Here is a 219,288-nt window from a genome sequence, read left to right as displayed (position 1 = left end):
AGCTCTAAAACATGAAGACTGTTGAAGTCTGCAGGAGCCCTTACTTTAGATGTAAGTTGTTTGGGGGCAGGAACAGTCTCTTTGTTCTGCATTTATACAGTGCAGCACAATGGGGTCCTGGGTCCATGACTGGGGTGCTAGGTGCTATCACAATACAAAGAATAAATAAGAATTCTGTGTGGGCTTTTGATCAGGCCCTTGAAGAATGAAAGCAACAGTTCAGAAAACCTGAATATTTTGCCAAAGCCCTATTAAACAGTCATTTTCATTTACTGTGTCTTCTTGTCACTAACAATTAACAAAATACTTGTATGTGAAGCGAGCTGCCTCCTCTCCTCCTCCAGTCCATTAATTTAGTGGTATCAGTCCAGAGTCTGTGACATCATAATTGCTTCCATAATGATGGGTGGTGATTTCACAAACACTGGACTGAAGTATATTCAATGAATCAGGCAGGAGGAGGCAGTTGCAAGAATGAGAGCATGTTTACAAACACATGCCTAGGTAACCAGCAAACTCAGAGGAGCTAAGGAGCTAAGTTCATTAGTTTAATGGGGGTCTCAATCAAACTAAAATATTGTTTGGCCAAACAACTGTCAGTCCTCTAAATGTACAACTGTAGCAGGCAGAGGAGTGACTGAACCAGTCCTTGGCCTAACAGGAATGTTCACAATGCCAGTCTCGTGCTCCAAAAACTGAACCTTAAAACCCAGGCTTCCCCCAGTAGAAACTGGCTTTTATTGTTGCGTTCTCCCTGACCCAGTATACATTCCACAGCAAGTGCATTGTTTCTGTTGGAATTGCTCTATAAGTTTGTGTATGTAAAAATGGGAACAACAGGCTAATATCAAAGAGAAGTCAGGGTATTTCTGTGACTTACAATAATGGCTACAATGAGCTTAAATGAGACTTCCATTGCTGAATGAAAAATCTTATTCAAAAATGTAAGTGACCTTGCTGACTAAATAGTGACTTTTAACTATTAAGGCTGCAAGACACATTGTCTAAAGATAGGAAAGTTGGATTTGTAACTTGTCCTTGGCCCAACCCTTTGTACCAGTGTAGGGACTTACGTGGTATGTGAAGCGTCATCATTAATGTGGTGGTTCACTCTTGAAATAGCCAAGCTCAGTGAAGTGTATTAGGAACCTATTTTCAATTTCAATTGTTAGCTTCTCTTGTAATCTGAGGCCAGGTTTAGGACTTTTGCCAACAGAGCAATGTCAGTTACTTCAATTGCAGCAGAGGTCTTGTGTACACATGCTTTTATGCTGGTGTAAGAGTGCTTATTTCACTCACCGAACTGGCGGAGTTTATAATAAGTACTTTCTGCCAGTATAAAATGCATCTATGCTAGGGGGGTTGACTTTATATTATTACCAACAAACTTTTTCTAGTGTGGACTAGACCTATATCTAGCTATGTTTATCTATTTCAACGCCCTGTCTATCCTGTGGCAAACTAGTCTTAAATTCCACTGCAAGGGCCCTGAATTGGTGTGCTCTGTTCTTGTGTGGCAGACTAGAAATTATGGTGCTGCTTCAATAGACTCAGATTATCTGTCTCTGTCTTGATATGAAATTCCAATTACTTTAAACAGCCCTGACACCGTCACTTTTCAATGAGCCACAGACTGCTGTATTTAACTCGCAATGGCATTGCAGAAACTGAAGAGGGCGCAGGAAGCTTGGACATATGGATAGAGGACAGCTATGGGGGGGGCTTTTGGCATCTGAGAAGTGGAAGGCAATGTGGAGTAATTATATTAGCTGGCATTCTGGTTGAATGATCAACTAAACAATATCTATGCTAAATCTTCACCTTTGTTTCAGAGCACCATTGAGTTAATGGGGACAATTTAAACTTGGACTACTCTTTCAAGCTATCTGCAGATTAAAGAAGGCAACACTGCCTCAGTTATACTGATGCCTGGAGGCTAGAAACATGACTTTAAAAAAACACTTTATATTCTGGACCACATTCTGCAACAAATGGTGGGCAGATGGTAGGTTCTGTGACCACAGAATCCTGGAATACATTAGGTCTTGGCCTAGATATTATCGAGATATACATCTCTTTTGGTGAAGAGCTGGTCAAGAAATTCAGTGGGTTTCTTCCTCCCTCCCACTAAGCAAAACCAAATTTGCAGTTAGACTGGCTGGGCTCAGGGATTGTTTGAGACACAGACCTGGTTTGGACACTTTTGAATTTCTTGACCAGCTCTACTAATAAGCTTTTGGGAATTACAACTGATCTGGTCTGTTTCACCTCAGTGTTGTTGAGCACCTGTGTTGCTTACAGTTCAACTTTACAACCTGTTCAAAATCTAGCATCACAGCCACCCACTCCAGGTGCTGCGTTCCATGATTTGGCACTTTGGGTTCTATGGACAAATAACTATCTCAGATTCTGAAAAAGCGGTCCAAGGAATACACCTTAATCAGGGATTAATACTTCTCCTTGGGAGTGTTCTCAGTGGTACATCAGAGCATGCTCTTCCTGGAGCTCAGCCACCTGTTTAAGCAATGTTCTGTGGCTGGAACATCCTGAAAAAAGTCCCTCTTAACCTAGCAGTACAACTGCCTAGAGCCTCCTTAACTGAGGAAAAAATGGGAGGGGAGATTCTTGCAAGCTGGCTTGCATAACCCCGCCCCTGGTTATTTCATCTTCCTTACAAGGTTAAAGCAAGAGGCTTTCCTTTCTCTGGCTGCCCCCAGCTCTCAAAAGCAGCAGAACAAGTGGTAGGATCCTAGTAGAGTGCAGACGGGATGTGGAGGCTGGCAGAGATGGAGAGAGAATAAAGAACAGAGCAAACAGCTGCACTCTAGCTCAAGCAGAGTATGGGAGCGGAGAATCCTTATAATCTTTATAAATTCTAAAACAGATTGTTCGAACCAGTTCTCTCAAAGAAATGTGAGAAGCAACTGAAACCGACAAAAGATCACTGAAAGGAAGGAAATGCAACATGAGAGGTAAATATGTCCTTTGCTGGGAAGTTTTTAAGAATTTGGCATGGTTTTCTTTATGGTAAAGACTTTCAAATATGGGTTCCTAAAATGAGGGTCTCAAACCCATCTATAGGCACCTGACTAAAACTTTCGTCTTTTTCTTTTTTTTTTTTTTTTTTAGGGGTGTTGCTCACCTGCAGCTCCATTGATGTCAGACCCAAAGATTTCATTCAGGTTCTTCTAAATGAATTTTAGGTCTCTTACTGTAGGTAAAAAGAAAAGGAGGACTTGTGGCACCTTAGACTAACAAATTTATTTGAGCATAAGCTTTCGTGAGCTACAGCTCACTTCATCTGATGAAGCTGTAGCTCACGGAAGCTTATACTTAAATACATTTGTTAGTCTCTAAAGTGCCACAAGTCCTCCTTTTCTTTTTGCGGATACAGAGTAACACGGTGCTACTCTGAAACCTGTCATTACTGTAGCTACTGGCTTCTGCTTTTCCACTTTGCTGAGACAATTGCAGTTGAAAGGCTTGGGAGAAAAAGCTGGTAGAGTGTATCGTTTAAAGAAGTCACAAACACAAATTAATCTAGGATTGCACTAAACAAGAAGCTTTTGTCTCTGAGGATAAGGAAGATCCTTATGGTGGGAGATTTGAAAATTGAAACACTATTATAGCACAGTATTTACAGTGTATAGGTGATCTCCTTCCTTCAACATCCACATTCTGATGTGCTAGAATTCTTGTGTCTCTGTGTCTGCTTGAGGTACTGTAGCTTGAATGTAGGACTCTGGTTTGATTTCCTAGATTATTTAATTGAAGCAAGCTGGTCTTGTCTACATATTCTGAAAATTGTTTCCAGATTCTAACTATTTAGTCTCTTTGAAATTTAATTTCAGAACTGCTGAATCTTAAAGGGGGAAAAGAGAAAATATCTTATTAGCGCAAATCTTGCCATCCATACTCATGCAAAACTCCCACACTGCCCTCAGTGGGCACCTAAGGACTGCAAGATTTGGCCTATTCACTGTAAGATTCAATGGACCTGATCTTCAGCTGGTGTAGATCAGTGTAGCAGCAATGACTTCCATGGCACTATGATTTAGATTGCTGGGGGATCTGGCCCTGTGTTCCTTTTTCTTTCCGGGTGAGCTGATGGATTTCCATATGCTCTTATCCACCAGGTAAAGCTAATGAAGGTTAATTCAAGAACCTTGCTGGGAACTGTGACGAATCACGAGCCCAGTGTATTTCCCTTAAACGATAGCTACAGATTACTGTCAAAGGCTTCGGGGCAAACTTCAGATAGGTACACCTTGAGTCGGTGAACTCAGCTGTCAGGGATGGAGGTGCTACGCCGTTCCTCAGTCTTTGCTGCGGAGGTGATGGAGGTTTTTGATCGGTCTCCCACTGACAAGGAGCTGGTATCCCAGGCCAAGGTGCTCTGCAGAGACTACATACATTCCCGGCTGCTTCGGGCTGGCATTGGCTGGAGCAAACCAGAGCACAGTGCACCCACGCCTGGCGGCAGACTGGCTGAGGTGTCCAGTGTGCTTCTGCGACTAGGTAAGCATCCATGCTGTGGCTGCGATCAGGGACCTGTGGGGGTCCCTTCAGGGCACTTCTGACTAGACCAGGAACGGGTGAAAGGCAGGGACTGCTGGGTGCCAAGAGGGCGTCCCACACAGCCAAGACCTTATTTGCCTAAAGAATGAGGGGTTATTCTCTGCATCTGGAGCATCCAGACTGGTCCCCATTGCACCTCTTCATGCTGCCCCTACCTCCCACCTGGAGCAAGGAGCAACTCCTTGCTCATCCCAGTGATTCTAGAGAGACTGTTTTCTGTTGGTTCCTGGGGAAATATTAGCTTGATCCTGCACCAATTAAAGCTTGATAAGAGTTTTGCCTTTGACTTCAGTGGGGGCAGGATCAAGCCCCTTGTCTCTGTGTTCATTCAATCCCTGGTTTCCCCAGACTAGCACCCCAATGGAACTTGAAATGTCTTCTGCATTCAGCAGGGTGAGTTGACCTCCATTACAGCCCAATGCCAGACTACAGTTACAATCTTATCTGTATAATTCTGCTAGTGGTAAACTTGGGCTGCTTCAATTGCTCACTAGGTAGGGGGTGACAGAGTTGTAGGGATGCTTCATTGGGGGTCTTCCACTTGCACTGTGTGCATTAGAGAACTTTGTAATGGCTGCATTTCAATAACAAAGTGTGAGAGTTAATCCACTGCCATCTGCCTTAGACTGTCTTTCTCTGATCCACTCAGTTGGACAGGAGTCTTCTCTATTGCTTCTGGAATTGGAGCCATCCATGCTTGGAGGGGTACAGCCAAATCACTAGTCCAGGGAGCTTTGCACAACCTGGCTTTGCCTGTGCAGTGGTGCAGGAAGAAAAAAGATTCAAGGAGCAAATATGTGGTGGTGATGGCTAGATGGCATCCAGCCAGCAAAGCACTAAAGGCTGTATCAGCCTAACACCATTACTATGTATAATTATCAAGATCTGAATGTTGGGTTGTAAGAACAGGTAGTGGTGATGGGGTGACCACAGGGGCTAATGAGTGCAGTGCTGGCATGAAGTGCATATGCTAGGAGGCACCGCTAAGGCCTTGTCTACTTTAGGTAGGTAAGTCGACCTAAGTTACACTACTCCGGCTATGTGAATAACGTAACTGGAGTTGACATAGCTTAGGTCGACCTTACCTTAGGTCTACACCTAGGGTTGCCAACTTTCTAATTGCACAAAACTGAACATCCTTGCCCCGTTCCACCCCTTCCCCAACGCCCCTCCCCTTCTCTGCCCCCCACTGACTCCAGCCCCCCTCCCTCTGTCACTCACTCTTCCCCACCCTCACTCACTTTCACTGGGGTGTGGCAGGGGTTTGGGGTATGGGAAGTGGTGAGGGCTCCAGTTGGGGGTGCGGACTCTGGGGTGGGGCTGGGGATGAAGGGTTTGGGGTGCAAGAGGGGGCTCCGGGCTGGAATCAAGGAGTTTGGAATGCAAGAGTGGGCTCAGGGCTGGGGCAGGGTGTTGAGGTGTGGGAGAGGCTGTGGGCTCTGGAGTGGGGCCAGTGATGAGCAGTTTGGTGTGCAGGAGCGGGCTCCGGCCTGATGCTGAGGGGTTTGGAGTGTGGGAGAGGGCTCAGGACTGAGGCAGGGGTTTGGAGTGTCGGAGTGGGTGTGGGAGGGAGCTCAGGGCTGGGGTAGGATGTTGGGGTGCAGAAGGGAGTATGGGGTGCGGGCTCTGGAAGGCAGGTTGGGTGTGGGTTCCGACCTGGGGCAGGGGGTTTGGGGTGAGGGCTCTGGCCAGGCGGCGCTTACCTCAGGCAGCTCCCAGTTGGGACTCCCTGCCTGCCCTGACTCTGTGCTGCTCCTGGAAGTGGCTGCCATGTTCTGCCCCTTGACTGGAGGTGTGGCCAGGTGGCTCTGCGTGCAACCCCCGCAGCTTCCATTGGCCATGGTTCCCAGCCAGTGGGAGCTGTGGAGCTGGCACAGGGGGTGGGGACAGCGCATGGAACTTCCCTGTGCCTAGAGTCCACAGGGACATGCTGGCTGCTTCCGGGGAGTTGTGCAGAGCCAGGGCAGGCAGGGAGCCTGCCTTAGCCCTGCTGCGCCACCATCTGGACTTTTAATGGCCCAGTCAGTGGTACTAGTCAAAAACTGGATCCCTGGCAACCAGTATTCCCTCTACTTTTCCCACATATGTGCAGAATGAATTTTGTTATGTACATCAATATGGAGGTGACACATCACCTCCATATTGGTGCACATAACATAATTAATGTGGTGGCGGTGGGGCTGAGGGGTTCAGAGTGTGGGAGGAGGATCAGGGCTGGGTCAGAGGGTTGGAGTGAGGGCTCCAGTTGTGGGTAGAGGCTCTCAGGTGGGGCCAGGGATGACGTGTTTGGGGTGCAGGCTTCTCCATGGTTCAGTGGGGAGAGAGGACTCTCCCCAGCTCTCTCTCCCCGTGGAGGTTGGGGGCCGGGCTAAGTTGGGGCCAGGGGAGGGGCACCCCTCCCCCAGCTGCAGCAGGTCCTGGCAGGGTGGGTTCCCTGAGTGCCTGCACAGCACTTAATAGGCTGCTGTGCGGCCATGTGACAGCACAGCTTACAGGGAATGTAGCTGGCAACCCTATCTACACTGCACTGCATCGACGGGAGACACTATCCTGTCAGCTTCCCTTTAGGGTTGCCAGGTGTCCAGTTTTCAAGTGGAATGACCAGTCAAAAAGGGACCATGGCAGCTCCGGTCAGCACTACTGACCGGGCTGTTAAAAGTCTGGTTGGCAGCCAGGGGGTTTTGCACACTGTCCCCACCCCAAGTGCCAGCTCCACAGCTCCCATTGGCCAGGAACTGCAGCCAATGGGAGCTACAGGGGTGGCGCCTGTGGATAGGGCAACATGCAGAGCCACCTGGCTGCGCCTCCGCCTAGGAACCAGAGGGGACATGCCACTGCTTCCGGGAGCTTTCTGAGCCTGCACCCCTGACCCCCTTCCATGCCCCAACTCCCTGTGCCAGCCCTGATCCCCCTCCCACTCTCCTAACCCCTCAATCCCAGTCCAGAGCACCCTCCTGAATCCCAAACCCCTCATACCCAGCCCCACCTCATAGTCCTTGGCCCATACCCCCAGCTGGAGACAGAGCCCCCTCCCACACCCCGAACCCTTCATCCCCAGGCCCACCCCAGAGTCTGCATCACCAGCCGCAGCCCTCACACCCTCTTCCACACCCCAACCCTGTCCCAGCCCTGATCCCCCTCCTGCCCTCTGAACCCCTCGATCCCAGCCCAGAACACTGTTCTGCACCCCAAACCTCTTATCCCCAGCCCCACCCCAGAACCTGCACCCCCAGCTGGAGCCCTCACACCCTCCTGCATCCCAACCCCCTGCTCCAGCCCATGAAAATGAGGGTGGGGAGAGTGAGCAACAAAGGGAGGGGGAATCAAGTGAGTGGGGGTGGGGCCTCAGAGGAGGGGCAGGACAGGGTTTTCAGTTTTGTGTGAGTAGAAATTTGGCAACCCTACTTCCTTTACTCTTTTCATTCCGATGGAATAATGAAGTCGACAGAGAGCGCTCTGCCATCAAGTTAGTGGGTCTTCACCAGACCCACTAAATCGACCCCCCACTGCATCGATCACAGCAGCATGGGTCTCTGGTAAATGTAGACATGGCCTAATTGCCAGAATGTTCTCCTGCAGAGAGAAGTGATAAGAAGGGAAGCAAGGTTCATTGGACCAACCAGTGGCATCCTGCCCTATATCAGCTTGTACTAGATGCACAGGCATAGTGGGGCTACCGACAGCTGGCCACGCTGCATGTCTTTTTGCCCATCTTATTAATATTTAGCCTTTGTTGTCTTAAAGTCAGCCAGTTCTCTCCCAGTCTCCTCCTGTCACCGTGGTTTTGGAGAGTACTTTAGTGTCTAGTAGCCCTCCCTGTCCAAATGATCTTCAGATCACTTCTGGCCAGAACACTACCATCAAACTAGGGATTCAAAATGCTGCCTGAAGCAAACTTCCTATAAAATAAATCCTGTGGACCTGACCCTATGCTGGTCTACTCCCGTTGACTTCACTATCTGCCTGCTTGCAGTGTGCTTTGCTGATTTACATGTGCTGAGGATCTAGTCCAGTATCTCTCTCAGCTTCTCTCCCTCTTGTCCCTTCTGACTTCTCCTTCCCCTTTCTGTAGCCTGGTGACTCTTTTCTTTGGTCTTTGTTTTACAGGCTGTGGTTTTCCCCTCAGATGAATTTTTCATCCTTTTCTATTGTTTCATTTATTTTTTCCCCTCTAAGTTCCTCTCTTCCTCAGACATATTCTTCTCTCCTGTTTTGGTTTCTCCTCTTTTGCCATCTGTCTTTTCTTTTCTTTTTTCCTTCCATTCCCTTTCACCTTTTTGGTCTTTTCTCTTTCTCCCCCATCTGCTCAGGTGGGGTCAAATGTGGGTGGCAGAAGTGTTTTGGAGGGCAAGCAGATGGTAGAGTGAATTTGAAGGCGTCTCCTTGATGACTGTTCTGACTCTGTTACTGTGCTTATGTTCAGATGGAAGGATTTGGCTGATAGTCCTAAGAATTTGGCTTCTCTAAGCAAACCTGCTTGGAATGGAACCACATAGGGGATACAAGGGAAAAATCATCCTTCATATTAAGCTATATGGTCATTTCCTGATCACTTGTTCAGAAACATTGCTGCCCACATGGCCTTTTGCTCTTCCTTCCCTTTTCCTGTTGTAAATAGTCAACTGCAGCAAAAGGTGCTAAACCACTGCTGTTTCCCAGGCATGTGCCCAGAACCTGAGCCAAACTGCTGCATCAACTGGTACAGCCAGCTAAACCAGTTCTTGCCCAGTGACTGTGAGCACTCTGTATGTGAAGGAACAAAGCATTTCTAGTGCTTTTGCTTATGCATATGGATGGTAGGGTAAGCTGGCAAGTGAGCATGGACATACAGTGGGTAAAGGGAATTCTGTACTGATGCTCTTACAGAGCTCACAGCTGAGGAATAGTGGCACAGAGCAGTGAGACACTGTGGCTGCTAATAGGACTAACTGGTAACAAACAGTAAAAATAAGTGTGCAGCTTTATTATAAAAAAAAACTCCTACAAACCAACCATCCATCTATGTCTGGAACAACTACAATCACTGTATCAGCCTCGCCGCCACCAGCTGCATGTCCGCCTGGCTCCTGGTGTGAACAGACTCGCAGACACTAGTTGATGAAGGAAAGACCAGCAGTGCTCACGCTGGAGTACTGTCAGTGAATCCTCGGCCACCCTTGGGGGCAAGGTCCCCAGTTGCTGTAAACTACCATGGTGCCATTGATGTCAATGGCGTTGCATCAGTTGCACACTGTCCCCACCCCAAGTGCCAGCTCCACAGCTCCCATTGGCCGGGAACTGCGGTCAATGGGAGTTACAGGGGTGGCACCTGTGGACAGGGCAGCATGCAGAGCCACCTGGCCATGCCTCAGTTGACACCAGCTGAGAAACTGGCCTTCCTCAGCTTAACTGGAATCAGCGCCATGCTCTGAGTTCCCCATGCACTGTAAATCCCCTGTGTTCTGCTGGCTAACCATTAGTTAGTGTGCCTGTTCTTCCTTGGTAAAAAGAAGATTTTTGGGGCCATAAAACATGGGCCATAAAATGAAGAATTTATCCCTTAGAGTTCTCTCTGTCCTACTGGTTCTCCTGCTGCCCTCTGTTGTGGCTTCCATCAGCATTCAGTGCTGTGTAGATGTGTCCATTTGCTTTCTCACAGTTTTTTTTTTCTCAAGGCTGCTGGTTGATGTTTACTTCAGACCCAGGGGCAATTGACCAGAACAGCTGCTCAAGTGGACAGTCTATTCCAGAATACAGAATTCTGGAATGAGTGTACTTCCCAATTGTTCCAGAATAAAGTAATTTTTATTCCAGAATAAGAGTGTCCACTATTCTGGTCAGAAGCTATTCTGGTCAGTTTTCCAACATAGACAAGCCCTTACTTGTTGGGAATTGCTTCCAGCCTGGAATGAGAGCGGGATGTAGATCTTCAGCAAGAGAAGAGGAACCTCAATTCCTAGTGCCAGTTTTGTAACTCAGAGCCCAATCAGACTCCTAGATCCACAGACAGAGGGTCCTTCCATATGTGGATCTGACCTTACCTTGTGGCAGATTGGGGTCAGCCGCTCCACAGCACACAGTCCTTCTCTGGGCCCTACCGAGGGTGCTTTGTGGGTCCTGGAATCTGTACAGTGGGTGAGGGCAGGCGGAGGCAGATATGTCCATCTCCCTGCCCCTCCACTGTGAGCACTGTTAAGTACAGGGTGGGCAGATAACACATCCATAGTCTCGCCTCTGCTCCACAATGGGGTTGTGTCCTTGAGGCAGCTGTTGGCTGCACTGCCAGGGAAAGGGTTGCTGAAGTTGGCTTGACACCTCCCATGGGCTCCATGCACCTGGGAAATGTTTGGACACCCCTGCATCCTCCTGGCATGTGACATTAGTGGTGTATGCTCACTCTCTAAGGCCAATTCTACACTACAGAACCTATGTTGGCATAGCTAAGTCAGTACAGGCCTATGCCAATAGAAGGAGCTCTGCCAACATGGTAACACCACCTCCCCCAAAAACATCAGCTAAGCTGAAAGAAGCACTCTTCTCTCGGCACAGCTGCCTCTACACGGGGGGGGGGGGTTGTTGGCATAGATACGTCAGCTAGGGTTTTTTTTTTTTCCACACCCCAGCCGATGTAGCTATGCTGACAAATCTAGCTGTGTAAACCTGACCTAATGTTAGCATGGACTTTGCAGTTCGGGTGAAATACGCTCTTGTATTCAGGAAACTTTTTTATCTTAAAAGGATAAAGGCTAGATTCTAATCTCTGTTAGGCCCATGTGTGTTGGGAATAAGTCCAGTGAAGCTAATAATTATTCCTGATTTGATGTTCATGCGGCTGAGACAAATCTAAGTCAGGTTTCCTCAGGGTATCCTATGACATGAAAGTACTCTCATCCTGGAGGTGGGTAGGGGAGAGGGTGTTCAAGACAATCCCAACTAAATAGAAATCTCAGGCACCAAGATATGCAGCTTTCAGTATCTCACGCTATGACTGGAGACAATGTGTTTTCACTGAGTTCTTGTTATACTTAACTAGCTAAGGAGCAGTTGCCACCTTTGCCTAGGAGTAGAGGAGACATGTCAAGCAGGGTGAAATGTTAGGCCTTAGCAGTGTTTCTTTGAAAATAGCCATTTTAAGGAAATCTTACTGCATGGGGAACAACTTCTCCTGCTTACTAACGTTGGCAAATCTGTGCTGAAGGGGATAGGATAGCCCAGCAGTTGGTAATGGGGGATATGAAATCTTTCATCTCTTGGTTACCAATTCAAATCCATCCCCACTCAGAAGTTAGAGCGGAGAAAAGTGAGATGGGACTTCTGTGTCCTTTACCCAGCTTTGCCAATGGCTTCTTCTGTGACTGTCAGTCACTTATCCTCCCTGCCTCAGTTTACCCAGCTGTGAAAAGGCTATAATACCTACCCTGTAGGACTGTAGTAAGGCTTCTCTAGGCCATGCCATAAAGCACTTTGAGAATCTCCAGAGAACAGGCGCAAAGCAGGAGAAGTTGGAAGCCACAATCCATCTGGTAGCAGTTCAGTGATTTAGGGGAACTTAGTGGCATTCTTGGTCTAGTTCCATTATACTGAGTGCTGGTCCTAGGCAATCTAGTACAGGGGCAGGATCTATATTTATTTATTAAGAATGGCAGCGGAGACTAAATATAGACAAAGCTTAGGCATGCCAAGGTCGTTCAAAGTTGCACCTGTTTAACTAAACTGGCATAAGTGGTGATTTGGGTAAAACAGTGTGGAAACTTATCTGATTTAAACCTGGTTTATATCAGTTTTGCTTACTTCAGTAAGTGATATAAACCACATTTAAATCAGATGATGAGTATCCACGCTGTCTGGTGCTAGTTTAAAATAGCTTTCGTTGAACTGGTCCCACACTTAATAGAGCCAGGGCTGCAGAAGGGGCCCGTCCAGCTCTATGTGACGAAGCTGCCATTTCTGCTCTTCGTGCTCTTTCACAGCCGTGGGGAGAGGGGGGAGAAATGATGACAAGCTGACTGCTGAGATCACAACATTCATTACACATGATCCCAGCTGAGCATGGAGAGAGAAGGCTGCCGCCAGTGTAATGTGCTCTCAGAAGCAGCATGACCTTGTGGGTAGGAGCTGGCTTGGGAGTAAGAAGACCAGGATAATGTCCCCAGCTCTGCCCCTGACTTGCTGTGTGACCTTGGGGGAATTGCTTCCCCGCTCTATACCTTTTGTTTTCCTTGTCTATTTATTTAGCTCCTCAGGACTGGGATTCTTGCTATGTGCATGTACAGCACCTAGCGCTGTGGGCGGTGCCTTTAGGCCCTCCTGTAATAAAACCAATAATGAAGAATAATAATGCTCTGCAAGTGCTTATCCTATTCCCCTCCTCCACCATACAGATATTTCAGCTAGCTCAGGGTGAGGCTATCCCTCTGTTCCTCATGTTTGGAGGGTAAGGCTGTGTAACCCTGAGATGAGGAACAGTTCTCCCATATTGTATGTAACATTCCCTCTTATCAGCCTCAGCCATGCATTGCAGGGTTTCCTTTGTTAATCAGATTGCATGGAACAATTGAACCCTCAGAAGAGTTGAAACATTTTATGGAATACTGTGAAGCTGTGGGGGTTGCCTGCTTAAATATTTAAAAACTGATGTCGGAGGTTGTATAAATGGGGTAAGGTTTAGTAGCTAATAATGACGCTTCCAGAGTCCTTAATTTGGTCAGGGAAAATCCTGCCTTTTCGATCCCATCCTTGCTACAGAACCAAATGTGCAGGAGGATCTGGTCACAGACAGTTGAGACGTGGTTCTGCCTTGTGGTGTAAATGGGAACATGTTTTAAGTGTTTGTCCCATGCCATGTGCACACAACCCACCCCAAAAGTTTTTTGCACAATGCTGGAAGTTGAGTAACTCCCATCTAGACTACCAAGGTATGTTCACGCTGCGAGTGAAGATGTGACTGTAGCATGGGTGGGCACACCTGAGTTAGCCCTAGCACAGGTACTAGTAGCAATGAAGACATGGCAGCATGGGCTGGCTAGCAACCAGAGTACATATGGTCCCCAGTGGACTTGTACACTGGTTGTTAAGCCCATGCCGAAGCCTGTGCCACCACATCTGCACTGCTATTGTTACCCAGGCTAGCTAGATTAAAGGTAGCACAGATATAACTCCCTGTGCTATAGTGAGACTTTCACTTGCAGTGAAGACATGACAGAAACCAGCTTGGGGACCATTTATGTTCTGCGAGGGTCCTACAACATAGTTCACTGACATTTGTGGTGGAGAGTGGACTTGATTTTCTCTTAGTGGTCTTCATGCCGATACACGCTTCAGGCTCCCATCCTGGAGAACTACCTGGAGGCCTGAGTGTTCTGAAGTTTAAGAATCAGCCAGGCAGATGGCAAACCATGTAGCCCTCTGAAGAACACCCAGGTCTCCAGATCTTCCTCTGTGCCCATGTTAGTGTAAAATAGCTGAACTTACGCTCTTTGCTCTGCCTATTGAATGTTTCACAGCCCCAGGTGTGTTCTCAGTTTTCATCAGCTTCCAGGGCTAGTAAGGCCCTTTCCTCCCAAGGCTTTTCTTCTTGTGTAGAAAAGGGTGTGCCCCAGGAGAGCTAAAATAAAGGGAGGTACCTGCACCTCAAGTATAAAAAATCAAGATATTTTTGCTTCTGTTGATCCTTCTCCTGCTATGAGATGAAACCACAGTCACTGTGGTCAGATCTGCCAGGGCAAGAGAAAAGGAGGGTGGGGTCCAATGGCTTAGTAGAGGATTAGGATAGAGTTCCTGAGTTCAAATCCCACCCCAACACTGACTCCCTCTGCGGTCTTGAGAACACCACTTGGGCTGCAATTCTGCAAAGGAGCTGGGAAGCAGATGTAAGCCTCACCCCCATGAATGCCAGCAGCATAGGGCAGGGGGGAGCTCTCTGCCACATGCAGCACTGGCACATCTGGTTGTGCTCCCCTACAGGAGCCTTTGCTGTGCAGGAGGCAGCAGAGGCTTGTGGAGGTCAGGAGGAAGTGGGGCTGGCTGGGGCAATATGCTCACAGGTACTACCAGTGCTAATGGCCAAGTGGCCCCAGAAATGTGTGTGCATGCAACCAGCTGCCCCTTGGTCCCTGGCCTGGCCTCAGCACCAGTGTGGGGATGGATTTCCTCTTTCACCCCTGTGCCCTGACTCAGTGTTCCCATCTGCAAAATGGGGGCTGAAGGGGAGGAATATCCTCTACGGAGGCATGGTGGCCGTGTTGACGTCATCTCCCTCAAGGGGACGAGCGGAATGCAGTGTGGCTGCGCTGGCATGTGCTGACTCAAAGTCCTTGTTTCCAGGGGATGAGCTGGAATACATCCGACCAAACGTTTACCGGAATATCGCCCGCCAGCTGAACATCTCACTGCACTCCGAGACCGTGGTGTCTGATGCCTTCTTGGCAGTAGCTGCCCAGATCTTCACGGCAGGTACAGATGTCTGTCTGGGCTGGCAGAGGGAGGAGCATGGGTGGGGCTGGCTTTGAGTGCAGGGCTAGACCAGAGAGTGGGGGCTGTGTTGCAAATCTGCTTGGAGCTGGGCTCTTTTGTAGCATACACTGTACTACTCGTTTAGAAAAGAACTCCTCTGGACTGTCTCTACCTAGCATACCATTGGCTGGGAAATGCCCCATTATCTGGGAGGGCTCTCTTATTCCAGGAATATAACAGCAGGGATCTATTATCAACCACCTGACCAGGACAGTGATAGTGACAATGAAATGCTAAGGGAGATTAGAGAGGCTATCAAAATAAAGAACTCAATAATAGTGGGGGATTTCAATTATCCCCATATTGACTGGGTACATGTCACCTCAGGACAAAATGCAGAGACAAAATTTCTCGATATTTTAAATGACTGCTTCTTGGAGCAGCTGGTATAGGAACCCACAAGGGGAGAGGCAACTCTCGATTTAGTCTTGAGTGGAGCGCAGGATCTGGTCCAAGAGGTAACTATAACAGGACCACTTGGAAATAGTGACCATAATATAATAACATTTAACATTCCTGTGGTGGGAAGAACACCTCAACAGCCCAACACTGTGGCATTTAATTTCAGAAAGGGGAACTATACAAAAATGAGGAGGTTAGTTAAACAGAAATTAAAAGGTACAGTGACTAGAGTGAAATCCCTGCAAGCTGCATGGACACTTTTCAAAGACACCATAATAGAGGCTCAACTTAAATGTATACCCCAAATTAAAAAACACAGTAAAAGAACTAAAAAAGAGCCACCGTGGATTAACAACCATGTAAAAGAAGCAGTGAGAGATAAAAAGGCATCTTTTAAAAAGTGGAAGTCAAATCCTAGTGAGGTAAATAGAAAGGAGCATAAACACTGCCAAATTAAATGTAAAAATGTAATAAGAAAAGCCAAAAAGGATTTTGAACAGCTAGCCAAAAACTCAAAAGGTAATAAAATGTTTATAAGTACATCAGAAGCAGGAAGCCTGCTAAACAACCAGTGGGGTCCCTGGATGATCGAGATACAAAAGGAGCACTTAAAGATAATAAAATCATCTCAGAGAAACTAAATGAATTCTTTGCTTCAGTCTTCACGGCTGAGGATGTTAGAAAGATTCCCAAACGTGAGCCGTCTTTTGTAGGTGACAAATCTGAGGAATTGTCACAGACTGAAGTGTCACTAGAGGAGGTTTTGGAATTAATTGAGAAACTTAACAGTAACAAGTCACCGGGACCAGATGGCATTCACCCAAGAGTTCTGAAAGAACTCAAATGTGAAATTGCGGAACTATTAACTATGGTTTGTATCCTGTCCTTTAAATCAGCTACTGTACCCAATGACTGGAAGATAGCTAATTTAAGAAGGGCTCTAAAGGTGATCCTGGCAATTACAGACCGGTAAGTCTAACATCAGTACCAGGCAAATTAGTTGAAACAATAGTAAAGAATAAAATTATCAGACACACAGACATAAATTGTTGCGCAAAAGTCAACATGGCTTCTGTAAAGGGAGATCATGTTTTACTAATCTATTAGAGTTCTTTGAAGGGGTCAACAAACATAAGGACAAGGGGGATCCAGTGGACATAGTGTACTTAGATTTCCAGAAAGCCTTTGACAAGGTCCCTCACCAAAGGCTCTTACGTAAATTAAGTTGTCATGGGATATAAGAGGGAAGATCCTTTCATGGATTGAGAACTGGTTAAAAGACAGGGAACAAAGGGTAGGAATAAATGGAAAATTTTCAGAATGGAGAGGGGTAACTAGTGGGGTTCCCCAAGGGTCAGTCCTAGGACCAATCCTATTCAACTTATTCATAAATGATTTGGAGAAAGGGGTAAACAATGAGGTGGCAAAATTTGCAGATGATACTAAACCGCTCAAGATAGTGAAGACCAAAGCAGACTGTGAAGAACTTCAAAAAGATCTCACAAAACTAAGTGATTGGGCAACAAAATGGCAAATGAAATTTAATGTGGATAAATGTAAAGTAATGAACACTGGAAAAAATAATCCCAACTATACATACAATATAATGGGGGCTAATTTAGCTACAACTAATTGGGAGAAACATTTTGGAGTCATCGTGGATAGTTCTCTGAAGACGTCCACGCAGTGTGCACTAGCAGTCAAAAAAGTAAACGGGATGTTAGGAATCATTAAAAAAAGGATAGTCTCCGTCTTATTCTCTATCTTATTGCCCTTATATAAATCCATGGTACGCCCACATCTAGAATACTGCGTAGAGATGTGGTCCCCGCATCTCAAAAAAGATATACTGGCATTAGAAAAGGTTCAGAAAAGGGCAACTAAAATGATTAGGGGTTTGGAATGGGTCCCCTATGAGGAGAAATTAAAGAGGAAAGGATTTTTCAGCTTGGAAAAGAGGAGATTAAGGGGTATATAAAATCATGAGTGGTGTGGAGAAAGTGAATAAGGAAAAGTTATTTAGTTGTTCCTATAATATAAGAACTAGGGGCCACCAAATGGAATTAATGGGTAGCAGGTTTAAAACAAATAAAAGCAAGTTCTTCTTCACTCAGTGCACAGTCAACCTATGGAACTCCTAGCCTTCAGCCTTCACAACCTCCTCAGGCAAGGACTATCACAGGGTTTAAAAGAGAACTGGATAAATTAATGAAGGTTAAGTCCATTAATGGCTATAAGCCAGGATGGGTAAGGAAAGGTGTCCCTAGCCTCTGTTTGTAAGAGGGTGGAGATGGATGGCAGGAGAGAGATCACTTGATCATTACCTGTTAAGTTCACTTCCTCTGGGGCACCTGGCATTGGCCACTGTCGGTAGACAGGATACTGGGCTGGATGGACCTTTGGTCTGACCAAGTATGGCCATTCTTATGTTCTTAGGACCTCTCACTCTCCTTCCGGGAGGAGCCCATATTGCCTCAGCACCCCAGGGAGTCACTCTGATTCCAGGTTCCCCTCCCCACTGCTGGCATCTGGAGAAGCCTCATTACAAGGGAGTCTCCCTCATTCCAGCCCTTGCTCCTCATGCTAGGTCCCAGAACTGACCCACTGCAGGTGTCTCCCCTTCTCCTGACTTCCCTTCTCCCAGCTATAGCCAGCACTTCCTCCTTGCAAGGGAGTCTGCTTCCGTCTAGCTTCCTCTGCTTTTGGGAGCAGCCAGAACCGTTCCACCACATGGGAGCCTAAGACACTCCATGGTGCTCCGTCATTTCATTAGACTTGTTCCTGAATGAATCAGTGGCTGGAGACTTTTGATTAGTCAGATACGAGTTAGTTAATGACCCGGCCCATGTGGTGTTGACGGAAATGTATGCACAATCTGTGCTGTGCTCCTTCAAGGCAGCCTTTGTCCCCACTGAAAAAACCCCTCCTCCAACCCAGTTCTGCTTTGGTGATACCTGGCTGGTGTGGAGATGGACTTGACAAAGCCTTCTGTCTCTCTTTCCAGACGGTCCTGGCATAACCACGGGAGGTCTGCAATGCCCTGCACATTTTTGAGCAGCCTAGCAATAACTAAGAGGCTGGTGGAAATACTAGCTGTATATGAAAACAGGGGAGACTGAAACAAAGCAGGGCTGGCATGCAATTAACCATCAGCAGAGCTGTGTGAAACACTTGCACGGGGGGCACCTTGGTGTGAGCTGGAGTGGATGGTTCTGCTCCCCAGGCTCCTTTCTTCATGCTTGAGTAGTGGCTTTGAGCTGGTGCTGCTGTGGGGAACCTTGGAAGGGGGAAAAATAAAGATCCCAGGTTTCTATTATGCCCTCAAATCAGCTTCCTCCACTACTCCAGAAATCTTCACCCCCAAACATGCACAGCTGAGTGGAGATCCCAGTGGGGCCACAGTCACCATGTGAGAACCTGCACTCTGTATCTGAAGCACACCTTGATGCAGTGCACAGGCTGATTTCTTCCATGAAACAATACCAGCAATAAATAAGAAAGGGGAATCTCTTTCCCAGAGATTCCATCAGGGTGAATCCAGAATAACCTGCAGAGCTCTTGTACTGTTCACCAAGAGGTTTACTCCATTGCTCAGGGAATTAAAAAATGGATGAGGTGGATTGCAGTGCTAGCCTCAGAAACCTAAAACTACATGGTGTGCTTGGAATGAAGAGACTTCCTGTGCACAGTGAAGTGGAGCATGGCTGGCTTGGAAACTAGTGGAGCTGGGTAACTATGGAGCTGGGCAACTATGACAAAATGTCTGAGTATTGGTGTGGATTGCAGAATAAATTCACCCAGGCTGTACTCATGCCTCTTTGTGCTCATTTGGCAGCTGAGGTTTGCTTGCACTGAGGCTCACAGAAAACTAGTGTTGAGCATGCATGTTCAAGTGTTTGCAGGGGAAGTGGTTATTTTATTAGGTTGGCACTGGTTACTACAGCAGGAGAATGGGGGGTCCCTGCTCCAGAGCTCTGACCCACAGGAAATTAAACAAGCCAGAAGAGAACTTGACTGCGCCTTTGGTAGCTAGGACTTCATGCACACAACTATATGTGTGACTATGACAGAGGAGAGAGCCCCAGTCGTTGCTGTGGGTCCCAGTGTTGCCAACACTTGTGACTTATTGTGAATCTCGTGGGTGATCTTAAAGTCCCAGCTCCTGGAGTCCAGTGACTAGGTGAGAACCTTGGATAGTTTTTTAAATGAGTTTCTAGAAGCTTGAAAATGTGCCCCAGCTGTGCCCCAAAGGCTCAAAACCCAGAAGACAAATAAAAAGGCCCCGAAATTGGTGGTTTTTATCATGACTTTTTAAAGACAATTCCATGATTTTTGGGGGTGGGGGGGGAATTAATCATGATTTTTGAACAGGGGCTGGCAATACAGGAATCTCCAACTATGAAACCTAAGCCCAGTCACCTGGGGAGCAGCCACAAGGCGCATCACCAGGAATTCCCCAAGCTGTGCACTTGTGCAGCCACACCGTGCTACCAGGCACCTCCCACGATTATGCGCCAGCTGCACAGGGAAGCTGCCCACCGTTGGGCTCGCCTTTACCCTGGCTGCTTCCAGTGCCACTGGCAGAACTCAGGAAGGTGCTCCAGGGGTCTACCCCACCCTTGCCTCAAGTGCCTCAAAGATGACAGCCTATGAGCAGAAAAAGAAGCCATATTTGTTGAGTGAGTTATGTGCTCCTCTCTGCTACTCACACAGATTTCTGGCTGGGGGGAAGGAGCAGATTCTGCTAGTTCTAACATTCCTGGATCCAAGCTACAGTTGCAAGACTTGCTGAATCCAGCAAAATTAAGCATTAAGTCTGTGACCGCCAGACATTCCATTTTTTGGAATGCAGAGGAAAGAGACCTTGATTCTCAAAAGAAGACAGATTTCAAATACTGTCTGAGTTGTCAGAGCCAATCACTGATGGCTCAGTGCTGGAAACAGACTGAGATACAAACTCTGCTACTTAGGGTTCAGTTTATTAAGAAAACAGTCCAGGTCTGGCTCAGCTGCCCACTCTCTGTACCTTCCTGCTGGGCAGATTTTCTCTTCCTTTACCCCTTCTCCTCCCTTCTCCATTCTTACAATTTCTTCCTCAACCCCTAGTGCAGCACCGAACACGCCCCCCCCATACCCAGCCCATAAAACAAAGCTTGTATAATATAAATAGAATGCCTATCGTCAGTATTAGAGAGACAAGACAGGTGAGGTAATACCCTTTTTTCTTGGATCAACTTCTATTGGTGAGAGAGACAAACTTTCAGACTTATACAGAGAACTTGCTGAGCTTGTTTCTGTATTTGTGATGTGCTGAGGTTTTGGAAAGAACTGCTGAGTTTGGACAATGTCTACAGGAGATCAGTAGATACCACAAGATGACCACTGGCAGCCGGGGTAAAATGTGAGAAACTTCCTTAAGGTAACCTCCTGTTACTATGGTGATAAGGTAATATACATGTTAATTTAGTATAAGAGAAACTAACCATGAAGAATTGGACATCCCAAAAGCAGCAAGGTGTGGAAGTTCAAATAAGGAAAAAGGGTTAAAACCTTCATAAATATGTCTGAACCCTTGTGAGTGTCAGCGTAACACATTATTTAAGCTGTGTCCCGGCCTGCATGCCTTGGGGGGGGAAACCAGCATGCTGATCTTAGTGGTGCGGCACATGGTGAGGATGATTACTGACACTATGGGTTTCTCCGGAAGGACAGGTGTGAGTAATGCAAATGCTAGATGTTGTATATTGTTTCTCTTCTTTACCAGATTGCAGGATGTGTATTAACATTGGTTGGTTAATAAAAGTAATTAGTACAGAAAGAGCACTGTGTAATCTCTGTTGTGCACCAGGGGCCCCCCCTTCTATTGATAACCTCTTGACTGTAGTTGATTTTGGGGGTTGAATTCTCACAGATTAAAGTAGGTGGGAGCCCTCACCTTGGGTAGGTAATTAGCTAAAGTAACCCATATCCACAAATGCAGATACAGCAGTATAAACTATGGCCCAGGGCTAATGCTCCCCCACAAACACACTCTGGTGCTACAGTGGCCCTAATCCAGCTCTGCAATATCTTCAGCTCTTAATCTGGTGCTTGAACCAAAGCCCTTTTGGAGTCAGTAGGAGACTTTCCTTTGATTTCAGGGAGCTTTGCATCAGGGCCTGGGTTAACTTTAGTTTACCTTCAACATTTTCCAGCAAAATACATCCCAAAAGGAAGGTTTTTTCCATGGGAAACTGAAAGGAAAAATGAAAAAAAAGTGTTCCCCCCCCCGCCCCCAACTGAAACACTTGATGTCGCTACTGGTGTGATAGGTAGGGCTGCTGGCCCCTAGAACACAGAACTTTTACTCTCTAAAGGGGAGTCATTCTTGTTCTGTGACACTTTGTTTCCAGTGGGGTTTTGGTTAGGAATCTTTGGATCTGTGTGTGCCATTCCCTTGTCCTGTAGAATCTGTATGACTTCAGGTTGCCCCCCAAACTGCCAGTGGGGTAAATGCTCACCCCTTCTAGTGGGAACGCAGTAAGAAGTGGTTCTCTCTCTGCTGTCTCTTGTTTTAGGCCATATGAAACTGAGCCTCCAATCAGACTACCTTGTGCATTTATTTACTGATCTCCCTCTATCTGCAGTAGACATCACCAGAGAGGACTATGGTGTGTCCGTACATATTCCCCCAACTGTTGAAATGTAGCTTATGATAACATTGCTTTTAGATCTGAATTGGGAGTCCTGCTTTGATACTAAAGTGAGGAGGTTTATTTAAATAGGCAAAGGAAACACTGCAGAGTGAGCTCCGACACTGACCAGATCCCCGTTGTCACATGACCTCCCGAGTTCTCTCCAGCAGCAGGGAAGATGGTATGCAGCGGGAGAACTCTCAAAAGCAACCCTTTTTCATTAGATCATTTTCCCTTTGGCTAGCCAGTATTTACATACCTAGAGCTCCACAACTGGCTGCAAGTATGCTACTTAAAAAAACAAAACAAACTAATTCCAGGCAGCTTTTCACGTCTTCTGTGTCCTTTTGAAGTGGATTTCTAGTTCCATTCCCAAGGGCAGATGTGTGCAAGTCTCATCTTGGTTCTAGTGCTCTCCTTTCTGGACAGGTTTTTCCATTCACTTCTGACTTCAGCTCCAAGGCATGTTGAAGATACAATTGAACTTGCCTGTGTTTCCCGCAGTTGGAGGTTACTGACGATGTGTTTGATTGCACTTGTAGATGAGCAGCAATGTCCCCCCCCCCCAGCATGGATGGGTGCCGCAAACATTCTGTAGGACATGGGGCCAAAGTGTGTCTGGCTCAGTGTGGGTGTGCAGGTGGCAGAGACAGAACAAGAACCTTCTCTGCTCCTGACCAGTGCTCAGATGCAAACCCAGCTCTTGTACTCAGGAACATGTGACAGGTCCTGATGAGGTCACAGTGGTCTAGCACAGTGAGAAGGGAGGAGCTGGTAGTCTATTGCCCTCAATGCCTCCATACTGCCAGCAAAGGTGGTTCCATGGCAGGGGAACTGGATAGTGGATCCTGTGAAAGTCAGGAATAGGTACTTCTGTGATCTCTGCCACTCTAGAAATCCTGGAGTAATTGTGCCCGTCTGTGGCATGGGGCTGCCTGGGAGCTCATGCTGGGGCAGTGAACTTCTCCATATCCCACCTTGCAGCTATGGGCACAATCTAGTCCTTAATCCTTGGAATGACCTAGGGTTTGCCAGTTGGGTAAGGAGCCAAACCCTGTCAGCCCCACCCCACTTTCGGCAGGAATTCTTAACTGGAATCAGTAAGGTGGACACAGCGCAAGTATTGTAGCTATTTGTACCACCAGCATTGCTATTGCATATAGTGATGGCTGAACAGGAGCCATGTGGCCTGGCTGTGCCTTCACCATTACAGGGACAAACTGAGTGAGGGGCTGAGCCTACACTTGCAGGCTGTCTGTTGGAGACATGGGGGAGGCACTCAGCACAAATACACTTTCACCTGCCTTTGTAACAACTCTTTCCCCCCTGCCTGCAAAAATTCTCAGCCTCTTCCTGCTTTGATGGTTCTGTCCCAGAACACATCCCTCTGACATCTCAGATATGAAAGGTTGGTATTCAAAACAAATAATCTGAATGTAGTATTTGATGTGAGAACATGCTGCAGTCTGGGATATCTTCAGCAAACTAAGAAGCAGAGAATTCCGCAGGGCAGGGAAAACCTATTTATAAAGATAGGTTTCTGTGATGAATGTCCCTCAGCTGGGAAGGCACTGGGTCCCCAGGACCCATGTATAATGTCAGATGGTTTAGTTCTTTCTCACCTGAGACTAGGCCCCCCAGCCTTCCTGTTTATCTGGCAGTCCAACACTGCATCCTGCCAAATAGAGGAGCCAGGTAGAAGGCTGGGGTGCAAGGCAGGGAGATGGCACAATGACAAGTCTGTAGTGTCAGCCTCAGTCTGCAGATGGACAAGGGAACAAGGACACAGGCCACGGTGGGAGTGGATGTTCTGTGGCACCTGCTGCTACAGATATCCATTGTTCTGGGAGGGCTGAGTGCAGGGCCCAAGGCCCCCATGGCCTAGCTGGTGGAACATACCTCTGTGTGTGTGTTGATGGTGGGGGCTGGGCTGTAACATGTCAGTAGCCTGGGTACACTTTGCTGTGTAGACATGCCATACGATGAATTCAGCATGGCTTTGAAGTGCATCTTTAAGTAATAGCTCTGCTTTTCCGGAACAGGGGAATTCTCCTCCCAGCAAATCCGTCATTGATGGATAGCTTTTCAATAACAGGAAAAAGCAGGCTTAAAGATACAGACAACATGTACAGCTATTCCCAGTAAGGGGCTGCAGAGACTTTCAAATTAGTCACTGGTCTAACCTCTAGACCAGTCAACAGGTCGTTATCCTTCTGCAGCCCATGGAAATGGGTTTGGGCTCTGTCCGTGTCCTCGTGGATAAGAGTCCACATCACCACCATTGCAGCTGGTACTGACTGGCCACCTTGCTTGCAATTGTAGCAGAGCACCCAAGTAGTGAACAGATTTGGAGACTAAACTGTCTTTCCACAGATACCAGCCCCTCCCCGCACCTCCACAGCAGGTTCATAGGGAGGGAAGCTGGTACAGCCACTGCTTTGTTCCGTATTTAGTCTGTGGACAAATAAGAAATTTGGCTCTAGATCTGTCAAGTCATACCCTTTTTATGGGCATTGATCTGAAGCTTATTAAAATCAAGGGAAAGACTTGACAAGATATACAGTTTAAAATAAAACTAACCATAACCACAGGCATCTTCCTCTAGGGTGGTGGCTTAAATTCTCATCTCAGTTACTCCCAGATAAACCCCTTGCAGCCACTGGATTTACTCCAGATGTACGTGGGTGTAAATGAAAACAGAATCTGAGTCGGTATCAGTAAAGGCTTGGAACTGCACCAGTAAATTTGTTCCCATAATTGCGGGTGACTACCCGTAGAACCAAAAAGGGCCAGATCCCGGTGCGGGAATCAGTATAGTGGAGTTATGCCAACACTATGCATACTCTAGCTGAGGTTCTGACCCAAGTCATGAATGGGGGGGATACTGAAGAATTCTGAAGGGCTCATTAGATGGCTAGAGAGTGTATTGAAAAGAGTAGCACTTCCTTCAATGGTATAAACGCCTACGTGCACCCACTGTCTATGGCTCTTCCTTTCCTGTGGTCTTTGTAGCCTCTTCCTGGCTCACCCTTGTGGCTGTCATGGTGACAAATAACACAGATGAGAACAATAGCCAAATGTTGACTGAGAATACCACAGGGATGCTGAAATACACAAGTGAGGGCCATGCAGCAGAGGCTCTCCTGGCCTAATCTGATGAGAACAAAAATGCAATCAAATTGGCTATTAATTTGGAATGCCGATATTTCCTTCTGCTCCCAAAGATGCAGGATTGGTGAGGGAAGGAGGAATGCAAAGGGACTCTGAATTGCAGCTAGGTTATTATCACAAGGACTTCTATTCAAGAGCACTTTGTGGTTTTTGACCTACAAGACATGACTGGAACAAGTAGCCTCTTGTTATCAGATGAAGGATGCATAGATGATTTTTGTTTCACTCATTTTAACCAATTCCATGCCGTCTATCCACATTTGAAGTTTAAAGAGCCGTTTGTTTTAATCAGATTTCACTAAAAAAAGGCAACTCCGCAGAATCCACTTGTAGGTCCCTGTTGGTCACTGGTTAGAATTATCCCCTGTTGACATTCACATGTGCTGTGCAATGGAGTGGAGTAAATAGAGAGGAGAGAAGAGGAACTCCAATGTAAAAAACAAGAGAGACTCCTGAATCTGTCTCTTGCTCTCCAGTGTCTCAGGTGCTGATGGCTTTGGAAGTACTCTTAAGGCAAGAGATGGAGCTCTCTGCAGCAGAAATGCTGCACCAGCCAACGTGTATTTCACGATTTGCTTTCTTATGAAATGACATTTCCCTGAGCACATCCAATTTCTTGTCCCTGGCTCGTCTCCTTTTCACTCCTGAAATATGTTGAAGAATAAGATAATTCCTCTCCTCTCTTGCATGGCTGTGTTTTCCTTCAGACCATCTTCAGGCAACAGCTTCTCTGCATTGCTTTGATCTACCGGTGCTTCACATGGGTTCTGCTTGCAGCTGGGAGAGGCCTTGATCAGGCTACGCAGAACTCTAGAACAGTAAAATGTCTCACCGCCTATTTGTTAACAATTGCTATCTAAAATACTAGAGTAATTGGAAAATGTTCCTCTCATTCTGCTCTGAGGTTTATAGAGACAACGCTATTGTGCTGTGCTGCTTCTTTTGCATGGCTGGGAGAGGGTCAAGTTTCTGGGTCATAATTCACCTTAATAGCACTGGTTTCAGAGTAGCAGCCGTGTTAGTCTGTATTCGCAAAAAGAAAAGGAGTACTGGTGGCACCTTAGAGACTAACAAATTTATTAGAGCATAAGCTTTCGTGAGCTACAGCTCACTTCATCGGATGCATTTGGTGGAAAAAACAGAGGAGAGATTTATATACACACACACAGAGAACATGAAACAATGGGTTTATCATACACACTGTAAGGAGAGTGATCACTTAAGATAAGCCATCACCAGCAGCAGGGGGGGGAAAGGAGGAAAACCTTTCATGGTGACAAGCAAGGTAGGCTAATTCCAGCAGTTAACAAGAATATCAGAGGAACAGTAGGGGGTGGGGTGGGAGGGAGAAATACCATGGGGAAATAGTTTTACTTTGTGTAATGACTCATCCATTCCCAGTCTCTATTCAAGCCTAAGTTAATTGTATCCAGTTTGCAAATTAATTCCAATTCAGCAGTCTCTCGTTGGAGTCTGTTTTTGAAGCTTTTTTGTTGAAGTATAGCCACTCTAAGATCTGTGATCGAGTGACCAGAGAGATTGAAGTGTTCTCCAACTGGTTTTTGAATGTTATAATTCTTGACGTCTGATTTGTGTCCATTCATTCTTTTACGTAGAGACTGTCCAGTTTGGCCAATGTACATGGCAGAGGGGCATTGCTGGCACATGATGGCATATATCACATTGGTAGATGCGCAGGTGAACGAGCCTCTGATAGTGTGGCTGATGTGATTAGGCCCTATGATGGTATCCCCTGAATAGATATGTGGACAGAGTTGGCAACGGGCTTTGTTGCAAGGATAGGTTCCTGGGTTAGTGGTTCTGTTAATAGCACTGCAAGGGATCTCTGGTCATAGCTCTTCAGCATTGAGGAGCTATCCATTGTCGCCCAGTGGCAAAGCACATGGGAGGCCCACTGGGTTGGACTGTGCCCAGTGCTGAGCTCATGGTTGTGGAGTGCTTATCAGTAGCACTAACAGAACAGGAAGATGAATGTTGCTGGGATGACTTCCAGGGGGCACTTGCTTCTGGCAGGTCAGCTTGCAGGAAGCTCTGCTGTCAGGGAGATTAGATAACTGACCAACATTCCACTCCCCCAACACACACAGGCTGGTTCCTTGGCCGTACAGTGCCATTCGAACTAGATCTAGGCATGGCACCAAAACCTTTGGGGGGGGGGGGGGAGTTTCATTTAATTTTCAGCATGTGGTATTGTGCTTAGGATATCTACGCCTTCCTGGCACATGCTCTAGGCCCTGCATCCTTGCCTCCCTTTCAGATGAATATTGGGCCATAAGTCACTGTGAAGAAGTCCTCCCTCCGCAGTGTGCCAAGTTGTCATTGTGCTGCAACTGCCTGATTGTGCGGCTTGGTCTAGCGATGTAACAGTAAAGCTGAGTCCGCACTGGAGAGGCGTCGAGTACTAGCCATGGTCTTGGCCTCTTAGGGTGCTGTAACACACTTCAGAGAATCATAGAATATTAGGATTGGAAGAGACCTCAGGAGGTCATCTAGTCCAACCCCCTGCTCAAAGCAGGACCAATCCCCAACTAAATCATCCCAGCCAGGGCTTTGTCAAGCTGGGCCTTAAAAACCTCTAAGGATGGAGATTCTACCACCTCCTTAGGTAACCCATTCCAATGCTTCACCACCCTTCTAGTGACACAGAAACATCACACACATGCTCTCAGCAGGGCACAGAGGATCACACTGCTGTTTGGCTAGGACGTGCATTGAGCATGACTAACCACCATGTGGTCCTCTCATGTCGGGCTCCACTGGTGCAGTGTGGGTATGGGTGAGAATCAATGACATAATAGCCCCACTGGTATAGCTGCTATTCCTACTTCTGTCCCACAGTGCACCAGTCACTGCTTTGGTGGTCTGTCTGGACAGCTTTCTGCACTCTGCTGCACAGGGGTCAAGTGTGCTGGAAGCCATTTAACTGTAGAACTGGGGCTGATGTGAGATCAAAGCACATGGGGATGGATATGTGTTAAAGTCCCCCTGCTTCAAGAGTGAAGGTGGGGCACCACTCCCCCAATCACTGCACCCAATTCACCTTAGTGTAGTCTACACTCCCCAGCGCAGGAAGATGCAGAGGTGCTACTGCACCTGAACTAGGAAAGCTGCACAAACATACAGAGAGAAACTCATCTCAGCTTCTAAACAGCGTGCCTTTTGCCAGCCCCAACTCCGCAGCACATGTGTGTGAAAATGAATGTTAACCCATCTTCCTGCAGGTGTAACATGGGGCAAGGTCGTGTCTCTCTATGCTGTGGCTGCTGGGCTGGCTGTGGACTGCGTCAGACAGGCCCAGCCAGCAATGGTGCATGCCATTGTGGACTGCCTAGGAGAGTTTGTCCGCAAGACCTTGGTGACGTGGCTGAAGAGGAGAGGAGGCTGGGTAAGAGGTGTTGAATTTCTCATGCTTGCTTTAAATTGTGAATGATTATGGGGACGTTCCTAGTGTTAGTGAAACCAAGAGTGATCCCTTAAGCTATAGCTAGGTTTTTGCAAGCTTCCCTGCCACTGCTCTGCCAACCTACTTCAGTTCTGACCTCCAGTAGTCCTGTTTACACCAGTACTGGCCTCAGCACAGCTTTGTTCCTACATCTCAGTCCTGTCTTGAAACAACTCCGCTATTAAAATCCTCTACTTCCTGTGCCACTCTGATAGCCTAACTACATCCTGCCTGCAAGTATCTTCCAGTCCTGAGCCTCTCTGGTGCCACCTGCTAGTGGTCGTGAGAGCATGCAAACTGCAGGAGTCTTGTAACATGAACAACTGCTACTGGCCCCTTCGTTCAGTCTCTAGGAAAATCATTTAATCTGTAACCTGCCTGCACGGTTCCAAAGGAGAAGGTTTAGAAAGTAAACATAACTTGTTTATGTGGCTATTAAAAACCTCTCACTTCATGTCTGAGCCCAGACCCAGCTTTGTGGTGCTACATGTATAACTAAATGTGTAACTCTCCCTGGTGTACCTGTGGACTGCTTCATTAGGCTAATGCCACTGTGTATACACTTTGTGGTGCTTATTAGTGATAAACATTGATAGGGCCTTGGAATGGCAGTCTGGAGACCTGGGTTCTGTTCCTGGCTCTGCTACTGAGCTGCTCTGTGGCCTTGAGCAATTCAGTTTGCTGCTGTGCCTCAGTTTCCCCACCTGTCTGATGAGGACAATGGGGACTCTCCTGCCTTTCCATCCTACAGATGGAAAACATTGTCGGAGAGATCATTTGTTCCCCATTCTGAGGGAAATTTTGACTTGTTTCATTCTGAATCAGAACAAAATCAAATTGTAAAAAGAAAAGGAGTACTTATGGCACCTTAGAGACTAACAAATTTATTAGAGCATAAGCTTTCGTGAGCTACAGCTCACTTCATCGGATGCATTTGGTGGAAAACCAATCCGATGAAGTGAGCTGTAGCTCACGAAAGCTTATGCTCTAATAAATTTGTTAGTCTCTAAGGTGCCACAAGTACTCCTTTTCTTTTTGCGAATACAGACTAACACGGCTGCTACTCTGAAAATCAAATTGTGAAATGTTGGAATTCCCATGGTATAGGAACTCTGTTGTCGGACCAGTGCTAGCTATCTGCAGTCGATGTGAACAGTCCCCTGCCTTTTTTCAATTCCCAGAGCCTAGCAGCCCTACATGAGGGGTCAGAGCCCCGAATGGTGCAATTAGTGGAGTTCCATTGAATTTGATGAAACTAGGCTGATTTATACCAGCTGCTGGTTCCTTATTTTAAAAACTAGGAGCTACAAGTCTGACAAACCAATATATTGTAACTGCTGCCTGCACTCCGGGTTGCAGGCTGTCTCTGACATGCGCTTGTCAGCGAGTAGCTGACCCTGGGCTGGAGGAAGGTGACATTTCCCTTTCGAAGTGCAAACATGGTTTCTTCTGAGCAGTGGACTACTGCCAGTCCTCTCTTTGAGGCTGCACTTGTTTCCCTGAGTGTTCTTCACCTTGACCTGGGCATTTCTGTGGGAGACGTCCCAGCCCTGCTCACAAACTGGCCAAAACGAAATGGCTGTTCCAGGATGGCCATTAATCTGCTGCCTGCCCTACCCTGCCCTGCCATTCATTTGTCTTGGCACTGAATCCAAGTTTCCCCTGTGCACCCGCCTCCTGTTTCACACGCACACACCAGGGATGGGGCTGCCAAGAGGGGCCACTGTACTCTGTGCAGGTACAGGAAAGCCTGTATGGAGACCTTGGATAGGCAGCTGCAAGACTGAGGCTGAAAGACTGCAGCACGAAGCCAGCTCCCACGCTCCCCCTTCATTGGGGGAAAATAGTAATTAACCCTTTAGGGTGTCATCCCATGTGGGAAGAGTTCACAGCCTCAGGAATCACCTCCAGCAGGACTCTCTTCACAAGGAAAATCTCCATGGAATATAACAAATTCCAGTTGCTACAAACTAGTAACAGTAGAATCATAGAATCATAGAATATCAGGGTTGGAAGGACCTCAGGAGGTCATCTAGTCCAACCCCCTGCTCAAAGCAGGACCAATCCCTAACTAAATCATCCCAGCTAGGGCTTTGTCAAATCTCATCTTAAAAAACCTCAAAGGAAGGAGATTCCACCACCTCCCTAGGTAACACATTCCAGTGCTTCACCACCCTCCTAGTGAAAATTTTTTTCCTAATATCCAACCTAAACTTCCCCCACTGCAACTTGAGACCATTACTCCTTGTTCTGTCATCTGCTACCACTGACAACAGCCTCGATCCATCCTCTTTGGAACCCCCTTTCAGGTAGTTGAAAGCAGCTATCAAATCCCCCCTCATTCTTCTCTTCTGCAGACTAAACAATCCCAGTTCCCTCAGCCTCTCCTCATAAGTCATTTGTTCCAGTCCCCTAATCATTTACCTCTCCTCCCAATTTAGTGTCATCTGCAAACTTGCTGAGGGTGCAATCCACGCCATCCTCCAGATCGTTAATGAAGATATTGAACAAAACCGGCCCGAGGACCGACCCTTGGAGCACTCCGCTTGATACCGGCTGCCAACTAGACATAGAGCCATTGATCACTACTCGTTGAGCCCAATGATCTAGCCAGCTTTCTCTCCACCTTAGAGTCCATTCATCGAGCCCATACTTCTTTAACTTGTTGGCAAGAATACTGTGGGAAACTGTATCAAAAGCTTTGCTAAAGTCAAGGAATAACACGTCCACTGCTTTCCCCTCATCCACAGAGCCAGTTATCTCATCATAGAAGGCAATTAGATTAGTCAGGCATGACTTGCCCTTGGTGAATCCATGCTGACTGTTCCTGATCACTTTCCTCTCCTCTAAGTGCTTCAGAATTGATTCCTTGAAGACCTGCTCCATGATTTTTTCAGGGACTGAGGTGAGGCTCACTGGCCTGTAGTTCCCCGAATCCTCCTTCTTCGCTTTTTAAAAGATGGGTACTACATTAGCTTTTTTCCATTCATCCAGGACCTTCCCCGATCGCCATGAGTTTTCAAAGATAACGGCCAATGGCTATGCAATCACATCCACCAACTCCTATAGCACTCTCGGATGCAGCGCATCCGTCTCCATGGACTTGTGCTCGTCCAGCTTTTCTAAATAGTCCCGAACCACTTCTTTCTTCACAGAGGGCTGGTCACTTCCTCCCCATGCTGTGCTGCCCAGCGCAGTACTCTGGGAGCTGATCTTGTTCGTGAAGACAGGCAAAAAAAGCATTGAGTACATTAGCTTTTTCCACATCCTCTGTCACTAGGTTGCTGCCCTCATTCAGTAAGGGGCCCACACTTTCCTTGACTTTCTTCTTGTTGCTAACATACCTGAAGAAACCCGTCTTGTTACTCTTAACATCTCTTGCTAGCTGCAACTCCATGCCTGAGCAATATTTTTATACTCTTCCCTGGTCATTTGTCCAATCTTCCACTTCTTGTAAGCTTCTTTTTTGTATTTAAGATCAGCAAGGATTTCACTGTTAAGCCAAACTGGTCGCCTGCCATATTTACTATTCTTTCTACACATCGGGATGGTTTGTCCCTGTAACTCAATAAGGATTCTTTAAAATACAGCCAGCTCTCCTGGACTCCTTTCCCCTTCATGTTATTCTCCCAGGGGATCCTGCCCATCAATTCCCTGAGGGAGTCAAAGTCTGCTTTTCTGAAGTCCAGGGTTTGTATTCTGCTTCTCTCCTTTCTTCCTTGTGTCAGGATCCTGAACTTGACCATCTCATGGTCACTGCCTCCCAGGTTCCCATCCATTTTTGCTTCCCCTACTAATTCTTCCCAGTTTATGAGCAGCAGGTCAAGAAGAGCTCTGCCCCTAGTTGGTTCCTCCAGCACTTGCACCAGGAAATTGACCCCTACACTTTCCAAAAACTTCCTGGATTGTCTGTGCACCACTGTATTGCTCTCCCAGCAGATATCAGGGTGATTGAAGTCTCTCATGAGAACCAGGGCTTGCGATCTAGTAACTTCCATTAATTGCTGGAAGGAAGGCTCGTCCACCTCATACCCGGGGTCTGGTGGTCTATAGCAGACTCCCACCACGACATCACCCTTGTTGCTCACACTTCTAATCTTAATCCAGAGACTCTCAGGTTTTTCTGCAGTTTCATACCGGAGCTCTGAGCAGTAAAGAAGAGCAAGTTGCTAAACAATGTTTGCTGAACAGCAGTAAGCCAGCGAAATGCTGTCACAATGGCTTATCGGAGCCCAGCGCCACTGAAATAATGATTTCATTAACAGCTTTGAAACTCTCATTTCAGATGCTTTATCAGGTAAACGTTGGTTAATTTAACACTTGGCTGAAGTGCTGTTAACCAAATAATATTTGGAAAAAAGCAGACACCTTCCAACTTTGAAACATTTGGCTTTCCAGTGCTTTGGACTGGGAAAGCAAGTTCTTTCAGGCCAAGCAGGCCTCAGACATGTAGGGGCCCCTGCTGGGAAGAGTTATTAACAAGGGGGTCTGTGAGTGAGGCAATGGTTCCATCCATTGACTGGAGATACAGACCAATGATGTTTCCACCAATGCATTGATTTGTAGAATAGATGGTATTCTCAGTTAGTTGTGCTGATTGGTACCTTACTCCAAGAGTAACCCTGGCAGAAACAGGCCCTCAGTTGATATGTACTTAGAGTATGCAGTGTAGTGTTGGCCCCAGGATGTAAGAGAGACGTAGGTCTGATAAAAGACATTGCCTCACCCACCTTATCTCTCCAATTGCCTTAGAGTGGCAGATTCAGGCCTTTAGTAATCTAAATAATTCAGATTAATTGCAGCAATCTTTCTGCTCCTGACTGATGTGTAAATGTCACCTTGTTGAAGAGCTGTAGATACACACAGGTAGCATTGTTGCATCCAGAAGGATTATATAACAATGGGGGGGGCACACACTTCATTGCTCATTTCACACACCAAGGACACCCTACTTCCCTCCCAGTCCCCATTGCAGGGGCTCTGTATGTGTCCCCCGTGCCAGGGGTTCTGTATGCCCCCCATACCCTCTTATTCCCTCCTTCCTCCCATTCCAAGGCCTCTTGGTGTTCCTCACCCCCCGCCCCGTTTTTATTTATTTTCTTTCTGTCAGAGAGAAGTCATTCATGGTGTCACCATTTTAAATTCAATTGGGATGGACAGAGCTGAGATGGGGGTAGGTATTGCTATACTGGAAGGTGTTAATGGCTCCCATCAACTGGTTCTTAGATCTCTAAGCAGTTACATAGGTGGCTGACTTTGTGCTCTGCTAATCAGATGTCAGGAGTGCTAAGTGTGCCCCTTTCCCCTTCCTGGTTCTTTAATTTCACCAAAATCAATAGACTTCTGCCCATTGATGCCAAGACCATTCCATGCAATTTTGAAGTTGATGAGATGGAGCATTCAAAAGCTCTCTCTTTACAGCCAGACAAACAAAGAAATGCCATCATGTTGAGTGTAAGACCTCACTTTGCATGGCCTATAAGACCCATCTTGGAATGTAGATTTCTCGCAATGCTGCACCAAGGTTGCTGTTGGCACACTAGCTCTGATTTTCCTAACTCTTATGACATCAGGTACAGATGACATTAATGTTGGGGTTTGCATATACCTTTACATTGTTTGGGATAGTTCATATCACAATTCCCCATGAAGGGCTCAACTCTGCTCCCATTGATGTCAGTGCCTCAACAAGCAGTGCCTTCAATCGGTGCAAGCCCTACATCAACCCCTGCTCACCAGAGCTCCCTGTTAGAGAATTGGGATGCTCTAGGAATGGACTGAAGGGTGTATGAAAAACTGAGGTAATCCTAAACCTGGGAGGCCAGGCTACTGGGCAAGGTAGGAGTGTGGTTATAACATAATACTTTACTTTTCTATACTGCCTTCCATCTAAGAGGCTCAGACAGCTCTTCAAACACTAATGAATTAAAACTCACAATACTTCCATGAGCTCTGTCAGCATTAGCTTCATTTTACAAATTGGGAACTAGAGGCACAGAATAAGGCCCAAACTTCCCACTAGCTTTAGGTGACCAAGTTGAGATTCACATAGGGGCTCATTTTCAAAGGTGCTGAGCATCTGAAGCCCCCAAAGACTAAGACTGTAGCATTGTGAGAAAATACTGGACTTGTGTCATAAATTGGGCATCCCAAAATCTGTGGCCACGTCTGCAACCACTTGGGACATGTTAATTTGCTAAAGGTCACCAGGAAATCTATGGCAGAAGCAGAAAGAGAATCCAGATCTCCTGACTCAGTTCACAAAGCCAGCTATTTGGTTTTTCTCCAAAGATGCAGTTTTCTGTGCAACTCAGTCCTGTTCATTCCTGCCCTCCAAAGGTTTTCCACCCTCACCTTTTCAGTGCCGGAAGATATCCCTTCTAATATGAATTTCCTGTTAGGTTGGTTCCTCCTCCTGCCCTCTCCCTTTCAGGCTAGCTTACATGCCCCTAACTACTTAAGGATCACTCTGAGCAGCTGGTTTTGAGATCAGCCCACACGTCTAGGAGGCATCTGTGCTAATGCACACGTCAACAAATAAAGCTTAAGGGGGGGTTGATTTGGCCGACTGAGATCCAAATAAAACGTTAAGGCAAGAGAAAAAGTAAAAGCAATCTGAGCTGAAATTAAACAGCCCAATCTTTGGGCAGAATCTGGTTGATACTAAGGAGGCAGGAAGGTAGGTGAAGAGGATATTACTGAGGATGTCCTTTTTGAAAGGGGAGAGAGTTTATTTTGCTGTCACATGAGCTGAATGTTCAGCAACCCAGTTGGAAGACGTGTGCTTTCAGGTGTCATTTAACAGCTTACAGGGGGTAGCAATGCCAGAGATGGTGCTCATAACACTCATGTTGCTGCAAGGAGGCACCAGAGGGGAAATGGTGTAGTATTGCTGGCTGGGGGCAGTGATGGGCCAGTCCCAGCTTCACCCAGCAGGAGGCATGGTGTGAGACAGTCTCCGAGGCCAGGATGTGCCACTGGAGGTGGTAGGGGAGAGTGTGGTTCTGTGTGTTCTGATTATCTCTGTTTCCTTCTCCTTAGGCAGACATCACAAAATGTGTGGTGAATACTGATCCCAGCCTTCGCTCCCATTGGCTTGTGGCTGCCATTTGTAGCTTTGGTCACTTCCTGAAGGCCATCTTCTTTGTGCTGTTACCAGAGAGATGATTCCAGTCACCAAATGTGACCCCAAGTCCCAGCTCCTCCCACACCCAGAACCAACAGTAACTGTAGACCTGTCTGATGCTGAAGAGGAGGAAGAGAAGAGAGGCTGGGACCAACAGAAACATTTCTCTCCTCTCCTTTCAGCAGAGAGCAGCTATCCAACTGTAAACATCCTTTCCTCTGTGACAGGAGGCTTCTCTCACATTCAGAGTAATCTTTTGAAGCCCTTGTTTTTCTTGGTGACTTCTACATGGCCAGGTCAAAGTCCATCCCAGGGCAGACTGATGGGCTAATCTTTTACTTGTGTGTGGTGTGGATATTCATATGTGTATTTATTTTCTGGTCATGTCACACAGTTGTACTTCTGTATCAGGGAAACCAGGGGGGACATGGAGATGGTATCAGAGGGAAAAATGTGTTCCTCACTTGAAAAATGGATTGTCCCTTTAAGTCCCCTTTGTTAGGCTCTTCTCAGTATATCAGGGGCTAATGCAGTCTTCACCTTTGTATCCAAGCCTGACCATTGTGCCCTTGTGCATGGCACATTGTGGTTGAGGGGATACCTTTGTAGGCTGTGAAGTGGTGGATTATTGACTGAGCTGCCCTCTTCAGCAGATGCCCCTGCTAAAGTAATTTACAAACCAGTTGTGACTTTGGGAGTGTAAGGGCTACCAGAACAACTCAATCTGGGGGATACGGCATGCTTTAACTGACCAACTTACTGTATTGTAACAATGAATTGCAAAGGGGACAGCAGGGACAGAGACTGTTTAGAAATCAATCAGTGTGATTTACACAGATGAACAAAATGATGGGCACAAAGCATCACTTCTCACATGACAGCTTTGTTTGAGCATTATAATGAGGATGAATTTTTTCTCTAGAAGGAGATTCAGATGGAGCCAAAGAACAAGAGCATGTAAGTACAATGTGGGGTGGGGGGGAATGTGGAGAAAAGTCACAAGCGAGCAGCATGCTGTGAGCGGGAAAAACTGTATTGAGTGTGACAAATGTTTCTCCTTTAGCAAATTATAAATTCTGACTTGCAATTTTCTCTTGTAGTAGACAATAAAAATAGATGGAGTTTGGCTTCTGTGAACTAAAATGGTGTTTTTTAAACAAATACAAGAACAGCCTAAAGTGATGTAGAGAGAAAGACATACACTCAAGTCAGGTCACTGCTGGTGAAAAGGGGTATTTTACATGTTAAAACTACAATTTGCCTTGTCTGCACTGGGATATTAATACATTAGCTGGGTGAAGTAAATGCTGAGCTCCCCTCTGTGGTTTACCACAGCCAGCCAACCTGTTAAAACTACAGCTTGCCTGGTTCAACTCACATTAGTTAACACATCTTAAAAAATATCTCTGTCTCCAAAGGCATAATGACTGAGTAGTCTCAGCTGAGCTGCACTGGCAAAAGATTAGTCCTGGGTCAAGATCCTGCCAGCTGCCTTGCTCCTAAGGTTAGACCTACTCAGAAAACCAGTTTCTCTGGAGTAGGAATGTGCATGAATATTGGGGAGGTGGATATCTTTACCCTATATTTATATCGGAAAAACAGCATTTTCCCTTCTGAAGGTGTGAAAGCTTATGGAGCTCTGGGCTTGAAGAAACCAAACAGCCTTCTTCTGGCTGCCTCCACATTAATAATAAAAATGCAGTAACCCACATCACACCCCTTCTACTGAATCTGCATGCAGCCATAAGCCTTGTTTACACTGGAAAGGGTTTGCAGGTAGAGCTATACCAGAATCCCTCCCAGCGTAGACATCGCACTCCAGCAAGACTTCTTTTGCCACTACACGTTATACCAATTCCCCCCAACAAGACATGGACAAAAGGACTTTTTTTGCTGAAATCACGACATCTACACTAGGGTTATTGCCAGCACAACTGTGTCAGTTAGGGATGTGATTATTTTTTCACATTCCTAACAGGCAGCTACGCCAGCAAAATTTTTAAATGTAGACCTGGCCTAGGATTGTCATAGATCGAGCTAGCTAACACTTCAGGACTGGTCTAAATGTCGTTTTTGTATTGCTAGAACTGTCTGTTCAGAAGTAGATCTAGTTAAGGCAGTATAATGCCTTAGTGTGAAGGCAGTTCTACTGGTATAAAGTGCTTATCAGTACAGCTTATTCCCTTAAATGTACAGTAAACTTTGGTTTCTAAACCAAAGAGTTAGAATGGTAAAAAATCTGTAGACCAGTTCCACATCACTAGTAATACCTATGCTACCCACCAGGCTTTAACTCAACTAATTTAGCATATCGTAAAATACAACCTGCCTTTTTTTGTCTTGACTAGCATTTTAGTCTATGTGTGGGTTAATCAAACTGGCTAACCCAATCCAGCGCTGCACCATTAAATCTTTGTCTAGATTAGGATTTAGAGGCTGCTTTGAATTAGAATGCTGCAGGCTACAAATGTGTTGTAAGTAAAGCACTAACACTAAGGGAAAATGCACGAAATTAAGGCACTTGATGAGTTAAATTCACCAATTAAGGCAGTATAACAAAAAGATAAGAATTAAACAAACTAACATTGCTCAAGAGGAATGTGTGTGGGTGGGAGGGCGGGTTATATATACAGGCAGCCAGTGATTAAAACAGGAAACATTGCTGATAGTGAAATGATACAGAAGGGTATTCTACTAATCTTGTTTTGAGAAGAGCTCCAGAGAGGATTTGGAGGTTTTTTTGATCACCTGTATCTAAAATCTGCCTTTGTGCTTACAATACATCTTCTATTAAAGTCCATAGAGGGCCCCCGCCAAGGGCCTATAGGCAGCACTTGCCCCTGCAAGGGGAGTTTTTTGGCAGAGGCAGACATAAGAGGAGCATCTTCCTGGAAAAAGCTGTGAAAATTCACTCTGGGGAGGAAAATATGGTTTTGCAGTTAATAGGGAATTTGTAAAGGTGGTTTCCCTGAACTCTAATCCTTGAAGTAGTGGACTGTGACTTTACGATCACACTCTTCTCTTATTCCATGGTCCCTAAACCAAGTGCAATGGACCCTCCTGAAAGTGCCACTGTTCATCATTCACCTAACATTTTAAGTTAGCATCCTATTACTTATAGTCTATTTTGTACAGCTGCTGCTTAGTTGGGAATCTCTTATCTGGAAAAACTATGCACAATAGGACATGGCAGAGTTGTTTTAACCAACAGCTCTTGGGGAATGGCAGAACATGTTCCACAGCAGACTCTCTTCTCTCTTTGGGACTGGAGGTTTTGGAGCACTAATAATGCTTATGCAGCTGCTCCTGAGGCCAATGCTGTGCAGCTCTTCATACCCCATGTAGTAATGTATAGACAATAATAATTGTTAGTGAAACAGATGTTATACCTGCAGTAGTGCACATGGCAGTTATACTGCAATGCCCTGATGCAACAAGGTGCTTAAATCCTACACTGTTCAAAGAATAATATTTAGGTATGGTGGGGTATTCTTCCTTATTTCTCCTTCCCTATTTGGGGTGGGAAGGTTACTCCTGGTTTCTTGGTTTAAATTTTTTGTGTGTGTTTTTTTGTTTTGTTTTTTTAAGTGATTGGTAAGGGTACCTAGAGTGTTGGATAATTTCTCCACTTTATTTAGCTTAATAAGAAAAGTGGTATGTATTATTACTATTAATAACTTGCTTTCCATTAAAAACCTGATACTGATGAGTCATCATCCAACTTATTTGTAAATAATAATAATTAAAAAATTTCACCTTACATTTCTTATCTGTGGTCCTTAGCCAGAAGAGCTTTCTGTGATTCGTGAGCTGGTTGGGAAATGCTTATTCTTCCCCACCCTACGTGAAAAACTGACAAAAATTTAAGTTTTGTTTTGTCAATTTTCTGTACTCTTGATGAAAATCCAAACCCCAATAATTTTCATTTTTGAAGTCTCTCGATGAAATTCCCAATATTTGGCCAACGGAAATTGTTTTGTAAAAGATGAACAGCCATTTTCAGTCCAGCATCTTTCAACAGCAATATTTTGACCAGCTCTCATCTTGAGGTGGATTGAACACCTCAGCAGCTGCACGCCACCCTCTAACTAGTAGTGGTTGTAGACTCTGCACTCCCAGCTCCATCAAAGCAGCTAAGAGAGCTAAGATGACCTTACCTTTTCTATACAGGAGAGAGCTGAGAGTTGCATTATTTTCCCCATTATTGATAACTCAGAAAAACTGTATTACTTTTCAGTTTATCAGACCTGCATTTTCATTATTTGGATGCAGCATGGTACAGTTGGACAAGGGAGAAAAAGTTCAGAGCTCATGTAAAATCTTAACTCCAAACTTCCTCACTTTCCCTTTTTCCCCTCTCCCCTTTTTTTTTTAAAGAAACACTGAAAATCTCAATCTAAGTCTAATTTTAAAAAAATCCTCATGAGAATATACAAAGCCAATAAGGGATTTGGATGGCCAATTAAAATGAATGAAAATTGTGTCCAAATCCCCTAGATAACTTTGAGAATCTCAGTCTAATAGCATGTTCACACACCTGTCCCAGAGTTTTCTTGACTTATAATTTCTTTAACTTTTTGTTTTTAAACCAAATGTTTATGATCATTGGTATGTAAACATTTGCTGTAGATGGGTTAGTTTCTTAGAGATGCGGTATGAAGACTATATGTTCTATTCAATTAAACACAATAAAATGTAGTATTCAAATCTAATACGCTTCTGACAGCATCTATAACCATCTTGAACCCAAGTGGTTTGGAGATAGAGCTTAAAACCTCACAAAAGAGTATAACCTCTTTGAATCCAAACATTGTGGCCCTACTTGGTGAACTTTATACAATCCTCCATAACCTGACAGTGTGGTAAATGTTCAAATAAAATCTGTAGGGAATAAATAGGTACTACAACAAACAGCCAGCCTTACCAAAATTAGGCCCATGACGTATAGCTCATCAAGAAATTTTGAATAAAATTCATTTGAAATGTTTAGGCAAAGTTATAGCTTCCCCCTCATATAAAGTGAGTTACAATTTTTTCAGTCCCATGTCTCAGGAAACTTTGTCTGATCTCTCTTCCCCACACCGAAAAGGTAGTTGTTTCACTATCTTTCAAACTGCCTCATGTGTATTAAGGCTTTAATTTTAGATCCAAATTTAATTCCATTGCATGAAGACCTACTGATATTTCTAATATTATATATCAGCTACCATCAAAGGCTGAACCATGAAACCAAGGTCACTGAAAATGCTGCAGAAACTAGTCCCTCATTATCTAAAGCTTCTGGAGCTTTTCTTTATCATGTGCCTGTCAATCTGAGTTTTATTGTGTTCTGCATTTAAACTAAAGAAGGTGTGGCTCTTATCTCTAGAGCTCCTTCCATCCTGTACTGGGAGGGGACTTGTTCTGGGCCTGACCGAAACCCACTGAGGTCAATGGAATGACTCCTAGTGATTAGATCAGATTCTCTATCGGCTTCATCCTGCTATCTACTCAGCTCCCTCCACTCCCACTGAAGTAAAGGGGGTGAGGGTATTTGCCACCTCTGGGTGGTTGCTGAGCACCTTGCAGGTTTAGGCCCCAGGGCAGTTCTCTCTGTCCTGCAGTAGGAGGTGTTCTCTCCTAACCTTTAGCCTGTATTGCGTTAGATGGAATGGAGAGTTCTGTCTGTCACACCCTGTACCGCTACTGCTTTTATCTTCCTGTTTTGTTTTTGTGGCGATCCGTTTAGATCATATAAGAGATTAGAACACTGAATCTGCCAGTCCTCCTAACTCACTAGGGAACAGGCCTGAGAAACCCCTTGTTTAATCACTGCCAGAGCAGAGGAATTTACAGCCCGCACAGCAATAAGGTCCAAAGCCACAGCCATAAAAATAAAGGCTTTTTATTTGGTTTTTATATATACGGTTACAGAAATATCTGCGTAACATTTCCAACAGCATGTGTAGCTCACCTGCCTCCCCCTCCTGTAATCAGGTGTGAATGTGGGTCACCAAGATAGGAGAGTGCTTCTGTCCTTAGGTTCCAGGCTCCGCCTTTTCTGCGGGGAAACCCTACCCTCCTATTTTTAAGGTGTCACCTTTTTGTAGGTAATGTGAAGGTGCTGAGTCATTGGCTGCGCAGTGGTTGCCATGGAGATGGTCTGTTCTAGTTTCCCATCGGAATTGAGCCTAAATTTTCTGGTAATCTGAGAGGGAAATAAACACACACAGCCCTTTATTTTGTTCTGGTTAGCATTTTTTTTTAAATGATGTAAACCAACATCTGGGGCTAGAATAAGCTTGGCTCTTATTTCCTTAGTTGAAAACTACTGGCCCAGCCCTTCTCATGTCTGACAGACTTCCACAGGCAAAATCTTAAGGACTGTTGGTTTGTTTGTTACAGGAGCACCTGGAGAAACTGGGAATAATCACACTGTACCCTCCAATAAAGCAGAGAGCAACTTTCTCCCCTAAGAGAAAGAACCACTGCCAGAGTGATGGCTACCACTGTACTGCACAGCTTGGTCCTACACTGAGAACAGTGTACAGTAAGAGGGATGCCTGAAGTATAGCTGACAAAATTTGCCACCTCTGGGTGGTTGCTGAGCACCTTTCAGACTTTAGGCCCCAGGGCAGTTCTCTCTGTCCTGCAGTAGGACAGATGGAAATTAAAAAAATATGCCAGTCATTGAATGGAAACAAACACACTAATAAACAGGCTGTGTGTCAGAGGTTACACATTCTTTAAAAGCATCTCCTGCGGCAGAATAGCAGCAGCCATTAGGGCTTTGGCCATTCTTACCTCATTTCCAGTTTGCTAAATTTCAAATACAAATCACTACCTCTGATGGAAAATGACTGCTCACATAAAGCAAAGCCAAATTCCATCTCTGATGATTATTAGCAGCAAACTCCAATGTACTCTGTAACAAGCTGGACCTAAATTCTGCAACATGTTTCCTGAATTCTGCAGCAGCCAGCTGGGGCAGACTGGAAATTATGAAGTAGCTTCATTTAAATGAAAACATTAGGCCTGTAATTAAGAGAGTTAATAATACAATCAGTACAGCAACTCCCTAGGTTAGTTATTTTGACATCAGATTCACACACTGGCAGCTTTCAATACGTCCAAAAGTTTTGTGTTGACCATGATTAATTGCACTGAAGAAATTATCAGGGGGAAGCTGGACGTTTGGGCAGCTGAGGGGGAAGCAGTCTGGCCCAGCTCCTCAGAGATATTTAGAATCTTAAAATAGAAACCTAAATCCCTTTGAGGAGCTGGGCCTTTGGGATTAAACACATTATCTTCTGCTAAAATGATCAGCAGTGAAATAGTTAATATTGACACTTCACTCATCTCATTTGTAGTGGTGTCACTGGTGTAATATAGGGTAAGCCACATCAGTGCAGAGCATATACGTGGGGACCTGGCACTGCTGTAGCTACACTGCCACAAATATCCCTAGTATAGACAGGCTTAGATCACAGATTTAACCCATTGAATTGAGCAGGGCAGTTTACATTTCTCAGAGCTATTGTTTCAGAACGTAAGCAGACTCAGGAAGATGCACTGTATTGGTTTACATCTTCAAGGTACCATAAAGGCTTCCTTCAAGTCAGTGAGCTACACCAGCATAAAAGAGGTGCAAGAGAGTGGAGAATCAGGCCCATCATTTTGAAAGCTTTGATCCTGGAGCACAATTCTGCAGCAAGAGATGGAATATATGGAGCTGCAGATTTGGATTATATGGAGCCTTGCATAGAAGTGATCATATGACCCCACATATAAGTGCACAGGACTGCCCTGAGTAATCAGCGGTGCCTGAAAGTATCTTGGCATAGACTCCACATGCTCAGCAGTTTGGCCCTTTGACTTATTTCAGTGCAGATTTTCTGCACGTCATCCACAAGATTTGTTTATGTTACTTGGCCCCCTTTGCTCCTTCTCATGGTGAACACAGTCCCAGAGATTAGCGGAAATGAAGTCTCAGGGACTGAGGGAGCTCAGTCTGATAGCTCTGCCAAGTGGTTACATTTAATGTGATCAACTAGTCAAATTTAAAAATTCATTACATCTGGTGCGTTCAACTGAAAGGAAGAACTGAAAATGCAAAGGACAGTGTTACAGTCAAAAAGTTTCCCAATGGATCCACAATTTTGGACCATACTGTACAAAATACTTTCCAAAAGATATATATCTTAATGAGATGCTGTTGTCAGCTGTATATATTTATATCTACAGACTCCAAGATTTAGACCAAACTCTTTCTTGCTTTTAAAAACAAACAGCTTAAAAAACATTTGTCCTTCTTCTAATGGCTTTATTTACATTATCATCTCAGAGTGGTTCAGCATCGGAGACACCAAACATAACAGGAACATTTGTTATGATGGAGGCATTGGTTGTGACTCCAGAGTTAGGACTGTGTTGAGATCTGTAGTTAAAGCAGGATTTAATCCTGATATTTCTCTCCTTAAGGATTTAACAATCGGCCCCAATTTAATACAATCTCTTTACTGAGGACAGTGGAATTTTCCATAATTTTTTAGAGTCAAATATTCAGGCTCTTTTGCAGAGGAAAGGTTTTTTAAATGATGCCTTTTGTAAATTTGACATTTGGCTCTGCCAGTCTCACCATTTTTTATCCCCATCTAGCTAAAGAAGCACAGTTCCCTGAAGCTCCAAACTCCACCCATATGCACACTTTTTCAAAATACCTTGGGCATATGCCACTTTTCAAAAGCGACTCTTTAACACAAACAGTTATTGCCCTAATTTAGAAAAACCTTACTTATCTCTACCAAGAAAAGTTCAGCTCCATCAGAGAATGGAAGCAGCCAGTAGTAGAGGAGGCAGCTGCCTCTGCAGCAGGACTGTATGTTCCATGTTTCTGACAATGTGGGCTATAATTCCCTCCTGTTCTGTCCTAGTCCCTAGGATTAACAGGGGGCATTGAGAAGGTGGATTTGGAGGGAGGGTAAGAATGACAATGTAAAAATATATACGTTCTCACAGACACAGAGTTTTCCATTGTACTCCAAAGGCAGCTGCTCCCTTCAAGAGGATCCTGGTCTGATAGACCTGAGGAAGTCTGTTGGCCTGGGAGTGAGTGGCTGAGGTTTAACAAGTGATAGGGATAATGTGTGTGGGGTAACATACAACATCCATGTTATCATGGGGGTGTGGTGAGCTGTGTTAGGCTGTAGGACTTCTTGCTGCCCATGAAATAGTTATGGACAGGGAGAAAGAATAAAGAATGAGGCTTTCACAAAAACACTGTCATACTGTTAAGACTGCTCAAATGTATTTCCCATCAACACAATCACTAAAAAACAAGACATTCACACAACTTGCATCCCTTAGCACACACTCACCCATGCACACAAGCGCGCGCACACACACACACACACACAAAGTAACACACCAACACAGTGCAGCAATACAACAAACCCACTTTCAATTAAAACATCACAGAACCAATCACAATGTGCACCTCCAGTTCCTGACAGCCACTCACAAGCTGAACTCCAACCTCCGCCCTTTTCCTCTACAGCTAATACACTAGACTTTTCACCAGTACATGTATGTCTATAGGCAATTTATTGTAATCTGTCTGAGGCTGGGGTTTAGCTTGTGCATTCCAGTATGATTGTGAGGAAGTGGTTCTATGTTAGACTGAAAATGTATCTGTTATGGGGCTGTTTGGGCATTTTGATATCTGGGTGGGATGGCATACAGATTGAGGCTCGATGTGAATACTGGTTTAAGTGGTGATTGCCTTGATTTTTATTGCCTGAGCAACCTTAGCAACACAACTGCATTTCCTAACTAATGGAAACTAATGACAATTTGGTGGGGGAGATGATATAACACAGGTTGTACAGGCTGGGCACCACACCACTTTATCATTCATAATGATCTGTACTTTTCATTGAAAAAACCACAACACTTCCTGCCCTTATTAAAGTGCACTATCTCCAAATTATGGAAGCTGAAGTACAGAAAGGCTTTATGACTTGCCAAGTTCATAAGTCAGATCAGTGGCGGAGCAAGGACTAGACCACCCCTTTTTGATATTGCTGGGATACAGGTGTGTCCTGGGATGAATCAATTATGGGAAACATGAAGCTGCAACTGAAAATTCCTATTCATAGAATCATAGAATATCAGGATTGGAAGGGACCTCAGGAGGTCATCTAGTCCAACCCCCTGCTCAAAGCAGGACCAATCCCCAACTAAATCAACTATTCTGTTCTAATCTCAAAACTAACTCAATCTGGACTGGTTAGACCATGTGCAATGTGCCTCTCTGCAATAGAAATGGCTGATCTTAATGATTAGTCAGATATCTAGAAAAAGAAAAGTAATTTACCTCAGCAAATACAAATGAACTGCACCATTTCCTGATAGCCTTACAAGGGCTTATGCCACATTTTGTCTTTCTACACACACTGTATATTGTGTAATTAATTGCACAATGAAAGATTGCAATGTAAGCAACAAAATAAGGTGCGAGAACCTTACTTTAAAATTTCCTGACTTTTGTGTTTAAACTCTTAAACTTCCTTTAACATTAACAATATTTTTGAAGGGGGTTCTTTTGTTTCAGTGTTTATGACATATTTTAAGATGTCAAGTAATCACCTCTATATTATGCATAAGAACGGCCATACTGGGTCAGACCAAAGGTCCATCTAGCCCAGTATCTTGTCTTCAAACAGTGTCCAATGCCAGGTGCTTCAGAGGGAATGCAAAATTGCTAATTCTCATGCATGTATTGCAGGTCTCATGATATTTGGGTTTTTTTAAAAGCTCCAACTGTTGAAATGATTTTATTACCCAAGAATCTCAGCTTTTTCTTATTTTTTAGTAAGTTTCTAGTGCTCAGAGTGTAGCAAAAAGCTTGAAAATGTGAACCCTAAATACTTCAGCATTAGAAGACATATAAAAAGAATACAAATGGTACAATTTTAAAATCTCATGATTTCTATGACAAACTCACTATTTCAGGCCCTGACTCATGATTTTTGAATACTTGGAGTTGGCAACATTGATACACTTCAAATCTAATCATCTCAATTCTGATCCCATTATCCAAATCCTAAAAAATAAGAAGTAATCGTCTACAGAGAGGGGAATGAATTGAATGACATAGTCCTTTAGGTCTTTTCCAGCTCTGATTTCTATGGTTCCACAACTGGACGTTTCAAACAAGGCAGAGTAGTGAGTCTCTGCATTTGCAGCGTGTGCTATTTCCTGGTATTAGTGCTTTGCGTGCTAAGAAGCTCTTCTCAGCGAGCTGAGTGCTCAGTTTTGCCTGTAAGTTGCTGGCCTTTGGTGAGCCACACAGCCCACAAGGAATTCTCAGGGGCATTACCCCTCATGGTACACTAGTCTCTGGGAGCTCTCAGGAGTGCAGCCATTGCTGTGTACACTCTCCTCTGCCATGTTCCTTTACATGTGGATAGCAAGAGTAAGCCACTGCAGCTGGGGCTGGCTCCTGTGTGAGAGGCACATTAAGGGAAGCTCTCTGTGCCCTCCTTCCTTGAGCGCAGGGGCCAGCCTCTATCTGGTTCCAAGGCACTATGTGGTAGGAGAGGCTAATTTCAGGAGAGTTAAGTTTTGTTTAAAAAGCTTATGGGAGATGTAGAATCTTGATTGCATTGAGGAATGGAATTCCAAACTTCACACTGCAGGGATCTGTCTGGCTTTGTTCTCCCTCAGGTGACCAATGGCCTGAGATCAAAGGATTAAAGGGAGTAAAGCTGGTCAAAGCAAAAGGGAGTAAAGCTGGTCAAAGGAAAATGAAAAGTTGCTGCCAATCTTGTACTGCACTGGGAGAAAATTAAAGGGCAATATGATTTTCACATGAATAAAAGTTCCAATGAATTTTACAGCAACCAGAGGGAGAATAATTTCAGTAGAACCTGATGGGTTCCTAGAGTTTACCGGTTGCAGGTGGGTTTGTACTCAATGTGGCTCAGCCGGGCCTCTGCTGCCGCTACCAGTGCTACTGTGTATGCAAACTAGATACCATTAACTTGGGTTTGAATAGAGACTGGGAGTGGCGGGGTCATTACAAATATTGAATTTATTTCCTTAAGTTAAGTATCCTCACACCTTCTTGTCAACTGTCTAAATGGGCCATCTTGATTATCACTACAAATTTTTTTTTCTCCTGCTGATAATAGCTCATCTTAACTAATTAGCCTCTCACAGTTTGTATGGTAACTTCCAACTTATCTGTATGTATATTTGACAGAGTCAGGCCAGATGGCTATAGGAGAGTGACAGAAGGCAGATATATTAGCTCCAGGTTAAGTAGGTCCCTTTTCCCTGGGTAAAGTAACAGGGAAGTTTCCAGAACAATCAGGAACCTTCTGGAAACAATTAAGACAGACAGGCTAATTAGAACACCTGCAGCCAATCAAGAATCTGCTAGAATCAATTAAGGAAGGCTAATCAGGGCACCTGGGTTTAAAAAGGAGCTCACTTCAGTTTGTGGTGCGTGTGTGAGGAGCAGGAAGCAAGAGGTGGTGAGAGTGCAAATGCATACTGTTGAAGGACTGAGGAGTACAAGCATTATCATACACCAGGAGGAAGGTCCTATGGTGAGGATAAAGAAGGTGTTGGGAGGAAGCCATGGGGAAGTAGCCCAGGGAATTGTAGCTGTTGCACAGCTGTTCCAGACAGCTGCAATCCACAGGGCCCTGGCCTGGAACCCGGAGTAGAGGGCGGGCCCGGGTTCCCTCTAAACCTCCCAACTCCTGGTCAGACACAGGAGAAGTTGACCTGGACTGTGGGTTCATGAACATGGCCAAACTGAGGGCTGCTGTGAATCTCCGAAGCGAGCAAATCTGCCAATAAGTGTAAGACCCACCACGGTAAAGGAGGAACTTTGTTACTATATATATGTTCCATTCTATGCATCCGATAAAGTGAGCTGTAGCTCACGAAAGTTTATGCTCTAATAAATTGGTTAGTCTCTAAGGTGCCACAAGTACTCCTGTTCTTTTTGCGGATACAGACTAACATGACTGCAGGGGGCGGGCATTAGGGTGTCTGTGTGTTTGCGTCAGGGAAGCCTGGCTGTTTAAAAATAGCCGGAGCCTCGCGAACCAGCTGAGCGGCAGCGGAGCAGCGGGGACAGCAGAGCAGCTCACAGCAGGAGTTTGCCTGGGAGTTCGCCTGGAGTGAGCCCAGTGAGGCTTACATCTTGCCAACGTCTCTGAGGAAGCTCCGTAGTAGGTAGGTGATATGGAAGGGGGGAATTCAGCTGTTGTGACCTGCACTGGATGTGCCATGTTTGTCTTTCTTCCACAGGACAGAAGCGACTTTGTCTGTACAAAGTGCAAGCTGGTCTCCATATTGGAAGAGAAGATTGAAGGTCTGGAGCAACAGGTAACGACCCTGCGTTGTATACGAGAGACTGAGGATTTTCTGGACCAAACTCAGGATAGCCTTCTAGGGGCACAAAGCTCTAAAGATGTAGAGCAGGTTGCACAGAGGAGCCAAGAGGCCAGTGAAGAAGCTTGGCAACATGTGACCTCCAGAAGAGGTAAGCGGAATGTCCGGGTTCCAGTAACACAGACACAGGTAACTAACCGCTTTCATGTTCTCTCCACAGGTACCAATGCGGAGAGTGGACCAGATGATATGTCTGGGGGGAGAAAGCAGAAGGAGACTCCGCTGGTTGGGAGGCATGAGATGCGATGTCCTGAGGTTGGAGGTTCCACGACCACCACTCCCAAGAGGAGAAGGCGGGTGGTGGTGGTCGGGGACTCTCTCCTCCGGGGGACTGAGTCATCTATCTGCCGCCCTGACCGGGAAAACCGAGAAGTCTGCTGCTTGCCAGGGGCTAAGATTCGTGATGTGACGGAGAGACTGCCGAGACTCATCAAGCCCTCGGATCGCTACCCCTTCCTGCTTCTCCACGTGGGCACCAATGATACTGCCAAGAATGACCTTGAGCGGATCACTGCGGACTATGTGGCTCTGGGAAGAAGGATAAAGGAGTTGGAGGCGCAAGTGGTGTTCTCGTCCATCCTCCCCGTGGAAGGAAAAGGCCTGGGTAGGGACCGTCGAATCGTGGAGGTCAACGAATGGCTACGCAGGTGGTGTCGGAGAGAAGGCTTTGGATTCTTTGACCATGGGATGGTGTTCCATGAAGGAGGAGTGCTGGGCAGAGACGGGCTCCATCTTACGAAGAGAGGGAAGAACATCTTTGCCAGCAGGCTGGCTAACCTAGTGAGGAGGGCTTTAAACTAGGTTCACCGGGGGAAGGAGACCAAAGCCCTGAGGTAAGTGGGAAAGCGGGATACCGGGAGGAAGCACAGGCAGGAAGGTCTGTGAGGGGAGGGCTCCTGCCTCATACTGGGAATGAGGGGCGATCAACAGGTTATCTCAAGTGCTTATATACAAATGCACAAAGCCTTGGAAACAAGCAGGGAGAACTGGAGGTCCTGGTGATGTCAAGGAATTATGACGTGATTGGAATAACAGAGACTTGGTGGGATAACTCACATGACTGGAGTACAGTCATGGATGGTTATAAACTGTTCAGGAAGGACAGGCAGGGCAGAAAAGGTGGGGGAGTAGCACTGTATGTAAGGGAGCAGTATGACTGCTCAGAGCTCCGGTACGAAACTGTGGAAAAACCTGAGTGTCTCTGGATTAAGTTTAGAAGTGTGTGCAACAAGAGTGATGTCATGGTGGGAGTCTGCTATAGACCACCGGACCAGGGGGATGAGGTGGATGAGGCTTTCTTCCGGCAACTCACGGAAGCTACTAGATCGCATGCCCTGATTCTCATGGGTGACTTTAATTTTCCTGATATCTGCTGGGAGAGCAATACAGCGGTGCATAGACAATCCAGGAAGTTTTTGGAAAGCGTAGGGGACAATTTCCTGGTGCAAGTGCTAGGGGAGCCAACTAGGGGGAGCGCTTTTCTTGACCTGCTGCTCACAAACCGGGTAGAATTAGTGGGGGAAGCAAAAGTGGATGGGAATCTGGGAGGCAGTGACCATGAGTTGGTTGAGTTCAGGATCCTGACGCAGGGAAGAAAGGTAAGCAGCAGGATACGGACCCTGGACTTCAGGAAAGCAGACTTTGACTCCCTCAGGGAACAGATGGCCAGGATCCCCTGGGGGACTAACATGAAAGGGAAGGGAGTCCAGGAGAGCTGGCTGTATTTCAAGGAATCCCTGTTGAGGTTACAGGGACAAACCATCCCGATGAGTCGAAAGAATAGTAAATATGGCAGGCGACCAGCTTGGCTTAATGGTGAAATCCTAGCGGATCTTAAACATAAAAAAGAAGCTTACAAGAAGTGGAAGGTTGGACATATGACCAGGGAAGAGTATAAAAATATTGCTCGGGCATGTAGGAAAGATATCAGGAGGGCCAAATCGCACCTGGAGCTGCAGCTAGCAAGAGATGTCAAGAGTAACAAGAAGGGTTTCTTCAGGTATGTTGGCAACAAGAAGAAAGCCAAGGAAAGTGTGGGCCCCTTACTGAATGAGGGAGGCAAGCTAGTGACAGAGGATGTGGAAAAAGCTAATGTACTCAATGCTTTTTTTGCCTCTGTTTTCACTAACAAGGTCAGCTCCCAGACTGCTGTGCTGGGCAACACAAAATGGGGAAGAGATGGCCAGCCCTCTGTAGAGATAGAGGTGGTTAGGGACTATTTAGAAAAGCTGGACGTGCACAAGTCCATGGGGCCGGACGAATTGCATCCGAGAGTGCTGAAGGAATTGGCGGCTGTGATTGCAGAGCCCTTGGCCATTATCTTTGAAAACTCGTGGCGAACGGGGGAAGTCCCGGATGACTGGAAAAAGGCTAATGTAGTGCCCATCTTTAAAAAAGGGAAGAAGGAGGATCCTGGGAACTACAGGCCGGTCAGCCTCACCTCAGTCCCTGGAAAAATCATGGAGCAGGTCCTCAAAGAATCAATCCTGAAGCACTTAGAGGAGAGGAAAGTGATCAGGAACAGTCAGCATGGATTCACCAAGGGAAGGTCATGCCTGACTAATCTAATCGCCTTTTATGATGAGATTACTGGTTCTGTGGATGAAGGGAAAGCAGTGGATGTATTGTTTCTTGACTTTAGCAAAGCTTTTGACACGGTCTCCCACAGCATTCTTGTCAGCAAGTTAAGGAAGTATGGGCTGGATGAATGCACTATAAGGTGGGTAGAAAGCTGGCTAGATTGTCGGGCTCAACGGGTAGTGATCAATGGCTCCATATCTAGTTGGCAGCCGGTGTCAAGTGGAGTGCCCCAGGGGTCGGTCCTGGGGCCCGTTTTGTTCAATATCTTCATAAATGATCTGGAGGATGGTGTGGATTGCACTCTCAGCAAATTTGCGGATGATACCAAACTGGGAGGAGTGGTAGATACGCTGGAGGGGAGGGATAGGATACAGAAGGACCTAGACAAATTGGAGGATTGGGCCAAAAGAAATCTAATGAGGTTCAATAAGGATAAATGCAGGGTCCTGCACTTAGGATGGAAGAATCCAATGCACCGCTACAGACTAGGGACCGAATGGCTCGGCAGCAGTTCTGCGGAAAAGGACCTAGGGGTGACAGTGGACGAGAAGCTGGATATGAGTCAGCAGTGTGCCCTTGTTGCCAAGAAGGCCAATGGCATTTTGGGATGTATAAGTAGGGGCATAGCGAGCAGATCGAGGGACGTGATCGTTCCCCTCTATTCGACACTGGTGAGGCCTCATCTGGAGTACTGTGTCCAGTTTTGGGCCCCACACTACAAGAAGGATGTGGATAAATTGGAAAGAGTACAGCGAAGGGCAACAAAAATGATTAGGGGTCTAGAGCACATGACTTATGAGGAGAGGCTGAGGGAGCTGGGATTGTTTAGTCTGCAGAAGAGAAGAATGAGGGGGGATTTGATAGCTGCTTTCAACTACCTGAAAGGGGGTTTCAAAGAGGATGGCTCTAGACTGTTCTCAATGGTAGCAGATGACAGAACGAGGAGTAATGGTCTCAAGTTGCAATGGGGGAGGTTTAGATTGGATATTAGGAAAAACTTTTTCACTAAGAGGGTGGTGAAACACTGGAATGCGTTACCTAGGGAGGTGGTAGAATCTCCTTCCTTAGAGGTTTTTAAGGTCAGGCTTGACAAAGCCCTAGCTGGGATGATTTAACTGGGACTTGGTCCTGCTTTGAGCAGGGGGTTGGACTAGATGACCTTCTGGGGTCCCTTCCAACCCTGATATTCTATGATTCTATGATTCTATGACTGCTACTCTGAAACCTGTAGCTACATTGCTATTTATACTTGTGCTAACTCTTATGTGTATATCAGCAAGAGTCACACCCCTACCTCGAAGTGTAGACACAGCCTTAGTTAGCTGTTCTCTGAGCTACACAGTCTGAGGTACCCATTGTTACCATCATCAGCACATCAGTTATTTTCCCTCCTTTGAATGTACTATTCAGGCTTTCTCTGTGCAGCTTTCATCACTTTTCACTCATGTTACCCTGTTTCAAAAGGGAGTTAGCTAGCAAAATGCAAATCTTTTCCTTCTGGACAGTGTGTGTCTGTGATTTCATATACATGGAGGGAAGTTGCTTATATATCTGAGGATCTCCTAATCCCCAAATTTAAGATCTCTCACCTTTAAAGACTCACTGCAGAGCTATACTCATTTTAGCTAATGAGGACTGGACCGGACTATTATAGTAGCCAGTCAATGGTACCCCCAAAATTAGAGGGAGATGTCACAGTTCAACAATACAAACTGACTCATTAAAAATCAGAGTGTGTTGCCTCAACAGTGGTCCCAGTCATTGCTGATCCAGTAGTTCTATGGATTCCCATTTCCCCAACCTCAAAGGACCTAGGGGTTACAGTGGACAAGAAGCTGGATATGAGTCAACAGCGTGCCTTGTTGCCAAGAAGGCTAACGGCATTTTGGGCTGTATAAGTAGGGACATTGCCAGCAGATCGCGGGACGCGATCATTCCCCTCTATTCGACATTGGTGAGGCCTCATCTGGAGTACTGGGTCCAGTTTTGGGCCCCACACTATAAGAAGGATGTGGAAAAATTGGAAAATGTCCAGCAGAGGGCAACAAAAATTATTAGGGGACTGGAACACATGACTTATGAGGAGAGGCTGAGGGAACTGGAATTGTTTAATCTGCGGAAGAGAAGAACGAGGCGGGATTTGATAGCTGCTTTCAACTACCTGAAAGGGGGTTCCAAAGAGGATGGATCTAAACTGTTCTCAGTGGTAGCAGATGACAGAATGAGGAGTAATGGTCTCAAGTTGCAATGGTGGAGGTTTAGGTTGGATATTAGGAAAAAAAATTTTCACTAGGAGGGTGGTGAAGCACTGGAATGCGTTACCTAGGGAGGTGGTGGAATCTCCTTCCTTTGAGGTTTTCAAGGTCATGCTTGACAAAGTCCTGGTTGTGATGATTTAGTTGGGGATTGGTCCTGCTTTGAGCAGGGGGTTGGACTAGATGACCTCCTGAGGTCCCTTCCAACCCTGATATTCTATGAGTCTATGGTAACTCCAGAGAGCAAATGACTCTGAAATCTAGTGTGCAAGAAAGGTTTTTCTAGAATAATGTTGGTTAGAAAGGACTGTACTGAGACAAGAAGGTTTCTTTCTCTTTCATGATCACAATGGAACAGGTTGGCCTTCAGGCTGGTTTTGTGACGGAGTCAGTCTTTCTTTAGTTTGACATTAAAGTCATTTAAAGCAAAGTCAAAGTCATCCTTTTAAAAACATCATGAATATGTATGCAAATAAAAATGAAAGGTTCTCTATGAGTGTGTTTAATGCTTGTGGAAAGAGCCAGAGCCATGAAATATATACCCACAATTTCCAGAAAAAACACCAGCCCATTGATCTAGCAGACATTCAAATAACTACTACCCTGGCCAGCCACCACCTTGTAACAGGTAGCTGTTTATTGGACTGAAAATAGGATACCCTCCCATAAGAGGAGATAAGGGTCTTTAATTTTCAAAATGAGTCATGTTGACTGCTCTCTAGCATTGACCCTGCCAAATCACAGAAGGATGCCATGCAGATGCCATGACTGCTGAGGCTTAAAATTGGCAGGTTAAATGGAGCAATACTTACCCCCTGGTGTGCCAGAGTACTCATCACATGGGCTCTGTAGTGCCACTAGAAGGACCTTTATTATGTCTCAGCAAAAGCACTGTGACATGCAGTGCTCTGCTTTAGCTCAGGGGTTTTCATCCCATTCAAAAACTATGGATTTTATGAATGTACTTGTTTTTAAACAGGTTAGTGTTTTCTTATTGTGGGTAGTAGATTGTACGCGCTTTAGGGCAGGGTCTTTTTGTTCTGTGTTTGTACAGTGCCTACTGTAATGGGGTTCTGATCCACAACCAGGGGTCCTAGATGCTACCACAATACAAATAATGGATAATGATAGCTGAATGTTGGAAGAAGGAAACAAAGTGAATAATTTGTTACTCCTATTAACTATAGGTTTTTTTCTTAAACTTAGTTTGAGATTTGGGTCCCTGATGGAGACAAAAAGCCATTGCAGATCATGGAAGCCAGGGGAGTTCACTGCTTCTCAAAAAATAAGCAAACAAGCACGGAGTAAAGGGAAATGGGCATAGAGAGGAGGAAGCATGCATGGAGGGACGCCTCTTTTGGATCAGAAGGTACTATATGTGGGAGGGGTGAAGGTTGGTTGCCTCACATAAAGAGTACAAGTGGCAGTGGGTGTGGGTAGTCTATGACAAACACATTTATTTCGTGTCGGGTCATTTGTCACATCTACGGGTGTTGGGGGAAGCAAGGAACAATCTTGGCTTTGGAAGTAGGCTACTGGAAGTCTCCAACCCTGCTTCCCATACCTTATGTCTAGGGGTATGTCTACACTAAAGTAGCTAAAGCAGCGCAGATATGGCACTGCTGCTATGATACAGCAGCTGGTGTAGAGCTGCTGTGTTGAAGAAAGTGGATTTCTGTTGCACAAAAGTCAATATGGTTTCTGTAAAGGGAGCTCATGTCTTACTAATCTATTACAGTTCTTTGAGGGGGTCAAACACGTGGACAAGGGGGATCCTTATAGTGTACTTAGATTTCCAGAAAGCCTTTGACAAGGTCCCTCACCAAAGGCTCTTACGTAAATTAAGTCGTCATGGGATAAGAGATCTCATGGGATAAGAAGATCCTTTCCTGGACTGAGGACTGATTAAAAGACAGGGAACAAAGGGTAGGAGTAAATGGAAAATTTTCAGAATGGAGAGGGGTGGTGGAGTAGAGATGTTCCCCAAAGGTCAGTCCTATTCAACTTATTCATAAATGATCTGAAGAAAGGGGTAAACAATGAGGTGGCAAAGTTTGCAGATGATACTAAACTGTTCAAGATAGTTAAGACCAAAGCAGACTGTGAAGAACTTCAAAAAGATCTCACAAAACTAAGTGATTGGACAACAAAATGGCAAATGAAATTTAATGTGAATAAATGTAAAGTAATGCACATTGGAAAAAATAACCCCAACTATACATACAATATGATGGGGGCTAATTTAGCTACAACTAATCAGGAGAAAGATCTTGGAGTCATCATGGATAGTTCTCTGAAGAAGTCCACACAGTGTGAGGCAGCAGTCAAAAAAGCAAACGGGATGTTAGGAATCATTAAAAAAAGGATAGAGAATAAGACAGAGAATATCTTATTGCCCTTATATAAATCCATGGTACTCCACATCTTGAATACTGCGTACAGATGTGGTCCCCTCATCTCAAAAAAGATATACTGGCATTAGAAAAGGGCAACTAAAATGATTAGGGGTTTGGAATGGGTCCCATATGAGGAGAGATTAAAGAAGCTAGGACTTTTCAGCTTGGAAAAGAGGAGACTAAGGGGCGATATGATAGAGGTATATAAAATCATGAGTGGTATAGAGAAAGTGAACAAGGAAGTGTTATTTACTTCTTCCCATAATATAAAAACTAGGGGCCACCAAATGAAATTAATGGGTAACAGGTTTAAAACAAATAAAAGGAAATTCTTCTTCACTTAGCACACAGTCAACCTGTGGAACTCCTTGCATGAGGAAGTTGTGAAGGCTAGGACTATAACAGGGTTTAAAAGAGAACTGGATAAATTCATGGAGGTTAAGTCCATTAATGGCTATTAGCCAGGATGGGTAAGGAAAGGTGTCCCTAGCCTCTGTTTGTCAGAGGGTGGAGATGGGTGGCAGGAGAGAGATCACTTGATCATTTCCTGTTAGGTTCACTCCCTCTGGGGCACCTGGCATTGGCCACTGTCAGTAGACAGGATACTGGGCTGGATGGACCTTTGGTCTGACCCAGTATGGCCATTCTTATGTTCTGTTTGTGTAGGTAATCCACCTCTCCGAGAGGCAGTAGCTAGATCAATGGCAGAATTATTCCGTCTACCGAGTTGCATCTACAGTGGAGGCTAGGTTGAACTAACTCTGTTGCACAGGACATGACATGTTCACAGCCCTGTGCAATGTAGCTAGAACCATCTAACTTTTAAGTGTAGACCAGCCCTATGGGATAGGAGAGTGGCCCAGAAGCAGTGATCCTCCCACAGATCTGTGCTAGATGAGCTCCATTTCACATGCATCACCTTGTTTTATTACTCTCATACCAAAGCAAGGAAGAGACTGTTGACCTGCTTTACCAACACAATCCCCCCCCAAAGAATAACACACCTTGAGCATTCTAGGCTCCGCAAATTAGGTTCAGTACATCAGTTTCTCTAGGGCATGCATGCAGGGGAAGTTCTAATGAGCAAGTTACTCCTTGTGAGCCCCAGCTGTTTACACACAGTATAAAATTATGATGGATATTTAAAACCTTTGGCTTAGTAGTGCTGTTCTCCACATACAGGAGTGTCAAGATTTTGTACGCAGGTTTTAACAAACAGCTTTTAAAAAAAGTAAAAATATTTAGAAATCAATCTTTTCCACAGACACTCTGAGGAGAATATAAACGTTTTCTTTTTAAGCTTTGGCCCTACTTCTTCTGACAGTTCAGGAATCACTTTGAAATCTTAACAGCTGAAAATGTGTGTTTTAGCTTTTAAAAAACCTGTAAATAGCATTCCCCTCCCCATTTGGTTTGACTCTCAGATATAAAATGTTCATTGGTGGCCCAGATAGATTATTGACTTGCTGATGATGCCCTATGGAAAGTTTGACCATAATTCTCATCTGATATAATTCTGTTCATGTAAATGAGAAATACAAAAGGTAAAGAACCAGAATCTTTGCTATTTTTGTCTTTCCCAGCCACCTTTTTCGCACCTGAAGTCACAATGCAATTATTTGTGACCTCACAATTAACGACTGTCAAAAGAAATAAGTGGCAGTAGTAGGTGAACTAAGAAGGCTCTACTAATCAAAAGCAGCTGAAGAAATAATGATGCATCAGCAACAGTGTTATTAAACAGAAGATTTGTCAGGACTGAGACCTGTACAACCTTTAGAATTGTGGAGTCATTGAAGTGCTGATGATAGTCAGCTGTATGTCTTCTTTTCAACACAGTTACTACAGTGGTCATCGCTCCCCAAGTGACTGACCAAGTTGGAGGGGATTGAAATGTTGAAGGTGATTCACTCTACATAAGTGATGCTTCCAAGCGAGAAGAAGCATTTGGAGGAATAAGCAGGGGTAAGATCTATGCTGTCAACTGAGGATGAATGTCCTCACCGAAATGGCTCACAGATTTGGGACTATTGCTACCCCATGGTTCTCTGTAAAGGTGACAGTGATAGAGCAGACAGTCCGCACAATGGCAATGAGAGGGTTAATGAGATCCTGTGTACCCAATTGCTCCCACCCTACTACACCTGCAACAGATATCAGGCATGGAGAGGGAAGTTAAAAAGAGAAGACCTAGGCCCATTCAGGGCAGAGTAGGAAGGAGTGTAGTGCTCTCCTTTTCCTGATATGAGAGACACCTGGTTGCAGCCCAGAGACTGGGCTAGCTTGCCAGTTGGACAAGCCTCCTGCTAGAAGGGATGACCAGACCCTGAGGGACCAGCTAAAGTACTGACTGTTTGCAAACAAGCCCTGAATAGAAGGGTGGGGTCTTGCCAAAGCACAGCTATATCGAACCTTCGAAGAGACGGCAACCTACCAGAGGAGGCCCAGGGCTGGGAGAGTTGTGCCCTGATAGGCCACAAGGGAGTGCTACAGAGACAAACCTGGTCACAAGGACTGCAGTGCCTTTTATCCTTTGTATCTAGCTAGGAAACTACAACTGCTCCTCTCTAATGCAGACCTAGTAACAGTCATCTATGCGTTACTCAGCTTTCCACAAAACTACATAATGAGCTCTACTTAGGACCACTCCTATAACAGAAGCTTCAGCTGGTACAGAATTTAGACGCCAGCCTCTCAAGTGGAATAAACAGCCAAAAGAACACAATGCTCACACTTGTCTTTGCACTGGGCTTCTGTTTGTTTCCAGGTGAAAGGCAAGGTGTTGGTGATCATTTTAAAACTCTGAATGGTCTGGGAGCCAACTACCTGAGGAACCACCTCTTGCCTTAGACCTCAACACTTTAATAAGAGCCTTTTAGCTGATTTTAACTTTCAGAGCTTGGGACTGAACTCTTGTGAACTCTTTTAGTAGAGAGCCCTCACTTCTGGAATTCCTATCCCTTGGCAGAGTTGTACAAATTTCAGGGAATGAAGACAGACACTTATTTTATTCAGCTGTATGCCAATTTTTCCCCCTCTCCTGCCAATATGGCTGCCAATATTTCAGCCAGCAGGAGCGATTGAGTAGTTCTACCCATTTTATTTTAAAATTTTGTAAGAGCTTGATAAATCACTAAGAATAAAGAAATCAGATAACTAGAAAGATGCTAGCAGCCCCTGAAGAATATCTGCACCGGTGAGATAATTCATAAGAATGGCTATACTGGGTCAGACCAATGGTCTCCCTAGCCCAGTATGTCGTCCAACAGTGTTACAGAGGGAGTGAACAGAACACGGCAATTATTGAACGATCCATCCCTTGTCATCCAGTCCCACCTTGTAGCAGTCAGAGGTCTAGAGACACCCAGAGCATAGGGTTGTGTCCCTGGCCATCTTGGTTACTAACCATTGATGGAACTATCCACCATGAACTTATCTAAATCTTTTTTGAACCCAGCTATACTTCTGGCCTTCACAACATCCTCTGGCAACAAATTCCATAGGATGACTGTGCATTGTGTGAAGAAGTACTTTCTTATGTGGTGGGTTTCTTTGGTATTTCCCCCCTGCAATGATGTTAAATGTAATTATATTATGGTTGCTATTACTCAGGGGTTCTGCTATATTTATCTCTTAAACCAGATCCTTAGGACTAAATCAAGAATTGCCTCTCCCCTTATGGGTTCCAGGACTACCTGATCGATGAAGCAGTCATTAATAGTTTCTAGAAATTGTTGTTGGGTTTTCTTTTTTTTGTAGCCTCTCTAATCATCCTGAGCATTTCCCAGTCACAGTCACCATCTTGGAAAGGTGGTCAGTAATATATTTCTACTGCTATACTCTTTTATAGCATGGAATTTCTATCCATAGAGTTTCTGTGGTACTGTTTGATTCATTTAAGATTTTTACTATGCTTGTCTCTGCTTTCTTTCATACTCCCCTGACAGCATGACTTACAAAATATATAGAAATGACAGAATATCCTGGTATTACCGTGTCCCATTGCTTATCATTGTTCCAAGTTTCTGTGAAGCCTATTATTCTCAGTATTCTCATTTAATACTGTGACAAAGTTCCTCCTCTACCTTGGTGGGTCTTGTGCTTATTGGTGGATTTGCTCGCCTTGGAGCTTCACGGCAGCCCTCAGTTTGGCCATTTTTCTGAACCCGCAGTCCAAGTCGACGACCCCTGTGTCTGACCAGGAGTTGGGAGGTCTGGGGGGAACCTGGGCCCGCCCTCTACTCTGGGTTCCAGCCCAGGGCCCTGTGGAATGCAGCTGTCTAGAGAGCCTCCTGGAACAGCTGTGTGACAGCTACAACTCCCTGGGCTACTTCCCCATGGCCTCCTCCCAACACCTTCTTTATTCTCACCAAAGGACCTTCCTCCTGGTGTATGATAATGCTTGTCCTCCAACAGTCCGCATTCTCACTCTCAGCTCCTAGTGCCTGTTGCTCCCAGCTCCTCACACGCACACCACAAACTGAAGTGAGCTCCTTTTTAAACCCAGTTGCCCTGATTAGCCTGCCTTAATTGATTTTAACAGCTTCTTGATTGGCTGCAGGTGTTCTAATCAGCTTGTCTGTCTTGTCTCCAGAAGGTTCCTGATTGTTCTGGAACCTTCCCTGTTACCTTATCCAGGGAAAGGGACCTACTTAACCTGGGGCTAATATATCTGCCTTCTATTACTCTCCTGTAGCCATCTGACCTGACCCTGTCACAATACCAAGCACTCAAGTTCACCCATCTTAGTATTTAGACTTTGCTCATTTGTATACAAGCACTTATAAAATCTGTCAATATTTAGTTTGTCTGCCTTCATGTGATGTAATTGAATGGGACTCTTTCATTTGACTCTCTCTAGTCTGCTCCTACCTGTACTTTATCAACTTCTATCCTCTCCTCTTTACTAGGCTATACAATATCCCCTTTAATAAATCATCCCCTAAGGGATGTGTCTGTCTGAACTGTCTGCTCCTCCAAACCTGTCAGCTTTCTCCCAGCCCTTAGTTTTAAAAACTCCTCTAACCTTTTTAATTTGACGTGATAGCCAAGGCCAGTCTTTCAGACACTGGTCTCCATTTTTGCAGGCCCAAACAATTATGGGTACAATTTTGTGTATGCTAATCAGACCACACATACTTAGGACCCAGACGGTGTCTGCGCTAATTTTGGCCCACAGTTATTTGCCAGTGCAATCTTTATGCTGGCACTAAAATAAGATCAGTTAAAGCCAAGCTGCAGGTTTGAGCCTTAAAGTCCAGAATAAAATAGCACTGTGTTTTCTGTAGTCAGAGGAGGTCAGCGAGTATTATCAGTACTTAACACCATTTTTCTCTATCTACATTAGAGTGACCAGACAACAAGAGTGAAAAATTGGGATGGGGGTGGTGGGTAATAGGCGTCTATATAAAATAAAGTCCCAAGTATTGGGACTGTCCCTATAAAATCGGGACATCTTGTCACCCTAAGCTACATCCAATCTCAAACATTTTAGATACTGAAGTAATTTAACTTTAATCAATATCTCTCAGTAAAATACATGCAAGACTGGATTGGTACCTTTTATTTTTTGGGGGGGACAGTTTTTAGGTTTGCCTCTTGCTGTTACTCTGCAACTGTGACTTCACAAACAGCAGTTAGGACTCATGCTGTGCCCTCAATATGCCAGCACTAACTCCAGCAGTGTAGGCTTCCTCACAGCAGTGTCCTATTAACTCCAGCTCTAGGGCTCTGGCAGAGAGTTTCCTCACAGCAAAGCCCAAGTCACAGTACCATATCTCCTGCTTCCTCATACAGCAGGGCCAGCTAACATTCTGGCAGTTCCAAGCCTCCTTGCCGTAGTGCTGGCCTATGACATACAAGATCTCAGTGGTTTGGGCTTTGTTCCCTAGTCAGTTTCTGCTCTGCTCTCATGCTTTGGGTATATCTTCTCTGCACTGTTATACCAATGATACAAACTCAGGTTAGCCAAGCCTGGTTGTGAGCAGCCAAACTGCAAAGCCAGACCCTCGTTACTGGGTCCTCACTGGTGCTGTGGCTAGGACTTCTGGGGGCATATCTCTTGGTTCTTTGTGCTGCAGTGAGCTAAGCAGCTCTATGATTCTTTCCCAGTGAATTGTGGGAGAACTTGCCTTTCTCACAGTTTCCCCGGGCACTCAGAAGGAAAGCACTGGAGAACTAAGAGCGCCCAAGTGATTTAGCTTGTGTCTGCACTGCAAAGTGGTGGATTACTGGGCCAAATTGAACCTGCGCTCTAACCCATACCCCTCCCCACCCTGCCCGGCCAGCTAGCCTGGAGTGAAAGCACCACTAAAGTTGAATGAGAGGATTGTATGTGTAGATGGGAAGGGGGTTAGGACCAACACTGGAGTAAGAGACTGGGGAACTCTGCAGTGAAGACAGACCCTAACAGAGCATGGGCACCGTACTGAAAAATTATTTTTAAAATTGGGAAAAAACTTCCCCTTTGTCTGTCTGTCTGTTGTTCTCGGGGGAAAAGCAAAGACAGGGCTGAAACTATACTGTAAGAAGCTTGGGGCCAGGTATGAAAAATCATCTAAATCATACCTAAAAACTACTCATTTGAAACCTCCAGATGTGTAAGTAGATCAGAAAATGTCTAGGAAGATGCAATTAGGTTTATTTATTTTTATTTTTTTATGGCTTGTGGACTTCTCTGTGCTAACCCCAAATGCTTTTGTTTTGCTTGTATCCTTTGAGCTGGACCTCAAAAAGGTTATTCTTGATGCTTAATTTTTGTAAATGGGTTTTTTAAATCTAGCAATAGCCTGAGTTTTCACATGTATTTCTTTCTTTTGGTTTTTAATAAAATTTACCTTTTTTAAGAACAGGATTGAATTTTGTATCCTAAAAGGTTTGTGCACATGCTGTTTAATTAGCTGGTGGCAACAGCTAATTTCCTTTGTTTTCTTTCTCAGGGTGAAAGGGCTTAAGGGAAGAAATTCCCAAGTGTGCCTTCCTGGATTCTCAAAGGGGTTTTTGCACTTGGGTAGTGGCAGCTTCTACCCATCCAAGGTCAGAAAAAAGCTGTAACCTTGGGAGTTTAATACAAGCCTGGAGTGGCCAGTATTAATTTTTAAAATCCTTGCGGGTCCCACCTTCTACACTCAAAGTGCCAGAGTGGGGAATCGGCCTTAACAACGTGTCTTAAGTATGATCCTTAAAATATAAGTAGATTGCACAGATCCTACAAAATGGATCCAGGCTTTAACTTTCTGGTGATATAATTGCATAGTAACTGTTCCTCGACAGTGTTTCAAGCATAGGCAGAACCTTACATTCATTTTGGAGCCAGAGTTTCCCTAAAAAAACATTTCCCCAAGTAACATAATGCCTTTATCTGGAAAATTCATTTGCATTAAACATATTTTACTGTCTGTGGCCCTGATTTGGTGGGAGCACCAAAGATGGTCCTGAAGAACCAAGGAACATTTAGGATAGTGGTTCCCAAACTATAAGATGCAGGGAGCTAACCAGTCATATGATGCTGGTTTTTCTTCTTCCTCTTTCCCAGATGTTTCTACAGCCATTCAGTCTCCTCATTGCACTAGTAATATATTGAAAAAGATTATGATATTCTGAATATAATGATCCCATTTGTATGCATGTATCATTTTGCTATCTGAAGTTAGGAATATTGTCTATGTATCTATTAAAAATGCGTTTACACCTGGGAAACACCCACTAGGCAAAAGACTGTCAGTCTAGATGCTGGCTGGAAACGCAAGTCAATGGACCATTAGGGAGAACAATAGGTCCTACAAGAAGCTAATCTCCCACCCCAGAGCCTTTCTGAGGACACTACAACATGGCTGTTATGACACTATGGGGGCAAGTGACCAGATCACCTGGTACTGGACTCCATCTTGGAATACCAGTGTTTTTCCACTGAAAAGTGTAGGAATCAAGCTTGGAGACAAAGGGTTCCCAGCGTATGCAAAAGCTTTTTAAGGAAGGGGAGTGACATCGTTGTGGTTCTTCACTGACTCCCCACCCAAAGGAGACTCTTGGAAACACGTGAGGAACAAGGATTGAACTGGGGGAGGGAGGGAGTGCTGGACTCAGGCTAGGGGGGTTTCTAGCTTGTGAAAGGAATACCTGCGGTTTTTAAGCTGCAAGCAAGTGCAGCTTGCCCCTTAAGAACATGCAGCTGGCTTAAATCATCATTTAGGGTGAGAATTTGCTACTCGTATCCAATCTTTTTAGTATATTAAGCTTGTATTGCATTTTTGTTTATTTGCTAGGTAACCTGCTTTGATCTGTTTATTATCCCTTATAATCACTTAATCTATCTTTTCTAGTTAATACATTTATTTTTGCTTTGTCTAAAACCATTGTGTATGGGAGTCATAACTTGAGGCAGAAAGCTGTGTATATTCTTCTCCACATTGAGGGAGGGGGCGAATTTCATGAGCTTGTGCAGGTATAATTTTGGGTTTACCGTCCAGAGGGGGGTGTGCACTTGAGTAGCTGGGCAGTTCCTTAGCTGAAGCCTTCCCATGCAGAGCTGATCTCAGCATCTGTATGTTGCTGCAGCTGGATGTGTTCCTACCTGCATGTGTGCTGGTGTGGGCTTAAGGACCTGTCACAGCAGTACAATGTAAAGGTAGCCCAGGCTGGTGGGTCAGGCTCAGTGGTACCCCAGTTCCAGGTGGCACAACCCTGATCTAGGTTCATTAGATGCAAGGGTCCTTCGGAAAATGTTGGGGTTTGTTTTTAAATGTAGCTAGTGTTCTATTTATGTTGTTTGTGTGCATGTCTCTGATCCAAAGCCCACTGAAGTCGAGAGAGACTTGACACACAATGGGCGTGATCCGAAGCCCATTGGAAAATTTCATAAATACAGAACCAGGACTCATTCAGGGACTTCCACAACTTCCAGTTGTCCCACATGAAAGTTGTTTGTTTGTCCACGTACATAATTTGGCCCATCCCAGTACCTAAATTTATTAATTCAAAGTAAACTAAAGTTCCACAGCCTTATTTGAGGAGCAGTGAAGGGAAGAGCCTATAGAGGATTGGAACCCTAAAGCTCAAATGAAAGAGAGTAGAACCTAAAATGAAAAGTTGTGGATCACAAACAAGGCACTTAGGGTGTTTAGTAGAGCTGCACTAGCACTCTGTAGAGAAGTCTAAGGAAATTTGGTGCCAATATATCTCATTTGTGTACCCTCACATCACTGTGGTTGTAGGAGACCAGCAATAAAAAAACCTAACTCTAGGTCCAGTCAGCTCTTACAATTCCAAGGCAGATTCATTGACTACCATGCATTTTATGATGCTGGGGTCTCTTAGATAAGAGTTTAAAAATAGACCTTGTCGGCTCTGCACGAAGATCAAAGATTCCAGGGCCATTTTTCTCATAGTAGGGATATGCCCCAGTGGCAGAAGTTCCTCTGCCTTACTGATGTGCTGTGTATACCACCCAAATGCCAGCCACTGCTACAGAAGAGTCTGTGCTTCACAGGCACTGCATGTAATAAATAATTAACTTAGCATTGCTTTCAGAGTGATCGTTATAGTGGGTATGGCAACACCCATTTTTTCATGTTCTCTGTGTATATATATATATATCTTCCTACTGTATTTTCCACTGCATGCATCTGATGAAGTGGGTTTTAGCCCACGAAAGCTTATGCTCAAATAAATTTGTTAGTCTCTAAGGAGCCACAAGTTCTCCTTGTTCTCTTAGTATTTCTATAACCTCTTCCCTCCAAGTATCTCAACACACATCACAACTATCAACTGGATTAAACCTTATAGCACCCTTCAGGTTAGTTTGGGCTCTTTGTAATAGTTTCTCTCTTATTCCCAAACATACAGGGCCTGATTCTCATTTACCCCAAGGCCCCTTTACACTGCCAGAGCAATAGAAAGGTGTAAAAGGGGCCTTAGTGTAAATGAGAATCAGGACCATTAAAGTATCTTGGAGAGATGTTTAGGGATAACATCCCCCTTAAGGATTCCTAAAAGGGATGGGAAAAAATAAATATCCTCTGAAGACTACAGAGGAAATGAGAGAGGAAAGAGACTGAAATATTTCTGTGAACATCCTAAAGTTTGTGTGTGGAGTTTTTTTTTTTTGATTAAAAGGATGTTTTTCAATGCATCTCCATAACTGGCAGTCTCGGGGATGATGCAATGTTGGGCAGGTATTCATCACAGCTAACTGAGTGGTTGTGTCATACCCCAGGACACTCACCTGCTCCACATGGGGCTTCTTAGCAAAGGAGATCCTGGCTATAGAGTGAGAAGCTATAGACAGCTCCTGTCCATTCACTTCTCCTTCCTCCACCTCCACAAGACCTGGAGCGAGAAGGGATATTATTAACACCATTATAAGCTACAAAAGGCTAACTATAGTGCAACCACACATGTAGATCTGTATAAGTGTACACAGCTCTCCCTGTTGGCACCTACCAGTGCAAACAGCTTAGTTAACAGTTTGAAAGACAAACTGGCAAACCTAGTGCTTCCTGCCTACATGATATAGTCACCTGCCAGGATATGCCATGCCATTACTAGCAATGGAATCAATAGCATGAAAGTGCAGTTCAATAGAGAGCTAGCAGAGTGCTCAAAGGCAGACTGCTAGGTAGTTTTAGATGCAATTTGAGAAGTTGACTGGATTTTAAAATTCTTTCACTTTCAATAATTTGGGTGAGGTTCTCACCCCAGCTCTGTCCCCTTTAAGCAGCCTGGGAAGGCCACTGTAAATTAGGACTGTCTAAATTATGCCGGGGCACCTGAGCAGCCCAGGATAAAGAGGGTGCAAAGGTGGCTTAAAGCCATGGTGGGATCTGAATTCTGTGATGCACCCCTATGAGGTGGACCCCTGGAGTGTTGTTAACACAAGTAAGAACTTTTAAAAAGAAATGTGACCTGCCAAAGTCTCTAAGGAGTCACCTGGCAATTAGCCAAATAACATGACAGCTGTAATAGGAAGAGTTGCATCCTCAAAACAGGAAATTGTGAACCATGGTGTGCGCCTTCCTACACCCACAGTAGGATCTACAGTTTTCAGAACACTTGCGTTTCAAGTAGGGAGTAATAGATGAGAGAAGGACACCATCAAGGGAATGGAAATGTTACAGCTTACATTTAACTTGGCAGGCTGCTTGCCTTCTGCTATCTTCAAGGCTCCAGACCTGTATTTGATTTTCAGTTTTATTAATCATCCTTTGTTTATAAAGCTGTGCTCGGAAATTGGAAGGTATTTTGGGGGAGCTTCATCCCCATCCAACTTATTGTTCTATTCAAAAAGAGGACACCCACTAACCTCGCATAGGACTTGAGTGGTATCCTGGTTTAGAGTCCTCTGGCGCCCTTGGAGAAAGCTGGAGGCCTAGTTCTTCTCCCAAAGCACTACATGAATCACTGGCAACTTGTCACTCACAATGGGTTTCACAGTGCAGGAGCTCATTCATACCAGAGGTAGAAATACTGCTTCGTGGTGCCGGATTATCAATTAAAACAGATTATATGAAAACCTCACACAGGCCCAATAATGTTCTGAAGCATGGATGTAGGAGATGGCTGGTCCTTCTTCCCTCCCCCACAGAACCCAAATTTAAAGCAATAGTGCAAATTAGTAGGGTATTGGGCCAGTACCTGTGTTCTGGGCACTGATGAAGGCCACCTTGTTAGTGTCAGGTTTGAGGCGGATGAATCCACATTCTCTGTGCATTGGCTTCCTGGTGTCTGGATGGAAAGCATTAAACCTGTTGGGAAATCAGGATGCTAAAACTACCATATTTCTGCTATGGAAGAGTAGCAAAATGCAAGGTGTTCAGCCCAGTCTCATCACCGAGAGAATGATACTTTATTCAATGGAATGGTCACCAGATGTACCTACATTATGAATAGAAGAATACAAAAAACATCTCCATACTATGGATGCACCAGTGCCTGGCACAGCAGTAAAGCAGCATTTCAGCACTGGAAGTTCTAAACCTGTATAAGATACATCATGTTATGCCTAGCTAACATTTACAGAGATACTTTGCTTTTCATGCTAATGCTTGGAATTTTCAACAACTCATCTGTCTCAATACAAGGACTCGCTGAGAGGGATCCTTGGGAATTCCGCCCTTTCATTGATTGGGGGCCACCTGTATACTCCTCCTTACTCAATTAAATATCTGATCCTATACCATCTATCTTCCAGTTTGCAAGGTTGGCTGACTGGCCGCGTCCTCCATATATCAGTCTGCAAGAGCCATTAAGTCATTGCTCTTCTCGACAAAGCACAAATACACCAACTCGGAGACACATGTAGTCTCCGTCAGCCCCTGCAATTATGTATTCTGGTCAGTCCTACTCTGGGTCTTGTGTGCAACAATAAATTGCATTAGTGCAGCTGCACCATTGAGTCTGCCTGCACTTTTGATTATTAATTAAATACTGTCAGACTAGCAGAGCATACTTTTTCTGCTTCTTTCTTATTTCCCATGTCACTAGATGGCATTTCCAACCCCTCATTTGTATAAATGAGTAAGTGTAAATTTGTGACTATATACATACACGTACACGTACACACACACACACACACACACACACACACACACACACCAGGTTTAAGTGTCTAGAAAGTTAAAAACCTACTGATATTCAAAATATGATGATTCTTTGGACCATTCAAATAAATCTCTCTCATGGAATCACTCTCTTGCCCAACCTCCCAAGTCCTCTGCTGCATGGCTCTCAAAACTTTGCACTTTGTGGATCACATGGATGTGCTCTATTAACTGCTTGTGGTCCTTTGGCAACAGGTCACTAGCATGTGCACACTTAAAATTATTGTCCTGCTCCCTGGCCTGCCCATTTATTTCTGCATTCCCACTGAGGTGTGTAATGATTTGTAAACGTTTAAGTGAACAGAAATGCAGACAAACGTTTAATCAAGAACAGCAGTTGCCAGATTTAGGTGTGTAACCCGGGCATATGTTGCAAAGGAGCTGTTACTGCTCAGCACCTCTACAAATCAGGCCACCCAGTCAGATCCAATCACATCCTCTCTTCTGACAGGTGAATAATTTTTACTATACCACTTTTTTTTTTTTATGTGCAGCCAGTAAACCTGTTGGGGTTTATGCAAACTCCATCCAAAGGTATTGCCATGACAAACTAAGTTTTAGACTTACGAAAAGTTCAGCATGGGCTGCCCCACGTGAGAGATGCGCACCTCTTCCAGGTACTGAAAGGGCTTCATTGTAGGGAAGTCACCATCTCCCGGTGGGTCTGACAGCCAGGTGCCCAGCATCCAGGACAGAGGCTCAATCACAGGGTTTAGCTGCGGGGTCTCTGTTGAGAAGGAGGAAAGAATCAGGAACTTTTGACTCAGAGATCTGCTTAAGAGTTCTCTGTCAACTGTGTAGAATGGGGGAGAGTTTATGGAAAAGCATCTCACAGATGTTAGAATATATCATCACTGCTTCTTGCTAGATCAGTGGCACCCTCAAAGTATGAATGGATCTGAGAACAAAGGACAACAGTTGTGGAGAACAAGTCTGACTTAAAATCTGCCTGTTGGTCTTGTAGTTAATACAGCATGTGACTGCATATAGAGCTCATCAACTCAGGCTTCCCCAATCAGTGTTGATAAAGAATAGGTGTATGTTCAAGGAAAAACTGTGAAACTTCAGGGCTGCAAGTTAGGCACTAAAAACATATTTAGATACCTTCATTACATGGCCTGATTTTCAGAAACGCCGAGTATCTGCACCTCCTCCTGGCTTAAGCAGGAGATGTGACTATTCATCATCTCAGAAAACAATCTGCCCAACATCAGGTGCATAACTTCAGTCATCCAACTTTCAGAAGTTTGGCATAAGTCTCTAGTAAGGGTCAGGAAGTAGGATGCAGTGCCATTAGGGACTCTTCTCGTGGCTAGTCTAAATGCAGTGTGACAAGAGAGGACAGACAGTAGAAGCCTTTCCAGCCATAGAATCTGATGCCACAATGTAGCAATGAACTATACATGGAAGAGGATGGGGATTTAATAGAGGAGAATGAAGGTGGTTAAAGGATCACCTGGATATAGTATAGCTATATTCTGCAAGAGTGCTTGAAAGAGTGGTACCTTCACACCCTTGCCAAGTTAAGTTACAGCATTGATACAAAACATGGGGCTGCAAACCAGGCTATTTACAACACCTAAAAAGGCTATAATTCCATTTAAAAGAGCATAGGGATGGCAAACATGAAATATAGATGACTATTGTTTTCAACAACCCAATATATCCCTGTTCAACAATATTTCACCTAGGCATCCCAGTGAAGCCACAGACCTACAGCAGGATACCGTGTAGAAGAATTCATAAGCACATAAGAACAGCCATACTGGGTCAGACCAAAGGTCCATCAAGCCCAGTATCCCGTCTTCTGACAGTGGCCAATGGAAGGTGCCCCAAAGGGAATGAACAGACAGGTTATCATCAAGTGATCCATGCCCTGTCACCGAATCCCAGCTTCTGGCAAACAGAGGCCAGGGACACCATTCCTGCCCATCCTAGCTAATAGCCATTGATGGACCTATCTTCCATGAATCTATCTAGCTCCCTTTTGAACCCCGTTATAGTATTTGCCGTCACAACACCCTCTGGCAAGGAGTTCCAGAGGTTGACAGTGCATTGCATGAAAAAATACTTTCTTGTGTTTGTTTTAAACCCACTACCTTTTAATTTCATTTGGTGGCCTCTTGTTCTTATATTATGAGAAAGAGTAAATACACTTCCTTATTTACTTTCTCTATACCACTCATGATTTTATAGACCTCTATCACATCCCGCCTTAGTTGCCTCTTTTCCAAGCTGAAAAGTCCCAGTTTTATTAATCTTTCCTCATACAGAAGCCGTTCTATACCCCTAATAATTTTTGCTGCCCTTTTCTGAACATTTTCCAATTCCAATACATCTTTTTTGAGATGGGGTGACACAACTGCATGCAGTATTCAAGATGTGGGTGTACCATGGATTTATATAGAGGCAATATGATATTTTCTGTCTTATTATCTATCCCTTTCTTGATGATTCCCATTCATCAGGAAACTGACTGACAGACCCACCTCACAAACATTTTCGGTGCTCCAAGCCAAACCACAAAATACAGTAATGAATGTCTGGATGAAGAATGACAAAGATATAATCAGGGCCAACTTGTGGATGTGAAAGAGGCCAATCAGAACTTGGGCACAAACTCTTGGAAGGGGCTAATGAGGCCATAATTTGCCTCCCCTCTGCTGGAAACTCACAGTGAATTGTTTTCCCACTGCTAGACAGGAATAAGGGTTAGTCCAAAAGTTGCTTTGCTTATGCTTAAGGCCCAGGCTAGGTAAAAGCCAATTAAGACACTATGGCACACAGGCTAAAGTAGAAATGGACCAGAAAGCTGGTCTGTGATGGGAATAGCTCTATTCCATTATTACATTTATATGGAACCTTTGTCTCATGACACAAAGACATCTTCTTTAATGAATCACTGTGAGAGGAACAGCTTTGGTAAATAACAGTTATGCATTTTTTATTGTGTAATGTGATTTTAATAGGGTGTGCACTGTAAAAAAAAACAAAAAAAACAAAAACAACCTCTCTCACCCCAAGAAATTGAGATGCACGGACACCATTTCAGGTCCCTGTGAATGGCAAAGCATTTCATACTGATGATGCGAGTAAGAAAAGGGATACATTACCGCTATTACATCAGGGAAGACCAAAACAAACATAACTGGATATGCCCACTGCATGGTCTAGAGTTCCTCTCCCACACTAGCTAAAAGAGTCCACACACTCAACCCAATGGGAAAAGAGTTTATACACCTACTGCGATCATTACCTGGCAACAAGCAGGAATGTGACACAGGTTTGGCTAGGATGGAAGGTAGAGACTAAATTATGAAGAAAATCAATGATCTAAACGGGTGATGTCATAGGTGAAAACTTGCTAGGCCAGTGTGAAACTCACTGTGCCTCAATCCCAAATTGTTTGTTAAAAGTAGTGGGAAAGGGAGGAGAGAGAGTCCATGTTTAGAGGAGCAGACTAAAAGGTAAGGGAATGATGCATCCGAGGGTGCTGAGGAAATTGACTGATGTGATTGCGGAGCCATTGGCCATTATCTCTGAAAACTAATGGCGATTGGGGGAAATCCCGGACGACTGGAAAATGGCAAATATGGTGCCCATCTATTAAAAAAGGGAAGAAGGAGAACCGAAGGAACTACACACCTGTCAGCCTCACCTTAGTCCCTGGAAAAATCATGGAGCAGGTCCTCAAGGAAACCATTTTGAAGCACTTGGAGGAGAGGAAGGTGATCAGGAACAGTCAACATGGATTCACCAAGGGCAAGTCATGCCTGACCAACCTGATTGCCTTCTATGATGAGATAACTGGCTCTGTGGATATGGGGAAAGCAGTGGATGTGATATATCTTGACTTTAGCAAAGCTTTTGATAGCGTCTTCCACAGTATTTTTGCAAGCAAGTTAAAAAAATTATGGATTGGATGAATGGACTATGAGGTGGATAGAAAACTGGCTAGATTGTCGGGCTCAATTGGTAGTGACCAACGGCTCGATGTCTAGCTAGCAGTTAGTATCAAGTGAAGTACCACAGGGGTAGGTCCTGAGGCCGGTTTTGTTCAACATCTTTATTAATGATCTGGATGATGGGATGGATTGTACTCTCAGCAAGTTCACAGATGAAACTAAATTCGGAAGAAAGGTAGATACACTGGAGGGTAGGGATCGGGTCCAGAGTGACCTAGACAAATTGGAGGATTGGGCCAAAAGAAATCTGATGAGGTTCAACAAGGACAAATGCAGATTCCTGCACTTAGGATGGAAGAATCCCATGCACTGCTACAGGCTGAGGACCAACTGGCTAAGCAGCAGTTCTGCAGAAAAGGACCAGGAGATTACAGTGGATGAGAAGCTGAATATGAGTCAGCAGCGTGCCCTTTTTGCAAAGAAGGCTAAAAGCATATTGGGCTGCATTAGTAGGAGCACTGCCAGTAGATCGAGGGAAGTGATTATTCCCCTCTATTTGGCACTTGTGAGGCCACATCTGGAGTATTGCGTCCAGTTTTGGGCCCCCCACCACAGAAAGGATGTGGACAAATTGGAGAGAATCCAGCGGAGGGCAACGAAAATGATCAGGGGGCGGGGACACATGACTTACAAGGAGAGGCTGAGGGAACTAGGCTTGTTTAGTCTGCAGAAGAGAAGAGTGAGGGGGGATTTGATAGACTTCAACTCCCTGAAGAGGGGTTCCAAAGAGGGTGGAGTGCGGCTGTTCTCAGTGGTGGAAGATGACAAACAAAGAGCAATGATCTCAAGTTGCAGTGTGTGTGGGGGGGGGGGTTCTAGGTTGGATATTGGGAAACACTATTTTACTAGGAGGGTGGTGAAGCACTGGAATGGGTTACCTAGGGAGGTGGTGGAATCTCCATCCTTAGAGATTTTTAAGGCCTGGCTTGACAAAGCCCTGGCTTAGATGATTTAGTTGGTGTTCGTCCTGCTTTGAGCAGGGGATTGTACTAGATGACCTGCTGAGGTCTCTTCCAACCCTAATATTCTATGATTCTAATGAAAATTTTCCCCATCAACAGAGAATTTTCATTTCTGTCACCTGTGGGGTCTCTCTTCTTGTGGCATCTCAGGTTCTGTACCAAAAGACTTGAGGATAGCTAATGTGATGCCAATTTTTAAAAAGGGCTCCAGATGTGATGCCGGCGATTACAGGCCAGTAAGCCTGACTTCAGTACCGGGCAAACTGGTTGAAACGACAGTAAAAAACAAAATTGTCAGGCACACAGATGAACATAATTTGTTGGGGAATAGTAAAGGTGGTTTTTGTAAAGGGAAATCATGCCTCACCAATATACTAGAATTCTTTGAGGGAGACAACAAGCATGTGGACAAGGGGGATCCAGTGGGTATAGTGTATTTAGATTTTCAGGAAGCCTTTGACAAGGTCCCTCACCAAAGGCTATTAAGCAAAATAAGCAGTCATGGGATAAAGGGGGAAGGTTCTCTCATGGATTGGTAACTGGTTAAAAGACAGGAAACAAAGGGTAGGAATAAATGGTCAGTTTTCAGAATGGAGAGAGGTAAATAGTGATGTCCCCCAGGTGTCTGTACTGGGACCAGTCCTATTCAACATATTCATAATTGATCTGGAAAAAGATCATGATGTGGTAAAATTACAGTGATGTGGTAAAATTTGCAGATGATACAACACTACTCAAGATAATTAAGTCCCAGGCAGACAGCGAAGAGCTACAAAAGGATCTCTCAAAACTGAGTGACTGAGCAACAACTGGGCAGATGAAATTCAACATTGATAAATGCAAAGTAATGCTCATTGGAAAACATAATCCCAACTATACATATAAAATGATGGGGTCTAAATTAGCTGTCAACAATCAAGAAAGTGATCTTGGAGTCACTGTGGATAATTATCTGAAAACATCCGCTCAATGTGCAGCGGCAGTCAAAAAAGCAAACAATGTTGGGAATCATTAAGAAAAGGATAGATAATAAGACAGAAAATATCATATTGCCTCTATATAAACCCTTAGTATGCCCACATCTTGAATACTGCACGCAGATGTGGTTGCCCCATCTCAAAAAAGATATATTGGAATTGGAAAAGGTTCAGAAAAGGACAACAAAAATGATTAGCGGCATGGAGTGTCTGCCACATGAAGAGAGAATAATAAGACTGGGGCTTTGCAGCTTGGAAAAAAGACGACTAAGGGGGGATATGATAGAGGTCTATAAAATCATGACTGGTGTGGAGAAAGTAAATAAGGAAGTCTTATTTACTCCTCCTCATTACACAAGAACTCGGGCTCACCAAATGAAATTAATAGGCAGCAGGTTTAAAACAAACAAAAGGAAGTATTTATTCACACAACGCAGTCAACCTGTGGAACTCCTTGTCAGAGGATGTTGTGAAGGCCAAGACCATAAAAGGGTTAAAAAAAACCCAGACACATTCATGGAGGACAGGTCCATCAATGGCTATTAGCCAGGATGGGCAAGGATGGTGTCCCTAGCCTCTGTTTGCCAGAAGCTGGGAATGGGTGACAGGGAATGGATCACTTGATTACCTGTTCTGTTCATTCCCTCTGGGTCACCTGGCATTGGCCACTGTTGGAAGACAGGCTACTGGCCTAGATGGACCTTTGGTCTGACCCAGTATGGCCATTCTTATGTTCTCTCTCCTCAAGTTTAGCAAGTGTTAAAACAGTTTTAAAACAAATATAATGCCCCTAATTACATTTCATTCTCCTGAAACACACTGAGATAGAATAACAAGATATTTGCATCAGATCCCACAGTGAGATTGATGGTATTTCTATAGAATTATAGCAATAGTTTGCAAAGATTGTCAGATCAGTTTGCACTCTTCACAGCTGACAGTACTGATGATACGTGGTTCTCAAACTGGGGTGGGAGGGCAGAAACATTAAATGTTTATATTTCACATTTTTAGGTACTGACTTTTTACTTATATAGGGAATAATATCTGCAGGCTCCCCACATTATTTGCCATGTTGTAAATAAACATACACACAATCAAATGGTTTTTAGCTTAGATACTATGGTGATGGGTGCTATAGAAAACCCTAAGATCAAAGCCCTTCACAGCAGGACAGCTTTCTAAGAAAGATCTTTTCTTTCCACCTTCTCTCTGCGTGTGCAAATCAGTGAGTCAAAAGAGTGCTGATATCCTGTCAAATAGATATTTGCCTCCTGCTTGCTGAAAGTGTATACTGCGCTCCGATCCCTTCTCCCTGTTGAGTGCTCTCTTTGCACTTTATAACAGAAAAAGTCCCAAGTTTAAGTGAACAGGGAAGCTTTGGGGACCATGGCCTTTGGTCTGCAACGTAGGCTTTTGCTCCCCTCTAGTGGAGCAAGTGATATTGCAGCAATTCAAAGTCCTCTCTTCTGTGCAAAAGATAAAGCAGGCAGTGATTTTCAGTTTTTGACTGTGTGAAAAGAGATTCCTATTTTCTGAAGCTGAAGAACATTAACCTGGAATACACTTCGAGCTCCACTGCTATGCAGAGGGGTTTGCAACAGAAAAAACAGTTACTCACCCTTTTTGTAACTGTTGTTCTTCGAGATGTGTTGCTCATATCTATTCCAGTTAGGTGTGCACGCATTGCGCGCACAGATGTCGGAAACTTTTCCCTAGCAGCTACCCATCAGGCCGGCTGTGGAGCCCCCTGAAGTGGCGCCGATATGGCACTCTACGTATGACCCTGCTGGCCCGACCCCCCTTCAGTTCCTTCTTGCTGGCAACTCCGACAGAGGAGAAGGTGGGGGGGAAATGCAATAGATATGAGCAATACATCTCGAAGAACCACAGTTACAAAAAGGATGAGTAACTGTTTTTCCTTCTTCGAGTGCTTGCTCATATCAATTCCAGTTAGGTGACTCCTAAGCCTTATCTCGGAGGTGGGGTCAAAGTCAAGGTATCGCAGACTGAAGAATCGCCCTGCCAAAGGCCGCATCGTCATGAGATTGATGGACAATGGCATAGTGCAACGTGAAGGTGTGCACCGAAGCCCATGTGGCAACCCTGCAGATTTCCTGGTGGGGTACATGCACTAGGAAGGCTGCAGAGGAGGCTTGAGCTCTCATGGAATGAGCCATAACAGCAGGCGGAGGGACATTTGCCAAGTTATTACAAGTGTGAATACACATGGTAATCCATGAAGATATCCACTCACCTTTCATTCGTTCCGCTATAGCGACGAACAACTGGGTTGTCTTGTGGAACGGTTTTGTTTGATCTATGTAGAAGGCGAGCACCCTTCTGACATCCTATGAATGCAGCTGCTGCTTCCGAAGATTGGCATGCGGTTTTGGGTAGAAAACCGTCAGGAAAATATCATGGCTAACATGGAAACGGGATACACCTTTTGGTAGGAAAGCTGGACAAGATCTAAGCTGAACTTTGTCCTTATGGAAAATGGTATATGGTGGCTCACACGTGAGGACCCGTAGCTCAGAAACATGTTGTGCTGAGGTAATGGCCACTAGGAAGGCAACCTTCCAGGAAAGGTAGAGGAGTGAGCAGGAAGCTAGTGGCTTGAAAGCAGGACCCATGAGACAAGAAAGAACTAAGTTAAGGTCCCAGGCCGCACAGGGGGCTTCATCTGGGGATGGACTTTTTCCAGATCTTTTAAGAAACATCCCACAATGGGGTGTGCAAACATGGAACGCTCAGAAACGCCTGGGTGGAATGCTGAGATAGCCGCGAGGTGGACCTTAAGAGAGCCAAATGCCAGATGCTGGTCTTTCAAGTGCACTAGATAGTCCAGGATGCACGGTATTGAAGCCTGAAGTGGGAGCACCTGCTGTTGAGCACACCAAATGGAAACCAAACACTCCACTTTGCTTTGCATGTAATCCTGGTAGAAGGTTTGCGGCTTTCCAGGAGCACCTGTCTCACCAAGTCCGAACAGGTGAGCTCAGCCTGGTTCAACCACGGATCCTCCAGACCATGACATGGAGAGACTGAAGGTCCAGATGGAGGAGACGACCATGATTCTGAGATGAGATTGGGAGTGAGAGGTAGACACAGCGGGACCCGGATCAACAGATACAAGAGGGGGGGTACCAGCACTGGCAAGGCCAAGCTGGGGCCACCAGTATGACATCTGCCTTGTCCCTGCGGACCTTGAGAAGCACCTTGTGAACCAGAGGAAATGGCAGGAAGGCATATAGTAACTGACCGGACCACGGAATCAGGAAGGCATCTGCGATCAAGCCCGGCTATGACCCCGGAAGGAGCAGAAGGTTGGGCATTTCCTGTTGGCCTGTGCGGCGAACGGATCAATTCGGGGAAGCCCCCAGCTGTGGAAAATGGAGTAGATAATGTACAGACAAATCAATCATTTGTGTGTAAGGAAGCGTCTGCTCAAGTCGTCTGCCAGTACGTTCTGAATGCCCAGCAGGTATGAAGCTTGGAGAAGGATGGAGTGGGCTAGGCAGAATTCCCATAGTAGAAGGGCTTCCTGACACAGAGGAGATGACCGGGCTCCATCTTGTTTGTTTAAATAAAACATAGCTGTGGTGTTGTCTGTCAGCACCGCTACACAATGGCTCTGCAAACGGGGCAGAAATGCTTGCCAATGAGTCGGATAGCCCTGAGTTCTTTGATATTGACATGCAGGGCCAGTTCCTCTACTTGCCATAGACCCTGAGTCGTCAGGCTTCCGAGATGCGCTCCCCAGCCCAGCGCGGACGTGTCCATTACCAGGGTCAGAGTGGGCTGGGGAGGGTGGAATGGAACTCCGGCGGCCGCCATGTGGGGGTCCAGCCACCAACGCAGGGAATCGAGGATATGCCTCAGAACGGTGAGCACCATGTCCAGACTGTCACAGCCCGGGTGATATAAGGACACCAGCCACGCCTGTAGGGGAGTGAGCTGCAACCTAGCATGCTGCACCACGTAAGTGCAGTACGCCATGTGGCCCAGCAGCTTGAGATACTGTCTCGCTGTGGTAGTGGGAAAACTGCAAGGACCGGTGATTACGTGTGCAAGGGCTAGACGTCGGGCCTCTGGGAGAAACACTCTCGCTTGATTTGCATCCAGAACTGCTCCGATAAATTCTATTGTTTGGGTCGGAGCGAGAATCGACTTGTTGACATTGAGAATGCTGCCCAAGCAGTCGAACATGTCTCTGACCAATTGCACCTGTGATTCTATGTGCTGGCGGGACCAGCCTCGTATGAGCCAGTCGTCTAGGTATGGGTAGATATGCATGTGATGGCAGTGAAGGAAGGCTGCGATGACTGCCATGCATTTGGTGAAGACACGAGGAGCAGTGCTCTGGCCGAATGGGAGGGCTGTGAACTGATAGTGCATCTTGTTCACCACGAAGTGGAGAAAACGTCTGTAAGACGGAGTGATTGAGATGTGAAAATAGGCATCCTTCACATCGAGGGTGGCGTACCAGTCTCCTGGATCCAGCGAGGGAATGATCGTGCCCAAGGAGACCATGCGGAACTTCAAGTTGAAGATGTACCTGTTGAGCTCCCTGAGGTCTAGAATGGGCCGTAGGCCTCCTTTTGCCTTGGGGACTAGGAAGTAACATGAGTAGAAAACCTTGCCTTTGAGTTCCTGAGGCACCTCCTCCATGGCTCCCAGAGTGAGGAGGGACTAGACCTCCTGAATAAGGAGGTGCTCGTGATAGGGGTCCCCGAAGAGGGACGGGCAAGGGTTTGGGAGGGCGGGAAGGAACAGAAGTGGATAGAATATCCTGCCTCTACCGTGTGGAGGACCCATTGGTCCGATATAATAAGGGACCATGCATGGTAGAAGCGGGATAGACAGTTCAGAAAGGGAGGATAGCTGACTGGGTTGTGGACTGGTAATCCGTCCTTGTGCGTATCTTCAAAAGGTGCACTTAGGGCCTGGAGGGGGCTAGATTGGCCCTGCCCAGGAGAGGGGTGTGATGGCCTGCGCCAAGAGTATCTGCTCCTTCTGCGGGAAAAGTCCTGCCTGGGTCTAGTGGGGAAGGAATGCTACTGGGTGGGCTGTGGCTTGAATGGCTTTCTCTGAGTTGCGGGGGTATGCATGACTAAAGACTTAATGGTATTACGTGAATCTTTCAGGCTATGCAGTCTCGAATTCGTCTGTTCGGCGAATAGGCCTTAACCGTTGAATGGGAGGTCCTGGATTGTTTGCTTGACTTCCGGTGAAAGGCCGAGGACTGGAGCCAGGCGTTACGTCGCATGGCGATGCCAGACGCCAGTGTGCGCGCTGCCACATCCACGGCATCCAGGGAGCCTTGAAGAGAAGTCTGGGCCGCTAGTCTGCCCTCCTCGGCAATGGCCCCCAGCTCTGTGTGTGAATCAAATGGGAGAAGCTCCTGGAACTTCTGAATAGCAGACCAAGAATTGTAATTGTATCTGCTAAGGATCGTGAATTGATTAGCGATCCGAAGGGAAAGGCCACCTGTGGAATAAACCTTTCTCCCAAAGTGATCCAGGTGTTTCACATCCTTTGATTTAGGGGCGGGCCCCTGCTGACCCTGCCTTTCTCTCTCATTTACCGCATCCACCACCAGGGAGCAGGGGGGCTGTGTGTGTGAAAAGGTATTCATACCCCTTAGTCGGGACAAGGTACTTCCTTTCAGCTCCCTTGGCCATGGGGGGAATGGAGGCCGGAATTTGCCAGATTGTTTTGGCATTAGACTGAATAGTTTTAACAACTGGCAAGGCTACTCTAGAAGGCCCTTCTGGTGTCAGGATGTCCACCACCGGGTCCTCTTCTTCTACAACCTCCTCCACTTGGAGGTTCATGTTCAGGGCCACCCGCCGGAGGAGCTCTTGCTGTGCCCTGAAGTCCATGGGAGGTGGGCCGGATGTGGATGTGCCCGCTACAGCCTCATCAGGAGAAGATGAGGAGGACGCGACCGGCAGGGCCGGGTCTGAAACAGCCCTTTGGTCTGTTGGGTCTGGTTCCTCCTGAGCACTGGGAGTAGCCTCCACCGCGGGTGGGGCTGGTTCCAGAGTTTGTGCAGGGTCCAGAGGTGGGTGACTGAGAGTTGCCTCGGAAAGGCGGGACCCCGAACGTGGTGGCAGAGGGACAGCCTGGGCCTGGTGGTATGCTCAGGGGGTCCAGAACTGCCAGTGGGGTTGCCAGTGGGGTACTGAGGTGTCCTATTTGAGGCTGCCTGGGCCTGATGGGGGTACGTCCGAAGCTTCCGATGCCCTACCTGACCTAAGGGAGGGAGACTGGGAGCAGGACGACAAAGGAGGGGCGATGCTCGAGGAAGGCTCTGCATCCCCCGACGGGTGGGATGGGTACCACAAGGAATGGTGAGATTTGGGCAGTGACTGGTGCCATTGTGGAGAGTGGTACTGTGAGGTTGACAGGCACCAAGAAGTTGGACCTCGCCTCGATGGGGAGCGGCGTCGAGAGAGTGACCAGTGCCGTGCCGGAGATCTGCGCCGTGCCGGAGAGCGATGCTGCAATTGGCAACTTGGAGAGGTGCGGTGCCGCGACGTAGAACGGTGCACGGAATGATGACCATCTGAGAGGTGCCACGGGGTCTCAGACCATGACCTAGACCTTGAGTGGGACCACGACCTATCAGCTGACAACCATCTCGAGCAGGAACGGCTCCAAGGATCAGGATTGCGAGACCAGTGCCGCGAGTCGGACCAGAGCCGTGAGTTAGACTGGTGCGTAACATACGTGTAATGCCAGGACTCAGAATGGTGCCGGGACTCAGAGCGGCGCAGTGATGCTGATCTGGGGGCAGACGGCCCAAACATTGTCAGTTTGCCCCTTGACGGTACCGGGGCTCGAGTTGGTGGAGGCCTCAAGACCAGGGACACAGGCAGAGTCATCTCAATGAGCCCTCTAGCGGCCTCAAAAGCGTCCAGAGTGGAGGGCAGCGTGACCTCCTCCACCTGCAGGTGCAGCGGGTCCGGGGCTGCCCGGGGGACTGAGGGCCCGTGCGGCTGAGGCCTACTGGAGGGTCTGTCAGTCTTATGGGTATGGTCTGCACTGTGTCCTGCTGGGGCTGCGGCGTCCGCTTCAAACCTCTGAGGAGGTCCTCCCATGGCCTGCTTTTTATGGGCAGCCGGGGAGTGGGAGCGGTGCCTGGAGGAGCGCTTCTGGGCCCCGGGAGATCGCTGGTTCCTAGGAGGGTGTGCCGAGCCCTTTTGCAGTGCTGTAGACGGCACCGGTGGAGGAGTGCTCCGCACCGAGGGGCTCAGGCCCAAGTCTTGTGGCGGATGGAGAACAGACTCCATGAGGAGTTGTTTCAGGTGAATGTCCCTCTCCTTTCTGGTATGGGGCTTAAATGCCCTGCAAATTTTACACTTGTCCACCTGGTGGGCCTCTCCCAGACACGGAAGACAGCAGTTGTGGGGATTGCCCATGGGCATAGGCTTGCCGCAGGAGCTACAAGGTTTGAAGCTCCGGGACAGCATGCCCCGGAGCCCCACAGGGCACTTGTTGAAGGGGAAAACCCCCCAACTGCTATAAATTATACTTAACACTAGAGATAACGACTAACAATTAGCTAACAATGGGTAACTATATACAGAGATAAGTAAGATAGCTAGGGAGTGGTGGAGTACTTGAGAACAAGAGACCACTGTTCTAACAACCGTCACTGGTGGTAAGAAGGAATTGAAAGGGGGGGGGTCGGGCTGGCAGGGTCCTATATAGAGCACCGTATCAGCGCCACTCCAGGGGGCTCCACAGCCAGCCAGACAGGAAGCAGCTAGGGAAAAGTTTCCGATGTCTGTGCAAGCGGCACGCGCACACCTAACTGGAATAGATATGAGCAAGCACTTGGAGAAGAACAAGTTTAATCTTTCTCTGACTCCCTCCCCCCCAGCATTTCTAGATCAAGAGGCAGATTGTACCTGATGGATGGAAGAAATGGCTTCTGGTGCAAGGAGTAATTTTATTGTTCCTAACGACCATTTCTTTAAACATTTACATGCCTGGGGAAATTACATAGGTTTTCTGGCAAGTACCATCAACTTCTGCAGAACGTCTATATTTTTTCAGTTGGGTTTCTAGCCCTTAAGTTTGTGAAAATAACTTTCCAGATGTAAACTAAGTATAAATTAATGCAGTCATGTCTTCCTAAGTCTGCAGACAGACAGCTTTAATTGTCTTTGCTGCACCTTGGGAAAGCACCAAGTTGAAGAGTAATAACTGCCACTATTCAGAACCCTGTGGACAGCAGTGAAACTGACAAGAATCATTCATGCATTGTGCTGCTTGGGAAAGCTAGAAGCAGATGCAAAGGCAGCATAGGAATCACTAATGGAGCATGAAGACTCCAAAACAGAGGCTATGGCAGGGAAAGAGCAGTGGAGACCCATCCTCCTCTCAAAAGCTAGAGGCTGAGGAAAGACAGAGCAGCAGATGAACAAAACAACACCTCTCTCCTGCCACTTGTTGTAGCTAGAAGGGAGAGAGGAGGAGCAGGTATTTCATCCACCTTTGAAGCAGCTGGCAGATTCTAGGGTGGGAGGTGGAGGGAGAAGCAATGGAAAAGAATCCTCTTTCTCCTGAGTAGTCAGAGGAGTTTGGGGATTCAAGTTTATCAGGCACCTACTACCCCACAGAGGATTTGAAAGACAAAGCCTCTGAGTAGAATCCAGGAACAGCATCATTAGGAATTTGAGCACACAAAAAACCTTTCCCAGCAGCTGGGGCACAGGTTTATTTCTCACCTGGATGTTGCTTCTGGGCAATGATGCCCTCTCATCTTTTGCATCAGTCTTTTGGCAAGCAGGTTTAGTTCCCTGATCTCTGATAAATTTTAAGCCTTATGTGTGAGTGGATGGAGGTAAATGAGTTGGGCTGGGTGTGTAAGGGAGTAGGAGAAAGACAGACAGATGGAATGAATTAGAAAAGAGATGAATGATTTTAAAAGAGAGAGACTGAGAAATTGAGGGAGGGGGGAAGAAATGGGAGAAGCAGCAGAGAACACAACATAGGGAAGTTATATAATGAGGTGGAGGAGAGAGAGAAAATAAGAAGCTAACTGACAATGAAAACAAAGGAGAAAGGGATAAATCATGATCTATGACAGGAAAGAAAGGAAAGTGGAGTGAAACCAGGATGGAAAAGAGGGTAGGAGAGGAGCAAGAAAGATGCAGTAAGTAGCATTTTAAACAAATGATTAAGATAGAAGGTTGATTGAGAACACCTTAGAATTAAGTACAAGTGCTTTATTCTTTTACATTGCAGAGGGAATGGCTAGCAGACTTCATTCTTCAGCTGGGAGATGTTGCTAAATTCTTCAACCTTGCTAACAGCTTGCATTATTTGGTGACACAACTGATTTTAAAAGCCTGGGAGTTTAATGGAGCTGAAATAAAGTATATAATTGGAATGTGAATTATTATTTATGACTGAACTGGCTTATGCTGGTTACCAGCTGATCTGTACTATACCTTGTATAGCAAGTGAAGGCTGGAGTACTTTAAGAGGGAGGCTAACTGCCTCTGGGATCATGGTAGGGTGAGTAGAGCTAGATGATCATTGTGGTAGAACATAAAGTGGTGTTTGCAAAGGAAAGGGAAATGCATCTCTGGCATGCTGGGTTGTTTTGTTTTAAATATCAGTGTTATCAATGATTAGATTGTTATCAATGATTGTTTAGAGGAATCATTCCAAAGAGGTGATGGAATATTTTCCTTATTATGGAGCTAAGCTTCAAGCAGGACTCTTGCAAACATTCTACCAGCTGCATTATCAAAAGGTGCCTCATAGTACTGGGGAATGTGAATTTTAGTTTAAGGACTTTGTTGCATAGGAGAGAACTACTAACATTCTGGACTTCAGTGGTAAAACATTTGGATGAAATCCACCAATAGTATAATTCATAGTGTGTGAGATCACGTGATGCAGTAAAGACATAATAAAACCTATAAACTCACTGTCCTCTCCCAATTCCTTAACTATGTGGTGGTGAAATAGGTCAGAAAAAGCCAGGGGAAGATAAAATGCTCAGTCTTCTAGCCCCACTCACCCCAACTAGTCTGGGTAATTAACCAGTGGAACAACTTATCCAGGGTCATGGTGGATTTTCCATCACGGGCAATTTTAAAATCAAGACAGGATGTTTCTTCTAAAAGATCTGGTCTAGGAATTATTTTGGGAAATTGTATGGCCTGCGTTATACAGGTCAGACTAGAGTAGCACAATGGTCTTCTGAACTTGGAATCTGAAAACCATGTCCACTGAAAAAATTAAAGGTGTATGCATGCTGCAGACTGACTCATAGAACACAACCTAAATTTGAAGATATCATCCTCTGTTGAAATGACAAGGGAATTCACCGTGATGTTAGTTTAGCTACTATTGACCTTCTCCATACTGCTCCCCCACTGTAGATATACTTTACCCCCTTGCATATTTTCATCTTCTTCCAGTGTTATTGCCTCTCTTTCCATGCACACTGCCACTGCTTCTTCCCTTCTCTACACACTATCCCATCATCCTCTACCCTGGGTACTCTCCTCATCATGCATCTCCATTGACCAACTCCAGTATTCCTAGCCTGGCTGTTCACCTGTTATACAATTTCTGCTCCTTTCCACTTTGGGGAGCCATGAGGTCCACAAACTCCTAACCTAATCACCAAATCCACTCCCTGTTGACAGACAGGCTATGCCAAGATCTCCTGGTTTTCATTTCCCCTCCCAAACTAAACAAACAAGGTGCTTTATCACCTCACCTCACCTCCCCGCTCAAAATTCACAGACAAGCTGTCATCTGATCTTTCCCATCCAAAGACAGGCCTTGATGTTAAATTCCTACCTACACCAAAAACAAGCTTAATAGTGAGTGACTCCTTTCGCTTTGCTATAGGAGCCAGTGCAGTCCCCAATCCTCTAGACTCATACTGAGGCAAAGATACAATCCCTATCCTTCCGACTGGTTTCCACTACTCTGTGACAAGTCATTCTCCTTTCCTGCCTCTGCAATGTTGTTTTACAGAACTATCGAATTCTGTCCCCATTTTTACACATTCACAAGATTTGTATTTTGTTATGAATGAAGATCGCATAACCAGGGTCAGCATGTGCTACAGCTACAGCATACTGTATCAAAATTCTGCAGGAAGACTTTCTGACTTCTGCAGCCTGCTAGTACTAATTCACAGGATATAGAAAAAATGTTAAAATTACATATTTTGGAACTCCCTAACATCCTAAGGGAGGGGTGGGCAAACTTTTTGGCCTGAGGGCCACATCTGGGAATAGAAATTGTATGGCAGGCCATAAATGCTCACAAAATTGGGGTTGGGATGTGGGAGGGGGGTCAGGGCTCTGGTTGGGGGTGCGGGCTCCAGGCTGGGGCCAGAAATGAGGAGTTCAAGGTGCGGAAGGGGGCTCCGGGTTGGGGGAGGATGCCGGGGTGAGTGCTCTGGCTGGGGGCAGGCTCTGGGGTGGGGCTGGGGATGAGAGGTTTGGGGTGCAGGGGTTGCTCCGGGCTGGGATCAAGGGGTTTGGAGGGCAGGAGGGGGATAGGGCTGGGGCAGGGGGTTGGGGCATGGAGGGAGGCTCAGGGGTGCAGGCTCTGAGCAGCACTTTCCTCAAGTGGCTCCCAGAAGCAGCGGCATGTCCCTTCTCTGGCTCCTATGTGGAGGTGCAGCCAGGCAGCTCTGTACACTGCCCCGTCCGCAGGCACCGCCCCTGCAGTTCCCATTGGCTGCAGTTCCTGGCCAATGGGAGCTGCGAGGGCAGCACTTGGCATGGGGGTGGCGTGCAGAGCAGTGCCCCTACATGTAGGAGCCGGGGGGGGGGCATGTGCTGCTTCTGGAAGCCACGTGGAGCAGCCCCCGACCCTGCTCCCCAGCTGAAGTGCCAGAGCGTGGTAAGCCCCAGACCCCACTCCCCAGTGCAAGTTCGAGGGACAGATTAAAACAGCTGGCAGGCCAGATTAAAACGGCTGGTGGGCCAGATTCGGACCGTGGGCCACAGTTTGCCCATCCCTGTCCTAAGGAAACTGTGCATTTATAAGTGATATAAGCTTTCTTTTAGGTCTTCCTTAATTAACATTTTTAATTGCTTTCTAATACAAGCTGTGGAATTCAGAGGTTTTGCTGCAAGCTTACTTTCCCTCCACTGTACAGTATAGAACTGTTTCTATTTTAATTCATATTATATAGTTTATTATGACAAAGTTTGTGATCTCACCAAGAGAAAGGGGAGAAACAATACAAACGGACAAAAAAGGGATGGAAGAAACAGCAGCATCTCTACCATGGCCAGAAGAGTACTTTTATGTTCCCCGTCACTGTATATGAGCATTTCACAATCTTTAATGTATTTACCCTCACAACACCCTTTTCAGGTAGAGAACATAAGAACGGCCATATTGGGTCAGACCAAAGGCCCACTTAGCCCAGTATTCTGTCTTCTGACAGTGGCCAATGCCAGGTGCCCCAGAGGGAATGAACAGAACAGATAATCGTCAAGTGATCCATTCCCTGTCTCCCATTCCCAGCTTCTGGCAAACAGAGACACCATCCCTGCCCATCCTGGCTAATAGCCATTGATGGACCTATCCTCCATGAATTTATCTAATTCTTTTTTAAATCCTGTTATAGTCTTGAACTGAACAAATTCACTGAACAAATCCCCCCTCCTAAATATTTGCTAAACTGCCCCCCTCAGGTATTAGGCTATCTCAACACCAGCACACAGTGTGAGGGATTGTTAAATCTTTCCCTAGTTTCAAACAGGTTAAGGCAAGAAGAGTCCATTATGATAATTTAGTTTGTCCTACTGCACAACACAGGCTATCAAATTTCACCCAGGAATTCCTGCATCAAGCTCATAGCTTCTGGCTCAGCTAGAGGAGATAGAGTCCAGTGAAAGGAAGGGGAGGTTAAAGATTGGATATAATTGCCTGATATCCCTCCCATCCAACTCCTAACATACATTCCTACATTAAAGAAGCAAGATCACAAAAAGTGTTGTCCGATTTTGCTACCTCCTGAGACCATCAGAATTAGATCGTCAGAGATAGATTAATTTTCAGCTCATTTTAGCATCAGTCTGGAGCCCTGCATTCTGTTTTTTAAATTAAATTAAATTTTAAATGAATTTGGTGCTGATGACAGGTTTATGCCAGACAGTCTCAGAGACTGAGACCCTCCCTTTGTCCAAAGAACAGGTATTGCAGAGGAATCAGCAGGGCGACATCCCCCACACTGCCCCAGCAATGTTCTACTGCCCTGATCTGGAGCAACCACTTAAAGGGATGAGAGTATTTAGCCTCCAGGATCGTTCAACTCTTGGCCTCTGACACCATCAATAAAGGCATGGATTTTGCTGACTGGCTTTGTAACGCTAACCCAGTCTGGATTGGGAACGCCTGCTCACTTCACACAGACCATTGAAGAGGTGTCAGATTCAACTAGTGCACAAAAATAAAAGCCCCACATTTATATCCTATTACCAGTCTCAAAAGCCATCCAATTCACCCAAAACTTTTTTCATTCAAGTGCAAGGATTATGAACACTAATGTACGTATATTAGGTTTAGTAAGACTTCTAAAACAAATCTAATTTGGGGGAAGTCTAAATGTTATATTCATTTTTCAAATAATTCAGGTAGCTTCAGATGTGAATCAATTCTTCATTGTTTTTTTGTTGAATAACACAGCCTTCACAAAAGCAGCCACTAGATTCAAAAGGGGTTTCAGTGAAGCAAAAACCTTTAAATGGTAGAATTTTAACTCTTTGACTAATAAATACAGTATTTTACCTGCATTTAACCATACCTTTGGTTGCTGTATTGCTGGCCATATTCCCCAGGGTTATTTTTAGACTGCTCATCTTAGCTCCCTAATCTTTCCTTGGTCACCAGGAAATGTTTTGGATTTGGTTGATAAGATAGTAATATAGCAAATGATCTCACAATTAGGTGAGAATGTTATCCCAGTTTCTGCTGGGAGTTGTAGTTTAATTTAAAACAGGCTCTTACAAAAGTAACTGACCTGATACACAGCAGTTGCACAATTAGCATGACCCAACTTTCAAAACAGAAAACCTGGACTATTCTAAATATAGTCAAAGGGGATGAGATGTAGAAGGATTTGGTAGTTAAGAGACGCTTTCAAGCAGGACAAAAGGATTTGGCAGTAATTGTCTCCAATCAGAGCAGGCTGTTCATAACATTCTCCTCCTCTCCTGACCCTCCACTGGGTTTTCAGCAGCATTTCCCCAATGCTTTAGATTAAGATCCTTATTTTTCCCCCAATATCTTTACTCTCCCTCAGGAGATTAATTTTGGTCCCAGCTGCCTTTTTCTAGGACTCTGGCACCTATCAAATGATTTACTGCATGCTCTGACATGCAGTAAAATCTTGAACACTTCAGATTCCAGGCTCTCACACTGGCACGCTCTGGGCTAGGAGAAACCCCAGACTCCAAAACATGTCAGAATATATAACAATTAATTAGGGAGACTCCATGCTGAGGCCAGTTGCAGATGGGCCTAAGGTTCGTCTTGGCACCAGCAGTTTTAGTGGGGTGGCAGAATGCCAGGAAGCAGGGGTGGTCAGCCGGTTAGCTTGCTGTACTGGAACCAGGGCATAAAATAATTAGCATAAACAACCTGCAAAATCAGTCTGCCTAGTCACCTTACGCACACCTTCATAGGCCATATGTTTAGAAAAGAAACATGGAAATTTGGCTGTACATTTTCACAGGAAATATACCACAATCTGGCTGAGATGCAAACTGATAAAACTGCTGTGGTAAGGGAGACATGCCCTTCCCAACTCAGAGTTCAGACAAAACAAAGCAACGTTTCAGCCTTAACTGTTTGTTTCCCAAGCTGTCATTCATGGCCACACAGACCTGAAGAAGAACTCTGGGTAGCTCAAAAGCTTGTCTCTTCCACTCCCAGCAATTGTACAATAAAAGATATTACCTAATTCACCTTCTCTCTTCCAATACTATTATTATTTAACTGATAAATTATGGAGTCTCTTTTATGTGATTCTCAGGAAACGAAAAGCACTCTCAATTTAGCTTTTTTATCAATCTACCCTTAGCACTCATACAAAATATAAACTGCCCAACTCGACTGTTGGCTTCAGTTTTATTAGTGGTTTTTTAAGACTATATAAACAAGAAGACAGAAGCGCGAGTAGGTGGTACATGCCAACAGAATGCTAATATTAAAATAAACTCTTCTTTAAGATTTATGGACAGCAGTTAAAATTTTACCAATGTAAACTTTACGCAGTAAACAATTTATAATCACTTAGAATTTGTTTGATTATCTACATATTGCTTCCTATCTTGAGAAAATATTAGATCTGGCAATTTTCAGAATTCCTATTAAAAAGGTTTGATTCTTGTCCTTCAATATACAGCACATATATCTCACAAAATCAGTCATGGTGCTTACTAAATTAGGGCAAAGCATCTTTCAAAGGATCAATTTTATAAGAAGCTCATTTGTAGGAGTTCCAACAAATGTGAACTTATTAAAAATATATTAAGACAAATTATGTAAACCTAAAAAAATTTGTCTAGCAGTTTGGATTAAGGTAATTCTTTTATATTGACACACAAAGAGAATATAAAAATATGCACCAAAAGGTACCAATCACAAGGCTGTTGCAGGGTTTTAGTGACATTTACTACTAGCTATTTAAGCTTTGATTTTGTGGTCTACAGTATTGTTGGAAACACTGGATGAAGTTACAAATTTTGAACGGTTTCACTTCTACTATGTAGTCCTGCAGGGACAAACAAACAAAAAACACCCAACCTTGACATCACTTTAGTGATATTTTTTCCACCTACATTAAAATTTTTCCATGGAAAAGACCTATTAAAATTGGGACCTTCTCATGGAAAAACAAGGTTGGGTGGCAACCCTAAATATAAGCAGATAGTTTATATTCTCTTAGTTGAGTTTAGAGATAGGAATTGCCACAATGGATTAGAGCAGTGGTCCATTTACACCAGTATCCCGTCTCTGACACTGGCTAGTACTAGAAGCTTCAGAGGAAGAGGTAAGAAATCCCACAATGGAAAACCTCTAGGGAAAGTTTTTCTTTCCAACACTGTCAGTTGGGCGCTGGGCTTATGCTCTAAAGAATGAGTCTTTGCCATCCTGAACAGGAAGCCGCAGCAGTGCCAGGATGCAGAGAGGAGGCTTGGAGTGTTCCAGGTGTCCACACTGCACTTGCCATGGCAAGAGAGAGGCGATACTGATTTGGCTGGCCTGATGTGTGGGCTGGCTAGCTGGGCAGGCTCAATGCTTGCCCCGAGAAACCTGCATGGGCAGAGGCGCTAGAGATGTCCAGAGCCACTGCCCGGTGGCCAAGATCCCTGGAAAAGTGCTTCTAGGACTGGCCACCCCAGTGCTGCAGGAAGGAGCCCTGGTGGAGTGTGATGTATCACATAGAGTCTGCACCCAGCAGTGCCACTGCTGGAGCCTCTCACAGGATAAGCAGAGTTTGGGGTTGGGGTGAGGGATCCAGGGCTCCCGAGCCCAAAGTCCAGCACTATGGGGATAGGAAGCCATGGGCTGGGTGGAGACAGCATTGTCAGGTAGATGCTTTCAACCCTACCCAAACCCAATAGGACCCACCTTACAAAAAGTGTCAAATTCAGGTCATTATGAAACAACTCAACGAGCTAGGGTTGGGCTCAGATTTGGTGTGGTCTAGTTGGGCTTTAAAATTAGGCCCTAGCAGACTTCTAGCTCCTTAAACATGACAAATAAATCCTATGGCCTTTATGATCAGCTTCAAGTAAAAACTGAGCTGGGGATGGGGATCAATATGAACATCAAAAGGTGGATAAGGAATTGGTTAAAGGGGAGACTGCAATGGGTCCTACTGAAAGGCGAACTGTCAGGTTGGAGGGAGGTTACCAGTGGAGTTCCTCAGGGATCGGTTTTGGGACCAATCGTATTTAATCTTTTTATTACTGACCTTGGCACAAAAAGTGGGAGTGTGCTAATAAAGTTTGCAGATGATACAAAGCTGGGAGGTATTGCCAATTCGGAGAAGGATCGGGATATTATACAGGAAGATCTGGATGACCTTGTAAACTGGAGTAATACTAATAGGATGAAATTTAATAATGAGAAGTGTAAGGTTATGCATTTAGGGATTAATAACAAGAATTTTAGTTATAAGTTGGGGACGCAACAATTAGAAGTAACAGAAGAGGAGAAGGACCTTGGAGTATTGGTTGATCATAGGATGACTATGAGTTGCCAATGTGATATGGCTGTGAAAAAAGCTAATGCGGTTTTGGGATACATCAGGAGAGGCATTTCCAGTAGGGATAAGGAGGTTTTAGTACCATTATACAAGGCACTGGTGAGACCTCACCTAGAACACTGTGTGCAGTTCTGGTCTCCCATGTTTAAAAAGGATGAATTCAAACTGGAGCAGGTACAGAGAAGGGCTACTAGGATGATCCGAGGAATGGAAAACTTGTCTTATGAAAGGAGACTTAAGGAGCTTGGCTTGTTTAGCCTAACTAAAAGAAGGTTGAGGGGAGATGTGATTGCTCTCTATAAATATATCAGAGGGATAAATACAGGAGAGGGAGAGGAATTATTTCAGCTCAGCACCAATGTGGACACAAGAACAAATGGGTATAAACTGGCCACCAGGAAGTTTAGACTTGAAATTAGATGAAGGTTTCTAACCATCAGAGGAGTGAAGTTTTGGAATAGCCTTCCAAGGGAAGCAGTGGGGGCAAAAGATCTATCTGGTTTTAAGATTCTACTCGATAAGTTTATGGAGGAGATGGTATGATGGGATAATGGGATTTTGGTAAGTAATTGATCTTTAAATATTCAGGGTAAATAGGCCTAATCCCCTGAGATGGGATATTAGATGGATAGGATCTGAGTTACCCAGGAAAGAATTTTCTGTAGTATCTGGCTGGTGAATCTTGCCCATACGCTCAGGGTTTAGCTGATCGCCATATTTGAGGTCGGGAAGGAATTTTCCTCCAGGGCAGATTGGAGAGGCCCTGGAGGTTTTTCGCCTTCCTCTGTAGCATGGGGCACGGGTCACTTGAGGGAGGCTTCTCTGCTCCTTGAAGTCTTTAAACCACGATTTGAGGACTTCAATAGCTCAGACATAGGTGAGGTTTTTCATAGGAGTGGGTGGGTGAGATTCTGTGGCCTGCGCTGTGCAGGAGGTCGGACTAGATGATCAGAATGGTCCCTTCTGACCTTAGTATCTATGAATCTATGAGCTAGTTAAAAATGACTGGGGAAGGGAAAGTAGAGGCTAATTGGAGTACTTTCTATTTAGAAGCAAGGCAAAACACATTACCCTAGATCAGAGATGACCTTAAAGTTCACCTCTTTTGTAAGACTTTAACTAGATAGCCTCCTACTTTAGCCAAAAGAATGAATTCTGCCCCAATTACAAAGGCACTGAGGGTACTGACCACAGTCCTGGGACAGCAGACTGTTCAAGTATGGGAAACTGATCTTCTCTAGTTCATCCAGCTTCTCCTTCAGCTTCTTGACTTGGCTGTCAGAGCGGCTGATTCTCTGCCTCAACAGCTTCAGCTCTCCATTCTTTTTCTCCACCTGCTCCCGTAGGCAGCACACTTCGTTTTTGCTTTGCCTAGAGGAGAAACAGTATGAATGGAGGGAGTCAATGAGCTTACAAGCTCCTGAGGCTGAGATGATGACCTCATTAATTGACATGGGGTTGGCATCTGTCTCTCCCTTCTGACCTACCACAGCCTCTGTTGCTGGCTGAGGGGTAAGGTCTGCAGGGGATGCTGACAAACTTTGGGAAGGTTTCTGAGGGGTTGCAATAAGTGATGAATTAGGGGAGCTTTCTGCTAAGGTCTTATTGTGCCCCATGATGTTGCTACTGCAGCTTGGTTCCACATCTCTCTTTGGCCTTTTCTTCTCAAGTTGCTCTTTTGGGAAAGATGGCTTCTCTCTGGTGTGCTTAGAGGAAAAGCTGTAAGAGTGGAGGGAGCCAATAAATTTGCAAGCCCCAGATACTGGAGGTGTGAAGTCATCAATTGATATACCACTTCTATCAGTTATCCAACTCTCAGTATGGACTGTGCTTTCAGAACAATCATCCACAGATGGTCTTTCTGGCTTTTTCTGGAGTCCTGTCTTTGTGACTAAATTATCAACTAACATCCTTCTCAGAGGCCCTTCCAACTGCCCACAGACATTCTCTCCTTGCTCAGACATTGACCCAATTTCAGTTTGCAGAGTCACCTGCTCCATCTCTTTAGTCCCTTGAATTATCATAAAGTCTTGGTCAGAATATGAGGTTCTCTCAACTACCTCACAGCTTCCTTCCCTTGGTTGATCTCCATCCCACGCAGGTATTTGGCTTGCTATTTTAATTCTACTTTTCACATAATCCTGGTTGTCATCTTTCTTCTCTGTGAGCTGGAAGATAGTTGGCACAGCTGTCGGCTTGAGTAGCCGATGCTGATCTTCCAGCCGTTTGGAGAAACTATCTTTGGTGAAATGCTCACTGCAGAGAAAGGAGTACTTGGTGGGAGTCCAGTTGTCCCTTTGAACTGCTTTTAACCACTGGATCAGACGTTTTGAGTCCTTTAGAGGGAATCTGCAAACAAGAAGCATAAAAAGGGTAAAATAAATGGATATTTCTATAATCAAAGAAGTTCAGTGTTAGCGGACCATAAGTTTTGGAAACCAAAATTATCTAGAAAGCAGTATAGTACTGGTTATGCCTGGTTGATGATTGATTATTGAAAGTTTCAGCGGAATGCTAAATATTCATTTCCTCGGCTGGCAGTTAAATTCCCCTGAGAGGACATAACCAGTTAGCTTTGTGCTACTGTCTATTAAAATCAGTTAGCAAGCACCTGACCACTTCACTATGTATTTATACCAGTCAGACACCATGACTCTCCTTGTAAGTGAGGAAAGACAAGATGTGAATAATGAAACCCTCTGCCCCGAACAACAATCTAATCCATCTACAATCTTCAGGAACTGACTGGTGTTTAAACTGAGTAATGAAGGGATATTAAACAAGATATAAAACATCCTACATTCAGGCCTCAATGCCAAGAAATCATAACATTAACACACACTGTATTTCTTATAGTTGACACAAATGCTTGTTTTAGACTGTTAATGGCACCTATCCAGAAAAAACAAAAACATAACCAGGGACTTCACACACAATCATTTTCATAGAGGAATTCAGTAGATATTCATATCCCATGAAGGAAGAAAAATTAAAAATTAAACTAGGCATACAAGATACAGTTTGAAATGGGCTCACAAAAGTCATCTTCATTTTGAATTTTTGCTTAGCATTACCAATGCTAAGGTTACATTTGGATCTAGGCAGATGGACCCCCGCACCTACACGGAGACCATGGGCTGCATGCAGGTATAGGTGTCTGCCCGCATAGTTCCATTTGCATGTTTGCGACTTTGGACCATATGGCCCTCCATTTTAAGAGAGCATTTGAGGTGAATGTGTTCAGGCAGGAATATTACTCAAACCAACTATGATTACCCATCAACCTTACAAACCAAAAGTAATCAGAAGAACTTTCTGAAATTTCAAAAGATGGCAAAACAAATCACAAAATTCATACAATGAAGGATAATGGATATAAAGATTATGAGCAACTTTGCATAATAGAAAAGACACTGCTTACTGTATTTGCAGATTTTAAGTAAGAGACATACAGAACAGAATCAGCATAGTTAGTATTACTATGTTAGTATTACTTATTTCGTACACAGGAAACATGATTACCTCAATTTCATTACAAACAAGTGTTGTATATAATTTGCTCTTGAGTTGTCTTCAGTTTCTAACTACAAGAGGAAAGCAATATTTTTATCCTGGGTTTTTTGGAAGAGAAAAAGACTAGTACCACAGAGCATTTCTTTAATGGAGTTTCTCTTGGATGCCACCTGCAGTAATAGAATACGTCCCAGAAAGAAAGCTGTTTGTATGTAACTCATGGAACCTCTTTCCCTATTGTTCATTCTGGGCCAAGCTCTCGTATTGTTCAGCAAAGACATAAGAGGGCAAGATTGTGTGCATCCCACATCACCAGCATGAGGGTAGATGATGACAATACTATTACACGTACTAGCTGAGATATGCAGTGGGGGAAATGTGCGTGTGTACAGTCCTTAACGCCAGCCGTGGGCTATAACAAGACTAAGCTGCAGTTTCATGAGCCAGTGGAGACCTTGGAGGGGGTGAAATCCAAGTGTGTGTGTTCCTCATCAATAGCATAAGCAGAGTTACTATGGGCAGATCTACACTAGAAACTTTTGCTAGAATAGCAATGTGAGAGATGGGTGTGATTTTTTTTTTTACAACATGTTTATACCAAGAGAAGCCCTAATGTAGACATAATTATACCAGCAAAAAAGAGCTTTTGTTGGTATAACTTATACCAGCTCCCTGAACAAAATAAACTATACCAGCATTCTTGACAGTATAAGCTGCATCTTAACTAGGAGAGTTTGCCAGTGTAGTTATACCAGCAAAGTTTTTATAATGTAGACTGGACATACATCTAGAGGGAGACCTGCAGGGAAGAAAACACATTGGAGAGTGGGAGGGGAATGCATTTTAGGTCTTGTTTGTATTAGGAAATGTTATTGTGTTTAATCATGATTTTTAACAACATAGTTAGCCAAAATAGACTGACCAGGCTTTGTGGTCAGTGCAGACAAGTCATGTTCAACATGTTGTCAGCTAGACTTCATGATTAACTATGTCATCATATCAAACACGGTATATCTTTGTCTATCTTGACCACAGTCATGGTCAGTTAACTCAGCTGTTAAAAATGATTAAATGCTTGCTTAAACACCACACTTTCTAACGTAGACAAGGCCAAAGGGGTAAAGAGTGAGAACATAAGAACCGTGGGGAAGGGAAGCATGCATCCCTCATTCATCAACAGCCTAAAAACTTAACAGTTGGGATGTCTGCTATAGGAAAATCTGCAGGGTGGGGATATTGGGAAGTGTGTGTGTCTGAGAGAAGGAGAAAAGTAGATTGCAGGGGGGGTGAAGTAGGGAAGGGAGATGTAAGAGACAAAGATGCATGTTCTGTCCTCCATATTAACAACTTTAAGTGCACAGCAGGTCTAAGCAGTTATACTGGTTGGTGGCAGATATAGGGGTGCAATGTGTGTGAGGGAATCAGGGAAGAATGTATATATCCCACATCATAGCCCTAAAGGTACAGCAAGTTTAAACACTTATATGCTGTACAGTTGGAGATTTGTCAGGGTGCAGGATATACATGTGCTGGGGCAGGAGAGAAAGGGGAGGATAAAATTTGTGCAGCTGACAAAAGAGGAAGAAACATGAGAGTCCCTCATCAATCATCTAAGAATGTAGCAGGACTAAACAGCTACACTGGTCAGTGGGAAACCTGCAAAGAGTGGAAGGCAGGGATAGGTGAGTACTTGGCAGTCTGAGGAGGGGAAAATGAGAAGGTGTATGTGCATCTGGTGATGGGGGGATAGCTGTGACTTTCCAACTTAGGAGGATGGAGGACAGATGCAGCTCTGTGTATTTCTGTTGGAGGGATAGGACAGGAGTTTGGCATGTCTAACTTCCTGTCTGGTTGGGGACAAAGAAACAGGACATCTGTCTAGTGGAGGAGAAAAGTGTGAGTCTGTCTATTTATGTGAGGGTAGGGGTGAATGTGTGTCTGTATGCAGGGGCCAGGAAGGAAGAGAGGTAGGTACATTTGTGTCTGTCCATGACAGCGGGGAGGTAGAGGTGTGCGTGTTGGGAGCGGAGGGAGGGAGGCAGGGGTGTACCCAGAGGTAAGTGTAAGTGTGTCAGATTGTGGGAGATACATGTGTTCCTGTTACGGGGTAGATGAATGTGTGTGTGTGAGGGGGGAGCGACAGGTGCACACCAGGTGTAGCTCTGCAAGGGGACAGAGAGGAGGTAGGTGAGTGTCTGTCTGCGGGGGGACAGAGAGTGGTTCGGGGGAGTGGGGAGGTGTTTGTCCATGTGTGGCAGTAGGAAGAGACGGGAGGGGTGGATGATGGGGGAAAGGGAAGAAAGTGGATAGCTGCCTGTCCGGGGGGTGGGTGGGTAGATGGCTTTACCTGTTAAGGATAAGCAGGTGTGTGTCTGTCAGTCTGTGAAGGCAGGTGTGGGTAGAGGTCTGTCTGTCGGGGAGATCTCTCAAGTTGGGACCAGAAAGGGGATCAGTGTCTGTCTATCTGTCTGTCGGGGGGATGAGTCAGTGTCTGTCTGTACAGTCTGTCACTCAGTCAAGGGGTGGGGGAGAGGTCCGGGAAGGGGCGACTCTGTGCCCCGCGATTCCAGCGGGAGCCGGGCTTGGCGGTCGGGGCGGGGGTACTGGGCCGGCTGAAGCGGCCGCTGTTACCTGTGGAAGGAGACGGCTCCTCTATGCACCTTCCCCTGCCGGTTAGAGCAATTCACCGCCGCGCAGCAGATCACCATCTCCGGCCGGTTGGCCCTTCCCCCCACTCCCCTCACCCCTCCCAACACAGGGGCCGAGGCCAGCCGTACAACAAGATGGCGGAGCCAGGTCACCTAAGCTGCCCCTCTTCCCAGGAAAAGGGGTTTCAGTACGATGGTGCCGTCAACAAAGATGGCGACCACCATATGGCCGCCGCCATTTTAGTCGAGGCACCACCGTACAGCACTATCTCCGCAGAGGAGAACTTCCTAATACCCCTCTCTGTGCCCTCACTGGGTCTTTCTTTGACGCGAGGGTTGGGCTTGTGGGGAGCGGATAGGAACGGGAGACTCGAGGGGTTCAAATGAAGCTCAATTGAGGCAGCCATGTTGGAAACAGGGGGCGGGGTTTTCCTGACCGTACTACACGATGGCGGCGCCCACATATCACACGTACCCTCGGTAGATAGGGGTGGGGTTGCGCATAGGGCTGAGATCCGGTAATGGCAAAGCATTTAAAGATCATTCCCTGACCCCGGCTTCAGCCTGGTGCCATATCACTCCATCTCACCTGAGTCCTTCGTTCCGTACAGTAAAATGGCGGCCCCCGTATGGATGAGGAAGCGGGGCAAAGCCGAGGCATGCGGCGAGCTCCCCTCTCGACCTATCCTGACTGAGAAGCGCTGTGAGCCGCTCTCTGATTGGGCGCGCTGGGCTTCTCGTCAGGAGCGGACGGGCTAGGCTGCGGCCTGTGGGTGTATGTGGAGGAGGCAGTAGCTGCAGCTCACTTGGCCCTGGGGCTGCTTAGAGGCAGGAGTCACAGGATGGACGCAGGTGAGCGGCGGCGGGTCCCCTGCCAGAGCTCTGGGCCTGGGCTGGCCCCGCCCCGCCCCGCTGCTCGGCGTGTCGGGCTGGCTGTGTCCCTGCTTCCCTGAGAGCCCGTGTTCTCCCCACACCCGCCATGGGGGAGTAAGGGTGGCGATGTGTGTGGGAGGGAGGCCCTGGGGTGGGGTGTAGTCTGGTCAATCTCCCTTGATGGTTCCCTTGGTAGGGGTTGAGGGGAAGGTCGTGTAGGGATCTATGGGGTGGCTGGGGATCACCAAGGCAGGGGGTGGAGGTAGTAGGGTGTGGGGGTGTGAGCTGGGGATCCCCAAGGTAGGGGTTAAGGGCTTGGGTTCTCCAAGGTAGGGGATGAGCAGGTGGGGTCCATTGTTCATTCAGGGCTAGTTGATCCCATGGTGATCTCACATCTTGATGCTAACTCACATTGAAAGTTAAAAATACACTGGGTCATACACTTTACTTCTCTTCTATATAGGTTCTTGTACCACACTTATCAATGTAGTAGCTGTAGACCAAGCTTACTACACACAGTAAGATGCTCTTTGCCTAGACTGAGGCTTTTTGTATTACTACTTTCTCTCCTATAAGCTGCCTGTGTTTCATCCTCCCATCCCCCTTTATTTCAGGGACTCCCTGTAACCTGATCCCTTCCCTATGCCAGGGGTTCTCTGTGACCCCCATTCCAACATGTCAGGGTTTCTGTGTGTACCCTCCTTTTCCAGGTCTCCCTGTTTTCTTTCTCACAACATCAATATTTTAAGCTCCGTGGAGACATGGGCAAAGCTAAAATGAGGGCTACTGTTATGCTAGAATGTGCTCATTTCTGCCATCAACCTCGTATGCTCACATGGGGAGAGATGTCCACAGGACAGTCTCTATTAAAATATGGTCCGTGTTATGAAAAAGTTCTACAGAACTTGGCATAGGAGGTGTCAAGCATGATATGTATAAGATACCCCCTTAACCATACCCACTTCCTGGGCTCCCCCTGGTAATTAGAGGAAGGGGTGTGGCTTGCATGAGGAAGGACACAAGATTTTTCTCTTAAAGTGATGAGGAAAACGTAACTGTAGGAGAAAGACAGGAGGGACAGCGTGTTGTCATGTAGCACCCTGATAACAAATCAGCAATGGAAACTGTTACAACTTCAAAAAAACTGAGAGGTACTTGTGGCACCTTAGAGACTAATAAATTTATTTGGGTATAAGCTTTCATGGGCTAAAACCCACTTCATCGGATGCATGCAGTGGATAATAGCCCACCTTAATTAATTGGTCTCATTACAGTTGGTATGGCAACACCCATTTTTTCATGTTCTCTGTGTATATATATCTTCCTACTGTATTTTCCACTGCATGCATCCGATGAAGTGGGTTTTAGCCCACGAAAGCTTATGCCCAAATAAATGTTAGTCTCTAAGGTGCCACGAGTATTCCTGGTTTTTTTTGGTGATACAGACTAACACGGTGATACAGGCTACCACTCTGAAACCTGCTACAACTTCAAACACACTGCAGATCCTTGATAAATTGTCTGTTTCTGACAGTCCTAAGGTTTGGCTTTTATATTTGGCAACACTTACGTAACTTTTTATGCCAACAAAGTGCCTTGAATTGAAACAGAACACTGTCCTCCTCCCCAACCCCACGTTATACATGGCAGTTTGGGAAAGGCTGAGTGTATGTATGGAGTGGGAATAGTTTCCTCTTGTTAGGAATGGTTCAGCATTTGAAATTAACTTGGTCAATCATCAGTACCACTCCCTGGAAGCAGCATTTCTTGTTCCACAGGACGCCCTTCTTTCTTCTGCAGCTTGGTGTGTGTGTGGCCTGATGCATGCCATAGAGTATACTAGCTTACAGACTTCAGAAAAGTTTCCTTCTTCCAATTTTTCTCTAGTTTCTTTTGTAATTGGGGTAATGGAAAAGGGCACCTCACTGCTTCAGTGATGTTGGCTTGACTGCCCTGGATGTGGAAATTCACTGTACAGCAAGAGCAGTTAGCTGTGCAGTCTTTCTCCACTGTCCTGGTAATGTTTTGCAGCCCTGTTGTGGAGATACCACTGTCAGAGTGAAATGGTTGGTTGTTCTCCATGACTGTCCATTTCTTGCCTTCTCTGCTCAGAATGCCAACAAGAAAGACAATTAAGGCCAATTGCAGTAGTGGTTTTTGATATGGACAGGTATCCATTAGGAAATGGACTGAGACCTACTCTTTGCAAACAATCATCTGACCGCCATCATAGGGTGGTAATTTTGTTCCCTTCTTTCCAGGGCCACATGTAAGCCACTGACCCATGGGTGAAGGACTTCATATCCAACTCTGATTAATACTCTCCTAAGACATTCAGCCTCTGCTTATTTTCCACCTTGGACCCAGAACTGTGCTCCAGGGCTGCTGCTGCCTTTATTTTTCTTCCTCAGTGGTAGTAGTATTACAACCAGAGTTCTACAGCTGTGGGTATCAAACTGGCTTCCAGTCAGGCTCCCTGACCAGTGCATCATTGCACATAAAAGCACAGTATTTGGTTGCATTTAGCCTAGTGTGCCTGTTGGCTGGAAACAAGATGAATTCACTGAATTTTTCCACTGAATGCATCCGATGAAGTGAGCTGTAGCTCACAAAAGCTTATGCTCAAATAAATTTGTTAGTCTCTAAGGTGCCACAAGTATTCCTTTTCTTTTTGCGAATACAGACTAACATGGCTGTTACTCTGAAACGTTCATGTATGTTTTCCCACTCTTCTCATACTCTCAAATAGCAGAACTGTTTTGTTCAAATGTGTCTAAATATTTGCGTTTGGGTATAAACCAGGTCTGGAGAATTTCAGCCCAACGGGTGGAACTTTTGGAAAGTTATGATCACCTGAAAATGGGGTTTATAGTGAAAATGCTCTGGTAACCTTAAATATACCTGGAACACTAGCATGCCCATTATGATGTGCCATGTGTCATAATTATACTCACTAGGAACCATAACTTAGACTATCTTGACTCTTGCATGTAAATTCTTGACTATGCTGTTGAATGGATGTCATGTCTCACATTTGATTACCTGTGTTTTCTTTTTTAATAAGCAAGAGACGTGCTGGTGTATCTGACTGACATCTGTTGAGTGTGCAGTCTGAGGTTCCAGTTGTGTAGCTGGATCTCCATGGGTGAACCCCTGCATCTTCAGAGAGCCCAGTTGGGGCTCCATGTCAATGTAGGGAACTGTGTGCACAGATCCAGTTGCGGGAGTGGGGCCTTGGAACTCTCATCCTCGGTGTGCATAGTGACTGTGATCAAATCAAATTTTGTGTGCTCTGAGGCTTTGGATTCCCTGAGCACACTGCGTTCTGTAGTGTGCAGCTTGGGAATCCAGTAGACCTGCTTAGCCTCTTCCCATGGCAGCTTTCATTGAATCAGAGCGGGCCCAGCAGGTCCCTCACTCACCACCAGTCTGCCAGCTTCAAATCACATGGCCCTTGTAGAATAGAAAGTTGCAGAACATGTGAAATTTGAATTGAATGCTATTGATTGGAAATACAAATAAATGTGGGGGCAGAAGGGAGAGGAATGACTTTCCAGGGTGCAGGTTGGTTCCAGAGCAGCCCTGAGTAAGAGAGACCCTCTAGGCAAAGTTTAACTTGGCCATCTGAACCAGCTCACATGCAGCGTTCGAGATATATGGGAAGTGGTATATATTGCTGACTGAAAGGGGGACAAAGTGGAGAGTCATGTATTACGTAAATGCAGTCCCCGTCTTTCCAATTTACTTAAACAAGTATTTGCACTGAGTGTTTGATCCATGACAAGTTTGAAAATCTAAAAATAAGCTATCTTTGAGTAATGAGCTCTAAAACTTGTCTTAAAAGAGTCTTAACATTTTTTTTATGTTAAAACAATCTCAAGTGACTGCACAGAGTTATGCGAAACTTAATAATAAATCCACCTTTGGGTGGCAAATGAGCCTGTGAATCGGGGGGGAAAGGGGAGAGCCAAGGGAGAAGGTTATTTTTGACTCGAAAATACAGGCTTATGAAAATACCATCTGTGAGAAATAGCACCAAACATACAGGAACTTTGTGCTATCAATGCTTATCTGTCTACACTATTATCAGTCTACACTATTATCAATCTTTTGTAGTAAGGAGAAGGTGAAAGAAGATAAACCAAAGTGTGGACTGTTGGTGGTTTCTGAAAATCTGCCTTGTTACATGGGTCTGGCTCTAATCCTTTTTTCTGGCTGCTACATCATATTAATATTTTCCTATGGAAAGAATTGCTGTGCTTGCAGGGGAGTTGTAGTCAATGGGAAGAGGAGACCATTATCTTTATTAAGATGTGGTCCGTACTGTGAAAAAGTTTGAGAACTTTGGTACAGGTAATCTACTTCCTTATCTGTCCAATCAGATATTAATTTGGAATTAGTCCCCCATTTATTAGACAGGGCCCCATTCCTTAAAGAAAACTACAGTTTAGCCCAGTGATGGCAGTTTTCTGCTGCTTTTGTTTTCCCTTTGACACTCGGATCATGCTATTCCCAGTTAGAAAGACCAGGGGGCAGAAGATCTAAGTGAGATCTGTGGGGTCTCATTGACAAAACAAGACAAACAAGATGTTTTATCTGAATGTAATATGCATTAACCTACATGGCTAAAAGGAGGGGTAGAATCTCTTTGTGACCCTCTGTGCTAAGAAAATATATCATCATACAAACTGTAGAGGACTTATTGACCACACCTGTTAAAACTGGGATAACACTTAGCAAGGCTGAGGGCTTGTCAACACGGTGGTCACAAATATCTATTGTGCTTTAAATTCATAACCTAACTTAATCTAAACTAACCTTCAAATGTAGGCAAGCCTTAAATGTACTGGTTATAAACCACCAATTTCTAAGTTCAGGAAAAACTGAATTTATGTATATAGAATTCTACTCATGAAATTAGGATGAAGGACAATGAAATCAGCAGGTGGCGACTGAGAAATGGCCGCTGAGTCACACCAGAAAGCTAAGAGGGTACACCCCCAGTTAGAGGGAAATGGAGTGTGCTGTGTGGTGTTCATGTCAGCTGTATCACTGGGTAATTTATTGAATCTTGTGTCAGCTAAAAGCGCAGCTGAGCATATCTTGTCTGTACAGCATAACTAAGTAAAGCTGTTACAATTTGATGTGTAGTTCGCTCAAGTTTATTCAAGAATAACACGTGCAAGTAAAAAGTGATTTGAACTGAATCTTCTAACACTTTTATTAGGAACATTTTCTTTGGAGCTCAGATCAACCGTTCCCAAGGCACAGAGTGGAGCCCTGTTTTCGCTAAAACATTGTGCAGAACCTCCCAACAGCTTGCTTGTTCATTCCTGTGGAGAGGACCACAGCCCTGATTGGGAACGCCTTGCAATAGACTACACTGCTGGATTGTTTTGTAATGTGCAATCAGAGCTGGATACTTATGTTAGAAAAGACAGATGTTGAAGTATTGAGCAACGTCATGTTTTGAAGGAAACTAGTAGAATGGATCATGTACAAGCCTGCAACCTCTAGATTGGATGCCTCAGCATAGCTCCCATTGTTTCCCGTGATTTATCGTGTGACATGCATAAAGAACATCTCGTCTTTTCCCCCACACTGCAAACTTTTTTTTTTTTGAGCAAAGACCTTTGCATGTTTGATTCTAACAAGGGAGCAATTTTTAGAACCCTCAGAAGGGACTGACCGTCTTTGAGAAGGATATTTAGTATCCATGCTAATTTAATCCTAGGCTTCTCACTGCACCACCAAAAAAATTTACTCTGGGAAGAAGGGACTTGTTTGTTAATAACAAACCTGGAAATTCCGGAAGGATATTAAACCTCCTACATGAGGGTTTAAACCAATCTCAAATTATTAGAGACCAGGTTGAGACCTATGTTGGGAAGGGGCAGATTATCCCACATCTGCCTGTTCCAGGGTTCTTGCATCTCTCTCTGAAGCAGCTGATACTGGCCACTGTCAGAGACAGGGTACTGGACTAGATGGATCTTGGGTCTGATCAGGTTTGGCAATTCCTGTGTGTTGGTTCAATCCTGAGCTTTTCCTCACTGATGCAGTAATTTTTCACAGCTTGCTGATTTCATCAAAGCACTGTGGTCTAATGGGCAGAGCATGGGATTGAGACTCCAGAGACCTGCGTTCTGTTCCTGACTCTATTAATAGCCCGACTGGGTGACATTAGGCAACTCATTTCCCCATTCCGTGCCTCAGTTTCCCCATTTGTAAAATGGGAATGATACTGAGCACCTTTATAAAGTGCTCTGAGATCAACTCATGAAATGCATTATATAAGAGTTGGGTGGTATTTATTATTTTGATCAATAGCGTTCTTACCAGAGCTCAGACTAGCTGCTCAACATGTAGGCATGTTACTATAACATTGGAATTGTGTGGAAATGCATCCGATGAAGTGAGCTGTAGCTCACGAAAGCTTATGCTCTAATAAATTTGTTAGTCTCTAAGGTGCCACAAGTACTCCTTTTCTTATTGGAATTGTGAAGTGATCAATCCTGTATAACTATATCTTACATTATTTTAAACTGGAAAAAACAAACCACAATGCATGTGATTTCTGTGTGTTTTCTGTTTCTCACCAGCTACTCTGACCTATGATACTCTCAGGTTTGAGTATGAAGACTTCCCTGAGACCAAAGACCCTGTTTGGATACTGGGGAGAACATACAGTGTGTTCACAGGTACTTCACTCACCTGCTAGTACTTACACACTGCTTTTCAGGGCTTGAGGGCTTTACATACATCTAACCATCCCATGTAGTGTTTTGAACTCTTATGTGATCCCAGCTTTTTCTAAGTAGCATCCTGCAGAAGTGCAGCCCCTGCTTGCTAGTGCAGTTGTGTGTTCTCCTGCATGTTGCCAGGATAGCCTTTGCTGCTGCCTTCAGACATTCCTGCTGCATTTTTGGAGAAAATTGTCTTTTTTTTTTTTTTTTTTTTTTTTTTTTTTTTGGCTACAGGGGTTGTAGAACACCCTCTCCTTCCGCTTTTCTGCCTGGAGATACAGGGTCGTGATGCTTAAAATTAGGGAAGTCTAACGCTGGAAAGGAGAGGCTGAAGTAGTAAAGACTGTTTCCCCCAAACATGGCCCTGTTTTTTCTTCCCAGGCCTCTCCTGCCCTGTAGGCCGGATCTTTGACTGGCCTTCATGCAATAGTCCCCTGCTCCTGTCAAGCCAGGCACTTTCATCAGTGAAAGTTATTCAGAGGTGGGATTTAGGTAGGGTTTGATGCCTTTCTCAGGGATGTCACATATGTGTGTGTGTGTGTTTGTTTTTCTGAAAATTCTTCAGAGAAGGAGGAGATCCTGTTGGATGTGACCTCTCGGCTTTGGTTCACATACAGAAAAAACTTTCCTGCCATTGGTAAGTAGCACAGATACAGTTAAGAAAATAACTATACTGTAAAGGAGTCTGGCTTATCTCTTGGGGCCTGATCCAATGGGAGCATTTCCATTGACCTCAGTAGGCTTTGGATCTGTAAAAGGTGCCATCTCGTGAGAAATAAGCATCTGAAGTGCAGTGGATTGGCAGTAAAGTACTGGAGTAGTTTCAGAAAACGCCATTTTAAAGAGAGACCTGAACTGTGAACAACAACCTACTGCAGTGCTACCGTAGCTTTCCAAGGTGTGAGGAGAGCACCTATCAAAGCCACCACATTTAGCACCTATCCCTGGCCTTTTATTAACATTTGGTTACATCTTGGGCAGCGATGGATGTGGAGGAAGTGTACTACTTTCCCATAAGAGGGAAGTGGACGGTCCAGTGGTTAGGGTGCTAGCTTGGGACTAGGAGACATGGGTTCAATTCCTTGCTCTTCCACAGACTCCCTGTGTGTCCTTGGCCACCTCAGCCTCTCTCTGCCTCAGTTCCCTACCTGTACAATGTTGAGAATAGCACTGCCCTGCCTCACCAGGGTGTTGAGGATAATTCCATTAAAGACTGAGGTGCTCATGCACTCCATTAACGGGCCAGATAAACACCACCCTAGGTAATGCCAAATTGGTGTCCTGAGCCCCTTTTGTGAGGCAATCCTGCAGTGTTGCTTTTAAATGGTAATCCAGACTTCCAGAAAGGGCAGATAGCTAGCATTAATTTTGCAGGTGATTTTTCTGAATAAAATTATCTTAAATCCTTCCAGTAACTGAAGCAATTTTCTCTTAATAAGCAGGATGGATTTGATTTAAATCTCTAGTCAGGAAAACTCTATTTAATCATGGATTTCTACATAAAAGTGCATTCTTGTTTGGTTATTTCATTTATCAAAGGTAATTGAAGTAGATATTTATGAAGTCATTGGGAGGTGAATGATCTCCAATTCAACAGGTTAATCATGAATATTTGGAGGATTTTCTTGCCATGCTATATTAGGAGAAGAACATCATCAGACAGACATTTAAAATAGTTTTATTTAACTAAAACAACACCATTATGTATTCTGGATATTTTTCTTCAACAGCAAAAATATTTTAACAAAACAAGCATACGAATTTTTGAATTTAAACATTCAAGTTTTTTAAAATCAGGTTTGTTTTTGTTAAAATTAACTAAAATAGTTAAATAGACTGTCAGCAAGGTCAACATGAGAAATTTAAAATATTGGCTTCTGCAGCTAACTCAGTCGTCTTCACCTTCATTTTCCTGTTTGTTCATAATCTGGAAAAGAAAAACAAGCTTTCCTGCTTTTTCAGGTCCCAAACGATTTCTCAATTTGGAATGAATTAGTCCAAAGGAAGAAAATATTCTTTCTACACCGACGAAAGAAGCTACTGCTGTTAAAAGTGAGATTATCACTTCAACAGTCTCTGAATCCAAGTGCTTAAGTGACTTTCACCAGTTCACTGGTGTGACTTTCTTTAAAACATCAGCAAACATATTTCTTGAAAAGTTCATCCTTAGCTCTGAAGTTTATTATAGTTGGCATTATGGAGGGATGATTGCTGGATGTCCATGTCATAGCCATCTCCCCTTCTTCAGCAGCTAAGGGTTTGACCCTGGTACCGAGTATTGAGAATATTTTCAAGAAAATGAGCTGGAGATGGTGCTTGTTCCATTTGTTTTTTTTAATGCTTGTAATTTAACTCTGTCATTGCATATTTCTCATTTTAAGATCTCACTCAGTTCCTTCCAAATTTCAACAGTGTCAGCAGTAAAACAGCTATTTCCCTGTATTTTGTTCAAGACTACAGAAATAGGTTTCAGGGTACTCAGCATGTGTTCAACATTTCTGTTAAGCCCAATATTGAGAACTTTGGCTGTGACAGTGCCATCTATTTTTTCACAAACGGTCATCAGATTAGGCCAGTTCTTGATATAATGCTCAAAACAGTCCACTACTGAGTTCCATCACACATCTTGTGGGAGAGTTAGCTTGGTTCCTCCCACTTTTTTCAGAGCAGCTGCTGCAAAGTGGTGGTACGGAAGTATTTTTCAATTTCAACGACATTCCTTTATTTGTGAGACACTGAAGTCTTTGGCTAGGAGATGCATCAAATGAGCACTGCAACCATATGTTGCTAGCTTGGGACTCTCTTGGATACATTTGCAGCATTGTCTATGACCAAGCTACATATTAGACATTTGAATTGTTTTTCAGTTTGTTAGAGCTTTTACTGCTACTTCTTGTAAGTATTCTGTTGTGTGTGCATTTCCTGATGTATCAATTGTTTCCGTAAGGAAGACATTCCCTTTTTTTGTCACACAAGCTCATACAACAGGATCATTATGGACATTGCTCCACCCATCAAGACCCAGGTTAACAATTTTACCCTCTAGACCTTTTGCACACTGCTCAATTTCTCTTTCATACGCTTTATCCAGCAATTTGCCTGCGACATCTGTACTGTTGGGTGGACTGTATCCTGGTTTTAATGACTGAACCATGTTAATGAAGTGTGGTTTCTCAATCATATGGAAAGGAGAGTTTGTTGCATAAACAAACTGGGCAGTTTTTTCATCAATTACCTCTTTTTGTAATCTGTTGGTTCTTACCACAAATTTATCTGTGGTTGTTTCTGGAGATGGAGATCCTTTTCTTTTCACTACAGGTGATATACTGTGGCTATGTGACATACATGATGTGACTGAAATGCTGTCATTGGCTATCCTGAAACTATAGAAAATGATGTTGATCTTGAAGGTGGATAGTCTTCAAAATCCTGTATGTTGAGGATGGATTCTCCTAAACAAAATAAATCAATGCAGTTATTTAATTATTATTACTGTATTGCTCAGTTAGTATTACTCAGTTGCATTAACTGACACTCAGTACTACTTTAAAGGTGAAATCGTAAAAGGAAGATCTGCCTATTTCAGCTATTTTTATCACAACTGCATCTAAAATGATAGTACCATAGAGTAACAACTATATTTTTTGCTCAAACATGAGAATTCAAGAATAGTCCAGAAGGAAGACAGGCAGTCCTTAAAGAAGTATGAAATAAAAAAGTTGACCGACCTGATGAAAGCAGCATGTCTGAACATGCAGGATCTTCATCTTCAGCGCAGCTTCCTCCTGGGAAGGAACACTTCTCATGAAGTTGTTTCATTTGGGCAACTAGGTCTTGCATTTCTTTGTTGCATTTGCATGCGTGCCTGTTTTACCCACAGGTAGAGAACGTCATTAAAATATTCCCAAACCTGGTCTTTTATGGCCTGCTTCCATTATAGGTTCTCCCTTCTAATGAGAGAATGGTATGGGAGATCTCAAATCAATGAAGGATACACTCGGAAAGATCTCAAGACTTCTGGAATATGCTGCTCAAACAGTTTCACTTTTGTTTCTACTGCCTGTCCCTCCCTTCTCACATTTATCTCCAGACTTCTTCTCCTTGTTCAGATCTATTCTGCCCCCAACAGTCTTCTATTCATTGAAGTTTTTGAAACTTTGCACTTTTAGAGAGAGGTAAGGGATTGACTCGGTGTACACAAATTTGCAGAGGGACAATAGGGTTGAGGTCTGTTATTTCTCTCCTCGATTTATTTATTTATTTATTTATTTATTTAAAACCATTTTTGATGTTAATAAGCATGTTATCTCTGGAGACACAAATCCACAGTCTGAGAACTGCAAAACTAAGCATCTCTGATGGTATCTTCTAGACTAAGCACTGAATCCCATTGGGTGGGTAGATAGATTAACCTCAATAATCTATACAAAAACCCCTGGAATCACACAAGATTGGGTCCCATGAACTATTGGAACTCATTTACAAAACTTTTCTTAAACGTTACATGACTATACTGTCTCGTACTATAGAATTAGAATTTATAATCCCTATTCCATGATGAGATACATTATAGCTCAAAGATACCTTAATTAAAACTATCTTTAGATCGGTTTTTTTTTGATAAAATGCTTTTTGAGGAAAAAAACTATTTTTTTTTTAAAAAATCATTTATTTTTATCCACCCTGTTAATAAGTTCTTATCAATCCCTACAAATACAGTATTGGGTTATTTACACTTCATAGAAAGTTGAATACTCCAAATTTAACTGGTAGGATAGAATAGTTAATGCTTGATGCACTTGCTGTAACTACATTTTGTTTCTCCTGGAAATAAGGCAACTATTGATACAATTGATAGATAAAGATGTATGTAGGAGACTCTTTCCCTTGCTGGAAGAAAGGAAGAATTCTTGTGCTTAACACAAAATAAAGTAATACAAAATGTAAAATAAAACATCTGTATGGGATTTCTATTGTACTCAAACTGAAGCAAAGAGCTGAGATAAAAGCTAGAGGTGGAACAAAGAAATTGCACCTTAAAGCATCATACACAATTCATGGTAAACATACTAGGAATTATGTGCAAATGGGGGATGAACTGTAGTGATAGAATGAAAATTCTCCTCTGGATCAATGACTAGTTTTCATGGGTCCTCTTCCTGAATATGATTCTGCTATTTTCTTCTTGTGCAATTTTATACATAAAAATTGGATGGAAATCCGAGGACAATTTAATACAGGCTAGCTGGTTGCATTGAAGCTAAGGCTACATCTACACTAGAAACTTCAAAGCGCTGCCGTGGGAGTGTTTTGAAGTGTGTGTGTGTGTGTGTGTGTGTGTGTGTGTGTGTGTGTGTGTGTGTGTGTGGTCCTGCATGAGCGCTGGGAGGGAGCTCTCCCATTGCTACTGGTAACCCACCTCCTCGAGGGGAATAGCTCTGAGCGCTGGGAGTCTGTCCACACTAGCACTTTAAAGCGCTCAAACTTGCTTTTCACCCCCCTGAGCCAGCAAGTTAGAGCACTATAAAATGTAAGTGTAGACAAGCCGTTAGACTGATTCCTGGGGGGTTAACATTGACTGAGTACATAAGTTAACCCCTTTCACGTCTATGTCTACACTAGGGCAAAGGTTGAGGTTAGATCAGGGTTAGCTAATGTTTTAGCAAGTCTAATCTGATCTCAACCTCTCTGTGTAAATTAAACAAACCCTAGATGAACTTAACTTGTTCCCCTGAACTCAGTGTAGTTGTAGCTGTGTCGGTCCCAAGATATTAGAGACAAAAGGAATGTGAGGTAATATCTGTTGTTGGACCAACTTCTGTTGAGGGGGAGAGAGACAAGCTTTTGAGCTACATAGAGCTCTTCTGCAGGTCTGGGAAAGGTACTTAACATGTTGCAGCTAAATGCAAGGTGGAACAAGTCATTTAGTGTAAGTAGTTAGCACATTCTAAGGGACCTTTTTAAAGTAATGGCCCGTTAACACCTCTGCAGTCACGGAATCAAAAATTGAGTTAGTGGGTTACAGATTGTTGTAATAAGCCATAAATCCAGTTTGTTCAGTCCATGATTTATAGTGTCTAGCAGAGTTATGAATTTAAGATCCCAGGCTCATCTTTTGCAAGCGTTTTGTGTAGGTTTCCTTTGATAGGTCAGATATACATTGTGAAAAGTGTTCACCCACAGGTGATGGGGTGTTTTGTCTTATTTTCCTGTCCGAGTTTATTCGAGAGCATAGTGATTGATTTCATCCACATTGTGGTGGTTGGGGCATATAGTGCACTGGATGAGGTATATCACATGTTGTGATAGGCGTGTGTAGGATCCATGGGTCTTGAAAGATATGTTGGGGGGTGGGTGTTGATCATTTTAGCTGTGGATCTGTCTGCAGATATTGCATCTGTTCTGGCAGGGGATGGTGCCGCTTTGAGTTGGCATGTTGTGGTCTGTGGGGAGCTTGCTTCTGATGAGCTTGGAGAGTTTGGGGGGTTGTTTGAATGCCAGAATAGAGGTTCAGGAGATGTCTTTCAGGATGGGATCCCCACTGAGTATGGGTTATAGTATGATACCCCATATGGGTTTCAATATGGGGTGATAGGTGATGACTAGGGGGGGTTATTTCTGTGTTGAAGCAGGTTATCTCCTGGGTATTTAGGTGGCCCATTCCATGATGCAATCTACTTCTCTGGTGGAAAATCCTTGTTTGGTGAAGGCAGTTTTAAGTGTGTGAAGGTGTATATCCCGGACTTTCTCCTCAGAGCATATTCTGTGGTATCTGAGTGTCTAGCTGTACATAAGATTTCTTGGTGTATTAAGGGTGGTCATTGGATCTATGAAGGTAAGTGTGGTGATCTGTGGGTTTCTTGTGTGGTTATCTGCAGGATTCCCTTGCTGAAGCTGGTTGGTATTTAGGAGGTTGATACTAATGTGGGAGTGTTCCAGAAAGAGTTTAATGGATGTGTGGTGGTGGTTGAAATTGTGGTGGAAATCTATAAGGGAGTTTAAGCCATGGTGGAAATCTATAAGGGAATTTAAGCCATCTGTCCAGAAGATCATCAATTTTTGTGTCGTCGGTTTTGTGGTACATTTGTCCAGACGTTTTTCTTCAAGGTAGCCCGTGAAGGGGTTGGCATATTGGGGAGCTATCCTAGTACCTAGGGCTGCTCCCATGGTTTGGAGGAAGTGTTTGTTGTTGAATGTAAAATTGTTATGGGCAAGGATGGAATGAATGAGTTTGGCGATGTGTTTGGGGTGGATATCTAAGAGTTGTCCATTGTCTTGTAAATATTTGAGGTAGGCAGCTATGCCGTCGTTGTGAGGGATGTTGCGCAGGGAAGTGACATCCATGGTGGTGAGGATGGTGTTCTGAGAGTGGTTGTTAATGTTCTGGAGTTTGTGGAGGAAGTCTGTGTGTCCTCAAGGAAGCTGGTCTTTTGTTTGAGTGGTTTGAGGATGATTTATGAGTCCCAGTATTCCTTCAGTACGAGTGTTGTGACCAGATATGATGGATCTGTCTGGATTCCCTTGTTTGTGTACCTTGGAAAGAATGTAGAAGGTCCCTGGGGTGAGTTCCTGGGGATAAAGTTGTAGAGTTTCTCTTGAAGTTGTTTGGGGAAGGATTTGATGATATCCCTAAGTTCCCGGGTAAATCGTGGTGTGGGATCATCTTTCAGTTCTTCATAGTAAGTGGTGTTGGAGAGTTGTCAGTTTGCCTCATCAATGACATCATGGTTGAGGACTACCGTGGCACCGCCTTCATCTGCTGGCTTGATCTCTATCTTGTGGTTAGATTTTACGGACTTTATGGGTGTCCTCTTAGTAATGGAGAGATTACGGTGGATGTGATGTTTAAGGATTTTTGCAGTCAATTTTTTTCCCCTGAAGCAATCAATGTAATGATCACGAGTGCAGTTTCATCCGCTCTATGGTGCCCACTCAGATTTTTTTTTTTTTCTTATGATTGTTGGTGGGGATGTGGTCATTGTGAGTGGTGTCATTGTTGTGAAAGAATTCTTTGAGGCAGAGACGGTAGAAGAAGAGGACCTGAAGAAGAGCTCTGTGTGGCTCGAAAGTTGTCTCTCACCAACAGAAGGTGGTCCAATTTAAAAAAAAAAAAAAAAAAAAAAAAAAAAAAAAATTACCTCACCCACTTTGTGTCTCTGTTCCCGTGAATATCAGATAACTTAAAATTCTACAGGCTTAATTTATGAACTTGACTAATTCTATCCCAGTTTACAGTAGAAAGTAGCAAGACCACAGATGCAAGCTTTCTTCTCTATTAGTGAAACAGCAGGGACCCCCAAAAAAGTACCTAGGGGAAGCACGAGATAAAGTGTCTGTGGCCCAACAAGCTTCCACAGCTCTTTAAATGTCTGCTTCTACAGCTCTTTCGCTCTTTTCCATTCCCATCTCTGTGCCCTTTTCTGTGCTGCTTCCATGCAAGCAGTGACTTTCCAAGAAAGCCCCAAGATGTGCCCGTGCTATAATCAAGTAATCATTTGATCTTATTCTGCTGTAAATCTTGTCCTCACCCCTTCTCCCCACTACCCCATCCATTGTTGGCTGCTCCCATCCATTCTGACATCTAAAATGTGATTTCAAACTTTTGAGGACCAGGGCAATGCATTTGTTCTGTACAGCACCTAGCATGTTTTTGGGTCCTCTGTAAATGACAGATCACCAGCCTGGTTAAAGGAGAGCTGACCAAATAAGAGAAATTGATCTCACATATTGGCATGAGTCTGGGTGGTGACTTGGAGGATCTCTTCTTTGGCTCTTTTACTTTCTATTTCCCTACACCCTGGATATAAAGTGACCAGAGAGAAGAGAAAATAGTTGCAAAAAATTTTGTGGTACCAGTATATTAAGGAGCAGCTGAGTCTATAAAACCAGCCCACTAGTTCTGGTCACTCTGTGTTCTAAACTTTATCTTAACAGCTGACTGTGCAATGCCCTAGCCTGGGAGGGGAAGTGGCAGCTTTCTTTGAAGTTCTGCCATAGGATGTGCTTTTAAAGCCTTTTGGCTTTTAGCCTCTGAATACCGATAACACGAACAAACAGTCTAATTACCCTCTGTCTTTTTTGGCTTATTTTTGTATTCAGCAGCTGTGGAGAGTCCTCACCTTGTTTTCATGGCAAGGTGCCTTAGCAGGTGTAGGATTTGGGTGAAGATTATGGGGAAAATAGTCCATAAAACACCTTTATCTGAAATATATAAATAGGTTTCTGGTAGCTTGGGCTGGAGATCTGTTCACAGACCCATGCCTGAGGGCTGGTATGATCCCATGTCTCATTCACCAGTCTGAATTGGATATTTACTTGAAACTCACCCGTCTTCCGTAAGTGCCTGGCTTTATTTTTCTTAAAGGTCAGGTGGTAGGGTTTGCCTCTTAAATCTGTATTTATCCCTCAGCATCATTGTCTGGCAGATGAGTCTCTGTTGTTATAACACCCACCTTGCATACCTAGAGCGCTCCAAGTTCTCCCTCTCTCACCTCCCATTGTATTGCACTGTGACTAGACAGCTGGTCTAATCCTTACATTCTGTTCTGATTGTTTTGCTTGGCTACAGGAGGAACAGGCCCCACATCTGATACCGGCTGGGGCTGCATGTTGAGGTGTGGTCAGATGATCTTCGCACAGGCATTGGTCTGCCGGCACTTAGGCAGAGGTAAATCAATGCATCTTTAAGGGAGGTATCCAGAGCCAGTCCAAATGATGGTGCACTTGTTAGGGCAACAAAGAGAAACGGCACAACTTGAAATTGCTGTGGGCTCCATGTAAAGTTTCCCTAGCTCTTCTCACCGGAAGAGCTAGATGATGAAGCAGCCCCAATGGAAACATCCTAGTGAGTTTCACTAGCATCTCTTCCTTCCAAATCAACATTAATAAATCTGTATGGACAATTGACAAGGGCTGTGCTAGCCAGTAAAAAGTGTTCTTGTAAATTCCTCTGCACCAGTGGAGCAGCTTGCTTTCCCCTTGTACCAGTGGGTGTTTGGAGACAAGATCATGTCATTCGGGGGGGGGGAGGGGAGGGGCGGGGACACCCTAGCATTTGGATTTATTGCTATGGCAGCCTGCAGATATTCTGCTGACTGTTAGACTGGTTTTGTTTGCGGAGCTTTTTTAAATTACTGCAAAACCTCTTCCCCATCCCCCAAGATGAGCAGAATGCCATTTCATGTTTGAGACCCCTGAAAGTGCTAGCCAAGAGAGCTCCAAACTTCCCAGATTTGTATGCCTGAAACTTTGACGCTGGTTAAAATTGCTGTACAGTAGGCAACTGTTACTTTTATTTTTAACCTTCTGCTGAGATGCCTTCCAGCCTCTCCCTGACTCCCACCTTTCTAGAAGTGACACCCGTAGCCAGCTGACACTTTGTGATACATGGTCTCTTCTATGGCTGCTGCTGCTAAAGTTCTGTGGATTGGCAGGAGACACCTTTTGGCACTGGCATCCTGTTCTTCCCAAACCAACTGCCCCACTTCTGCAATGACTTTCTGGGCACTAGAAATTCCAATGTTCTTTCATGCTTGTGGGATTTTTGGGGTGCATGATATTCCCTCTCCTTGGGAGCCAATGCATCCTTACAGAGAAGGGTCAATGCATGTCCTGGAATTGATTTTTTTACCATGTCTTTAATTCCCGCCTCTGAAAAAACCCTTTTACTTGTGTTAAATGTGGTCCTTTTTTGGGATCTTCACAGGTCCCTAGTAAGACTTCTGACTCATAGCCTAAAGGAAGTCCTACTAAGTAGTAACATGCGGAGAAGTATACTAGTAAGTAACCTATCTTTTTTTTTTTCCCCCCCCTCTCCCCCCCTGCATCTCTTAGATTGGAGGTGGGTGAAAGGGAAGAGGCAGACGGATAATTACTTCAACGTACTTAATGCTTTCATTGACAAAAAAGACAGCTACTACTCCATCCACCAGATAGGTAAGAGGCAGTTGTAGATAGGCGCGTCCTGCCCTGGGCTTCCCTGAATGTTACAGAACAGCAACAGATTCTTCAGGTTTATTTTAGTAGCACAGCAACTTCAGAAGTAACCTACTTGTGAGAGATTGATGTAATAATAATTTGCTAAGAACTGTGGTAAAGTGTGTCCAGATCAGCTTCTATGTATTTGTGCTGCTGTGTATGAATGAAATATATACAGCACTGCTTCCTATGTGATGTTGCTAAAACTAAGGCTATTGATTTAAGGGTTGAAGGATTTGTGACATGAAAACCCTTTCAGCCTAATGCCAGTATCCTTGTCTCCCTTGTACTTGCCGTCTCAAGACGGGGGAGAATATGATGACTGTCATGCCCACAGCAGCTACACAGGAATCTTGCAAGCAAGAAGATTGCATCAGGTGGGGAAATGAGTAGGAGGCGCTCATGAACTCCACAAGAATCCTGTCCAGGGGCAAGTGTTCTAAGGATGAAGGAGAAGGAAAAGCAAAGCAAAAATGGCAATGGGCCTGTTTTTGAGAGGAGCTAAGTACCTGCACTCTAGTTAGACAGTGGGAACGGTGGGTGCTCAGCACCTCTGAAAAATCAGGCATTGTTGTTTTAAATAGAATTGCTTCTAAATAGCATTTCCTCTGAGGCATCTGAAGTTCTTAGCCTTTTTAGGAACTCCCTTTGTCTCGTTCCTGAGTTCTGAACCCATCTTGCTTCTCTCAGTCATACTCTGCGACTCCTTTTTGGAGCCTATTAACATGGCTTCTTAATTGACTGGGAGGACCATTGTTAGTCACATGAGGTGCTATGATCTCTTCACACCCCTGGCAAGATGGCATGATCCGACTCCAAAGCATGTCTAAGGGCTTGTCTGCACTTGCAATGCTGCAGTGGTAATACTGCAGTGTAGACGCTACCTATGCTGACAGGAGGGGTTCTCCTGTCAGTGTACGGTAATCCACTTCCCCGAGAGGCAGGAGCTAGGTTGATGGAAGAATTCTTCTGTTGACGCAGTGCTGTCTACGCTGGGGTCAGGTCAGTTTAACTACATCGCTTAGGGGTGTGAATTTTTCACACCCCTGATAGACATGGCTGGGTTCACCTAACCTTTTAGTATAGCCCAGACCCAAGCTGTAGCTCTTCACATAAAATCCTTTTTTGTAACCGATCATGATTAACAACATCAAACTCCAGCAGTAGGACACGAGGGGCTGTGAGAAGGAGCAAAGGGTGGAGGCTGCTGACTAATTTGGTTGTCTACTTGGTGCAGCCCAGATGGGAGTTGGAGAGGGCAAATCGATAGGCCAGTGGTACGGACCAAACACAGTTGCACAAGTGCTCAAGTAAGTGCTGGGCTTTACCTTTTGTTCCTTCTGTGCAATGCAATGGGGTAGTTTTTTACTTTTCAGTGTGCAGTATAAAAGCAATCGTGCTGAATAGTGTGGTGTCCCAACCAAATAGTCTCCCGCCTCCCTGTGAAATCAATCCCAGTGGGGCAAAAACTTGAGAGAGGAAATGGACTTTACCCCTTGCTCCCAGGCTTGGTGGACCAAAAAGACAAGTCAATTCCAATGGAGGACAGTCCTCCAAGAATCTATCTCTAGGCCTGGCAAGATATTGGGCTTGCTGCTGGAATCTCTGCTTGTATTGTACAGGACTAGGTGATGCGTTCTCTTCTGGCTTTAACACCTCTGAATCTGTGTTCACATGAGGACTGCCTTTGCAGATCTTGACTGCAGTGGCGTTCCCTAAGAGTCAAGGACAGAGGCAGTCTCGCCATTTGAGTGACTAATGCAGTGGCAGAATAAAGTGTAAACCTAATTTCTTTCTCCTTCTCCCTCCCTCCCACTGTAGTGGTGAGCCCAGGGAGAGAGCTGTGTAAGAGTACCCTGTTATCTGCAGGAATTAGACATGATAATACTGCACTGTTGTTTAATCACCAGTGTAGGTTAGTGGCATTTTCTCTCCCTACAGCATTTCCCTCACTGCTTTGATTGGATAAGCTATGAATTCTTGCAGTGAACTCTACTGAGAGGAGATAGGACTGGCACAAACTGTGAAAGCCAGTATCTTCTCTAGTTCAGTATCTCGTTTAATGAAAATTATACAGGAAATAGTGGAAGTTCTTCTCTGCTAGAACCCTGCCTTTGCTTAGTGCCTTGTAGTTAGTCCTCTATTTACTTCTCTCTCTTTCCTGTAGAAAACTTGCCACTTTTGATACATGGAGCTCATTGGCAGTGCACGTAGCCATGGACAACACTGTAGTGATGGAAGAAATCAGTAAGTATAACAGATGCAGTCAAAGTTGTGTGCTCTGGCTGCAGGATGTATGGAAGGAACCAGGAGAGCAATTGCAGTATAACACAACTAAACTTACAGTAAAGACCCTGTCCAAAATCTTAGCCAGGTGGGTTAGAAACAAAGGGTATGCCTACACAGTGCAAAAAAACCCACGGCTAGCCTGTGCCAGCCAGCTCGGGTGTACAGGTCTTGGGCTGCCGGACTGATACATTGCTGTGTAGACTTCTGGGCTTGGACTGGAGCCCGGGCTCTAGGACCCTGCAGGGTGGGAGGGTCCCGAACTTGGGCCAAGCCTGGAAGTCTACACAGCAAAGAGACAGCTCTACAGTTCAAGCCCTGCAAGACCAGGCCAGCTGTGGGTTTTTCTTTGCTTTGAAGGTATATCCAAAATGGGAACTACTGCTTTTAGAAGCAAAAAGTAAAGCCAAATAAGCAATGTTATTGCCCTTATTGTAAAGCCTGGATTGACCTGGCATGTGAATTCTGGTTCTGGAGAGAAAAATAGCTAGCCCCGAGACAAAGTTTAGGAGCTACTTGAAGGCTGGTGTTGGCAAATTCGTTTGGTGACCACCAGGGCTTGCCTTACCATGAGACGAACTGAGGCAGCTGCCTCAGGCGCCAAACTGTGCGGGGAGCGCCACTAGGACCCAGAGTATAGAAAATTGTATCTGCTGCTAGTGCATATGTATTATCTCTGCTTTAGATGCACAGAGATGGTGGAGTGCTGTGCTGGACGAAGGAGGGCACAAGAGACACAACAGGCAGGAGAAAAGATGAGGGGGAATAACAGAAAGCAGCAGGAGCTGCATGGAGAGAAAGGAGTAGCCACCTCTTATATACGTCTCTAGCACCCCCTAGGAGCCTGGACTGATTAACACCAGCTTCTCAGGGAGCTTCTTATTTCCTGCTGCTTCCCTGAACCCACTTGAGGAGAAAAGGCAGTCAACTGAAGTAGTAGGAGCCAGTTAGGCCCTTAAGATGCTGATATCTTCCCTCGCTCAGGTCCTGCTACCAGCCTGCTTATTTGTCCCCTTCAGTTGAGTGTTGAGAGCCATTATAGCTGGCACAGAACAGCAGACATGAGTGAAAGAAGAAAACCCTTCTCTGGGGCAGCATTTAGAAAAAGAAAGAAAGCAAAGGAAGCTTTTCTATCTAAGCAGGAAGGAGCTCTCCTGAGATACGTAGACACATGTTCACAGTGAGCATTCTGGCCCCAGTGAGGATGTGAGCGGTGAGGAGATGCCTGATCTTCCAGTTACTCAGAGTGCAGGTGACCTGGCAGCTACTGCAGCATCCATATCTCCATCTCAAATGGATGTAACAATGCACATTCCTGAAGAAAAGTGTAGATCAGAGTGCGGCGGAGGCGCAAGAAACAGCTGCTGCTGAGTTTAGTTCCTTAAGTCTAGATGATCCAGGACTGTGGACCCACTTGAGCAGTAGCCTGAGGGACTTCCTTGTACTGCATGGGCCACAGCAAGTGAAAAACTTCATGTTCCCCAAAGACAATGAAAATAGACGTTTCCATCCAACACATTACTGGCGTGAAATCCCCAATGGTGACAAAATGGAGAGGCCATGGCTTAGGTACTCAAAACCCCAGAATGCTGCGTACTGTTTTTGTTGCAAACTCTTCCAATCTAATGTTCCAGCCACATTGGGTTCTACAGGAACAAAGGATGGAAAAATCTGGCTAGAAATTTGGCATGCCATGAGAAGGCAGCAAACCAACAGAGCATTCCATAGGTGGAAAGAGCTTGAGATGAGACTAAGGTTAAAGGCCACCATAGATGATCAGCATCAAGAGAAGATTGCATCAGAGTCTCTTTACTGGCAAAATGTTCTGAAAAGGCTCCCTGCCATTGTGAGAGTGCTTGCTACCCAAAACCTAGCACTATGTGGCACTTCGGGTCAGCTGTATGTGCCAAACAATGGAAACTTCCTTAAAATTGTGGAGCTGATGGCTAAGTGTGATGCTGTACTCCAGGAGCATCTAAGACGAGTCACCACCCAAGAAATGTACACGCACTACTACCTTGGAAAAACTATTCTAACTGAGATCATACAGTTACTGGCAACAAAAGTCAAACAAGACTGTGGCAGATCTGAAGTCATCAAGATATTCCTCTGTTGTTCTGGACTGCACACCTGACATCAGCCGTATGGAACAAATGACTTTAATGGTGCGTTCTGTAACAACAACAGAACCTAGTGAAAATGTCCCTGCAATGGTGACTGTCAGAGAGCATTTTCTTTAATTTATTGACACTGATGATACTACAGGATCTGATATGGCAAATGTGCTTCTTAAAAAGCTGGAAGATATGGGAATTGCGATAGCTGACATGAGAGATCAGGATTAGGATAATGGTGCCAACATGAGAGGAAAGAACAGAGAAGTGCAGACACAGATCCGAGAGTTAAACCCTCGAGCTTTTTTTGTCCCATGCAGTTCTCATTCATTGAACTTGGTGGTCAGTGATGCGGCATCAGCTTCTAGTGAGGCTGCTGAATTTTTTAATGTAATTCAAAGCATTTCTCTGCATCAACTCATCAATGACAAATTTTGAAGCAACATCTGGGAACATCCTCTCTGACACTGAAACCACTGAGTGCCACACGATGGGAAAGTCGAGTGGAGGCTTTAAAGCCTATCACACCAAGTTGGGAGGATAGATGATGCCATAGTTGCCATTATGGAGGATAATGCTATGACAGGAACTGTTTGTGGGAGAACAGTGTCAGAGGGAAATGGAATCACCAGAAACATACATAATTTCAAACTTCTGTGTGGCTTAGTGTTGTGGCATGACATACTGTTTGAAATAAATGATGTAAGCAAGAGACTCCAAGGTGTTGACCTTGATATATCTGGAGCAATGGAACAACTGGACAAAGCAAAGTCATGCCTACATCTTACCGGTCAGATGAGGGATTTCAAAACATTCTGAAGAGTGCACAGAAGTTGGCAGAGGAACTTCACACTGAAGCTATTTTCCCACCCATTCAAGAATACAAGAGTCACCGAAGAAGACATTTTGATTACGAGGCACTGGATAATCCCGTAAGAGTCCCCAAATGACAATTCAAAGTTGAATTCTTTAACCAGGTGCTAGATTGTGCAATACAGTCAGTTTAAGAACATTTCGTGTGTGTGTATGTGTATATAATGTGTATATTTGGGATGTTGTATGATATTCCAAAACTTCTCACTATACCTGAAGAAGACCTACACCAGCAATGCAGTACACTAGAGACAGTGTTGACACATGATGACATGTGCGATATTGATGCGAGTTATTTAGATGATGAACTGGAAGCCCTTTGAAGATACATTTCAGCAGGATCCACTCCAAAGGCTGTTCTGGAATATATGTGCACAAATAAGATGACCACCCTCTTTCCAAATGCTTTTGTTGCTCTGCACAGACTTCTAACTTCTTGTAACAGTTGCCAGTGGAGGACGCAGCTTCTCCAAGCTGCAGTTAATAAAAACACATCCTGTGCTCCACAATGACACAGGAGAGTCTGGTTGGCCTTACAACCATCTCAATAGAGCATGAGCTAGCCCAGACTGTAGACCTTCAGCAGGAAGCAGTTCAAATCTTTGCAACCAAGAAGGCACGGAAAGCACAACTTTGATTATTCAAACAGATAAAAATGCCAGTGTTTACTATGCAGACAAGCAAAGTTACATTTGCTGTTCAGGCGTTTGAAAGTTGAGTGTTAAATTTTTTGAACAAGGCATTTTAAGTTTAGTTCCCCTTTATTGGGGTAGGTAGCAGAGCAGTACCATGAGAGGAGTAGAACAGGAAAAAGGCAGAATTGAGACCTTTCAAAGTTTTGGCCCAAGCGAGGGGGAATGGGGGCGTCATTTGAACTCCCCCACCTCAGGTGCCAAAAAGTTGTGGGCCGGCCCTGGTGACCTCGTTGTATGTAAATGGTTGTCTCTGTGTTTCTCTTGGAATTAAGAGCTGCAGTGTCTCTACCAAACAGGAAGAAAACAAGAACAAATTTGTTGAGGGGGAGGAAAAAAATAAGCAAAATTGCATTGAAAATCCCTTGCCAGGGAGGGAGCAGGGAAAGAGTGAAGGAAATACTGGCTAATAGGAGAGATCTTGTAGAGAGAAATGATTAGCTGTTCGTTTCTGGGATGGTAGAAAGAACTGGATGGCTTAATACTGGTAATCAACATTGTTTAATTTGACAGTTCAAAGTCCTGGCACCTTTGGGCTTGCTGCATCAGTTATGAATGTAAAAAAAATTGCTTGAGTCCTGGCACCTCTTTCATTACAAATTAAGCACTGGTAATCAGCCTTGGAAACTTTCATCTTTAGATCACTGGTTCAGATCAGCTGTAGGTCAGTAGTGGCTAAAATTGATCAGCCTGTCAGGGCATTTTGGCCCTAGAGTGCAAGTGTTTATATTACAAAAAACACCTCTGTCCTTCAACAGTCTCTGCAGAAACGCCAAGGATTTGAGGCCCTGACTCAGCAAAGTACTGAAGCACCTGTTTAACTTTAAGCATGTGAGTAGACACATGGAAGTTATGTGCCTTAAGTGGCTTGCTATGCCAGGGCCTGAATGGGCAGAGAGTCTGAACTAACCTTTCCTCTCTAGAGGTAACGTGTTCAGGCTAGGATTGAGGGACATTGTTAGGAAGGTATGGGGAAGCTGTAACTGTTGCTGCCTGTTTGGGCTTCATTCTGCAGGGCTGTCAGGCTGATGCTTTATAGAGGCAATATATTCCCTAATTTGTAAAATGCTTTTGAAATGATAATTAAATGCTATTCCCAGTCACTTCAATATGAAAACAGTTAAATAAATCTGTTGATCTGCACTTATTCATATGAGTATTATTAAATAACAAATTGTTCTATCGATACCGAACACCTAAAAGACATGCTAACAGTGACACAATTCAGAAGTTAATGGTGTTTTCCACAAATGTAGAAATTAGCAGTTAACATTTGTACTGTACAGCTATTCTTTCCAAAGTGAATAGAAAATGTCTTCTGTTAGAATAGTGTAAAGCATTCATCCATTTTCCTTTCTGAATTAGTCCATTGTATCAAAAAGACCAGGGTGGTGGTGAGCTGTAAAGAGACATTAAGAAACCAGGAGAGTGAAACTAGTGAGAGAATTGACAGATGTCATGGCAGCCAAGTCATATTATTGGAACAGGCTCTGAGTAAATCACTTAAACCTAAAGCACTGATAGGAAGTTTCAGTTTAAAGGAGGCTGGGACATAAGGAGCACATGAGATCAAAGATAAAGAATTTCAGATCTATAAATGGGATGAAAGTACAGAATGGTTGGAAATAGCTACATCTAGGTAGTGATTTGTAATGCAACAGAGCAAATAGCTGCAATAAGACACGGTTTTCAGACTGCTGGCAGGAAAGTCTTGGAAGGAAAACTAAATAATGCTTCTGAGGGTATGGAATAAATCCAAAAAGTTTTACAGGATGGTCAGATCAGTCCACTAACCCAGCAATGGCAAGTAGAAAAAATAAATGGACTCAGATAGGAGAAGTACCTTAGAGAAGGGTCTGCAAATAGCCCAAACAAAAAGGTGTACTGCCCAGTCATTCATATCCCTAGTATGACGCAAACAAGTGCCTCCAAATGCTTCTGTTCCATCTAGTGTATTTGTGCATTGTGAATGCCATGTCCTTATAGTGCCTTCTCTTGGTCCAGTTGGGGTATAGGGTCTGGCAAACAAGTGCCCTGCTTGAACTGAAGATGCCTGGAAGTACTTACACATGCTGCGCCATACATGGCTGTAGCTTCTTGTTTGGGCCACCTTTTCTGTTTGTTTTGCATTTGTTAATCTGCATCACTTTATCTTTTTAAAAAAAAAAAACACAGTTTTCTATTGTTTGGTAGACTTGGCAAGTGAGGCAGTAAGGCCTAGAGAAGTGTAAGTGGGGGTAGGGGTCAGAAACTCCCAGGTAATGGGAAAATCTGTTTGTCACTGAATTGCTGGGTGGCCTTCAGCAACCTGGTTAAACTTTCTGCCTCAGTTTCCCCATCTGTAAAATGGGGATACTCAGTGCTCAACTCACAGGTGTGCTGTGAGTATCAGCATTTGTACAGTACTCTAAATGGACAGCTGTTTGTGCTAAGTGTCACAGTTAAAACGTGAAGTCACCTTGACATGTAAAGTGCCTCCCAATTATAATAATGTTTTCCCTCCTCCACTCCCCTTAGGGCTCTTAAAGTAGCTTCTGAATGATCCCTGACTTCACAGCATGGTGTTTATAGTATCACTCACATTACCCTCCTAGGCAGACTCCACTTGTCAATATCCTCACTGGTATGGTGCAAGCTGGGAGGTCTCATGGAGTGGAAAATTTGGGATTGCTTGGAAGCTATTTTGTGGAACCAGACAACCCAAAAAAGGTATTAGAACTGAAAGCTTTCTTGAAATAACCCCTATTATAGACAACTCTGCTGCTTGTAAAGACACTGTCATGGTGTGTCATAGCTGATGCAGTTGTGTTTTGTTTTAAGGGACCTTGGTGAACTGAGGTTCCAGAATTTTTGAACACTCCCAACACTTTTGGATACCCCTAGAATTGCCTCTTGGACTCCTTTCATCTGACCTGCCTGAGCTTGGCAAGAATACTTGCCAGAAATCCTGTCTTCTTTGTCTTTGAAGACTAAGTACCCCGATGGGTCCCTGTAAGATTTAGTGTGGCTATTTAGTGCTCCGTTTGTATCTTATTACAGATGAAGACCTCCTGTGTTCAGCCCCAGTGTCCTGACCAAATTACAACTCAAGCACTTACATTCTTTCTACCTAAATTCTCCCTGTGATTTAAATTGCATAGTTGTTCTGCCTCTCCTCACAAGTGTACTGTTTAATCTTGCTGGCACAGGGCAGTTGCTGGTTCCTGCATTGCTGCCCTAAAGATGGCTGCTTTTTAATGGTGCCCCAAGTGATCCCTGTGGGTATATCTACACAGCAATAAAACACCCACAACTGGCCTGTGTCAGCTGACTTGGGCTCAGACTGTGGGACTCTAAAATTGTAATGTAGATGTTGGGGCTCTGGAACCCTCCCCGCTCGTGCAGTCCCAGAGTCCTGGCTCCAGCCTGTGTCTGAATATCTGCACTACAATTGTATAGCCCTGCACCCCAAGCCCAAGTCAGCTAACAAAAGCCAGCCATGGGTGTTTTGTTGATGTGTAGACATACCTTGAGTGTTAAGTGCTTTGATGTAAAAGGCTTGATGTACAGTATTTCTAAAATAAGTTTACCAGAGGGTTCTGGAGCGAATATATAATTCAAGCAAAGCGCTTGCTCTTTAAACCAGCTGCTTATTAAAGTGTCATGTAGCTCTGAGAAATTAGATGGCAGTTTCTGTTGAGCACTGAGGCGGTGGGAGCGGGGGAGCTAAGGGGGGGGGGGAAGTACTCATCAAGGACTAGAAGCTGTTTGATGCTTTTCCTGAAACCATTTCTGCTTGTGTGTGTGTGTGTGTGTGCTCCCTTTCTGTAGGAAGGTTATGCAAGTCCAGTTTCTTGTGTGCTGGGGCTGCAGCATTCCCTGCTGCAGAGTCAGACCTGCTCTATAATGGGTACCCGGATGGAGCAGAGGTTACAGATAGGTTGTCGCTATGGAAACCATTGGTGCTGCTGATACCTCTTCGCCTTGGGCTCACGGATATCAATGAAGCTTATATTGAAACACTAAAGGTAGGGGAATTAGTGCTGTTTGATATAGCCATGGATGAGTAGACTTCCCAGTGTTTTACTGCTGAGAGCCAAGGAATAAGTCTTGATTAGGTCAGGTGTAAAACTGGTTCTGGGGCAAAATGTTCGTAAGTGCCCAAGTTCCAGTTGCAAGAGGGACATTGGTGTTTAGGTGCTTAAGTCTCCTTGACAATCAATGTGACTTAAGAGCCAAAATGGTTGTCACTCTTGAAAAAGAGATTTAGGTGCTTCTGAGAATTTTACCCATGGCCTAATCTCAGTCCCTACCTGTGTCTGTACCCAACCCAAGCCACCAGAGCATTCAGCATGACTGCCAGTCTCTGCTCGGCAGCAACCTGAGCTTTAAGTGCTGTGTGCTGCAAGTCCACATCTGGTGATGGTGTCAGAGCTGTGTGTGCTGCAAATCAAATTTAGGTGAGCAGAACTCTGGGGTTCCAGACCAGCCCTTGGAGCAGCTGAGGCTGGCAGAGATCAGATTCTGAGGGGCACACGTTGACTTTGTGAAGAAGGTTGCACAGTATCTTGCTCTAACGGTGGTGTCAGTCCCTCAGCTGTGTGAGTATGGGCACTCTGAATTTAGAGTGGATACTTGGCCTGAATTCACTGAATTGTGCTTGGATTCAGCAACATGGATGCTAAATTCTCTCATCCATTTCCCAAGAACATTCAGAACAATGTAATTCCCTTGGGAGTGCTATTGCAGATCCATTGACAAATGACTTAGGGTAAAATCCTGACCCTATTGAAATCAATGGGAGTTTTGTCATTGACTTAGTGGAGCGAGGGTTTTGCTCAGTTGCTTGTGGAATTTGTGACTATAGTGCAGATTGCACCATGCAATGTCTGGAGTCCCGTCTCTTCTCCTTCCTCCTCCTGCCCCTTTTTCTTGGTCTACTTCTTACCCAGGGCTCTAAGGCTTCTCTGAGTCTCTTTCCCTTGAAGTTTACCGGTTGCAGCATCCTTCCCTCTTGGCAGAGACCTTCTACCATAAACCGATGCTTCTGCTGCTGGACTTGCTCATGGTTCAGAAGCCCAGCATGTGCCAGTATCACAGTGATTGCCTTTGAGTTTGATTTCTGATCACTTGCTCTAGTTGCTGCTGTCTGCCAGCTGCTCATGTTCAGTCTTGCTTTCCAGCACTGTTTCATGATGCCTCACTCCCTGGGAGTGATTGGAGGGAAACCCAACAGCGCTCATTACTTCATCGGCTATGTAGGTGAGTGACTAACCAGCCTAGCTTTGTGCCATGTTAGGGAAGTGTCCAGTTTGACTTGAGATGTCTGCTCACAGATAGGGGAGTGACTGCAGAATGGTGTTCCCCCTTTACTTTAGAACAGCTAGAGGATGCTGTGAGATAAGCCTCCTTGTGAGCGAGGATCCAGGGGTGACTGCAGCCGTGGGTATAGGCTCTCTTGCACAAACCCTAAAGTGCTATTCCTTGTGGAACATTCCTTATGTAGAATTAAATTGTAGTAGATGGATCAGTCTGTCTGACCTTGTCCTAGATCCAGAGCTGACTTCCCTTCATGGGTTTGTGTAACTTGTTTACCCTCTCCTCCCCCTTTTTGTTTGTGAGCACCTATCTGTTTTCCTCTTTAGCAGATTATGAAAGGACAAAGGCTGTGTTAGTGACCTTTATGCACGCACTCACTCACGCACAAGGTGCTCATCTGGTGTGACATGCCCTGTTAATTTCTCCTCTATTTGTCCAGGTGAGGAGCTAATTTACTTGGACCCCCACACTACACAGCCTGCAGTGGAACCCAGTGACAATGGCTGTATCCCTGATGAGAGCTTCCACTGCCAGCACCCGCCCTGCCGAATGAGCATTGCTGAACTCGACCCATCCATCGCAGTGGTGTGTACCTGTGACTTATTTCTGTCCCAGCTGTTGAGAGCTTGACCCTGTCTTTGCAGTTGTGCCACTGTTAGCAGCTGGAACAGTCTTTTTCAGCCTTCCCTTCTTTTCTGGCTGTTTCCTCTCCCTACAAGTCTGCTAATGCAGATGCTATTTACTTGCCAGTCCTATTGGCAAACCCTTCGATACCCTGACAAGTTAAAACTTTGATCAAAAATAACTCTCCTGCATGAAAAAATTCAGTACCGGGGAAAACTCCCTTACACTGCTACATCTACACAGTGACTAATTGCTAAAGGTCTGTCATGCAGTGTGGCAAGTGCTGTAGGCAACTCTGAAATAAAGTGAATGCATCGATAAGGCCATTGTGGAGAAACTAAATGAATTCTTTGCATCGGTCTTCACTGTTGAGGATGTGAGGGAGATTGCCAAACCTGAGCCATTCTTTTTGGGTGACAGATCTGAGGAACTGTCCCAGATTGAAGTGTCATTAGAGGAGGTTTTGGAACAAATTGATAAACTAAGCAGTAATAAATCTCCAGGACTGGATGGTATCCACCCAAGAGTTTTGAAGGAATTCCAATGTGAAATTGCAGGACTACTAATTGTCATCTGTAACCTATCATTTAAATCAGCTTCTGTACCAGCTGACTGGAGGATAGCTAATGTGACACAATTTTTAAAAAGGGCTCCAGAGGTGACCCCAGCAACTACAGGCCAGTAAGCCTCACTACTCAGCCTCACTACTGAGTAAGCCTCAGTACCAGGCAAATTGGTTGAAACTGTAGTAAAGAACAGAATTGTCAGACACATAGATTAATATAATTTGTTGGGGAATAGTCAACGTGGTTTTTGTAAAGGGAAATCATGCCTCATCAATCTACTAGAATTCTTTGAGGGGGCTCAATAAGCATGCAGACAAAGGAAATCCAGTGGATATAGTGTATTTAGATTTTCAGAAAGCCTTTGACAAGGTTCGTCACCAAAGGCTATTAAGCAAAATAAGCAGTCATGGGATAAAGAGGGAAGGTTCTCTCATGGATTGGCAACTGGTTAAAAGATAGGAAACAAAGGTTAGGAATAAATGGTCAGTTTCAGAATGGAAAGGTGCCCCCCAGGGATCTGAACTGGGACCAGTCCTATTTAACATATTCATAAACAATCTGGAAAAATGGGTAAACAGTGAGGTAGCAAAATTTTCAGATGATACAACACTACTCAAGATAGTTAAGGCCCAGGCAGACAGCGAAGAACTACAAAAGGATCTCACAAAATTGGGTGACTGGGCAACAAAATGGCAGATGAAATTTAATGTTGATAAATGCAAAGTAATGGCACATTGGAAAACATAATCCTAACTATACATATATAATGATGGGGTCTAAATTAGCTGTTACCACTTGAAAGAGATCTTGGAGTCATTGTGGATAGTTCTCTGAAATCATCCACTCAATGTGCAGTGGCAGTCAAAAAAGCAAATAGAATGTTGGGAGGTTTCAGAGTAGCTTACAGACAGCCCCCCAATCTGAAGCAAATACTCACCAGCAACCACACAACAGAACCACTAACCCAGGAACCTATCCTTGCAACAAAGCCCGTTGCCAACTCTGTCCACATATCTATTCAGGGGACACCATCATAGGGCCTAATCACATCAGCCACACTATCAGAGACTTGTTCACCTGCGCATCTACCAATGTGATATATGCCGCCATGTGTCAGCAATGCCCCTCTGCCATGTACATTGGTCAAACTGGACAGTCTCTACGTAAAAGAATGAATGGACACAAATCAGACGTCAAGAATTATAACATTCAAAAACCAATTGGAGAACACTTCAATCTCTCTGGTCACTCGATTACAGACCTAAGAGTGGCTATCCTTCAACAAAAAAGCTTCAAAAACAGACTCCAACGAGAGAATGCTGAATTGGAATTAATTTGCAAACTGGATACAATTAACTTAGGCTTGAATAGAGACTGGGAATGGATGAGTCATTACACAAAGTGAAACTATTTCCCCATGGTATTTCTCCCCCCCCCCACCCCCCACCGTTCCTCAGATATTCTTGTTAACTGCTGGAAATAGCTTACCTTGCTCGTCACCATGAAAGGTTTTCCTCCTTTCCGCCCCCTGCTGCTGGTGATGGCTTATCTTAAGCGATCACTCTCCTTACAGTGTGTATGATAAAACCCATTGTTTCATGTTCTCTGTGTGTGTATATCAATCTCCCCTCTGTATTTTCCACCAAATGCATCCGATGAAGTGAGCTGTAGCTCACGAAAGCTTATGCTCTAATAAATTTGTTAGTCTCTAAGGTGCCACAAGTACTCCTTTTCTTTTTGAGAATGTTGGGAATCCTCAAGAAAGGGATAGATAATAAGACAGAAAATATATTGCCTCTCTATAAATCCATGGTACGCCCACACCTTGAATACTGTGTGCAGATGTGGTCGCCCCATCTCAAAAAAGATATATTGGGATTGGAAAAGATTCAGAAAAGGGCAACAAAAATCATTAGGGGTACAGAACAGCTTCCGTATGAGGAGAGAGTGATAAGACTGGGACTTTTCAGCTTGGACAAGAGGAGACTAAGGCGGGATATGATAGAGGTCTATAAAATCATGAGTGGTATAGAGAAAGTAAATAAGGAAGTGGTGTTTACTCCTCATAATACAAAAACAAGGGGCCACCAAATGAAATTAATAGGTAGCTGGTTTAAAACAAACACAAAGTATTTTTTCACCCAACGCACTGTCAACCTCCGGAACTCCTTGCCAGAGGGTGTTGTGAAGGTCAGTACTATTAACGGGGTTCAAAAGGGAGCTTCATGATAGATTCATGGTCCATCAATGGCTATTAGCCAGAATGGGCAGGAATGGTGTCCCTAGCCTCTGATTTCCAGAAGCTGGGATTCAGTGACGGGGCATGGATCACTTGATGATAACCTACCTGTCCATTCCTTTTGGGGCACCTGCCATTGGTCACTGTCAGAGGACTGGATACTGGGCTTGATTGACCTTTGGTCTGACTCAGTATGGCCGTTCTTATGGAGATCATAACAGTCCCAGAATTCACTCCAGCCCAAGGGTATAGTGAGGGATATCTAGAGAGAAGTTGCCTCTTCTGTACCCCTGACTTTATCTTCATGCAATTGTACTTACAGTTGCCTTTCTGACAGAAGCCCAATAACTCCTAGGTTCTGCCATCTCTGAATTGCAGTCTGGATTTGCATCCTGCCTTGTGGTGAAGTAGATGACCCACGCATAGGCGCCGACTTCATGGGTGTTCCTCTCATCAGCTCCTGTGCCTCCAGCCTGCCGGCAGCCCTGCTGATCAGCACCTCCCCCTCCCTCCCAGCACCTTCTGCCGCTGCAGATCAGCTGTTCTATGGCATGCAGGAAGCGCTGGGAGGGAGAGGAGCAAGGGTGGAGCATGCTCAGAGGAGGGAAGAGGCAGGGTAGAGCGGGGATGGGAAGAGGTTGGGGGGGGCCTGTGGGAAGAGGTGGAGTGGGGGCAGAACCATTGGAAAGTCGGCACCTCTGGACCCAAGTACAGTTGTGACACTCTGTTTTCAGGTTTGAAATGTCTGCACTGTGTGTCCAATTGGGCTGGCTCTGTCCCCATATCACTTCCTTCATAGAAGATTAGGGTTGGAAGAGACCTCAGGAGATCATCTAGTCCAACCCCAACTAAATCATCCCAGCCAGGGCTTTGTCAAGCTGGGCCTTAAAAACCTCTAAGAATGGAGATTCCACCACCTCCCTAGGTAACCCATTCCAGTGTTTCACCACCCTCCTAGTGAAATAGTTTTTCCTAATATCCAACCTAGACCTTCCCCACTGCAACTTGAGACCATTGCTCCTTGTTCTGTCATCTGCCACCACTGAGAACAGCCTAGCTTCATTCTCTTTGGAACACCCCTTTCAGGTAGTTGAAGGCTGCTATCAAATCCCCCCTCTTCTCTTCTGCAGACTAAATAAGCCCTGTTCCCTCAGCCTCTCCTTGCAAGTCATGTGCCCCACTTGAGACCATAGTCAATGTTTCTAGCATTGGAAGAGACTGGCCTGAGTAAGTCAATGAGAAGTAGCCAGTTTTGCTACATCTGAATTGCAGTTTAAAGTCAGGTAGCTTGAACTACAAAAAACATTCTCAAATTTTTGGCTCTGTCACTACATGAAAAGCAGAAACATTTTTATTGGCATAGCTGACGTTCAGAATGTATATTTCATATAATTGCTTGGCATTACTCTGAAGCTTTAATAGACGCTATCCACAAATTGTTTTGTTGTTGTTATAAGCTAATAAAGATTTTCTTTTTAGGGCTTTTTCTGCAACACAGAGGAAGACTTTAATGACTGGTGCCAGGAAATCAAAAAGGTTTGTGTTCAGCCATGTCACTGGTAAAGGGCATTGTCTACATTATTTTCCAACTTCTGCAAATGCATCCAGCACACTCTACAGGGTGACCACCTTTTAAAGAGTACATAACTAGTTTAATAATTAAAACCAAAAATAATTCAGTCCCCCACATTTAACTAGCAAATGCCTGAGGTAATCTTCTATGCCTTGCCTTGAAGGCCAGCAGATTGGTACCGTCTGACCAGTGTGGGGGGACTAGCTCAATTATGATCTCGAAGCACCCTTACAATCATTAATGTGTGAAGCTCTGCAAGGCTGAAAATAAGAGTTATCACTTTACAAAAAGTTATAATCACTTTTAGAAAAATTAGGCAGGTCTGTGACTGAGATTCGTGACTTGCCCAGGGCATCACAGGAAGTCTGCCAGAGACTGGGAAAGATCCCTGGTCTCCTCAGTCAGTCCCCACAGCAGCAGTTTATCGAAGTAGCAATTAGAAAAGGAATTGAAGTGCACCACAACCTTCTGAAACTGCATAAGAAATCTGAGACGAGCAAAACCGAATTACCCAGCTTGGAAATGTCGAGGACAATGAGGCTAACACCCTGCTAAAACAGGGCACTGTGGCATGTCTGTGGAACACAAGGAACACCCTTGGTTTATTCCTTGGATGTATGTGTGGAAGGGGGGTAGATGGGAGTCTCAGGTCTGTACAGTAACCATGCCCCATCCTTGCCTAATTAGAGATCTGGTGGCTTTAACAGTCCCAGGTGGTAGAGATACAGTTAAGCTGTGGTTTAGTTAGTTTTGGGCTTAGAAGCTGAACCCTCAGAACTAATAACTCATTTAGCTTGAACAAATATAACAACTCCCTGATGATGTCTTCAGTATTTCCCAAGGCAAGCCCCACTATTTGCTCTGGACGCTGTGAGGCCCTAGTTCCTCCTCTTGGTGCTTGTGTGTATTCTGCTTTCAGTCTCCACACCAGAAATCTCTACACATCAATTCCCTTTAAAATAAGTACTCTGCTGTACTGTTCTTCCAGGACCTTTCCTTACCAGGATTATAGATCCTCTTTGCCATCCCTTGCTGTCAAGTGATAGAAACCAGCTAGCTGAATGCTCCCTTCCAGAAAAGGCAGGGGTTTAAAGGTAGAGAAGAGGAACATATTAGTCAGATTTTCTGTCAGATTCTTCACGTTTCTTCCAGCTCCTGAGTGAAGAGGCTGTCACTACTACCTTTGATTGGTGATGTGTTTGTACTAACAGGCTGGCTTCTGTGTTCACTCCACAGCTGTCCCTGCTAAGAGGAGTTCTGCCGATGTTTGAACTGGTAGAACATCAGCCTTCACACTTCTCCAGCCCTGATGTTCTGAATCTCACACCAGGTAAGGCCCAGCCATCTGGCTGTTTTTGGTAGAAAACCACTGGGGTGGGCTTATCTCTTTGGCTTCCTTGAAAGCTTGCATGGTTCTTCCTGTTGGAACTGCATGGTGACTTTTGGCTCTTTGCTTCCCTGAAGTCTACAGAATGATTTGGCACTTTAGAAATAAACGGCCTTGGAAAGAATGACTTCTTTCAGTTTCCAATGTTGCTGATTTCTTCCCCTTTGTGCTAACAGGGCTGGGGTGGGTAATTGGCACATGCACAGGAGGAACAACTACCATGCAGTTCCCATGCCACCAGTCCCTGTTTGCGTTTAATAATAGGCATGGACATTGCAGAAGCATTTAACTTCTTTGAGTGATGTCCCTCTGGGTGCTCCGCTGTAGGCGTGCGTGCGTGTGCCCCTGCATTGCTGATCAAAGAATTTCAATAACAGTTCGTCCCGCCTGCACATGCGTGGCTCCCTGCCTGCCTTGTAGCTAGTCAGCATGCATGGGCATTTCTTCCTCAGTTCCTTCTCAACGACCCTAGGCTAGAGACCAACTTAGAGGTGTCTGTTCACAAATTAACTCCTGATAGTTTTGCAAATTTCTTTATTTCTTGAAGCCCCTTTCTTTTAATATTTGTTTTAGTTGGCCATGCCAAAAAAAGAAAATGGGGGGGGGGGAAACTATGCCTCCCGCCAACCCTGGGGCGGAAACCCTCCTGGACAAGGGTATACCTGGCTCCCCAGGCTTCAAAAAGAGTCTTGGCTGTAAAGACTCCGTCCCGGTAATGGACGGACACTTGCAGCATGTTTGCTGCCTTGGGGAAAAGCACAATCCACAAAAGTGTGGCTGGTGCCAGCAGCTAATACCCAAGTCCAGAAAGGACAGAGTTGAGACTAAAACTCCTGCTCGTAGAATCAGTCCTTCAATCTGAAGTCTCGGAGTGAAGCATCACCGCAACCTTCTATGTCGAAGGCAGGTGATCTTAAGGAATTTACGCACTCATGAAAGACTGGTAAGAAGAGGTCTGTGAGCCCACATAGCAAGTCCAGATCAAGCTGGAAACGTTCTCTGGCTCTATCTGTATCTTAGGTACCGATGGCGTTGAAGCCATCAGTACCCAGGGCACACACAGTACTGACCCAACGGGCATGGGCAGAGAGATACCAGTACCATGAGGGCAAGACAAACATAGTCGATCTGCCCCGGTGAAGGCTATGTCAAGGAGAGCATCGGAATTGATGCTGGTGTGCGTGGCACAAAAGGACCATATAGCCAGGTCTACATCTCCAACTCCTCTGGTGCAGGCTTCTTGGCACTGGCAGCCTTCAGCACTGATATCGTCCGTACTGGTACTACAGGTGCGTGCTGGACCTCTCTCTGAATCCAAGTGTGACGGGTTTGGTCATAGGGATCCCCTTGGGACTGTCACCTGGTGTGCTGAGATTACCTCTGAGCCCATTTTCCCTGCCAGCTTGGGACTCCAGAACCCTGCCTTGTTGAGTCAGACACACTAGCCTGCTGCAACACAGACCCAGGTCTGGTCCACACCTCCAAAGCTTTTTCCACCAAATGCATCCGATGAAGTGAGCTGTAGCTCCACGAAAGCTTATGCTCAAATTAATTTGTTAGTCTCTAAGGTGCCACAAGTACTCCTTTTCTTTTTACCCCCAAAGCTGCAGACTTTAACTAAAAACTGCTCAGCAGGTTACTTGCCTCCAGCACCCAGACTCCCAGCTCCCATGGGATCCAAACCCCAAATAAATCTTTTACTTTTGTATAAAGATTATACAAGGTAAACTCGTAAATTGTCCACCCTCTGTAACACTGATAGAGAGATGCACAGCTGTTTGCTCCCCAGGTATTAATCACTTACTCATTAGTAAACAAAAGTGATTTTTATTAAGTATAAAAAATAGGATTTAAGTGGTTTCAAGTAATAACAGATAGAACAAAGTAAGTCACAAAGTAAAATAAGACACACAAGTCTAAGCCTAATACCTTAAGAAACTGAATACAGGTAATATCTTGCCCTCAGAGATGTTTCAATAAGCTTTTCACAGACTAGACTCCTTCCTAGTCTGGGCCCAATCCTTTCCCCGGTACAGTTCTTGTTAGTTCCAGCAGATCTCTTAGGTGGAAAACAGGGGCTTTATAATAACTACCCTCCTTTGTTCTGCTCCACTCCCTTTTATAGCTTTAGCACAAGGCAGGAGTCTTTTTTTCTCTCTGGGTCCCCACCCCTCCTTCTAAATGGAAAAGTACCAGATTTAAGATGGATTTCATTATCAGGTGACATGGTCACATGTCCCTGTGAGACCTCATTCTTAATTACCCACAGACTGGCCCACATGTACACAGGAAGGCTTGCAGGTAAATCATTTACAACCAATTATCCTAATCAATGGGAGCCATCAAGATTATAAACCACAATTAATGGCCCACACTTTGCATAGTTACAATAGAACCTCAGAGTTATACTTCATATTTCTAGCTTCAGATACAAGAATGATACATGCATACAAATAGGATGAACGCACTCAATTGATTATAAGATTTATAGTGATGCCTTACAAGAGACCTTTTACATAAAGCATATTTCAGTTGCATCCTATTCACATTCATAAGCATATTTTCATAAAGCATACGGAGAGCAATGTTACACCAAGGCACCGGACTTGCCCCTTCTCAGCACTGGGACTCTGGTACCAACCTCACCAGGAGCAGTCGACGTAATGGTGTCTCCATGCCATGCACTGCCTCTTTCCCATTCCGACTCAGATAGCGAACCGGGAGGAACTGGGTTCTCATCGGTCATCTTACCCACCATACAGACCCCAATCCCATCAAGAGTACCAGGGGTACCACCCAGCCCTCAACCTCCCTGGTATGGGCAACCATGGACCCAGCCACTAGCTCCCTACTCAGTGTCCTTACTGGGACCTCGGGCTGCCCCAGAGCATAATTTACCAGCAGGCACAGAGATGTTCCCCTTCAGTGACAACATCAAAGGCACCAGACCTGCTGGAATTTTTGGAAGAATGGGAAGTGGAGGCAGAAAAGGAAGAGGCCCCTCAAACTTTTCTCATCATCCTCACCTGACGAGGCAGTAATGCCTCCCCCGCCATCTCTGGCGGACAACTTTAGGTCATTCTGGGACCTAATTCAAAGAGTGGCTGAGACCCTGCAAGTGCAACTACGTGAGGTGTCTGAACCTCATCACAAGCTGGTGGACGTTCTTCATTCTTCTACCTCTAGCCCTCCCAGTAAACAAGGTGCATGTAGATCCCAATAGGGTCATATGGCAGGCCCTGGCATCCATCCCACTAACATGTAAGCAGGTGGACAAAAAGTACTATGTGCCTGCAAAGGGCACAGATTTTCTATTCACCTGTTTGCCTCCGAATTCCATCATAGTGGACATGGTCAATTCAAGGGGTCATCAATACCAATTTAAATCTACCTCGTATGACTGAGGTGGGAAATGTTTGGACTTGTTTGGCAGAAAAGCCTATTCTTCAGCCACCCTCCAATTTTGGGTAGCTAACTATTGGGCCCTAGTGGCCAAATATGATTATTAGAACTATACAAAATTAAACTCCTTTATTGTGCAGCTTCTGGATAGATACAAAGACCAATTCTTGGCCATCATTAACGAAGACCAGCTAGTTGCAAAACATCTCTGTAGTGCACATTGGATGCGGTCAACATGGCAGCGTGCTCTATCTCCATGGTGGTGGTTATGAGGAGGGCCTCTTGGCTCCATTTGTCTGGCTTTGGCCAACACTCCAGGGAGACGTGCTCCTCCTCCTGTGGAACAAGGGCTTTCTTTACACCTTTCCTCCATTCCCTCTATTATTAAAGGTGCTGTTGAAGATAAAAAGGGAAAACCAAATATTCTGATTGCTCCTACCAGGCCCAGACAGACATGATTCCCTTGCCTGTTCCAGCCGGCACGATGTCCTCCGGTGACCCTACCAATCACCCCATGTCGTCTGTCACAAAACAGGGGTCACATCCTTCACCCTAAACCATGGATCCTACATCTCAAAGCATGGCTTCTTCATGGTTCCGGCACATAAAAGCTTCTTGCTCAGAGGATCCAGAGTAGCAGCCGTGTTAGTCTGTATTCGCAAAAAGAAAAGGAGTACTTGTGGCACCTTAGAGACTAACAAATTTATTTGAGCATAAGCTTTCGTGAGCTACAGCTCGCTTCAGATGAAGTGAGCTGTAGCTCACGAAAGCTTATGCTCAAATAAATTTGTTAGTCTCTAAGGTGCCACAAGTACTCCTTTTCTTTTTCTAACTATGAAGAGATTTCTGAAACGTATAGCAAACCTTTTCCCACAACCTAGGACCCCTACTCCCCAATGGGACCTTGCCTAGTGCTAAAGGACTGACTAGACTGCCCTTCGAACCCAGGCCACTTGTTTGTTAACTCACCTTTCCATGAAGATGGTGTTCCTCATCACCATCACTTATGCCAGAAGGATAGGGGAGATAGCAGCTGTAATGGCACATCCCCGACTTAGTGTTCTTCCCTGACAAGGTCACGCTCAGACCACACCCGAAATTCACTCCCCAAATAACTTCTGCATTTCACATGTATCAACTCTTTCAACTCCCAATATTCTATCCAAAACCTCATATGGACAATAGGGAGGTCATCCTCCATATACTCTGTGAGAAGAGCTTTGGCCTTCTGTTTAGACAGGATGAAGGCCTTCTGAAAATCTCCAAGACTCTCTTCCTTTCCGTTATGGATAAATCAAAGGTGCGGCGATGTCCGCTCAGACACTGTCCAAGTGGGTCTCTAGCTATATTAGACTCTGCTACCAATTGTGTGTTGGGGGGGTAACCCCCCCCATCTTCAATATTCACACATTCCACAAGGGCAGTCTCCTCTTAGATTGCCTTCTCTAAGGGTATCCCCATATCCGAGAGATGCAGGGCAGCTACACAGACCTCTGTGCATATCTTTGCAGAACAATATGCCATTCTGAGTGATTCAGCTTCAGACGCCTAATTCAGGGCCACTGTACTATCATCTGTATCAGACTTGCCTGTAAAGTCCCAGCCTCTTGTGGTGGGTGCTGCTTGGGAGTCACCTACTGTGGAGCACCCATAGGGATGCTACTTGAAGACTAAGGTACTTGCCTTGTGCAGTAACAATGGTTCAAGATATGTCCCCCTATTGGTGCTCAATGACTGACTCTCTGACAGTCTATTTTGGAGTTCTCTATATGGCTCTGCAGTAGAAAAGGAATTGAGAGGGAAATGACCATGCACACTGACTAGACTCAGGGCAGGTGGGGAGCCACGTGTGCAGGACAGACTGCTATTGAAATTCTCTGATCAGCCGCGCAGGGATGCAGACACACCTATAGTGGAACACCCATAGGGGGACACATCTCAAAGAACCGTTGTTACTGCACAAGGTGAGTAACTTCTTCTGCCAAGAGGAGTATCTGTGGACAAACATCTCTAGTTACCAGGAACTGGATGTGTCTTGTCATTTGTACCCTGTGCTCTTATCTGTTTCTCTCTGCTGTGACACTCAGTTCTGTCACTGCCTTTCTCACAGCCTCTCTTAGCTCACACTGTTCATTCCTCCTTCAAGAAAGCTTTTCCTTTCCCTTATTTTTAATCCTTCTTGGTTCAAATTTTCCCTAATTCCCATCTCTTGTTCCTCCCTAAAATATTGGAATGGGCTGCCCACCTTTAGTTCTCTCTCCCCTTACCAGTCCATTATTTTTTTCTGCTCATCTTATTGCCATAGCCCTCACTAGAATTACTGATTTGCTTGTGATTTTAATTCAGTCTCACTTTGGTCTTACTGCAATCGTTGTCGTCCTTGAGATATTGGCTGCTTTTTTCCCTTATTGCCTCAGTTGAGAGTACTTCCCCTTGGGTATTTTCTGTATAGATACATCCATGCTCTTGGTGCACATGTGGGCTCTCAATCTACTTGGAAAACTGTGGAAAGCAGTAAACGTTGGGCTGTTGTATATGCTCCCTCATCCAACTGAATGCACCACAACCCAGAGCCCCACCTCTTCTTAGTTGATAGTGTCCTCTGTTCCTGCTGTGCAGTCAGCATTTCACTAGCTGTTGGTTACTGTGGTAAAACCTAAAACACAGTCTTGTTGCTTTAGATAGTGTTGGTCTCTGCAAGGTCCACTCTGTTCCACTTCTCTCCCCTCTCTGTTTTCCCCTATGGTCAGCTCCAAATTTGGAGGGTTCAGGTGGCATGCCTGCTGTAATGGTAAAACTATCATGGATCAACATCCACTGCCTTCATTGCTTCTGTGCTGGGCATTCACTAATGCCTGCTCCATCAGCGTGGCCTGCACTCTTCAAATCAGTAGGGAACATGACTCTGCATCAGTTGCAGCTCCCTGATAGAGCTGGCCTCAGCTGAGTCAGTAACATCTGTGTTGTGGTGGTGCCCTTTCCTAGTGTTCTGGGTCAAAGGCATTAATAAAAGGAAATGTTCCTTCAACTCGTGTTGGGATGTGTGACGTCTCCTAATACTATCGACAGAGGATTGAGTATGGTCCATATAAAGCTGCAAGACAGCACTAGTCTACTCTTTCCAAAGATATGGTTGAACCCAGCTTCTCTTTAATCAGAACTCTCTCTATATAGTGTATAGCATATATATTTATGGGTGTATAGAGTCTATACATTTCACACTTCTACATACAGCCACGAGATGTTACAACACAAGGTTGTGTCATATTAAGACTATTAGACACAAACTATCCAGCGCTGAGGAACATACCATTTAGGAATGGCTAATATATTCTGTGCCATACATACTGTAGGTGTAATGTGGATTGTCCATTGTTGTTTGCTATTAAAGTATGCTCTGTCCTCTTCTTTCCCCCTTCCCCAAATCCCTCAGTCAATCATGCCCCCCGCTTTGTTGCATTGGCTTGACACCCATAATTTCCCCCTCATACAGCTTGGGTTAGTGAGTGGTGTAAATCTGTTGTAAGCAATGGGCACATTAAACAGAGGTGGTTTTGTCTCTTGTCTTTCAGACTCTTCTGATGCAGACAGATTGGAAAGATTCTTTGACTCGGAGGATGAAGACTTTGAAATTTTATCTCTTTGAAAAGAGATGATAAACTGACTGCACATCTGTGTTGGGGGGGGGAGGGGGTGAAAGAAGTTCCTTCGAGCACCTAGGCCCTTACTGGTTTTCATAGGTGCTTGCTGACATCCCTGCCTCCCATCCATCCCAGCATTCTGTGCAGGCAGAAGCACAGTATGCACTGTCTGCATTGGGATCAAGAGAAAAGTCGTCATTAAGACTTCAGTGGCCAGTCAGGATTTCTTAGTGCAAAACGCATGCAAGAAGTGGATGCAGTGGTGCCTAGGAGTTCAAAGTTTTGTTTGTTACAGCAATAGCTCAGCTGGCCCTCCAGGAATAACAGCAGAAACCCCACATGGAGCTAGACCCTTGTGAGTACTTCCAAATGATATTTAATCAGCGCCATTCCTCTTTTGAGAGGCAAAACCTATACGGTTAGTTCCTTCCACAGCTTTCCTGCTTATGGCTGACTTGGGCTAAACTTAGATTTATGGAAAGCAATGTAAATTAATACCAGGCATGTCCCATACAGAGGCTCCAGCCCAGTAGTATGTGAGCTAGTCACCTGGATGGTCATGTTTTCCATAGTACTAGGCCATACGCTGCTGCTGATGCTTAATAGTAGTTGCAGTGGTTTCTCACAAACACAGTGCTGCCTGTCTTCTCACCATACCTAGAAGCTGCCTGCTCTTATAAAGGACAGCCTTCTCAGAGGTGAAGCACTTCCTCTATGTGGAAAACCTCATGGTAATGCCCAAGGTCTGAAGATGACAACCAAAAGGGGAGGAGAACCCCAGTTTAAATAAAAGGAGGAAGGAAGAAAAAGGATGCGAGTGCTAGAGTCTCACTGGATGAGTCCTCAAAACACCAAGGCTCTGAAAAAGATGGATTGACAACTCTAGCAGTGAGGTATCTTCATTAAAGTATGTTAAGAGAACCAGACAGAGTCCTGTGAGAGGTTGAGATGTTTTTAAATCTTAAGAGCCCGATATTGCTTTGTTAAAAATAGTTGGGGGGGGGGGGGGGCAGAACAGGAAGACTGAGAATCTACCATGTCCTTTCTCATACCTAAACCCTCTTCTGACTCCACAGGCTGCCTGGTGTTGGTGTGTAAGGTTTCAACTTTGTGAATTAGTCCTTAACCCAACAGTTTTTGGTGCCACAAAGCATCCTATGTAGCATGGTCGCTCCTCCTGGGCTGATTGAATAGTTGGGGATACTATTCTCATTGGACTCCCTGCTTTCAAAATGATGTACAAGGGGGCTTGAAATTTAATTAGGCATAGAATATATTTCTTAGCTGATTGGTACCATTTCACATGCTATTTTGCAGCTTCCCTTTATGATGATTTAGTTGGGGATTGGCCCTGGTTTGAGCAGGAGGTTGGACTAGATGACCTCCTGAGGTCCCTTCAAACCCTGATATTCTATGATCCTTCTAGCACCATGTGGCAAATGCATTCTGTAGAAGCTAGGCCAAAGAAACCCATTTTAAGTGACCATCTGAAGATGTCGAGGAAAAAATGGATGCCTAGAAAAGTTGATAGTTAAACATCAAACACAATTGTACTGAAAACCTTGGAGTTACTTTAACTTTACATGAACTTGCCTGTGGTCCATAATAACTATTTAGTAAAAATGAAAGCTGGATTGAAAACGGATGCATAGGAGAACTGGGTCCTGATGTGAGCCACCATAGAAGCTATTCAAGTCTTCTCCTTTCTCCAGAGCTGCTGCAGGTGGCAAATCCATGTTTGCAATGCATCTTCCTGCATTTGGGAACAGCACTTGTCAGTTGATGCTTTTGTGCCCAGAAGATACATAAACTGGCCATAAATGCTGTCCTCCATGACAAGGCTGACTGACCTATTGATGTTAATCTCATTATCTGCCCCTAACCTCCCAGAGATTTTAACTCTTGAGCTATGATGCTTCTGTCACTAAATTACTTGCTTTCTCTCTGCTGCTGTTTCCTCATCTCTTGCATTAATTTTAAGGGGGGAGGGGAGATGGTGGAGGAAGTGGGGCTGTGCTCCATTCATTAACTGCTTTCAATTTGTATTTGAATAAACAAACTTAATCTTTTGTTTTTTAGTACTTATTTCTGAGGAGCAGCCCCTGGATGGAGGAGGTATATTTTACCCCTTACTCATTGTCCAGAGTTTCTTATGCCATACTATGGAAAACCCTTTTGAAGCAGTTCTAGGGCATCTAGTTTTAACCAGGCTTTAGATAGCAAAGGTGGATGGGGCTAACCTGTTAAGAGATTTCAGGTAGTGCAAAGGGTGTCTGATAGTCCACAGTGGAAGTAGGCCTAACTAAGCTAAGCTACCATGCCTCAAACATAGTTGAGAATCCTGGACCAGTTGGCTTGAATCCTTGTCAGGCTCAAGATAACTGAGCCATTTCCTGTATGCTTCCTTGGAAAGGTTGTTATTGTTTTTTTTAAAAGGGGTGGGGTGGAAGAGACAGGAGAACATGAATGTGCTCTTCTCAACCTCAAGAGTCATCCTTCCTTACTGCAGTGCTAATGCCAGTCTCTTTGCCTCCCAAAGTTATTGCAAGCTCCGGTAAGAATACAGGGCCTAGTCCTGGACTGCTAGAGCTTCTTAAAGAGAAACAAGTTGGTGAAAAATTCACCATCCTCCAATAAGCTTTAAAGGCAGATATGGGAAAGATGAAAGCATCCAGTGTAAGGACAAAATAATGACCACTATGTGCTTTTAAACTGCTAACACATGCAGTGCTTTCCTAAACACCTATCACTATGCTTATTTGCAGTACCAACAGCAAAGCTAGACTAGCACCTACAGTCAGGATCCCACATGTGCTACTTATTTTCTAGAACACAGTTCTATGTTTTCATTTATAAAAATTAGGTTGCTAATCCTCATGCCTACAATGATAACTTTAAAAATATGAAGTCAAAACTAGTCAGATGTGAAGTGTCCCATTTATCTCTCCGGGTATTTAACTTTGAAGCCTAAAGACGACAATATCAGTACTTGACTATTTTACTGCTAATGATGATAGAGCTGCTCTTCCCTTTTAAAGGGATCCCTGTCAGCATCTGGATCCTTTAATCTGTTGTAACAAGGAATCTGGCTACGAAAGAGGGATATGAAATCATTCTTCTCAGGTACATTTGTTTAGTCAGTTTAACACTCACCCCTTTGGCTGTTCATAAATTCATCCTTAGAAGACCCTGTTCAGGCCGAGGAAGCATTACTCCCATTTGCAGACAGGAAACTAAGTCAGAGAACAATAAAGTAACGTGCCTGAGGTCACATTAAGTTTGCAGAAGGGCTAGGACCCTAGGTCTCTGCTTCCCAGTCCTGTACCTCAGCCATACAGGCCCTCCTTTCTCAACAAACTTTATGGTAAAAATAAGTCTACTACAGCAGATACTCTCAATAATGACACATAACTGTTATAAACAGACTTTAATTTAACTATCAAAAGGAGAAGTCTGCAATAGACTCATACTTAAAGAAACAGTTCCAGTAAAACAGGAGTTTACCCAATTTCTTTCCATCATATTGTATCTTATCAGCATAGCCTCATCTAAACTTTAGATCTCCATAGCTGAATTTCTGTGTCTGCTGGGTCAAGGAGTTCAACCCTAATTTCCAGTAGCAGAAGATAAACCTTTAGTGCCAGACATAACTAAGAGCTGCAGTGCTGACCTCTCGTCAAATGAGGTGAGCTGTTTCCAAGGTATATTAAACTAGGGTTCAACCTATCAAAAAGCCAACAGTTTAATAGAAATGCAGCATAAAATATAAACTGACTGACAGATTTTTTTTTAAAGTGACCTATAGATACAGAAACTAAAACCCTGCCAATATTTTAATTTTACATCCAATCAAGCCTCCTGCTTGATGTAAGAACACAGAAGATGCTGTTCTAGAAATATCACCATGGAATCTGGTTTCGGCCAGGAAGGAGCTGAGAGTCAGGTAAGACCACAGTCCCTAGCAGGTGTGACATGGTGGGGTATGCTGGGGTATTACCCACAAAACAAGGACATCGGGATCTGTAAAACAAGAAAGCCTAACTTTAAGGTGCTGACACGTTATCCTTGCTATGTAGGGAACTCAACTCAGTTTAAAGATAATTATAGTTTCAGTGTGCAGATCACCTTTCAAACCAGTCCCATGCTATAGCAACCTACCTAGCCATGGTTCTTACTGGTACCCTCATCTGAGCACCTCACAATCTCTAATGTATTTATCCTCACAACACCCCGAGATAGGAGTGACAGAGAGGTACTATTTTATAGCTGGGGAACTGAGGCCCAGAGACACTAATTGACCTGGTCCCAATGAAAGTCTGCAGCAGAGCAGGAAATTGAACCTAGGTCTCCCACATCCCAGACTGGTGTTTGAAACACTGGATCACCCTCCCGCTAAGGAAGAGTACAGCCTTGGGTTGATACTCTTCCAAAAGTGATTTCAAACCAGTTTATTTAAATAAATATTTGGTGCTGCCGCAAAAAAGGACACTAAAATAAAAGGCACTAATTTATTAGCAAGACTTCCACGAATTAAGAGTTTGAGTTAGTATGTTAAATAAATTATGGGAAGGGAAGTCCCACAGGTATAAGATTGTGAAAAATGACAGTTCTCTAAGTACAAATGTAAAAAAAACCCCTTTGCCCTTCTCTTAATTCACAATCCTATCCCTCCCCCCTGCTCCTCCTTCCACTACCATAACTCAGCCTGGTAATTAGCCAACAGCTCCAGTTTTATACATTTTGTCATTGCTCCAGCACAAGGCTTGTGCCTGGATTATAGGAAGATTTACAAAAAAGTCTGCATTTATAAAATACATCAGGAAGATGGCTTGTAAGATCCAATTTACAGAGGAGTTAAATAAAACCAGAGGTCTCCAAGGTATTTTTGGTCTATAAAAACAATTCTCTGTGATCTAAACTGCAGCTATTAAAGGTGAAGGAGTCTGTCTGAGGAAGATCTGAGAGATGCCAGTTTCCCTTCAATCAGATCTGGAGCAGAATATGCTGCAGGAAGAGGGTGGAATAAGAGCCAATTCTAGTTCCAGAGTTCTCCTATGGGCTTATTCTGAACCTCCTGCATGGCCTCCTCAGTGAAAGACTTAATTTCATTATGCAACTCTTCAATGCTCTTCGAAGCATCAATTGTCTGTTTCCAAAATAAAAGCATTGCATTTAAAACATTTCTCAGTACCCAACACTTTCATTAGAGGAGAAAATAAGACAGTAAAGTGTTTAGAAAGGGGATGCCACTGACTGTCTTGGACTTATTTCCATCCTTTCCCCACTATATTAAACCTTTTACATCAGCTATCTCTATTCCAAACTCATGAATCGAGGAGAATAGTGAAGAATGTTGAATTTTACCTCTTGTGCACAATTTCTGTCCTGGAATTGGAAGAGACAGAAATTGAATGCAGGGAAGAACACCTAATAAGTGTGGAGTGGCATGAGGGAAAACACAGACATGAACAGGATTTGTTAGTGACAGAGGCTATTAGGCATCGGACCTAAGGTATTTTACATCCCCAGCTCTAAAGAAATCTCCTAGAGGATACAAATTTGACTATTACTTGGACAAAATGTTAATCTTTCACTGGGTGTGCAAAAGTTTTACTCTTGCTGGAGATGTGGGTTGCGGATATGTACTCTCCAGCTGTTTTCCGAAACGTGAAGAGCTGAATTCAACAGAAATAATATGCTGCACTTGTATAGTGCTATCTAAGTGAGGATCTTGAAACATTAATGAATTAAGCCTCATCATACCCCTGTAAGGTATAAAAATAATATCCCCATTCTAGAGTTGGAGAAACTGGGACACACCAGTCTAGCTTAGCCTATCTTCCAATGCACCGCCCCTGTTGCATGAGACTCTGTTAGGACTTCATCTGTTTAACTCTGATTTCTATAAAGAAGGGTGGTCAAATAAAGGACCTACTGTCAAAGTGAAACACCAATGTGCTAGTATCTATTAAACAGACATTCCAGACCACCATTAAGACAGGAAATTATGGCGTTTTTGCAATTTGGAGCAAAACAGTTGAGTTTTAAAAGACAATCTGATGACTTTTTGCTCAAATTGCTGCTCACTCATTGCTACAAATCTATGGTAACTGGTAAGGTCAACACATTTCCATGGCTTTAGACTACTTAGACAATGAGCAGAATGAAGTTAGCACTTGATGGATGAATAGTTACAAGAGATACTGATTTTGTTTCTTTATAAATGACCTAATCCTGGAACGCACAAGGTAGAGATGGAAACTGGCAGGTAAAAAAATTCTCAGATCACTAAAACCACAGTTAACAGATGGGTTTAGAGTTGAGCTGAGTGAACAATTCACAATAGTTTATCCAGCCTTGTTTTCTCCTCATTCACCAACAGATTGCAATTTCCTCAATGTATTTATTATTTGAAAGTATTCAACCTGCTTTTAAATCTACACTTGACTGTGAACAGTTCTCTGTGAGTGGCTGATATTATTCTATCCAGTGATCACTGTAATACCTTTAACAGCTTACATATTGACTTTATAAGAATATACAGACGGATTTTCAAAACCATTTTAGGAACACTTAACGCTATTTCAGGCTCTGTTCAGTGCTCAGAGTTGTTGTTCTGCAAAAACTGACATTTTGTTGATACTTGAGACGAACTCTAGCTGACCAGTAGATGCAGACCAAGAAAATGCAGGTCACCATCTGAATGAATGGGAAGTCAGGTTTTCAAGGCAGTTGTATATAATTAACCACATTTTAAAAAAATACAAAATTTAACAGTAGTTTAATATCTGCTGAAATGATCACTTACTTTCTTGACCTAGTTTTATATCAAGCTTGATAGCTTATTGTTCCAGTCATTCAAATGGTGAGTTGCAATTCCTGCATCCTAACTACATGAGAAGATCAAGATGGCATCTCCCTGTGACTGTGCTACACTGTAGCAGTTTTGTCTTCAATGTTTAATTTCAAGGATTAGAAAACCCTTTACGTTATAGAACAATTTTTCCTTGAAGGCGGCTCCGAAGGATAAAATCTTGAGAAGTTTAGTTTTAATTCCTTGGCCCATCTAGAGCCTTCCTGAAAGGTTATTCCCTTACCTTCCAGTTTAAAGTCTTGTCCTTTATCATATGGTAGTAGTTCTGTAGAACTTTCTCCTGGAAGGAGCTGTTCTCATAGCGTTCGTTTCCGAAGTCCCCTCGTTTTGCTGCCTCCAACGTGCTCAACTGAAGAAATAGGATCAAATCTGGCTTTGGAAGCCCTACATCAGGCTGTTTGCACCAATCCAACGAGAAATTCTGTCCAAAGTGAGAAGGAGAAATAAATTGGAGATGGAAGAAAAATCTATGAAAATGAGAAAAAGCAGATCAACAAGAGACCAGAAGGAAAAGGACTTGGGGAAAATGAACAGCCCCTGAAGAAGTACTACTAACAAGTGGACCAGATTCTCATTTGGTGTAAATCAACGTAGCTCCATTGACTTCAAAGGAGCTATGCCAATTTACACCAGCTGAGAATAGCCCAGTTTATGTGTACTAGAAAAAACACCCCAAATACTTATGGCCTCATCATCAGAGGTGCTGTGCACCTGTAGCTGTTACTGAAGTCAACATGAACTACAGGTGCTCAGCACCTCGGCAAATGAGATCACAGACACTTAAACGCGCAGTCACTTTTTCAAATAATTACATAGACATTAAAAAGGCCCAGGTAGTTCTATCGAACAAATAGCTGCTTTTTCATGAAAGCACTCTTTTCCACTCTGAAACCTTTACCAAAACGGTATTTCTATTCCCAGGCAGACAGTGTTAGAAAATTCATGGCTTGCCATGTTCACTGATCTAGCCAGAGAACATCTTTTAGACCATCTTTGCTAATATAGTACTTATTTTTAAGAAAGGGGAAAAAAAAGCGATCCAAGAAATTACAGGCCTGTTAGTTTGACCTCAATTGTACACAAGGTCTTGGAACAAATTTGAAAAGAGTAAGTAGTTAAGGACATAGACGTAAATGGTAACTGGGATAAAACACAATATGTTTTTACAAAAGCTAGATCATGCCAGACCAACCTGATCCTTCTTTAAGATAACTGAATTTTTTTAGACAAAGGACATGTAATCTACCACTTCAGTAAGCTATTTGATACAGTTCCACATGGGAAATTATTAGTTACATTAGAGAAGATGGGGATTAATACAAGAATCTAAAGGTGGATAAGGAACTGGTTAAAGCAGAGACTACAACGCGTTATGCTGACAGGTGAATGGTCAGACTGGAGGGAGGTTACTAATGGAGTTCCTCAGGGATGGGTCCTGGGACCAATCTTATTTAACATTTTCATTCACGACCATGGCACAAAAAGTGGGAGTGTTGTAATAAAATTTCCAGATGACACAAAAGTTGAGAGATATTGCCAATATAGAAGAGGACTGAATTATCATACAAGAAGAATTGGATGATCCTGAAAACTGTAGTAATAGAAATGGGATGAAATTTAATAGTGCAAAGTCATGCACTTTGCAACTATCAATAAGAATTTTTGCTGTAAGCTGGCGACTTATCAATTGGAAGCAACAGGAGCAGGAGAAAGGTCTTTGTGTATTAGTTGATCAAAGGATGACTATGAGCAGCCAATGTGATACGGCTGTGAAAAAAGCTAATGCATCAGGCAAAGCATTTCCAGTAGAGATAGGCAGTGTTAGTACCATTATACAAGGCACCGGTGAGACCTCATCTAGAATACTGTGTGCAATTCTGGTCTCCCATGTGTAAGAAAGATGAATTCAAACTGGAACAGGTAGAGAGATGGGCTACTAGGGTAATCAGAAGAATGGAGAACATACCTTACAGAGACTTAAGGAGGTTGGCTTGTTTAGCCTAACTAAAAGAAGGTTGAGGGGAGATATGATTGCTCTCTATAAATCCATCAGAGGGATAAACAACAGGAAGGGAGAAGAGTTATTTAAGTTAAAGGCCAATGTGGACACAAGAATACGTGGCTATAAACTGGCAATCAACAAGTTTAGGCTTGAAATATGCGAAGGTTTCTAACCATCAGAGGAGTGACATTCTGGAACAGCCTTCCAAGAGGAGCAGTGGGGGCAAAAATCCTAACTGGTGTCAACACTGAACTTGATAAGTTTATGGAAGGAGTGGTATGTTGAGGTTGCCTATAATGGCACGTAGCTGTTCTGCGACTACTAGTAGCAAATATCTCCCAAGGCTGGAGATGGGACACTACTAGATAGGAAGGGCTCTGAGTTACTACAAAAAGAAAAGGAGTACTTGTGGCACCTTAGAGACTAACAAATTTATTTGAGCATAAGCTTTCATGAGCTACAAAGTACTCCTTTTCTTTTTGCGAATACAGACTAACACGGCTGCTACTCTGAAACCTGAGTTACTACAGTGAATTCTTTCTCAAGAGTCTGGCTGGTGGATCTTACCCACATGCTCAGGTTCTGATTGCCATGTTTGGGGTCAGGAAAGAATTTCCCCCCAGGCCAGATTGGCAGAGACTCTGGGGATTTTTCACCTTCCTTTGAAGCATGGGTCACAGGTGACTTGCAGGTGTAAACTAGAGTAAATGGTGGATTCTCTGTAACTTGAAGTCTTTAAATCATGATTTGAAAATTTCAGTACCTCAGCCCGACATTATGGTTCGATTATAGGAGTGGGTGGGTGAAGTTCTGTGATGTACAGGAGGTCAGACTAGCTGATCACAATGGTCCATTCTGGCCTTGAAATCTATGAGTTGCTAAAGATGGTAGAAAGTCAATTAGTTAAACCAGGTATCGGCAACCTTTGCCTCCTGACGGGCCAGGCCAGTTTGTTTACCTGTCGCATCCACAGATTCGGCTGATCGCAGCTCCCACTGACTGCGGTTCACCACTCCAGGCCAATGGGATCTGTGGGAAGCAGCAGCCAGTACATCCCTCAGCCCGCGCCACTTCCCGCAGCCTGCATTGGCCTGGAGTGGGAAACCGCGGTCAGTGGGAGCTGTGATCGGCCGAACCTATGGACGCGGCAGGTAAACAAACTGGCCGGCCTGCCAGGGGACTTATGGTGGGTCGTGGGCCAAAGGTTGCTGATCCCTGAGTTAAACCTACAAAGCTTTTGCCCCTCACAAATATCAATCCTTTCATTAGTCTCCTTGAAAATTTCAGGGCTGGAGGCAAATTCTTAAATAGCCTCCAATTTCTCTGGGCTAACAGAGCAGATGAAGGTCTTGAATGAACAACTCTTCTAAGCAGAAGTGAGTAGTAATTACCATAAATTAGGGCTGTCGAACAATTAAAAAAATTAATCGCGATTAATCACACTGGTAAACAATAGAATACCATTTATTTAAATGTTTTCTACACTTTCAAATACAGTGGACCCTCACTAGAACGCACATCACTATAGTGTGGATTCGCATATAGTGCGGTTGCAGCGATGGATCCCAAATTTAAATATTTAAATTGGGATCCACGGTAATGCGGTCCCTGCATTAACGCGGTCCGACGCATGGATCCTGAACCCTGCGTTCTAGCGAGGGTGCAGTGTATACTGATTTCAATTACTACACAGAATACAAAGTGTACAGTGCTCAGTTTATATTTATTTTTGATTACAACTATTTGCACTGTAAAAAACAAAAGAAACTGTATTTTCAATTCACCTAATACAAGTACTGTAGTACAATCTCTTTATCATGAAAGTTGAACTTACAAATGTCAAATTATGTACAAAAAATAACTGCATTCAAAAATCAAACAATGTAAAACTTTAGAGCTGTCAAGGTTTTCCCGAGTAGGGTACAGATGTGGGGACCTGCATGAAAAACCCCCTAAGCTTATTTTTACCAGCTTAGGTTAAAACTTCCCCAAGGTACAAACTATTATACTTTTTGTCCCTGGACCTTATTGCTGCCATCACCAAGCATCTAACAAATATAACAGGGAAAGAGCCCACTTGGAAACGTCTTTCCCCCAAAATCCCCCCAAGCCTTACACTCCCTTTCCTGGGGAAGGCTTGATAAAAAATCCTTACCAATTTGTACAGGTGAACACAGACCCAAACTCTTGGATCTTAAGAACAATGAAAAAGCAATCAGGTTCTTAAAAGAAGAATTTTAATTAAAGAAAAAGTAAAAGAATCACCTCTGTAAAATCAGGATGGTAAATACCTTACAAGGTAATCAGATTCAAAACAGAGACTCTCTCTAGGCAAAACCTTAAGTCACAAAAAGACACAAAAACAGGAATATACATTCCATTCAGCACAACTTATTTTATCAGCCATTTAAACAAAACAGAATCTAATGCATATCTAACTAGATTGCTTATTAACCTTTTACAGCAGTTCTTACCTGCATTCCTGTTCTGGTCCCAGCAAAAGACAACACAGACAGAGAGAACCCTTTGTTTCCCTCCCTCCAGCTGTGAAAGTATCTTGTCTCCTCATTGGTCATTTTGGTCAGGTGCCAGCGAGGTTGTCTTAGCTTCTTAACCCTTTACAGGTGAAAGGGTTTTTCCTCTGGCTAGGAGGAATTTAAAAGTGTTTACCCTTCCCTTTATTTTTATGACAAGCGCCTACGAGTCCACTCAGTCCTACTTCAGCCAATCGCTCAAACAAACAAGTCTGGTTACATTTGCAGGAGATAATGGTGTCCGCTTCTTGTTTACAGTGTCACCTGAAAGTGCAAACAGGCGTTTGCTTAGCACTGTTGTAACCGGTGTCGCAAGATATTTACGTGCCATATGCGCTAAAGATTCATATGTCCCTTAATGCTTTAACCACCATTCCAGAGGATATGCATCCATGCTGATGATGGGTTCTGCTCAATAATGATCCAAAGCAGAGAGGACCGATGCATGTTCATTTTCATCATCTGAGTCAGATGCCACCAGCAGAAGGTTGATTTTCTTTTTTGGTGGTTCAGGTTGTGTCATTTCTGCATCTGAATGTTGCTCTTTTAAGACTTCTGAAAGCATACTCCACACTTCGTCCCTCTCAGATTTTGGACGGCACTTCAGATTCTAAACTTTGGATAAAGTGCTGTAGCTGTTTTAGAAATCTCACATTGGTGCCTTCTTTGCATTTTGTCAAATCTGCAATGACTGTTCGTAAATCAAACAACATGTGCTGGGTCATCATCCGAGACTGCTATAATATGAAATATATGGCAGAATGCAGATAAAACAGAGCAGGGGACATTGAACTCCTTTGGGGAGAATTGTGTCACAAATTTAATTAACACATTTTTTTTTTTAAACGAACATCATCAGCATGGAATGGTGGCTGAAGCATGATGGGGCATATGAATGTTTAGCATATCTGGCACTTAAATACCTTGCAACACTGGCTACAAAATGCCATGCGAACACCTGTTCACACTTTCAGGTAACAGTGTAAATAAGAAGCAGGCACCATTATCTCCTGCAACTGTAACAAAACTTGTTTGTTTGAGCGATTGGCTGAACAAGTAGTAGCACTGAGTGCACATGTAGGCTCTAAAGTTTTATATTGTTTTGTTTTTGAGTGCAGTTATATAAAAAAAAAATCTGCATTTGTAAGTTGCACTTTCAGGATAGAGATTGCACTACAGTACTTGTATGAAGTGAACTGAAAAATACTAATTTCTTTTTTTTTATCATTTTTACAGTGCCTTGCCAATTAGACACAGACACTACCTTTCTGTTCATTCACTCACCTCTTTAGCACCTGTGAAGGCCACCCCAGAAAAGGCGTATCTGTCCACCACTAGAGTGATGCCTTGATTTAACTTCTCTTTAATCAACGGTCTGAACAATAACAAAAAGAAGAGGCACATTACACTCCATTGTACCCAGGCAGAAATGTAAACAATTCAACACAGAGGACACAGTAGGTGGGCTCTTTTCAATAAGTTGATGCACTTCGCTATAGTGATCTCTAGCAACTGTAGGGGTTATAGCAGTTTATCAGTCGAAGTGTGATTTTTGTTTTTAAGCTCTCTCAACGCTCTGAAAATCTCCTCCAACCTTGTTGCATCACTATCCTTCCAGCCAAGGAGGAATGGATGGGACTCTTTTCAGAGACAGACAGTTCTGTAAGAAGGGTGCTTGCTGTGGCTGCTGCTGCCTGAAACAATGCTACTTTCATCCTGCCCTTTATTAGGGCCTGAACAAATAACCTCCCATCGCCCAGTGTAAAAAGCAAGTTCCAGAGGCACAACCCCAAGTCTCCTGCATGGCAATGCAGAGCACTAGTTTATCCAGTTAAATGACCTATGGATAGAGTCAGAGCCAAGCTGAAAGTATCCACAGAATTGGGACCAAACAAGTGGTTTAGTTCAATTTTTCTATTTAGTGTAGCAGACACAATACAGGACTGTGTGTCTCCTGGGCAAGAAATCACTTGAACTTCACCCAAAATGGACAATAATGTGTCAAGACTCACTCATCAATGCTGAGAATTCTGGCATGTTCTCAATCTGCTTGGCATTAGATAAGAATGAGCTACCACCAGCCTCAGCAGGATCAGAAAAGCCTTTGGAAAATGCAGCATTTAAAAAGTGAAATATATTTTCTATTTTACAGATTTCGAGCTAACAGCACAACTTTTCACAAATTTAAACCATTATATTTGAAAAGTCTGGTTTGGCTAAAACCCTACATCATTCTACCACTTATTGCATAAAAGGAGTAGCATCCAGGATGAACTGTCAATAGGAGATCATATTAAAGGCAGTACCCACTCTCTGTAATAAATAGCGTAGTGCATTCTTCCTCAAAAAGCAAGAGAGCTGAAGCTTAACTTGAAAAATGAAGGGAAGAACACCAGTTCTTTAAGAGCATCTCAGCAGCAAGAGATTTAATGAGACTGCACTCTAAGGGCTCAATTCTGCAATCGGATCCATGTGAGAGCAGGGACTAAAAATGTTTTACCCTCTGATGCCAGGAAGCAGATATGGGGGCTGATCCTGAGAGTTCTCACACTACATTAATTTCAAGGGGAATTAAGGGGCCTCAGCACATAGAAAATCAGGCCAGATCCTGTAACAAGCTCTCCATTGGTGGACCCCATGTATGCCCAGAGACCCACTGCAATCAACGGGCCTCCACACAAGTGCCAGTGTCTGCCTGCATAGAGCTCATTGCAGCCGTGGGGCCTTATTTCAGTGCAAATGTAGGCACCAAATTTTGGACGTTTTAGCCTGGGGGAGTTTGTTCCAGAGAGGTGTTAAGCACCTGCTGCTCTCACTGAAGTTCTAATGAGAGAGGCTCAGCATCAAGTCATAAGCTTACAATAGCATTTGTTAGGTGGCTGAGCAGTGTACTGCTCTCAAATGAGCAGTTCTTACATATTCTTCTTATATATGAATGTTGAAGTAGAAAGCTGTCCCTGGGCCACTCCCACCTCTCTTAAATCACTCAGAAGTTTTAATCACAATTTCCCTTGATTAAAGTTCAGGGAGTATGACTCAATCAGAAGTCCTAGGGACTGGTCAGAATCATGTTGAATGTTGTTAACCATGAATTTTATCATCATACAGGACAGTTGCATAATACAGGATTTAGAAGGGAAATGCCATTTTTTAATTTATGAAAAACACAGAATCCATGCCCTCGCTCCTTACAACCATGCCACTTATGCCAAGCTCCACTGGGAGAAGCTGTGGTTCTCTGTGGCTGCCATAGAATCACATTTACTCACTCAGTCCTTTTCTCTGAGCTCAATTCACCCTGGGATTGTTGCTGTTCCCTCTGCTTAAGAACAGGCAGACTAAATACAATAACAGACCTGGTAACATTGAAGAAATATTCCCACACCATAGACAGGCATCTGGCCGCCCCAAAAGATTAATAGACTAGATCAGGGATTCAGAACAGATGCTCTGGTCAGAAGACAGGCAAGTTATCCCCATAGTTTAGAGGGCTATATACATAAACTACAAATCAAGAAATCACGTGAACCCAAGATTAAGACTACCTGTGTAAGAAATCTGAATCAGTCTTGTTGGTATGGCAAATTCAGAGCTGGAGAAAAGCTCCACATCAGTCTCTGTGCCTTCAGTTACAACATTAGGAAAAGCATGATGTCTTTTTTAATTTTAGCATTAATTAATTTAGTGCTCATAAAGTGATGGATTTCTAGTTCTAGCCTAATTCAAGATGATGCTAGCAGATGTTTCAGTACACCTCAATCCTAACCTAAAATACTCTCAATTCTGTTCCAGGCTGCTCTTAAGAAAAGAATGCAAATCAGATTATAGTGGGAGATGACTCTGTGATACACACAGAAGTGGTAGGAGGAGGAGACTACCAAATTCACTTTCACCTATAGTTGGCTTTTAACTAAGATTTCAACAGATTACCAAGGTAACATGTTAATCCACTGTGTGATGGAGTCTTCTAAAACCTTCTAAAAGGTCTGAGGCCTTTTTCTGCAGCCATGTAAGGAGAGCAGCCAAGAAGCAGAAAGTCACATCCTCACCTTCCTTTTAAGTTATATCAAAACAATGTAATATTGGACTGTTAAGAAGGCACCCCTACTACTAGTACCCACCAAGGAATCTCTTAAGATGTTTAAAGAAAATTTTGTTTGACAGCATTCTGTCTGGCAAGGAATCACTTATCAACAGTTTGGGTATGAAATCTCTATTTCTTTATTGTTTTGCCTTCATGATCCCTACTTCTCTATTGTTTATCTCTATTATTTATATAACAGATATATAACAGATAGAAAACAGGTTTCTAACTAATTTTGCTAGAAGTAAATCAACTATGGTGGTGGGGTGTGATTGGTTAAAGATATTTTCATAATGGTCTAGGATTGGTGAAAGATACAGTTTTGTAGTACTTTAGTTTAAAATGATTGGTTAAGGCACAGCTAAGCAGGACTCAAGTTTCACTATATAAACTGGGGTCCAAAAGAAAGTTCTTTGGAACCAACTCCAGGACACAGCCCCAAGATCAGACCTGCAAGATCTCAACAGCCTGCCAATCACACCATGCAGAAGCTGGAGTCTCCGGATGACCTGATCCTGACTGGCCATCAGGAAAAGAAGGAGACTTCTTGGGAGTGCTGTGCATTGTATTCTTAGCATGTGCATTCTGTTTTGGTGATTGTTAATAAACAGAGGTTAAGGATATTACTGTGTAAGGTTCTTTCACTGATAAAAGAGGACGCAAACACACAGAAGAGTATGCCCTGAGCCCTACGAATTGGGTATGGGTGGCCCTGAGCCCTAGGAACTGTCTAAAGGTAGGTGTCTTTTGCCTGGAGCCCTAAGAACTGGGAAAGGATGGAGATGCCTAAATCAACCGGATTATGCCTTGAGCCCTAGGAACTGGGTGAAGGTGAGTGCCCTAGAGTGTGCAGGTAACAAATTTGGTGGAGAATACAGGCATCCTATTGTCATTTGGACTGAACTGATAGAGCTTCACACAGCGAATAATTGTAGAAAAGTAATAGCAGCAGAATACCTGTGCATTTTAACAATAAGGGTCGCTACCTACTTGACAGAATGACCATTCTGAAGCTTCAGGAGGGAACAAAGCAAAAGAAAAGGAGCAGGAGGGGTGAGGGTTAGCTGAAGAGCCCACCTTCCTTGGTAAATGGGTAGCAGAACAAGGTCCGTGCCCATGGGGACAAGATTCTTTCCGGGGGGGGGGGGGGGGGGGGGAATATCCTTGAGTCTGCTTGTAAGGGGGTTTAAAGCAGGGCTGTTGATTAATCACAGTTAACTCACATGATTAACTAAAAAAATTAATTGTGATTAATTGCACTGTTAAACAATAGAATACCAACTGACATTAAAAATGTTTAATGTTTTTCTACATTTTCAAATATATCGATTTCATTTACAACACAATACAAGTGTACAGTGCTCACATTATACACAGTGCTCACATTATATTATTTTTATTTCAAATATTTGCATTATAAAAAACAAAAGATATTGTATTTTTCAATGCACCTCATACAAGTACTGTAGTGAAATACTTTTATCATGAAAGTGCAACTTACAAATGTACGTTTTTTTGTTACATAACTGCACTCAAAAACAAAACAATGTAAAACTACAAGTCCACTTAGTCCTACTTCTTGTGCAGCCAATTGCAAAGACAAACAAGTTTGTTTACATTTACGGGAGATAATGCTGCCCACTTCTAAATTACATCACCTGAAAGTGAGAACAGGCTGTCACACTGCACTGCTGTAGCTGGCATTGCAAGATATTTACGTGCAAGATGCGCTAAAGATTCGTATGCCTCTTCCTGCTTCGGCCATCGTTCCAGAGGACATACTTCCATGCTGATGACGCTTATTAAAAAAAAATGCATTAATTAAATTTGTGACTTAACTCCTTGGGGAAGAATTGTGTGTTTCCTGCTCCGTTTTACCCACATTCTGCCATATATTTCATGTTAGAGCAGTCTTGGATGATGACCCACCACATGTTGTTCACTTTACAAACACTTTCACTGCAAATTTGACAAAATGCAAAAGAAGATACCAATGTGAAATTTCTAAAGATAGCTACAGCACTTGACCCAAGATTTATGAATCTGAAGAGCTTTCCAAAAATCTGTGAGGGATGAGATGTGAAGCATGCTTTAGAAGTCTTAAAAGAGCAACACTCTGATGCAGAAACTACAGAACCCATCAAAAAAGAAAATAAACCTTCTGCTGGTAGCATCTGACTCAGATGATATAAATGAACACGCGTCGGCCCGCACTGCTTTGGATTGTTATCAAGAAGAACCTGTCATCAGCATGGACGCACGTCCTCTGGAATGGTGGTTGAAGCATTAAGGGACATGAATCTTAAGTGCATTTGGCATATAAATATCTTGCAACAACGGCTACAACAGTGCCATTCTCACTTTCAGGTGACACTGTAAACAAGAAGCAGGCAGCATTATCTTCTGCAAATGTAAACAAACTCGTTTGTCTGAGCGATTGGCTGAACAAGAAGTATGACTGAATGGACTTATAGGCTCTAAAGTTTTACCTTTTATTTTTGAATGCAGGCTTTTTTTGTACATAATTCTATATTTGTAGGTTCAACTTTCATGATAAAGAGATTGCACTATAGTACTGGTATTAGATGAATTGAAAAATACTATATATTTTGGTTTTTTTACAGTGCAAATACTTGTAGTCAAAAATAAAGTGAGCACTATACACTTTGTATTCTGTGTTGTAACTGAAATCAATATATTTGAAAATGTAGAAAACATCCAGAAATATTTAAGTAAATGACATTCTATTATTGTTTAATCGCACGATTAATTGTGATTAATTTGACAGCCCTAGTTTAAAGCATTCTGTAAATGCATGAAACCAAAACCAAAGAAAAAAGGCTAACAAAGCAGCAGCAGCAGTAGTACAGGCATTATGGAAAGCTGTCACTAATCTCTCCAGCCTGGTAGCACTCCAGGAAAGACAACTGGAGGATTACAAATTGGAGTTGGATATAGTTAAGGATAATTTGGCTCAGTATAAGGCATTGTGGTGTACCAGTGCAGCTTCAGCATTACAGAATGCAACAGCTCTATAGGCAAAAACAGGAGAGTGTGAACATTTAAAACTGAAAGTAGAAAACCTGAATGGAGAAATATCTACATTGCAAATGAAACTGGGGGATGCTCAGGCAGCTGTCAGAACAGTGCTCTAAGAAAATACAGTAACTCCTCACTTAAAGTCATCCCAGTTAACATTGTTACGTTGCTGATCAATGAGAGAACGTGCTCGTTTAAAGTTGTGTAATGCTCCCTTATAAAGTCGTTTGGCAGCCATCTGCTTTGTCCACTGCTTGCAGGAAGAGCAGCCCTTTGGAGCTAGCTGGTGCGGGCTTGGAATCAGGGTGGACCGGCACCCCCCCATCAACTCCACACTCCTCTAAGTTCCCTGTGCAGCAACCACCCAGCAGGCTATCAGTTACTGGCAGTTCAGCTGTCCCTCCCCCACACTGCCATGTGCTGCTCCTGCCCTTTGCCTTGGAGCTGCTCTTGGAAGTCTCCTGCTTGCTGTGAAGGGGGGAGAGAAGGGGACTAATGTCAGGGTGTCCCCTTCCCCCCTACTTACCCCATCTCTATTGTGCGGGGGGGGGGGGGAAATGACACAACAGGGCTCAGAATGGAGGGAACTTCCTGGGAGCAGCTGCTGTCTCAACTTGCTGATCTACTTAACAAGGCAGTGTACTTAGATTGGAGTCAGCCTACTTAAAGGGGCAATGCATATCTCTATCTCTCACACACAGTGTGTGTGTCTCTGTCTGCCATGCTGTCTCCCTTCCCTTCATTTGTGTTGCCTTGTAGAGTGTGAGACTACATTAACAACAATAGGTTAACCTTTGAGGACTCAGCCAAAAGCTAGTTCATCATTTAGCAGTAAGGCATTCCCTGGGAAATATCCCACTCTCTTCCACCCTCTGACTTCACCACCTCAACCAAGCTTCACAATCATCATCGCTGTGTACAGTTTGTTTAACTTATACTGTGTGTATATGTATGTGTATATACACATACATATACACACAGTATAAGTTTTAAACAAACAATTTAATGTATATATAATATAGTCTTCTGTCTGGTGAAAAAAATTTCCCTGCAACCTAACCCCCCTCCACTCCCCATTTACATTAATTCTTATGGGGAAATTGGATTCGCTTAACATCATTTCGCTTAAATTCACATTTTTCAGGAACATAACTACGAGGTTACACGAGGAGTTTCTGTAAGGCTCGGGCCCGGATAAGCAGTGACCAGGTATGGGTAGCTGCTCAGCTTTTTTGTGAATAGCCTCCTGGGCTTTTTCTGCCTTTTTTGCTGCCTCGATTTTTTTTTTTTTTTTGGCTTCCAGTCTAGCTAACTTCAGTCTCTGTTTGGTCTTGCTTTTGGTCATCCTAGGCCCTCTGCTTTTAACCTAGCTATTCCCAAGAGTTAGAAAGAAAAAAAAACTTGGCTTGTAAAATTTTTCTGTGCTGTAACCTGATACCTTTTGTCTCTGATAGCAGTTCTCAGCCTACAGAAAAATTCTTTTGTTATGGAGATGCTCTGTCCCCAGGCAAAGAGACAGAATAAACTAACTGTTTTTAGCTTAAAACCTGCTTTCAAGCAGTCAAAAGGGGGAGAAAAAAAAAATCCTACTGTGCTTCTGGTTCAAAATGATCCCACCGCTCTGCCACCATGTCAAGGTTCCTTCCCCACTCTGAATTTTAGGATACAGATGTGGGGACCTGCATGAAAGACCCCCTAAGCTTATTTTTACCAGTTTAGGTTAAAAACTTTCCCAAGGTACAAACTTTGCCTTGTTCTTGAACAGTATGCTGCCACCACCAAGCATTTTAAACAAAGAACAGGGAAAGAGACCACTTGGAGACGTCTTCCCCCAAAATATCCCCCCTCAAACCCTACACCCCCTTTCCTGGGGAAGGCTTGATAATAATCCTCACCAATTGGTACAGGTGAACAAAGACCCAAACCCTTGGATTTTAAGAACAATGAAAAATGAATTAGGTTTTTAAAAGAAAAATTTTAATTAAAGAAAAGGTAAAAGAATCACCTCTGTAAAATCAGGATGGTAAATACCTTACAGGGTAATCAGATTTAAAACATAGAGAATCCCTCTAGGCAAAACCTTAAGTTACAAAAAGACACAAAAACAGGAATATACATTCCATTCAGCAGAGCTTACTTTACCAGCCATTAAACAAAAGAAAATCTAACGCATTTCTAGCTAGATTACTTACTAACTTTACAGGAGTTGTAAGGCTTGCATTCCTGATCTGTTCCCGGCAAAAGCATCACACAGACAGAACCCTTTGTTCCACCCTCCTCCAGATTTGAAAGCATCTTGTCCCATTATTGGTTATTTTGGGTCAGGTACCAGCAAGGTTACCTTAGCTTCTTAACCCTTTACAGGCGAAAGGGTTTTGCCTCTGGCCAGGAGGGATTTTTATAGCACTGTATACAGAAAGGTGGTTACCCTTCCCTTTATATTTATGACATATGTCATTAAAAAGGAGATACTGGCCATAACTGCCGGGGTTGTGCCAATAGTAACTGGAACCCAACCGGATTTCAACGCTTTAGCTTTTAAGACTGCATTGTTAGAGGGTTTGAATTCAAAAATAAAGGTAAATTCAGGACCCATAGATCCAGCTAGTGGATATCCCGAGTTAAAACAGGACATTTTTTGAGCAGCTATAGTTTTTCAAGACACGCTGGGACAATTGGAAACAAGAATTGACAGGAGAATGGAACCTATCCAGGTGGTAACTTTTGCCAACAACAGGCCCCCAGATCTCCAAGAGGAACCAGGGGAAAAGGGGCCCAATGCACAATGGCATGTTAGAGGAAGAGAACAGAGAGGTGCAAGAGACAGCAGAGGAGCAAAAGGAAGAAATGGATATGGGTATCAGATGCAGAATAGAGGATATATGGCACTGAGAATGAAGGCATAGAGGAAACTCATGATGTCATGAGAACCAAAAGAGAAATGGGATGGGAAGCCCACCAGTGAGTTATTGTACAGGGTTGTCCAGTTAGAAAGGCAAGAGGAATTGACTGACAGGGCTCCTGTAACTCTCATAATGGACCCTGTATCATTGGTGCCACCCCAATAGTGGTGCCCACCTCCTTGGACTTCCCCTGAGGTAGTAGCTCAACTACAGTATGACAAATGGGGGCATCCCATTGTAGGGGCAATAATGGGGAGATCTGGAAAACAAACATGCCCCACAATGTTAATTCACACAGGTGCAATGGTATGTGTGCTTGGAAAGCAGTGGCTTCCCAGGGATGCTTTGGAAATCGAAAATTGAACTCAACTATCATCATATACAGGGGAAACAATGAAAGCATTTATCACAAGACCAATCCTGACCTGCATAGGAAATCAGGAATCATGGATAAAATATTTTTTTTCAGAAGCAGGGTCAAATTGAGAATGGGGCTGCCTAAATCAACCAAGTTATGCCTTAAGCTCTAGGAACTGGGTTAAGGTGGGTGCCCTAATGTGTGCAGGTAATACTCAGGATTCAAAGCTGTGCACATTACTTTAAAACTCAAAAAGAATTATATTTACACTTGTTCCCAGCGGTTAGCAGAGAAAAGCAGATGCACTGTGTGGTCTTCCAAATTGCTCTTGTTCTCCAAGTAGGAGCTAATTAACCGCCCAATTTCTGTTGTTCTGTCTGTAAAAAAGAGTACAAGAACAAATCTGGTGAGTTATGCAGTCTCTTGCTTCAGTTACTGTGCAATATGACTTAAGATTTACTCAATGTACAAATTCCATAAAACAAATATTTTAAACTCAAAACTAAAACCAGTCACGCTTGGACATACATGCAGCTGTTCTGAAAATCCAAGTGTTCAATTTTTTAAAATTGCTACGCAAAGAGAATGTTCAAGTTGCAATGTAAACAAACCAAAAACCAGGAGGTGCCATAATATGGGAAGCACAACCTCAATGGCAGAGTAAATATAAAAGGGACAGAGAGGAGTAAATGCACTAAATATAGGGAAACATGACAGAAAAGCCATGTGAACTGGCCTTTCTAGTGCGGCAATACATTCCCACCCCAAAGGATTCACTGTGACAGTCAAGGGACCATGCAACACCACAGCTGAGAATGCAGCTAAAGGTAGTGGTGTTACATTCCCCCAATGTTTTCAGTAGCCTCTCCCCAAGTGGAGGGGGAACATGCCCCAGGACAAAGCAAACACTAGCCAAGAGTGTGAATGGGTACAGAAAAAGTATACCTTTAAGATGACTAGACATGGTAGGCATAAAAAGGGGGGCAAGATACAGCACCATTGGTTTTATTTTCCTGAACGGAAGTCTAGCTTTCAAACTTTGGGGAACACTGCTTACTGGAAAGCCACAGCAATCACCAGACATTGGTGTGCACCCCTCAGGGCCCCCCACCCCTTGTTAGTGTGCTAAATGGGGCTTCCCAACCCTACATTAGTGGAGTTAACGTTGCTAATGCCTCCCCCAACTTCCCCACTCCCGTCAGTGGGGTTAGTGGTATCTCCCCCATCCATGTCACTGGGGTTGGCGGTGACCCCTGTTATGGCGGTAACTGTACCGCACCCTCCTATGTCAAAGTGGTAACCGTACCCCACCCTCCCCTCCATGTCACGGGTCTTGGCAGTATTCCCCCCATTACAGGGGTCAACGTTGCCCCCACTTCCCTTTCATGTTACTTGGATTGGCGGTGTCCACCCACTTGTAGTGCCTCCCATATCACGGAGGTGGGTGGTAACCCCCACCTCCCCTCCCTTCCAAGTCACAGGGGTAACGATGGCACCAGACCACCCCAGGGTTAGCGGGGCCTCCCAACCCCGTCCATGTCACGAGGGCTGAGGGCGGCAGATCGCGGGGGGCGCGCAGGAAAAGGGGGGGAAGGGCCAGGCTCCCCCATACCCGGGAATCGCAGGAGCTCGGCGAGGTGCCCAGATGCCCGCAGCGCTTCCACCAGCCTCCGGCTCTGCGTGGTCTTCCCTGTCCGGTCCATCCCCTCCAGCACCACCAGCGCCCCGCGTCTGCAGGCCATGGTCGTAGCGGCCCGAGCCACAACCGTTACCACTCCCGCCGACACAGGCGCGCGAAGGGGGAGCATCCCGCTTCCGGCGAGCCCTAGAGAGCCGCACAGGGACAGTTTGGACAACATGGGCTGTCGCAGGCCTCCAAGTCCGCCAAGGCGGAGCTCCGCCCGCTGCTCCACCCCATCTATCTAGCCCCGCGGGGGGGCAAGACTGCACGGGGGGAGTGGGGGGGGGCGACGCAGCGTTTATAGCCTAGAGCACCTGCCTGTCGGCAGCTACGCAGAAGCCCCCCTAGCGCCGGGGGCTCTGTCCTTAGACGGAGGACTGTGGGAGAGACACTGTTGCGGCCACGTTGCCCTAGACGGTGTCACTGTCCCGGGCTGTGGGTGGGTGTGTGAGAGGCTGTCACTGCCCCCGGGGTGGGGAGAGGAGACGCTGTCACTGCTCCGGAGGGGGAGGGATTAGAGGCGGTCACTGCCCCAGGCTGGGGGCTAGTTACAGGTTGTCATTGCCCGGGGCTGGAGAAGACGGGAGGCTGTCACTTCCAAAGGCGGGGCGGGGCGGGCTACAGGGCTAGTACTGCCCAGGGCAACGGTGGAGAAAAGGCTGAAGGGAAGGTGGGTCTGCATGAGAGAAGGCTAGTGGCGCGCGCATGGCGGTACCACCTCCCAGGCCCTGGGTGATACCTACCCCTTCCTTCTTTGGCGCCTATGCCGTTGCCCCGCCTCCTTATTGATATACAGCTGGCGGTCTCCAGGGCGGCCAATCAGCGGCGGCAGCTCCTGAATATGGAATGAGGCCGGGTCTGCGGCCCTTGTCATGCGGGCCCGAACGACCGGGTAACAACGCGGCAGGGAGCGGGACACAAGATGGCGACAGCCATGTACCTGGAGCACTATCTGGACAGTGAGTGGCGGGCCCGGCGCGGGGAGCGGGGCGCCAAACCCCCTTTGGAGGGAGGGGGAACGGGGACAGGCGCCAGGGACGGGGCCCCTGCGGAGGAAGGTCCCCATGGCGGGGCGGGCGGGGGTATTGGAAGGGGGGAGCGGAGATGGTGACACCGCCCAGCTTCGGAGGGGCGGCCCTTGGTGCGAGCGCTGTTGTTACCGCGGCTGGCTGTGGGAATTACAACTGCGTCACTGTTCTGCCGGGGGGGCGTCGCCTTGTGCGCGTCATCAGCCGCGTCTCTTGCGTGTGTCATCTTTAGGTGCCGAGGGCGGGAGCAGTTCAATCTGTTCTCTTTAGTGCCGCTCCCTTGTTCCTGGGCGCTGCTGTTTGTTTTCTGGGCTGTACCTCCCCGCCTCAGGAGGCTTCCCCCATCCCACTGTCTCCGCTCCCAATCCCATCCCCGGGGTGCTGACACCCACGCCCTGCCTGCCTCAGCTCTCCTTCCTTTCCTTATGGGTAGGGCCCTACCAAATTCATGCCCATGAAAAATGCATCCCAGACCGTGAAATCTTGTCTCCCCCTGTGAAGTCTGATCTTTTGTGTGCTTTTACCCTACTCAGTACAGATTTCATGGGGTAGAGCAGCGTTTCTCAAATGGCGGGTCCTGACCCAAAAGGGAGTTGCAGGGTTGTACACAGCATTGCCACTCTTACTTAACTGCCTTCAGAGCTGGGCAATCAGAGAGCAGCAGCTGTTGGCTGGGCAACCAGCTCTGAAGGCAGTGTCCTGCCAACAGCAGCACAGAAGTAAGGGTGCCAATACCATACCATGCCACCCTTACTTCTGTGCAACTTCCTTCAGAGCCAGGCGGCCAGAGAGTGGCAGCTGCTAACAGAGGGCGCAGCTCTGCAGGCTGCAGTGCAGAAGTAAAGGTGGCAATACAATGCCATACCAGCCTTACTTCTGTGTTGCTGCTGGCGGCAGCGCTGCCTTCAGAGCTGGTCTCCCAGCCAACTGCCACCAGTCTCCAGCTGCCACCAGTCTACAGCAGTACTGTAACTCCCCCTATAATAATCGTGTGACCTCCCCTCCCCCCCCACACACACATACACAACACTCCTTTTTGGATCAGGATCCCCAAAATTACAACCCTGTGAAATTCAGATTTAAATAGCTGAAATCATGACATTTATGCTTTTTTAAATCCTATGACCGTGAAATTGACAAAAATGGACTGAATTTGGTAGGGACTTACTCAGAGGACTGCCCTTGTTCCCCAGCTCCCCCTCCCCGTGGGGGCTGCTGCAGCTTTCCCAGCCTATGAGGGGGCTTGTTATGTTGTGGTATGCAGTCCACACCAGTGAAAAGTTGTCACCTCTTATTCTAAAACCTTAAGTTCCTTAAAGGTTTACCACTGTAGCTTTCTGGCTGGGATGCCCACAGTCAGCAACAAGCATGCTCCCTGTGTCTGTGTGTTGGGCAGCCCTGGTCCAATGAGTCCAGGGGTCTGGCTACAATACCAGACTTCCACCAGTATTGGTTAACAACTGGTAAGGTGTTGCCACACTCTCCCCAGTCCCAAATTTCTCCAGAAATATGTGTTCTGAAATACCCAGTCCTGACCTGGAATAATGGAAGAAATGGTAAGGTTTGTTGCTCTTTTGAAGAGTCAGTATCCAACGGTTTGTTACTTTAAGTAGTTACCAAATAGTTCAGTTCAACAGCAATGGGTTGATTTAGATTAAAAATAAAACAAGAATGCAAGTATAAGAACTAAAGTCAGAAATAGTTAGAAAAGAAATAAAGATAAAACATTTTCTAGTAACTAAAATCTAATAGTCTTGGTTCAAGGTAAAATCCTCACCACATTTCCAACAAGATGGCTGACCAAATCCCTGCCTCAGACTCTATCCCCCAAAGTCAAAGGGCTGATATCTTTGGGCAAGTCCACACTATCAAGTTAAGTTAAAGTGATGTACAACCGCAACAGGAATTGAATCGGTTTTACACGTCCATACTGTGTTCCTTGTATCAGCTGAGCGCGCCCTCACCAGGAGCGCGTGCGCTGATTTAACTGCCAATGTGGGGCATTGTGGGATGATTTCTGAAAGGCAGCAACAGTCAATTTAAGCAACATAGTGTCTAGGCTTATACTGCATCGACGTAACTGCATTGACTTAAGCGTTATTCTTCTTGCAGAGATGGAGTTATTAAATTGGGCAAGTTACATTGTTGGGAGCTACATTTTAGTGTAGATGCTTAGAGTTAGGTTGATGTAAGCTGCCTGAGTCTTCTTTGGTGAAACAAAGATAACTTGTGGTTTGTTCCTCTTTTATAGTTTAGTGAACCTTTGAAATAGATTTTTCTGAGGGTAACCTCTACATAAAGTTCATTCAAGCTGTGAGGAAGGCAACATGCAATCTCCTGTGGCTCTGTGCATGAGGGGAAAGCAGTGGACGTGTTGTTCCTTGACTTTAGCAAAGCTTTTTGAAACGGTCTCCCACAGTATTCTTGCCAGTAAGTTAAAGAAGTATGGGCTGGATGAATGGACGATAAGATGGATAGAAAGCTGGCTAGATTGTCGAGCTCAACGAGTAATGGCTCCATGTCTAGTTGGCAGCCAGTATCAAGTGGAGTGCCTCAAGGGTCAGTCCTCGGGCTGGTTTTGTTCAATACCTTCCTTAATGATCTGGAGGATGGTGTGGATTGCACCCTCAGCAAGTTGCAGATGACACTAAACTGGGAGGAAAGGTAGATACGCTGGAGGGTAGGAATAAGATACAGAGGGCCCTAGACAAATTAGAGGATTAGGCCAAAAGAAATCTGATGAGGTTCAACAAGGACACGTGCAGAGTCCTGCACTTAGGACAGAAGAATCCCATGCACCACTACAGACTAAGGACCGAATGGCTAGGCAGCAGTTCTGCACAAAAGGACCTAGGGGTTACAGTGGATGAGAAGCTGGATATGAGTGAACAGTGTGCCCTTGTTGCCAAGAAGGTCAATGGCATTTTGGGCTGTATAGGAGCGTTGCCAGCAGATCGAGGGACGTGATCGTTCCCCTCTATTTGACATTGGTGAGTTCTCATCTGGAGTACTGTGTTCAGTTTTGGGCCCCACACTACAAGAAGGATGTGGAAAAATTGGAAAATGTCCAGCGGAGGGCAACAAAAATGATTAGGGGACTGGAACACATGACTTATGAGGAGAGGCTGAGGGAACTGGGATTGTTTAGTCTGCGGAAGAGAAGAATGAGGGGAGATTTTATAGCTGCTTTCAACTACTTAAAAGGGGATGGATCTAGACTGTTCTCAGTGGTAGCAGATGACAGAATGAGGAGTAATGGTCTCAAGTTGCAGGGGGAAGATTTAGGTTGGATATTAGGAAAAACTTTTTCACTAGGAGGGTGGTGAAACACTGGAATGCGTTATCTAGGGAGGTGGTGGAATCTCCTTCCTTAGAAGTTTTTAAGGTCTGGCTTGACAAAGCCCTGGCTGGGATGATTTAGTTGGGGATTGGTCCTGCTTTGAGCAGGGGGTTGGACTAGATGACCTCCTGAGGTCCCTGATATTCTATGATTCTATGTGTGCATGTGAGTATTTTGCCATGTGTTTTTTCGCCTATTGAAAGCTTAAGAGGAAATAAAACAAAAGGGAAAGATTCAAGGGAGTTTGCCCAAATCTTACCTTCTGAATCTCTCGTCATATGTAACTTTCAGTCCATGGGTCTGGCTGAGCTGGTGAGTGGCAGCATGACATGAGGAGACTTATCCATATTAGAGAAATGAGTCCAAATAAAAATATATTGTACTTGTGTCACTCCAAAGCAGAAGTTTTGTTCCTTTGCAAGTTTAATTACAATTTTTAAAAAAAAGGAGTCCAGAACTGGCATTTAAATTTCTCTGCTTCCTTGAAGCCATAGAATTTAGAGGCTATTTAAAAAAAATAAATCCCCCCATCCCCCAAAAAATTCAGTCTCCTGGTGAGGGAAGTTTCTTGCTGGGGTTGTCTGCTGAAATTATTTAGTTCCTTCCCCCTCCAGTGTAATTGGATGAGCATGAAACATGTACTTGCCTATCTCCTTCCCCACTGTGATAGTTAGTGTGAGGTTTGCTGCTACCCCTGTTACCCTGAAGGGTCTGTTTATGTGATAATGTAAATACATTCTCATTGTCTTTGAAAGTACTTAGGCAGTGACTCCATACCAGGTGGAAAAACTACAGTCCTTTGTCTAGGATGGAGTATCTCCTGCATGGCTGGAAAACAAATTTTAAGAATTATAATTTCAGTTTATGACAGGTTTCAGAGTAGCAGCCGTGTTAGTCTGTATTCGCAAAAAGAAAAGGAGTACTTGTGGCACCTTAGAGACTAACATTTATTAGAGCATAAGCTTTCGTGAGCTACAGCTCACTTCATCGGATGCATTTGGTGGAAAAAACAAATTTCAGTTTATGTCCATAATTTTGCATCACTTGATTGCACCTACATTACACAATGATATTAATCAGTGAGTTATGAGCTATTCATTGGCACCTTGCATGACACTTACCAGATATATTTCATGACATTGAACAATTGAACTGGTTAAGCCAGCTGCAATTCATTACCAGCTGTCTGGGTTCCCCCTTGCTCTTGGGTTATTCTTAATGTTACAGGGTTACACTCCCTCTGCAGTAGCAGTCCTAGTTCCCACAGCTTATATAGGGGCTGCATAATAGCAGTCTTCAGATACTTGCAAGGCTGCCATAAAAAAGATGGAGAAAAGTTGTTCCCTTTTGTCACATAGGGCAGGACAAGAGTTAGTGGGTTCAAACTACAGCATAGTAGATTTAGATTAAATCTCAGGAAAAACTTCCTAACTGTAAGAACAGTAGGACAATGGACCAGACGGCCTCAGGAAGTCTGGGAAGCTCCTTTACTGGAGGTTTTCAAAAGGAGGCTGGATAACCATCTGTCTTGGATGGTTTAGACGCAACAAATCCTTCATTTTGGCAGGGGTTTACTCCGGGGGGAATTCTGCACCAAAAAATTAAAAATTCTGCACACAATATTTGAAATTTCTGCATATTCTATTTGTCAAAATAACACAATATAATCATGCCACTTACAATTATTTTGTTAATTTATTTCAAAATATCTGTCAGCAAGTATGTCTGATCAATACAGATCAAAAAAATAAAAAAAAGATTCTGGTAATTTTTTTTGACAGATTCCTTACTAGGCATATTAATACTTATAATTTTGTGTAAGTCATTTAAATTACAATACAGACCTGTATTTCCTGCACCTGTCAGAAGCAGTGCAAAGGTTTGGGGGAGGCAGGGGTAACGGAGGAGCTGAGGGAGAGGAAAGGAGCCTGGGAGTGAACCTGGAGGGTGCTGGGTGTGGGTGGTAGGTTTTTCTTTGGGCATTGGGATGGTATTGTTATGGTGTTGGGAAGCCTCCCCCATGACGTCCCTGACTGACCCCAAGCCTCTCCCATTTGGTCAGGCACATCTGCCCCTGTCCCCACACCCCCGTCTCCATCGGTCTCTGCAGCCATCCTCCCCCATCCCCAGGCTCAACGCTGTCACCCCACTAGCTGCTGAGCCCATGCTCCAGTCTGTCCTGTCCCCCCACTAACCATTCTGAACCTCAGTCTGTAATCCCCCCCCCCCCCGCATCAGCCCTGTGTGCCCCAATGTAACAATGCTGGTTCTGGTGGGACCCAACTGAGAGTGCCAATTCAAGACAAATTGCTTAAAGCAGGGCAGTTACAGCCCAAGGCTGTGGTTTTTATGCACACCAAGGCAAACAAAACCAGCCCAACAGAAAAGACTTTGGTTTTACTCCACTGGGTAACCACAAGTCACATAAGCAATTCCCTTAGACACTCCAGTTTCCCAGTATCACCATCAGTGCCACTCGTTATGGGGACAAATGGTTATGAAAACCAATACCCGAGTAAAAGAAAAAGGGTTCTCTCTATCCCAAAGGACCAAGCCCCAGACACAGGTCAGTATACAAATCAGATCTTACCCACAGATCATGCTGCTGCTAATCCTTTAGAATCTAAAACCTAAAGATTTATTCATAAAAGGAAAAAGATATAGATGAGAGCAAGAATTGGTTAAATGGAATCAATTACATACAGTAATGGCAAAGTTCTTGGTTCAGGTTTGTAGCAGTGATGGAATAAACTGCACGTTCAAATCAAGTCTCTGGAGTACATCCACAGCTGGGATGGGTCTTTCAGTCCTTGGTCCAAACCTTCAGCATAGCAAAGTTCTTCCAGAGGTCAGAAGCAGGATTGAAGACAAGATGGAGGAGCTGCAGCAGCTTTTTATATTCTCTTGCCATGTGGTCTTTCTTTCTTTGTTCCAAAGACAAGCTGTCCATCACATGGCATGGAAAAACCTGAGAGTTCTGTCCATAGGCACCTCCCTACATACCTTGCTGAGTCACAAGGCATGTCTGCCTTCTCTCAATGAGTCAATTGTATAGCTGATGGTCCTTAATGGGCCATCAAGCAGGGTAGGCAGAGCTGACACCAACTTGTCCGGGGTGTCACCCAAAAGCATAGCATAAGTTTGAAATACAGACAGTTTAGAGCCAATATTCATAACTTCAACTACAAAAATGATACACACATATAGACAGCATAATCATAATCAGCAAACCATAACCTTGTCTTAGACACCTCATTTGACCCCCTTTATATAAGATTTGGTGCCACTACAGGACCTTGGTTGCAACAATGATCTATATGGTCCCAGATTATGTCAATACCGTCACACCCACGCTGTCCTAACCTGGCTCTGTGGGCAGGATCCTGTGATGAACTCTACAGCTGGGGGAATTCTGCCACACTGGGCATAGAATTTTGTATTTTCTTGCATAAAATGCATTTTGCCTAAGAAGTGCTGCAGTTCTATGTTTTTCTCACCAGAGGCCGATGTGGTGCTAGAACAGCCGGCATGAATGCAGTTGGCTGCTCTGGTGCCACAGCAGTCTCTGGTGGTCAAAAATCAGAACTGCAGCACTTCTTAGTCAAAAAGTTTTTTAGCGGGAAAATACAAAATTATGCGAGACAGATTAATTCTGCGCATCCAGAATAAATTTGTGTAACAAAGGGTGGTGGAATCCGTATTATCCAGTGCTGGAGGAGACAGTGATAAAATCCACCTGATGAGCTTCCGAGTTGTAATTGATCACAACTTGCTGAGTGTTTTGCCTAATAAAAATTTGTTAGACCCATCTATTGAGTAAATGGATTTCAGTCCTATAAGGGGCTGTCTCTACATCCCCAGTTCTTTACAGACTCTCTCTCCACCCCTCTTTATAAAAGTGTTCCTCTCCTTGTGTAGCTGTTTCTCATAGATTGCAGGGCCAGAAGGAACCCCTGCGATCATGTATTCTGACCTCCTTTATGACACAGGCCATAGAAATTCTCCAAAATAATTCCTAGAGCAGATCTTTTAGAGAAACATCCAGTCCTGATTTACAAATTGTCGGTGATGGAGAATCTACCATAACCCTTGGCAAGTTATTCCGGAAGTTAATTACTCTCACTGTTAAAAATATATACCTTATTATCAGTCTGAATTTGTCTAGCTTCAACTTCTAGACGTTGGATCTTGTTATACCTTTGTCTGCTTGCTTGAGGAGCCAATTGTTAAATATTTGTTCCCCAACTAGGTTCTCATAGACACTACTTAACCTTCTCTTTGTTAATGTAAATTGATAAACTCAGGGAGGTCACTCATATCAGGCACTTTGTCTGATCCTTTAATCATTCTTGTGACTCTTTTCTGAAACCTCTCCAATTTATCAACTTCTTTCTTGAACTGTGGGCACCTGAACTGAATACTTCCAACAGTGGCTGCACTAGTGTCAGCTACAGAGGTAAAATAGCCTCTCTATTCCTACTCAAGATTCCCCTGTTTTTGCATCCAATGATCACATGTGCTCTTTTGACCACAGCATTGCACTGGGAGCTCATGTTTAGCTGATTATCCACCTCCGACGCCAAATCTTATTCAAGAATCCCTGTTTCCTGCGATAGTCCACAGTCACCCAAACTCATATTGTGTGCTGGCACCTGGCATACCAAATAATCCAGATTGCTCTATATCATTTACCTGTCTCTTCATGGTTTACCATGCCCCCATTATTGTGGGTCTGTGACCAGGGTCCAAGGGGGGGGCACACTGAGGTTACTCAATTAGGGCAAACTGCAAAGAATGGAGCAAACAATCCCCAAAACTGGTGGTTATTTTAATACTTAGATTAACCAAGATAGCAACAAAACGGTTTCCACAATAGCTTACTGGTCACACAGAAGCCAAAACACAGTTCCCTGAAAAGCAACCCAGCCTTTGGGCTCCCTCCCAGACAGCCAAGTCAAATATGAAGGTTCTATCACAAAGGATCGGACACATTACCTCCCAGGTTAATATTTCAGATCTTACACAAATACACTCTTACAGCCAATTCTTATTAACTAAACTAAAATTTATTAAAAAAAGAAAAGAATATTTGTTAAAATACCATTATACATACAGACATGATTACAGTTCTATCAGTTTCATACTAGAAATGGTGAGCTTTGGAGTTGCAAAGAGTTCTTAGAATAAGTCCACAATGTTCCATACCAGGGTGATTCAAATTAAATTGGAGACCTCAGTCTTGTAGCTCAGTGCTTCCCCTGATAAAGCATAAGCAGATTTGAGATAAAAAGGATCAGGACCTAAGAGTCGTTTATACAGTTCCAAGCCTCCTCTTGACATCACGGTGTCCTCAGGTGAACAATAGACAATCATCGCAACTTTGAAGTAGACCTATTTCCTAAACATCACTAGTAATGTGCTACATGGATTAACATAAGGCTGTTGCCTGTCTTCCACCATTTGCAGGTGATATGCTATATAATTCAAAGAGAAATCAATACGGTAATATCACTGTATTTAAAAAAAAACCGAGGAGTACTTGTGGCACGTTAGAGACTAACAAATTTATTTGGGCATAAATTTGTTAGTCTCTAAGGTGCCACAAGTACTCCTCCTTTTTTTGCTGATACAGACTAACACGACTACCACTCTGAAAACTGTATTTACAGTTCATTTAAATGTTAAGATCTTTTGATCTCAGAATTAACAGAATACATACAGCATAGACAGGAACTGTTAGATTACATTGTCAGCCTCTAACAATATATATATAAACACACAAATTATCTATCAGAATGTCTCTAAAGGTTGAATCTGGGTCAATTAGCCTGCAAGCTGCTCCTTCCTGGTCATGTGTCAGAGTTATCGGCAACTTTTATTAATGATAATTTTATGTTTTCTTCCAGGTCATTGATAAAAATGTTAAATATGATTAACATTTCCATCTAGTAATGGATCAGTACTATTATTAGGATTTCTTTTGTACCCAATACATTGAAGCATTAATAAGTAATGCTATTTAGCATTGCGCAGGCTTTATAGGCCATAGTTGCCAGGTTTTGCCCTTTACAATTTATATGTGCTGATAGTTAGGGGCTGCAGTCAGCACATACCGCGTAGCCGTGTCATTGGAGGGAGCCACCTTCCACACGTTATGATGGAACACCCAGTTTTAGAGTCAGCTTTTTTAAAGGCCTGGCTGGATTTTTATAAGAGGGGCCCACACTTTTTTTTATGGGACCAAAGGCCATGAAGGAGCAGGTTATGCCTGTGCAGTTTTAGTAAGTGAGCCTTTAGGAATAGCGAAAAGGCCATTGCTTTTGGGGAATTTCTGAGTGGGAATGGATTTCCCTGGGTCAGGCTTTATGGAGCAAATTCTTTTGGATGCTACGGACTTCTTAGATTAAATATTATTGAAGCTGGGAGCACACAGAATTTTAAGCTAGTTGGTTTTTGGCCTTAATTAGTCCCCGCAAGGTGTCCCGCGTGTGGAGGGCCAATTTGGCAGTGTCTTTGAGGGTGGAGGTGGCCACTGTAAGGTGGGTGAGATTTGCACTTGTGACCAGCCCCATGGCCTTTTTTAACAGTTTTAACCATTGGTTTTTAATGGCCCCTTGCTGAATATTTTAAATACTAGCTGTCATATTGGCCCCATCCCACAAGGAGTTTACTAAGGTTTGCCTTTTGGGGAGGACAACAAGGACAACGTTTGCCTAAGGAGGGTAAGTTGCAGGGTGGTCCCCCTTGTACAATTAGGAAGGAAGGCAGGGACCTGAAAGTGTGTTAGGAGCAGGTAAATATTTAAAGCTCCCAAGGTGGCATTAAGGAGGATTTAGTGTTGAGTGGCTGCTTTTTATTTGGTGACCGGTAACATCTGCCACCACCACTGGTGGGGGGAGATGTGGAGAGGTGCTTTTTTAGAGTTGTTTTTTGAAGACTAGGGGCTAAGCAGAGGAGGCTACAATTTAAAAGGGATGCTGGAAATTGTTTGGGGCATGTAATATTTACCTTTCCACACGGGCGTATGTGTGGATGAGTGAGTGATATACGTGATATATCAATATTTGGAACTGTGGGAGTTAGGTTGAACCCTACACCATTTGGGGACCAACATTGCAACCACATTTTGATGCCAGCTGTTAATGTGGAGCATTGACTTAGATGGCATATTGAACTTTTTTGTGACATTGAAAACCTTTTTTCAAGGGTAAGGAGCCCTTTTGGAGTAATTCGGTTTGGGATTTAATTGCGCGGGGATATGCAGGGCCAGGAGACCTGGGGCTTTTGGCAGGGGGACACCCCTGGGAACATACCCATGTAGTACACAGTGCCCACAATTGCCCCCAGGATGATGTGCCACAATTGCCCCCCTGCCAATGGATAACTGATCTTTTTTTTAAATTAGGGCCAATTTTGGACAGTGGTCAAATTAACAAAAGAGAGGGAAAATGTTGGAAACCCGAGAATTTTTATAGATATGTGCCACCAAATATACATTGTTTTGCCCTGACGAATTTTGCTGGCCTGAAGCAGCAAGAGTGGTTTTACCACTTTTGTTTAGGGTGTTTTTGGGCTTTTGCTATTACTGCCTTGTTTTGTTAACAAAGAAAAAAAGGGAAAGGAAAAGAACATTACAAATGCATTTATTGGGGAAACTGAGGCATGGATGATAAATTTTTAAAGTTATTAGTTGTTTTGCGACAGCCCCTTTTGTTATGGATATTGTTTGCTTGGTTTAGGAGGTTATGCAACAATATTGTGTTTAGGGATTAGGGATTGCTATTGCTTGCCAAAGAGCCTCCCATTCTGCTCCAGGCCACCACATGAGGAAAATAAGAACATAAGAATGGCCATATTGGATCAGACCAAAGGTTCATCCAGCCCAGTATCCTGTCTACTGACAGTGTCCAATGCCAGGTGCCCCAGAGGGAGTGAACCTAACAGGTAATAATTAAGTGATCTCTCTCCTGCCGTCCATCTCCACCCTCTGACAAACAGAGGCTATGGACACCATTCCTTACCCATCCTGGCTAATAGCCATTAATGAACTTAATCTCCATGAATTTATCCAGTTCTCTTTTAAATCCTGTTATAGTCCTAGCCTTCACAACCTCCTCAGGCAAGGAGTTCCACAGGTTGACTGTGCGCTGAGTGAAGAAGAACTTCCTTTTATTTGTTTTAAACCTGTTACCTATTAATTTTGTTTGGTGGCCCCTAGTTCTTATATTATGGGAACAAGTAAATAACTTTTCCTTATTCACTTTCTCCACACCACTCATGATTTTATATACCTCTATCATATCCCCCCTTAGTCTCCTCTTTTCCAAGCTGAAAAGTCCTAGCCTCTTTAATCTCTCCTCATATGGGACTCATTCCAAACCCCTAATCATTTTAGTTGCCCTTTTCTGAACCTTTTCTAATGCCAGTATATCTTTTTTGAGATGAGGGGACCACATCTGTACGCAGTATTCAAGATGTGGGCGTGCCATGGATTTATATAAGGGCAATAAGATAGTCTCCATTTTAATCTCCATCCCTTTTTTAATGATTCCTAACATCCCGTTTGCTTTTTTGACTGCCGCTGCACTCTGCTTGGACATCTTCAGAGAACTATCCATGATGACTCCAAGATCTTTTCTCTGATTAGTTGTAGCTAAATTAGCCCCCATCATGTTGTACGTATAGTGGAGGTTATTTTTTCCAGTATGCATTACTTTACATTTAACCACATTAAATTTCATTTGCCATTTTGTTGCCCAATCACTTAGTTTTGTGAGATCTTTTTGAAGTTCTTCACAGTCTGCTTTGGTCTCCACTATCTTGAGCAGTTTAGCATCATCTGCAAACTTTGCCACCTCGCGGTTTACCCCTTTCTCCAGGTCGTTTATGAATAGGTTGAATAGGTTTTGTTCCTCTGGGATTTAAGGGAGGTTTGGAGCCACCACCAGGTATTTTGCTGTGGCCCTATGGGGTTTATTTGTGCCGCTGCCAAGGCACTTTTTTTTTTTTTTTTTTTTTTTTTTGCTTTTTGCCACACTGGGGCCTGGGCAGCTTGGATCATGGAGAGCCTTTGGAAGCATATATTTTTTTATAATAATTATTTAGATAATTTTATGGGTAGCTGAAGACCCAGATGGTCCAGGCCGGTGGCTGGTTTACAACTGAGGCCCACGACACCATGACCAGAAACCTAGGAAGAAACATATGTTTTGAGCTGATTGGCATGCACTTATTTTAGTTTTTTGGGTAGCGGAAGCTGGTACACTACTGGAGAGATGCGGTTTGCAATGGGATATGGGCCCATCCACTTAACATCCAAGGTATGGGTCGCTTTTTTTAGTTTTTGAAATATTACCTTGTTTTTAATTAGCTGGTTTTGGATGTTTTTAATTACTGTGTTTTTGCGTTTGGCCTTTTTTTGTTTAAAAAGGTGTTTATGGCTTTGCAGGTTTTACAGATTCCTCCCTTAGCTGGGCAGGGTACCCATTTGTAACTATTTGGTGAATTGGCAGGTAAATTTTTTTTTTATTTTTATAGATTGTCCCACATTATTGGGCAACCAAAAAGAATATGGTAGGGGGTGTACTCAGTGCCTAGGTGGTTAGAGTTGCGTAAAGCTGCCAAAATAGTCAGCAGCTTTTGGGGCCAATTTGTTTTTGAAGTTGAACACATTTTACGGAGGGCATTTTTTAAATTTTGGATTTTCTTTTTTACAGTGCTGCTGCTTTGTGGCCGATAACCGATGTGTATTTGTTGCTTGATGTTTGGGGCAACAAGCAAGGATTTAAGAACCTTTGGGTGAGAAACAGGGTTTACTGTGCCAAGCGGGTGTTTGAGATCGAACTTATTTTGTACCGGGCTAAAATGTATTTTAGGGAGGGTTATGGGGTTTGCAGTATCATTTGCGCCGCTTTGGAGTATGCCTGAAAAGTCTGTGCCGCCCATACCGCTGCCAAGCACTTTTTTTTACAGGGGCTATATTTTACCTTTGGCTGCTGTCGTGCTCGGGAATTGTATGCAGCCGGGATTAGCCGGCCTTCTGCATTTTTCTGGAGGAGGACAGCACCCAGCGCCTCCAGACTGCATGACAGCCTAAGGTAAAAAGGCTTGGTAGTGTTTGGGAAAACGAGGGCCAGCACCCGCAAGGCAGCTTGCTTCAAGGTGTTAAAGGCAGTTTTTTGCGGTCCCCCCCAGTGCCACCGTGCCCTTTTTTTAAGCAGTGCCCTTAAGGGACGAGGGAGGGTAGCAAAGTTGGGAATGTGATTTCGAATAAAATTAACCCCCCCAAAATGGTGCGCAGTTGTTTTAAATTGGTGGGTTTATTTATTTTGCACAATGCGCGGACCTTTGCCACATTTACTAGCCTATCTTTTTCCCCCAGGGTGACTGAACGCTGGACCAATTGCGCTTTTTTTAACGACACCTTGAATCCAGTTTTTTAAATTTTATTTAAAACAGTTTTGTTGATATTTTGCACCTGGGGTTTTGTTTTCTTATGGTAATTTTTTACATATGAAATGATGTGGCAATGGACCTTAGGAGGCAGTTTGTTCAGCATAGCCACCACATGTTGGTGTGCAATGGAGGGGGCATTGTGGAATTTTTTGGGGACTTGCCTGAAGCTGAACTGTTTTCCCCTAAACTGAAACACAACGCGGTCCTGGGAGGCAGGGGTAAGGGGTAAAGCAAAAAAGCAATTAGCTAGATTAGTAACTGAAAACCACCTATTTTGCCGCTACACATGGAGCGGGGCCTTGGGCATTGAGACGACCACCAGGGCCATTATAGGGGTGCCTTGGTTTATTTTTTGGTAATTTATGGTGAGGCGCCAGGCCTGACCCCTGCTTTCAGCAACGGGAAGACTGGGCTGTTAAAGGGGCTATGGATAGTTTGGAGCACTTTCTGTTTTTTTAAGTTGGCAGTTACCCCCGCTATGCCCTCCTCCATGGCTTTGGAGTAAGGATATTGTCGTTGCAGGGGAACGGGGGACCCCACCACCTCCAGCAGTGCTGTCTTATGCCTCCCACATTTAGAGGGATATGTTTGCCACACCCCTGGTACTGCCTGTTTTTAAAATGCTTCCCCTTTTGCGGTCAGCGCCGCCACTGCAGCGATGGCAAACCTTCCCCCCTTGTCCTCAGGCAGAGGCATACGCCACTCCTGCCACAGTGTGCCCCCTTGGTTGTAAGGATTAAACCACACCCCCTGTTTCAGCATTTATGGCATTCCCAAAATTATCGTCTCCATAGATGAAGAGTCAATAGTAAATGAGGCATGTAAAACGGTCCCTACAAAGGTTACTGGGACTTGTTTGTTGCTGTTGTGGTCCCAAATTGAAGGCAGAGACCTGAGTGAGGGGCCCCGGGTTGCCCTCAACAGCTGAAATTTAACACATTTATAACCACCACGGTGTCTAGTAGGGCCATACAGGGGCGCTCAGCAACTACAATGGCAATTTTGGGGCGTCAGTTAGAGTTCCAGGTTACCCCGGCCGACAATGGGGTTGCCCTAGTCGGAGCCCTCCCCGGGGTCCCCAGTTTATGGGAGCTGATTGCGGAGTTGGCAGCAATCCTTCACCGGAGGGGCGGAAGGGATGGCTACTGCCATGGGTCAGGGCAGGGATAGCTGATAGCCCACTGTGTGAGCCTGGGTTTTGTGGATGCTGGCAGCCCATTTTTCCCACCTGGCCGAGAGGGCCACTAGCCTTTCCACCAATAGGATGGTGGGATTTTATTTTATCATCTTATATCCTCCGCCAGAACCCAGAGAGAGCACCAAATTTGCTTACGAACCTTTATTTTTGTTCTCTTTACATCCCTTTTAGTTACCGGCGAAAACTGGCCCTTGGCTGGCCCCTTTTCGCCTTCCCCTGGTACCCGGTTGGTATACGTGGAGGGCAGCTACTTTTATCCCTTCGACTGGCTCTCCAAAATGCATGATTTTACCCTTTAACACCTTTTAATTTGCGGGTTTGTTCTTGGCCCATAGTTTTAATTTATTTTTATTAATTATTTATTTTCTTGGTAAGCTTTTGTAACTGAGCCACGGTTTACGTGCATGAAAGACCCCCTGAGCTTATTCTTGCCAGCTTATATTAAAAACTTCTTCAAGGTACAAACTTTGCCTTGTCCTTGAACCCTATGCTGCCACCACTAAGCGTGTTAAACAAAGAACAGGGAAAGAGACCACTTGGAGAAGTCTTCCCCCAAAGCCCGACACCCCCTTTCCTGGGGAAAGCTTGATAAAAATCCTCACCAATTGGTACAGGTGAACACAGACCCAAACCCTTGGCTCTTAAGAACAATGAAAAAGCAATCAGATTCTTCAAAGAAGAATTTTAATTAAAGAAAACATAAAAGAATCACCTCTGTAAAATCAGGATGGTAAATACCTTACAGGGTAATCAGATTCTAAACATAGAGAATCCCTCTAGGCAAAACCTTAAGTTACAAAAAAACACAAAAACAGGAATATACATTCCCTCCTGCAGAACCTATTTTACCAGCCATTTAACAAAAGAAAATCTAACGCATTTCTAGCTAGATTACTTACTAACTTTTTACAGGTTTCAGAGTAGCAGCCGTGTTAGTCTGTATTCGCAAAAAGAAAAGGAGTACTTGTGGCACCTTAGAGACTAACAAATTTATTAGAGCATAAGCTTTCGTGAGCTACAGCTCCGATGAATGCATCCGATGAAGTGAGCTGTAGCTCACGAAAGCTTATGCTCTAATAAATTTGTTAGTCTCTAAGGTGCCACAAGTACTCCTTTTCTTTTAACTTTTTACAGAAGTTCTGAGCTGCATTCCTGATCTGTCCTCGGCAAAAGCATCACACACACATACAAACCCTTTGTTCCCCTCCTGCCCCCCCCCACACCCTCCAGCTATGAAAGTATCTTGTCTCCTCATTGGTCATTTTGGTCAGGTGCCAGCGAGGTTATCTTAGCTTCTTAACCCTTTATAGGTGAAAGGGTTTTGCCTCTGGCCAGGAGGGATTTTATAGCACTATATACAGAAGGGTGGGTACCCTTCCCTTTATATTTATGACAGTAATTTAACCCGGTTTGCCCTGGGGCCTGATTTAGGTTGGACAGGAACTTTCGCTTCTCTCGGGTGCAGAGAAGGACGTCCGCCACAGCTTGAATAATAAGCAACCCCTCTCCCTGGAAGTGGGCTACCGCAGTTTTCAGAGTAAGCACCCACTTACTTTTTTGCTGGGACAAATTGTTTACGTGTATGATAAATTAGAGGGAAAGGAGCCAGGTAGCAGCCTTTTTTGTTTTAAAGGGGCTGAGCTCACAAGCCAACATGGAGATGTTCGCTGGGCCTAATGGACTTTGAATTTTGGCTGAAATACGCTGAGTTTTGACCCAATTTTTATTTTGGAGTTGTTTTGTGGACCTTTTTTTGGTTTTAATGAGGGCCGCTTTAGGGGCGCAGCAAGGTTTTGCCCACAACAGGGGATTTTTGCAAAGGGAGAGATTAAAGCCCTTACAAGGGTCACCCGAATCATCCCCCGTGAGGCTTGCCACCTGGACCGAATGCATGGCCAATTGACGTTTTAACTGTTTAATTTTTTTTTTTTATGGCGAGCACACTGCCGTTGCGGCGTATGCTGAGCACAGATGATTAAGTTTTTGACGAGTTTGTCAATGACTGGTACTTGCTTAGCCAGTGCTTTTAGTTGGGTGTGTTTAGCTTTTTTTGCCTGGAAGCTGAAAAGTCCTAGCCTCTTTAATCTTTCCTCATATGGGACCCGTTCCAAACCCCTAATCATTTTAGTTGCCCTTTTCTGAATCTTTTCTAATGCCAGTATATCTTTTTTGAGATGAGGGGACCACATCTGTACACATCTGTATTCAAGATGTGGGCATACTATGGATTTATATGAGGGCAATAAGATATTCTCAGTCTTATTCTCTATTCCTTTTTTAATGATTCCTAACATCCTGTTTGCTTTTTTTGACTGCTGCTGCACACTGCATGGACGTCTTCGGAGAACTATCCACGATGTCTCCAAGGTCTTTCTCCTGATTAGTTGTCATGGTCAAGAGGGGCAATCAGAATAACACTCACTTTGTCTCGTTGAATTTTCAACAGAATCTTGGATAGAGTAGGAAACTGGGAAAAGACATACAAGTGGGCCCTTTCCCGTGGGAAGATGAGGGCAACTGCCAGTGAATGTTTCACCAGCGTGACCCTGGAGCAGTAACAAGGACCTTTCTTGTTCTGTTAAGTAACGAAAAGATCCATAGTTAGGGTTCCCCAAAGGGCAGATACATCTTGAAGCACTGTGAATTCAGTACACACTAATTGTCGTGAGAAAATTGCAACTGAGACTGTCAGCTGTGACTTTCTGTATTCCTGGTAGATAGACGGCTGAGATGAGCACATTGTGATGGGTGCATCAATTCCAAAGTTTGAGTGCTGTCTTGTAGAGGGAGGGAGAGCTGGCAGCTCCTTGGTGGTTTATACAAAACATACAGGTCACGTTAAGTCCTTCATGACCTCTGTGTGTTGTTTTTGATGAAAGGCAGAAAGTGTGCACAGGCACTCCTGACAGCCCTTAGCCCCCAAAAGAGTGATATGGAAGATCATTTCTGTGGAAGGCCATTTGTCCTGAACCTTGAGGTTGTGTAGGTGATCTCTCCAGCATATTAAGGAGACATGTGTCCCAGGGTGGTGAATGTGGGTAGCGAGAGGAATGCTCTCGCTTGTACTGCATCAGGGTTGGTCCAGATAAAGTCTAGTCACTGTACCGGGGTTAGTATGCTGCTACAATGAAGAGAACCTTGGAGAATACCCTTTGTGGAGCAGTCTGTACTGAAAATGATCCTGTCCCAAACATAAGCAGTAGGAAATCTCCTGTATGATGGTTGTCTTGAGATATGGAAGTAGGCACCCTGTAGGTTCAGGGCTAGAAATCAATCTCCTTGCTTTAGAGCTGGTAATAACTGCTGTGAAGTAGGGCAAGGTGACTTCTGAGTGGCTTGACAGGTGTATAGATGGCAGCTGATGCTGTAAGGTATCGTTCAAGCCCTCGACCAGCTCATCAAAAGTGCTTATAAGAGGCCGTTTGAGAGGTCATGTGATGGGATGCAGCCTGTTCCCACTTTTGAGCTCTGGTCCTCTTACACTGTGGCTCATAACAGCACTGAGATGGTGGGTATTGAGAAGATTGTGACTTGTAGTGTGGTTGAGAGGTATATCTTCTCTTCTGTCCCACAGTGTAGATTCCTAAGGAGTGTAACGTGCTCTGAGAATCCTTGGGATATGGAGAGAAAATCTGTCTTCTCCACAAAGAATTTGGCCCTTCAAACTGGAGGTTTGTAGCTCTTTGGGCAATCTAGAGAGCTGTAGCCCAAAAAAACCAACAACACCACAACCCACCTCAGTACCACTGTCATAGAGACTGGGCGGGCAACTGTAACAGCTACATCCAGTGCTGTCTCTCGGACCAGTCTGGCTATTAACTGACCATCTCTAAGAATGGTCTGAATCTGTTCCTTTTGTGTTTCCCGTAATGTTCCAGAAACACATTGGGTTTCCCATAATTAATAAAATTGTTTTGGCCATGACAGTTTGGTAATTTATGACTCTCAACAGTAATGTTGTCGACGAATCCGCCATCTTGCCAAGCCTGATCATATGGAGTTGACTTGGCATCATGTTGCTTGCTTCGTGCATTAACCTTATCTGCTATGATGGAGTTGGGTTGTGGATGTTTAAAACAAAGTCTGCCTCTTTGCATAGAGATATAGGGGTTTGTTTTGTTTTGTTTGTTTGTCTGTTTTTGTTTGTTTGTTTACACTCTGTTGCTGGATGGTGCGATGGAGGCTGGTGTCTGCCAGATGACTTTGGTAGGATCTAGCATCGCCTCATTAATTGGGAGGATAATTCTAGATGAGAAAGTGGTGTGCAGAATTTCCACCAACTTGTGATGTGTATCTGCCACCTCCTATAGGGGAATCTGCACCCTCTTGGTAAGATCCAGAAATTTCTTAAAATCTTCACCTAGTGATGAGGGCTGGGCAGCACAGCCTCACCTGCGGGCGATGAGGAGAAGTGTGCTGGAGGGGTAGCTTCCTTTTCAGGTTATTTTTCCTGTTCTGAAAAAGCTTCTTCCCGCCCTGACTCAGGTGTTCTGGACATTCAGGCTGTAGCAAACCATCTGGTGGACTCTCCCTGAGAGACACTGGAGATGGTTTTGACATGTGTGTGTACGTCACCCAACAATTACAGTATGGCCTTGTGAGGGGCGAGGGAGGAAGGCGGGCATGGGCGGTGGGCTTACCTCAGGGGGCCCGTACCACGATTGTAGGTTGGCTTGATGGAATTGGGGAGGACTCTTGTAGTGTGACGGTGGGCCATGATGAGAGGCCAGGGAAATGATCTCCTTCTGGCCAGTATCAGATTCTTCAGTGGGTAAGGGTAGCGCTGACTGGGGTATTGGCAGTATACAGCCCGTGCCAAGAGTGATTCTGGGTGCTGGGATGTGCTCGATACCGGGGTCCTGGTACCAGGGCCGGCTCTAGGATTTTTGCAGTCCCAAGCAAAAATATTTTTGGCCGCCCCCACTTTCTTTCCGTGCCCCTCCCCGCCCCTGGCTCCACCCCCAACTCCACCCCTTCCCCAAATCCCCGGCCCTGCCTCCTCCCCCGGGCGTGCCACATTTCCCCCCACACTGCTTCCTGCAGCTCCCCCCTCAACCCCCTGCCCTAGCTCACCTCCATTCCTCCAGCTCCTCTGAACACGCCGCCGCTCCGCTTCTCCCCCCTCCCTCTCAGGGAAGGGAGAGGCAGCGCATTCAGGGGAACAGGCAGAGCGGAGGTGAGTGAGGGTGGGGGGAAGCACAGGAAGTAATGGGGGGTAGAGGAACCGCTCCTGCCCCAGCTCACCTCCTCTCCACCACCGCCGCCTCCCCCGAGCACTCCGCCGCTCGGCTTCTCTTCCCTCCGTCCCAGGCTTGCTGCGCACGAAACGTGTTTCACACGGCAAGTCTGGGAGGGAGCGGGGAGAAGCGGAGCGGTGGCAGAGCACTCAGGGGAGCAGGCGGAGGTGGAGCAGAGGCGAGCTGGGCTGGCGCCAGAATGCCACCCCAAGAAATGTGCCACCTCAAGCACTTGCTTGTTTTACTGGTGTCTAGAGTCGGCCCTGCCTGGTACCAAGTAATGGGGATTGCGGTTCTTCCCCAATCATCAGGTCTCCAGGGTACCAGAGCTCATGCAGTACCATGGGTTCATTTGGTACCACAGAGGAGTGTCCATGGTACATTGTCAGTACCGATAGTTGGGCAGAGCACTCCCTAAATGAGAGTTTTGTTGTGCCCAGCATTGTTCCTTCTAAGCTGTGCATGTCTCTGCGCGCACACAGATCTTAAACCCCACACGTATGGCAAAACACCGTGCACACTCCGGCTTTGGCAGCGGCTTTTTTTTTTTTTTTTGCTTCGGCGGCAGCACAGAAGAAATTTTTTGCGCACACGGCCTGTTAAAAATTAGAGGGACATTGGTGCCCAGTACAGAAAGTTTGTTGGTGCCACTATTTTAGATATGGTACAGTAATTGTTTCTCCCTGGGTACTGAGACCACAGGTTTCCAGAGTACCAGAGCACATGTGTTACCATAGGCTCACATGGTACCACAGAGAAGTGTATGTAGTATGTTGTCAGTATCGATGGTTGGGAAGATGCAGAACACTTCCTAGATGGGAGTTCTGTTGCACCTGGTACCAAAGGATTTCTCTGTGCCGCTCTTTTAGAGATGGTATGGTAATCGTTCCCTCTCTTTAGGGGTTGGTATAGTGGCATGAGAGTCTAAGTGTGGAAGCCCCTCAGTCGTGGGGGTGCTGCCCGCAGCAGAGCTCACAGTAGGGCAGAGCTTCCAGCAGGAGACCCCTTCTCGGGTGCCTGCTTCAGAGCTACGGTGCAGCAGCAGAGCTTACAGCGTGCTTCAGAGCTGCTGGTGTCGTCCTACTGAGGTGGCTGCTCTGGGGAGCCCCGCTGGCTGGCCAGCTACTCAGAACCCATGTGTTTGGATCGGTGCTGAGATGGCCGCACCGGGGAACCCCTTTGGCTGGCCAGTTGCTCAGAGGAGCTCTTTTTATGAGCTTTTCCAGGGGAAGTCTGCTGGTGGCTTTTTTTTCTCTCTCTCTCTCTCTCTTCTCTTCACAACCGGATCCCTTTTGAAGTGAAGGCTCTGGGGATTATCCGGGGTCAGCACCCACCTACCTGCAGACTGAAGTGTTTTTTCCATAGGGAGGAGTTTTAACTTCAGCTCCCACCCCCAAATTGCCACCGAAGACCCGGACATGCCGCCCCGATGATGGACGGAGTGCCTCCCCTTTCTAGTGGCCACCCCAGGCACCTGCTTCCTTCACTGGTGTCTGGAGCTGGCGCTGCTAATGACACAGATAAGGAAGGGAAAACTGCTCATTGCGTCTGAGGCCAAAGGCGGTAGAGAAGGAAGTGAGGCGGGTTTGTCCAAATAGTGTTAAATAGCCTTGAGGCAGACCACGAAGGAGGGAGGGCACATGCACGGGCTTAACGGGACACTGCTACCAAAAATCTCCGATTAGAGGTGCCTGCGGGGGCACACATACACCTATAGTGGAGCACCCATAGGGACACACATCTCAAAGAAGAATGGAAATTTCCTGGTCCCAGAGACTGTGCAGAGCATTAGGAAAGTCAGGGAATAGGAAGATGGTGCTGCGCGTGCAGCCATGAGTCTGCCGCCACAAACGTGAATTACAATGCCACCTCTAATTATAGACTTACATAGTATTCCTCACTTAAATCCCACGCCCTATGGTCATCATTGTCTGTGACATTCTGATCACATAATCGCAAATGGCATTATATGAAATGCAGCGTAGGAGCACCATCTTTGTGCTCACTATTCCTTCTGAGAATTCTCTGTGCAACGATTGCAATGCAATAAGTTAGTTTTTTGCATTTAATTTTCTTTGTCACTTTAAATATTTTAATAGAAAAGCAAAAAGTTTCCTTTTTTCTTATCAACATGAGTCACTGGTTAACTGGTGCCTATCAGTATTATTAATAAATTGTGCATGTGGGGTCAAAGTCTAGTCAGTGGCCTTTGGATCTGATCATTGTAGACTACGCAGCAGGGAACTAGAGATCCCTTATTTGAGATTATATATCAGCATGGTGGAATTGCAGATGCACAATGCAATCTTGTGGCCTGAAATTAACACTGTATGTATCTAGTGTATTAAATAATAATGTAGGTGTGTCATGCCCCACATACTATTCATGAGGTTAGCTGCATATCATGTAGCAGAATCCCTCCCGTTTGGAAAAGTTTGCAAATGAGTGGTGTGACGGGTTAGCCCCCACCCCATCCATGATGCCACCTGATGTGCTGGGGTCCCATTGGTTCCGCCTGTTCCATCAGCCTGGATTTCTTCATCCTGTCCTAGCTGTGCCAGGCCCTCAAGCCTTCTCTGGCACACACACACACAGGTGTGGACACAGAGGCACTGAGCTCTGTGTGAGAGGAATCAGCTTAGGGATTCACCCAGGACTCGTACATACTCCCTTTGGGGAGTAAACCCAAAATAATATTGTCTTGCGCTGTATAGAAAAATCTGCACAGCGCAAGCTGATAAAAATTGCCCTCTACCTCAGTGTGGAAAGAGATAGGCACAGCTTCACCCCGTCCGCCTGATATGAATTGCACAAACTGGGTTATGTTATAAACAAGAAATAAGTTTATTAACTACAAAAGGTAAATTTTAAGTGATTATAAGGAATAGCAAATAGAACAAAGCAGATTACTGAGCAAATAAAACAAAACATGCAATTTAAGTTTAATACACTCAAGACAAAGATAACAAAATGTAATTTCTCACTCTAAATATTGTTTTAGGCAAGTTGCAGAGTTTCTGTAGCTTAGAGTTCCAGTTATTTCTTTTTACAGACTAGACTCCTATCTTCGGCTATGTCTACACTACACAGCTTTTAGCGACATAGCTGTGTCGCTATAACCGTGACACTAAAAGTCGTGCAGTGTAGCTGCTGTTTGTCTGCTCTCCTGACAGAATGTACACCCCCAATGAGCGGCGTTTGCGTTGTCGGCAGGAGAGCGCTCCTGCTGACAACGTGTTGTTCACACTGGCACTTGTCGGGGCAAAACTTTAGTCTTTCGGGGGGAGGGTTTAACACCTCTGAAAGACAAAAGTTTTGTTGTTTAATTGCCAGTGTAGACATAGTCTTAATCTGGACTCAGCCCTTCCCTTTCCCTCAGCTCCTCTCCTTTGTCTGTTCAGGTACTTTTAGCAGTCTTTCTTCTTGGGCAGGAAGGCATTGGAGAATAGTCCTGTTTGCCTTACTCCTCTGCCTTAAATAGAATTTACAAAAGGCTGGAAACCTTTGTCTCCAGTGGAAAAGTACCAGCAGTGTCAAGGTGGTACTTTGTACCAAGTGACAATATCACCTGATCTTGTAGTGTCAAAGCAACTATGAAACCAGGTTTATTTGCAATGTCCACAGGAAGGAACTCCCCCAAAGTTAGGAGATCCACATCTTCGAAGACTCATTGTCTTTTCCTAATGGCCCATTAAGGCTGATTGCTTACTGTCTGGTGGGTGTTTCCCAAGCGCATACCCACATAGTTGTAATTGTTACATAGACAATATTCCTAACTTTAGATAAAGAAATGATACATGCATACTATTTGGATAAACACATTCGGTAAATCATAACCTTTCCAATGATACCTCACATGACCCAACTTGCATAAAACATATTTTAGTTATGCCATATTCATACCATGACAATGTTTCTATGAAGAATATGGAGTGTAACGACACAAATGGAGCTCATCTTCTCGCCACCTTTCCCTGGACAGACAAAAGTATAGTCAAATTCTTGGCTGCTTCAAAGTCTTAGGGTCTCAAGATTGAGCAAGAGTTATGTTTCCCAACCCAGATGGCAATTTCAGATTGCAGTTCCACTTATCCAGTTGAAGTTTAGGATTTACTAGTAGTAGAAGTGTAATCCATTTGAACATTTTCAAAAGTAGCCTATGATTTTGTTTATCTCTATCTTTAAGTACCCACCTTGGACTTGACTTTCAGAAGTGCTGAACACCCCTCATTTTTTCCAGTTAAGTCAATGGGAGCTTTGGATGCTCACCATCTCTTAAAATTTGGCCTAAATTTTCACAAGTTGGCCAGCCAAAAATTGAGGCAACCTGAATCAAGGCATTACTATCCTTGATGCATGAGGGAGTGCCCAGTTTTCTTGTGTCTATGTAATCTTATACCAAAAAGACTGAAATGAAATAGACATGTTACTGATTATAACCACTGGCCCCAATCCTTCAGAGATTTACTCACATGCTTAATTTTGTGCACTATAAGTAGCTCTGTTGATTTCAGTGGGACTATTCATGGTGTGTAAAGTTATGCATGTGTTAGTCACTGCAGGATCAGGGCCTTCACATTGTCAAAGCTTTCTTTGTAGTAGGAAGGGTTAGAATCTTCATTTTATTTATATTTATTTTAACCAAAATCTTAGATTCTTGAGAGCACAGCAAGTTCCATAGAAACTTCTGTGTTTCAGTGAACATGTATGGTGATTGTCAAATTGTGGCTAGTTATCTTCTTAACTGTATATCACTAGATGGTGGATGTAACTCTTTTTTTGTTATACATGGTAGGCATTTGATCAATGTTCTGTATCAGAGATGACTTTGATGCAGGGGAGGAGGGACTGCAATCTCTGTGCCTTTTTGTTTCAGGTATTGAAAACCTGCCCTGTGATTTGCGAAGGAACTTCCAGTTGATGCGTGAACTGGATCAGAGAACAGAAGGTATGCTAAGGTATTCCAGTAAGCAGTCAGAATAGAGATCCTTCGTCTGAAGGGTCATAACAATCCCACTGGGGCTTGGCATGACTATGAAGTATGGAATAGCAAAGCTCTGGCTTTGAAGACAAGATTTACCCATGCTGTAAAGGTACAAGTGCTAATGTACTCACATAGTAAATGTGAGAACTTATACTTTCCTTCTTTCCAAGCTCTAGTCAATAAATCAAACCAATGGACTTTGATTTTTTTTAACCAGTTATAGCCATGTTTAATATCAAATTGTTCCAGAAGCAATGCTTCACTACATACAGGTGGAGAGTCTTTCTTAATCTTTATTCTACAACATTTTATTTTGTGAAAGATTCAGGTGGCAGCATTTATACTTTTGGAGGTCACACATAAGTAGCTTCTTCTAGTGTCTGTCCATATATAAATATACCCTCTAAATAATATAAATACACCCTGATGTGAACATTGCATGGATATCATCATGACAGAGGAGGGAAAGTATGTGTAACCTGATGGCAAAGTAGTAGAATGTTGCATATCTTGTGAGAGATTCATGTTTAATTTTTGGATCTGAGCTTTCAAACAGTATGTGGCTGTTATTGCCAAATGGGTTTCCCTTCTGTTAAAATGGCACTGGAAGGAAAGGGAGATGGTAGCACAGAAGTAAAAAAATTCTCACACTCAGAATGAAGCTGAAGAAATGTTGAAACCCATGAACTGGAGTCAGTGAGTTCAGTTCTGATCTCACACCAGTGTAAATCAAGAGTAGCTCTACTGAGGTCAGTGGAATGGCACTGGTGAAAACTGCTGAGTGCAGTATCAAATCTGAGTAGGGTGAATCCTTTTTGTGATTTCCTAAAAAAGATGCATTAGTTTTTGAAGGGGTGCAGGCACTATGGTTATTGGGATCATAAGGTAAGTACCATCACTAGCTAGAAAGTATTTCATTCATGAAATTAATTCTCATGTAATTGTACTGTCTGTTTTCTTTTCAGATAAGAAAGCAGAAATTGACAGCCTTGCAGCAGAGTACATTTCAACAGTGAAGCACTTGCTGCCAGAGCAGCGTGTGGAATACCTCCAGAAGATTCAGAACGCTTATTGTAAATGTAAGGAGTACAGTGATGACAAAGTGCAGCTAGCCATGCAGACCTATGAGATGGTGAGAATTAAGAGCACATGTGCTGTGATTGTGTGATCAGTGAGATTCTTGCAAGTGTAATCACAAACTAAGAAGGAGCTTTTGGGTTTTTTGCTGAAGTATCTATATTTGGGTTAACTTTGTTATTGACAGAGAGCAGCAGTTCCCTTAAGACATATTCTTTTCTGTTTTACCATTGTCTTACCAAGAAAACTCCGGTTTTCCATTCGTTCTGTTAGGTTGTTTGTCAAACAAACTTCCATTGTAAGTACCCCACAGCTGTATGGTTTGTTAGTCACTGCTGTGATTTGTACTACCCATCTGCAGTGTAATATAGCACCAGCGACTTGAAATTGCTCCCATTCTTTGCTGTTTCCCATTGCAATTGTTGAGTTGACATCAAAGGTGATGTTGGTAAAGTCCAGGGAATATGAAGGATTAAGGGAAAGTGTCTGTCATTACTTTAGTATCTAGATGACTAAAAGATGTTAATTTCATGCCAAAGTCCCTTCCTCCTTATTACAGCCTGAACACTAAACTATTTGCCTTTTCTCTATGGACCCAGGGGTGAAATATTCTGGTCCTTGAGAGAAGAGCTTCTTACTAGCTCTGTTTTCTTGTAAGGGACCCTGGTGGCACTCACCACTTTATTTATTTATTTTATTGACTTTGGAGTGGTGCTCCTTTCCCTGCTTATTTTTCCGCAGACATGATTCACATAGAATGAGGACTGCCTTTGTGACTTACACTTGGCACACTTTGACTTGCCACAAGAGAGAATGCAGAATAAGTTGGGCAGTGAATAGAAGCAGTTGGACATGTCTGCCTGTGGTTGCAGTGCCTTCTATTGTAGTCCCACAGAAAGAGTGATGAGTGGGGTGCAGGGCTTGAAAAGATGACCTTGTAGCCCAAAGACTAAGCATACCAGTTAGAGTAACAAAAAAAAATGTATCACCACTCCCCTACCTCCCAAAGCTACGCCATTCAAACTACACTCCTGCAGTTGTAAAACTGCCAGGTGGTTTTTTATTTAGTACATTTTTTTTAAATAACAGGACTAAGCTGGTCAATTAGCAGAAAAATATATTTGACTGTATTATTCAAGAATTTTGCTAATGTTCATCAAATTGCTAATCTGCCAAATAGTATTTGATAGTTCTAGAGCTGGTTAGATAGTGAAATAAAAATATTGTTAAATAAATTATTCAACTAATAACTAGTGAAATTTGTTGAAAATATACTTATTGGCTTGCTCAACCAGCCCTACTCATAAAAGCAAGAGATGTTAGATCTTCTTTCCTTGTCTTGCTTTTCTCCACTGCTACTTTGTCTGAGTTGTCTTTAGAGTTTGCTTCCTCATCTCTCACTCTAGGCTCCCTTATTTCTTTCTTCCTTCCACACCCCCTACCCCCGCATTGGGACCTCTACCTTCTTTCCTTTTTTCTCCCCCTTCTCCCCCATCCAGATCTCTCTGTGAATACGCCATACTTCTCTTTTCTAATTTTTCCTTCCTTCTCTCATGCCCACCCTCACACCTATGCATGAGTTTACAAAAAGGACTTGGAATTTTTACCAGAGATCTAGTAGACAAAGATGTGAAAGATATCCTTAGACCTTGTTCCCTTTTTTCCATCCCAGAGACTCCTGGCTGCTATGTGAGTCAGTTGGGATGTCTGTTTGGTGCAACTTCTCTGTTTAGACAAGCTCTTTTTAACTGGAACAGGGTGGATAAAAATCAATTAATTTTTTTTAAAAAATCAGATATTTTTAAAAATTTGATTATTTTTTTAATTTAAATCGGATTTCTTTGATAAAATGCTTTTTGAGGAAAAAACTTATCTAAAGATAGTTTTAATGAAGATACATTATAGCTCAAGGATTTCTCATCATGTAATAGGGATTATAAATTCTAATTCTATAGTATGAGACAATATATTCATGTAATGTTTAAGAAAAGTTTTGAAAATGAGTTCTAATAGTTCATGGATTAGGGACCTAATCTTATGAGGTTCCACAGGCTTCTGTATTTACGTTAATCTTTCTATCTACCCAATGGGACTCAGTGCTCTCAGTCTAGAAGATACTATCAGAGATGCTTAGTTTTGCAGTTCTCAAACTGTTTATTTGTATCTCCAGAGGTAACATGCTTGTTAACAGCGAAAATGTTTTTAAATAAATAATTTATAGAGGTGAGAAATAACAGACCTCAATTCTATTGTCCCTCTGCAAATTTGTGTACACAGAGTCAGTTCCCCTTACCTCTCCCTCGAAGTGCAAAGTTTCAGAAAGTTCAATGAATAGAAGATTTTTGGGGGCGGAATAGATCTGGACAAGGAGAAGAAGTCTGGAGATAAATGTGAGAAGCTAGGGATATATGCTTGTTTTCTTAAAATATTATATGTTTGCTGTAGAAGAAAAAAATCCAGAATACTTAACGTTGTTGTTTTAGTTAAATAAAACAATTTAAATGTCTGTCTCGTGATGTTCTCCTCCTAATATAGCATGGCAAGAAAATCCCCAAATATTAATGATTAACCTGTTGAATTAAAGATTGTTCACCTCCCAATGACTTCATAAATATCTGCTTCAATTACTTTTGGTAAAAGAAATAACCAAACAATCATTCATTTTTTGATATAGCTGTAAAACTGATCTGAAAAGTTTTCAAAATAAATTACTGTTTAAAAATGTATAGTGTGTACTTTCTAAAAATGAAACCTAAATCTATCTCTGAGTTGTGAAGAATATGTATTAAGGCACTATTTCCCAAACTTGGACACTGCTTGTTCAGGGAAAGCCCCTGGTGAGTCATGCTGGTTTGTTTACCTGCCGCATCCGCAGGTTCGGTCGATCGCGGCTCCCACTGTCCACGGTTCGCTGCTCCAGGCCAATGGGAGCTGCTGGAAGCGGCGCAGGCCGAGGGACTTACTGGCCACCACTTCCAGCAGCTCCCATTGGCCTGGAGCAGCGAACCACGGCCACTGGGAGCCACGATTGGCCAAACCTGCGGACGTGGCTGGTAGACAAACAGGCCCAGCCCACCAGGGGCTTTCCCTGCACAGGCAGCAGTACAAGTTTGGGAACCACTGTATTAAGGTAATAACAACCAACAAGAATGCACTTTTATGTAGAAAACCATGATTAAATCGAGTCTTCCTGACTAGTGATTTAAATCAAATCCGTTTGTGTGTAGGCCTTACTCTGCCTCTCCCTCAATCTTGGTTCTTGAGTTCTCCTCCCCAGTGAAGCATTTCGCTGCCTGCCTCTGTTACTAATCATGGCTTACCAGTAGCAGCAGAATGCTGCTGACCTGTTGTTTTTTTTATAAGTTTCACTGCATGCCTAAAGAAATAAATATTTTTAAATAGACAATGGCCTTTTAAATATTTTATATGAGTATCTGGACTGTTTAGCTCAGATAAAGTTAATGAAGATTTTGTTTATGTTGTGGAAAGTTTAAACTGAAATTTGCGATAGTATCTTACTCAAAGGGCATAGCAGACCTAGGGCAGAGATTACTTTTAGAATATTGATGTGACCCCAGAAGGGATTCTTAGCTTTTGAGTTCTCCAGACTTTGTTTTGTTTTCTATTTTTTATTTTTCAAAGAGAGTTGATTATGAAGGAAAGAAGATTTTTTTCAAGTGAGGAAAGAAGTTCCATTCGTTTGATTAATTTCAAAAGAATATTTGTGATGGAGCTATCTGGGACAGAGGCAAAAGTTTTGATTTTTTTTTTTTATCCCCATCTCATTTTGTAATCTGTGAAGCTCCTAAAAGCTGCGATCCGTTCCAGAAAATTAAGAATCTGTTTTGATAGATTATCATTAATGTCATCTGCATATGTTGAGATCTTATAGGAGGAAGGTCTTACGGTGATACAAGAGATACATGAGTGAGTTGTTAGTTTAATTGCTGGTGGTTCTAGTGCTGTGTAGAAGAGGAAAGAATGTAGCTTTGTCTGGTACTTCTCTCATTATCTTTTTCCCAATTTTTTTCAAAAAGGGTCCTGAATATGTTCAGATTGATAACCTTGAAGTCTAAAGTCAGATATGCACAGGGAGCATGAATGTAAGCTTTCCTGCACTATCCAAGCCGTGTGCCGCAATTTTGACCTGGCGGGTGAGATAGGAAAGTAGTTAATTCTTAATCTTTGTTCCTGGTACTGACTTAGACTGCCAAACATGATGTCAGTTGAGATGGTGGCTCTTGAAGTACGTTCACTAGTTTTAGAATCAAGCCAGAATTCATTTCAGGCTGATTAATAGTAACAATTTCTGATCCTTGCTGACTTCACTCAGTTTTGAATTAATAAACCAGAAGTGAAAGACTCTATGTCCCATTACAAATCTCCTGAGCTGTACAGTCCCCAAGTATCAGTGATGTAGTATTCTTGGGGGGTTTTAAATAAGTGCTGTTGAAAGATTCCAGATTGATGGCACTGGAGTCCTCTCTTTATCCACAGCAAAGGCAGAGCTTTCTCTTGTCACTCCAATAGTATGCCTTAGCCCTGACGTTAGAATGATCATCCCTAAAGGCAAGCAAGTTCTTCACCAGCCCATTTGACTTTGACCTCTTTTCAGAAATTGCTACCAATGTCTTTTGTGATGAGGACACCTGCCCATAGGGACTGGAGTGAGACCAGCTCAGTTTCACATAGACCGCAGAACAGGTGTCAGTACTAACTTTCAAACGCTATCATCTTGGCAAGTTTGATTCCAATCCATCATGCCAATCGATCCTCCTCTAGGTAGTAATATTTTATTAGGTGATTATTTTTCTTTAAAGACTATTGTCACACTCTCTGTATTGATGCTTCATTTATAAATAATTCATAAAGAGTTAGTACATGATTTAGTAAATGTTTAATTAATTGTTATAAAGTGCAGCAAGTCAATAGATGCTTTTAACTAAGGCTTACAGCCATCTCTGATAACACTTTCTACTGATGTGCTTTGAACCATCTATAACACATACTACTCATGTCTGCAACATGTTTATAACATCTATTAATACTTTCTTAACCTATTATAAATGTACCCTTTATTGTAAAGTGTAACTGCAAATCGATCCAGGGAAGGACATGCTTAGTAAGGGTGAGTTGTCCCAGTATGCCCTGAACTGTTAGTGTCCCACCTGCTGGAATAGCTGGGATTTTTTTGTTGGGTTGGTTGATTTTTTTTTTTCAGCCGTGTAGTTTCTCTCCCATGCAGGTGGATAAACACATCCGACGGCTGGATGCAGACTTGGCACGATTTGAAGCAGATCTGAAGGATAAGTTGGAAGGCAGTGACTTTGAAAGCCCTGGAGGTCGAGGCCTGAAAAGTGCGTGAGTTATTTTTAATGTGACTACACCATCTCGCTCAGTCCTGGAAAACCTTGCTGTAAAATATGCATATCCAGTGTAGAGCACAAGGGCTGTGATGGAGCATACATTACTTTCTTTTGAAGTTTTGGTGTGTGTTTTTTTAATTTTATTTAATGCTTTTAAAAAGTTTAGGTCATTTTGACAAGGTGCCACCATTTGGTGGGCAGCGGAAGAAAGAATCTAGGTTAGAGCCCTCTTAACCTTTCTTGCTGGAAGCTGGTCCCTTGCCTCGCTGAGTCAGCACATCCTGAAATAGTCCTTTCTGTAAGTCACTGGTTATAAGCACTGCTACAAATGAAGCTGAGTTGTGGTGGCAAAAGTGGTATCCACAGTCTGTAGCTCTTAAAACTTTGAAACTAAAGAATCTACTCTGAGTTGAGCAAACTTTGCATCAACTGTGCCTTGCCTTGAGAAGTAAAGGACATTGTGGTGGGAGAGGATGATTTTCTCATTAAGGAAAAATATTAATTAAAATAATGTTAGCATTTTATTTCTGACTTAAGAGTCCAATGTAACCTGATGACAGTAGGAAATTTTAAGAGTTAAAGGAAAATTCCTGTTCCTTTAATATAGATTAGAAATTTTAAATGGCAAAAAGCCAAATTAAGTACAGTAAACAATGAATGCTGTACAACTTTTCTCTCCTTTAAATTTCTGAGGACATGGTTTTGAGGTCTGTTTAGTGGGTGCTGGTGAAGGCATATGTATGTTGCACCCTGATTAACCACACATAGTCCTTGGATGGGAAGATGTTGAGTGTATTTTTAAAGCTCTCTTTTACTAAATGATTTGTTGAATATACAGAACCAGGCCAAGTTCCAGGTGACTCCTGTGCAACTCTATTGACTTGTGTTATGGGGCTGAACAAGCTGCAACCAGAACAGAAGTTGGCACTGTGTGTGATATAGTATCTGTAAATCATACATATTTTTAATATCCAAAGAGCCTTGTACATAAAGAACCTGCAAAACAGAAGTTTAAAATAATAGGTGCACACAAAAAAAGCATCCAATGCTTTTTCTGGGGTGCCCTTAATTTGAAATAATTCTGGCTTTCAGAGGGACGAAGTCAAAAGGACAAGAGAGGTTCCCGGGGTCGAGGCAGGCGAACATCAGAAGAAGATACTCCAAAGAGGAAAAAACTAAAAGGAGGGTAAGGTCACACCTTTCATGGCTTTGTGGAAAAGCTTTGTAAATTTATAAAATACTAAGTCAAACCTTCCTGGCCCTTTTGATGATACTTCCAGCTGAACAGTTTGTATTCCCAGAGCATTCTTCTACTCAGACTCCATTTTAAATATGTCCTCTCTTCACGCTTTCTCCTGGTACCAGTGTCAAGATATCTTTGAATTATTAAGTTCTCATAGTCTGAGCAAGGAGTTAATATGGCTGGAACAGTATCTGTATCTGAGGTGGCAGGAATGCAGTCTCTCTTGCTTTCTGCAAACATAAAGAAAAGTAAGCTTAGCATTTTTGTGTGTGGCCATTTGTATTAGTTTACACTGAGTTGGCGTGCAGATAATGGTGAACTACTCATTCTGAGGTATATTGTGATGTTGCATCATGCTCCCAGAAATCCTAGGGCATTCTTGGAATCATTTCCTGGTATTCTATATCATAGGGTAGGTATCCTAAATAATCTTGAGTCACCTAATCCAGGACACTGTCAATTTGAATATTTTGAAAGTGATGACAAAAATAATTCCAGTTTCTTATAAAGCATCCTTAAATAGAATTACATGATACCATAAAAATATTATTTTAAAAATTATAAGGCATGTATTGTTCCTGTTAATGTCTGTAATGGTCTTTTCAGCAACTGTTTATATGCAAAATGCTGCCAAATGCATGAATAAATGAACTGGAAAAATAGAGAAATATTACATTCTTTCAGTTGTAGCAATCTTGGCTGTTACTTGAACCAGAGTTCAAAATTTTCTGATAGAAATACGATTTTTAAGCTACTACTGAAAAGGATAGACTCTTGTCACATTCCTGTTGTTTCTAGTTGGTCATCAACTCAATTTTTCTATGCTTATCATTGCTAACTAAGTAGTACTCCCTTTTTTGTATGTATTGTATGCTGCAAATTATTCTTCCATTTCTTTACATTAAACCTCATATAATTTTTTGACCAATGCTCAAAATTATCCAAATCCATTTGTATTTTTAATTAATATATTTCCTAAACCTTCATAATTGATTTTAAGCTTAAGATGTATTTAAAGCTAAATTTTCAAGTGAAACTAGTTATCTATGAAATATTCAGTTTTAAATGAGCAAAAGTAATTTGCTCTCACTGAATATTCAGTAGCATTGTTTCTTCCACAGTTCTGAGTTTGCTGATGCCATCCTGTCTGTTCACCCCTCGGATGTCCTAGACATGCCAGTGGATCCCAATGAGCCCACATATTGCTTGTGCCATCAGGTGTCCTATGGAGAAATGATTGGCTGTGACAATCCCGATGTAAGTGCCCAAGATGAGTTATACCTCGCAAGGGACATAAAATGCAATAAGAAGAGGTTCTTTAAATACATTAGGAGCAAGGGAAAGACAAAGGAAAGTGTAGGTCCTTTGCTTAGCAGGGAAAGGGAACTAATAACTGATGACATCTAGAAAGCTGAGGTGCTTAATGCCTATTTTGCTTTATTCTTCACTAAAAAGGTTAATGATGACAAGATACTCAACATAATTAATATTAGGAGTACTTATGGCACCTTAGAGACTAACAAATTTATTTGAGCATAAGCTTTTGTGGGCTACAGCCCACTTCATCAGATGCATGGAATGGAACATATAGTAAGAAGATATATATACATACAGAAAACATGAAAAGGTGGAAGTTGCCATACCAACTCTAAGAGGCTAATTAATTAAGATGAGCTATTATCAGCAAGAGAAAAAAAAACTTTTGTAGTGATAATCAAAATGGCCCATTTCACACAGTTGACAAGAAGGTGTGAGGATACTTAACATGGGGAAATAGAGTCAATTTGTGTAATGACCCAGGCATCGTAATCTCTATTCAAGCTCAAGTTAACAGTATCTAGTTTGCAAATTAATTCCAGTTCAGCAGTTTCTCACTGGAGTCTGTTTTTGAAGCTTTTCTATTGCAAAATTGCCACCTTTAAGTCTGTTACTGAGTGACCAGAAAGGTTGAAGTGTTCTCCTACTGGTTTTTGAATGTTATGATTTCTGATGTCAGATTTGTATCCATTTATTCTTTTGTATAGAGACTGTCCGGTTTGGCCAATGTACATGGCAGAGGGGCATTGCTGGCACATGATGGCATATATCACATTGGTAGATGTGCAGGTGAACAAGCCCCTGATGGCATGGCTGATGTGATTAGGTCCTATGATGGTGTCACTTGAATATCTATAGTGGATGGGGGAAAGCAGTAGATGTGATATATCTTAATTTTAGTAAGGCTTTTGTACAGTTCCACACGGCATTCTCATAAGCAAACTAAGGATATGTAGTCTAGATGAAAATACTATAAGGTGGGTGCACAACTGGTTGAAAGACCATATTCAAAGAGTAGTTATCAATGGCTTGCTGTCAAATGGGAGGGTGTATCTAATGGGGTCCAGCAGGTGTCCATCCTGGTTAGTTCTCTTCAATATTTTCATTAATGACTTGGGTAATGGAGTGGAGAGTATGCTTATAATATTTGCAGATGACACCAAATTCGGAGGGGGCCTGGGTTCGTAAGCATTTTGGAAGACAGTTTTAAAATTCGAAATGACTTTGACGAATTGGAGAATTGGTTTGAATTCAACAAGATGAAATTTAATAAAGACAAGTGCAAAATACTTCACTTAAGAAGGAAAAATCAAACGCACAACTACAAAATGGGGAATAACTAGCTAGGTGGTAGTACTGCTGAAAAAAATCAGGGGGGTTATAGTGGATAACAAATTGAATATGAGTCAACAGTGTGATGCAGTTGTGAAAAAGGCCAATATTCTGGGCTGTATTAACAATAATTGTAAGACATGGGAGGTAATTGTCACACTCTGCTTGGCACTGGTGAGATCACAGATAGAGTACTGTGTCCCCCACACCTTAGGAAAGATGAAGACAAACTAGAGAGAATCCAGAGGAGAGCAACAAAAATGATAAGAGGTTTAGAAACCCTGGACTATGAGGAACGGTTAAAAAAAACTGGGCATGTTTAGTTTTGAGTAAAGAAGACTGAGGGGGGATCTGATAACAGTCTTCAAATATGTGAAGGGCTGTTAGAAAGAGAATGGAGTTCAATTGTTCTCCATCTCCACTGAAGGTAGGAAAAAAGTAATAGGCTTAATCTGCAGCAAGGGAGATTTAGGTTATATATTAGGAAAAACTTTCTGTCTGTAGAGGTTGTTAAACTCTGGAATAGGTTTCCAAAGGAGGTCATGGAGTCCCCATCATTGGAAGCTTTTAAAAACAAGTTAGACAAACACCTGTCAAGGGTGGTTTAGGTTTACTTAGTCCTGCCATGGTGCGGGGGACTGGACTTTAATTTCTCAAGGGCTCTTTCAGCCCTACATTTCTGTAATTCTATGAATATGGCTTATATTTTTTGAAGGTACACTCTGGATATCTGTTCTTACAGTGTCCTGCACAACTTCACAGCACAAATACATTTGATGAAATAACTTGCATTGGTAGGCTATCCTTTCCTAGTTTTATATGTGCAAAATGCTAAGAGTCTCTCTTCTTTCTTTTTTTCCTGAACTGCAGTGTCCAATTGAGTGGTTTCACTTCGCTTGTGTGGACCTCACCACAAAACCAAAAGGAAAATGGTAAGTAGAATCATAGAATATCATGGTTGGAAGGGACCTCAGGAGGTCATCTAGTCCAACCCCCTGCACAAAGCAGGACCAATCCCCAACTAAATCATCCCAACCAGGACTTTGTCAAGCCTGACCTTAAAAACCTCTAAGGAAGGAGATTCCACCACCTCTCTAGGTAAGCTATTCCAGTGCTTCACCACCCTCCTAGTGAAAAAGTTTTTTCCTAATATCCAACCTAAACCTCCCCCACTGCAACTTGAGACCATTACTCCTCGTTCTGTCATCTGGTAACACTGAGAACGGTCTAGATCCATCCTCTTTGGAACCCTCTTTCAGGTAGTTAAAAGCAGCTATCAAATCCCCCCCTCATTCTTCTCTTCTGCAGACTAAATAATCCCAGTTACCTCAGCATCTCCTCATAAATCATGTGCTCCAGCTGCCTAATCATTTTTGTTGCCCTCTGCTGGACTTTCTCCAATTTTTCACATCTTTCTTGTAGTGTGCGGCTCAAAACTGGACACAGTACTCCAGATGAGGCCTCACCAATGCAAAAAAAGGGGAATAATCACGTCCCTCGATCTGCTGGCAACGCTCCTACATATACATCCCAAAATGCCATTGGCCTTCTTGGCAACAAGGGCACACTGTTGACTCATATCCAGCTTCTCATCCACTGTAACCCCTAGGTCCTTTTCTGCAGAACTGCTGCCTAGCCACTCGGTCCCTAGTTTGTTCCAGTGCATGGGATTCTTCCGTCCTAAGTGCAGGACTCTGCACGTGTCCTTGTTGAACCTAATCAGATTTCCTTTTGACCCACTCTTCTAATTTGTCTAGGTCCCTCTGTATTCTATCCTTACCCTCCAGCGTATCTACCACTCCTCCCAGTTTAGTGTCATCTGTAAACTTGCTGAGGATGCAATCCATGCCAGGTTCCAGATCATTAATGAAGATATTGAACAAAACCGGCCCCAGGACCGACGCTTGAGGCACTCTGCTTGATACCGGCTGCCAACTAGACATGGAGCCATTGATCACTACCCGTTGAGCCCAACGATCTAGCCAGCTTTCTATCCACCTTAGAGTCCATTCATCCAGCCCATACTTCTTTAACTTGCTGGCAAGAATACTGTGGGAGACCATATCAAAAGTCAAGGAATGACACATCCACTGCTTTCCCCTCATCCACAGAGCCAGTTATCTCGTCATAGAAAGTAATTAGGTTAGTCAGGCATGACTTGCCCTTCATGAATCCATGCTGACTGTTCCTGATCACTTTCCTTCCTCTAAGTGCTTCAGAATTGATTCCGTGAGGACCTGCTCCATGATTTTTCCAGGGACTGAGGTGAGGCTGACTGACCTGTAGTTCCCCGGATCCTCCTCCTTCCCTTTTTTAAAGATGGGCATTACATTAGCCTTTTTCCAGTCATCTGGGACCTCCCCCAGTCGTCATGACTTTTTAATGATAATGGCCAATAGCTCTGCAGTCACATCCGCCAACTCCTTTAGCACCCTCGGATGCAGTGCATCCAGTCCAATGGACTTGTGCTCATCCAGTTTTTCTAAATAGTCCTGAATCACTTCTTTCTCCACAGAGAGCTGGTTACCTCCTCCCCGTGCTGTGCTGCCCAGTGCAGCAGTCTGGGAGCTGACCTTGTTCGTGAAGACAAAAAAAAGCATTGAGTATGTTAGCTTTTTCCACATCCTCTGACACTAGGTTGCCTCCCTCATTCAGTAAGAGGCCCACACTTTCCTTGACTTTCTTCTTGTTGCTAACATACCTGAAGAAACCCTTCTTGTTACCCTTAACATCCCTTGCTAGCTGCAACTCCAGGTGTGATTCGGCCTTCCTGATTTCACTCCTGCATGCCTGAGCAATATTTTTATACTCTTCTCTGGTCATTTGTCCAATCTTTCACTTCTTGTAAGCTTCCTTTTTGTGTTTAAGATCAGCAAGGATTTCACTGTTAAGCCAAGCTGGTCGCTTGCCATATTTACTATTCTTTCTACACATTGGGATATTTTGTTCCTGCAACCTCAATAAGGATTCTTTAAAATACAGCCAGCAATCCTGGACTCCTTTCCCCTTCATATTATTCTCCCAGGGGATCCTGCCCATCAGTTCCCTCCGGGAGTCAAACTCTGCTTTTCTGAAGTCCAGGGTCGGTATTCTGCTGCTCTCCTTTCTTCTTTGTGTCAGGATCCTGAACTTGACCATCTCATAGATTATAGATTCATAGATACTAAGGTCAGAAGGGACCATTCTGATCATCTAGTCCGACCTCCTGCACAGCGCAGGCCACAGAATCTCACCCACCCACTCCTACGAAAAACCTCACCTATGTCTGAGCTATTGAAGTCCTCAAATCATGGTTTAAAGACTTCAAGGACCTTTTCCAGGACCTTGCATACTACAGATGTCAAACTAACTGGCCTGTAGTTACCCGGATCACTTTTTTTTCCTTCTTTAAAAATAGGAACTATATTAGCAATTCTCCAATCATTCGGTACTACTCCTGAGTTTACAGATTCATTAAAAATTCTTGCTAATGGGCTTGCAATTTCAGGTGCCAATTCCTTTATTATTCTTGGATGAGGATTATCTGGGCCCCCCGATTTAGTCCCATTAAGCAGTTTCAGTTTCGCTTCTACCTCAGATATGGTAATATCTACCTCCATATCCTCATTCCCATTTGTCATGCTACCATTATCCCTAAGATCCTCTTTAGCCTTATTAAAGACTGAGGCAAAGTATTTGTTTAGATATTGGGCCATGCCTAGATTATCTTTAACCTCCACTCCATCCTCAGTGTTTAGCCGCCCCACTTCTTCTTTCTTTGTTTTCTTCTTATTTATATGGCTATAGAACCTTTTACTATTGGTTTTAATTCCCTTTGCAAGGTCCAACTCTACTCGACTTTTAGCCTGTCTCACTTTATCCCTACATGTTCTGACTTCAGTTAGGTAGCTTTCCTTGCTGATCTCTCCCATCTTCCACTCCCTGTATGCTTTCTGCTTCTTCTTAATCACCTCTCTAAGATGCTTGCTCATCCAGCTTGGTCTACAACTCCTGCCTATAAATTTTTTCCCCTTTCTTGGGATACAGGCTTCCGATAGCTTCTGCAGCTTTGATTTAAAGTAATCCCAGGCCTCCTCTACCTTTAGATCCATAAATTCTTCAGTCTAATCCCCTTCCCTAACTAATTTCCTTAATTTTTGAAAGTCAGCCCTTTTGAAATCAAAAACTCTAGTTGCAGATTTATTTTTGTTAATCCTTCCATTTAGTTTGAACTGAATTAGCTCATGATCACTTGAGCCAAGATTGTTCCCTACAACCATTTCTTCTATGAGGTCCTCGCTACTCACCAAAATTAAATCTAAAATGGCATCCCCTCTAGTCGGTTCAGCAACTACTTGATGAAGGAATCCATCAGCTATCGCATCTAGGAAAATCTGAGCCTTATTATTATTACTAGCACTGGTCCTCCAGTCTATATCTGGGAAGTTAAAGTCTCCCATGATCACGCAGTTTCCATTAGTATTTACTTGATTAAAAACATTAAAAAGGGCTCTATCCATATCCAAATTAGATCCCGGAGGTCTATAGCACATCCCAAGCACTATCGTAGGAGAGGCTTTACTAGTTATCTTCCCCAATGTAATTTTTGCCCAGACGGACTCTGTCTTGTTTCTGTCTTTTCCTAAACAGCACATACCCTTCAATACCTATAGTCCAGTCATGATTACTATTCCACCATGTTTCTGTTATCCCTATAATATGACCTCATGGTCACTGCCTCCCAGGTTCCCATCCACTTTTGCTTCCCCTACTAATTCTTCCCTGTTTGAGAGCAGCAGGTAAAGAAGAGCTCTGCCCCTACTTGGTTCTCCAGCACTTGCACCAGGAAATTGTCCCTACACTTTCCAGAAACTTCCTGGATTGTCTGTGCACTACTGTATTGCTCTCCCAGCAGATATTGGGGTGATTGAAGTCCCCCATGAGAACCAGAATCTGTGATCTAGTAACTTCCGTTAGTTGCCAGAAGAAAGCCTCATCCACCTTATCCCCCTGGTCTGGTGGTCGATAGCAGACTCTCACCACATCATCCTTGTTGCTCACTCTTCTGAACTTAATCCAAAGATTCTCAGGTTTTTCTGCAGTTTCATAATGGAGCTCTGAGCAGTCATACTGTTCTCTTACATACAGTGCGACTCCCCCGACCTTTTCTGCCCTGCCTGTCCTTTCTGAACATATCTATCCATGACAGTACTACAGTCATGTGAGTTATCCCACCAAGTATCTGTTATTCCAATCACATCATAATTCCTTGAGTGTGCCAGGACTTCCAGTTCTCCCTGCTTGTTTCCCAGGGTTCTTGCATTTGTGTTAAGCATTCAAGATAACTCGCTGATTGTCCTGCTTTCTCAGTATGAGGCAGGAGCCCTCCCCTCTTGTGCTCTCCTACTCGTGCTTCCTCCTGGTATCCCACTTCCCCACTTAGCTCAGGGCTTTTGTCTCCTGGTTTTGGAGGCACAGGTTCTGTTTGCTGATTCTCTTCTTGACTGCCTCTCTCCAATCATGAAGAAAAGTAAATTCTGATATCTTAACCAATCTTGGTGCATGAATTTTGCTCTCACTAATATAGAAATCATAGACTCATAGAACTGGAAGGGACCTCGAGGTCATCTAGTCTAGTCCCCTGCACTGGACTAGATGCAGGCTTGTAACATACGTTGTTAGAGAATTGTATTTGTGTGGATGTACACGATACATTAGGAAATGTCTATTCTCATCTCTAAAGGCTGCTTCCATTGAAGTCCATGGCAAAACTCCCATAGATTTTAATAGGCTTAGGCCATGTCTATGCTACCAGCTAAATTGGCACCGCTGTGATCGATGCAGCAGTGTCAATTCAGCAGGTCTGGTGAAGATGCACTAAGTCGATGGGAGAGCACTCTCCCATCAATATCTGTACTCAACCTCACCCAGAGGTGGAAGCTATGTTGCCGAGAGAGCATCTGCCGTGGACATAGCACAGTGTAAACACCACTGTAAGTCAACCTAAGTCACATGGACTTCGGTCACATAACTTACATAATTGAACTAGTGTAACTTAGGTCCACTTACAGTGTTAATGTAGACCAGCCCTTAGAATAAAGCCCTAACAGGATATTTCAGGTTGCAAGCATTTACAAGATATCAGCCTAATCAAAACAGTTTACAAACAAAACATGTATTTGCACAGCTGTATGTACATCACATTCCTGCATGGCATATGTACTACTATATAATTGAGTAGCAACTGCAGTGCTATCGTTAAAATTGAGTGAGTATGTTTGTACTTTCCACCCTGTCTTTGGGAGCTTGTAACTTTTCTGAGATTTTTTTGCTTTGAGCTATTTTTTTCGTGTGTGGTCTCATCTCAAAGAGAAGGGGTAATTTATCTGGTTCATCTATTTTTTAAGAACATACAAGTTATGGCAAGGAGGTGTCTTCACACTTAAAAAAATTCAGTTTTTTTCTGTTCAGATAACTAAAACCAACTTTGTTTTAAAATGAGACTGAGGATCCCCCTTCTGCCACATTCACCCTTCAAACACTACAACTCTTTTGCTAGTTGTTCAAATTTCCTGGATCCATCCCAATGAAATGTCTTTCCCCCATATTTGTGCTCTGTACAGCGTCAACAAAAGGAATTGACGTCCATATAGCTGATTTATTTTCTCTTCCTCCAAATTAGTGAAGAGCTCCCAGGCAAAATATTTATCTGTTGAAGCTTAATATTATGCTTTTCTGTCCTAGGTTCTGTCCCCGTTGTGTTCAGGAAAGGAAGAAAAAGAAGTAAGAAAGGGGAATGTACATCAAATCCAGAAGAAGAGTTTAATATATTCTTTCTTACATGTTGCAATATTATCTTTTAGTTTTTGACCTATCTTCCTTCTTGTTTTGATTTGATATTTAATTGTCCAACAGCCAGTTGTAATTCTTATTTAAAAAGAAGGTGACAACTTGGTGAGGGAGGGTAGGATTTTTGAGAAAGTTGCCACAGGGATTTTATTTAAGTTATTTTCACACAGCACTGATAGCTGTTACTATGAAATACTTAGAGCAGCCCACAGCTGGAATTTTTGCTAATGCATTGGAATCTATGAATCTGCCTAAGGCATTTCAGGGGAATGAGAAAGCTGCATTTTCAGCATGGTGGATTGCCACTACCTAAATAATGTAGGCAAGAAGTTATGCATAATGTATATGAAGGATCTCTATAAAACTGCAGCCTGCATGAAGTACATTCATATATTTAGGAGTGAAGTCCATTTTTTGTGTTTGTACAGTCCTGTAGCACTGAAGGCAACATGCAGACCAGTGAACTATTTCCAGTGTCTTATTTCCCCAAAGCAAAGCATTGTAAGTAATTTTGGTGAAGCATGCTCTGTGTATCTGAAGTTGCACATCTCTTCTTATTGGGAATTTTTCTGTTTAATTTTGCATTGCTGCCTTGGACTTGATCCGGCTCCCACATCGAGACCCCTCTTTTGAATTCCTTTCTCCTCTCATAAACATTTGTCCATTCTGGAGGAAAATCATTTTTAAGTAGCAAGAGATCTGCCCTGGTTTGTGTCCATAGTGACAGCGGTAGCAAGAGAGAGTGCAGACCTTCCTGCCCATATCCCATTTCTCTAAAAATGCCTTAAGTTCTTTACAGTGAAGTCAAAAACCTAGTGTGGTATTATGAAGATAGTAGGGTCAGATTTACTCATGAAATAAAATTAAGGTCTGTTTACATTACTTATATCTCTATGTTGCACTTTGGTAAATAATCAGGAAAACAAGTTTTAGGAGGAGAATAATATAGTAATAAGATACAGATTCTTGTGATGGTGCAGCAAACCTTAGATGAAGTCATTAACTTTAATCCTATTGCAGTTTTTCTGATATTAATCAGCATCTATCATGAACCACTGCTAATAAAACAGAAGTCCACACAGCAGGAATGTTTTAAAAGGGACATCTTGCTTGTTTGGTGAGAAATCTGCATGGTTTTGATTTGAGTTGCCTTTCAGGTTGACAGATAAAATGTGAATCTTGCTGTTATTAAAGTCTCATACCCTACAGTGGAAGGAAGACAGAAATCCAAGAGGAGGAAAAGAAAATATTACACACAAGTCCTTTATTCTCTTCCCCTCCTCCCTGACCTCTCACCCAATACTGAGCTATGCTTGGTGTAGAAACTAAGAAGAGAGGTAAAGATGGGTTTGTTGCTTTTGTACTTCCCATATTCTGGGATTCCACTACCTATGACCACAAGTGGCTGTAATGGTGTAGCCCACTGTATAGACCATTGGAGTATCAGAAAAGGGCTACAATATAACAGAATCAGGCCCACAGTGTTACAACAAAGCAGAACAATTAATTCAAAAGACAGACTTATATAGCACAATTCTAGCTGAAAAAACAAACAAGATAGTCTTTCTCTTACAGGAGGACCACTGAATGGTGCCCTTTGTGTACATTTTGTGATTTAAGAATATAAAACACAACTGCTGACTCTCCTTTCTTGCAGTCACACTATTTGCGTTTGGCTTTGTAGGAGATAGCAGTTAAACAAAAATGTCATAGAAAACCCCTCTTGGTATCAGTGTAGTTATCTGTGAATATATTTTGATTGTCACATCAGCTATGGAAAAAAGTGTCTCTGGAGTTCTGTATTTTAAAATGTGATGTACATATCCCTGTTATATCACATCACTCCATATGGTGTATATGAAGTTTTCATGTTCACAGGACTATGTTTTTTGCCATTTTAAAACACACACACAGCCAAAAATATGTGCATAGAACTTAGCAACAGATTGTTGGAGGGAAGTGGGGAGAAAGCACAATTGCACAAAGCCAGATCTGGGAACATAGGCAGCCCTTTTTTGTTTCTCATCGCAGAATATAAGAAGTGGCTCTGCCTCTTGTCTGGAGAGTAAACTTTTCGCAAATCAGCATGTAGTTCAGTAGCCAGTGAATACACCCATACCTCATTATCCTGTTACACTGGATTACAAGTAGGAGTGTCACTGTCTTGAAGATTGTAATATTGATGAAGACTCAGGCTCCATTTCCCCATCCATCTAATGATACAATATTGTAGACAGCGCTTATTTAAAAAAAATACTTTGTGAAATAACTACCATAGATTGTAATTGTTTGGTTAAACTGATTCTCAAAAGCCAACACATCTCTTTGGAGGTGTTGCTGCATAACCAAGCAGTTACAGATCTATCAATGCAAAGTTGATTACCATAAATTTAGAGAGAATTTCCTAGAGCAGCAAATTATTTAGTGATTCTTGTCTGAGTGGCTGTAGCCTGAAAGAATGAATACTTTCTATTTTAACCAAGGAAGCTAAAGACCTAGAGCTAGCACTATGTTATCAGTCCTAAGAATGAAAGGTATCTATGGGGACCACAAACACTAGGTGAGATGACAGATGTACTTTGCAGCACAACCTCTCAAATGTTTCAGATCATCTGAGTTGGAACAGAGTTTGAGCAATAAAGCTATCCCATATGGAACACACCCTAACAGAGGTTCTAAAAGTTAGTTATCACAGACTTAATAGTATCTGTTTGCCCATTCATTTCTGATTTAGGGTTTTTTGCTCCTCTTTAGACAGGAAGATCAGTAGCCTTGATTTTGGTCATTAAAGAATTTTAAAGTCCTGTATTTTGAATGTGCAGTGTTAAATATACATTACTTTTGTGGAGAGGGATCGACAGAACTATGAGAGATTTAAAAGGAATGTTCCTCTAAAGATTATCAAGAAAAGCTTTTTCAGACACCTGTATATTTTGTGGTGGTCAGCTTTATCACAGTTCATCCAAATTGGAGATGATGTAACTTTAACCTGAATGTTATGTTTTATTCTCAAAGGAATTAGATATGTTCCCTTCGTAAATGGAAGAGAATATTATAAATCTTTTTATTAAAAAATGTAAAAATGTATAGCAGTATTTTTGGATTATGTTATAGATAATGGATATATTGTTATAAATAAAGTATTTTTGGGAATAAAAGTCTGAAATCACATTGTTTCAGGGTTCCCGGCTAGAGCTTCAAATCCCTGCACAAAGGGAACGTACATAGATACTGACATAAATAATGGGATGGATGTATATATATCTCAAACTCACATCTCGGTCCCAAGGCTAATGACTATTATTAGCTCTGTTAACTTTGAATTTAACAAAGGGTTTTATGGCAGGAGGGGGACCCATTTCATATACTTAAAACCTGGGTGGCAAGTTCTCTAAATCTTACCCATTCTCCGCATGGTGGTGATGGAGTGAGGGTTATACTGCTACTCACTGGCTCCAACTGATATAGCCAATGTGCTGCCAGTCCCAGTTAAGCAATGTCTCTGTGTCTGCTGCACTTGCTTTAGAGGCTAGTAGTATAGGGTTGCCACTGGTCCAGGTTTTCCCAAGATTGATTCTATTTCTGAGGTGGCTGTCCTGGGGAATCTTGTAAGGGTTCTCCATATACACTGCCAGCTGTCCAGTATTATCAGCTCAGGATCATCCTGGATGTCCTGGGCTTTTTTTTTGTACCTTAGAGGCGGCAACCCAAAGTGATGCTGCCAATGTTCAAACTTAAAATATACACGCCTTGTGCAACAACGTTTGGCTCTCCCCATGCTCATACCTCTTGCCAGCGATTTTATGGTGCCTGTTCGAGGATAGGGACTGCAGCGTCTGTGAGTGAGGCCTTTTAATCAAGTAGTTACTTACTTCTTTCTGTCTCCTTTGTCAGGTCATGGTACTTTGTGGGGACATTAGATATAAACTACCCCAAATAAATTTTCAAAGTGCAAGGTAAGTATAATATGGTACCAAGTCAAAACAGTAGCATTTTGTGCGTGTCAATAACTAAAAGTGCAAAGCAGAGGAGAATCAGGCCCATCTGACCCAATGCTATCCACTATGCCTGTAATGACTGCGTTTGGAGGGGGGTACTGGCTGGATGCTGCTTTTTGAGCAGGCGATCAGATGAAATTCTGAAGCCTGAAATCAGGCGGACTCTTGGTATGTTTTTTGGCTGGGCTTGATTTGGTGTAAACCAGTGTATTTGTGGAGAAACTCTGAGTGACTGGATCACAGAGGTAGGGAGCAGGGGAGTTGGGAAGGAGCCTAGCATTTTTTTGGGGGTTGAAAGGGAAGCAGCAATGGGATATGGGAAAGGGAACTGACCTATATAAATACAGTGTTTGTAATATTAAAAAGAAAAGGAGTACTTGTGGCACCTTAGAGACTAAAATTTATTTGAGCATAAGCTTTTATTTGAGCATAAGCTGTAGCTCACGAAAGCTTATGCTCAAATAAATTTGTTAGTTTCTAAGGTGCCACAAGTACTCCTTTTCTTTCTGTGAATACAGACTAACACTGCTGCTACTCTGAAACCTGTAATATTAAAGCCTACTAGAAGAAAAATCCACATCCAAAAAAGTAGTAGTATTTAAGTCCTCAGAGTGTCATAGAAACCAGAAAGAGACTCAATCCATGGGGCTTACACTATAAATAGCTAAATAGAACAAATGCATAATAAATCAAAATGTTGATGAATGTACTACAGTTCAAATCTTTGAAAGCACAGTGGTTCTCCCATAGCCGAAGAAAAGTTCTCTCATAGGGCGTCAAGAAGACTTCAGTACATTGATGACTTCATGTTGGGGGACACAACGATGCAAACACACTATAATTTTCATAACTATACATGCAAATCAGATTTCACTTGTACAGAATCAATGAGGATGTTAGTAAAGGGAAATACAAGGTTTTTAAATTGATCCTTTAAGTATCAATGGTGCAATCCCTTGCAGGGTTGTGTTTTGGGTTTTTTGGGCAATGTTTTGGGTTTTTTTAGTTTATACTGACTTGTGCATCACACCAATTGTTTATCACACACTAAATTATTATAGGCAGGGCTGTTGGCACCACCTATTACATAGGTTGCCTGACACTTCTCATTCAAAGACAGACCCCGTTTTCAGTTATTTATGACTTTTGCAAATTTAATCCATTTGGCCTAGAATTTTCCACACTGGGTGTCTGCCTCACTCTAAATGGGTTTTGTTTTGTTTTTTTAAATTTTAGCCAAAGCAGCCATTTCCGAGAATGAGGCTATGGAATAATGTTTTGCCTATGTTAAAAAATGCTGTTGACCTTTTGAGCAGGGATTTGAAATTAGGCAGGGACATGGCCCTTTGTCAGGTGAGTGCCCCTCCGCGCCCCTCCAACCACCTGCCCCTAACCCTGAGCCCTCTCCCATGCACCCAAACTGCTGCAGCTGGTCCCCAGCACCAGCAGAAGACACAGAAAGTCACAGAATCCATGACAGACTCACAGCCTTACTTATAATCACTTAAAATTTACTTCTTATAGTTAATAAACTTGTTTTTGTTTATTCCAAAACCCAGTTTGTGCAATTCATATGGGGGTGGGGGGGCAAAAAGCTGGCATATCTCCCTCCACATTCAGGGAGGGGGCAATTTTTATGAGCATACGTTGTACAGATTTCTCTATACAGTGCAAAACATTGCTGACACACACTGAGCTTCATACGCATCAGAGACTGCAGCAGTAACTCAAGACAGGTTTCACGCTGTCACAGGGAGACTGCATCTTGCCAGAGCCCATGGCCCTCCTGCTGCCCAAGCACTCTTGGCTCACCACAAGCATTTTGACAGGAAATACCAAGCAGTAATAACAACAGCAATAATACAAGTGTGTGTGCATGTGTGCAAATTGTGTGTGTGTGTGTGTGTATTGTGTGTGAGAGAGAGCCAGGGCGTGTGAGAGAGACATGTTAATTACAGCCCTGCCCAATTCTTGGGGAAGGCACACACCCAGTTGGATTTTAGGGCATTGTTTATTAGGTAGCCATCTTGGTCTGGATAAGAACAAGGTGATCGCCATATTGTGACAGTTTCTTGTTCCCCTATACTGGGCAAAAGGTGGGAAAGTGAAAAGACAGGGAATCAGTTATTGCTAAGTAACCGGTTTTTATATTTAAAGAAATGAAGGGAGGGGCCAGGAGCTCTTGAACGCTGGAATCTTTGGGGCTCAGGTGTCAAAAAGCTCTCTCTCTCTCTGTGGTGTGGTATACCTTCCACATTGGCTACTGCAGGCCAATAACCACTTGCTGAACAAAATTGTTGTCTTGGGGTTTATTAGTTATTTTCTTTTGGGGAGCAGACGTGCATTCTCGGACTAGATCCGGTTAATTAGATCTGACACTCACCCATAGACGACGCAAAGAGGGATAGGGTGGGTCTGAGATAGGGTTACTTACCTGTCTTCGACACCTGTGATCCACTGTTGGTATCCATTGCTGATCTCACCAGTCCGGATTCTGCAGCCTCGCCACCAGCAGTACCCAAAGGAGGTAGAAAAACATTTTTGCTTTATTGAGTGTGTGTGCGCATGTGTATGTTTATATTCCAAATCTCCAGTGTCCTTAATCCATCCCCCTCCCCTTCCTTCCTTCTCTTTAGTAAATAAAGTGTTGTTGTGAGTTAATATCAATCTGGTTTCTTTTATTCCAGCTCTGATAAATGGGCTTAAGGCGGGACCTAGCAGGAGGTATATTATAAGGCTCCCCAAAGTCTTCTGGTCAGATAGACTGTAAAAAATCCTTACAGAGAGAGAGAGAGACTCTGTGTGTTTGTGTGTGACTGTGTGTTGGGGGACTGTGTGACAGAGTGTGTGCTGGGGAGTGTGAGACTGTATGTGTGTGACAATCTGTATTGGGGGACTGTAACTCGTGAGAGGCAGTGTATGTGGGTATGAGAGCCAATCTGTGTGCGTTAGGGAAGTGTGAGAGACAGTGAGTGCACTATCTCTTTAAGTCCCCCCATTTCTCCCTCCTCCCCCCTCCTCCCTGACTCACATGGAAGTTTCGCTCCTCCTGTCCTGGCTCTGGCCTGGGCCCTGCCAGAGACCGAGTGGTGCTGCAGGCAGGGTCCAGAGAGAAACTCCACTCCGGGCAGTGGTGGGCCCGGGCTGTGCCGCTCTGGGCTCCCCGAGGCTGGATCAGCAAAGCCAGAGGCTGGAGTTCTCAGCCAGCTGGCTGAGGAGTGTGGGAGGGAGGGGGCAGGGTTACGGTCGGGGAGAAACCCCCAGCGCGGGGGAGGGGCCAGAGAAAAGAGGATTCCAGCTGCGGCCAGCGAGGGGAATGGTGCCCCAAATTTTCGGGTGCACTACGCAGCCATGTGTGCCTAGGGACAGTCCTGTATGTACGTGAGTGCTGGGTGAACCATAGAAGATTAGGATTGGAAGAGACCTCAGGAGGTCATCTAGTCCAACCCCCTGCTCAAAGCAGGACCAGCACCAACTAAATCATCCCATCCAGGGCTTTGTCAAGCCGGGCCTTAAAAACCTCTAAAGGATGGAGATTCCACCACCTCCTGAGGTAACCCATTCCAGTGCTTCACCACTCTCCTAGAGAAATAGTGTTTCCTAATATCCAAACTAGACCTACCCCACTGCAACTTGAAACATTGTTCCTTGTTCTGTCATCTGCCACCTGTCATCTGAGAACAGCCTAGCTCCATCCTCTTTGGAAACCCCCTTCTGGTAGTTGAAGCCTGCTATCAAATCCCCCCACTTCTCTTCTGCAGACTAAATAAGACCAGTTCCCTCAGCCTCTCCAGTCTATGAGTTGCTTCATAAGTCATGTGCCCCAGTCCCCTGATCTTTTTGAATGGTAATAGCTAATTTAGACCCCATCTTTTTATATATATAGTTGGGATTATGCTTTCCAATGTGCATTACTTTGCATTTATCACCATTAAATTTCATCTGCCATTTTGTTGCCCAGTTACCCAGTTTTGAGAGATCCTTTTGTAGCTCTTCGCAGTCTGCCTGGATCTTAACTTTCTTTAGTAATTTTGTATCATCTGCAAATTTTGCCACCTCACTGTTTACGCCTTTTTCACATCATTTATGAATATGTTGAATAGGACTGGTCCCAGAACAGACCCCTGGGGGACACCACTATTTACCTCTCTCTATTCTGAAAACTGACCATTTATACTTACCCTTTGTTTCCTATCATTTAACCAGTTACCAATCCATGAAAGAACCTTCCCTCTTATCCCATGGCAGCTTACTTTACATAAGAGCTTTTGGTGAGGGACCTTGTCAAAGGCTTTCTGAAAATCTAAATACACTATATCCACTGGATCCCCTTGGTCCACATGCTTGTTGACCCCCCCTCAAAGAATTCTAGTAGATTGGTGAGGCATGAGTTCCCTTTACTAAAATCATGTTGACCCTTCCTCAACAAATTATGTTCCTCTATATGTCTGACAATATTGTTCTTTATTATAGTTTCAACTAGTTTGCCCGGTACTGAAGTCAGGCTTACAGGCGTGTAATTGCCGGGATCACTTATGGAGCCCTTTTAAAAAATTGGCGTCACATTAGCCATCCTCCAGTCATCTGGTACAGAAGCTGACTTAAATGTTAGGTTACAGACTACAGTTAGTAGTTCTGCAATTTCACATTTGAGTTCCTTCAGAACTCTTGGGTGAATATCATCTGGTCCTGGTGACTTATTGTTATTTAATTTATCAATTTGTTCCAAAACCTCCTCTAATGATACCTGAATCTGGGACAGTTCCTCAGATCTGTCCCCTAAAAAGAATGGCTTAGGTTTGGGAATCTCCCTCACATTCTCAGACATGAAGACTAATGCAAAGAATTCATTTAGTTTCTCCGCAATGGCCTTATCATGCTTGAGTGCTCCTTTAGCATCTCGAACGTCCAGTGGCCCCACTGATTGTTTAGCAGGCTTCCTGCTTTTGATGTATTTTACAAAAAAAATTGTTATTACTTTTTGAGTCTTTGGCTAACTGTTCCTCAAATTCTTTTGTGGCCTTCCTAATTGTATTTTTACACTTCATTTGCCAGTATTTATGCTCCTTTCTATTTTCTTCACTAGGATTTAATTTCCACTTTTTAAAGGATGCCTTTTTGCCTCTCACTACTTCTTTTACTTTGTTGTTTAGCCACGGTGGCTCTTTTTTGGTTCTCCTACTATGTTTTTTAATTTGGGGTATGCATTTAAGTTCAACCTCTATTATGGTGTCTTTAAAAAGTTTCCACGCAGCTTGCAGATATTTCACTTTTGGCTCTGTACCCTTTCATTTCTGTTTAACTAACCTCCTCATTTTTGTGTAGTTCCCCTTTCTCAAATTAAATGCTACAGTGTTGGGCCTCTGTGGTGTTTTTCCTGCCACAGGGATATTAAATTTAATTATATTATGGTCACTATTACCAAGCGGTCCAGCTATATTCACCTTTTGGACCAGATCCTATGCTCCACTTAGGACTAGATCAAGAATTGCCCCTCCTCTGGTGGGTTCCAGGACCAGCTGCTCCAAGAAGCAGTCATTTAAGGTGTCAAGAAACTTTATCTCTGCATCCCGTCCTGAGGTGACATGTACCCAGTCAATGATAATTTTCATTGCCCTCCACTAGACTCTCTCCAATTTGTCCATATCCTTTCTGTAGTGGGGGGCCCCAAACTGGACACAATACACCAGATGTGGCCTCACCAGTGCCGAATACAGTGGAATAATCACTTCCCTCGATCTGCTGGCTCCTACTAATGCAGCCCAATATCCTGTTAGCCTTCCTGGCAACAAGGGCACAAGATGGATACGAGTCAGCAGTCTCGTCCACTGTAATCCCCAGGTCCTTTTCTGCAGAACTGCTGCTTAGCCACTCTGTCCCCAAACTGTAGCAGTGCATGGGATTCTTCTATCCTTAGTGCAGGACTCTGCACTTGTCCTTGTTGAACCTCATCAGATTTCTTTTGGCCCAATCCTCCAATTTGTCTAGGTCACTCTCAACCCAATCCCTACCCTCCAGCATATCTACCTCTCCCCACAGTTTACTGTCATCCGTGAACTTGCTGAGGGTGCAATCCATCCCATCATCCAGATCATTAATAAAGATGAAAAAATCGGCTCCAAGACCGACCCCTGGGGCACTCCGCTTGATACTGGCTGCAAGCTAAACATCGAGCCATTGATCACTACCTGTTGAGCCCAACAATCTAGCTATCTTTCTATCCACCTTATAGTCCATTCATCCAATCCATACATTTTTAACTTGCTGGCAAGAATACTGTGGGAGACCATATCAAAAGTTTTGCTAAAGTCAAGATATATCACATCCACTGCTTTCCTCATATCCACAGAGCCAGTTATCTCATCATAGAAGGCAATCAGGTTGATCAGGCATGACTTGCCTTTGGTGAATCCATGTTGACCGTTCCTGATCACCTTCCTCTCCTCCTCCTATCTGGCTTTAAGATTAAACTCGATAAGTTTATGGAGGAGATGGTATGATGGGATAACATGATTTTGGCATTAATTGATCTTTACATATTCATGGTAAATAGGCCCAATGGCCTGTAATGGGATGTTAGATGGGGGGG

At 44.0% G+C, this 219,288-nt stretch overlaps 5 protein-coding genes and 1 long non-coding RNA gene across 19 annotated transcripts; 3 read left to right on the top strand and 3 right to left on the bottom strand.

Moving 5' to 3' along the window:
* The first annotated feature begins 2,691 nt into the window (after positions 1–2,691).
* On the top strand, positions 2,692–37,031 carry BOK (BCL2 family apoptosis regulator BOK). Of its 3 annotated transcripts, XM_038417209.2 has the most exons (6): positions 2,694–2,972; positions 3,130–3,182; positions 4,137–4,518; positions 14,881–15,009; positions 28,559–28,722; positions 35,821–37,031. In XM_038417209.2, exons 3-6 carry the CDS (start codon positions 4,296–4,298, stop codon positions 35,944–35,946), a joined length of 642 nt encoding a protein of 213 aa, XP_038273137.1. In that variant the 5' UTR covers positions 2,694–2,972; positions 3,130–3,182; positions 4,137–4,295; the 3' UTR covers positions 35,947–37,031. The 3 variants fall into 3 exon arrangements, with proteins under 3 accessions (XP_043348363.1, XP_038273137.1, XP_038273136.1); XM_043492428.1 differs by lacking the exon at positions 3,130–3,182 and having other exon boundaries at positions 2,692–2,972; positions 35,825–37,031; XM_038417208.2 differs by lacking the exon at positions 3,130–3,182.
* THAP4 (THAP domain containing 4) lies at positions 17,851–98,933 on the bottom strand. 5 transcript variants are annotated; one of them, XM_043492420.1, is made up of 7 exons: positions 98,514–98,638; positions 95,892–95,953; positions 93,559–94,718; positions 69,749–69,908; positions 68,217–68,326; positions 66,808–66,911; positions 42,503–45,102 (listed from the first exon to the last, which is right to left on the bottom strand). In XM_043492420.1, exons 2-7 carry the CDS (start codon positions 95,900–95,902, stop codon positions 44,944–44,946), a joined length of 1,704 nt encoding a protein of 567 aa, XP_043348355.1. In that variant the 5' UTR covers positions 95,903–95,953; positions 98,514–98,638; the 3' UTR covers positions 42,503–44,943. The 5 variants fall into 5 exon arrangements, with proteins under 5 accessions (XP_038273119.1, XP_043348356.1, XP_038273120.1 ...); XM_038417191.2 differs by lacking the exons at positions 42,503–45,102; positions 95,892–95,953 and adding an exon at positions 17,851–18,748 and having other exon boundaries at positions 98,514–98,678; XM_043492421.1 differs by lacking the exon at positions 95,892–95,953 and having other exon boundaries at positions 41,774–42,919; positions 98,514–98,680.
* Positions 98,934–99,026: 93 nt separating this feature from the next.
* ATG4B (autophagy related 4B cysteine peptidase) lies at positions 99,027–143,890 on the top strand. 2 transcript variants are annotated; one of them, XM_043492422.1, is made up of 14 exons: positions 99,027–99,382; positions 106,006–106,104; positions 106,715–106,786; positions 115,718–115,816; positions 116,983–117,084; positions 118,364–118,436; positions 119,294–119,373; positions 126,902–127,098; positions 128,254–128,332; positions 128,829–128,974; positions 133,298–133,354; positions 134,628–134,721; positions 141,753–142,803; positions 142,956–143,890. In XM_043492422.1, the coding sequence occupies exons 1-13, from the start codon at positions 99,373–99,375 to the stop codon at positions 141,824–141,826; spliced, it is 1,182 nt and encodes a 393-aa protein (XP_043348357.1). In that variant the 5' UTR covers positions 99,027–99,372; the 3' UTR covers positions 141,827–142,803; positions 142,956–143,890. The 2 variants fall into 2 exon arrangements, with proteins under 2 accessions (XP_043348357.1, XP_043348358.1); XM_043492423.1 differs by lacking the exons at positions 106,006–106,104; positions 106,715–106,786; positions 142,956–143,890 and having other exon boundaries at positions 99,080–99,382; positions 141,753–142,614.
* DTYMK (deoxythymidylate kinase) lies at positions 115,312–166,056 on the bottom strand. 5 transcript variants are annotated; one of them, XR_006274273.1, is made up of 6 exons: positions 165,228–165,688; positions 163,884–163,992; positions 154,516–154,606; positions 148,919–149,116; positions 136,739–136,955; positions 115,312–118,841 (listed from the first exon to the last, which is right to left on the bottom strand). XR_006274273.1 is itself a non-coding variant. In XM_038417204.2 (6 exons), exons 2-6 carry the CDS (start codon positions 165,421–165,423, stop codon positions 146,857–146,859), a joined length of 705 nt encoding a protein of 234 aa, XP_038273132.1. In that variant the 5' UTR covers positions 165,424–165,440; positions 166,040–166,056; the 3' UTR covers positions 145,234–146,856. The 5 variants fall into 5 exon arrangements, 4 of the variants coding, with proteins under 4 accessions (XP_043348359.1, XP_038273132.1, XP_038273131.1 ...); XM_038417204.2 differs by lacking the exons at positions 115,312–118,841; positions 136,739–136,955 and adding exons at positions 145,234–146,967; positions 166,040–166,056 and having other exon boundaries at positions 165,228–165,440; XM_043492424.1 differs by lacking the exons at positions 115,312–118,841; positions 136,739–136,955 and adding an exon at positions 138,295–138,516 and having other exon boundaries at positions 165,228–165,693.
* Positions 166,057–166,123: 67 nt separating this feature from the next.
* On the top strand, positions 166,124–211,859 carry ING5 (inhibitor of growth family member 5). 3 transcript variants are annotated; one of them, XM_043492426.1, is made up of 9 exons: positions 166,124–166,255; positions 182,749–182,854; positions 191,431–191,502; positions 192,504–192,670; positions 197,861–197,972; positions 199,074–199,167; positions 200,346–200,481; positions 202,744–202,805; positions 208,597–211,859. In XM_043492426.1, exons 3-9 carry the CDS (start codon positions 191,475–191,477, stop codon positions 208,637–208,639), a joined length of 642 nt encoding a protein of 213 aa, XP_043348361.1. In that variant the 5' UTR covers positions 166,124–166,255; positions 182,749–182,854; positions 191,431–191,474; the 3' UTR covers positions 208,640–211,859. The 3 variants fall into 3 exon arrangements, with proteins under 3 accessions (XP_043348361.1, XP_043348362.1, XP_038273135.1); XM_043492427.1 differs by lacking the exon at positions 182,749–182,854 and having other exon boundaries at positions 166,126–166,255; positions 208,597–208,635; positions 209,741–209,822; XM_038417207.2 differs by lacking the exon at positions 182,749–182,854 and having other exon boundaries at positions 166,126–166,255.
* Positions 198,578–216,188, bottom strand: LOC122455801. The gene is made up of 2 exons (XR_006274275.1): positions 215,134–216,188; positions 198,578–199,454 (listed from the first exon to the last, which is right to left on the bottom strand). It is a non-coding gene; the product is annotated as an uncharacterized LOC122455801 (long non-coding RNA).
* Between the last annotated feature and the right edge of the window lie 3,100 nt (positions 216,189–219,288).

This window comes from Dermochelys coriacea, chromosome 9 (genome assembly GCF_009764565.3).
Source record: "Dermochelys coriacea isolate rDerCor1 chromosome 9, rDerCor1.pri.v4, whole genome shotgun sequence".
NCBI lineage: Eukaryota > Metazoa > Chordata > Testudines > Dermochelyidae > Dermochelys > Dermochelys coriacea.
This window is presented reverse-complemented; position numbering and strand designations above follow the sequence as displayed.

Excerpts from the sequence above, each read along its gene's own strand:
- BOK (XM_038417208.2), top strand. The coding sequence starts at position 4,296 with ATGGAGGTGCTACGCCGTTCCTCAGTCTTTGCTGCGGAGGTGATGGAG. Across the intron at positions 15,010-28,558 it reads TGCCCAGATCTTCACGGCAG|GTGTAACATGGGGCAAGGTC; the intron begins GTACAGATGTCT and ends ATCTTCCTGCAG. Across the intron at positions 28,723-35,820 it reads TGAAGAGGAGAGGAGGCTGG|GCAGACATCACAAAATGTGT; the intron begins GTAAGAGGTGTT and ends CCTTCTCCTTAG.
- THAP4 (XM_043492419.1), bottom strand. The coding sequence starts at position 98,590 with ATGGTGATCTGCTGCGCGGCGGTGAATTGCTCTAACCGGCAGGGGAAG. Across the intron at positions 68,327-69,748 it reads CAGCCCATGCTGAACTTTTC|GTTTAATGCTTTCCATCCAG; the intron begins GTAAGTCTAAAA and ends ATTTCCCAACAG. Across the intron at positions 66,912-68,216 it reads CATCAGTGCCCAGAACACAG|GTCTTGTGGAGGTGGAGGAA; the intron begins GTACTGGCCCAA and ends TTCTCGCTCCAG.
- ATG4B (XM_043492422.1), top strand. Across the intron at positions 118,437-119,293 it reads ACAGTTGCACAAGTGCTCAA|AAAACTTGCCACTTTTGATA; the intron begins GTAAGTGCTGGG and ends TCTTTCCTGTAG. Across the intron at positions 128,975-133,297 it reads TCGACCCATCCATCGCAGTG|GGCTTTTTCTGCAACACAGA; the intron begins GTGTGTACCTGT and ends TTTTCTTTTTAG.
- DTYMK (XM_043492424.1), bottom strand. The coding sequence starts at position 165,474 with ATGTTGTCCAAACTGTCCCTGTGCGGCTCTCTAGGGCTCGCCGGAAGC. Across the intron at positions 163,993-165,227 it reads CGAGCTCCTGCGATTCCCGG|ACAGAACAACAGAAATTGGG; the intron begins GTATGGGGGAGC and ends TCTTTTTTACAG. Across the intron at positions 138,517-148,918 it reads ACAAGACTTTAAACTGGAAG|GAGGAGGAGCACGTCTCCCT; the intron begins GTAAGGGAATAA and ends CTTGTTCCACAG.
- ING5 (XM_043492427.1), top strand. The coding sequence starts at position 166,219 with ATGGCGACAGCCATGTACCTGGAGCACTATCTGGACA. Across the intron at positions 200,482-202,743 it reads TTGGCTGTGACAATCCCGAT|TGTCCAATTGAGTGGTTTCA; the intron begins GTAAGTGCCCAA and ends CCTGAACTGCAG. Across the intron at positions 208,636-209,740 it reads CAGGAAAGGAAGAAAAAGAA|CATCTATCATGAACCACTGC; the intron begins GTAAGAAAGGGG and ends GATATTAATCAG.